Source organism: Rutidosis leptorrhynchoides, chromosome 11 (assembly GCF_046630445.1).
Source record: "Rutidosis leptorrhynchoides isolate AG116_Rl617_1_P2 chromosome 11, CSIRO_AGI_Rlap_v1, whole genome shotgun sequence".
NCBI classification, from domain to species: domain Eukaryota; kingdom Viridiplantae; phylum Streptophyta; class Magnoliopsida; order Asterales; family Asteraceae; genus Rutidosis; species Rutidosis leptorrhynchoides.
The window spans coordinates 117,373,964-117,662,321 of record NC_092343.1 but is presented as its reverse complement, the minus strand read 5'-3'; the positions used below and the strand labels follow the sequence as shown (position 1 = coordinate 117,662,321).

General features: G+C 34.5%; 1 pseudogene; it reads left to right on the top strand.

Moving 5' to 3' along the window:
- The first annotated feature begins 62,145 nt into the window (after positions 1–62,145).
- LOC139874897 (ABC transporter G family member 29-like) lies at positions 62,146–217,691 on the top strand (annotated as a pseudogene).
- The last annotated feature ends 70,667 nt before the right edge of the window (positions 217,692–288,358 follow it).

Here is a 288,358-nt window from a genome sequence, read left to right as displayed (position 1 = left end):
TATTGTTTTTCTCTTAAACCAACAAACAACTATGTGTTTTCTTTCTTTTTCGTTTTGTTTGACAAACACACATCGACACTTACTTATTTTTACTGCTACTACGACTATTTATGTCTCAACCCGAAGCTCCACAACCACCATTATATCCTAATATCATCACCTTCTATTTTCATCACCAACATAAAACCACCCTCGCTACCATCGAGATCACCACCACCTTAATCCATCACCACCCATAGCCGGACTGCACGTTATTGTCTCCATTACCGATGACTTAAAGCAACCCAAATATCATTGTTTCAATTTTCTGTTCGGGACCCAAACCCTCACCATCCTCATTGATCACCCTCACCACGAGTTACCATCTCGGCTACTGTTCCTTTCCGGTTTTTACTACGATCAAAACTGCCACCACAGACCTCATTACTGTTACTCTTTTCTTTTTCTTTTTCCTACTACTGCTACAGCGAATACATGATACTTGAAAATTACTACTGCTGCAACCTTCTATTTTCACGTTTGATATCCAGCCAGAAAACTACTATTACGATGCTGTAGCCATAATTAAACAACAACGAAAACCCTTTAATCTGTACTGCTACGGTCCTCTTCTATTTTAAATCAAATCTTGACCCAAAAACCATCGATAACCAACCCATCTTATTTGTCTAATAAATTTCAAGAGAAATTAAAAACCTGTATTGATATTGTAAAAGGGATCGATATTTTATGATCATTAACAATGATGATGAACGATGATGAGTGTACTGAAGACCCCACCCGTTGATTTCCTGTCGTGGCTGCTAATCGATCTCTTAATCCACGAAACAAGTTAATGGACAGACTAGGGTTAGTTTTGGACTGCGATGTTTAAATGGGATGAGATTCATTTGTTAGTTGGGCCGTGTTCATGGGCCATGAAAACCGTTTATGATTTCTATTGGTGGACGAATTCATGATGATTGATGGTAGATAAGGATGCCATAATAAGGATGATGATATAGATGATTAGATTATAATGACTATATTAATGATTTAGAATATGAATTGGGTCAGGATGTATCAGATAGATCAATGTTTTGGGGGTGTGTTTGTGAAATGAGAGGTCGCGGGTTCGAGTCCGGGCCGTGGCGTTTATTGTTTTTAAGTTTGTTTTAAAGGTAGTTCTCTTTTTATGTTTATTATCATTATTATTATTATTATTATTATTATTATTATTATTATTATTATTATTATTATTATTATTATTATTATTATTATTATCAATAAAAGTATCATTATTAATAAAATTATCATTTTTAGAATTATTATTATTATTATCAGTATTATTATTATTATTATTATTATTATTATTATTATTATTATTATTATTAACAACATTTTTACATTTAACCATTATTATTAGTATTATTATCATTATTAACATATATCATTATTTTTATTATTATAAATATTATCATTTTTATTAACATTATTATATAATATCAAAATATTTTAATAAATATTTATAGAATAAACTCACTGTAGCAATAGTACATACTAATTAGTTATTTAAAGTGAATGATATAAATATATCTAACTTAGTATTTAATATAACAAATTAATAATTTTTAAAGCTATATAAGTATTAATTATTTTAAATATATATACAAGGTAAGTATATATGACATATAATTTAAGATATAAAATATAAATTTGTTCGATTACAATTATATGTGTTAATATATATACATGATATAGGTTCGTGAATCCGAGGCCAACCCTGCATTGTTCAGTACCGTCGTATGCATATTTTTACTACAAAATATCGTATCGTGAGTTTCATTTGCTCCCTCTTTAAATGCTTTTGCAATATATATTTTTGGGACTGAGAATACATGCACTATTTTTATAAATGTTTTACGAAATAGACACAAGTAATTGAAATTACATTCTATGGTTGGATTATCGAATCGAATATCACCCCTTTTAGCTTGGTGAATTAGGGAACATACACCATAATTGACGCGAATCCTAAAGGTAGATCTACATGCACTAACTCCCCCCATACTGGAAAATGGTATGCTTTAGTACTTCGAGTTATTAATACAGATGGATTTCTGTTTTGGGGATATTCTATATGCATTTTTGTTAATGTCGGTTACCATGTGTTCAATCCATATGAATGATTTTTAAACACTTGCGAGTGTATGATTATTGAATAAAGGAAATCTTGTGGTCTATTAAAATTATGAAATTGATTGATTACGATAAACTAATTAACTCACCAACCTTTTAGTTGACACTTGAAAGCATGTTTATTCTCAGGTTTAAAAGAAATCTTCCGCTGTGCATTTGCTCATTTTAAAGATATTACTTGGAGTCATTCATGGCATATTTCAAAAGGCGTTGCATTCAAGTTGTTGAGTTTATTAAAGATTATGATTAAACAAATGACAGTTTAGGTCATTTATAGTTAGATATTATGAAATGGTATGCATGCCTATCAGCTTTCAATGAAATGAAAGTTTGTCTTTTAAAATGAATGCAATGTTTGTAAAATGTATCATATAGAGGTCAAATACCTCGCAATGTAATCATATGTTATTGTATTCGTTCTTATGGATTAGGACGGGTCTTTACTATCTACAACATCACAAGCTCCGTCCGATCCATAATCACCGCGAACATCATCACCAATCAACAACGAGTATATTGTATCAACGAGTTATGAAGTATTAACTCATTCCCTCTGAAGAATTTATATGTATATCTTATATATATAAAAATTTCGAACACATAATAAATCTTTTTGTACTAAGCTATTACGTGTGAATCTTAACTACTAGGTTAATTCATATTACTAATATGCTATGGTGTACATCCTTCATCAGCGACTTAACCACCGTTAACTAAAATCTCTGTTTCAACTCAATGAATTCTATTTCATAATAAACCAAGTGTATTATTCAAATACATGTTTGGTTTTACAATTTTTCATTCTCGATATAATCGAAAATTTTCTAGAAAATATCATTCGTACCTTGCGAAATTCAAAAGAATTCCACAAGCACCAACTTTATCCACTGAGGAAATATCAATGAAAATGAACAATGAGGTATTGATTACATTAGTAAAATACTCCGTAGAATTTTATAATCTTTAATGTTTTAGAAATTATTCATTTCTAATTCGTGCTGGAAATCAAATGAGCTTAATTTAATATTAACTCATTAAATCTGTATTACATCTGAAGAAAATATACATTTATTTTTCATAAGACTGTAATAACATTCTCTTGTACAAAATATTAACTTGTGAAACTTTTAACGGGTAGGTAATACCCGAGAGATATATAAATTCACAATTAATATGTTACATTCTTCGATTCTGGTTCAGCAAATCATCAACTATACTCACTATTTTCACAACGATATATATTCTTTCATAGAAGTCAGAACAATCATTCTCATTCAGATTCAGTTACATATTCTGATTTTAACAAGATCAGAATCCAAGTCAAGATTTAACAAAAGACATCATTCTTAGATTTCTACATCTTTCAAAGCTATACTTTGACTTCAAAACTGTGCTAGAACATCATTTCTATTCATAGAACCCAGAAAAAATATTTATATCATTCAGAATCCTATAACATCATATATACATTAACGATTATAATCTGTGTTCAAACCCCTCAAAATTTCCGAAGACACTTCAAATAATGAACAATCGAGATGATGATCCAACCACATATTACCCACAGTCTTGTACCTGAAAAACTCTCAAAACCAAAATCATAGTTTAACACGTATCCGTGTCAGACCCTTTGGCATTTATTAGCAAAAATAACTTTTCAATCCTTTTTCAAATTAGCCAGCTTTGTCACAGCTCTAGCAAGTTAACTTTGACTTATCAGTTGAAACAGTCTTATTATAACCTCGATATATACGTTGCCCTTTCGTCATCGTTATCGGAGAACCTTTTATATCTCACCACATTAGCAGTAAACTTACCAACAACTTCATTGATCTTTAAGCCTCTCCGGAAAATCACTATACTTATTCAATGGAAACCCTATCATGTACTCATCTATATCTTGTAATGGTAGTTGCCATACCAAAAAGCTTGAATCATTATTCTCGCATTTCGCAGCAATTCTACGCCAACAGTTATATATACATATAACGTCTATCTCCAAGACTTACATATTTCGAATGTGAAGTTTCTGAAAAACACCCTAAACTGTGAACTAGTTCTCCGAATTTTTGGAAAAATGCTGATAAAATAGCAAAAACTGTAAACGACCTTAACAGTCAAAAGTTTGATGATAAAGAATAGTGTGTTGGCAAAGCTCAGGAAAAGAGAAGGTTTGGAACTGGAAAACGGATTGAAAAAACTATGAAGGAGGCTGATGATGTAGCGTGAGGGTACGAAATAGTATTATTTTTAATACAAAATACTACAAAATATGACACAAGTTTTATTAATTTACGGATGGGATATACCTAAACCTTGCTACAACACTATAGGCAGTGTACCTAATCGTAGAGTAGTGTAGTTTTTAGTAAGTCCGGTTCGTTCCACAGGGAGCTGGTGATACTTACTATATTTTTAACTATATTTATACAAAATATATATAATTATATAAGTAGTAATATTATTATAAAAGGGGGGTTTTACCGTTTAATGACCGGTTTGTCGATTCTATATTTTAAGCGTAAAGATAAATGACGATAATTAAAGTGCGTAAAATAATGACAATAAATAAAATGACAGTAAATAAAATTGCGAGTAATAAAATGACAGTAAATAAAGATACGATGAGAAATATAATAAAAGAATTATGCTTATTTAAACTTCCGTAATCATGATGTTTGACGTGTTGATTTTAATTAATTGTCCAATGGGTTAATTGTCCTTTGTCCTGGATTATTTGAAACCTATGTGGTTTTTGTCCAAAATAGTTCACCGGTCATAAATATAAAGTGCGAGTGTCCCCGTCAAATTACCCTTATACCCGAAGTCAAATATTCCAACTAATTAAGGATTTAAACTGTGACGCAGTTATCACTTCTGTCAACAATTACACCAGTTATCACTGTATGTAATCTACCCCTGTTTTGATTAGATATGAATATTAATTTACCCACTTGATCAGTTTGAATAATCAATTACCCAACCCGAATAATTAATTAAATGATTATAATAGATTCCATATGAACGTCACTAAATAGGACAACCATAATCATTATTAATTATTAGAATAATTAATTTGAAGATAGGTTCGACAGACTCCAATGAGTTGTCACTCAATTAGACAATACCCCCCATCTATTAATAGTCAATAGTCCAATTTCCACAAGTGTCGCTCTTTTGCCCAAACCCCAATTATGGTACAAAGCCCAATTACCCAATTTTAGTAATTAGCCCAACATCATGATTACTTCGTTTTAAATAAGCATAATAATAACTTAGTTACGATACATTAATGTAAAAAGGTTGAACATAACTTACAATGATTAAAAATAGCGTAGCGTTACACGGACAGAATTTCGACTTACACACTCAAACGATCTCTATCATAAATCTTATTATTATCATAATTTAAAATTAAAATTAAGATTATTGTTATATCTTATTAAGTTAACATTATGATAGAGATATAGAATATAGATATTGATAATTGATATTGATAAATAAGAAAAAGATAGAAAAATGTGTGTTTTTACATTACGATTACAAAGCCTTTTATAGGCGAATTTAGAAATTGAATTTTCACTTATGACCCCTGAACTATGCTCAATTAACAACTTTTTATTATTTAATATTATTCTTATTATGAATTATTTAAATATTATATTTTATTCTTGTGCATAGTTGACTCGTAATTTTTACACCGTTGCGTCGAGCGTTGAGAGTTGACTCTGGTCCCGGTTCCGGATTTTCGAACGTCCTTGCGTACAATTTTATATTTTGTACTTTGCGTTTTGTAACTTGTACTCTTGTCATTTTTAGACGTTCCTCATCAATAATTTGAACCTTTTTGATTGTATCTTGTACTTTTGAGCTTTTTGGACCTTTGTGTCTTCAATTCGTCATTTTCGCCTTTTGTCTTCGCACTTATTTAAAATAAACGAATATTACTTGAAAATGGAACAATTGCAACTAAAATCTTGTCTTTCTTGGGGGATTTTGCTATGAAATATATGTTCCTTTTTAGCCTTATCAATATCCCCACACTTGAGCGTTGCTTGTCCTCAAGCAATACAGTCTTGAAATAATATAATACATCACACGAATCACTTCTTTATTCTTCACACTTTGTACATCAGTGATTTTGATAGAGCGGTATAAACAATGATAGTAACGATATGGTTAAAGGTGGGTGTGTCATCCACAGTTGCCTTGGGTTTAGGACAACGACACTTGCAATCAAATAGCCGATTTACTTTCGGTTTCCAAAGCAAAGTGCACATTTGAAAGGCGGTTTACAGTCCCACATGACTATAAAAATTTAGATCCTTTAAGGAAATTGGATCTTTATTAAAACATTTGATCTTTTGAAAATTCAAGCTAGATTTTACCCTAGACAAGTTTTCTGATTTGATCCATCATCGGTGTTGCAAAATATATTTGTGGATCAATATTTTGGCTAAAACTTTTAGGTTCGTGTAATCCACTACTATCCCGGTATCGAATAGCACACATCCAGTTTACTTGTTCCGTATATTACCTTTCGGTAAACTACCGTCCGGTTGTAAAGGAAAGCGATGAACAAGAAACTGTTAAGGCAATGTCCCGTGACATGCAGATGATTATGGTCTTTTAACGTGTCGGATGCTAGAACTATCCTTGGTAGGAGCGATAGTAAAGATCATCCTATGATTTTTCGGTCTGGCACAAGGTCCTGTCTCCGACCATGCTATGCAACCACCGTTCTTACGGTTGACACCCGATTTGGTTCAGGTGACCTAATGAATTCCAGGTGAATTCCTAGGATTTTACGTTCAATGGTAATGAACGCATTGAAAATGGGTTTTCAGAAAACAAATCGGTTTGTATTTTTGATCAAAATATTTTCTCGTTCAAGCTCGAGTTTAGATATCATTGAATTCCATGAGTTTGAATTCTCAATCTTTAAGGTCAATCTCAAGGATTGAGTAATATCAATCTTAAAAGCTGATTTTTAATCTTTAAGGAGATTATCCTTTCTGGAGATCTGATTCATTAGTCTTATCAAGCTAATTTGCACGGTGCCTCCCCATTGTACGAGATAAATCCTTCTCATGGTTAGGATAAATCTGACCACATGGCGACCCTGTTTGATGCTGAGGTCCGTGGATTTCCTGCTGATTTTAGAGATGACTTTTCTAGATTTTTCGTCAACCTACAGCTGGTCTGGACGACAACTTCATGACCTAAATCAAGAAGCGCGTGTCTTTTTCGGAAGACTTTACTTCCTTTTAATGATGGAATTGATTCATCGTGTAGATCCATCTTTCTTTCAAATATATTACAGTAAACCGGGTAAAACTGATTAGTATCATCCAAAACAAAAGTACCTGCAATAATCTTGTACAAAGATATGTGATAGATAATTTTTAATTGAATAACTTGGTACATTCTCCCCACACTTAGTTTCTTTCTTTACCTTTTTATTCTCCTTTATTCCATTTTAAATGAATTCAAGCATTTTAGGTTGTTTCTCGATTTATGTCCTTTCCTAGGTAACGATAATTTCGGCATTAACACCTAGTTTTATCGTTCATAAATATGTATAAACATGATTTTGAATTCATTTAATTGAAAATTTTTCAAATTTTCACAAAATTTGGCAAATAAACCAAGTATAAACCTGAGAGAATTTATAACCCTTCCCCACACTTAAGATCATGCAATGCCCTCATTTGCATGAAATCAGACTATAATTATAAATTCATGAGGGTGATTAGTGTAGAAAAGTGATTAAAAATACCCAGTTTGTAAGCATATTATTTTACATCACATTTGATATTTTGCTTCTTGTCGTCAAAATCAGTAGCTATTGCTGAACTTAATGTTAGTCTTTGAAAGTGCGTTGTTTTACCCTGTTGTTTACATGATAAAATACGAACATATATACATATTTTTAAAGTTGGGTATATTACCCCACGTTCAAAAATTTATAAAATCAAATATATTTTTTTTTGGCATACTTTAAATCAATAAAATTAAAAATAATGATGAAAAAATTTTTCGCCCCGCCCTCGGGTAAAGTAATTTCGGCTCAACGGCCTAGTCTTCAACTCACGACGAATTTTAGAAATCATTTTTTTTCAACTTAATGAAATAAAGTAAATTTTTGTTTTTAAATTCACACAAAACTTAAAAAGAAAACATATTAATTTCATATAAAACCTAAAAAACAAAAAAAATTCAGAATGGGGGGAGAAAACTAGTTCTTTAGTGTCTGCTAGCGGAAAAGACCAATCGAATTCCATTCTCGGAACTACACGAGAACAGAACAACTAACTCTAAATAACATTTTCTTAGAACATTTGAATCTCCCCACACTTAGGTAGCTGTGGTGTCGAAATTGTGATTAACTTCATCGTCAATTTCTTTTGGTCCATAATCAACTTGCCTATCTGTGACTTTTTCTTTAAGCCAGTGCCCGGCTTCTTCCGTAATATCCCAAAATTCAACTAGTTTCGCCTTTTCTTTAGGCGACAGATTGGATACTAACCGGTTACATAACTTAAAGTTCCCCTTACTTCTAGCATCGATAGCCCGTTTAAAAAGTTTCTTCATTGAACTGTTAATAACGGGGTCATTTAATTTCGTATCAACAACGGGGTTCTTTATTATCAAGTCATCATTAGGTGTTACTTCATTTTCCCCACACTTAGGCGTTTTATTATTGCTAAGCACTACCGTTGGAGTTGGTAAAACAACATGGTTATTACCAATCGTTTTTACTGGTTCAACGGTTTTAGTTGGTGGAGATTTAGACTTTCGAATCATAAAGGTGATTGATTTGTTACCACTTTTAAGTGTCATTCTTCCATTTCCTACATCAAATAACGCCCCGGTGGACGCAAAGAATGGTCGACCTAAAATTAGAGGAATGTTTGGGTCCTCTTCTATGTCAATGATAATGAATTCGACTAGAAAGGTTAAATTACCCACTTGAATGGGTAGGTTGTCAGCAATTCCAACTGGGTGCTTAATGGTTTGATCAAGGAGTCGAACACTCATATCCGTTGGAGTTAACTCACCTACACCTAATCTCTTATATAATGAAAGAGGCATAACACTCACACTTGAACCTAAATCTGCTAGTGCATCATACATGACACAGTCACTAAGTAGACAAGGAACAATAAATTCACCCGGATCACCTACCCTAGGTGGAGGATTTGGTGGAACTGTCTTCACCGGGTTTACTTCTACTGTTTTTGTTTCTTGCACTTTTTTATTCTTCTTCTTCTTCTTTCCAGAGGTATCACAAACTTTATTACCTATTACTTGCTCATACTCAACTCCTTTTCTTGGAAACGGGATGGGTGGTCTGTATGGTGCCACCACTGGCTTTACATACTCGGGTGGTGGTGGTGGTGTAACTTCTTCATTGTTACTTACATCTAAAACTTTCCCATCTTCTGGTATTGGTTTTTCAGAATTTGTTGATATCATGTTAACATTTTCATTCCGAGGATTTACTTCATTATTACTCGGTAGCTTTCCTTGTTCCCTTTCACTCATCAATCTAACAAGAGTACCTACTTGTTTTTCTAGATTCAAAATGGAAGCTTGTTGAGTTCTAAATGACTGCTCAAACCTCTCATTCGTTTGGGTTTGAGTTTCAATAAATTGTGTTTGAGATTCAACTAGCTTAAATACCACTTCTTCCAGATTTGACTTCTTCTCGTCGGTTTGTTGTGGTGGTTTATACAAGCCAGGTCTTTGTTGATTGAAAGTGTTGTTTTGAGTTGGTTGGTTATTCGGACCTTGTTGGTTATACGAGTTATTGTCGGGTCCTTTTGGATTGTAAAGAATGTTTTGATTTCGATTGAAGTTTGGCCTTGGCGGTTGATAATTATTCTGATAACTATTTTCCAGCCTTTGGTTCATGTAGACAACATTCTCACGTTGTTCCATCGTTTGTTCAATGTGACAGTCTTTCATTAAGTGTGGTCCACCGCATTGCTCACAACTGATTCGTATTGCGTGAATATCTTTATTCATCTTTTCCATTCGTCTTTCGAAAGCATCTATTTTTGCGGAAACGGAATCAAAGTCATGGCTAGAATCGGCTCTAGCCGCTTTAGATGAACGAAAAATATCTTTTTCTTGATGCCACTCATGAGAGTGGGAGGCTGTGTTATCAATAATTTTGTAAGCTTCAGTTGCGGTTTTCTTCATAATGGAACCACCAGCTGTTATGTCGATGTCTTTTCGTGTAGCAACGTTGACACCTTGGTAGAATATTTGTACTATTTGATAAGTGTCTAAACCGTGTTGAGGACATCCTCTCAACAACTTTCCAAATCTTGTCCACGCCTCATATAGAGTTTCATTTGGCTTTTGCGCGAACGTAACAATTTCTCCTTGAAGTCTCACGGCTTTGGATGCCGGAAAGAATTGTTTAAGAAATTTTTCAACTAAAACATCCCATGTGTCAATCGCCCCTTCAGGTAATGATTCTAACCAATCTTTGGCTTCTCCCTTTAAAGTCCAGGGAAACAACATGAGATAGATCTGCTCATCTTCCACTTCTCGGATTTTGAATAGTGTACAAATTCTTTTAAACGTACGAAGGTGTTCGTTAGGATCTTCATTCGGTGCACCACTGAATTGGCATTGGTTAGTTACCATGTGTAGAATTTGTCCTTTAATTTCATAATCTGGAGCATTAACTTCTGGTTTAATAATGGCGTGACCTTGGCCAGTGCGCTTAGCTCTCATTCGTTCTTCCATACTTAGAGGTTCTAGATTTTCCATGATTGGATTTGTTGTATCCGAATCACTAGAGGATTCTGATTTAATGGTTTCTTTCCTCAATAATCTCTGTTTGAATGATTGGTGGTTCCGGAGGAAAATTTAATGGTTCGGGATCTACAAACCGTTCCTGAATATTCTCCGGATTCTCAATTGTGATATTGGTTTCAAAAACTGGATTATCGGAAATTTGAGTTGAAGTACTCGGTCGACTTGATGACGAGTCTAAAGAAAAATCAACGGCAGCTATATTTGTTAAACGATGTCTTGATCGAGTTACAGGTGGTGAACGTACAAAAGGTGGTGAACGTCTTGCTCGGTGCATTCACTGAATATCCTATTAGTTTTAAAAAGGAAAGAAAAATTATAATAAGTTATCCAACCAATAGACTTTTCTGATTTTGCCCACGTTTCGAATAGCCAAAAGATGCAGCAGAGGGGCAGGATTCGTTTGGTCTCAATATAATTGAGTACTGTTTGGCTCCAATAACCCGGTCCACGTACAAATCCAACTATTACTACGAACCAGAAAATTTTGATGTCTATCAATTTAACCACTTAAAATAAATTTTCGTAATTTTAAGAAATTTAGAGAAGAAGTAGAAAAAAATTCTAAGTCCTAAAAACTAGAATGGCGAGAAATAAGAAAGAAATAGATTGCGCGTCGAAAAATGTCGAAAAATAAAAGGTCGAAAAATAGGCGTCGAAAAATAAAAATAAGAAAGTAGTGCGAAATACGGCGTCGTAAAATTCTAAAGCACCTAAAACTTAATCTAGGGAATAAGTACTTAAGGGATTTTACGGCAAAGCCCAAAAATTCTAGAAGTAAAAATAACTATGGCAAAACTAAACTTAATACTAAAAGTTGCGACTATAGTCTAAAAATCTAAAGGTAATAAAACTAAAAAAAAACATTTTTTTTTTATAGACAAAATTTTAAAAATATATATATTTTTTTTTAATAAATTTTTTTTTTTTTTTTTTTTTTTTTTACGTTTTTTTTTTTTTTTTTTTTACGTTTTTTTTTTTTTTTTTTTTTTTTTTACGTTTTTTTTTTTTTTTTTTTTTTTTTCAAATTTTTTTTTTTTTTTTTTTTTTAAACGATTTTTTTTTTCTTTTAAAAAAAACGATTTTTTTTTTTTTTTTTTTACACAAATTTTTTTTTTTTTTTTTTTTTTTTTTTTTTTTTTAAACAAAATTTTTTTTTTTTTTTTTTTTTTTTTTTTTTTTTTTTAAAACGAAATTTTTTTTTTTTTTTTTTTTTTTTTTTTTTTAAAAACGATTTTTTTTTTTACAAATTAATAATTTTTTTATAATTATAATTTTTTTTTAAAACTTTTTTTTTTAATTCATTTACTATTCATGAATAGTAAATGAAAATAAATTAATTAATTTACTATTCACATGAAAGCGACATGATAGCAATTATTAATTATAAGTTACATAATATACCCCTGAAGTATTTAATAAATACGACTTTTTTTTTTAAATTTTACGTAAACTTTTATTCTTAAATATTTTTATATTATTATATTCTATTTCAATATTATTATATTATTATATTCTATTTCAATATTATTATATTATTATATTTTATTTCAATATTATTATAATTAAAAATATAGCGTTTTAGCGCTCCCCGGCAGCGGCGCCAAAAACTTGATGATGTAGCGTGAGGGTACGAAATAGTATTATTTTTAATACAAAATACTACAAAATATGACACAAGTTTTATTAATTTACGGATGGGATATACCTAAACCTTGCTACAACACTATAGGCAGTGTACCTAATCGTAGAGTAGTGTAGTTTTTAGTAAGTCCGGTTCGTTCCACAGGGAGCTGGTGATACTTACTATATTTTTAACTATATTTATACAAAATATATATAATTATATAAGTAGTAATATTATTATAAAAGGGGGGTTTTACCGTTTAATGACCGGTTTGTCGATTCTATATTTTAAGCGTAAAGATAAATGACGATAATTAAAGTGCGTAAAATAATGACAATAAATAAAATGACAGTAAATAAAATTGCGAGTAATAAAATGACAGTAAATAAAGATACGATGAGAAATATAATAAAAGAATTATGCTTATTTAAACTTCCGTAATCATGATGTTTGACGTGTTGATTTTAATTAATTGTCCAATGGGTTAATTGTCCTTTGTCCTGGATTATTTGAAACCTATGTGGTTTTTGTCCAAAATAGTTCACCGGTCATAAATATAAAGTGCGAGTGTCCCCGTCAAATTACCCTTATACCCGAAGTCAAATATTCCAACTAATTAAGGATTTAAACTGTGACGCAGTTATCACTTCTGTCAACAATTACACCAGTTATCACTGTATGTAATCTACCCCTGTTTTGATTAGATATGAATATTAATTTACCCACTTGATCAGTTTGAATAATCAATTACCCAACCCGAATAATTAATTAAATGATTATAATAGATTCCATATGAACGTCACTAAATAGGACAACCATAATCATTATTAATTATTAGAATAATTAATTTGAAGATAGGTTCGACAGACTCCAATGAGTTGTCACTCAATTAGACAATACCCCCCATCTATTAATAGTCAATAGTCCAATTTCCACAAGTGTCGCTCTTTTGCCCAAACCCCAATTATGGTACAAAGCCCAATTACCCAATTTTAGTAATTAGCCCAACATCATGATTACTTCGTTTTAAATAAGCATAATAATAACTTAGTTACGATACATTAATGTAAAAAGGTTGAACATAACTTACAATGATTAAAAATAGCGTAGCGTTACACGGACAGAATTTCGACTTACACACTCAAACGATCTCTATCATAAATCTTATTATTATCATAATTTAAAATTAAAATTAAGATTATTGTTATATCTTATTAAGTTAACATTATGATAGAGATATAGAATATAGATATTGATAATTGATATTGATAAATAAGAAAAAGATAGAAAAATGTGTGTTTTTACATTACGATTACAAAGCCTTTTATAGGCGAATTTAGAAATTGAATTTTCACTTATGACCCCTGAACTATGCTCAATTAACAACTTTTTATTATTTAATATTATTCTTATTATGAATTATTTAAATATTATATTTTATTCTTGTGCATAGTTGACTCGTAATTTTTACACCGTTGCGTCGAGCGTTGAGAGTTGACTCTGGTCCCGGTTCCGGATTTTCGAACGTCCTTGCGTACAATTTTATATTTTGTACTTTGCGTTTTGTAACTTGTACTCTTGTCATTTTTAGACGTTCCTCATCAATAATTTGAACCTTTTTGATTGTATCTTGTACTTTTGAGCTTTTTGGACCTTTGTGTCTTCAATTCGTCATTTTCGCCTTTTGTCTTCGCACTTATTTAAAATAAACGAATATTACTTGAAAATGGAACAATTGCAACTAAAATCTTGTCTTTCTTGGGGGATTTTGCTATGAAATATATGTTCCTTTTTAGCCTTATCAGAGGCTGTGTACAAATTACAAAGACGAAATCTACCTTCAAAGAATTCAAATGATTCAGTATCTGCTGAAGTCATTAACGAATATCTTGTTCCCGACTCTAAACCATTGCGGACAATATTCTTCATCATCCTCTGATATTAAAAATTCTAAGATATTACATCATAAAGGAAACTGTTTAGTTTTTAAATTCTGAAACCTTCGAGTTTGAAGTATGAATGTGTGACGATCGCTCCAAATCCATATGGACAATACGTCATTCATCGATTTTATTGCGAGGTATTTGACCTCTATATGATATGTTTTGTAAACATTGCATTCTTTTGAAAAGGCACACCATAAATGAATATTTAAATCAAGGTTTTCGATATCTGGTAATTTCTACATATAGACAATCATCGTAATATAATAGTTTACAATGATACTTCCGTTGACAATGAAGTTAAAATAAGATACATGGTGATGATTTGGTGATTGCAACGTTTCCTTGAAAAGTATGTCATGTAAGACTCCATGCACATAGACATATAAGCAAAAAGCGGAAGACTTCTAGGAAACCTCAGAATAAACATGCTAACAAGTGTCAACACAAAAGTTGGTGAGTTCATAGTTTTATTATTTCGTATAATCTATATATAAAAGTGGATCACAAGATTTTAAGTGTTTCATCCAGAAACGTTTATCAAAAGTTTGTCAATAGATTCTACGTAACAGAGCACTCTGGTAACTAAGCTTTAACGTTATAATGATAAATACCCCATTCGTTTTAATACACGCAAACCAACGTGTCCTAAACTCAAATAACACACGTCCGTTAAAAGGCTAGTGCTCTAGCTCGGACGGGGATGTCAAGCCCTATGTGAAAGGTCCCGTTCATATACATTATAAACGATTCACAATAGTTGATTACAATGCGAGGTATTTGACCTCTACATGATACATTTTACAAACATTGCATTCGTTTTTAAAAGACAATCTTTCTTTACATCGAAAATTGACAGGCATGCATACCATTTCATAATATCCACTATCCAACTATAAATTGATTTAATAATAATCTTTGATGAACTCAATGACTCGAATGCAACGTTCTTCGAAATATGCTATGAAAGACTCCAAGTAATATCTTTAAAATGAGCAAATGCACAGCGGAAGATTTCTTTAACACCTGAGAATAAACATGCTTTAAAGTGTCAACCAAAAGGTTGGTGAGTTCATTAGTTTATCATAATCATTTATTTCCATCATTTTAATAGACTACAAGAATTTCATTTCCAGTTCTCATAAATATACGTCCCATGCATAGAGACAAAAATAATCATTCATATGGTGAACACCTGGTAACCGACATTAACTAGATATATATAAGAATATCCCCTATCATTCCGGGATCCTCCTTCGGACATGATATAAATTTTGAAGTACTAAAGCATCCGGTACTTTGGATGGGGTTTGTTAGGCCCAATAGATCTATCTTTAGGATTCGCGTCAATTAGGGTATATGTTCCCTAATTCTTAGATTACCAGACTTTAATAAAAAGGGGCATATTCGATTTCGATAATTCAACCATAGAATGTAGTTTCAATTACTTGTGTCTATTTCGTCAAACATTTATAAAAGCTCATGTATTCTCAGTCCCAAAAATATAAAGGGTACAAAGGAAAAAGAAACTCACCATACTGTATTTCGTAGTAAAAATACATATAACGTCATTGAACAAGTGCAAGGTTGGCCTCGGATTTACGAACCTAAATTAATTATATATATTTATGTGTTGGTCAATATTTGTCTAACAAATTAGGTCAAGTCATAGTGTACCACAATCCTAATGCTCGAGACTAATATGCAAAAGTCAACAAAAGTAAATTTGACTCAAATTAATTTCCAAAAATCTATACATGATTAATATATAGTTTAAATATCGTCGTTTTATATTTTTAAATTTTTTAAAAGATTTATTAGAGTAAATAATATAATTTATTTATTAATAAATAAAATTTTATATTAAATTTATATAATAAAATATACTTTTATATATATTAAGTAATAAAATTTATAGGGTTCATTTAATATCATAAAGATAATATGATAGGTATTATTAAAGTAAGTTATTACACGTAGTAAAATATGTTTGTATCACATATTTATTTGATAAAATAATATCTATAATGTTAGTAAGTAAAAGTTGTATTATTTTGTAATAATAATTATTATTATAAAAATATCAATATTTATAATTACTAAGATGACATTATGATAATACGATAATTCTAATTATGATAACTTTAATATTTACAATAATTTTTAATATTATCTTTAAAATAATAATTCTATTTAAAATAATAATAATAATGATATTTTATAGTAACAATGACATTTATATTAAAATGATAATTTTTGTTAAAATGATAGTTTTAATACTAACGATACTTTTAATAATAATAGTAATGATAAAAATAATAAGAACGATAATTTTATCTAAATCAATATCTTATAATATTTTAATTTCATCATGATACTCTTACCTATTATTTCCTAATCGTTTTGTTTAATAGCTTTTAATCGTCTTTTATATCGTGTTCATAATAATGATAATAATAGTAATCAAAATAATTAGATGTTACAAATATTTGTTTTAATTACACTAATATTAATAATGATAGTTACTATAACATTATTAACGATAATACTAATAATTATCTTAATGATAATATAGTAATAATAATAATAACAATAACAATAACCATTTTTAAATAATGATATATATATTAATAATGATAATAATAATAATAATAATAATAATGCCAATAATAATAATAATAATAATAATAATAATAATTATAATAATAATAATAATAATAATACTAATTATAACTTTAATGATAATAACGATAGTAATAATAATAAAAAAAATAACAATTTTTAATGATAAATCTCTTTTATTGATAAAGATAATAATAATGATAATAATAAGATAAAACTAGAACAACGATAAAAACGACGATAATAATAATCATTTTTAATAAAAATATCGAAAATTCAATTGATTATAACTTCTAATCCGTTCATCGAAACCATTCGATATCTAAAGGAAAAGTTCTTAATTTTTCGCTAGCTTTCCAAGGACATGCATATCTTATACCTTATCTCAACCGCAAGTGTAACTAATTCAAGATTCAACCTAACCTGTCTAAGGGCAATATCAAAAGTACAAGCATGCATAATCCTAAATACTCGAGCACTAGTCAGGGATACACTATTAGTATGTAAAAGTTAAATTATGAGTACTCACATATCAATATTGAGATTCAATATTGCAGGAAAGGTACATAGACGCAACGGAAATGATAAACACTATATTGACCTCACGAGCATACCCATGAACCATACTCAATCACCTCCATAGCTATAACCCATAATTTTCTTAATCCTATCCCACTCGAAAAACAATTTTGAAATCACTCGGACAGCACTCCGTCGTAATATTTTATGTATACTAATAATATCTTGAAATAATACGGAGTAAATATATATATGTAAATCGATTGAGAGAGTTTAGAGAAAAATATTTTCAAGTTTCTATGAAATAATGAAACCTATTGAATTCTATTTATAATAGATTTTTGAATTATTAAAGTGAATTATTAAAGTATGAATTATTAAAGTATAAATTATTAAAGTGAATTATTAAAGTATGAATTATTAAAGTGAATTATTAAAGTATGAATTATTAAAGTGAATTATTAAAGTATGAATTATTAAAGTGAATTATTAAAGTTAAAGTAAAGTAAAAATAAAGTAAAGGTAAAGTTTAAGTATAGTAAAAGTATAAAACTATGTACGTATAATATGCGTATAAATATATATAATATTAATTTAAATCGTTATATATATTTAATAAAATAAAATATAAATATCGTTATCTTTATCATACTAGTTAAGTAATGAGTTGTCAAAAGTGGTTCTAGATATTTATAAAAGTTATATACGTTTTAATAATAAAGTTCTTTTTAAACTGAAAACGTTTTTGTACGTTTGAAACTAAATAGATCAATCGAGTCTTTATGAGATTCAATCTTCCACTATCCTTTGTCTAGTTCTCAATGATTGACAATTTGTTCTTATTTATAAATCACTTTACCATTTTCCGAATATTGTTAAAATGGAAAGATTTCTCAAATCAACGTGGACCTTTCAACAGAGACTTGTAATCATAATTCAATATATCTGATAATTCAATCATTTGATCTTATCTTCTAATTCCATTGATAAACATTTTGAAACAGATACAATCATATAAAGTATTTAATCTAATATTCTGTTTACGTTTCAAGTTATAATATATATACACATATATATATATATATATATATATATATATATATATATATATATATATATATATATATATATATATATATATATATATAATCATATTCGTTTAATGGTTCGTGAATCGTTGGAACTTGGTCGAGGTTGAATGAATGTATGAACATAGTTTAAAATTCTTGAAATTTAACTTAACAAATATTGCTTATCGTGTCGGAAACATATAAAGATTAAAGTTTAAATTTGGTTGGAAATTTCCGGGTTGTCACAGTACCTACCCGTTAGAGAAATTTTGTCCCGAAATTTGAGTGGAAAGGTCGTGAATGATAATAAGTATGTTTTCATGATGCATACAGGCTGAAAATTAGAGTTTTATCATCAGCGAATAATTTGGATAAACAATCCATTTATATGAAGAGTACGAATGAAGCTAACATAGAAGAGTAAAATGAGTAAGTGTAGATTCTTCTTATCATTTGACGTAGATATGATTGATTATCAGATTTCAAGGGATTTGAAGAAAATCTTCTTAATAAGATTTGACTCTCCGGTAATCAAGGGAATTAGGATCCGCTTTAAATGCGATCGTCCATTTTTAATTGTTCTGTCGGAGATTTTCTTATAAATTCACCTCCTTCATTTCCTTACAACTCACACCTTCTGTTGATGCATTTTATGCAAGTCCCTAGACATCTACCCACGTCTATTGCAGGTATAACAGTTTACAGGCCACCATGATTGCTCGTTATTATCCTATCCGTGTTTGTATGTGGTTACAGGAACTGCATGAACGAGATTTAGATGTTTGACTATGTTAGACTTAGTCAGACATACGAGTGAAGCCTCACTAGTACGGCTGACAGGCTCATACACACGGTTGATGCTGAGCTAAGTCACAATTACAACCTAAATGAGAAGTCACGAGTGAGTGATCACCCATACGGCTGATGAAGCTAACTCGTACGTGTGATGAATGAATCGTATGGGTGAGTCAACAGCAGGGGTATATAAAGTCTTATGTTCTTCATTTTAGGTTAAGCCTCTTATTTGTTACACACACTCAGATCTAGTGAGCTCCTCCGATTCTCTCTCAGTCCAAATCACCCAGGTGGTGAATAATAGCTCTAGGTGTTGATCTAATCACACTTGATTTAGTTGTGGTTTGACTAAATTAATCAAAAAAAAAAAAAAAAACTTCACCTATTCACTAGAGGGTTTGATTCACTTATTCCGCCATTGTGTGAGTTAAATCTGTTAATTTCTAAGTTCCTAGTCATGTTTCATCACCTTCTATTCTTTCCCCCTCAACTCATATTTTAAAGTATTCATCAATATGCTCCATTCAGTTCTGATTCTCGATATACTTCTAACTTTCATATCGGTCATTCTTCTTTTTCATCTACCACCGGAAGAATCTATTTACTTCTACTATACTCTTGGATTTATAGTGTTTCTAGTTCTCCCGTGTCTTTATATTGCTATATGCATCGATATATATGGTTTATAATTTCTGGTTTATCGTTGGGCTTTATATGTTCCCTTATATTTCAAAGTCTCTGCTTCTGTCTTCTATAATCATTATCATTCACAGTTAATGCTCTCTTTTATTTGCTGCAATTGATACCCCAATTTTTATTTCAGAGTTTTGTCCTTTCGTTTCTTCTTCTTGCGATTAAGTACCGCTTGTAATGGTCCAGAATTCACAGATATGAATTTCGGAATGAACATTATTAATGTTCTAGGAAGGAAATTGTGATGGCACGATCTTGACTTGTCAAATTACTAGAATACCTTGGAAAAGGCCGAATCATCAAGAAATATTTTCTTGATATTTTAGAGGTTAAATAGAATACAAGAGTCGTATAACATGGCACATGATGATGTTATGATCTGTAAATCATCACGTTCCATTTAGAAACTCAGCATGACTTACTGTAATATAATCACGTTGATCAAGTGTCATTATATTATACTAATTCATGCTTCAGTTCCCAACACTACTTCAAAATATTCCTATTTTAAACTTGAATGTTTCAGAATTTAGAAACTAAAATAGTTTCTTTTATGATGTAATACAGATAGCGCGAAGAGGTAAATGATTTCAAATAAGAAAAATTAAGAAAATATCTTCATAAATATGGAGGATATTTATAATGAAAGATATGATGATATTTTTGAATTTCTAATATCAGAGGATGATGAAGAATATTGTCCGCAGGGGTTTAGAGTCAGGAGCAAGGTATTCGTTAATGACTTCAGCAGGTACTGAATCATTTGGATCCTTTGAAGTCAGGTTCAGTCTTTGTAATTTGTCCACAACCTCCTTCCTACTTTGCTCAATCCGTTTTCCAGTTCCAAAACTTCTCTTTTTCTGCGCTTTGCCAGTACACTTCATCATTATCATCCAGCTTTTACCGTTTAAAGTCGTTTATAGTTTTTGCTGCTTCATCAGCATTTTTTCCATTTTCGGAGAACCAATTCGTAGTTCGGAGTGTTTTTCAGAAACTTCACATTCAAATTAAGTCCAGAAGATAGACGTTATATATACACATATAACTGTTGGCGTAGACATGCTGCGAGATTTCAAAATACTGATTGCTAATTCCCAATGATTCGTATGGCAATTCTCATTACAAGATGCGAATGAGTAAATGATGGGGTTTCAATAAATAATTATAATGACTTTTTGGAGAGGCTAAAGTCAAAGGATAATGAAGTTGTTGGTACATCTGCTAATAATGTGGTGGAATGTAAAAGGTTCCCTGGTAACGATGGTGTATATCTCAAGGTTATAATAAGGTTAGTCTGACTGAAAAGTCGAAGTTGACTTGCTGGAAATGTGACAAAACTGGCTACTTTGAATAGGAGTCGCAAAGTTGTTTTTGCTAATAAATGCCAAAGAATCTGACGCGGATACGTTGTTTAAACTTTTACTTTGGTTTCAATAGTTTTTCGGGTACATAACTGTGGGTAACATGTGGTTGGATCATCATCTCGATTGCTCATCATTCGAAGTGTCTTCAGAAATTTTCGAAGGGTTTGAACACAGATTGTAATTGTTAACATACATTTGATGTTCTAACACAGTTTTGAAGTCAAAATATAGCTTGTGAAAGATGTAAGGATCTAAGAGTGATGATTTTGGTCATATCTCGAGTTGAATTTTGAGTTTTCAAAATCAGAATATGTAATTAAATTTTGAATGAGTATGGTTGTTTTGATTTCTATAAAAGAATGTATATTGTTGTGAAAGTAGGGAGTATAATGGATGATTTGTTGAATCAGATTTGAAGAATGTAACATATTATTTGTGAATTTATATATCTCTCAGGTATTACCTACCCGTTAAAAAATTTCACAATTAATATTTTGTACAAAAGAATTTTATTACAGTCTTTATGAAAATATATATATATGTATATTTTCTTCAGATGTAACATAGATTTAATGAGTTAATGTTAAATTAAACTCATTTGATTTACGGTTGAAACTAGAATTGAATAATCCCTAAAGGCTTTAAAAAGTACATAACTTTTACGCAGTATTTCTTTAATGACATTGAAATTATGAATCAATACTTCATTATTTGTTGATGTATGATGTTCGGTTCGTGGAATTCTTGTGAATTTCGCAAAGTACGAATGATGTTATCTGAAAAGTTTCGGGTACATCGATGATGAAAGTGTCTTGATTTATTATGAATTGGAATTTGTTGAATTACGACAGAGATTGTAGTTAACGCTGGTTAAGTTGCGGCCGAAGGACGTACATTATTGCATATTTGTAATATGGATTAACCGAGTAGTTAAGATTCACACACAATAGCTTAGCACGGAAAGATTTATTTTAAAATATATATATACATATATATATACATATATATATATATACATATATATATATATATATATATATATATATATATATATATATATATATATAATATACATATTGTAGTGACCCGAACTTTTCCATGTTTATATATATTAATTGAGATTGATATTTACATGATTAAATGTTTCCAACATGTTAAGCAATCAAACTTGTTAAGACTTGATTAATTGAAATAGGTTTCATATAGACAATTGACCACCCAAGTTGACCGGTGATTCACGAACGTTAAAACTTGTAAAAACTATATGATGACATATATATGGTTATATATATAGTTAACATTATATTATGATAAGTAAACATATCATTAAGTATATTAACAATGAACTACATATGTAAAAACAAGACTACTAACTTAATGATTTTGAAGCGAGACATATATGTAACGATTATCGTTGTAACGACATTTAATGTATATATATCATATTAAGAGATATTTGTACATCATAATATCATGATAATATAATAATTTAAAATCTCTTTTGATATTATAAACATTGGTTTAACAACATTTAACAAGATCGTTAACCTAAAGGTTTCAAAACAACATTTACATGTAACGACTAACGATGACTTAACGACTCAGTTAAAATGTATATACATGTAGTGTTTTAATATGTATTTATACACTTTTGAAAGACTTCAATACACTTATCAAAATACTTCTACTTAACAAAAATGCTTACAATTACATCCTCGTTCAGTTTCATCAACAATTCTACTCGCATGCACCCGTATTCGTACTCGTACAATACACAGCTTTTAGATGTATGTACTATTAGTATATACACTCCAATTATCAGCTCTTAGCAGCCCATGTGAGTCACCTAACACATGTGGGAACCATCATTTGTCAACTAGCATGAAATATCTCATAAAATTACAAAAATATGAGTAATCATTCATGACTTATTTACATGAAAACAAAATTACATATCCTTTATATCTAATCCATACACCAACGACCAAAAACACCTACAAACACTTTCATTCTTCAATTTTCTTCATCTAATTGATCTCTCTCAAGTTCTATCTTCAAGTTCTAAGTGTTCTTCATAAATTTCAAAAGTTCTAGTTTCATAAAATCAAGAATACTTTCAAGTTTGCTAGCTCACTTCCAATCTTGTAAGGTGATCATCCAACCTCAAGAAATCTTTATTTCTTACAGTAGGTTATCATTCTAATACAAGGTAATAATCATATTCAAACTTTGGTTCAATTTCTATAACTATAACAATCTTATTTCAAGTGATGATCTTACTTGAACTTGTTTTCGTGTCATGATTCTGCTTCAAGAACTTCGAGCCATCCAAGGATCCATTGAAGCTAGATCCATTTTTCTCTTTTCCAGTAGGTTTATCCAAGGAAATTAAGGTAGTAATGATGTTCATAACATCATTCGATTCATACATATAAACTATCTTATTCGAAGGTTTAAACTTGTAATCACTAGAACATAGTTTAGTTAATTCTAAACTTGTTCGCAAACAAAAGTTAATCTTTCTAACTTGACTTTTAAAATCAACTAAACACATGTTCTATATCTATATGATATGCTAACTTAATGATTTAAAACCTGAAAACACGAAAAACACCATAAAACCGGATTTACGCCGTCGTAGTAACACCGCGGGCTGTTTTGGGTTAGTTAATTAAAAACTATGATAAACTTTGATTTAAAAGTTGTTATTCTGAGAAAATGATTTTTATTATGAACATGAAACTATATCCAAAAATTATGGTTAAACTCAAAGTGGAAGTATGTTTTCTAAAATGGTCATCTAGACGTCGTTCTTTCGACTGAAATGACTACCTTTACAAAAACGACTTGTAACTTATTTTTCCGACTATAAACCTATACTTTTTCTGTTTAGATTCATAAAATATAGTTCAATATGAAACCATAGCAATTTGATTCACTCAAAACGGATTTAAAATGAAGAAGTTATCGGTAAAACAAGATTGGATAATTTTTCTCATTTTAGCTACGTGAAAATTGGTAACAAATCTATTCCAACCATAACTTAATCAACTTGTATTGTATATTATGTAATCTTGAGATACCATAGACACGTATACAATGTTTCGACCTATCATGTCGACACATCTATATATATTTCGGAACAACCATAGACACTCTATATGTGAATGTTGGAGTTAGCTATACAGGGTTGAGGTTGATTCCAAAATATATATAGTTTGAGTTGTGATCAATACTGAGATACGTATACACTGGGTCGTGGATTGATTCAAGATAATATTTATAAATTTATTTCTGTACATCTAACTGTGGACAACTAGTTGTAGGTTACTAACGAGGACAGCTGACTTAATAAACTTAAAACATCAAAATATATTAAAAGTGTTGTAAATATATTTTGAACATACTTTGATATATATGTATATATTGTTATAGGTTCGTGAATCAACCAGTGGCCAAGTCTTACTTCCCGACGAAGTAAAAATCTGTGAAAGTGAGTTATAGTCCCACTTTTAAAATCTAATATTTTTGGGATGAGAATACATGCAGGTTTTATAAATGATTTACAAAATAGACACAAGTACGTGAAACTACATTCTATGGTTGAATTATCGAAATCAAATATGCCCCTTTTTATTAAGTCTGGTAATCTAAGAATTAGGGAACAGACACCCTAATTGACGCGAATCCTAAAGATAGATCTATTAGGCCTAACAAACCCCATCCAAAGTACCGGATGCTTTAGTACTTCGAAATTTATATCATATCCGAAGGGTGTCCCGGAATGATGGGGATATTCTTATATATGCATCTTGTTATTGTCGGTTACCAGGTGTTCACCATATGAATGATTTTTATCTCTATGTATGGGATGTGTATTGAAATATGAAATCTTGTGGTCTATTGTTACGATTTGATATATATAGGTTAAACCTATAACTCACCAATATTTTTGTTGACGTTTAAAGCATGTTTATTCTCAGGTGAATACTAAGAGCTTCCACTATTGCATACTAAAATAAGGACAAGATTTGGAGTCCATGTTTGTATGATATTGTGTAAAAACTGCATTCAAGAAACTGATTTCGATGTAACATATTTGTATTGTAAACCATTATGTAATGGTCGTGTGTAAACAGGATATTTTAGATTATCATTATTTGATAATCTACGTAAAGCTTTTTAAACCTTTATTTATGAAATAAAGGTTATGGTTTGTTTTAAAAATGAATGCAGTCTTTGAAAAACGTCTCATATAGAGGTCAAAACCTCGCAACGAAATCAATTAATATGGAACGTTTTTAATCAATAAGAACGGGACATTTCAGTTGGTATCCGAGCGTTGGTCTTAGAGAACCAGAATTTTGCATTAGTGTGTCTTATCGAGTTTTTTAGGATGCATTAGTGAGTCTGGACTTCGACCGTGTTTACTTGAAAAATGATTGCTTAACAAATTTTGTTGGAAACTATATATTTTTAACATGTGAATATTATGTGATATATTAATCTCTTAACGCGTTTGATATTATGTGATAGATGTCTACCTCTAGAACAAGTCCCATTGACTCACCTAATAATAATGAAGAGTCAAATATAAATTGGAATAATTCGTGGACTGATTCACAAGTTCCCGAAGAGGAACCGGAAGAAGAGTCGGAACCGGAAGAAGAATCAGAACCGGAAGAGGAGGAACCGGATGAAGAAATAGAACCGGTGGGGGAAATAATAAAACGGTTAAGTAAAAGAAAATCCTCAACCAACTGACCAAGGTTAATTATGGTCAATGGTGTTTCCGCCAAGGAAGCAAAATATTGGGAGGATTACCAATTCTCCGATGAATCGGATTCCGACGAGAATTCCGATGATGTTATAGAAATTACCCCAACTGAATTTAAAAAGGCAAAAGAAAATAATAAGGGAAAGGGCATAAAAATAGAGAAATCTAATTCCAACCCCGATGAACTTTATATGTATCGTCAACCCCCGAAGTCCTTAAGTTGTAACAATGAACCGGGAACCTCTAAACCACCAGGTTTTTCTAAACCAATGTGAAAAATTACGGCTCGTATTAGGGGAACATCATATATCCCTAGAAACCTGGCAAAACGAATCAAAACCGAAGAAGAAGAAACGAGCGAGTCGGAATAAGATAGTTGTATTCGTGTGGTGTAATATATGTAATATAGTGTGCTTATGCTTTATGATATATGTAAAAATTGCTTGTATTAATAAGTATTTTTTTTATGAATCTAACTCTTGTCTATTTTACAGTTTAAAAACATAAAATGGATAGACAACCCAATATTTTAAGAGACCTACCCGGAGACATGATTGATGAAATCTTGTCTAGAGTCGGTCAGAATTCCTCGGCACAACTATTTAAGGCGAGATCAGTTTGTAAGACATTCGAAGAACGTTCCAAGAATGTCTTGGTTTATAAGAGACTTTCTTTTGAAAGATGGGGGATATCACATTGGGAAACCCATAAGTTACGATGTGTTTACTTTGACGCATATATTGCGGGGAACCCAAATGCTATTTTACGCAACGGGTTAAGAAATTATTTTGACTCAATATATCCGAATATTGGACTTCGTGATTTAGAAAAAGCGGCTAACATGCAACATAAAGAAGCATGTTATGCTTACGGATTAGTAATGTTCGCTTCTCACCAATGTGAGAACAAGAACATCGGGCTACAACTATTAAACAAAACGTTTCCACAAGTGACGGAGTCGGTAATTGGGATAAGAAATGAGGTTTTTAGATTATTACGGGACTGTTGGACATTACGTAACCCTCGTCCCTTTGACGACGTTACAACACGCTGTCTTATCAACGGCCATAACGGTTATGTTCCACAAGACCAAGGATGGGAAGTAGTCCTAGTAAAACCAGAATGCATGACTTGTTTCTGGACGTATGAATTACGTGTCTTTATTGCCTTTGCTGAACGACTTGTGTACTAGCTAGAATTATCTTCACAACTATCTTGTATCAAAGTTATTGTGTGCTATATTTCATGCTTTATGTAAAATAAGCGGTATTGTAAGTTTGTAAAATATTGTATAAAAGTTTGAACGCGAAATATTATTATAATCAGTTTTTCATATAGAATTGTAGTAGTTGAATTGTATATTAGCTACTAAGTATGAACTTAACGGGTAGGTACTACCCGAATTTAAACTTATAAAACGCTAATATGAAGAAAAAGCTTTTATAAATGAGTTCATATTATGCTACGAAATACTATTAACTACTCTTAATATTTTGTATGATTAACTTGTTCCATTTGACTATTTTGAAGGAAATGGCACCGACTACTCGACACACCGTGAATATGAATGAAGAGGAATTCCGTACTTTTCTAGCTTCAAACATAGCCGCGGTACAGGCTGCGCTACATACCAACAATAACCTTGGATCTAGCAGTACAGGAAATCGTGTAGGATGCACCTACAAAGAATTCACTGCCTGCAAACCTTTGGAATTTGATGGAACCGAAGGACCGATCGGATAGAAACGGTGGACCGAGAAGGTCGAATCGGTGTTTGCCATAAGTAAGTGTACTGAAGAGGACAAAGTGAAGTACGCTACGCATACCTTCACAGGTTCTGCGTTAACATGGTGGAATACCTATCTAGAGCAAGTGGGACAAGACGATGCGTACGCACTACCGTGGTCAGCATTCAAGCACTTGATGAACGAGAAGTACCGTCCCAGAACCGAGGTCAATAAGCTCAAGACAGAACTTAGAGGGTTACGAACCCAAGGATTTGATATTACCACGTACGAAAGACGATTCACAGAATTGTGCCTATTGTGTCCGGGAGCATTCGAAGATGAGGAAGAGAAGATCGACGTGTTTGTGAAAGGATTACCGGAAAGAATCCAAGAAGATATAAGTTCACACGAGCCCGCCTCCATACAACAGGCATGTAGAATGGCTCACAAACTAGTGAACCAGATTGAAGAAAGAATTAAAGAACAGACTGCTGAAGAGGCCAATGTGAAGCAAGTCAAAAGAAAGTTGGAGGAAAACGGTGATAAGAATCACCAATACAACAACAACAGCAATTACAACAATAATCGCAACAATTATCCCAACAATCGCAACATCAATCGCAACTACAACAAACGGCCCAACAACAACAACAACAACAACAATAACAACAACAACAACAACAACAGCAACTACAACAATCATCCCAACAACAATAATAACCGCAACAACAACAACAATCAGAAGCAGCTATGCCAAAGGTGTGAAAAGAATCACTCGGGGTTCTGCACCAAATTTTGCAACAAGTGTAAAAGAAATGGTCATAGCGCGGCGAAGTGTGAGGTCTACGGACCAGGGGTTAATAGAACGAAAGGAACAAATGGTGTCGGAATGAGTAATGGCGGAGCAAGTAGTGTCGGAGCAAGTTATGCCAATGTAGTTTGTTATAAATGTGGAAAACCGGGCCACATTATTAGAAATTGCCCGAACCAGGAGAACACGAATGGACAAGGCCGCGGAAGAGTTTTCAATATTAATGCGACAGAGGCACAAGAAGACCCGGAGCTTGTTACGGGTACGTTTCTTATTGACAATAAATCTGCTTACGTTTTATTTGATTCGGGTGCGGATAGAAGCTATATGAGTAGAGATTTTTGTGCTAAATTAAGTTATCCATTGACGCCTTTGGATAGTAAATTTTTACTCGAATTAGCAAATGGTAAATTAATTTCAGCAGATAATATATGTCGGAATCGAGAAATTAAACTGGTTAGCGAAACATTTAAGATTGATTTGATACCAGTAGAGTTAGGGAGTTTTGATGTGATAATCGGTATGGACTGGTTGAAAGAAGTGAAAGCAGAGATCGTTTGTTACAAAAATGCAATTCGCATTATACGAGAAAAAGGAAAACCCTTAATGGTGTACGGAGAAAAGGGCAACACGAAGCTACATCTTATTAGTAATTTGAAGGCACAAAAACTAATAAGAAAAGGTTGCTATGCTGTTCTAGCACACGTCGAGAAAGTACAAACTGAAGAAAAGAGCATCAATGATGTTCCCATTGTAAAAGAATTTCCCGATGTATTTCCGAAAGAATTACCGGGATTACCCCCACATCGATCCGTTGAATTTCAAATAGATCTTGTACTAGGAGCTGCACCAATAGCTCGTGCTCCTTACAGACTCGCACCCAGCGAAATGAAAGAACTGCAAAGCCAATTACAAGAACTTTTAGAGCGTGGTTTCATTCGACCAAGCACATCACCGTGGGGAGCTCCTGTTTTGTTTGTCAAGAAGAAAGATGGTACATTCAGGTTGTGTATCGACTACCGAGAGTTGAACAAACTTATCATCAAGAACCGCTACCCACTACCGAGAATCGACGACTTATTTGATCAACTACAAGGCTCGTCTGTTTATTCAAAGATTGACTTACGTTCCGGGTATCATCAAATGCGGGTGAAAGAAGATGCTATTCCAAAGACTGCTTTTAGAACACGTTACGGTCATTACGAGTTTATGGTTATGCCGTTTGGTTTAACTAATGCACCAGCTGTGTTCATGGACCTTATGAACCGAGTGTGTGGACCATACCTTGACAAGTTTGTCATTGTTTTTATTGATGACATACTTATTTACTCAAAGAATGACCAAGAACACGGTGAACATTTGAGAAAGGTGTTAGAAGTATTGAGGAAGGAAGAATTGTACGCTAAGTTTTCAAAGTGTGCATTTTGGTTGGAAGAAGTTCAATTCCTCGGTCACATAGTGAACAAAGAAGGTATTAAGGTGGATCCGGCAAAGATAGAAACTGTTGAAAAGTGGGAATCCCCGAAAACTCCGAAACACATACGCCAGTTTTTAGGACTAGCTGGTTACTACAGAAGGTTCATCCAAGATTTTTCCAGAATAGCAAAACCCTTGACTGCATTAACGCATAAAGGGAAGAAATTTGAATGGAATGATGAACAAGAGAAAGCGTTTCAGTTATTGAAGAAAAAGCTAACTACGGCACCTATATTGTCATTGCCTGAAGGGAATGATGATTTTGTGATTTATTGTGACGCATCAAAGCAAGGTCTCGGTTGTGTATTAATGCAACGAACGAAGGTGATTGCTTATGCGTCTAGACAATTGAAGATTCACGAACAAAATTATACGACGCATGATTTGGAATTAGGAGCGGTTGTTTTTGCATTAAAGACTTGGAGGCACTACTTATATGGTGTCAAAAGTATTATATATACCGACAACAAAAGTCTTCAACACATATTTAATCAGAAACAACTGAATATGAGGCAGCGTAGGTGGATTGAATTGTTGAATGATTACGACTTTGAGATTCGTTACCACCCGGGGAAGGCAAATGTGGTAGCCGATGCCTTGAGCAGGAAGGACAGAGAACCCATTCGAGTAAAATCTATGAATATAATGATTCATAATAACCTTACTACTCAAATAAAGGAGGCGCAACAAGGAGTTTTAAAAGAGGGAAATTTAAAGGATGAAATACCCAAAGGATCGGAGAAGCATCTTAATATTCGGGAAGACGGAACCCGGTATAGGGCTGAAAGGATTTGGGTACTAAAATTTGGAGATATGAGAGAAATGGTACTTAGAGAAGCTCATAAAACCAGATACTCAATACATCCTGGAACGGGGAAGATGTACAAGGATCTCAAGAAACATTTTTGGTGGCCGGGTATGAAAGTCGATGTTACTAAATACGTAGGAGAATGTTTGACGTGTTCTAAGGTCAAAGCTGAGCATCAGAAACCATCAGGTCTACTTCAACAACCCGAAATCCCGGAATGGAAATGGGAAAACATTACCATGGATTTCATCACTAAATTGCCAAGGACTGCAAGTGGTTTTGATACTATTTGGGTAATAGTTGATCGTCTCACCAAATCAGCACACTTCCTGCCAATAAGAGAAGATGACAAGATGGAGAAGTTAGCACGACTGTATTTGAAGGAAGTCGTCTCCAGACATGGAATACCAATCTCTATTATCTCTGATAGGGATGGCAGATTTATTTCAAGATTCTGGCAGACATTACAGCAAGCATTAGGAACTCGTCTAGACATGAGTACTGCCTATCATCCACAAACTGATGGGCAGAGCGAAAGGACGATACAAACGCTTGAAGACATGCTACGAGCATGTGTTATTGATTTCGGAAACAGTTGGGATCGACATCTACCGTTAGCAGAATTTTCCTACAACAACAGCTACCATTCAAGCATTGAGATGGCGCCGTTTGAAGCACTTTATGGTAGAAAGTGCAGGTCTCCGATTTGTTGGAGTGAAGTGGGGGATAGACAGATTACGGGTCCGGATATTATACAAGAAACTACCGAGAAGATCATCCAAATTCAACAACGGTTGAAAACCGCCCAAAGTCGACAAAAGAGCTACGCTGACATTAAAAGAAAAGATATAGAATTTGAAATTGGAGAGATGGTCATGCTTAAAGTTGCACCTTGGAAAGGCGTTGTTCGATTTGGTAAACGAGGGAAATTAAATCCAAGGTATATTGGACCATTCAAGATTATTGATCGTGTCGGACCAGTAGCTTACTGACTTGAGTTACCTCAACAACTCGCGGCTGTACATAACACTTTCCACGTCTCGAATTTGAAGAAATGTTTTGCTAAAGAAGATCTCACTATTCCGTTAGATGAAATCCAAATCAACGAAAAACTTCAATTCATCGAAGAACCCGTCGAAATAATGGATCGCGAGGTTAAAAGACTTAAGCAAAACAAGATACCAATTGTTAAGGTTCGATGGAATGCTCGTAGAGGACCCGAGTTCACCTGGGAGTGTGAAGATCAGATGAAGAAGAAATACCCTCATCTATTTCCAGAAGATTCATCAACACCTTCAACAGCTTAAAATTTCGGGACGAAATTTATTTAACGGGTAGGTACTGTAGTGACCCGAACTTTTCCATGTTTATATATATTAATTGAGATTGATATTTACATGATTAAATGTTTCCAACATGTTAAGCAATCAAACTTGTTAAGACTTGATTAATTGAAATAGGTTTCATATAGACAATTGACCACCCAAGTTGACCGGTGATTCACGAACGTTAAAACTTGTAAAAACTATATGATGACATATATATGGTTATATATATAGTTAACATTATATTATGATAAGTAAACATATCATTAAGTATATTAACAATGAACTACATATGTAAAAACAAGACTACTAACTTAATGATTTTGAAGCGAGACATATATGTAACGATTATCGTTGTAACGACATTTAATGTATATATATCATATTAAGAGATATTTGTACATCATAATATCATGATAATATAATAATTTAAAATCTCCTTTGATATTATAAACATTGGGTTAAAAACATTTAACAAGATCGTTAACCTAAAGGTTTCAAAACAACATTTACATGTAACGACTAACGATGACTTAACGACTCAGTTAAAATGTATATACATGTAGTGTTTTAATATGTATTTATACACTTTTGAAAGACTTCAATACACTTATCAAAATACTTCTACTTAACAAAAATGCTTACAATTACATCCTCGTTCAGTTTCATCAACAATTCTACTCGCATGCACCCGTATTCGTACTCGTACAATACACAGCTTTTAGATGTATGTACTATTGGTATATACACTCCAATGATCAGCTCTTAGCAGCCCATGTGAGTCACCTAACACATGTGGGAACCATCATTTGGCAACTAGCATGAAATATCTCATAAAATTACAAAAATATGAGTAATCATTCATGACTTATTTACATTAAAACAAAATTACATATCCTTTATATCTAATCCATACACCAACGACCAAAAACACCTACAAACACTTTCATTCTTCAATTTTCGTCATCTAATTGATCTCTCTCAAGTTCTATCTTCAAGTTCTAAGTGTTCTTCATAAATTCCAAAAGTTCTAGTTTCATAAAATCAAGAATACTTTCAAGTTTGCTAGCTCACTTCCAATCTTGTAAGGTGATCATCCAACCTCAAGAAATCTTTGTTTCTTACAGTAGGTTATCATTCTAATACAAGGTAATAATCATATTCAAACTTTGGTTCAATTTCTATAACTATAACAATCTTATTTCAAGTGATGATCTTACTTGAACTTGTTTTCGTGTCATGATTCTGCTTCAAGAACTTCGAGCCATCCAAGGATCCATTGAAGCTAGATCCATTTTTCTCTTTTCCAGTAGGTTTATCCAAGGAAATTAAGGTAGTAATGATGTTCATAACATCATTCGATTCATACATATAAAGCTATCTTATTCGAAGGTTTAAACTTGTAATCACTAGAACATAGTTTAGTTAATTCTAAACTTGTTCGCAAACAAAAGTTAATCCTTCTAACTTGACTTTTAAAATCAACTAAACACATGTTCTATATCTATATGATATGCTAACTTAATGATTTAAAACCTGGAAACACGAAAAACACCGTAAAACCGGATTTACGCCGTCGTAGTAACACCGCGGGCTGTTTTGGGTTAGTTAATTAAAAACTATGATAAACTTTGATTTAAAAGTTGTTATTCTGAGAAAATGATTTTTATTATGAACATGAAACTATATCCAAAAATTATGGTTAAACTCAAAGTGGAAGTATGTTTTCTAAAATGGTCATCTAGACGTCGTTCTTTCGACTGAAATGACTACCTTTACAAAAACGACTTGTAACTTATTTTTCTGACTATAAACCTATACTTTTTCTGTTTAGATTCATAAAATATAGTTCAATATGAAACCATAGCAATTTGATTCACTCAAAACGGATTTAAAATGAAGAAGTTATGGGTAAAACAAGATTGGATAATTTTTCTCATTTTAGCTACGTGAAAATTGGTAACAAATCTATTCCAACCATAACTTAATCAACTTGTATTGTATATTATGTAATCTTGAGATACCATAGACACGTATACAATGTTTCGACCTATCATGTCGACACATCTATATATATTTCGGAACAACCATAGACACTCTATATGTGAATGTTGGAGTTAGCTATACAGGGTTGAGGTTGATTCCAAAATATATATAGTTTGAGTTGTGATCAATACTGAGATACGTATACACTGGGTCGTGGATTGATTCAAGATAATATTTATCGATTTATTTCTGTACATCTAACTGTGGACAACTAGTTGTAGGTTACTAACGAGGACAGCTGACTTAATAAACTTAAAACATCAAAATATATTAAAACTGTTGTAAATATATTTTGAACATACTTTGATATATATGTATATATTGTTATAGGTTCGTGAATCAACCAGTGGCCAAGTCTTACTTCCCGACGAAGTAAAAATCTGTGAAAGTGAGTTATAGTCCCACTTTTAAAATCTAATATTTTTGGGATGAGAATACATGCAGGTTTTATAAATGATTTACAAAATAGACACAAGTACGTGAAACTACATTCTATGGTTGAATTATCGAAATCAAATATGCCCCTTTTTATTAAGTCTGGTAATCTAAGAATTAGGGAACAGACACCCTAATTGACGCGAATCCTAAAGATAGATCTATTGGGCCTAACAAACCCCATCCAAAGTACCGGATGCTTTAGTACTTCGAAATTTATATCATATCCGAAGGGTGTCCCGGAATGATGGGGATATTCTTATATATGCATCTTGTTATTGTCGGTTACCAGGTGTTCACCATATGAATGATTTTTATCTCTATGTATGGGATGTGTATTGAAATATGAAATCTTGTGGTCTATTGTTACGATTTGATATATATAGGTTAAACCTATAACTCACCAACATTTTTGTTGACGTTTAAAGCATGTTTATTCTCAGGTGAATACTAAGAGCTTCCGCTGTTGCATACTAAAATAAGGACAAGATTTGGAGTCCATGTTTGTATGATATTGTGTAAAAACTGCATTCAAGAAACTGATTTCGATGTAACATATTTGTATTGTAAACCATTATGTAATGGTCGTGTGTAAACAGGATATTTTAGATTATCATTATTTGATAATCTACGTAAAGCTTTTTAAACCTTTATTTATGAAATAAAGGTTATGGTTTGTTTTAAAAATGAATGCAGTCTTTGAAAAACGTCTCATATAGAGGTTAAAACCTCGCAACGAAATCAATTAATATGGAACGTTTTTAATCAATAAGAACGGGACATTTCACATATAATTTCTTCAGAGGGAATGAGTTAATTCTTCATAACTCGTTGATACAATATACACGTTATTGATTCGTAATGATGTCCACAGTGATTCTTGAACTGACGGAGTTTGTGATGTTATCGGTGTTGTTGATTCGGATATTGACTGTACTGACGATGCTGGTAACGCTGACGGTACTGTTGATGCTTTTGGTAAAGCAAGTTTAGCTTGTTAATCACACACCATTTTTGTCAGGGTTTCTACTCTTCCTTCTATCATTTTGGTTCGCTTAACTGATTTATGGTTAGGGCTAGATTAGATAATCTCTAAGACTTTAGAGATTACATAATCATCATGGAATGTTTCTCCAATGAAGTTATGAATTAATACTTCGTCAGTTATTGTTGTTGGTACTCCTTGGTATCTATGGTGCGTATGACGTTGATGCTCGTGGGACAGATTGTGAAGTTGAGGTTTACGACACGGTTGTGGTTGGAGGTGGTAATGGTACTATTGGTGTTGATGATGGTGGTACTGGTTATGCTGCTGATGCTGCTGCTGGTGTTTGTAATCTCTGCACCATATTCTCCAAAGCCACTACCCGAGCGCGAAGCTCGTTGACTTCTTCTATTACACCGGGGTCATTGTCGGTTCGGATGAGCGGATAAATAAAATCTAAAATTTGATGTAATATATAATCCTGATGAGATACTCTGGAAATGAGCGAGAACATGGTATTTCGGACAGGTTCGCCGGTAAGTGCTTTAGGTTTTTCGTCAAGAGGCCAATGTGGTGGATGAAAGGGATCACCTTCTTCTTGTCTCCAATGATTGAGGAGGCTACGAAACCATCCCCAATTCATCCAGAATAGGTGATGACTGATTGGTTGATCTATTCCAATCACACTGCTTTCGGAGCTTGAATGGGATTCCATTTCGGAATCTGAGTGACTTGAACTGATGACGAATTCCATTTCGTACGATTGGATAAAGGATTTTTTTTTCCGATATGAAATGATTTTGGCTAACGGATGGTATTCTAATTACATAGAATATATATATATATATATATATATATATATATATATATATATATATATATATATATATATATATATATATATAGATCAAAAGATTTCGTAGATTATGGAGGACTTTGCGGGATATGTCAGGCAAAGTTTAAAGTAACAGATACGATAAGATATGATTTAGCAGATATGCTAAGATATGAATTTTTGTCTATACACTATTCATGCAATCAATGCAGCAAGACGTGTCTTAGACTAAAAATGATAAGCATGTAATTTCCTGCTGATGATAAGTAGTTAATTTTGGACACAAAATGATAAGCAAAACTTTTGACATGAAGACACGGTCGAAGTCCAGACTCACTAAAGCATCTAAACAACTATCAGTTAGACACACTAAGGCAAGACCTGGTTCACTAAGACCACCGCTCTGATACCAACTGAAAGGACCCGTTCATATACATTATAAACGATTCACAATAGTTGATTACAATGCGAGGAATTTGACCTCTACATGATACATTTTACAAACATTGCATTCGTTTTTAAAAGACAATCTTTCTTTACATCGAAAATTGACAGGCATGCATACCATTTCATAATATCCACTATCCAACTATAAATTGATTTAATAATAATCTTTGATGTACTCAATGACTCGAATGCAACGTTCTTCGAAATATGCTATGAAAGACTCCAAGTAATATCTTTAAAATGAGCAAATGCACAGCGGAAGATTTCTTTAACACCTGTGAATAAACATGCTTTAAAGTGTCAACCAAAAGGTTGGTGAGTTCATTAGTTTATCATAATCATTTATTTCCATCATTTTAATAGACCACAAGAATTTCATTTCCAGTTCTCATAAATATACGTCCCATGCATAGAGACAAAAATAATCATTCATATGGTGAACACCTGGTAACTGACATTAACTAGATACATATAAGAATATCCCCTATCATTCCGGGATCCTCCTTTAGACATTATATAAATTTCGAAGTACTAAAGCATCCGGTACTTTGGATTGGGTTTGTTAGGCCCAATAGATCTATCTTTAGGATTCGCGTCAATTAGGTTGTCTGTTCCCCAATTCTTAGATTACCAGACTTTAATAAAAAGGGGCATATTCGATTTCGATAATTCAACCATAGAATGTAGTTTCAATTACTTATGTCTATTTCGTCAAACATTTATAAAAGCGCATGTATTCTCAGTCCCAAAAATATAAAGGGTAAAAAGGAAAATGAAACTCACCATACTGTATTTCGTAGTAAAAATACATATAACGTCATTGAACAAGTGCAAGGTTGGCCTCGGATTCACGAACCTAAATTAATTATATATATTTATGTGTTGGTCAATATTTGTCTAACAAATTAGGTCAAGTCATAGTGTACCACAATCCTAATGCTCGAGACTAATATGCAAAAGTCAACAAAAGTAAATTTGACTCAAATTAATTTCCAAAAATCTATACATGATTAATATATAGTTTAAATATCGTCGTTTTATATTTTTAAATTTTTTAAAAGATTTATTAGAGTAAATAATATAATTTATTTATTAATAAATAAAATTTTATATTAAATTTATATAATAAAATATACTTTTATATATATTAAGTAATAAAATTTATAGGGTTCATTTAATATCATAAAGATAATATGATAGGTATTATTAAAGTAATTTATTACACGAAGTAAAATATGTTTGTATCACATATTTATTTGATAAAATAATATCTATAATGTTAGTAAGTAAAAGTTGTATTATTTTGTAATAATAATTATTATTATAAAAATATCAATATTTATAATTACTAAGATGACATTATGATAATACGATAATTCTAATTATGATAACTTTAATATTTACAATAATTTTTAATATTATCTTTAAAATAATAATTCTATTTAAAATAATAATAATAATGATATTTTATAGTAACAATGACATTTATATTAAAATGATAATTTTTGTTAAAATGATAGTTTTAATACTAACGATACTTTTAATAATAATAGTAATGATAAAAATAATAAGAACGATAATTTTATCTAAATCAATATCTTATAATATTTTAATTTCATCATGATACTCTTACCTATTATTTCCTAATCGTTTCGTTTAATAGCTTTTAATCGTCTTTTATACCGTGTTCATAATAATGATAATAATAGTAATCAAAATAATTAGATGTTACAAATATTTGTTTTAATTACACTAATATTAATAATGATAGTTACTATAACATTATTAACGATAATACTAATAATTATCTTAATGATAATATAGTAATAATAATAATAACAATAACAATAACCATTTTTAAATAATGATATATATATTAATAATGATAATAATAATAATAATAATAATAATGCCAATAATAATAATAATAATAATAATAATAATAATAATAATAATAATAATAATAATAATACTAATTATAACTTTAACGATAATAACGATAGTAATAATAATAAAAAATAACAATTTTTAATGATAAATCTCTTTTATTGATAAAGATAATAATAATGATAATAATAAGATAAAACTAGAACAACGATAAAAACGACGATAATAATAATCATTTTTAATAAAAATATCGAAAATTCAATTGATTATAACTTCTAATCCGTTCATCGAAACCATTCGATATCTAAAGGAAGAGTTCTTAATTTTTCGCTAGCTTTCCAAGGACATGCATATCTTATACCTTATCTCAACCGCAAGTGTAACTAATTCAAGATTCAACCTAACCTGTCTAAGGGCAATATCAAAAGTACAAGCATGCATAATCCTAAATACTCGAGCACTAGTCAGGGATACACTATTAGTATGTAAAAGTTAAATTATGAGTACTCACATATCAATATTGAGATTCAATATTGCAGGAAAGGTACATAGACGCAACAGAAATGATAAACACTATATTGACCTCACGAGCATACCCATGAACCATACTCAATCACCTCCATAGCTATAACCCATAATTTTCTTAATCCTATCCCACTCGAAAAACAATTTCGAAATCACTCGGACAGCACTCCGTCGTAATATTTTATGTATACTAATAATATCTTGAAATAATACGGAGTAAATATATATATGTAAATCGATTGAGAGAGTTTAGAGAAAAATATTTTCAAGTTTCTATGAAATAATGAAACCTATTGAATTCTATTTATAATAGATTTTTGAATTATTAAAGTGAATTATTAAAGTATGAATTATTAAAGTGAATTATTAAAGTATGAATTATTAAAGTGAATTATTAAAGTATGAATTATTAAAGTGAATTATTAAAGTATGAATTATTAAAGTGAATTATTAAATTAAGAATTATTAAAGTATGAATTATTAAAGTGAATTATTAAAGTTAAAGTAAAGTAAAAATAAAGTAAAGATAAAGTTTAAGTATAGTAAAAGTATAAAACTATGTACGTATAATACGCGTATAAATATATATAATATTAATTTAAATCGTTATATATATTTAATAAAATAAAATATAAATATCGTTATCTTTATCATACTAGTTAAGTAATGAGTTGTCAAAAGTGGTTCTAGATATTTATAAAAGTTATATACGTTTTAATAATAAAGTTCTTTTTAAACTGAAAACGTATTTGTACGTTTGAAACTAAATAGATCAATCGAGTCTTTATGAGATTCAATCTTCCACTATCCTTTGTCTAGTTCTCAATGATTGACAATTTGTTCTTATTTATAAATCACTTTACCATTTTTCGAATATTGTTAAAATGGAAAGATTTCTCAAATCAACGTGGACCTTTCAACAGAGACTTGTAATCATAATTCAATATATCTGATAATTCAATCATTTGATCTTATCTTCTAATTCCATTGATAAACATTTTGAAACAGATACAATCATATAAAGTATTTAATCTAATATTCTGTTTACGTTTCAAGTTATAATATATATACACATATATATATAATCATATTCGTTTAATGGTTCGTGAATCGTTGGAACTTGGTCGAGGTTGAATGAATGTATGAACATAGTTTAAAATTCTTGAAATTTAACTTAACAAATATTGCTTATCGTATCGGAAACATATAAAGATTAAAGTTTAAATTTGGTTGGAAATTTCCGGGTTGTCACACTATGGATCCATATACTGTTATTCGCGCCCACCAGTCCACATCCTATGTACTGGCAGTTACTAGTTACCAAAGCTAAGGGATTTTTGGTTTAAACTCAGTGTAGAATTAAGTATGTACTTGTATCCATTGCGTTTAAAATAAATTGCATGTATTCTCAGCCCAAAAATATAGATTGCAAAAGCAATTAAAAAGAGAGCAATGAAACTCACCTTAGCAGCACATAAAGTTGTTCATCGTAATGTGACCGAAACTCGAAATATCAAATAATCCTAGATCTCAACCTAGAGAACATATGTTGGTCAATAAATGTCTATCAAGCTAGGCCAGGTCATAGTGTATCAAAATCCTAATGCTCAAGATCGACATACAAAAGTTATCCAAAGTCGTTTCAAAAAGTCAATTTTGACAATAGTTCAACAAACGAGACGTACCTTATATAAGGATTCATTTACTCTGTTGGTAATAGTTAAAAGTTCACTTTATCAATCTCGTAAATAAGTTGTTTAAATCTTAATTGCAGATTCAAAAGCAATTTCAATTAACGTCAATCATAATTCAGTTGATCATATCTTTTAATCCGTTCATCGAAACTATTCGATATCTAAATGAAAAGTTATTGATTTTTCGCCAGCTTTCCAAAAACATGTATATCATATACCTTTTACCAGTAGTATATGTATTTAATTAGTGATTCATTATAAACTGTTTAACGACGAAATTTAGTATACAAGCATGCATAAACATATATACTCGAGCACTAGACATGGATACACTATTAATTTATAAAAGATAAAATATAAATGCTTACGTATCAATATTGTGATTCAATATTTCAGAAAAGTACGTAGACGCAACGAAGATGATAAACACTAGTTTGACTTACGAGCAATACCCTCGAACAATACCCATAACCTCCTTAGTAGTAACCCATAGTTTCCTTAGCTCTATCCAGCTTGAAAACCCATTTTGAAAGTGATACGCTCATGACCTCGTCGTAGTATTTTAAGTGATATAATTAATAATAATAATAATACTATTAATAATAATAATAATAATAATAATAATAATAATAATATAATAATAATAATAATAATAATAATAATAATAATAATAATAATAATAATAATAATAATAATAATAATAATAATAATAATAATAATAATAATAATAATAATAATAATAATAATAATAATAATAATAATAATAATTTAAATAAATAAATAACTTATGGAGTAATATATGTGTAAATAAACTCGAGCAGAAACTGGCCTTTTATAGGCAACTTTTTGGAATCTGATGCCCATGCGATCGCATGAGTTTTTAGTGTATTTTTCATGCGATCGCATGGCCGCCTGATCCAGCTCAAAATGTTTTCGTTTTCTTGTTTGTCGACATATTATTATATAATATATATAATTTAAATAATTACTTATATATTATATTAAATTCATGTGCATAGTTGACTTGTAATTTTCATTCCGATGACTCGTACGTTGTCACTCGACTTATGTCCCGGTTCCGGTTTCTCGAACGCAATTTCATACGCTTAGAAAACTCACAATTTACGTTTTGTGACTCGTACCTTTGTCAAAATATAGTCTTAAATTATCAATAAACTATATCATTCAAAGTGTATCTTAAACTTTCGAGTATTTTGGTCATTTACTTCTATAAATCATTGTCTCGCTATTTGTTAATATATATATAATAACAAATCGTTTTATAACCAAGTTAATATATATCTTCAACATTCATAAACACGTTTTAAATATACGTCGCAAGTTATTCATATAATTAATATTCCAACTTATCATATATATTCAAATAAATATTTAAACTAATAAGTTTAATGTACGATATCAAACAATTAATACATTGTTACATTTTCAAGTTATAGCATATATATATGTATCTATATACATATAATTGTTCGCGAATCGTCAAGAACAACCGAAAGGTATTTGAATATATGAAAGTAGTTCAAACATTTTGAGATTCAGTTTTACAGACTTTGGTTATCGTGTCGGAAATGTTAATCATACAAAGATTAAGTTTAAATTTGGTCAGAAATTTCCGGGTCATCACAGTACCTACCCGTTAAAGAAATTTCGTCCCGAAATTTGAGTGAGGTCGTCATGACTAACAATAAAAATGTTTTCATGACGTATATGTGTTGATAAATAGAGTTTTATCACCATTGAATAATATGGATAAAACAATCCGATTATTCGAAGCGTATGAGAGAAGTTATCGTAAAAGAGTGAAATGAAGAATAGAGATTCGTCTTAACTCTTGACATATTAACGATTGATTTCCGTAATTTAAGGAATAGAAATCTTCATAATCTAAATAAGATTTGATTCTTCGAAATTTAAGGAAATTAAGATTTCTTTTGATTAAATGCGTAATTTGCCTTGATTGCTATGCTTGATATTTCGCTATAAATTAACCACTTCCGTTTCATTATTATCACCACTCCTGCATCTTCTTCCTTATTTCATATTTCCAAAAGATTGTGAAATGCTTCATCCAGTTCTGATTCTTGATATACTCCTAACTTTTATATCTGTCATTCTTTTTTTTCATCTACCACAAAGGAAGTTATTTTCTTCTACCATTACCTTGGGGTTATAGTGTTTTTCATTCTCCCGTGTCTTTATATTGCTATACGCATTGTTATACACGGTTTGTAATTTCGGGGTTGTTATCGGGCTTTATATTCTCTATTATATTTCAGAGCTTCATGCTTTCGTTTTCTCTTCCCGACCTTAAGTCAAGCGAATAATGGTCCAGAATTTGTAGGTATGGAGTTTTGGATGAACATAGTTAATGTTCTGAGAAGGTAATCGTAATGGCACGATCTTGATTTGTCAAATTACCAGAATATCCGAAAAAGACCGAATCATCAAGAAAAATATTTTCTTGATATGTTTAGAGGTTAAATAGAATAAAAGAGTTATGTAACATAGTTCATGATGAGGGTGTGATCTGTGAATCTTTATCACGTTCCATTAGAAACTCAGCATGACTTACTGTAATATAATCACGTTGATCAAGTGTCATTATATTATACTAACTCATGCTTCAATTCCCAACATTACTTCAAACATCCCTTTTACGAATTTTCAGATTTTCGAAACTAAAATAGTTTCTTTTATGATGTAACACAGATAGCGCGAAAAAATGAATGATTTCAGATAAGAATAGTTATGAAGATATCTTCAGAAATATCGAAGATATTTATAATGAAAGATATGATAATATCTTAGAATTTCTAATATCAACGGATGGTGAAGAAGATTTGTCTGTGAAGGTTTAGAGTCAGGAGCAAGGTATTCGTTAATGACTTCAGCAGACACTGAATCATTTGGATTCTTTGAAGGCACGTTTAGTCTTTGTGATTTGTCCACAGCCTTCTTCATAGTTTGCTCAATCCGTTTTCCAGTTCTAAACCTTCTCTTTTTCTGTGCTTTTCCAACACACTACTCTTTATCATCCAACTTTCGACTGTTAACGTCGTTTATAGTTTTTGCTGCTTCATCAGCATTTTTCCAAAATTCGGAGGACTAGTTTCACAGTTTGGGGTGTTTTTCAGAAACTTCACATTCGAAGTAATTAAGTCTAGGAGATTGACATTATATGTATATATATTCCTGTTGGCATAGAATTGCTGCGAAATTCGAAATACTGATTGCTAATTTCCGGTAGTTGGAACGGCAACTATTGTTACAAGATGTGGATGAGTACATGATAGGGTTTCAATGAATAATTATAGTGACTTTTCAAAGAAACTTAAGTCATAGATTAATGAAGTTGCTGGTAAATTTACTGCTAATGTGGTGGAACATGAAAGGTTCCCCAGTAACAAGAACATATATGTCAAGGTTACAATAAAGTTAATCTGAAAAGTCGAAGTTGACTGGTTGGAAGTGTGATAAAAATTGATATCTTGAAAAGAATTTCAAGATTATTTTCGGTATTAACAACATTAAAGGATCTTGCACAGTTTTGAAGTCAAAGTATAGCTTTAAAAGATGTAGAGATCTAAAAATGATGTCACCGGTTCAGAGTTATGACTTGGATTCTGATCCGTCAATATCAGAATATGTAATTGAATTTGTATGAAAATGATTGTATATCGTTGTGAGTATTGTTAATAATTTTTGAATCAAAGTTGAAGAATGTACAGTGTAACATATTAATTGCAAACTTAAATATTTACCGGGTATTACCTACCCGTTAAAAAAAATTCACAATTAATACTTTGTACAAAGAATTTTCGTTACAGTCTTTATGAAAATATCTGTATGTATATTTTCTTCAGATGTAATACAGATTTAATGAGTTAATATCATATTAAGCTCATTTGATTTTTGGCTTGAATTAGAAATGAATAATCTCCAAAACATTAGAGATTACCTAATCTTCGCGGAGTATTTCACTAATGAAATTAATACTTCATTATTTATTCTTATTGATATTCCTCGGTGAAGGATGTTGATGCTCGTGGAATTTTTGTGAACCTTACAAGGCACAGATGATATTTTCTGGAAAGTTTCGAGTACATCGAAAATGAAAATGTAAAATCAATTATGTAATTGAATAATACACTTGGTTTATTAGGAAATAGAATTCATTGAGTTGAAACAGAGATTGTAGTTAACGATTGTTAAGTCATTAACGAAGGATGTATAGCATATTAGTAACATGAACTAACCGAGTAGTATCTACCAGTTATGATTCACATGTAATAGCTTAGTACGAAAAGATTTATTTTGTTTTCAAATTTCACATATATATATATATATATATATATATATATATATATATATATATATATATATATATATATATATATATATATAAAATATACATATAATTTCTTCAGGGAAAATGAGTTAATACTTCATAACTCGTTGATACAATATACGCGTTGTTGATTTGTGATGATGTTGGTGATTATGAAATTGGCGGAACTTGTAATGCTACAGGTTTTGCCGGTGTTGGTGATACTGACGATACTGTTGATGCTGCTGGTAAAACAAGTCTATCTTGTAAATCATGCACCATTCCGATCAGGGTTTCTACTCTTCCTTCTATCATTTCGGTCCACTCATCTGATTTACGGTTACGACTGGAATATATTATCTCTAAGACTTTAGAGATTACATAATTGCCGCAGAATATTTCTCCAATGAAGTTATGAATCAATACTTCATCGGTTATTGTTGTTGGTACTCCTTGGTATCTATGGTGCGTATGACATTGATGTTCGAGGTACATGTTGTGATGTTGAGGCTTGCGGTTCGGATGTTGTTGGTGGTGGTAATGGTACTGTTGGTGTTGTTATCGGTGGTACTGTTGATGCCGGTGATTCTGCTGGTGCTTGTAACCTTTGCACCATATTCTCCAAAGCCACTACCCGAGCGCGAAGCTCGTTGACTTCTTCTACTGCACCGGGATGATTGGCGGTTCGGACGAGCGGATGAATAAGATCCAGAATTTGAAAGAGTATATGATCATGACGAGATACTCTGGAGATGAGAGAGAAAATGGTGTCTCGAACAGGTTCGCCGGTAAGTGCTTCAGGTTCTTCGCCAAGAGGGCAATGTGGTGGATGGAAGAGATTGCCTTCTTCTTGTCTCCAATGATTAAGTAGGCTACGAATCCATCCCCAATTCATCCAGGATAGGTGATGGCTGATTGGTTGATTCATTCCGGTTACACTGTCTTCGGAGTTCAGGTGAATATCCATATAGGAATAGCTGCCGGAGTTTAAGGAATTTGAACTAGATACAGGATCCATCTTGTATAATTAGGGAGATGATTTTTGATATAAAATAGATTATAGAATTTAGTTTGGTATTCTTCAATACATAATTTACATATGTATATATAATACCAAATTCCATAAATCACGGAGAAATTTTCGGAAGATGTCAGGAAAAGTTTACAGTAACAGATACGCTAAGATATGAATTTTTGTCTATACACTATTTATGTAATAAATACAGGAAAACGTGTCTAGACTTAAGAATAATAAACATGTAATTTCCGACAAGAAATGATAAGCAAAACTTTTAACATGCAGACACAGTCGAAGGCCATATATAAAATATACATATAATTTCTTCAGGGAAAATGAGTTAATACTTCATAACTCGTTGATACAATATACGCGTTGTTGATTTGTGATGATGTTGGTGATTATGAAATTGGCGGAACTTGTAATGCTACAGGTTTTGCCGGTGTTGGTGATACTGACGATACTGTTGATGCTGCTGGTAAAACAAGTCTATCTTGTAAATCATGCACCATTCCGATCAGGGTTTCTACTCTTCCTTCTATCATTTCGGTCCACTCATCTGATTTACGGTTACGACTGGAATATATTATCTCTAAGACTTTAGAGATTACATAATTGCCGCAGAATATTTCTCCAATGAAGTTATGAATCAATACTTCATCGGTTATTGTTGTTGGTACTCCTTGGTATCTATGGTGCGTATGACATTGATGTTCGAGGTACATGTTGTGATGTTGAGGCTTGCGGTTCGGATGTTGTTGGTGGTGGTAATGGTACTGTTGGTGTTGTTATCGGTGGTACTGTTGATGCCGGTGATTCTGCTGGTGCTTGTAACCTTTGCACCATATTCTCCAAAGCCACTACCCGAGCGCGAAGCTCGTTGACTTCTTCTACTACACCGGGATGATTGGCGGTTCGGACGAGCGGATGAATAAGATCCAGAATTTGAAAGAGTATATGATCATGACGAGATACTCTGGAGATGAGAGAGAAAATGGTGTCTCGAACAGGTTCGCCGGTAAGTGCTTCAGGTTCTTCGCCAAGAGGGCAATGTGGTGGATGGAAGAGATTGCCTTCTTCTTGTCTCCAATGATTAAGTAGGCTACGAATCCATCCCCAATTCATCCAGGATAGGTGATGGCTGATTGGTTGATTCATTCCGGTTACACTGTCTTCGGAGTTCAGGTGAATATCCATATAGGAATAGCTGCCGGAGTTTAAGGAATTTGAACTAGATACAGGATCCATCTTGTATAATTAGGGAGATGATTTTTGATATAAAATAGATTATATAATTTAGTTTGGTATTCTTCAATACATAATTTACATATGTATATATAATACCAAATTCCATAAATCACGGAGAAATTTTCGGAAGATGTCAGGAAAAGTTTACAGTAACAGATACGCTAAGATATGAATTTTTGTCTATACACTATTTATGTAATAAATACAGGAAAACGTGTCTAGACTTAAGAATAATAAACATGTAATTTCCGACAAGAAATGATAAGCAAAACTTTTAACATGCAGACACAGTCGAAGGCCAGACTTAATAATGCATCCTAACAACTATCAGTTAGACACACTCATGCAAGACCTGGTTCGCTAGGACCAACGCTCTGATACCAACTGTGACGATCGTTCCAAATCCATATGGACAATACGTCATTCATCAATTTCATTGCGAGGTATTTGACCTCTATATGATATGTTTTGTAAACATTGCATTCTTTTGAAAAGGCACACCATAAATGAATATTTAAATCAAGGTTTTCGACATCTGATGATTTCTACATATAGACAATCATCGTAATATAATAGTTTACAATGATACTTCCGTTGACAATGCAGTCAAAATAAGATACATGGTGATGATTTGGTGAATGCAACGTTTCCTTGAAAAGTATGTCATGTAAGACTCCATGCACATAGCTTGTCTAACATATAAGCAAACAGTGGAAGACTTCTAGGAAACCTGAGAATAAACATGCTAACAAGTGTCAACACAAAGGTTGGTGAGTTCATAGTTTTATTGTTTCGTATAATCTGTATATAAAATTGGATCACAAGATTTCAGTTGTTTCATTCAAAAACGTTTATCAAAAGTTTGTCAATAGATTCTACGTAACAGAGCACCCTGGTAACTAAGCTTTAACATTATAATGATAAATACCCCATTCGTTTTAATACACGCAAACCAACGTGTCCTAAACTCAAATAAAACACGTCCGTTAAAAGGCTAGCGCTCTAGCTCGGACGGGGATGTCAAGCCCTATGGATCCATATACTGTTATTCGCGCCCACCAGTCCACATCCTATGTACTGGCAGTTACTAGTTACCAAAGCTAAGGAATTTTTGGTTTAAACTCAGTGTAGAATTAAGTATGTACTTGTATCCATTGCGTTTAAAATTAATTGCATGTATTCTCAGCCCAAAAATATAGATTGTAAAAGCAATTAAAAAGGGAGCAATGAAACTCACCTTAGCAGCACATAAAGTTGTTCATCGTAATGTGACCGAAACTCGGAATATCAAATAATCCTAGATCTCAACCTAGAGAACATATGTTGGTCAATAAATGTCTATCAAGCTAGGTCAGGTCATAGTGTATCACAATCCTAATGCTCGAGATCGACATACAAAAGTTATCCAAAGTCATTTCAAAAAGTCAATTTTGACAATAGTTCAACAAACGAGACGTACCTTATATAAGGATTCATTTACTCGGTTGGTAATAGTTAAAAGTTCACTTTATCAATCTCGTAAATAAGTTGTTTAAATCTTAATTGCAGATTCAAAAGCAATTTCAATTAACGTCAATCATAATTCAGTTGATCATATCTTTTAATCCATTCATCGAAACTATTCGATATCTAAATGAAAAGTTATTGATTTTTCGCCAGCTTTCCAAAAACATATATATCATATACCTTTTACCAGTAGTATATGTATTTAATTAGTGATTCATTATAAACTGTTTAACGACGAAATTTAGTATACATGCATGCATAAACATATATACTCGAGCACTAGACATGGATACACTATTAATTTATAAAAGATAAAATATAAATGCTTACGTATCAATATTGTGATTCAATATTTCAGAAAAGTACGTAGACGCAACGAAGATGATAAACACTAGTTTGACTTACGAGCAATACCCTCGAACAATACCCATAACCTCCTTAGTAGTAACCCATAGTTTCCTTAGCTCTATCCCGCTTGAAAACCCATTTTGAAAGTGACACGCTCATGACCTCGTCGTAGTATTTTAAGTTATATAATTAATAATAATAATAATAATACTATTATTAATAATAATAATAATAATAATAATAATAATAATAATAATAATAATAATAATAATAATAATAATAATAATAATAATAATAATAATAATAATAATAATCATAATAATAATAATAATAATAATAATAATAATAATTTAAATAAATAAATAACTTATGGAGTAATATATGTGTAAATAAACTCGAGCAGAAGCTGACCTTTTATAGGTAACTTTTTGGAATCTGATACCCATGCGATCGCATGGGTTTTTAGTGTATTTTTCATGAGATCGCATGGCCGCCTGATCCAGCTCAAAATGTTTTTGTTTTCTTGTTTGTCGACATATTATTATATAATATATATAATATATATAATTTAAATAATTAATTATATATTATATTAAATTCATGTGCATAGTTGACTTGTAATTTTCGTTCCGATGACTCGTACGTTGTCACTCGACTTATGTCCCGGTTCCGGTTTCTCGAACGCATTTTCATATGCTTAGAAAACTCGCAATTTACGTTTTGTGACTTGTACCTTTGTCAAAATATAGTGTTAAATTATCAATAAACTATATCATTCAAAGTTTATCTTAAACTTTCGAGTGTTTTGGTCATTTACATCTATAAATCATTGTCTTGCTATTTGTTAATATATATATATAATAACAAATCGTTTTATAACCAAGTTAATATATATTTTCAACATTCATAAACATGTTTTAAATATACGTCGCAAGTTATTCATATATATTCAAATAAATATTTAAACTAATAAGGTTAATGTACGGTATCAAACAATTAATACATTGTTACGTTTTCAAGTTATAGTATATATATATATATATATATATATATATATATATATATATATATATATATATATATATATATATACATATACATATAATTGTTCGCGAATCGTCAAGAACAACCGAAAGGTATTTGAATATATGAAAGTAGTTAAAAAATTTTGAGATTCAGTTTTACAGACTTTGCTTATCGTGTCGAAAATGTTAATCATATAAAGATTAAGTTTAAATTTGGTCAGAAATTTCCGGGTCATCACAGAATGTTTTTGAAGTAGTGTTGGGAACTGAAGCATGAGTTAGTATAATATAATGACACTTGATCAACGTGATTATATTACAGTAAGTCATGCTGAGTTTCTAAATAGAACGTGATGATTCACAGATCATAACGTCATCATGTGCCATGTTACACGACTCTTGTATTCTACTTAACGTCTAAACATATTAAGAAAATATTTTTCTTGATAATTCGGTCTTTTCCGAGGTTTCCTGGTAATTTGACAAATTAAGATCGTGCCATTACAATTTCCTTCTTAGAACATTAACTATGTTCATTCCGAAATTCATATCTGCGAATTCTGGACCATTACATGTGTGCTAAATGACAAGAAGAGAAAACAAAAGAATGAAGCTCCGAAATAGAAATTGTGGTGTAAATCACAGCAAATCGGAGAAAACATTAACTGTGGATGACAATGATTATAGAAGACAGAAGCAGGGAGTTTGAAATATAAGGGAAGATATAAAGCCCAACGACAACCCAGAAATTATAAACCATATATATCGATACATATAGCAATATAAAGACATGGGAGAACTAAAAACACTATAAAACCAAGAGTATAGTAGAAGTGGATAGATTCTTCTGGTGGCAGATGAAAGAGAAGAATGACAGATATGAAAGTTAGGAGTATATCAAGGATCAGAACGGGATGGAGCATATTGACGAATGTTTTAAAGTATGAATTGAGGGAGGAAGAATAGAAGGAGTGAGCTGTGGGAATAAGGAAACGAAGAGGGTGGATATATAATAAAATATCCGACAGGGCAATCAAAATAGATTATCGCATTTAATCAAAGTGGATCCTAATTTCCTTAATTACCGAAGAACCAAATCTTATTACGAAGATTTTCTCTAATTCCCTTGAATTTTGGAAATCAACAGTGACTACGTCACCGGTTAAAACTAACCTACATTTACTTATTTCACTCTTTTGTGATAACTTCACTCGTACTCTTCACATAATTAAATTGTTTTATCCATATTATTCAATGATGATAAAAACTCTAATTTTCAGCTCAGATGCGTCATGAAAACATACTTATTGTTAGCCATGATCATCCCAATCAAATTTCGGGACGGAATTCTTTAACAGGTAGGTACTGTGACAACCCGGAAATTTCCGACCAAATTTAAACTTTATCTTTATATTATTCTGACACGATAAGCAAAGTTTGTTAAGTTAAATCTCAAGAATTTTAAACTGTATTCATACATTCATTTAACCTTGACAGAATTCCGACGATTCACGAACCATTATTTAATTGGAAATGAATATGTATATATTATAACTTGAGAATATTAACAAAGTATTAAACGTATAATACTTTACATGAACGTACTTGTTTCAATACATTTATCGATGGAATTAGAAGATAATATCAAATGATTGATTTATCAGATACATTGTATGATTATGAGTCTTTGTTGTGAGGTCCACGTTGATTTGAGAAATAGTTCATTTTAACGATATTCGAAATAATTGGTAAAGTGATCTACATATGAAAACAAAGTGTCATTAACGACAACTAGACAAAAGTTAGCGGAGATTCCTGCTTAACTTTCAATGCATACTTTACAATGATTGTCTCGTATCTTTGATAAGATAATTATTTAGTTTTCATATTATTGAAAACGTTTATGATATAGGTGGAACCTTTTAAAAAATGAATTTGAATATATACAATAAGTCGGAATGTTAATTGTTAGAACTATATATATACATAACTTGCATCGTGTATTTAAAACGTGTTTATATATATTAAATTAGTTAAGTAAATGATAGTAACACTCGCTTAAGTGATTCGATTAATATGTAGATAGGATAACTAGTACGTTTAAGAAGTTAAAATAAACGCTAGTACATAAATGAACTATACTTAGTTAAGTTTTAAATGAAAACGTTATATGATATAATAATTTCTATTATGAAAACGTTATATGACATAACCATTGTTAAATATTTTAATGGTTTTAAATTATATAATGGTCTTTGAAATACATTTAGTTTTGAAAATTATATATTATATTATTAAATAAATATTTCAAATTTATATTTCGAAATGAAAGTATATATATATATATATATATATATATATATATATTACAACGTAATAAAATTTGATACTAATTTTATTTATAAAACGTTTTATTTAAAATAATACTATCATATATATATATATATATATATATATATATATATATATATATATATATATATATATATATATATATATATATATATATATATATATATATATATATATATATATATAACGAGACGATAATTTACAGAAGCAAATGACCAAAACACTCAAAAGATTAAGTTACACTTTGAGTGGGTTAGTTTTTCATTAATTTAAGGCCAGTTATTAACAAAGGTGCACGTCGCGTAACGTAAAGTGTGAGTTTTCTCAATGTACGAAAGGATGTTTGAAAAAGCGGAACCGAGACTTAAACCGACTTCCAACGTACATGTCATCGAAACAAATTTTATATTTTAACTATGCACTAGAATATAATATTATATATATATAATTAATAAATTAATATATTTATATATAATATTAATAAAACTGTCGGCAGATGAAATCAAAAATGTTTGGGTGCTGGACAGTTGGCCCATGCAATCATATGGGATATAGCCTACACAGCCATGCGATCGCATGGCAGGCAGGATCAACAAACATTATAAAAGCTCGATCAGTTTGGCCAAATGCATTCATCAATCTATCTCGCCATCTCTCAACTCTCTTTATATATATATTAATATTATTATTAATCGTATTATTATTATTAAGTATTATTATTATTATTATTATTATTATTATTATTATTATTATTATTATTATTATTATTATTATTATTATTATTATTATTATTATTATTATTATTATTATTATTATTATTATTATTATTATTATGTATTACATAAAATACTACGACGAGGTTCTGCCCAAGTATTTACAAAACGGGTTTTTCGAGCGAGATAGAGTTAAGAAAATTATGGGTTATAACTATGGAGGTTATGGGTATGGTTCGGGGGTATAGCTCGTGAGGTCAACCTAGTGTTTATCATCTCCGTTGCGTCAACGCACTTTCCTGCAATATTGAATCTCAATATTGATACGTGAGCACTCATAACTTAACCTTTATATATTATTAGTGTATCCCTGACTAGTGCTCGAGTATATTTGATTATGCATAATTGTACATTTAATATTGTCATTAGATAGTTTATGATGAATCCTGAATTTAATACATATGCTACTAGGATAAGGTATATAATACACATGTTGTTGGAAAGCTAACGAAAATTAATAACTTTTCATTTAGAAAGCGTATGATTTCGATGAACGGTTTAAAATATATAGTCAATTGAATTATCTATAATTTTAAGTAATATTGTTAAAATGATTATTATTATCGTTATCGTTATCGATATCGTTATCGTTATCGTTATCGTTATCGTTATCGTCGTTATTACCGTCATTATTATTATTATCTAATAATCAATATTATTATTATTATTATTATTATTATTATTATTATTATTAAAATAATTAATATTTTTTTTATCAAAACTATCATTTTATTATTCTTATCGTTATTATTATTATTAAAAGTATCATTAATATTAAAACTATCATTTTTATTAAAATTTGATTTTAATTGAAATATCATTATTATTATTAAATATCATTATTATTATCATTTTAGTATTATTATTATTAAAAATTATCATTCCGAATAGAATTATTATTATTATAAAATATTATTATTATTTCAGTTAATAATAAAAAGTATCGTGATTATTAAAATTATCATGATTATAATAATTTTTTTATTATAATTAATAATTAATATCATCATTAGTAAATATAAATATTGTTATTGTTATTACTAGTAGAATAATAATAATTATTATTATTATTACAAAATAATACAACTTTTACTCATTATTATTATTATCAATATTATTTTATCGAATAAATATGTGATACAAAGATATTTTTACCACACGTAATATAATTACATTAATAATACATACCACTATATTTTTATGATATTAAGTGAACTTAAAAAATTTTATTACTTGAGATATATAAAAAAATATATTTTTATTATATATAAATTTTAATATAAATTTTATTAATAAATGACTTGTATTAATTACTCTAATAAAATCTGATAAATATATGTAAATACATATAACGACTATATTTAAATTATATAATAAACAGGTATAGATTTTGGAAGCCATTTTGGGTCAAATTGACTTTTGTTGACTTTTGCATGATAATCTCGAGCATTAGGATTGTGATACACTATGACTTGACCTTAATTGTTAGACAGATATTGATCATTATATAAATATATATATATATATACTTAATATAGGTTCGTGAATCCGAGGCCAACCCTGCACTTGTTTAGTGCCGTCATATGCATTATTGCTACGAATTACTGTATTGTGAGTTTCATTACTCCCTTTTTATATATATTTTTGGGACTGAGAATACATGCGCTGCTTTTATAACTGTTTTATGAAATAGACACAAGTACTTGAAACTACATTCTATGGTTGAATTATTATACTGGATATCACCCTTTTAGCTTGGTAGCCTAAGAACTTGAGAACAGACTCGCAAGTTGACGCGAATCCTGAAGATAGATCTATGGACATTGACACGTCCCATCCGGGTTACGGATGCTTTAGTACTTCGATTTTATATACAGATGAGTGTACCTGTATATTGGGGATATTCTAGATGCATTTGTTAATGTCGATTACCAGGTGTACACCATATGAATAATTTTTAATTCGCAGGTTATTCGTACTATTTTGTACTCGGGTTACGTGTACAATTATTTATCTGAAATCTCGTGGTCTATTAAAATGATGGAAATGAATGTTTATGATAACTAATGAACTCACCAACCTTTTGGTTGACACTTGAAAGCATGTTTATTCTCAGATTTGAAAGAAATCTTCTGCTGTGCATTTGCTCATTTTAGAGATATTACTGGGAGTCATTCATGGCATATTTCAAAAGACGTTGCATTCGAGTCGTTGAGTTCAACAAGATTATTATTAAGACATTTATAGTTTGGATATATTATGGAATGTATTGCATGCCTGCCAACTTTTGAGGATATGAAAGTTTGTCTTTTAAAAACGAATGCAATGTTTGTAAAATGTATCATTTAGAGGTTAATACCTCGCAATGAAATCAACTATTGTAATTTGTTTATAAACGATATGAACGGGTTGTTAAATAAAGTACCTGGATGATAGTAGCTTGATCTAGTTTGAACTGCAATTATACATCATAAATTAATAATCTGTAGTAACTTGTCCACTAAAATTACTACTTTTGACCAACACATTTTTAAACACGTAAAGTAAGACCTATAGTAATTGCATTCCGACTTAAAATACAGTAAAAAGAACTCTTAATCACACACATTAAGTTATATCTTTGACCAAGAAAAGTCAGCCCTTGTGGACACAGTAACAACAGTCCTCTAAGGTCAAATGTAGACACACTACGACGTACCAAAAATGAAATCATAATGACCATTAGTTTTGTGAATTTCATCAAATCTGATGACCATTTAAAGCAAAGACATATAACAACAAAAAAGTCAAATAACAAAAATGTGAAAGGTGCAACCTATATAAAGGTAGTAGTAATGCACTCATAATAGAATAGAATGGAAAATCAAAATCAAATTGGTATGAATTAGAAACGATAAGTGTTTAATGTGTAGCAACAAAAATTAGCTATTCGGAGAATCAAGTTTAGGCATTAGTATAGATTATAGTTACCAGTCTTGAAGCAAAAAAATTAACTTATATTATTAAATAAACATACTTTATATACATTTTGTGTGATTAAAGATCTAACCTCATATATTGCAACAAAATAATTAATTTAATCTCTTCAAATATTCTGCACGATCTTGTCTAGAAGATATAGTGATGGCCTCTTTTGATCAGTGGAGACCTAAAAATAATTCATCAAGTCAACAAAAGTTTCAAATAAGAAAATAAGACCTCTTCACGAACCTAATACATATGCATTTTCTGGACAGTAAATATATAAAAATCATAAGCTGAGACAATAAGGTGATAATAGCGCAACAACAACATCCTTATTTTCTCTTCTTACTCTATTATCTTTAATGGGTCCAAATCGCTACCTGTATCAATCCCCTTATAAGGTTTCTGGAAGCTAAAGTGAACAAACCCGCTTTAACCCATACAAGAAAAGCTATACATTCTGACCCAATAATGAGCCCTCACATTTTCCACAACTACATAGTCCACATCGGAAAAAAACAACTTTTAGTTTTTCCTCATAGGAATGTAGGCAAACCTTATCCATATGAATAACGTTTTTAACAACATCAACACTGGAATTGATATCAACATTCGAATTCATCGTCATATTTTGAGTGGTTTTACCTGTCTTACACCAAAGGAATTTCAGATCAAACGACATCACAGATAAAGAAAGTTACATATCACCAAGATCATTTTTGGGACACAACATGTTCAAAATTGTATTATATATGTGTCAGGCCCGGCCCAATAGGGGTGCAAAGTGTACACTTGCACAGGGCCCATTATTTTTCAGGGCCCAATTTTTTATTTACACATTCACTATCAAGGTCCAGTTTACACTCTACAGGCCGACTAGCAAGTTTAAAGTCGTCTAAAAAGGTCCAAAGAGTGCACAAACAATATGTAACTCTCTTAGTCTCTTATCCCTTTTATAGAGGTTCTATATCTTGGAAAATTCTTCTCACACCGATGTGGGAACTGGGAAAATAGTAGGGATCGACTGAATGTTCCATTTGAGTGTTATATATTGAATGAATTGATGATTGATTGAAGTGGTATACATACATATCTAAATAGGAAACAATTCCTTTCTCAAAATCTGAATTTCGAAGTGAATCTTTTTGATTTGCCAAAAAAGGATTTCACGGATCTCTCCGCCCTTCTCAGCCTCTTATCTGGCGATTCTTCCGATCTCTTTTTCGATCAGCCTCTTCAGGTTCACATCTTTCTATGAACCCTAATTTTTTTATACAACTACTATTTTTTTATAATATTTTTATCATTCAATTGATGCATTTTTAACTATCGATGTTGTAAATCTGTTAACTTTCTCCCTCTATTGTGTAATAAGCCCTATTTAGAATTCTGATTAACATAAAGGGTCAAACATAGAGATTGAACCGGGTGTCTGTGATGTTACTTAAGATCCAATATGAAAATGATGATTAGAAGATGATATTATCATTAGTATTTGTTAGGAGAAAAGTTATTATTTTATTTGTTAAGAAAATCTGGGTATACATGTTTTTTGCCACTCGATTAATGACCCTGGTTGTGTTGAAAATGAATTTGAAAAACTTGAATGCAAGAAAGATTATGATCAATTTGATGCATCGAAGGACGACTTCATTTACATGGATGAGTATTTATAGGATGAAAGATATAACCTAACTTTATATGACTGCAAACGACTATGCTGGAGCAACTGTTCTTGCGTGGGTTATACTTACGCAAACGAAAACAGGGCAGGCTGCAAGACTTTTGGTAAAATGATATACGATCCAGCAAAAGCTCGAATTCGGGCATACACAGAATATTACGCCTTTAAGTATCTCGGAGGTCCGTAATCAAGTTTATTTAATATTTTAAAAAGGTACTTAATTTCCTCTAAACAGAAAGAGTTTATATTCCTCATATAAGTACACTTTTACAATAATTATTATAATTTATGTTTGATCTGATATGCTCTTTTGGGTAATCAAAGCTCTACAACACTGTTACATACATGATTCATAAATGCTTTGAGGTTGGATCACAGGCTAGAAGCTCACTAGGGGCTTTTTTTTTTAAATAAATCCATACATCAGTGCTTGACTTTTCCCGATCCAAATATAAATATAAATCCTTACAAGCTCAGTGCGTTTTTTAAATAGTTTATGTTGTTCACTCGGGCCTTTTTTTTCGCCTCGCTCAGAGCACTCAAATTCTCGGGACCGGCCCTGATCTATGTCATTATATTTCCACTTCTTTCAGATAGATTGCAACACTAAACGTGATTAGTTGCATTTGAATAAAAACCTTAACAGGTTAATCTCCATTAAACACAATTAAAAAAACATAAACTGTAAATTCATACGATAAAACCGAACACAAAAAATTTGACACAATAATCATAAAATTACAATCGTGCATGAATTTGAAGGTACATGTAGATTTACTTCAGCTCCAGCGAAGCATTCCACTTTTTATATACAAATACATGAATAGGGAAACTATTTGCGAAATATGTTGAAATTGGGTAAAATTAAACGAAATATAAAAACCCTAATATGAAAATACAGACAAATTTATATAAAGTGTTAGATACATAGTTTATATTAGAAATTGAGGTACCTACGATGTTTAAATTCAAATCGTCACTCCATATAATAGATGAATCGATGATGATATTATCTAATTTGGTGACTTAGAGTTTGAAAGACGATGTAAAGTTGAAGATGAAGCTTTGTTTAGGGTTCGCAGGTTTGAATATTTTGAATTAGGGATCGCAACTTTTGGAGTAGACGATCAAACAGGTGTATATGATCAAATCTTCTGAATGATAGCGTAGTGATATAGGTTTACGATGTAAAATATGTGTAATGAGAAAGATCGTATGAGAGAAACTAAAGTTAGATTTAGTTGTTTGATTCAATATCTGGTTGATAGCCTAGTGGTAGTATGTTGTAGAATAGAATTAAATGGGAGGATATTTAAGTCATTTAATTGATTGATTAGCTAATCTAGTTTTTTTGTTAGCTAATAGGCAAAATGGATGGTTGTGATTAAAACTTAGTCATGATCCTATGGTCATTAAGGTGTTAGCTTCATTTATGATGAAAGATAATGATCCTCTTATAATGTTTAAAAGAGATTGGTTTGGAATTTTAATTCGGGTTTAATTTGAGATTTTTTTTTAATTTTTGTTGGGCCTTCTTTTGCTCGGTGATCACCATCATAGAAAGAATGTTAGGACCAATCGCGTCAAAAATAAATATTAGTGACAAACATGTAATAGTGGGTAAACATGAAGGACCAACTGCGTAATTTTTTCTACATATATTAATGCGTACAATAGAAAAAATTTAAATAGATGAATGCATATAATAGGAGATCTGAAAATTGGACGCATACGATAGAAATTTAGTGAAAGTTCAATGCATTTTCAAATAATTTTTCCTTGTCAAAACAAAGGTCGAAGATATAAGAAAGCAAACACACAAAACGAAAACAAAGATATATAGCAACCAAATATATCTAGAAACTTATACGACAAGATTTATTCTTATTTTTTTATATTTTTTTCGCTCGTACATACCACACGATTGTTGAAGATATTCCTAAGGTCACATAGAATAAGATCAGAAAAAATTACGCCGAATGTCCTTATGATTTTTATGAGATTACTTTATGAACATTAAACACCCTTGTGATAGTGACCAATTCAATGCAGCATTCATGTGAGGTTTGGAAGGGGGGGGGGGGGGGGGGGGACAAAGTGATTGACAGCTCGGGACCGAAAGTTTTCAGGGGCTCAATATTTTTTAGGATTTGAGAAACATGATAACTAGATAAACACAATTGAAGCGGCGAATGCGAAGCATAATAGGCTCAAAAACAATATCAAAGACCTCAGTAAAAGAAAAAATCATTGTCCACTAGCATTTTAGCAAGGTTCTAAGAGCCTTTTTAAAGATGCTTATATTATTCGTTAGGGCGTAAGGGTCTTTTTTTTAAAGACAAGTTGTTGGCATCGAATACTCTCATTGCCACGCACGCACGCGCTTTCGGGCAGGAAACTCGAACCGCATTACAAGGATCCAAACCTTAAACCATCCCGAGAAGACAGGCGGTAGGACCTTCCCTGGGGCAATCCGACTTTCAGGAAATAAATCCTACGGATATTTTTCAGGGGAGGGACTCGAACTTGAGACCTCCCCACCCTCATCCCAATGTACAAGTGCAAAGGGGTGAACCACTTGACCACTATGGTGGGTTCAGAGCCTTTTTTAAATAACTTATATTATCCGTTACGGTTTAAGGGTCTTTTTTCATCTCGTTCTGTTCTCGGGACCGGCCTTGGTGCCAGCATCATGTATAAATTTTCAGGTAATACAACAAACCATCTAGTTCATTATATGAGACAAAAATCAATGTAACAACAAGCATCACAAAATATATAAATACCACCTCTTTGCCTGTATCTTTTTGTATGTTTGGACATGTCTTATTGTAGGAACACCGGTAATCATCGTTCAACGACGTCATTGTAAATGTCCTTGTTACCGTCTTCTTATTAGTCACATTATGGTAACGGGGCTCACGAATGAGAACCGTATCAAATGAGATTATGGATAGACAGCCGATTATGAGCCGATTTGAGTTGCTGGTTATCAAATCTTTACCATAAATATTACCATCTACTGACTCCCTCCATTTTGCTACCTCTAAACTTAATGCTAACATGTCAAGTTTATTAAATATGCAATTGTAGCGCAAAGAAAAGGGTTAAAAGGTTCAATAACATTTAGTCACTTTAGTAATATTTATTTTCATTCATATTCAAGAAGACAACAACAAAAACAACAATAACAAGAAACACCTGTTTGAACTTATTGTGTTTGGATTGTGATAAGAACTCACAAAGTTTTTAACCCAACAAGTCCGACCCGTCCATTTCACCACTTATATAAAAAAATATACTTCTTTGTTCTATAATGATTTGAAGCCGGCCAAACGGAACTTAGCATTTAGCAACAACTAAACAGTGAACAAAACACTAATTAGTCCTACTTAACACTACTTAATTGCTCTAATTAACTTTAAGAAACATGAAATAGCTACAACTCTGAAGTAAAAATGGAGATAGAGAATTCGAAAAGTTACAAAACGAACACGAACAGGAGAAGAACACCAAGCTGGAACTCAAGTAGAAGCCAAAGTTGGAGCTTCGATGAAGCGTTTGTTATTGCGAGAACTAGTATTAATGCAGAAGAAGACGAAAAAGCTCTAACAATCGCTGCTTTAGAAAAACTACCGACATTTGATCTTTTAAGAACACATGTTATGGAATCTTGTAGTGAAAATGTCGTTAAAAAAATACAAAATGGAAGTGAAGAAAAAGCAGGATTTATGAACGATAACCAACGCTTTATTAATAAATTGATAAATGTTGCTGATGAAGATAATGAAAAGTTGTTAAAGAATATCAGAAGCCGATATGATAAGTTCGTTCTTGTTATGACAATTTGCTTAGCGCACCCACACCAGCGGAAGCTAGGATATAATTTGTTTGAGACAAACTTGCGAGAAATAATAGAAAGCAAATAAAGTAACTGATAACACGACGATTTAACGTGGTTCGGCAAACCCTGCCTACGTCCACCCCAAGAATCTCCTTTATTCTTATAATATAAAAGAACCAAGTACAAGAAAAAGTACACTATGAGTTAAACCCAAACCCAAGCCCCTTAGATTTTAGTATAAAATCTAAGTTTCCCGTACACTATTTTACACTCCTTACAAGAATAAAACTCCCGACCTCACAAATAAACACACTCCGTTGATATTATCGATCAACTGTGTTTTCTCTCATTTGTGATACTTGATCCTCCCTTGGATCACTTGATCCCACTCTTGGATGATTTCAACAAGCTAGATATCCTTGTATTTATAATGTTTCCTTCCTAATGTGAAAACCACATATGAAAACATTTCCAACAAATGTAGCCACACTAGCCTACCATTTTGACTTCACAATTGTCACATGTGAAAAACAACTTCATCCTTATTTGACTTGTAAATGTGAGCCACAATTAAACATGTCAAAATTCATGTGGTTGGTAACCACCGTCCAACAGTTCTTAACCAACTTCTTTCATTAATAAGTTTGTTTTTAATCAGATTATGTTTACCGTTTATGTTGATTTTAGGGCTGATGTCATCCTTCCAGCGGTAGAAGTACGATACGAACATTTGAATGTTGAAGCGGATTGTTTTATTGGTGAAAGGGCTTTACCAACTTTGACGAATACTGTTCGTAACGTAGCTGAGTCAGCATTGACTTTTCTTGGCATTAGATTGTCGAAAACTACAAAACTCACAGTTCTTCATGATGCTTCTGGGATCATTAAACCTTTAAGGTAACAACAGTTATTTCGTATGCCTGAACATCATAGGTGACAAAATGGGCGGGTTGGGTCAAAGTTGGTAACTCCAATAATACACCATTTGGGTCATAATGATAACCTAATTTTCACTGTTTCACCTTTTGATTTGTGTTCTCTGTTTATAAAGATTATACAGAATTGTTCTATTAAAACAGGATGACGCTACTATTGGGCCCACCATCATCTGGTAAAACAACACTTCTACAGGCTTTGGCAGGAAAGTTAGATTCGAGCTTAATGGTTAGTCTAGTTATAACACCATGATACATTCAAAAAGTATGATCTTTTAATAAATAAAAAAAAAATTGTAAATTGGTTTAATGAATTATATATAAAATCGGGTGTACAGGTTGAAGGTAAAGTAACATATAATGGACATGCACTTGAAGAATTTGTTCCTCAGAGGACATCTTCGTACGTTAGTCAGCATGATGTTCATGTCGCCGAAATGACGGTCAAAGAAACTCTTGACTTTTCTGCACGGTGCCAAGGAACAGGATCGCGCAACGGTGATTAATAAAACCATCCTTATATGTTATAATAATGACCTGATTCGGGTTATGTTTATTTATATATGGGTTAAGCTTCTAAAATAAATATAAATAAATATATAAATATAAATACACAGCTTAAAAGAAAATGAGTTGATCATTTTTTTTTTTAGAACGGCTTGGTTGGTCCCCCTCCCATTACCCCCCACTGGAAACCCACTCTCGAAACATCGCACTTACGTGAACCCGCTCGATTTTATTATGTACTGCTCCCGCCATAGGACAAGGACACAGGACCCCATCAACCTGACATTTTATATGCCGAACTTTGTAACAATATTTGACATTTGAATTATATTTGAAAACTGATGAAGAAAAAAATGCAACCTTTTTGGGCAAAAAATGCTCCAGGTCAGGAATGTACAGTGGAAATACCAATTTTGACCCGTTACACTACCCATTTTGTCACCACTAATAAAACTCTATGATTTGTTTACAGAACTGCTTACTGAGATTGAAATAGTAGAGAAGGAGCATGGTATATTTCCAGAACCTGAAGTTGACTATTTTATGAAGGTATAATAACTTATAATAATAATATTTTACCTCTTGAAATTGATCGTTTAAATGTGACGTTGGGTACATTAAACTCTCCTTGAATTTCAAGCTATTTGTACGTTTTATTAATTACTTAATTCTTTTCTTTACTCCTAAAGAATAACTTACTACTTGGTGCAGGCTATTGCTATGGAAGGTACAGACAGCAATTTGATTACTGACTATATTCTTAAGGTAAATAATCAAAATAACAAAATTATAATCACTTTAGTCGAAACAGATCAGTACAAAATCTATCAAAGTTACCTTTGTTTAGCAAATTAACAATGGCAAATTGATACATCTGTTAAGTAGTCACATATATTCAGCATGACATAACAGCAAAAAGGACTTCATACTTGAGTTTTTGTTTAGCTACATTGATCAAAATTTGTAATTTTGAACTATAGTACTACTCTTTGAACAAGTATATAAGATGACCATTTCAAACAAGGGCGGAAATTGGGCCGTGCAACCCGTGCGGTCGCACATGGTCCAATATCTATAGGGCCCCAAAAATTATATTCTAATGTTGCATACCTAGTCCCATTATCCATGCATGAGTCCATTTGATAATTAGTAATTTAAATAATTAAAAAAAATACACAATGCTGTAAAACCCAAAATACATGATTTATTGATATGAGTTTCTTATGCGTACAGATATAGAACCGATACAATATAAATAACCATCTAGATAATAATCTAATGGACTAGGATAATGGGCCCTTATAGAACACGTGCTAACAATATATAAATAATATGGGCTAAGTTATTAATCCGTCTAACATCCCCCCGCAGTTGGAGCGGGAGCAGCGCGAACGCTTAAACTGGATCTGAACTCATCAAAAAGTGCAGTAGGAAGACCTTTGGTGAAGATGTCAGCATACTGGTAGCGAGAGGGTACATGAAGCACACGAACATGACCTTTCATCACAAGATCGCGAACAAAGTGTGTCTATCTCAATGTGTTTGGTGCGCTGATGTTGAACCGGATTGCTAGACATGTAGATGGCACTGACATTGTCACAATAAACAAGTGTAGCGGAGAACAGAGGGCAGTGAAGTTCCCGAAGAAGATTACGAATCCAGCATGTCTCTGCAACAGCATTGGCAACACCACGATACTCAGCCTCTGCACTGGAATGAGACGGAGTGTGTTGCCGTTTAGAAGACTAGGACAACAAATTGTTGCCCAAAAATACACAGTATCAAGTGGTGGATCTTCTGGTGGAGGGGCAACCTGCCCAGTCAGCATCCGAGTAAGCAACTAACGAAGTAGTGGAGGATGCGTAAAGCTGAAGAACAAGATCAAGTGTGCCCTGAACATAACGAATAATCCTGCGCAGGGCAGCAAGATGAGGCTCTCGAGGGTCATGCATGAATAAACATATTTGCTGCACATCATATGCAATATCTGGGCGAGTGAAAGTAAGATACCGAAGTGCACCAGCAAGACTATGGTACGCAGTGGGATCCTTAACAGGAGGACCTGATGGGGTGAGTTTGGTGTTAGTATCAATCGGAGTCCTACTAGGATTGCAATTTCCCATATCAGCACGCTCAATGATCTCTGATGCGTACTTCTTCTGAGATAGGAACATCCCAGAAGTAGTGCGCATGACGGAGATGCCAAGAAAATAATTCAGTGGACCAAGATCTGTCATAGAGAATTCCTTATGCAAGGAGGTGATAATTCGATGAAGAAGAGTCGTAGACGAAGCAGTGAGAATAATGTCATCCACATATAGTAGTAAGTAGGCTGTGTTTGCACCATGTTTGTAAATGAACAAGGAGGTGTCACATCGACTTTATTGAAAACCAACACGCTGAGCGTATCTTGTAAATCTCTGGAACCAGGCCCGAGGGGCCTGCTTCAACCCGTAGATAGACTTCTGCAAAAGGCATACATGATCAGGACGAGCGGGATCCCGAAATCCTAGAGGCTGGTGCATGTATATAGTCTCAAAAAGATGCCCATGAAGGAATGCATTCTTAACATCAAGCTGATGAATGAGCCAATGTCGAGAAGCGGCAAGGCTGATGACAGTTCGAATAGTAGCCGGTTTGACAACAGGTCTAAAAGTCTCATCACAATCGATACCAACCTGTTGGCTGCGACCATTAGCAACTAGACGCACCTTATGCCTGCTTAAGGAACTATCAGCATTAAACTTGTGCTTAAACAACCACATGGAGCGAACTATGTTCGTCGCCGTCGGGCGAGGAACAAGGGTCCAAGTACCATTACTAATTAAAGCATTATATTCTTCGGTCATAGCATTATGCCAGTTAGGGTCATTAAGAGCATGGGAGTACATTTTTGGTGTAGGAGATGGGTGAGATACGTGAAGATTTAGACGATGTACCGGTTTGGTGGTACCAAGGCGATGACGGGTGACCATAGGATGTGTGAAGGTAGTAGTAGGAGGAGCGGGAGGATTTGGTTGATTTGGAGGAGCTGGAGGATTTGGTGAAGTATTTGGTTGAGTTGGATTAGCTGGAGCATTTGGTGGAGGATTTGGTTGAGTTGGAGGAGCTTAATCGGTATTATTTTCTTGAGGTGGTGATGTGTGTTGAGGTTGTTGGGTTGTTTGTGTAATAGAAGAAGTAGGAACTTCATGAATAGTATGAGAGTAAATATTTGGTGGTGGAGGGTCTAGAAAAGCATAAGATTGTGGTTGGGTAGGTGTCATAGATCCATAGGGAAAAGAGGTTTCGTCAAACGTAACATGGTGAGAGAGAATGATCTTATTAGTGGCAAGATCGAGACATCGATACCCACGATGGTTAGATGGGTACCCAAGAAAAATGCAAGGAGTGGATCTAGGTTCGAGTTTATTTGTAGTGTTAAGATGAGGATAACAAAGGCATCCGAAGACGTGAAGGTTCGAGTAATTTGGTGGGTATTTGTATAGGCGTGTGTGAGGTATTTCATTGTTGATTGCGGATGATGGAAGAAAGTTTAGAAGGTGGGTAGCCATATGAAGAGCTTCAACCCAGAAATTTGGAGGAATGTGCACTTGGAATAAAAGGGTGCGTATGAGATTATTAATGGTTCGGATCATTCGTTCAGATTTCCCATTTTGATGGGAAGTTTGAGGGCACGAGAAACGAACTTGGATGCCATTGGTTTGAAAAAGATTATGTAGAGAGTGGTTGTCAAATTCACCACCGTGATTGTAACTTCCCGCCTTTTTCCGTTTACTTTTCCGTCTAATTATTTAAAGTCCATTATATGACTATAACTTCTCCCGTTAATACGCATTTTTAAAATATCTCGTTTAGGTAATTCACGCACCCACAACCGAACTAGAGGGACCATTGTTGCCAAGAGAGCAAAGGGGTGACTAGGTCAACTAGTCAACCCTTCACTCTCATCCATTCATTATCTCTTTCATTTTCCCTTTTTCTTTAATACTTCCACAAAATCTCTCAAACACCAATCCAAGAAATCATCATCTAAATCAAATCGAGCAAGCATCAATCAAAACAAATTACATATTTGGAATCCTTGCAACTTCCTCTTCGATTCCATACCGATTTCATTACATTTGGGTAACTTTCTAAAATCACTAGATTTTGTGTTCTTGATGTTTTTAACTTATAAAGTTGTTAATTAGTGTCTATGGCTCAAGTCTAACATGAATATATGATTTATATGTTTGATTTTTTTATTTGAAGTAACTAGCATGAACATAAACTTTGGTGTGTTTGATTTGGTGATTTGGTTGTTTGAATGATGTTAAATGTTATAATTGCATGTATTAAATGTGTTCCTAACATCGCTAGCTTCAATTTGATGAGTAGGTTGTTTTAGAAAACTTCATAAACATGATTAGTGATTTTGATGTTGTTGGTTAGGGTTTGATAGAATTGAATGTGAACATTTAATGCAATGAAAGCCATGAATTAATGTTAGTAAGTAGTTAGTTGTATTGTATGCTTGATTATCTACAAAATGGCATGTTTTATGTATGCATTAAATGCCCGAATCATAAATGTGCACTTGTAAAATTTGAAGCATTAAATGTGTGCATTGATTGATCATTTGATTTTGAAAGGTCGATTATTGCAAATAATGTTTTCGGTTGGTGAAATGTGTTTAGTTGTGTTCTTTGTCAAATTAGCTTTCCAACGATATAAAATGCGTGTCGTAAGAGTTTACGGTTTGTGTTTTATGTGAAAATGAAGTTTGAATTGAGACTTGAACAATTGAGACTGACCAGGTACCAGCACCCGTTGATTGCCGCGGCACGGCAATCCTGGGTCGCGGCGCGACATATAACGTGTCCAGGTTCTGACCTCCTTGGTCAAAATACGAAAAATGTTTGGCACGCTATGGACCTCCGATTCACATGAGACTTGTTTTAACATGCTTATATATGAATAAAAACCTCAAAAAAATAGTTCGGGACCCGACCCGAACGTGTTGACTTTTTCGTTGACTTTGACCGACCAAAGTTTGACTTTTTGTCAAACTTAACCAAATGATTATGCAACCTTCCTAGCTTGTTTCTATACTTGTATCTTGCATGAAACTTGACAAATTGATTCACACGCTACATAATCGAGTCGTAATGAGCCATAGGACTAATTGAACATCTTTGACCTATCGTGTTTACCGTTATTGATATGACCTATTTGTTTAGGTCAAGACTAGCATTGTCCTTTGCACACGTTACTTTGTGAAGTACTTTTCATACGTGCACTCAAGGTGAGATCATAGTCCCACTTTTACTCTTTTGAACTTACATTTGGGATGAGAAAACATAAACGTTTCTTTTTACTAAGTGAACACAAGTACAGGAAAACAAACATTCTACATACGATTTGAACAAAAACCCTCAATTCGATTATCATTAGTTACACTTGCCGGGTGTAAGCGAGAACTTATGTTATATGGCCATATGGGTTTGACAAACCCTCATTCAAACGGTTCGCTACCGTTTACGAATGAAATATATTTTCGAGAAACAGTGTATGTTCTAACACTATTGTGATGGGGTTCTATGGAAGGAATGTTAAGCATTGATAATTGGGTGCTCGTGAAACAAACTTTTGGAATGTATTACTATTATATCAATGTTACAAATCTTGTGGTTCACTTGTACTTAATTACTTAAACCTATGATTTCACCAACGTTTTCGTTGACAGATTTCTATATTTTTCTCAGGTCCTTGAACGTTTTATGATACATGCTTCCGCTCATTACTTTTGATACTTGCTTGGATGTCGAGTATATACATGCATACATGGAGCATCTTTTGGCTACTTTTAAATCGTGTCGCATAGATTTCAATTGTACTTATAACTTTGTAACGTAACTTTTGGATGAATTGTAAACTTGGGAACAAATCGTAACTTTTGAAATGAATGCGACATATTTTCGGTCAAACGTCATTTTAAAGACTTATGACCACGTAATGGGACCTAAATAGCCGGCGCCGTCAATGACGATTTTGTCGGGTCGCTACAGATGGTATCAGAGCTTTGGTTGTAGGGATTTAGAGTTCATTGGTGTCAACCCCGAGTCATAGGGAACATTAGTGAGTCTAGACTACAACCGGCATATAGACTTGAAGTAGGAATTACTTGACTACTTGTGCATTATACTCGAACTCTTCTATCCTATCTAATTCTTATTCAACCTTAAGCTCACGTTACTTGATTTAATTGACGCGCCACTTTGACTATATGAAATAGTGTCGAATGCACATATGAATTAGGGTAATATAATTTCTGGGATTATATTACGGTGACTCATATGAACATTCCGACATTATGACATAAAGAATTTAAGGCGAGTCAAGGAAAATTTCTCTCTATCCTTATTCCATATCATGGTTAGTATTATTAAGAATACTAATCAACGGTATTCTTGTGTTTTGAAGGAACAATGCCTCCTCGTCGTGTGCCACGCCATGAGACACCCGAACAAGCTCTACAACGAATGGTAGCCACCGCCGTAGAGGCGGCCATGGCCGATCACTCCACCAACAACAATAACAATAACAACAACAACAATCAAGGGGCCGGTAACTCAAGCGAAGGGTGCTCCTACAAAGCCTTCATGGGGTGCAAACCTCACACCTTTGATGGAACCGGGGGACCAGTTGTACTCACTCGATGATTCGAACAAACGGAAGCCGTTTTTAGCATAAGCGGTTGCCGAGACCAAGATAAAGTCAAATATTCCACTCACACTTTCGCCGGTGTCGCCCTCACATGGTGGAACACCTATGTACAATCGGTGGGTACCGATGAAGCTCACGCCCTCTCTTGGGCTGACTTAAGAGAAAAGATGATCGTCGAATATTTCCCTCGTGAAGAAACCCGAAGGCTCGAACAAGAGCTAAGAACTTTGAAAGCGGTCGGAAACGATATCAAGGCTTATAATCAACGATTTTCCGAACTAGCCTTGATGTGCCCAAACCTTGTGAACCCCGAAGCCTTAAGGGTTGAACTTTACATGGATGGTCTCGCAAAGAGCATCAAACACGGGGTAATGTCATCCAAACCCACTAATCATCAAGAAGCTTTGAACATGGCCCGCAAGTTGATAGAAACAGTGGACGAAATTGTAGTGCCGGCACCTAAAGCCGAGGATAAGTCTGGTAACAATAAAAGAAAGTGGGAAACCCCCAATCAAGTAACAACAACTTTGCCAAGAAGCCTTACACCTCTGACGGCAAGAAGGGTTATGCCGGAAACCTACCTCTTTGCAACAAATGCAACAAACATCACTTTGGCGAATGTGTCAAGCTAATTTGCTATCAGTGCCAAGGAATTGGTCATAAGGCCAATGAGTGTAAAAGTGTCGCCCCCATCGCTCGAAAAGGGCCCAATGCACCAAAAACGGGCACTTGTTACGAATGTGGCCAAACGGGCCATTATAGAAATGCATGCCCGAAGAAGAAAGATAACCCCAACACACGCGGCCGAGCTTTCAAAATCAACACCGAGGAAGCCCGAGATGACAATGAATTAGTCACGGGTACGTTTCTTCTCAACAACACTTATGTTACTTGTTTATTCGATTCGGGTGCTGATAAGAGTTTTGTATCCAAGACTTTGACTCATTCTTTTAACGCTCCACCACTTCCACTAGATACCACTTATACCATTGAAGTGGCCAACGGAAAACTATTAAGTGCCGACACATATTACCGGGGGTGCACATTAAACCTTTTGGGTAATGAGTTTGAAATTGACTTGATACCCATGGAACTAGGAAGCTTCGATGTAATAATCGGTATGAATTGGCTAGCCAAAACGAAATCTCACATCCTTTGTGATCTTAACGCAATCTGAATTCCTATCGAGAATGGTGAACCTTTGATCATCTATGGCGATAAGAGTTGCACCGGACTCAACCTCGTTTCATGCATTAAAGTTAGAAAACTACTCCGTAAGGGTTGTTTTGCGATCCTTGCTCACGTTAAGAAAGTCGAGTTCGATGAGAAGCACATCGATGATGTGCCAATTGTTAGTGACTATTCCGATGTATTTCCAAACGAATTGCCGGGTCTTCTACCTCATCGACCGGTTGAATTCCAAATCGATCTTATTCCGGGAGCCGCACCCGTAGCATGTGCACCATATAGACTCGCTCCATCCGAAATACAAGAATTGCAAAGTCAAATCCAAGAACTACTTGATCGTGGTTTTATCCAACCTAGCCATTCACCTTGGGGCGCTCCGATTTTGTTTGTTAAAAAGAAAGACGGATCCCTACGAATGTGCATTGATTATCGTGAACTAAACAAATTGACGATTAAGAACCGATATCCTCTTCCTCGCATCGATGACCTCTTTGATCAACTACAAGGGTCTTGTGTATATTCGAAAATCGATCTCCGCTCGGGTTATCATCAATTAAGGGTTAAGGGGAAAGATGTCTTCAAAACCGCTTTCCGAACTCGTTATGGTAGTTATGAATTCCTTGTCATGCCATTTGGTCTCACTAACGCACCGGCGGTGTTCATGGACCTTATGAACCGCGTGTGCAAGCCGTATCTTGACAAATTCGTTATCGTGTTCATCGATGATATTTTGGTTTATTCTAAAAGCAAAGAAGAACACGAGGAACACCTCTGACTTGTGCTTGAACTTTTAAGACAAGAACAACTCTATGCCAAATTCTCCAAGTGTGAATTTTGGTTAAAGGAAATTCAATTTCTTGGTCATGTTGTAAGTGATCAAGGTATTAAAGTCGATCCAACGAAAATCGAAGCCATTAGTAAATGGGAGACTCCTACTACTCCTACTCACATTCGTAAATTCGTGGGTCTCGCCGGAGACTATCGTAGATTCATCAAAGATTTCTCTTTGGTCGCTCGTCCTCTAACCGCGTTAACTCATAAGGGAAGAAAATTCGGTTGGGCAACCGAACAAGAATCCGCATTTCAAATCTTGAAAACGAAGCTAACCACTGCTCCTATCTTGTCACTTCCCGAAGGCAACGATGATTTTGTTGTGTATTGCGACGCCTCGAAACATGGTTTTGGGTGTGTGTTGATGCAACGAACGAAAGTCATTTCTTATGCTTCTCGACAACTCAAAATTCATGAACGAAACTACACGACACATGATCTCGAACTCGGAGCCGTTGTCTTTGCACTTAAAATGTGGAGACACTATCTTTATGGAACCAAGAGTACCATCTTTACCGATCACAAAAGTCTCCAACACATCTTCGATCAAAAGCAACTAAACATGAGACAACGAAGGTGGATTGAAACCTTAAACGATTACGATTGCGAGCTTCTTTACCATCCCGGAAAGGCAAATGTAGTAGCCGATGCCTTAAGTCGAAAAGAAAGAGCGGTGCCTCTTCGTGTCCGAGCCTTAAACATCACCATCCATACAAACCTTAATAGAGAAATTCGGGTAGCCCAAGATGAAGCTCTCAAGGATGAAAACGTTTCACGCGAGCTCTTGAACATTCTCGTCTCTCGATTCAAAACTAAGGAAACCGGACTTCGATATTTCACCGGAAGGATTTGGGTGCCTAGTTATGGGGACCTACGAAGTCTTATTTTAGATGAAGCCCATAAGTCACGATACTCGATTCACCCTGGTGCCAATAAGATGTACCACGACCTTAAACAACAATATTGGTGGCCGAACATCAAAAGGGACGTAGCTACTTATGTTTCCAAGTGTTTGACATGTTCCAAAGTCAAAGCCGAACACCAAAGACCGTCCGAACTACTTCAACAACCCGAGATCCCGCAATGGAAGTGGGAAAGGATAATGATGGATTTTATCACCAAACTACCAAAAACGACGGGCGGTTATGATACCATTTGGGTTATTGTTGACCATCTCGCAAAATCCGCACACTTTATCGCCATGAAGGAGACCGACAAAATGGAGAAACTTGCACAACTTTACATCAAGGAAATCGTATCCCGACACGGTGTACCTTTATCGATTATCTCCGACCGAGATGGCCGTTTTGTTTCTAGATTTTGGCGTACCTTGCAAGAAGCGTTGGGAACACGTTTAGACATGAGTACCGCATATCATCCTCAAACCGATGGACAAAGTGAACGCATAATTCAAACCTTGGAGGACATGTTACGAGCTTGCGTCGTTGATTTTGGAAAAGCTTGGGACAAGTACTTACCTCTCGTCGAGTTCTCTTACAACAATAGTTATCATGCGAGTATTAAAGCCGCACCTTTTGAAGCGCTATATGGCCAAAAATGTCGTTCACCTCTTTGTTGGGCCGAGGTAGGCGATGTACAAATCACCGGACCCGAACTCATTCACGAAACCACTTAAAAGATCGTTCAAATCCGAGATAGGCTTCGGACGGCCCGGAGTCGTCAAAAGTGCTATACCGACAAAAGACGCAACGACCTTGAATTTTAAGTCGGTAACCGCGTCATGTTAAAAGTCGCACCTTGGAAAGGTGTCATTCGTTTTGGAAAACGTGGGAAATTAAATCCGCGGTATATTGGCCCTTTCGAAATCTTGGAGCGTATTGGAACCGTTGCTTATCGTTTAGATCTTCCGCCCCAATTGAGCTCCGTTCATCCTACCTTCCATGTATCTAACTTGAAAAAGTGTCTTGCCGAACCCGATATCGTCATCCCTCTCGAGGAACTTACTATTGATGACAAACTTCATTTTGTGGAGGAACCGGTTGAAATTGTGGACACCTCCGTCAAGACGTTGAAACAAAGCCAAATTCCTATTGTTAAAGTCTGTTGGAACGCCAAAAGAGGACCCGAGTTTACATGGGAAAGGCAAGATCAAATGCAAAAGAAATACCCTCACTTATTCCCGATTCCGGAAACGCAAGATTTTGAGGAAGAAACAACGACCGCTACGCCTACTTAAATTTCGGGACGAATTTTTTTTTAAGGAGTAGGTAATGTAACATCCCGCTTTTTTCCGTTTACTTTTCCATTTAATTATTTAAAGTCCGTTATATGACTATAACATCTCCCGTTAATACGCGTTTTTAAAATATCTCGTTTAGGTAATTCACGCACCCGTAACCGAACTAGAGGGACCATTGTTGCCAAGAGAGCAAATGGGTGACTAGGTCAACTAGTCAACCCTTCACTCTCATCCATTCATTATCTCTTTCATTTTCCCTTTTTCTTTAATACTTCCACAAAATCTCTCAAACACCAATCCAAGAAATCATCATCTAAATCAAATCGAGCAAGCATCAATCAAAACAAATTACATATTTGGAATCCTTGCAACTTCCTCTTCGATTCCATACCGATTTCATTACATTTGAGTAACTTTCTAAAATCACTAGATTTTGTGTTCTTGATGTTTTTAACTTATAAAGTTGTTAACTAGTGTCTGTGGCTCAAGTCTAACATGAATATATGATTTATATGTTCGATTTTGTTATTTGAAGTAACTAGCATGAACATAAACTTTGGTGTGTTTGATTTGGTGATTTGGTTGTTTGAATGATGTTAAATGTTATAAATGCATGTATTAAATGTGTTCCTAACATCACTAGCTTCAATTTGATGAGTATGTTGTTTTAGAAAACTTCATAAACATGATTAGTGATTTTGATGTTGTTGGTTAGGGTTTGATAGAATTGAATGTGAACATTTAATGCAATGAAAGCCATGAATTATTGTTAGTAAGTAGTTAGTTGTATTGTATGCTTGATTATCTACAAAACGACGTATTTTATGTATGCATTAAATGCCCAAATCATAAATGTGCACTTGTGAAATTTGAAGCATTAAATGTGTGCATTGATTGATCATTTGATTTTGAAAGGTCGATTATTGCAAATAATGTTTTCGGTTGGTGAAATGTGTTTAGTTGTGTTCTTTGTCAAATTAGCTTTCCAACGATATAAAATGCGTGTCGTATGAGTTTACGGTTTGTGTTTTATGTGAAAATGAAGTTTGAATTGAGACTTGAACAATTGAGACTGACCAGGTACCAGCACCCGTTGATTGCCGCGGCGCGGCAATCCTGGGTCGCGGCGCGACATATAACGTGTCCAGGTTCTGACCTCCTTGGTTAAAATATGAAAAATGTTTGGCACGCTATGGACCTCCGATTCACATGAGACTTGTTCTAACACGCTTATATATGAATAAAAACCTCAGAAAAATAGTTCGGGACCCGACCCGAATGTGTTGACTTTTTCGTTGACTTTAACCGACCAAAGTTTGATTTTTGTCAAACTTAACCAAATGATTATGCAACCTTCCTAGCTTGTTTCTATACTTGTATCTTGTATGAAACTTGACTAATTGATTCACATGCTACATAATCGAGTCGTAACGAGCCATAGGACTAATTGAACATCTTTGACCTATCGTGTTTACCGTTATTGATATGACCTATTTGTTTAGGTCAAGACTAGCATTGTCCTTTGCTCATGTTACTTTGTGAAGTACTTTTCATACGTGCACTCAAGTGAGATCATAGTCCCACTTTTACTCTTTTGAACTTACATTTGGGATGAGAAAACATAAACGTTTCTTTTTACTAAGTGAACACAAGTACAGGAAAACAAACATTCTACATACGAGTTTGAACAAAAATTCTCAATTCGATTATCATTAGTTACACTTGCCGGGTGTAAGCGAGAACTTATGTTATATGGCCATATGGGTTTGACAAACCCTCATTCAAACGGTTCGCTACCGTTTACGAATGAAATATATTTTCGAGAAACAGTGTATGTTCTAACACTATTGTGATGGGGTTCTATGGAAGGAATGTTAAGCATTGATAATTGGGTGCTCGTGAAACAAACTTTTGGAATGTATTACTATTATATCAATGTTACAAATCTTGTGGTTCACTTGTACTTAATTACTTAAACCTATGATTTCACCAACGTTTTTGTTGACAGATTTCTATGTTTTTCTTAGGTCCTTGAACGTTTTGTGATACATACTTCCGCTCATTACTTTTGATACTTGCTTGGATGTCGAGTATATACATGCATACATGGAGCATCTTTTGGCTACTTTTAAATCGTGTCGCATAGATTTCAATTGTACTTATAACTTTGTAACGTAACTTTTGGATGAACGATTCTTGTAAACTTGGGAACAAATCTTAACTTTTGAAATGAATGCGACATATTTTCGGTCAAACGTCATTTTAAAGACTTATGACCACGTAATGGGACCTAAGTAGCCGGCGCCGTCAATGACGATTTTGTCGGGTCGCTACAGTGATCACATTGGAATGCCTTGATTTCACAATTAAATTGGGTTTTGATGTAAGCACGAAACTGAACAAACTTATTAAAAACTTCCGATTTATTACGCAAGGGAAACACCCATAGATAATGAGAAAAGTGGTATAGGAATATGACATAATATTTGAAACCACTGAGACTTGGAATTGGAGAAGTCCACAAATCTGAGTGTATAATATCAAATAAAGAATTAACATTAGAACGCGAAACGGAGAAGGGAAGTCTCACATGCTTTCCCAACTGACAAGCGTGGCAAAACAACGGGGATTTTGTTTTATTACACACTATTGCATGACTAGAAATTAAACGGTGAAAAACGTCATTGCCGGGATGACCAAGACGATGATGCCATGTGATAGGTGAAGTGATAAGAGCTTGGTGGATAGGTTGCAAAACGGGAGGGGTGATGGGATAAAGGTCTCCGATGTTGTCACACCGAAGAAGAAGTTGTCGAGTTGTAAAATCTTTCACATAAAAGCCAAACTCATCAAATTCAATGGAAACTTTATTATCACGAGTAAATTGGCGAACGGAGATAAGATTTTTGACGATATTAGGAGTAACTAAAATATTATTGAGGTGGAGTGGTCGGTGGATGTTTGGCAATATGCTATGACCAGTGTTAGTAACGGGAATTGTCTTACCGTCACCAACAATAACATTAGGATATATGCGATTATTAAAAATAGTACTCAGATTATTAATGAAATATCCCATTCTTATTGATTAAAAACGTTCCATATTAATTGATTTCGTTGCGAGGTTTTGACCTCTATATGAGAAGTTTTTCAAAGACTGCATTCATTTTAAAACAAACCATAACCTTTATTTCATCAATAAAGGTTTAAAAAGCTTTACGTAGATTATCAAATAATGATAATCTAAAATATTATGTTTACACACGACCTTTACATAATGGTTTACAATATAAATATGTTACAACAAAATAAGTTTCTTGAATGCAGTTTTTACACAATATCATACAAGCATGGACTCCAAATCTCGTCCTTATTTAAGTATGCGATAGCGGAAGCTCTTAATAATCACCCGAGAATAAACATGCTTAAAACGTCAACAAAAATGTTGGTGAGTTATAGGTTTAACCTATATATATCAAATCATAATAATAGACCACAAGATTTCATATTTCAATACACATCCCATACATAGAGATAAAAATCATTCATATGGTGAACACCTGGTAACCGACATTAACAAGATGCATATATAAGAATATCCCCATCATTTCGGGACACCCTTCGGATATGATATAAATTTCGAAGTACTAAAGCATCCGGTACTTTGGATGGGGTTTGTTAGGCCCAATAGATCTATCTTTAGGATTCGCGTCAATTAGGGTGTCTGTTCCCTAATTCTTAGATTACCAGACTTAATAAAAAGGGGCATATTCGATTTTGATAATTCAACCATAGAATGTAGTTTCACGTACTTGTGTCTATTTTGTAAATCATTTATAAAACCTGCATGTATTCTCATCCCAAAAATATTAGATTTTAAAAGTGGGACTATAACTCACTTTCACAGATTTTTACTTCGTCGGGAAGTAAGACTTGGCTACTGGTTGATTCACGAACCTATAACAATATATACATATATATCAAAGTATGTTCAAAATATATTTACAACACTTTTAATATATTTTGATGTTTTAAGTTTATTAAGTCAGCTGTCCTCGTTAGTAACCTACAACTAGTTGTCCACAGTTAGATGTACAGAAATAAATCGATAAATATTATCTTGAATCAATCCACGACCCAGTGTATACGTATCTCAGTATTGATCACAACTCAAACTATATATATTTTGGAATCAACCTCAACCCTGTATAGCTAACTCCAACATTCACATATAGAGTGTCTATGGTTGTTCCGAAATATATATAGATGTGTCGACATGATAGGTCAAAACATTGTATACGTGTCTATGGTATCTCAAGATTACATAATATACAATACAAGTTGATTAAGTTATGGTTGGAATAGATTTGTTACCAATTTTCACGTAGCTAAAATGAGAAAAATTATCCAATCTTGTTTTACCCATAACTTCTTCATTTTAAATCCGTTTTGAGTGAATCAAATTGCTATGGTTTCATATTGAACTATATTTTATGAATCTAAACAGAAAAATTATAGGTTTATAGTCGGAAAAATAAGTTACAAGTCATTTTTGTAAAGGTAGTCATTTCAGTCGAAAGAACGACGTCTAGATGACCATTTTAGAAAACATACTTTCACTTTGAGTTTAACCATAATTTTTGGATATAGTTTCATGTTCATAATAAAAATCATTTTCTCAGAATAACAACTTTTAAATCAAATTTTATCATAGTTTTTAATTAACTAACCCAAAACAACCCGCGGTGTTACTACGACGGCGTAAATCCAGTTTTACGGTGTTTTCCGTGTTTCCAGGTTTTAAATCATTAAGTTAGTATATCATATAGATATAGAACATGTGTTTAGTTGATTTTAAAAGTCAAGTTAGAAGGATTAACTTTTGTTTGCGAACAAGTTTAGAATTAACTAAACTATGTTCTAGTGATTACAAGTTTAAACCTTCGAATAAGATAGCTTTATATGTATGAATCGAATGATGTTATGAACATCATTACTACCTTAAGTTCCTTGGATCAACCTACTGGAAAAGAGAAAAATGGATCTAGCTTCAACGGATCCTTGGATGGCTCGAAGTTCTTGAAGCAGAATCATGACACGAAAACAAGTTCAAGTAAGATCATCACTTGAAATAAGATTGTTATAGTTATAGAAATTGAACCAAAGTTTGAATATGATTATTACCTTGTATTAGAATGATAACGTACTATAAGAAACAAAGATTTCTTGAAGTTGGATGATCACCTTACAAGATTGGAAGTGAGCTAGCAAACTTGAAAGTATTCTTGATTTTATGTAACTAGAACTTGTAGAATATATGAAGAACACTTAGAACTTGAAGATAGAACTTGAGAGAGATCAATTAGATGAATAAAATTGAAGAATGAAAGTGTTTGTAGGTGTTTTTGGTCGTTGGTGTATGGATTAGATATAAAGGATATGTAATTTTGTTTTCATGTAAATAAGTCATGAATGATTACTCATATTTTTGTAATTTTATGAGATATTTCATGCTAGTTTCCAAATGATGGTTCCCACCTGTGTTAGTTGACTCACATGGGCTGCTAAGAGCTGATCATTGGAGTGTATATACCAATAGTACATATATCTAAAAGCTGTGTATTGTACGAGTACGAATACGGGTGCATACGAGTAGAATTGTTGATGAAACTGAACGAGGATGTAATTGTAAGCATTTTTGTTAAGTAGAAGTATTTGGAGAAGTGTATTGAAGTCTTTCAAAAGTGTATAAATACATATTAAAACACTACATGTATATACATTTTAACTGAGTCGTTAAGTCATCGTTAGTCGTTACATGTAAGTGTTGTTTTGAAACCTTTAGGTTAACGATCTTGTTAAATGTTGTTAACCCAATGTTTATAATATCAAATGAGATTTTAAATTATTATATTATCATGATATTATCATGTATGAATATCTCTTAATATGATATATATACATTAAATGTCTTTACAACGATAATCGTTACATATATGTCTCGTTTAAAAATCATTAAGTTAGTAGTCTTGTTTTTACATATGTAGTTCATTGTTAATATACTTAATGATATGTTTACTTATCATAGTATCATGTTAACTATATATATATCCATATATATGTCATCATATAGTTTTTACAAGTTTTAACGTTCGTGAATCACCGGTCAACTTGGGTGGTCAATTGTCTATATGAAACATATTTCAATTAATCAAGTCTTAACAAGTTTGATTACTTAACATGTTGGAAAAATTTAATCATGTAAATATCAATCTCAATTAATATATATAAACATGGAAAAGTTCGGGTCACTACAGTACCTACCCGTTAAATAAATTTCGTCCCGAAATTTTAAGATGTTGAAGGTGTTGACGAATCTTCTGGAAATAGATGCGGGTATTTCTTCTTCATCTGATCTTCACGCTCCCAGGTGAACTCGGGTCCTCTATGAGCATTCCATCGAACCTTAACAATTGGTATCTTGTTTTGCTTAAGTCTTTTAACCTCACGATCCATTATTTCGACGGGTTCTTCGATGAATTGAAGTTTTTCGTTGATTTGGATTTCATCTAATGGAATAGTGAGATCTTCTTTAGCAAAACATTTCTTCAAATTCGAGATGTGGAAAGTGTTATGTCCAGTCGCGAGTTGTTGAGGTAACTCAAGTCGGTAAGCTACTGGTCCGACACGATCAATAATCTTGAATGGTCCAATATACCTTGGATTTAATTTCCCTCGTTTACCTAATCGAACAACGCCTTTCCAAGGTGCAACTTTAAGCATGACCATCTCTCCAATTTCAAATTCTATATCTTTTCTTTTAATGTCAGCGTAGCTCTTTTGTTGACTTTGGGCGGTTTTCAATCGTTGTTGAATTTGGATGATCTTCTCGGTAGTTTCTTGTATAATCTCTGGACCCGTAATCTGTCTATCCCCCACTTCACTCCAACAAATCGGAGACCTGCACTTTCTACCATAAAGTGCTTCAAACAGCGCCATCTCAATGCTTGAATGGTAGCTGTTGTTGTAGGAAAATTCTGCTAATGGTAGATGTCGATCCCAACTATTTCCAAAATCAATAACACATGCTCGTAGCATGTCTTCAAGCATTTGTATCGTCCTTTCGCTCTGCCCATCAGTTTGTGGATGATAGGCAGTACTCATGTCTAGATGAGTTCCTAATGCTTGCTGTAATGTCTGCCAGAATCTTGAAATAAATCTGCCATCCCTATCAGAGATAATAGAGATTGGTATTCCATGTCTGGAGACGACTTCCTTCAAATACAGTCGTGCTAACTTCTCCATCTTGTCATCTTCTCTTATTGGCAGAAAATGTGCTGATTTGGTGAGACGATCAACTATTACCCAAATAGTATCAAAACCACTTGCAGTCCTTGGCAATTTAGTGATGAAATCCATGGTAATGTTTTCCCATTTCCATTCCGGGATTTCGGGTTATTGAAGTAGACCTGATGGTTTCTGATGCTCAGCTTTGACCTTAGAACACGTCAAACATTCTCCTACGTATTTAGCAACATCGGCTTTCATACCCGGCTACCAAAAATGTTTCTTGAGATCCTTATACATCTTTCCCGTTCCAGGATGTATTGAGTATCTGGTTTTATAAGCTTCTCTAAGTACCATTTCTCTCATATCTCCAAATTTTGGTACCCAAATCCTTTCAGCCCTATACCGGGTTCCGTTTTCCCGAATATTAAGATGCTTCTCCGATCCTTTGGGTATTTCATCCTTTAAATTTCCCTCTTTTAAAACTCCTTGTTGCGCCTCCTTTATTTGAGTAGTAAGGTGATTATGAATCATTATATTCATAGATTTTACTCGAATGGGTTCTCTGTCCTTCCTGCTCAAGGCATCGGCTACCACATTTGCCTTCCCCGGGTGGTAACGAATCTCAAAGTCGTAATCATTCAATAATTCAATCCACCTACGCTGCCTCATATTCAGTTGTTTCTGATTAAATATGTGTTGAAGACTTTTGTGGTCGGTATATATAATACTTTTGACCCCATATAAGTAGTGCCTCCAAGTCTTTAATGCAAAAACAACCGCGCCTAATTCCAAATCATGCGTCGTATAATTTTGTTCGTGAATCTTCAATTATCTAGACGCATAAGCAATCACCTTCGTTCATTGCATTAATACACAACCGAGACCTTGCTTTGATGCTTCACAATAAATCACAAAATCATCATTCCCTTCAGGCAATGACAATATAGGTGCCGTAGTTAGCTTTTTCTTCAATAACTGAAACGCTTTCTCTTGTTCATCATTCCATTCAAATTTCTTCCCTTTATGCGTTAATGCAGTCAAGGGTTTTGCTATTCTGGAAAAGTCTTGGATGAACCTTCTGTAGTAACCAGCTAGTCCTAAAAACTGGCGTATGTGTTTCGGAGTTTTCGGGGTTTCCCACTTTTCAACAGTTTCTATCTTTGCCGGATCCACCTTAATACCTTCTTTGTTCACTATGTGACTGAGGAATTGAACTTCTTCCAACCAAAATGCACACTTTGAAAACTTAGCGTACAATTCTTCCTTCCTCAATACTTCTAACACCTTTCTCAAATGTTCACCGTGTTCTTGGTCATTCTTTGAGTAAATAAGTATGTCATCAATGAAAACAATGACAAACTTGTCAAGGTATGGTCCACACACTCGGTTCATAAGGTCCATGAACACAGCTGGTGCATAAGTTAAACCAAACGGCATGACCATAAACTCGTAATGACCGTAACGTGTTCTGAAAGCAGTCTTTGGAATATCATCTTCTTTCACCCGCATTTGATGATACCCGGAACGTAAGTCAATCTTTGAATAAACAGACGAGCCTTATAGTTGATCAAATAAGTCGTCGAATCTCGGTAGTGGGTAGCGGTTCTTGATGGTAAGTTTGTTCAACTCTCGGTAGTCGATACACAACCTGAATGTACCATCTTTCTTCTTGACAAACAAAACAGGAGCTCCTCACGGTGATGTGCTTGGTCGAATGAAACCACGCTCTAAAAGTTCTTGTAATTGGCTTTGCAGTTCTTTCATCTCGCTGGGTGCGAGTCTGTAAGGAGCACGAGCTATTGGTGCAGCTCCTGGTACAAGATCTATTTGAAATTCAACGGATCGATGTGGGGGTAATCCCGGTAATTCTTTCAAAAATACATCGGGAAATTCTTTTGCAATGGGAACATCATTGATGCTCTTTTCTTCAGTTTGTACTTTCTCGACGTGTGCTAGAACAGCATAGCAACCTTTTCTTATTAGTTTTTGTGCCTTCAAATTACTAATAAGATGTAGCTTCGTGTTGCCCTTTTCTCCGTACACCATTAAGGGTTTTCCTTTTTCTCGTATAATGCGAATTGCATTTTTGTAACAAACGATCTCTGCTTTCATTTCTTTCAACCAGTCCATACCGATTATCACATCAAAACTCCCTAACTCTACTGGTATCAAATCAATCTTAAATGTTTCGCTAACCAGTTTAATTTCTCGATTCTGACATATATTATCTGCTGAAATTAATTTACCATTTGCTAATTCGAGTAAAAATTTACTATCCAATGGTGTCAATGGACAACTTAATTTAGCACAAAAATCTCTACTCATATAGCTTCTATCCGCACCCGAATCAAATAAAACATAAGCAGATTTATTGTCAATAAGAAACGTACCCGTAACAAGCTCCGGGTCTTCCTGTGCCTCTGCCGCATTAATATTGAAAACTCTTCCGCGGCCTTGTCCATTCGTGTTCTCCTGGTTCGGGCAATTTCTAATAATGTGGCCCGGTTTTCCACATTTATAACAAACTACATTGGCATAACTTGCTCCGACACTACTTGCTCTGCCATTACTCGTTCCGACACCATTTGTTCCTTTCGTTCTATTAACCCCTGGTCCGTAAACCTCACACTTCGCCGCACTATGACCATTTCTTTTACACTTGTTGCAAAATTTGGTGCAGAACCCAGAGTGATACTTTTCACACCTTTGGCATAGCTGCTTCTGATTGTTGTTGTTGTTGCTGTTATTATTGTTGTTGGGATGATTGTTGTAGTTGCTGTTGTTGTTGTTGTTGTTGTTGGGCCGTTTGTTGTAGTTGCGATTGATGTTGCGATTGTTGGGATAATTGTTGCGATTATTGTTGTAATTGCTGTTGTTGTTGTATTGGTGATTCTTATCACCGTTTTCCTCCCACTTTCTTTTGACTTGCTTCACATTGGCCTCTTCAGCAGTCTGTTCTTTAATTCTTTCTTCAATCTGGTTCACTAGTTTGTGAGCCATTCTACATGCCTGTTGTATGGAGGCGGGCTCGTGTGAACTTATATCTTCTTAGATTCTTTCCGGTAATCCTTTCACAAACGCGTCGATCTTCTCTTCCTCATCTTCGAATGCTCCCGGACACAATAGGCACAATTCTGTGAATCGTCTTTCGTACGTGTTAATATCAAATCCTTGGGTTCGTAACCCTCTAAGTTCTGTCTTGAGCTTATTGACCTCGGTTCTGGGACGGTACTTCTCATTCATCAAGTGCTTGAATGCTGACCACGGTAGTGCGTACGCATCGTCTTGTCCCACTTGCTCTAGATAGGTATTCCACCATGTTAACGCAGAACCTGTGAAGGTATACGTAGCGTACTTCACTTTATCCTCTTCAGTACACTTACTTATGGCAAACACCGATTCGACCTTCTCGGTCCACCGTTTCAATCCGATCGGTCCTTCGGTTCCATCAAATTCCAAAGGTTTGCAGGCAGTAAATTCTTTGTAGGTGCATCCTACACGATTTCCTGTACTGCTAGATCCAAGGTTATTGTTGGTATGTAGCGCAGCCTGTACTACGGCTATGTTTGAAGCTAGAAAAGTACGGAATTCCTCTTCATTCATATTCACAGTGTGTCGAGTAGTCGGTGCCATTTCCTTCAAAATAGTCAAATGGAACAAGTTAATCATACAGAATATTAAGAGTAGTTAATAGTATTTCGTAGCATAATATGAACTCATTTATAAAAGATTTTTCTTCATATTAGCGTTTTATAAGTTTAAATTCGGGTAGTACCTACCCGTTAAGTTCATACTTAGTAGCTAATATACAATATAACTACTACAATTCTATATGAAAAACTGATTATAATAATATTTCGCGTTCAAACTTTTACACAATATTTTACAAACTTACAATACCGCTTATTTTACATATAGCATAAAATATAGCACACAATAAATTTGATACAAGATGGTTGTGAAGATAATTCTAGCTAGTACATAAGTCGTTCAGCAAAGGCAATAAAGACACGTAATTCATACGTCCAGAAACAAGTCATGCATTCTGGTTTTACTAGGATTACTTCCCATCCTTGGTCTTGTGGAACATAACCGTTATGGCCGTTGATAAGACAGCGTGTTGTAACGTCATCAAAGGGACGAGGGTTACGTAATGTCCAACAGTCTCGTAACAATCTAAAAACCTCATTTCTTACCCCAATTACCGACTCCGTCACTTGTGGGAACGTTTTGTTTAATAGTTGTAGCCCGATGTTCTTGTTCTCACTTTGGTGAGAAGCGAACATTACTAATCCGTAAGCATAACATGCTTCTTTATGTTGCATGTTAGCTGCTTTTTCTAAATCACGAAGTCCAATATTCGGATATATTGAGTCAAAATAATTTCTTAACCCATTGCGTAAAATAGCATTTGGGTTCCCCGCAATATATGCGTCAAAGTAAACACATCGTAACTTATGGATTTCCCAATGTGATATCCCCCATCTTTCGAACGAAAGCCTTTTATAAACCAAGGCATTCTTGGAATGTTCTTCGAATGTCTTACAAACTGATCTCGCCTTAAATAGTTGTGCCGAAGAATTCTGACCGACTCTAGACAAGATTTCATCAATCATGTCTCCGGGTAGGTCTCTTAAAATATTGGGTTGTCTATCCATTTTGTGTTTTTATACTGTAAAATAGACAAGTGTTAGATTCATAAAAAAAAAATACTTATTAATACAAGCAATTTTTACATATATCATAAAGCATAAGCACACTATATTACATATATTACACCACACGAATACAACTATCTTATTCCGACTCGCTCATTTCTTCTTCTTCGGTTTTGATTCATTTTGCCAAGTTTCTAGGGATATATGATGTTCCCCTAATACGAGCCGTCGTTTTCCACATTGGTTTAGAAAAACCTGGTGGTTTAGAGGCTCCCGGGTTATTGTCACAACTTAAGAAATACGGGTGTTGACGATACATATAAAGTTCATCGGGGTTGGAATTAGATTTCTCTATTTTTATGCCATTTACCTTATTATTTTCTTTTGCCTTTTTAAATTCAGTTGGGGTAATTTCTATAACATCATCGGAATTCTCGACGGAATCCGATTCATCGGAGAATTGGTATGTAACATCCCGCGTTTTTCCGTTAAATTTAATTTTAACACCGTCTTTTTTTTTAAAAACATAATCTTTCGTATTTAAATTCGTAGTTTCCGTTGACTAACGTTCATAATAATTCCGTCATTTAATTATAACATCTCTCGTTAACTTGCGTTTTAAAAATATTCGATCGGTTAAATCCCGCACCCGCTTCTAAACTCGAGGGACTAAAATTGACACGGGGCAAACTAGTTGACTAGGTCAACTAGTCCACCCCAATCACCACCATTCAATCACCTCCATCTCTCTCTCTTTCTCTCTAGCAAGAACACACACACAAACACCCAATTCAATCATTCATCATCTAAATTCGATCTAGGAGGCTTACAACAAAACAAATTACATATTTGGAATCCTCTCTTCATCCTCTACAATTTGATACCAACTTCATCTCGTTTGGGTAACATTTCTAAAACTCTAGATTTCTCTAAATTCGTGTTTTTGATTTGAAATGGTGTTAGTTAGTGTCTATGGCTCGTGTGTAACATGAATATATGTTTTGTTTGCTCGATTCGTTGTTTTGAGTAACTAGTTTGAACATTTGAAATGGGTGTGCTAAATCTTTGATTTTGGATGAGTTAATGTTGTTAAATTGTTAAAGTTCATGTTTTAATTGTGTTACTAGTATCACTAGCTTCGTTTTGATGCGTAGGTTGATTAAGGAAACTTCAAAAACATGAATATTGATTTTTGCGGATTTTGGTTAGGGTTTGATAGACTTAAAACGAGCTTTTGATGTTTCGAATGCCATGAAATGTTATTAGTAAGTGTTTAGTTGTAATGTATGCTTCATTACCTTCAAAACGGCATATCGTATGTGCAAATTGGATTCCCGAATCATAAAATACGTTTTACGAACTTGAAACTTTGAAAATAAACCTTTCATGATCAATTGACGAGTTTTCGGTTATTGTAAATGATGTTTTTGATTGATGATATGTGGTTAGTTGTATTCCTCGTCAAAATACCTTTTCGACGATATATGATAGGCATTATAAGTGTTTGCGGGTCAAGAGTTGGGTTGGAAAATGTTTTGGTTCGTGCATACTTTGAAAAACTGACCAGAAATCTCTGCCCAGATGGTGGCGCGGCGCGCCCCATCCCCGCGCGGCGCGCGGATTGGCCTGGCCAGATTCTGCTTTGTTTGGCGCATTTCACGCGAAATGTTTGACTAGCTATCGACCTCCGATTCACATGAAACTTGTTTTAATATACTTGTATATGAATATTTAGCATAGAAAAATAGTTCGGGACCCGACCCGAACGCGTTGACTTTTTCGTTGACTTTGACCAAGTTTGACTTTTAGTCAAACTTAACCAAACTTTTATATAATCATTCTAACATGCTTTTATACTTGTTTCTTGTATGAAAATTGACAACGTGATTCACATGCTATACTTAATCGAGTCGTAACGAGCCATAGGACTAATTGAACACATTTCACCCGACCTTGTGTCGTAACCGGTTAATTGATATAACTTACTTGTTTAGGTCAAGGCTAAGCAACTTTCATGCACACGTTTACTTGTTGAAGTACATTTATACTCGTGCACTCGAGGTGAGATCATAGTCCCACCTTTTCAACAACTTTTTATACTTTTAAATTGTGGGCTGAGAAACATATACTTTGCTACATTTTGTACTACTTGCTTTTATACTTTGAACACAAGTACAAGGAAAACAAACATTCCACAGCGAGTTAGAACAAAAATCCTCAATTCGATTATCATTAGTTACACTTGCAGGGTGTAAGCGAGAACTTATATTGTGTGGCCATACGGGTTTGACAAACCCTCATTACGGACGGTTCGCTACCGTCTACGGATGAAATATATTTTCGAGAAACAGTGTATGTTCTAACACTATTGTGATGGGGTTCTATGGTAGGAAACGTTAAGTCTTGATAATTGGGTGCTCGCGAACAATACTTTTGGAATGCAAACGATTTTGATAATCAACGTTATGGGAATACTAAATCTTGTGGTCAAAAACAACGTTTATTACAAACACCTATGATTTCACCAACGTTTTTCGTTGACAGTTTTCTATATGTTTCTCAGGTTCATACTTGGCTATTTGATACATGCTTCCGCGTACACTCATACTTGCTTGGGGTCAAGCATACATGCATACACTCTGATTATTTGCTTGGAGTCAAGATACATACATACATACGCTAGTGATAGCACCTTTGGATTCAAACTTTTGTTTACATACTTACGCTATTTATAGCAACTGTGGTTTCAAACTAATTATGTCGCAAGTTATTTCATTCATACTTTATAACTTTGTAAACTTAAACTTATTGTCGATCCGTTTGTTAAACTAAACTTTGTACCTTTCAAATGAACGCGACATAATTTTGGTCAAACGAGTCTCATATAGGGACTACGACCACGCAACGGGACCTAAGTTAACGACGCCGTCAATAACGGTTTTGGTCGGGTCGTCACAAGTGGTATCAGAGCGTTGGTTGTAGGGAACTAGGACGTGCATTAGTGTGTCTAACAGAGTCGTTAGGACGCATTAGTGAGTCTAGACTACAACCGGATAGTTAGCCATTGCATTCTGACATACATTTGCTATAGATAGCACTTACTTGACTACTTGTGCATTATACTTGAATCATTCTTAGGCAAACTTTTTAATGGTACCCAACCTTCATCATACGAACTCGTATTCCGCCACTTTTTGGTAACACACGTAAATTCATGATTCATACACGTATGGATGACGACGACTTCATTAGTCACACTCGTTCGGGAACTCTGTCTCCCGGATTGTTATTTGCCACCGTTTCAACTTACTCTCGGTTTCCCACTGGTGTTTCTTACTATCTACTTTTTTTTTGGTGTTACTACCATCACTACTCTAGGTGAGTATCGTCATCAACATTTATCACTACGGTTGCGTGCTACTCGTTATCATGACTCGTTACTCTTTTCATACCTGAATACCTTATTGTCGGACTCGAACCACATTGCCGTGAACAATCATTTATACACTTCCCTCGGGGAACGCTTCTTTATAGTTGCACTAATTCTTTCGATTCAATACGAGTCACGTTAGAGACATTGTTACACTTTGTTTATTTTAAACTTCACGATTACACGAACTTGAATCCATAGAGTGATGTGGGAATGGAGGTATGAGTTAGCGTAATATAACGACACTCGATCAACGTGGTTATATTACGGTAAGACATACCAAAGTTCTAGTGACGCGTGATGGTGGTTAGACTCGATCAACCTAAACACCACCATGTGCCATGTACATGACTTCATCTTTTCAGGTTTGGACATCCGAAAACTCCGAGAATATTTATAACAACCATACCGGGGACACACCTTCAATTATTGTCAAATTATATTTATGCTTCCGAATGAATTACCGATTCCATTCGACTTCAACCGTATGTCACACGGGTATACTAGCTCGTCCTCGCGCAGTCTTATTGACTAACTACAATTTACTCGTTATGCTCACATCGGGGCGGGAACTTCTTTTGCATCACCCTCGTACTTCCGGTTCAGGAGGTCCTTATTCTAAATTCTCAATGGAGAGCGACTCTTCACGTCATACAAGTATTCGCCGCGAGGGTGGATAGTCCTAACAATCGTTTTCAAAACCCGATAAGAACTTGCCCCGACGAACATTTTTGGAAACCGATAAATCTTCCGCGACGCGAATTTTCTTGAGAAACTTGTCCTAGCTAACGTTTTCAATTCCTAGCAAACTTGTTCAATATGCCTTAGGGAAATATACCCCGTTTCGGATCGAGATCCTCGTTTCATTTCTAGATTTTGGAGTACCTTACAAAAAGCCTCGGGACCGCATTTAGACATGAGTACCGCGTACCATCCACAACCCGACGGACCGAACAAACATGCGATTTAAACCTTGGAAACCATAATACAAGTTTGTATTACCAACTTCAAATTTACTTGAGAAAAGTATTTTCCTTTAACCGAATCCTCGTACTACAATGATTTTCATTCGAGTTTTAACGTCACTCCTTTTGAAACCACATGTGACCGGAAACGTCATTCTCCTTTGTCGAACCAAGTAAACGGTGATCAAATCACCGGGGCCGAGGTTATTCATGAGCAACCGAGAAAATTTATTCATATTCAGGTAAAACCCTACGCGACTCGTAATCACCAAGAGCTACGCCGATGTTAGACGTAAACATTTCAAATTCCACGTGGGAAACCGCGTCACGTTAAGAGTCGCACCTTGGAAAGGTGCAATCCGTTTCGGGAAAACGTAGGAAGCTAAATCCGCGATATTTTGATCCTTCAAATTCTTGGGGTGTTTTGGACCCGTCGCTAGCCGTTTAGACTTTTCCGACTCATTTTGAGTCTCCGTTTATCCTACATTCGATGTATCAACTTAAAGACGTGTTTTGCGAAACGAGAACTTGTTATCTCCTTTGATGAACTCACTATCGACGATAACCCTCACTTCCTAGGAGGACCGGTTGAAACCATAAATCGTGAAGCCAAACCTTAAAACAACATATGATCCCGACCGTCAAAATTCGTTGAAATACCCTAGGACGTACTTCTCCCTCACTCGTAGAATTGGCAACGCAAGATCTCGAGGAAGATTCAACAACTACTACTTCCAACTAAATTTCGGGACGAAATTTCTTTTGAGGCGTGGATAATGTAACATCCCGCGTTTTTCCGTTAAATTTAATTTTAACACCGTCTTTTTTTTTTAAAAACATAATCTTTCGTATTTAAATTCGTAGTTTCCGTTGACTAACGTTCATAATAATTCCGTCATTTAATTATAACATCTCTCGTTAACTTGCGTTTTAAAAATATTCGATCGGTTAAATCCCGCACCCGCTTCTAAACTCGAGGGACTAAAATTGACACGGGGCAAACTAGTTGACTAGGTCAACTAGTCCACCCCAATCACCACCATTCAATCACCTCCATCTCTCTCTCTTTCTCTCTAGCAAGAACACACACACAAACACCCAATTCAATCATTCATCATCTAAATTCGATCTAGGAGGCTTACAACAAAACAAATTACATATTTGGAATCCTCTCTTCATCCTCTACAATTTGATACCAACTTCATCTCGTTTGGGTAACATTTCTAAAACTCTAGATTTCTCTAAATTCGTGTTTTTGATTTGAAATGGTGTTAGTTAGTGTCTATGGCTCGTGTGTAACATGAATATATGTTTTGTTTGCTCGATTCGTTGTTTTGAGTAACTAGTTTGAACATTTGAAATGGGTGTGCTAAATCTTTGATTTTGGATGAGTTAATGTTGTTAAATTGTTAAAGTTCATGTTTTAATTGTGTTACTAGTATCACTAGCTTCGTTTTGATGCGTAGGTTGATTAAGGAAACTTCAAAAACATGAATATTGATTTTTGCGGATTTTGGTTAGGGTTTGATAGACTTAAAATGAGCTTTTGATGTTTCGAATGCCATGAAATGTTATTAGTAAGTGTTTAGTTGTAATGTATGCTTCATTACCTTCAAAACGGCATATCGTATGTGCAAATTGGATTCCCGAATCATAAAATACGTTTTACGAACTTGAAACTTTGAAAATAAACCTTTCTTGATCAATTGACGAGTTTTCGGTTATTGTAAATGATGTTTTTGATTGATGATATGTGGTTAGTTGTATTCCTCGTCAAAATACCTTTTCGACGATATATGATAGGCATTATAAGTGTTTGCGGGTCAAGAGTTGGGTTGGAAAATGTTTTGGTTCGTGCATACTTTGAAAAACTGACCAGAAATCTCTGCCCAGATGGTGGCGCGGCGCGCCCCATCCCCGCGCGGCGCGCGGATTGGCCTGGCCAGATTCTGCTTTGTTTGGCGCATTTCACGCGAAATGTTTGACTAGCTATCGACCTCCGATTCACATGAAACTTGTTTTAATATACTTGTATATGAATATTTAGCATAGAAAAATAGTTCGGGACCCGACCCGAACGCGTTGACTTTTTCGTTGACTTTGACCAAGTTTGACTTTTAGTCAAACTTAACCAAACTTTTATACAATCATTCTAACATGCTTTTATACTTGTTTCTTGTATGAAACTTGACAACGTGATTCACATGCTATACTTAATCGAGTCGTAACGAGCCATAGGACTAATTGAACACATTTCACCCGACCTTGTGTCGTAACCGGTTAATTGATATAACTTACTTGTTTAGGTCAAGGCTAAGCAACTTTCATGCACACGTTTACTTGTTGAAGTACATTTATACTCGTGCACTCGAGGTGAGATCATAGTCCCACCTTTTCAACAACTTTTTATACTTTTAAATTGTGGGCTGAGAAACATATACTTTGCTACATTTTGTACTACTTGCTTTTATACTTTGAACACAAGTACAAGGAAAACAAACATTCCACAGCGAGTTAGAACAAAAATCCTCAATTCGATTATCATTAGTTACACTTGCAGGGTGTAAGCGAGAACTTATATTGTGTGGCCATACGGGTTTGACAAACCCTCATTACGGACGGTTCGCTACCGTCTACGGATGAAATATATTTTCGAGAAACAGTGTATGTTCTAACACTATTGTGATGGGGTTCTATGGAAGGAAACGTTAAGTCTTGATAATTGGGTGCTCGCGAACAATACTTTTGGAATGCAAACGATTTTGATAATCAACGTTATGGGAATACTAAATCTTGTGGTTCAAAAACAACGTTTATTACAAACACCTATGATTTCACCAACGTTTTTCGTTGACAGTTTTCTATATGTTTCTCAGGTTCATACTTGGCTATTTGATACATGCTTCCGCATACACTCATACTTGCTTGGGGTCAAGCATACATGCATACACTCTGATTATTTGCTTGGAGTCAAGATACATACATACATACGCTAGTGATAGCACCTTTGGATTCAAACTTTTGTTTACATACTTACGCTATTTATAGCAACTGTGGTTTCAAACTAATTATGTCGCAAGTTATTTCATTCATACTTTATAACTTTGTAAACTTAAACTTATTGTCGATCCGTTTGTTAAACTAAACTTTGTACCTTTCAAATGAACGCGACATAATTTTGGTCAAACGAGTCTCATATAGGGACTACGACCACGCAACGGGACCTAAGTTAACGACGCCGTGAATAACGGTTTTGGTCGGGTCGTTACATGGTAATCCTCCCAATATTTTGCTTCCTTGGCGGAAACACCATTGACCACAATTAACCTTGGTCGGTTGGTTGAGGATTTTCTTTTACTTAACCGTTTTATTATTTCCCCCACCGGTTCTATTTCCTCCTCCGGTTCCTCCTCTTCCGGTTCTGATTCTTCTTCCGGTTCTGATTCTTCTTCCGGTTCTTCTTCGGGAACTTGTGAATTAGTCCAATATATATTCGACTCTTCGTTATTATTAGGTGAGTCAATGGGATTTGTGCTAGAGGTAAACATCTATCACACAATATCAAACATGTTAAGAGATTAATATATCACATAATATATACATGTTAATAATATATAGTTTCCAACAAAAATATTAAGCAATCATTTTTAAAGAAAACACGGTCGACGTCCAGACTCACTAATGCATCCTAACAAACTCGATAAGACACACTAATGCAAATTTTCTGGTTCTCTAAGACCAACGCTCGGATACCAACTGAAATGTCCCGTTCTTATTGATTAAAAACGTTCCATATTAATTGATTTCGTTGCGAGATTTTGACCTCTATATGAGACGTTTTTCAAAGACTGCATTCATTTTAAAATAAACCATAACCTTTAGTTCATCAATAAAGGTTTAAAAAGCTTTACGTAGATTATCAAATAATGATAATCTAAAATATCCTGTTTACACACGACCATTACATAATGGTTTACAATACAAATATGTTACAACAAAATAAGTTTCTTGAATGCAGTTTTTACACAATATCATACAAGCATGGACTCCAAATCTCGTCCTTATTTAAGTATGCGACAGCGGAAGCTCTTAATAATCACCTGAGAATAAACATGCTTAAAACGTCAACAAAAATGTTGGTGAGTTATAGGTTTAACCTATATATATCAAATCATAATAATAGACCACAAGATTTCATATTTCAATACACATCCCATACATAGAGATAAAAATCATTCATATGGTGAACACCTGGTAACCGACATTAACAAGATGCATATATAAGAATATCCCCATCATTCCGGGACACCCTTCGGATATGATATAAATTTCGAAGTACTAAAGCATCCGGTACTTTGGATGGGGTTTGTTAGGCCCAATAGATCTATCTTTAGGATTCGCGTCAATTAGGGTGTCTGTTCCCTAATTCTTAGATTACCAGACTTAATAAAAAGGGGCATATTCGATTTCGATAATTCAACCATAGAATGTAGTTTCACGTACTTGTGTCTATTTTGTAAATCATTTATAAAACCTGCATGTATTCTCATCCCAAAAATATTAGATTTTAAAAGTGGGACTATAACTCACTTTCACAGATTTTTACTTCGTCGAGAAGTAAGACTTGGCCAATGGTTGATTCACGGACCTATAACAATATATACATATATATCAAAGTATGTTCAAAATATATTTACAACACTTTTAATATATTTTGATGTTTTAAGTTTATTAAGTCAGCTGTCCTCGTTAGTAACCTACAACTAGTTGTCCACAGTTAGATGTACAGAAATAAATCGATAAATATTATCTTGAATCAATCCACGACCCAGTGTATACGTATCTCAGTATTGATCACAACTCAAACTATATATATTTTGGAATCAACCTCAACCCTGTATAGCTAACTCCAACATTCACATATAGAGTGTCTATGGTTGTTCCGAAATATATATAGATGTGTCGACATGATAGGTCGAAACATTGTATACGTGTCTATGGTATCTCAAGATTACATAATATACAATACAAGTTGATTAAGTTATGGTTGGAATAGATTTGTTACCAATTTTCACGTAGCTAAAATGAGAAAAATTATCCAATCTTGTTTTACCCATAACTTCTTCATTTTAATTCCGTTTTGAGTGAATCAAATTGCTATGGTTTCATATTGAACTATATTTTATGAATATAAATAGAATAAGTATAGGTTTAGAGTCGGTAAAATAATTTACAAGTCATTTTTGTAAAGGTAGTCATTTCAGTCGAAAGAACGACGTCTAGATGACTATTTTAGAAAACATACTTTCACTTTGAGTTTAACCATAATTTTTGGATATAGTTTCATGTTCATAATAAAAATTATTTTCTCAGAATAACAACTTTTAAATCAAAGTTTATCATAGTTTTTAATTAACTAACCCAAAACAGCCCGCGGTGTTACTACGACGGCGTAAATCCAGTTTTACGGTGTTTTTCGTGTTTCCAGGTTTTAAATCATTAAGTTAGTATATCATATAGATATAGAACACGTGTTTAGTTGATTTTAAAAGTCAAGTTAGAAGGATTAACTTTTGTTTGCGAACAAGTTTAGAATTAACTAAACTATGTTCTAGTGATTACAAGTTTAAACCTTCGAATAAGATAGCTTTATATGTATGAATCGAATGATGTTATGAACATCAATACTACCTTAAGTTCCTTGGATCAACCTACTGGAAAAGAGAAAAATGGATCTAGCTTCAACGGATCCTTGGATGGCTCGAAGTTCTTGAAGCAGAATCATGACACGAAAACAAGTTCAAGTAAGATCATCACTTGAAATAAGATTGTTATAGTTATAGAAATTGAACCAAAGTTTGAATATGATTATTACCTTGTATTAGAATGATAACCTACTATAAGAAACAAAGATTTCTTGAGGTTGGATGATCACCTTACAAGATTCGAAGTGAGCTAGCAAACTTGAAAGTATTCTTGATTTTATGTAACTAGAACTTGTAGAATATATGAAGAACACTTAGAACTTGAAGATAGAACTTGAGAGAGATCAATTAGATGAAGAAAATTGAAGAATGAAAGTGTTTGTAGGTGTTTTTGGTCGTTGGTATATGGATTAGATATAAAGGATATGTAATTTTGTTTTCATGTAAATAAGTCATGAATGATTACTCATATTTTTGTAATTTTATGAGATATTTCATGCTAGTTGCCAAATGATGGTTCCCACCTGTGTTAGGTGACTCACATAGGCTGCTAAGAGCTGATCATTGGAGTGTATATACCAATAGTACATACATCTAAAAGTTGTGTATTGTACGAGTACGAATACGGGTGCATACGAGTAGACTTGTTGATGAAACTGAACGAGGATGTAATTGTAAGCATTTTTGTTAAGTAGATGTATTTTGATAAGTGTATTGAAGTCTTTCAAAAGTCTATAAATACATATTAAAACACTACATGTATATACATTTTAACTGAGTCGTTAAGTCATCGTTAGTCGTTACATGTAAGTGTTGTTTTGAAACCTTTAGGTGAACGATCTTGTTAAATGTTGTTAACCCAATGTTTATAATATCAAATGAGATTTTAAATTATTATATTATCATGATATTATCATGTATGAATATCTCTTAATATGATATATATACATTAAATGTCTTTACAACGATAATCGTTACATATATGTCTCGTTTAAAAATCATTAAGTTAGTAGTCTTGTTTTTACATATGTAGTTCATTGTTAATATACTTAATGATATGTTTACTTATCATAGTATCATGTTAACTATATATATATCCATATATATGTCATCATATAGTTTTTACAAGTTTTAACGTTCGTGAATCACCGGTCAACTTGGGTGGTCAATTGTCTATATGAAACATATTTCAATTAATCAAGTCTTAACAATTTTGATTGCTTAACATGTTGGAAACATTTAATCATGTAAATATTAATCTCAATTAATATATATAAACATGGAAAAGTTCGGGTCACTACAATTAATGCTAGAGGTAAGGTGTGAAGTTGCACCTGTCTCCATATTATAACTTGTGTCAAATAAATCTGAAGGTGTCACTGTATAGTTATGTTGTTGCTGTTGTGGTCCATGAAAATTAGAAATAGCTGGCCCATAAAGATAAGCTGGACCTGACTGCATCATGTACTGTTGGGCTTTTAAATTTTGTTGTGCTTGAACCTCATGTGTGATGCCCCGTACAAAACCATCGTGTACGAATCATCAACAACAGGATCATTACAAGGTCAAACACTATATGCGTTTTCAAAACAAGTTTGCATTCCTGATAAAAGGTGACGTCATAACCAACGTCAAATGTTTTACAATCAAAAGTATGCTTCAATGAACAGAAGCAAATAGTAGTAGTACGTGACCCTTAGGTCGTTACAAATCATTGTTCAAAAGTATTAAAGTTATGAATGCAAGATAAACAGTTCATGCGGTGATAACTCTAGAGCAGCGGGTGTCTACAGCAAGACTAGTACACAGCGGAAGAAACCTTAAGCACCTGAGAAAAACATGCTTAAAAACATCAACACAAAGGTTGGTGAGCTATAGTTTAAGTATAACAGTATGTAAGGTAGGCCACGAGATTTCAGTGCTACAAAGAGCGTTTCAAAACAGTATGATAAAGTATATGTTTAACCGTGGGCACTTGGTAACTAACTTAACGTTTATACCCCCTGAAAGTACACTTGGTAAATGCGTATGTTTACGAAGTATTAAACACTCGTTAAATGCTAGCGCGACTAGCCCGAGTGGGGATGTCAAACCCTATGGATCCATATCTAAGATTCGCGTTCACCGGTTCAAAAACCAATGACTAAACGTTATCGAGCTAAAGGGAATGTTTATGCCGTTGTATAACCCACACATATATAAAGTTTAAGTACTCATGCCTAGTATGTAAAACGTAAAATGCGCATGTATTCTCAGTTCCCAAAATAGTTAAAGTAAAAAGGGATGCTATAACTCACAGTGGTAAAGTAGTGGTAAAGTCGAGTCGGGAAATAAGCAAGTACGTAGGTCCGGAAAGTCCTCAACCTAAGTCAAATAGTACTAAGTTAGTAAATCTTCCTGAATAGGTTTAAATGTCAGTAAATTAGGTCTTAAAGGTCATCATCATTCATCATCAAACAAAAGGTGTAAAGTAAGTTTCGTTCATGAAAAGAGTTTAAAACAAAGGCTGAGTTAGGTCAGTCACCACGGACTCTATACCTACTGAAATAAGGTGAGACCAGTGGCCATGGCTCCGTATATGAGTCTATTAGTTGTGTTAAAAATCCCAGAAGCAAACTCGTCTTCGTTTGACCGTGGCGACGGTCTAAGTGCGAGTAGGTCAGAATTTTCAGCACAACGTTAAAAGGACATAGTGACGATCGGAGGGCCATAAATCCTAAACCGTAACTCGGATTAAGACGAGTCCTAAATGAAAAGTTATATACTCGAACAGAGATAACTGAAAATAATCTTTACAGTAGCCCAGGTCGTACTGATCAGACCCAGAAACAGTAAAACAGTAGGTCCGGTGGGTTCTTGGTGCTCGATGCTTATCACGGTTCTCATCCTTGATGCATATAGCTTCAAGTGTACAACTCGTTGATGTGTTTGCATCATCTTCACCAAGGTTTCACCATAATAATACTTGTGTAAGTCTAAGACATGTAGCACAACTCAATTAAGTGTTGTATGTAGTTTGATGAACCAAAGTTACATCAAAGTCTTAGATTTAACACATACATGAACTATAAAAGTTATATTAAACTACAAACTTGAAAGTAAACTAACTAATCAAGATCTTAAGTTGTAGAACATTAGTTCTTAGTTAGATCTTGAAGATCCAAGACTCAAAAGTCTAGATCTAAAGTTGTTAAGTTAAATCTTAAGTAATAATACTTGAATCTTTACTTTAATGAAACCATAAGTTACAAAACTTAGATTATCATCTTGTAAAGTGTATGTAAGCTCATAAGCTCTTGATTATGACAAAGTTAGAAGACCATAAGCTATATAAACTTAGATCTTACATAAGTATTTGAAGTTATAACTAGAAAGTTATACTTCTATGTTCTTGAACTTTTAAAGTTAACTTTTGTTCAAGAAAAATGAGATCAAAGTTAACTAGTAACAGTTGACCAACAACAACATGAATCATGAATTTAAAAGAGCAAGAATGAAGTAATAAACTAAATAAACAAGTAATTAGTTCATTGTTGTTCATACTTTAAAGATTCAAGCCAAAGTCTTGATCTTTAAGAAAGTAAACTTTAAGTTTACAAACATGAATTACAAGTATGATTTTACAAAATATGAACTTACAATCTTTCAAACATTAAATGTAGAACATAAACTAGAGAGTTTAGTTCTTGTATGTTCTTATTATGAACAAGATAAATGAAGAATCAAACTAACAAGTTTGATTCTTAATAATTAGTAAGTGAACAACAAACAACTACAAGTAATTAATTAACAAACATGAACAAGTATTAACAAGCAAAAGAATGATGATAAAGGGTGTATATGCTTCAGTTTTTCAAAGAAAAGAAGAGAAGAAAAAGCTTCAAGTTATTTACAAGAAAGGAGAGAAAATGAGAGAAAAATGCAAGTATTTTGTGTGTGTGTGTGTGTAAAAGTGAAAGAGTCAGTTGAGAATACTAGTAGATAAGTGAACAAAATTTGAAACAAAACTCTCCCCCTTCCTTACTAAAGTCGACAGTTTGCATCAAAAAGGGGAGGAGGGAAGTGCCCACTAGTTCATGCATGTAATTGACTCAAAAAGTTGGTTATTAGGGGTGTTTACATGGGAAGTAACATGTAACTAGATTCCATAAGTGTTAAACTATCTAGTTAATCCTTAATGTGATACTTACATGCAAGTAATGGGCTAAATAATCCTTTAAAGATGTAGGGTGGGCTTCTAAGCCCACTAATCACTAATAAAAGCCCAAGTTCCATTAATTAATAAGTTAATCTAATTAAAGCCCAAGTAATTAACTAGTATCCATAGTTAATTAAAAATGATTAATAAAACTTAATCATGAATGTAAATAATACCCGAAGATATTATTCGTGTAACGTACGTGTGTCACAAAGACGTTTCGGGCATTTAAAGTCATGTATGATCAATCATGGTAACAAGTAAATGTAATAACATACATTCGTTAAATCACAAGTATTAATAATAAATATTAATAAGTAAACGTTGGAAAATCCAGGGTTGTTACATTACCCACCTGTTAAAGAAAATTTTGCCCCGAAATTTTAAGTTGAGGTAGATGGAGGAGTCGGGAAAAGGTGAGGATACTTCTGCATCATTTGATCCTCTCGCTCCTAGGTAAACTCGGGTCCTCGTTTGGCATTCCATCGTACTCGGACGATTGGAATCTTGTTGCGTTTCAAAGTTTTGACCTCGCGGTCCATAATTTCGACAGGCTCTTCCACAAAGTGGAGTTTGTCGTCAATGGTAAGTTCTTCTAGTGGTATGATGAGTTCGGGTATAGCAAGACACTTCTTCAAGTTTGACACGTGGAAGGTAGGATGAACTGAGCTCAATTGTGCTGGTAGATCCAAACGGTAAGCAACGGGTCCAACACGTTCCAAGATTTCAAAAGGACCAATGTATCTTGGGTTTAACTTTCCACGTTTTCCAAAATGAATCACACATTTTCAAGGTTTAACCTTCAACATTACACGGTCACCAACGTTGAATTCAAAGTCTTTACATTTAAGATCGGCATAGCTCTTTTGTCGATCACGGGCAGTCTTAAGTCTCGCTTGAATCTAAGCAATCTTCTCCGTGGTTTCATGGACTACCTCGGGTCCGGTGATTTAATTTTTGCCTACTTCAGCCCAACAAATAGGAGATCGGCACTTGCGGCCATACAATGCTTCAAAAGGTGCGGCATTAATACTCGAGTGATAACTGTTGTTGTATGAGAATTCGGCTAACGGCAAATGCCTTTCCCAGGCCTTTCCGAAATCAATGACACATGCACGCAACATGTCTTCCAAGGTCTGAATCGTTCGTTCACTTTGCCCGTCAGTCTGTGGGTGATAAGCAGTACTCATGTCGAGACGGGTTCCCATGGCTTCTTGTAAAGAACACCAAAATCTAGAAGCAAAACGGGGATCGCGATCTGAGATGATCGATAAAGGTACACCATGACGAGATACAACCTCTTTGATGTATAATTGAGCAAGTCTCTCCATCGTATCCGTTTTCTTCATCGCTAGAAAGTGTGCAGATTTGGTAAGGCGGTCAACAATAACCCAAATAGTATCGTATCCGCCCACCGTCTTTGATAGCTTGGTGATGAAATCCATCGTTATCCTTTCCCACTTCTATTGCGGGATTTCCGGTTGCTGAAGTAACCCAGAGGGCCTCTGATGCTCGGCCTTAACTTTCGAGCAAGTTAAACACTTACCAACATAAGTTGCAACGTCCTTCTTAAGAGTCGGCCACCAATACTGTTCTTTAAGGTCGTGGTACATTTTGCCCGCTCCAGGATGAATCGAATATCTCGATTTGTGTGCTTCATCAAGTATAAGGTTCCGTAGATCTCCATAAAGAGGTACCCAAATTCTTCCGGCATAACATCGGAGTCCAGACTCCCTAACCTCGAATCGAGAGACAAGAATGTTCAAATGTTCATGAGATATATTCTCCTCCTTGAGAGCCTCATCTTGGGCTTCTCGGATTTGGCTGTTGAGGTTCGAATGGATGGTGATTTTCAGAGCCCTAACACGAAGAGGTGTCGTCCTATCCTTTCGGCTTAAAGCGTCAGCTACAACATTGGCCTTACCAGGATGATAGCGAAGTTCACAATCATAGTCGTTTAGCGTCTCGATCCATCGACGCTGTCTCATATTCAGTTGCTTCTGATCAAAGATGTGCTGGAGGCTTTTGTGGTCGGTGAAAATAGTGCTCTTAGTTCCATACAAATAGTGTCTCCACAATTTGAGCGCAAAGACAACGGTTCCAAGTTTAAGATCGTGAGTAGTGTAGTTCTGCTCGTGAATCTTCAGTTGCCTGGAAGCATAGGCAATAACCTTTGATCTTTGCATTAGTACACAACCAAAACCACTTTTCGAAGCATCGCAATAAACGACGAAATCGTCACTGCCTTCAGGAAGAGATAGGATAGGTGCAGTGGTTAACTTCTTCTTCAAAGTTTGGAATGCTGATTCGTGTGAGGGTTCCCAAATGAAATTCTTGCCCTTGTGAGTCAGTGCAGTCAAAGGACGCGCAATCAGAGAAAAAACCTTCAATAAACCTTCGGTAGTAACCGGCGAGACCTAGGAATTGGCGAATGTGAGTTGGAGTAGTGGGAGTCTCCCACCTGCTGATAGCTTCAATCTTGGCGGGATCAACTTTGATACCCTGGTCCCTCACAACATGACCCAGAAATTGGACTTCCTTCAACCAAAATTCACACTTGGAGAATTTGGCGTAAAGTTGCTCTTGTCTCAAGAGTTCAAGTACTAGTCGGAGGTGTTGCTCATGCTCTTCTTCGCTCTTAGAGTAGAAGAGGATATCATCTATGAAGACGATAATGAACTTATCCAATTACGGCTTGCAGACACGATTCATAAGGTCCATGAACACGGCAGGTGCGTTGGTTAATCCGAATAGCATCACGAGAAACTCATAATGACCATAACGGGTCCTGAATGCAGTCTTTATCACATCACTTTCCTTCACCCTCAACTGGTGATAACCGGATCGCAAATCGATCTTAGAGTAAACACTTGATCCTTGCAGTTGATCAAAAAGATCGTCAATTCGTGGAAGAGGATACCTATTCTTGATCGTCAATTTGTTGAGTTCACGGTAGTCGATACACATACGGAAGGATCCATCCTTCTTCTTCACAAACAACACAGGTGCGCCCCAAGGCGAGAAACTTGATTGGATAAATCCTCGATCTAACAGCTCTTGTAGTTGACTTTGTAATTCTTGCATCTCGGAAGGTGCGAGTCTATAAGGTGCGCGAGCTACAGGTGCAGCTCCTGGCACTAAATTGATCTGAAACTCTACTACTCTTGGTGGCGGTAATCCAGGCAATTCTTCAGGGAAGACATCGGAAAATTCGTTCACAATTCGAACATCGTTCACATTCTTCACCTCGGTTTCTACCGTTTTCACATGTGCTAGGACAGCAAGACGTCCCTTCTTCATAATCTTTTGCGCTTTCACGCAACTAATGAGGTTCAGCTTCGAGGTATATCTCTCTCCGTAAATGATCAGTGGCTCACCGTCTCCGTGTGTTATACGAAGTACCTTATCTCCGCAGATAATATCGGCTGTTACTCTGGTCAACCAATCCATACCGACGATCACGTCAAAACTTCCCAATTTGATGGGTATCAAATCAATTTCGAAATCTGCACCAGCTATATTGATAATAGCTCCTCGACTAATATGGTCAACTTTCTCAAGTTTTCCATTGGCTACCTCTACAAGCATACACTCCTTTAATGGGACTAATGACCAATTAATCTTATTGCAAAAGTGTCTACATACATAACTTCTATAGGAACCAGTATCAAATAGGATAGAAGCTAATAAATTGTTGATAGTGAATATACCTGTCACCAAGTCGGGATTTTCGCGGGCATCCCTTGCATTAACGTTGAAAGCTCTACCACGGGGTGGTCCGCCGTCTTTTCTTTTGTTGGGGCACGCATTTCTGAAATAGCCCATTTGTTCGCATTCGTAGCACTTTTTAGGTCCATTGGTGTTCAGCTTCCCATTCAAAGTGGTGACCTTGCAGTCTTTACCGATGTGTCCAGTGTTGGAGTATGATACAAAAATAGTGAGCGGAAGCATTTTAAAATTTTACAAAATCATACTCTCCCAAGGACCCATGTACAAAACTTTTAGCAAACAAAATATAAATCGAACAAGAGAAGGATAAGATTACAACCTTTGTAGTCTTTGAAGATTGTTGTGGAGAACCCGAAGAAGAGTTCCTCTAAACGGTAGACACCCAAAGTTCCAACCTTGTTTTGATATATACCTTCTATTTTTACAAAACCTTTTCTTCTCTTTTGTTTTAAAGACCACAGAAAGAAAACTTGCAAAGTGTTTTTCTATCTTGACCCTCAAGTACTATTCTTTCTTCTTGTGTTAAAGACCACCGAAGAAAAAAAACATACAAGTCTTATTGGATTTTCTTGGTCAAAGGTAATAAAAGAGAATAATGGGAGTGGGGCTTTTGAGATTGTAGCATCGGCTATTTTAAGAACAAAACAAGCATGCTAATTTTTTTTATTTTATTTTGGTTTTTCTATGTGAGCATTGAGATGCTCTGTATTGGTCAAAACAAGATGCATTCTTTCTATGTGAGCATTGATTTTTAGGTAAGCATGCTTCTTTCTTTTATTTATTAAATTTATTAAATCTCAAAACTTATTTAATTTATTAAACCATTAACTAATGATTAATAAATTAATTCCCGATTAGAAGGTATATCAAACAATTTACGATTGGCCTTTGTGTGTGACCGAATAGGATACATGGACTTTATATTATTTAATGTCATGGGCATACCTTCGGAATATATGTACCACGGTCAAACCACGGGTGTACCGTTAGCCAACCCGAGAACATATTTCCAACAGACTCCCACTTGCACTGACATTAATAATATTGGCTAGTCTTAAAAGACACACCATGTGTAACAACTAGTCTTCTACGTTACACTCCTATATTTTGATTTATATCAATCATCCTTTTGTTCTAGATATCTATATGAACGTGTGACATGGTTAAGTGTCAATCATCTTCGTTCAAGATTATGTTTCCCGATAGAGATTTGTGGTGATCAAATAGACTGCAATTGCATTAATTCAGTCGTAGCATGGCCATGCATTTAATTCAGCACAAATCAACGAGGGGCCCAGAGATATCGCTTCAACTTGCTAAGAGAAGAAGGAACAAATTGCTTCAACTGTATAGACATCCATCACATTCCATAATGTACCCGATCTGTTCCCTTATGACTGGCATTTACGCACAGCGTTAGAAACAGGTCAAAGTAGAATATAGTTTGTGTCAGGATTCCTCATACATATCCACTCGAGGATAAATGATGTTGCCATCTTAGAGCTTACTTGTGACTTAAAACCATGAAGTAGCGTCTAAGTGTGGTCATTCCAAAACCTTGAATCAACTATCAAGTTTCTCATGAATGTAGTTTCATATAAGCCTATATTACTACACTTCATAGCAGCCTTAATTCAATTCTCTCTTCCGTAGAGAATGACCGACTGTGGAAGTTTATGAAATAATATTCATTGGAAGTTAAAACATGCAAAATGAAACATGGCAATATACAATGAAATGATCGCATCGTGCGCATAATATAATCTCAATATATTAATCATCAGATCAATTGCAACATACATTATTGCCCAATGTTTAAAGTTTCAAACTTAACATAATAAATACAATCAAACTTTATCATCAATGACACGAATGCCAATAGACATGCTATGAGTATCATGCTTAGTCTGTGGCAAAGGCTTGGTGAAAGGATCAGCCAAGTTCTTAGTCGTGTCTACTCTACTTAATAATATGTCATTATCTGCTACAAGTTGACGGATGTAATGGTACTTTCTGAGTATGTGCCGTGTGCGCTTTTGTGACCTCGGTTCTTGAGCCAAGACAACCGCACTCACATTGTCGCAGAAAATCTCAATAGGATCATGAATTGTAGGAACCACACCTAGATCCCCGATGAATTTCTTTATCCACATGGCTTCTTTAGCAGCTTCATTTACCGCTATATACTCGGCTTCTGTCGTAGAATCAGCAATAGTACTTTGCTTGGAGCTTCTCCAAGTGACGGCTCCACCATTCAACATAAACACAAATCCTGATTGTGAAGAGCAATCATCTCTATCTGATTGGAAACTAGCGTCCGAGTATCCTTTGACGCTCAGCTCGTCACTCCCACCATAGACCAAGAACATCTCTTTAGTCCTCCTAAGATACTTTAGAATGTTCTTGACTGCTATCCAATGAGCTTCACCAGGGTTGGCCTGATAACGACTAGTCATGCTTAATGCATACGATACGTCAGGCCTAGTGCATATCATGGCATACATGATCGATCCTATAGCTGAAGCATATGGAGTCCGACTCATGGTAGCTGATTCCAAGTCAGAATTAGGACATTGAGACTTGCTCAATATCATTCCAGGGTTCATAGGAACACACCCTTTCTTGGAGTTGTGCATACCGAATTTCTTCAGTATCTTATCTACATATGCACTTTGGCTTAGCCCAATCAATCTCCTTGATCTATCTCGATAGATTCTAATTCCCAAAATGTATGATGCATCTTCCAAATCTTTCATGGAGAAACATTTCCCTAGCCAAGCTTTGACATCTTTCAATGTCGGGATATCGTTTCCCATGAGTAATATGTCATCGACATATAGTACAAGGAAGACTACAACACTCCCACTAGACCTAACATAGACACATGGCTCATCTTCACTTCTGATAAAACCAAATTCTTTGATTTTCTCATTAAAGCAAAGATTCCAGCTACGAGAAGCTTGTTTAAGTCCATAAATGGACTTTTGAAGCTTGCACACACTTTTAGGATACTTAGGATGTACAAAACCCTCAGGCTGTGTCATAAACACATCCTCTGTTAGCTTACCATGAAGAAAAGCTGTTTTTACATCCATTTGCCATATTTCGTAGTCATAAAATGCAGCTATGGCAAGAAGTATTCTAATGGATTTCAACATAGCCACTGGTGAAAAGGTTTCATCGTAGTCTACACCATGTTGTTGCGTGTAACCCTTAGCCACCAGTCTGGCTTTGAATGTGTGTACATTTCCATCCATGTCGGTCTTCTTCTTGAAGACCCACTTACACCCAATGGTTTTAATTCCTGGTGTATGATCAATCAAGGTCCAGACTTGATTATCATGCATGGATTGAATCTCGTTGTCCATAGCCTCCTTCCATTTGGCAGACTCGGGGCCTGTCGTCGCTTCCTGATAGGTAATAGGTTCATCAGAATCTATATTTTCGTCATCACCCTTAAATATGTGTAAACTATATTTCTTTGGTGTTTGACGCACTCTATCAGATCTACGTATGGGTGGTGGCTGTAGGTCAGTTTCTTTCTCAACAGCAGGCTCGTCAACCTCTTGAAGAGAATCAGTCCCAATATCGGTTTCCATGTCGGTTGATTCTTGAATTTCTTCAAGGTCAATTTTGTTCCCACTGGTTCCTTTTGATATGAGATCCTTTTCAAGGAAGACTCCCCTTCGAGACACAAAGACTTTGTTCTCAGTAGGGTTGTAAAACAAATATCCAAAAGAATCAGTTGGGTATCCAACAAATAAACACTTTTCGGATCTGGGTTCAAGTTTATCCTGAGCTTCACGACGAACGTAAGCCTCACAACCCCAGATTCTTAGATATGAGAGAGACACAGCTTTGCCATGCCATATCTCATAAGGTGTTTTATAAACTTTCTTGGTTGGGATGAGGTTAAGGATCCTTGCGGCAGTTTGTAGGGCATAACCCCAAAAACTGATTGGAAGCTTTGTGCGGCTCATCATGGATCGAACCATATCAAGTAATGTTCGATTCCTCCTTTCAGCCACACCATTATGCTGTGGTGTTCTAGGAGGAGCTAATTGTGAGATTATCCCACAACCCCGTAGATGATCACGAAATTTGTAACATCCCGCATTTTTCCGTTAAATTATTTTAACGCCCGTCTTTTTCTTTTTAAATAATACCCTTCGTATCTGGATTCGTATCCTTTGTTAAGTAACATTTTAAATATTCTCGTTATCGGATTTTAATATCTCCCGTACTCCCGTGAAATTTAAAATAATTCGTTCGATTAATTCCCGCACCCGATTCATAGTTGAGGGACCAAACTTGCCAAGGGTTCAAACCTTTGACTAGGTCAAAGGGTCAAACCCTTTCCACCCTTTCATTATCACCTCCCCCATTTTATTACTTCCTCCATTTTCTCTCTAACTCCAAACACAAAGATTCATCATCCATTTATGATCTAGCGGGTATTTTGCAAAACAAATTACATATTTGAGCTCCTTGCAACTTCCTCTTCGTTTTGGTACCAACTTCATCTCATTTGGGTAACATTTCTAAAACACTAGATTTCTTTAAATTCGTGTTCTTGACTTATAAAGTTGTTAATTAGCGTCTATGGCTCATTGTGATGTCGTGTATGTAATTTGTATGCTCGATTCGTTGTTTTTAGTGTAAGTAGTTCAATATGAAAATTTCTTGCTAAATCCTTGATTTTGGATGATCAAATATTGTTAGATTGTTAAAGTACATGTTTTAAAAGTGTTACTAGTATCTTTAGCTTCGTTTTGATGTATAGGTTGATTAAGGAAACATCAAACTCATGACTATTGATTTTTGTGAATTTTCGTTAGAGTTTGATAGACTTTAAATGAACTTTTGATGATTTGAATGCCATGAAATGTTGTTAGTAAGTGTTTAGTTGTATTACATGTTTCATTACCTTCAAAACGGCATATCATATGTATAAATTGGATTCCCGAAACTTGAATTGCAATTGATGAACTTGAAACCTTGTTTTGGAACGTTTAACGAACTTTCGACGAGATTTTTGTTGTCTAAAATGATAAATTTGATTTAGGAAATGTATCTAGTTGTGTTCCTTGTCGAAAGAGCTTTCCGGTGATATAAAATACATGTCTTGATTGTTTGCGGATCATAAGCTAGGATTGATTGAAGTTTGGCTCGTGCCTTGTGTTTTCTGCAAACAGGACCTGTAAGCCTTTTGGGACGCCGTCCCAACCTCCTAGACGCCGTCCCACTCTTCATATCAGGATGCCGTCCTGACAATTGGGACGCCATCCCACTCTTCATATCAGGACGCCGTCCTGACAATTGGGACGCCGTCCTGATACACTAAAATGGGCTGTTTGCTTTGTCGTTTGACGTAAAAATGTTTGCTATGCTACGGACCTCCGATTAACATGAAACTTGGCCAACATACTCATATATGATTATATAACTTAGAAAAATTGTCGGATACCCGACCCGACCCCGTTGACTTTGACTTTGACCAAGTTTGACTTTTAATCAAACTTAACCAAATGGTTGTGCAATCGTTCTAACATGCTTTTATACTTGTATCTTGCATGAAACATGACAACTTGATTCACATGCTACATTATTGAGTCGTAACGAGCCATAGGACTAATTGAACATCTTTGACCTATCGTGTTTACCGTTATTGATACAAACCTATTGTTTAGGTCAAGACTAGCTTTGTCTTTGCACACGTTTACTTGTTGAAGTACCTTTATACTCGTGCACTCGAGGTGAGATCATAGTCCCACTTTTACTCTTTTTGAACTTATATTGGGATGAGAAAACATAAACGATTCTTTTGAACTAAGTGAACACAAGAACGGGAAAACAAACATTCTACATACGAGTTTAGAACAAAAATCCTCAATTCGATTATCATTAGTTACACTTGCCGGGTGTAAGCGAGAACTTATGTTATATGGCCATATGGGTTGACAACCCTCATCTTTGACGGTTCGCTACCGTCTACGGATGAAATATATTTTCGAGAATCAGTGTTTGTTCTAGCACTAAGTGATGGGGTATACAATGGAAGGAATGTTAAGCTTTGATAATTGGGTGCTCGTGAAACAAACTTTTGGAATGTATTACTATTATTTCATTGATGCAAACCTTGTGGTTCACTTGTACTTACTTACTTAAACCTATGATTTCACCAACGTTTTCGTTGACAGATTTCTATGTTTTTCTCAGGTCTTGCACGATATGTGAAACATGCTTCCGCTTACTAATTGATACTTGCATCCGATGTCGAGTATACATGCATTTCATGGAGCGTCTTTTGACTTTACTTTAAACCGTGTCGCCTAGATTTCAATCGTACTTATAACGTTGTAACTTAACTTTGGTTGAACAATTCTTGTAAACTTTGAAACAATCTTTATTTTGAAATGAAGACGACATATTTTGGTCAAACGTTATCTTAAAGACTTATAATCAGGTAATGGGACCCACGTAGCCGACGCCGTCACTTGACGATTTGTCGGGGTCGCTACAAGTGGTATCAGAGCCTTGGTTGTAGGGATTTAGAGTTCATTTGTGTCCACCCCGAGTCATAGGGTACATAGGTGAATCTAGACTACAACCGACATATAGACTGAAGTAGGAATTATTTGACTAATTGTGCATTTATACTCGAACTCTTCTATCATATCTAACTCGTATTCGATCTTGATCTTACGTTGATAAATTTTGTTGATGCGCCACCTTGACTTTATGAAGTAATGTTAAATGCACATGAGAATCAGGGTAATATAATTTCCGGGATTATATTACGGTGATTCACATGGACGTTACGACATTATGACGTAAAGAATTTAAGGCGAGTCAAGGAAAAAAAAATTTCCTCTCTATCCTATTTCCATACTCCGGTTAGTATTGTTGAAAATACTAACCAACGATATTCTTGTCTCATGAAGGAACAATGGCTCACCAAGGTCAACACAACACTCCTCTCGAAACTCTAGAACAAGCTCTTCAACGAATGATAACCACCGCCGTGGGTACGGCCGTGGCCGATCACTTTTCTAACAACAACAATCATGGAGCCGGTAATTCAATCGAAGGTTGCTCCTACAAGAACTTCATGAAGTACAATCCTCCCACTTTCGATGGAACCGGAGGACCGGTTACTCTCACCCGATGGTTTGAACAAATGGAGACCGTTTTTAACACAAGCGGTTGTCGAGACCAAGATAAGGTCAAGTTTTCCACCCTCACCTTCACCGGCATTGCTCTCTCGTGGTGGAACACGTATGTACAATTGGTGGGAAGCGATGAAGCCCACACACTCTCTTGGACCGAATTAAGAGAAAGAATGATCACCGAATACTTCCCGCGCGACGAGACTCGAAGGCTCGAACAGGGTCTAAGGAATTTAAAAACGGTCGGAAATGACCTCGGAGCTTATAATCAACGGTTTACCGAACTAGTCTCAATGTGTCCAAATCTCATGACTCCCGAATCCCTAAGAGTCGAACTTTACATGGATGGCCTCCCTAAGAGCATTCAACACAAGGTAATGACATCTCAACCCACTAACCTACAAGAGGCTTTAACAATGGCCCGCCAAGCCTTAGAAACGGTGAATGAAATGGAAGCACCGGCACCAATGGTCGAGAACCACCCGAGTAACAACAAAAGAACATGGGAAGCCTCTCAATCAAGCAACCACAACAATAACAACAACCCCGCCAAGAAGCCTTTTACCTCCAACGACAAGAAAAGCTATGCCGGAAAACTACCTTTTTGTAACGAATGCCACAAGCATCACTTTGAAGGATGTGGCAGGTTTCACCACCGGCGCCAAGGACCCGTCGCTCGAAGGATGCCCAACGCACACAGAACGGGTGCTTGCTTCGAATGTGGCCAACTGGGTCATTTTAGGAATGTGTGCCCAAATAAGAAAATCAACCCCAACGCACGCCGTTGAACCTTCAACATCGACACCTAGGATGCCCGGAACGACGATGGACTAGTAACGGGTACGTTTCTTCACAACAAACCGTATACTTCATACTTATTCGATTTCATTACCGTTAGACGTTTTATAACCAAGTCTTTGATTCGTGCTCTTTGCACTCCACTTTTTCCCTAGACACTACTTAGGCAATTTAAGTGACCAACGGAATATATTGTGTGCCTATAAATTTTATCAGAGGATATACGTTAAGAATTATGACTTGACACCTATAGAACTAAGGAGCTCAAAACCTATTCGTTAAGGAGAAAATTTTTTTTTTCTTTCTTTCTTTCCTACAATTATGTATGGATTTTTGTGAACTAAATAATTTTCGGTTGGAAACCGATACCCACTTCCTCGTATCCATGACCTCATGATTATTTGCGTGAAACTCGTGTGTATTCCAAATCGACCTCCGTTCCGGTTATCACCAATTGGGGGTTAAGGGAGACGATGTCTCCTAAGCCATTTCCGAACTCACAACGTTAGTTGTAAATCTCTCTTAGTACCGTTTGATTTATTTAGGACTCCGTCCGTATTCATGAACCTCCTAAACCACGTATGCAACTTATCTAGACAAATCTGTTATCGTATTTATAGATGACATCTTAACTTATTTAAGTAAAGAAGGAAAACGAACAACATCACCATCTTACGCTCGAACTTTTGAGAAAAGAGCAACTTTATACCAAATTCTCCGAGTGAGAATTTCTGTTGAACGAAGTCCAATTTTCTAGACCATAATGTTAATGGTCAAGGCATTACAATCAATCTCGAAATCAAGCCACATGTAATCAGGAAACTCTCCCAACTCAGACTTGTATTCGTAAAATCTTAGATCTCGTCTATTGTTACCGAAGATTCATTTCCGACTTTTCTCGTGTCACACGACTTTTAAACTCGTTAACTCACTAAGGAAAACTCTAAACCTCTCCGTGTTCGAACCTTGAGCGTGATTCTTCACACCAACATTTCTAGTTAAAATCGTATAGCAACAGATGGAACTCAAACATGGAAATATTTCTACTTGAACGCCGAAAGGCATACTCTCTCGACTCAAAAATCAACATAACTAAAATTCGTTATTTTACACGAAGAATTCGAATACTAAATTGTGGATCCGATCAATCTTCTCGTCATCACGTACCACACTACATACCTCTGTTATTTCACCGTCACCGTCTGATATTACTGGAATTTAAGATAGCACACAATCTAACGATACTTCACTCTTCTTTGACTTAACACCCTTGTGTTTCTGATAATCGGTCAACTATTATTCAACCCCGAACTATACAACTACGTGTACTACCTCGTTTCTCTTTCAGACTTCAACTATTGACAACTAGAGGCACGTTATGGCAACCTCGAGATGTAAACTCATCCTATTCTAAGTCCTCATTTCACTACTATCTTTACCGTTCGCATTTCCGTTTAAAGAAACTCCTTGTAACATTTCTCCATGGATAGAGAAACTCCTCACATTACATTAGTATTCGCCACGAGGGTGAATAGTCCTAACGAACATTTTTTTTTTCTTTGTGAACCCTAACTGACTTGTTCAAACATATCTTAAGAGATTCTATTCCAACACGGTGTATCCTTGTCAATTATCCCGTATCGAAATACTCGTTTCACTTCTAGTTTTACAAGAAACCTTGGAGACCGCTTAGACATGAGTACCGCGTACCACCCACAAACAGACGAACCAAACAAACGTACGTTTCACATCTTGGAAAGACATGTCACAAACTCGTATTGTCACCTTTAGTAGATCACTCGTACAACAGTAGTTACCACTCGTGTGTTCACCCGCACTTTCCAAAACCCTATATGACCGCTAATGTCATACCCCTGTTCATTTAACCAAAGCAAATCACCGAATCTGAACTCCATCAAGAAACAACATTTAAGATCGTTCACTCAAGACGACCCGTAATCGTCAAAGGGGCTATACCGATATTCGACGTAAACCTCTCGAATCCCAAGTTAGTAACAGTGTAATATTGAGAACCCGCACCTTGGAAGGGTGTAATCCGTTTCGGGAATTAGGGAAAGTTAAACCCGCGACATATTAACCCTTTTGAAACCTTGGGGCGTATTGGAACCGCTCCCTACCGTTTAGAACTTCCGACTCAATTAAGTTTCCGTTTACCCTACATTTCGTGTAACAAACTTAGAAACGTGTCCTGCGGAACAGGAACGTGCAATCCTGCTGGATACATCAACTATCAATGACAAACTTCTCTTCATAGGAAAACCAGTTGAAACCGGGGATTGTAAAAACCGAACCTTAATGCAACGTAAAACCCTGACAATCCAAATTCATGAGAACACTCAAGGACGTACCTTCACTTATTCATAGCATTGACATCTCCGGTCTCGAGTGAGAGGCATCGATTATTACTTCCAACTAAATTTCGGGACGAAATTTCTTTTGAGGTGTGGATAATGTAACATCCCGCATTTTTCCGTTAAATTATTTTAACGCCCGTCTTTTTCTTTTTAAATAATACCCTTCGTATCTGGATTCGTATCCTTTGTTAAGTAACATTTTAAATATTCTCGTTATCGGATTTTAATATCTCCCGTACTCCCGTGAAATTTAAAATAATTCGTTCGGTTAATTCCCGCACCCGATTCATAGTTGAGGGACCAAACTTGCCAAGGGTTCAAACCTTTGACTAGGTCAAAGGGTCAAACCCTTTCCACCCTTTCATTATCACCTCCCCCATTTTATTACTTCCTCCATTTTCTCTCTAACTCCAAACACAAAGATTCATCATCCATTTATGATCTAGCGGGTATTTTGCAAAACAAATTACATATTTGAGCTCCTTGCAACTTCCTCTTCGTTTTGGTACCAACTTCATCTCATTTGGGTAACATTTCTAAAACACTAGATTTCTTTAAATTCGTGTTCTTGACTTATAAAGTTGTTAATTAGCGTCTATGGCTCATTGTGATGTCGTGTATGTAATTTGTATGCTCGATTCGTTGTTTTTAGTGTAAGTAGTTCAATATGAAAATTTCTTGCTAAATCCTTGATTTTGGATGATCAAATGTTGTTAGATTGTTAAAGTACATGTTTTAAAAGTGTTACTAGTATCTTTAGCTTCGTTTTGATGTATAGGTTGATTAAGGAAACATCAAACTCATGACTATTGATTTTTGTGAATTTTCGTTAGAGTTTGATAGACTTTAAATGAACTTTTGATGATTTGAATGCCATGAAATGTTGTTAGTAAGTGTTTAGTTGTATTACATGTTTCATTACCTTCAAAACGGCATATCATATGTATAAATTGGATTCCCGAAACTTGAATTGCAATTGATGAACTTGAAACCTTGTTTTGGAACGTTTAACGAACTTTCGACGAGATTTTTGTTGTCTAAAATGATAAATTTGATTTATGAAATGTATCTAGTTGTGTTCCTTGTCGAAAGAGCTTTCCGGTGATATAAAATACATGTCTTGATTGTTTGCGGATCATAAGCTAGGATTGATTGAAGTTTGGCTCGTGCCTTGTGTTTTCTGCAAACAGGACCTGTAAGCCTTTTGGGACGCCGTCCCAACCTCCTAGACGCCGTCCCACTCTTCATATCAGGACGCCGTCCTGACAATTGGGACGCCGTCCCACTCTTCATATCAGGACGCCGTCCTGACAATTGGGACGCCGTCCTGATACACTAAAATGGGCTGTTTGCTTTGTCGTTTGACGTAAAAATGTTTGCTATGCTACGGACCTCCGATTAACATGAAACTTGGCCAACATACTCATATATGATTATATAACTTAGAAAAATTGTCGGATACCCGACCCGACCCCGTTGACTTTGACTTTGACCAAGTTTGACTTTTAATCAAACTTAACCAAATGGTTGTGCAATCGTTCTAACATGCTTTTATACTTGTATCTTGCATGAAACATGACAACTTGATTCACATGCTACATTATTGAGTCGTAACGAGCCATAGGACTAATTGAACATCTTTGACCTATCGTGTTTACCGTTATTGATACAAACCTATTGTTTAGGTCAAGACTAGCTTTGTCTTTGCACACGTTTACTTGTTGAAGTACCTTTATACTCGTGCACTCGAGGTGAGATCATAGTCCCACTTTTACTCTTTTTGAACTTATATTGGGATGAGAAAACATAAACGATTCTTTTGAACTAAGTGAACACAAGAACGGGAAAACAAACATTCTACATACGAGTTTAGAACAAAAATCCTCAATTCGATTATCATTAGTTACACTTGCCGGGTGTAAGCGAGAACTTATGTTATATGGCCATATGGGTTGACAACCCTCATCTTTGACGGTTCGCTACCGTCTACGGATGAAATATATTTTCGAGAATCAGTGTTTGTTCTAGCACTAAGTGATGGGGTATACAATGGAAGGAATGTTAAGCTTTGATAATTGGGTGCTCGTGAAACAAACTTTTGGAATGTATTACTATTATTTCATTGATGCAAACCTTGTGGTTCACTTGTACTTACTTACTTAAACCTATGATTTCACCAACGTTTTCGTTGACAGATTTCTATGTTTTTCTCAGGTCTTGCACGATATGTGAAACATGCTTCCGCTTACTAATTGATACTTGCATCCGATGTCGAGTATACATGCATTTCATGGAGCGTCTTTTGACTTTACTTTAAACCGTGTCGCCTAGATTTCAATCGTACTTATAACGTTGTAACTTAACTTTGGTTGAACAATTCTTGTAAACTTTGAAACAATCTTTATTTTGAAATGAAGACGACATATTTTGGTCAAACGTTATCTTAAAGACTTATAATCAGGTAATGGGACCCACGTAGCCGACGCCGTCACTTGACGATTTGTCGGGGTCGCTACAAAATTCGTCATTAAGATATTCACCACCTCTATCAGATCGGAGAATCTTAATTCTTTTGTTCAGTTGATTTTCTACTTCGTTTTGGTATGCCTTGAACACTCCCAAAGTTTCAGACTTTTGTTTAATTAAATAAACATAACCATATCTACTGAAGTCATCAGTAAATGTAACGAAGTATCGTTCCTGGTGTCTAGTAGGCGATCTGAACGGACCGCACACATCAGTGTGTACCAATCCTAACAGATCCTTTGCCCGTTCACAGTTTCCTGTGAAAGGTGCCTTTGTCATTTTTCCTGATAAGCAAGATTCGCATTCATCATATGATATTATATCAAATGATTCTAGAATTCCATCTGACTGGAGTTTGGCTATGCGTTTCTTGTTTATGTGGCCTAAACGACAATGCCATAGATACGTTTTATCCAAACCATCTTTGGATGAATCAACATTATAGATTGAACTATCATTTAGCTTTGCTGTGGTTTCTAAGATGCCTTTACAAGGACTAGCCTTGAAATAAAACATCCCATTTTTGTGAACAAGTATTGATCCATTATCAAAACTAAAATTAAAACCATTATTAAATAAAGCATCAAAAGATATAATGTTTCTTGCCATTTCGGCACTGTAGCAAACATTAGATAAAACAATACATAAACCAGAATCAAAAGAAAGCTTGTATTCTCCAATCATGTCAACAGAGGCAACATTCTTATTCCCCATGATTAGATTAAGCTCTCCGGTCTTCAGCTTCCTACTTCTTGTGAGTCCCTGCACATTAGTACAAATGTGAGTACCACATCCTGTGTCCAATACCCAGGAATTAGAAATAGTAGTATTGTTTAGTTCAATCATGAACAAACCTGAAGGTAGGGCGATTCCCTTAGCCCGTAGTTCATTAAGTTCCTTCAAGTACTTAGTACAATTGCGCCTCCAGTGTCCTTTTTCCCCACAATGAAAGCATATTGCTTCTTCAGGAGACTTGGTTTGCGGGATCTTTGAAGTAGAAGAGTTAGCAATGCCCTTAGGTTTAGGTTTGAAGTTGGACGTGCCAACCTTACCCTTGCCCTTGTTCTTGCTCTTTGTTTTGTTTTTCTTCTTCTTGATCCCACCTTCACGAATGGATAGGACGGTAGTTGCGGGTTTAGCTTTGGCCATGTTAGCCTCAGCAGTTTTCAACATGCCATGGAGCTCCATGATTGTTTTCTCCATATTGTTCATATTATAGTTCATAATGAATCCTTCATATGCACTAGTCAGCGAGTTCAGGATAAAATCCGTTGCAAGCTCCTGACTTATGGAAAAACCAAGGCGCTCCAGCCGGTCTATGTACCCTTTCATTTGTAGTACATGGACACTAACACTACTTCCCGTTGCCATTTTGCAAGATACGAGAGCTTTCACGGTGTCAAACCTTTCTTGCTTTGCTTGTTGTTGGAACATGTCCTTGAGTTGGTTAAGCATGTCATACGACCCTAAGCTCTCCATGCCCTTTTGGAGCTCCGGAGACATGGTCGCCAACATCAAGCATGCTACCTCATTAGACTCGGAACGACGTTTTTCAAACTCGTCCCTAGCCGCTTGAGTAGCTCTCGATCCGGGTTCTGCCGGTAAGGGTTCCTCAATTGCCCTGATCTTTCCTTCCATCCTAAGAGCAATTCTTAGGTTGCGAAGCCAGTCCATGTAGTTCAAGCCCGTAAGCTTGTCCTTTTCGAGGAGCCCTTTAAGGCAGAAATTAGTGATTGATGACGGAGTAGGATTTGTGTTTGTTGCAGACATCTGTCATATTTTTTTTAAAGTAAGTTGTATTAGTTAGTTTTGATATGTTTAATCCTTGTTAAAATAATTACCCAAGTGTGTTCAAAATTTTAACAATTATAATTAACAAGGCTAAGATCCATATTTCACTTATGGTAACGACGGGTTTGCCGCGGATCGCCAATCATAAGCTATTTAGGTAGGTAACTATATTACCAATTTCATCCATTATGAAATTCTTAGGTTCTGCGGGATTTAGTGATAATCAATTATTTCACTTGGCATGTTTAATCCCTTCTACGCAAATCCTTCCTCGTGGCGGGTTTGCCGCGAACCACGATTTCAGATTGTAAACCGTCCGTGATAGATACACGTGAAATCCGGCCCAAGACTCTCGGGTATCGCGAAATTCACCTCACCCTTCCCAACACCCAATTAAAATCCGGCCCAAGACTCTCGGGTATCGCGAACTCTAATAGGTAGAAGGTTCGGATGTGTGTACTACTCATGGATAGCATAAAGTTTACATTTAAAACGGGTTTTTGTCTTCTTTTAGCAAAAGTAGTTTATACCATTTTAAAACATTTGCTAATTATGTATTGCGTGTTGCGTTTGTTAAACTAATTTTAACCAAACCATTTTATATGATTATTGTCCTTTTGTTTTTAAAACATTTTCTAGCTAGCATAGCATAGACAAATAATAAAACAATAATAATCATGACACGCAAATATCGGTAGTATGCCTCGAGTCCTATGCGTTTTTCCGGTGAGCCAACACACGGAAAAACATGGTCAACTAGGGACATAACCTTGTGTGAGAATTGGCTCCCACTAAAACCGCCATCTCCATTATATGCTCGGATGGGCCGCCTTGTGAACATCGTCTTCTTGATTCCATTCTTGGTTGCATTATCTTATAAAATAAAAAAAACTATTCTATTTCCTATACTATTACAAATACAATATAAATAGAAAGACGACATGCAAGTCGTTTAATAAATTATTACATTCAACCCGAATAAATAATAAACACGACATGCAAGCCGTTTAATAAATTATTACATTCATCCCGAATAAATAATAAATTAAATCATACAACCAAACATCCACACAAGGGTCTATTGAGGCAAATACTACCGATTTCATACAACAATCATATACAAAGCAAATGGAGTGCCAAATATCCATTTTTATGAAACATGTTTCGATAAGGATTGATTTAAACAACACTTAATGGCACACAAAATAATCAATCCTTGTTTACATAACTTATGTATGCATGTAAACCCACTTCATATTTTGTAAGTATGGTTTTCATGCCAAAACCATCCAAACAAACATATTAAGTGAATCAAAACATGTTGGAGATTTATTCACTTTAACCAAGCATAAAGTCTAAAATTAACAATTTTAATTTTCTCATTTCATGTAAAACATGAAAAGAATTCATGTACTTTATTTTCCTAAACATTGAATCTTTAATAATCAACATGCAAGTTACATTTTTTAATTTTCGGAATTAATTTTGGCAGATTCATACATCAACTTTAAATGGTCATATCTTACTCATTTCTAATCCGTTTTCGATGAATTTTTTTTTTCAAATTTAAGTTCTTTCAGTTATCTTTCAAATGCAATTGGCCTCATACGAAAATATGGAGTTTAAAGTCTCGAAACAGCCCAAGAAAGACAGACTGTTCAAGCTGAAAAAAAACTTTTAAAATGAGATTAACCATTTAACATTTTGCCAAAACCCAAGATTCAAATATTATTTAGGAAACATAAAAACGCAAATCATGATAATAGTTTTGCATGTTCGTTATGCATAATCATCTCCAAGTATCATGCATACACATTCATCAAAACGATTATCATAAGAAAGGTTTGCTAAAATTTGTACAAGATGGCTCGGATACCACTTGTTGGAGTATGATACAAAAATAGTGAGCGGAAGCATTTTAAAATTTTACAAAATCATACTCTCCCAAGGACCCATGTACAAAACTTTTAGCAAACAAAATATAAATCGAACAAGAGAAGGATAAGATTACAACCTTTGTAGTCTTTGAAGATTGTTGTGGAGAACCCGAAGAAGAGTTCCTCTAAACGGTAGACACCCAAAGTTCCAACCTTGTTTTGATATATACCTTCTATTTTTACAAAACCTTTTCTTCTCTTTTGTTTTAAAGACCACAGAAAGAAAACTTGCAAAGTGTTTTTCTATCTTGACCCTCAAGTACTATTCTTTCTTCTTGTGTTAAAGACCACCGAAGAAAAAAAACATACAAGTCTTATTGGATTTTCTTGGTCAAAGGTAATAAAAGAGAATAATGGGAGTGGGGCTTTTGAGATTGTAGCATCGGCTATTTTAAGAACAAAACAAGCATGCTAATTTTTTTTATTTTATTTTGGTTTTTCTATGTGAGCATTGAGATGCTCTGTATTGGTCAAAACAAGATGCATTCTTTCTATGTGAGCATTGATTTTTAGGTAAGCATGCTTCTTTCTTTTATTTATTAAATTTATTAAATCTCAAAACTTATTTAATTTATTAAACCATTAACTAATGATTAATAAATTAATTCCCGATTAGAAGGTATATCAAACAATTTACGATTGGCCTTTGTGTGTGACCGAATAGGATACATGGACTTTATATTATTTAATGTCATGGGCATACCTTCGGAATATATGTACCACGGTCAAACCACGGGTGTACCGTTAGCCAACCCGAGAACATATTTCCAACATCCAGTCCGTTGGCACTTTTCACAAACAACGTTACAATACCCAGTATGGTGCTTCTATCACCGCTTGCATTGTGGTAAGGTTTCCTTGTAGTTGGGGTTTGAGTTGGTGTTCGGATAGGGGTTTCCACCATTGTTGTTTCCTCTGAAACCCTCATGTCGTTTTGCCGGGTTTTGATCATAGGTCCTTCCCTTGTTGTTATCCCGTTTGCGCTTCTCACTACTACCTGCTTCAAACTTAGCCTTCTCCGATTCATCGATGATAATTTGATTCATTAAAGTATGCACCATGCGCATCGCTTCTGGGACATTGGGTGGCTTGGACGAGGTGACGTTTCCCTTAATGTTCTTAGGAAGTCCCCAGAAGTACTTTTCCATACGATTGAATTCTGGGGTGACCATTGTCGGACACATCAGGGCTAATTCCAAAAACCTCCAGTTGTAACTATCAAGGTCGTTCCCAACGGCCTTTAACTACATAAATTCCATCTCCATCTTCTGGATCTCGGTCCTAGGGCAATATTCCTCAATCAGGGCCCCTTTGAACTCCTCCCATGGGGTAGCAAACGCCTCATCGATACCCTTTTCTTGAGCCAATGTGTTCCACCACGTTAGTGCGCCGTCAGACAGCGTGAATGAAGCAAACTTGGTCTTATTCTCCTCTGAACAGTTACTAACTCGAAACACAGATTCTAACTTCTCGAACCATCTAGTGAGACCAACCGGCCCCTCTGTTCCACTGAAGTTGTGTGGTTTGCAGCTTTGGAACTCTTTGTACATACACCCGTTACGAACCGGCTGAATAACCGGTGGCGGTGGCGGTGGAGCTTGGCGGTTTCTTTCTGCTAAAGCTGCGGTGACTCGCTCATTGATCATATCCTCGATTTGGGCTGCGGTAGGTGTTGATCGTCCGTTGGCCATGATGTTCTAAACAAAAATTTTGACTCAAGTCAAAATCCAGTATCCAAATAGTAATAATACAGTATATGTAACCAACACGGAATCAACACATCATATGTTTATTAAGTAACGCATCTAGGTACAAATACCATAGAATCATACAGTAACGTAAATAGAACACCGTGCAAGAATTAAATAATGCAAAGTTCCATTCATTAATAATAAGTTGCATACATTCGCACAGTTTCGTACAATACATAAGTGAAACATAAAACTACAACTAGATTACACAATGAAATCTACTACAAAAGTCCTACGGTGAAGGTGGGTGTAGGATGTCTAATACATGAGACATCTGGTCCTCGAGCTCAGTTACCCTAGCACGGAGGATTTCCACCTCCCTCATCAGTGCCTCGACAGAGGGAGTGGGTGGGGCTGGCGGTGTAGTCATCACGGGTGGTGCTGGTGGAGATGGTGGTGCTGACGGTCCGGCTCCAGGAGTAGAGGCTGCGAGGCGGTAAGGCTTATGGATGAAGGGATCTGCAGGATACGGCACAAGCCGCTTACGGGCAGTAACCCTATAACGCCGACCAAATGCATCAGTGAATGCTCGACCTCCGTTGATCCCCAGAATAATGGTGCCGTCGAAACGGTAACGCTTCTTCGGCGGGGTGGAGGGTGGCTGAACAGGTGCTTCATCAAGGTCCTCCTCGTTGGAGTCATCGTCACTAGAGTCGTCTGTGGATGAGTCGTTGGATGAAGGGTCATCTGAATCGTATAGAGGTGGCGGCACGGGTGGTTGTACTGGCTCTCCTCGGGCGGCCATCATCTGTCGGTATCTAAAAGGCGGGATCGGCACGAGTCATCCATCAAGAGCGCATCGGCACCAATGGCGATACTGGTTACGGAATGGACCTTCCCCAAATTCCTCAGGAATCACAACACCAACGGGATGATGTTGTAGCTCCTGAGGTACTGGGGCAGGTGGAGCTGGAGTCTCCGGGAGGTCCTGGGCTCCGTCTGCAGTACTCACTGGGGTAGGCGCATGGCTGCTAGCTCCGGAAGATGAAGCACCTAAGTTACTAGAGGGTGTCGCCGACGGGATCGGTGGATCGGCAACAGTGGCAGGTGAAATGGCTGGAGTGTCTGAACTGCCCAAAATGATAGCAGGTGGAATTTCCGACATTTGAACAAGGAAAAATAAATTTTCCATGTCAGTAAGTCATAAAGCAAGCACGTATTAGGCCAAGTAACTACAACAGTATAAATCATGTGTAACAGTAAGTAGCATGGCAATAACGACAAGTATCATGCAATCGAAAGCAGATAATAGCATGCAGTAGTGAAATCATGTAATAGCATACGGCATATAGCAGTAAAAGTAAGCAGCAGCATGCAGTAAGTTCAGCGGAAACAAGTAAACTAGCAAGTTGTAGATTAGTCCTATTAGTGAATCCTATTCGGGTCGGTCTTAGACTCACTAATGCAACCTAATTCCCTACAACCAATGCACTGATACCAAATGTGATGCCCCGTACAAAACCATCGTGTACGAATCATCAACAACAGGATCATTACAAGGTCAAACACTATATGCGTTTTCAAAACAAGTTTGCATTCCTGATAAAAGGTGACGTCATAACCAACGTCAAATGTTTTACAATCAAAAGTATGGTTCAATGAACAAAAGCAAATAGTAGTAGTACGTGACCCTTAGGTCATTACAAATCATTGTTCAAAAGTATTAAAGTTATGAATGCAAGATAAACAGTTCATGCGATGATAACTCTAGAGCAGCGGGTGTCTACAGCAAGACTAGTACACAGCGGAAGCAACCTTAAGCACCTGAGAAAAACATGCTTAAAAACATCAACACAAAGGTTGGTGAGCTATAGTTTAAGTATAACAGTATGTAAGGTAGGCCACGAGATTTCAGTGTTACAAAGAGCGTTTCAAAACAGTATGATAAAGTATATGTTTAACCGTGGGCACTAGGTAACTAACTTAACGTTTATACCCCCTGAAAGTACACTTGGAAAGTGCGTATGTTTACGAAGTATTAAACACTCATTAAATGCTAGCGCGACTAGCCCGAGTGGGGATGTCAAACCCTATGGATCCATATCTAAGATTCGCGTTCACCGGTTCAAAAATCAATGACTAAACGTTACCGAGCTAAAGGGAATGTTTATGCCGTTGTATAACCCACACATATATAAAGTTTAAGTACTCGTGCCTAGTATGTAAAACGTAAAATGCGCATGTATTCTCAGTTCCCAAAATAGTTAAAGTAAAAAGGGATGCTATAACTCACAGTGGTAAAGTAGTAGTAAAGTCGAGTCGGGAAATAAGCAAGTACGTAGGTCCGGAAAGTCCTCAACCAAACTCAAATAGTACTAAGTCAGTAAATCCTCTGAATAGGTTTAAATGTCAGTAAATTAGGTCTTAAAGGTCATCATCATTCATCATCAAACAAAAGGTGTAAAGTAAGTTTCGTTCATGAAAAGAGTTTAAAACAAAGGCTGAGTTCGGTCAGTCACCACGGCCACTATACCTACTGAAATAAGGTGAGACCAGTGGCCATGGCTCCGTATATGAGTCCTTTAGTTGTGGTAAAAATCCCAGAAGCAAAATCGTCTTCGTTTGACCGTGGCGACGGTCTAAGTGCGAGTAGGTCAGAATTTTCAGCACAACGTTAAAAGGACATAGTGACGATCGGAGGGCCATAAATCCTAAACCGTAACTCGGATTAAGACGAGTCCTAAATGAAAAGTTATATACTCGAACAGATATAACTGAAAATAATCTTTACAGTAGCCCAGGTCATACTGATCAGACCCATAAATAGTAAAACAGTAGGTCCGGTGGGTTCTTGGTGCTCGATGCTATTCACGGTTCTCATCCTTGATGCATATAGCTTCAAGTGTACAACTCGTTGATGTGTTTGCATCATCTTAACCAAGGTTTCACCATCATAACACTTGTGTAAGTCTAAGACATGTAGCACAACTCAATTAAGTGTTGTATGTAGTTTGATGAACCAAAGTTACATCAAAGTCTTAGATTTAACACATACATGAACTATAAAAGTAATATTGTACTACAAACTTGAAAGTAAACTAACTAATCAAGATCTTAAGTTGTAGAACATAGTTCTTAGTTAGATCTTGAAGATCCAAGACTCAAAAGTCTAGATCTAAAGTTGTTAAGTTAAATCTTAAGTAATAATACTTGAATCTTTACTTTAATGAAACCATAAGTTACAAAACTTAGATTATCATCTTGTAAAGTGTATGTAAGCTCATAAGCTCTTGATTATGACAAAGTTAGAAGACCATAAGCTATATAAACTTAGATCTTACATAAGTATTTGAAGTTATAACTAGAAAGTTATACTTCTATGTTCTTGAACTTTTAAAGTTAACTTTTGTTCAAGAAAAATGAGATCAAAGTTAACTAGTAACGCTTGGCCAACAACAACTTGAATCATGAATTTAAAAGTGCAAGAATGAAATAATAAACTAAATAAACAAGTAATTAGTTCATTGTTGTTCATACTTTAAAGATTCAAGCCAAAGTCTTGATCTTTAAGAAAGTAAACTTTAAGTTTACAAACATGAATTACAAGTATGATTTTACAACATATGAACTTACAATCTTTCAAACATTAAATGTAGAACATAAACTAGAGAGTTTAGTTCTTGTATGTTCTTGTTATGAACAAGATAAATGAAGAATCAAACTAACAAGTTTGATTCTTAATAATTAGTAAGTGAACAACAAACAACTACAAGTAATTAATTAACAAATGTGAACAAGTATTAACAAGCAAAAGAATGATGATAAAGGGTGTATATGCTTCTATTTTTCAAAGAAAAGAAGAGAAGAAAAAGCTTCAAGTTACTTACAAGAAAGGAGAGAAAATGATAGAAAAATGCAAGTATTTTTTGTGTGTGTGTAAAAGTGAAAGAGTAAGTTGAGAATACTAGTAGATAAGTGAACAAAATTTGAAACAAAACTCTCCCCCTTCCTTACAAAAGTCGACGGTTTGCATCAAAAAGGGGAGGGGGGAAGTGCCCACTAGTTCATGCATGTAATTGACTCAAAAAGTTGGTTATTAAGGATGTTTACATGGTAAGTAACATGTAACTAGATTCCATAAGTGTTAAACTATCTAGTTAATCCTTAATGTGATACTTACATGCAAGTAATGGGCTAAATAATCCTTTAAAGATGTAGGGTGGGCTTCTAAGCCCACTAATCACTAATAAAAGCCCAAGTTCCATTAATTAATAAGTTAATCTAATTAAAGCCCAAGTAATTAACTAGTATCCATAGTTAATTAAAAATGATTAATAAAACTTAATCATCAATGTAAATAATACCCGAAGATATTATTCGTGTAACGTACGTGTGTCACAAAGACGTTTCAGGCATTTAAAGTCATGTATGATCAATTATGGTAACAAGTAAATGTAATAACATACATTCGTTAAATCACAAGTATTAATAATAAATATTAATAAGTAAAAGTTGGAAAATCCAGGGTCGTTACATCATGAGTTTGACAAAAATTAGCTATTTGTTGATGCTGAGCTTGAATAATATTCAAGAGATGAGCTTCAGTGTTACCTAATAACCTATTATGTAGGTATGACATTTGGTGTATTTGGACAGCAACTAATAATGAATCGATGTGGTGGTTTAAATAATGGGAAAAAAATAAAGAAAAAATCTTTTGTGGCTCTTCACGTGCAATAGTACTTGGGACTATACACACTAGACAAATCCGAATTAGAATAAAATGTAAAAGAACAATAATTGTTCACTCTACACAAATAGAAATTAAAAAGCAATGGAAAGGGCGGCTACCTTTTTTTTTTACTTTTGTGATTTCTTTGACTTCTTTTCAATCACACAAAAGGATGAAGAAAGATAACAATAATTTATTTTGTGGATGCCTTGTTTGAGCGATTAGATACAGCGGAAGGTGATAGCGGCAGCAATTCTTAGGGTTTAGTGATTGTAGGTTTTTGCTCTAATACCATGTAAAACCCAAAATACGTGATTTATTGATATGAGTTTCTTATGCATACAGATATAGAACCGGTACAATATAAATAACCATCTAGATAATAACCTAATGGACTAGGATAATAGGCCCTTATAGAACACAGCTAACAATATATAAATAATATGGGCTAAGTTATTAATCCGTCTAACAAATGCTACACTTTCTATTGAATTTGATACTTCGTTTTCTACGTTCGTTATTTTGATTGATCATGGTAATTATGACTTTATTAGTAATATTATACTTTATTATTATGTAATTGAAAAGTTTGTGTATATAAGGGCCCACTTCTATTTATCGCATGGGGCTCATAAATTTGACAGGACGGCACTGATTTCAAATTTTATATTCAAATACATTTTTGAAAAACATCTTGACTAAATCATTAGATATTGGGACTTGACGTATGCCAAAACGCCATTATTGGGAACGAAATGATTAGAGGGATATCGGGAGGACAAAAAAAGCGCGTGACAACAGGTTACATTTCTTTCTCTTTTTTATTTTTTTAATGTATTTCAAATGTATACGTAAAAGTTTTGTAACAACAACAAATGTGTTGGTACTTATAACTATACAATGACATACAATTTCTCTACACTAAATAATTAATAATTAAGACCTGAGTTATTTGAACTAATTTTTCTTACTATATTCTTTAACTAACTTTATGATGGGTAACAAAACAGGAGAGATGATGGTGGGACCGACAAAAATGCTCTTCATGGATGATATATCAACAGTGTTGTGATTAAGAGGGGATCGACTGGACGTTGGTACACACAAATTTGAGAGAAAATAACTCTATTACTCACAAGAATAGATTACAGAGTATTACAAAACTCAAAAAAAAAAAAAAAACACTCTCAAACTAACACACTAGGAATCTCACCACTATCTAGGATGTATTCACTCTTGGTTAGGATTATACTTAAACTCACACACACTAACTAGGTGTGATTACACTTTTCTGAATTCATTACAATGAAGGTTTCCACCTCTATTTATAGGAAAAATTTGAGGAGGTGGAAAAGTGTGAACGGGATTGGTGTGAATGCATAAAAAGGTGGCTAGCCGTAATCGTTTCCAATTTGAATACTTCTATATGAGTATTCAAACAAGTGACTAGCCGTAATTGTTTCTAACTTTGCTTCTTCAACCGGCTTCTTTGAACATCTAGAAAAATCTATATTACGGCTAGAATGGAAACATCTAGAAACGGCTGGAAATCATCAATTCTCCCCCTCCAGACGTATCCATAGAAAACATTCCGGTTATGTCTCTGCATAACTCTAACTTCTCTCGAGTCACCACCTTTGTTAACATATCCGCGGGATTCTCCTTTGTATGGATCTTCACTAGTCTCAACAGTTGTTGATCAATTACCTCTCGTATCCAATGATAGCGGATATCAATATTTTTTGTACGGGAATGGTACATGGAGTTCTTGCTCAAATCTAGAGCACTCTGACTGTCACAATGTACCTTGTACTCCTTTTGCTTGATTCCAAATTCTTGTAGATAGCGCTTTAACCACAACATTTTTTTTCCAGCTTCTGCGGCAGCAATATATTCTGCTTCGGTTGTGGATAATGCAACACACTTCTGTAGTCTTGATTGCCATGAAACAGCTCCTCCTGTAAAAGTGTAAATGAATCCTGAAGTAGATTTTCTACTATCAGGATCTCCAGCCATATCAGCATCCGTATAGCCTTCCAAGATTGGATCAGCTCCCCCGTAACAAAGACATATCTTCGTTGTACCTTTAAGATATCTGAGAATCCATTTTACCGCATTCCAATGCTCTTTCCTGGGGTTAGAGAGAAAACGACTCAATGTTCCCACTGCGTGAGCAATATCAGGCCTCGTACACACCATTGCATACATCAAACTTCCAATCGCTGAAGAATATGGTATTGATGACATCTCCCCGATCTCTTCCATGGATGAGGGACATGATCTTTTACTTAACTTGAAATGGTTGGCTAATGGAATGCTAACAGGTTTGGCATTGTTCATATTGAATCGTGAAAGGACTCGTTCAATATACTTCTCCTGAGATAGCCATAACCTTCTATTATTCCTATCTCGGGTAATCTGCATTCCCAAAATTTGTTGAGCATGTCCTAAGTCTTTCATGTCAAAAGACTTAGAGAGTTCCTTCTCCAGCTGGTTGATCTTCGTTGCATCTTTCCCTACGATCAAAATATCATCTACATATAGTAAAAGAGCAACGAAATTTCCTTCAAAAAACTTTTGAATGTAGACACACTCATCTGCTGCAGTTTTCTTGTACCCTTGACTCACCATGCACGAGTCAAACTTCTTGTACCACTGCCTAGGTGTCTGCTTTAAACCGTACAAACTTTTCTTCAGCTTGCATACGAGATTATCTCCTGAAACCTCAAAAACCTTTTAGCTGCTCCATGTAAATTTCTTCATGTAAATCTCCATGAAGAAAAACTGTCTTTACATCCATCTGTTCAAGCTCCAAGTTCATACTTGCGACCAATCCAAATATGAATCTGATTGAAGTCATCTTGACTACTGGTGAAAATATCTCGTCAAAGTCAATTCCTTTCTTTTGTTGAAATCCTTTGACTATAAGCCGTGCTTTGTATTTCACCACTTTTCCGCTGCCATCCTTTTTCAGCTTGAACACCCATTTATTTTTCAGGGCCTTCTTTCCGCGTGGAAGTTCTACAATCTCATAAGTTTGATTTTTCAGCAGAGAATCCATCCCATTCTGCATTGCGAGCAACCATTTTTCTTTGTCCTTATGAGATACTGCTTCATGAAAACTCTCTGATTCTCCATCTTCAGTAAGTAGAAGGTACTCGGATTCCGGATATCTACTCGATGAAATCCGACCTCGTTCAGATCTACGAACTTCTGGAATATACTGAGGAGATTTACCATCATCTTCGCCTTGTGATGGTCCTGGAACGTCTGGAAGATGGGGTTGTGGCTCCCCCTGCTCAGCAATGTCATTTTCTTCATTATCTTCTACTTCTGGCATTTCTTCTTGCACTGTATAATCATTTCTCATGAATGATTCAGTTATTGCCTCTGGCACCTGAGCAGCAACATTTGACTTCTGAGATATTGTGGGCTTTTCAATATCTTCTATTGTCTGGCTTTCATGGAACACTACGTCCCTACTTCTGATCACCTTTTTCTCCTTTGGATCCCATAATCTGTATCCAAATTCTTCATCTCCATAGCCTATGAATATGCATGGAGTGGTCCTTGCATCCAGCTTCTGCCTGAGCTCCTTGGATACATGTGTGTACGCAAAACATCCAAATACTCTTAAGTGAGAGTATGATGGATCCTTTCCAGACCAAAGTTTCTCAGGAACTTCAAAATTTAGTGGTACTGATGGAGATCGGTTGATCAAGTAACATGCGGCTCTGACTGCTTCTCCCCAGAATGGCTTTGGCAGCTTAGCTATACTGAGCATGCTCTGAACACGTTCCATGATTGTTTGGTTCATTCTTTCCGCTATACCATTGTGTTGAGGGGTACGTGGAACTGTCTTCTCATATTGGATACCATATGATCTGCAATAGGCATCGAACTGCCTGGAAGAGTATTTATCGCCGTTGTCGAATCGAAGACACTTTAACTTCTTTCCTGTCTCACGTTCTACCATGACATGGAACTGTTTGAAGTAATTGAAAACCTGGTCCTTCGTCCGCAAGAAATATACCCACACCTTTCGAGAAGCATCATCGATAAACGTTAGAAAGTATCGGTTGCCGCCAATTGATTCAACCTCCAAGGGACCGCAAACATCAGAGTGCACCAGACTGAGTAACTCTGATCTTCTCTTTGAAGAGGAATTAAACGAGACTCTATGTTGCTTACCAAACAGACAATGATTGCAAGGATTTAGTGCAGCGCCCTTGTCTACATTGATAAGCTCCTTCTTTATTAGGGTTGACAACCCTTTCTCACTCATGTGACCGAGTCTCTGGTGCCATAAATTTTGTGAAGCCTCCTTTTCTTTAACATTAATGCTGTATGTGCAGATCTTCACATGAGTCTTGTACAGTGTGCCACAAATGTGTCCTCAAGCGACTATCATAGCGCCTATTGACAATTTCCATGTGCCTCTACTGAAATGACTATCATAGCCCTGTTTGTCAAGAGCTACTCTAGAAAGTAGATTCATCCGAACATCTGGCACATGGTGGACATCCTTTAGAGTGATTATGCTCCCGGAACTTGTCTTTATCTTGACATCACCAATTCCGACAATCTCAGCGGAACTGGAATTTCCCATCTTCACAGCTCCAAAGTCACCAGCTTTGTATGTTATGAAGTATTCCTTGTATGGAGTCACGTGGTAGGAAGCTGCAGTATCTACCACCCATTCCGTGTCTTCTCGTGAGACATGAAGGCATGTCTCATCATGGGTTGAACAATAGGCTACATCACCAGTGATAGTAACTAATGTTTCTCCACCTTTATTCTTTGATTGTGAACTGCTCTGACCTTGTTCTTCTTTCAATCTGTAGCAGTTCTTCTTCATATGCCCCTCTAATCCACAATGATAGCATTTATATATTGATTTTCTGCTATTAGAGGACCTGGCCCTGCTCTTACTTCTGCCTCTCCATTTATTTTTGCTACTTATTTGTTGTCTCCCCCGATTCTCTGTGACAAAGGCATGGGTCTGATCTGTGCCCATGTCCTTTCTCCTTGCCTCTTCACTGAATAGGGCATCCTTGACCATTGACATGGTAAGTTTGTCATTCGGGGCTGAGTTGCTGAGTGTTACTACCAGCGTTTCCCAACTATCGGGAAGAGAACTAAGTAGCAGTAGCGCCTGAACTTCATCGCCAAGCGGCATCTCTACAGACGATAAATGGTTGACCAAGCTCTGGAACTCACTGGTATGCTCGGTAACTGAAGTTCCACTTTTAAGCTTCATGTTGACTAAACGCCTCATTAACAGGGCTTTATTCCGAGCAGTCTTGGCCTGGTACATGTCCTCCAACTTTTTCCAGAGGACATATGCGTCTGTCTCTTGTGCAACATGGTGGAAGACACTATGATCAATCCATTGATGGATCTGACCAATAGTTTTTCGATTTAACTTCTTCCACTCTTTCTCTTTGGCGAAATCAGGATTTGTACCCTTTAATTCAATAGGGTCAAACAAATCCTTACAGCTGAGGAGATCTTCCATCCGAGGTTTCCACAGCATGTAGTTGGTGGCAGTGAGCATAATCATAGCCCCAGAAGATGATCCTGACTCTTCCGTGGACATTATCACCTTACAAATAATTTTTCAACACAAACGGGGTTGAAAACTTCAGAAAACTCAAACACTCTATCAACGCCTCTAACCTGGCTCTGATACCACTTGTTGTGATTAAGAGGGGATCGACTGGACGTTGGTACACACAAATTTGAGAGAAAATAACTCTAACTCACAAGAATAGATTACAGAGTATTACAAAACTCAAAAAACCAAAAAAAAACACTCTCAAACTAACACACTAGGAATCTCACCACTATCTAGGATGTATTCACTCTTGGTTAGGATTATACTTAAACTCACACACACTAACTAGGTGTGATTACACTTTTCTGAATTCATTACAATGAAGGTTTCCACCTCTATTTATAGGAAAAATTTGAGGAGTTGGAAAAGTGTGAACGGGATTAGTGTGAACGCATAAAAAGGTGGCTAGCCGTAATCATTTCCAATTTGAATACTTCCATCTGAGTTGTCAAACAAGTGGCTAGCCGTAATTGTTTCCAACTTTGCTTCTTCAACCGGCTTCTTTGAACATCTAGAAAAATTTAGATTACGGCTAGAATGGAAACATCTAGAAGATATGGCTAGAAATCATCAAACAGGGCTAGACAGTTCAACAACGTTTCAGATTGTCAAGTGTTTGCAACAGATTGCGCACCTGACGGAGGCCACAATCTTGATTTCCCTCTTACAACCTTCACCCGAGATTTTGATCTATTTGATGACATCATCCTCTTATCGCGAGGCCATATTGTCTATCAGGGCCCACGAGAACATATTCTCGAGTTTTTTGAGTCTTGTGGGATTTAGATGCCCAGAGAGGAAGGGACATGCTGACTTTCTGCAAGAGGTATTATACACCATCACAAAAATGTGAATAGTAACCTAACGTCAGCTATTTTTGTCTTTTTCCAAAAAAAAGAATTTTACCTTTTTTTTTTAAACTATTACACCCCGGCGCAATGCGCAGGCTTACTAACTCGTTAATTACAGAACACTAAATCCGTATAATCTTGAGTGTTTAGCCGGTTTTAAGCGTGAAACTTATGTATAAACTTTTTTACACATGTATGCGTATGATGAACATAACAATAAATCTATACATTATCTAAGCCTTTACGACTATAATGATCAAAGGTGACGTCAAGAAAGGATCAGGAACAATATTGGGCCGATAGAAGCAAACCGTACTATTACATTTCAGTGTCTGAATTTTCCGAATTATTCAAAAGATTTCACGTGGGCCTTCGTCTAAAACACGAACTCTCAGTTTCATACAACAAGGACATGAGTCATAACTCAGCTCTAGTCTTCAACAAAAACTTGGTTCCAAAAAAAGATCTTTTCAAGGCTTGTTTTCAAAAGGAATGGCTATTAATGAAGCGAAATTCAGTTGTGTACGTTGCGAAGATTGTTCAAACAACGATTGTAGCAACTATTGGAGCAACTGTTTTTTTAAAGAGTAACATGAATACTAGGAACGAAGATGATCGATCGTTATATGTTGGTGCGCTTTTGTTTGGTCTGATCACTAACACGTTTAACGCGTTTGCTAAACTACCTATGGTCATAGAGAGACTTCCGGTTATTTATAAGCAGCGGGACCTACTATTTCATCCGACATGGGCGTATACTGTTCCCACTTTTCTTCTTGGCATTCTGATTTCGTTGGTGGACTCTACTGTTTGGACGATTGTAACGTACAACATTACCGGTTTTGCCCCTGAAATAGCCAGGTATGTCATCAAGTGTTTTTCTTTTTGCATGTATGATAAACAAAATAATGATATTTAGCTTTCATAGTTCGGGTTGAAACAGGCATTTCTCGAGATGACCATTTCTCGAGATGGGCCTGATCAAACCAAAATCCTTTAGTATGAATAGATTTCGGGTTTGAATGCTTGTGATAATGTTAAAAACGAACATATATTTCATAGCATTATCCCTCAAGAAAGACAAGCTTTTAGTTGCAATTGTTCTATTTACAAGTGATATTCGTTTAAATAATAAAAGGTGAAGACAAAAGACAGATTTGACGAATTGAAGACGCAAACGACCAAAAAGCTCAAAAGTACAAAATACAATCAAAGAGATTCCAATTATTGATAAGAAATGTCTCAGAATTACAAGAGTACAAGATTCAAAACGCAAAGTACAAGATATTAAATTGTACGCAAGGACGTTCGAAAATCCAAAACCGTGACCAAAGTCAACTCTCAACGCTCGACGCAACGGACTAAAAATTACAAGTCAACTATGCACATAAATATAATATAATATTTAAATAATTCTTATAATTATTTATATATTATATTTATTTAATTAAAACGTCGACAAACAAGAAAACAAGGATTTTGAGCTGTCACCTACCACCATGCGATCGCATGGCCTGGAGGCACAAAAGCCATGCGATCGCATGGCCAACTTTTTCAGTTCACATGCCCTATAAAAACGAGTATTTGGTGCACCATATATCGATCCATATATCAATCTCTCTATCTATATACGTAATATATATATATATATATATATATATATATATATATATATATATATATATATATATATTTAATTTTAATTTTAAATCCTAATAATAAGGGTATGTTAGCGAATGTTGTAAGGGTGTAAGTCGAAATTCTGTCCGTGTAACGCTACGCTATTTTTAATCATTGTAAGTTACGTTTATATTATTTTCATTAATGTCTCGTAGCTAAGCCGTTATTATGCTTATTTAATCCGAAGTAATCATGATGTTGGGCTAAAAATATTAAAATTGGGTAATTGGGCTTTGTACCATAATTGGGGTTTGGACAAAAGAACGACACTTGTGGAAATTAAACTATGAGCTATTAATGGGCTTTATATTTGTTTAACTAAATGATAGTTTGTTAATTTTAATATAAAGATTTACAATTGGACGTCCCTATAAATAACCATATACACTCGATCGGACACGATGGGCGGGGTATTTATATGTACGAATAATCATTCATTTAACCGGACACGGGAATGGATTAATAGTCTATGGAATTATTAAAACAGGGGTAAAATTATGTACAAGGACACTTGGCGTAATTGTTAACAAAGTATTAAAACCTTGTTACAGTTTAAGTCCCCAATTAGTTGGAATATTTAACTTCGGGTATAAGGATAATTTGACGAGGACACTCGCACTTTATATTTATGACTGATGGACTGTTATGGAAAAAAACCAGACGGACATATTAAATAATCCAGGACAAAGGACAATTAACCCATGGGCATAAAACTAAAATCAACACGTTAAACATCATGATTACGGAAGTTTAAATAAGCATAATTCTTTTATTTCATATTTAATTTCCTTTATTTTATAATTAATTGCACTTCTAATTATCGCGCTTTTATTTATTGTCATTGTATTTAATTGCACTTTTAATTATCGTACTTTTTAATTATCGCAATTTTATTTTATCGCACTTTTATTTATCGCAATTTCATTATCGTTATTTACTTTACGCTTTAAATTAAGTCTTTTATTTATTTAATATTTTACATTAGGTTTTAACTGCGACTAAAGTTTTAAAAATTGACAAACCGGTCATTAAACGGTAAAAACCCCCTTTATAATAATAATATTACTTATATATATAATTGTATTTTTTTTATATAGCATTAAGCTTTGTTTAAAGATTCCCTGTGGAACGAACCGGACTTACTAAAAACTACACTACTGTACGATTAGGTACACTGCCTATAAGTGTTGTAGCAAGGTTTAAGTATATCCATTCTCTAAATAAATAAATATCTTGTGTAAAATTGTATCGTATTTAATAGTATTTTCTAGTAAAATTTAATAGTATTTTATACCCCTTAGCTTTAACTATCAAGTATTTTTGGCGCCGCTGCCGGGGATCAATTTCTTGCTTAAACGCCAGAAGCACAACGCTAATATAAAAAAAAGATTTTTATTTTTAAGTTTACTTTTATAAAAAATACGCTTTTGTAAAAATACGTTTTAAATATTCGAAAATATAAAAAGAAAAATATAAATATAAATATTTTTAAGAGTTTGTAAGTTCTATAAAAGTTTCTTTATCTTTATTTTATAAAAATATAAGTTTTATTTAAATTATAAAAATATATTATATATATTTATTTCAGCAAATACAAAAGAAAAAAAATATATATATATAAAAACACTCGAGTCCACGTACTGTAGCAGCCCGGCGTCTGGCCCGAAACCCTAGCTCATGCGATCGCATGGCCGGGTAGCTTAGAACTCATGCGATCGCATGAGCCCTGCAGACAAGCCACATTTGACTGAAAACTGCAATCATTACGGTTTTATTATTAATTATTTATATAAACCCTAATTAGGTTATTCTTAATTTATTAATTAGTTATTAGTTTTTATTTAATTTGTATTATTTAGTTAAATTAGTTTAATTAAATTATAAATTTAATACTTTTATAAAATAAATAATATAAAAATAATATTTTTATAAAAATTGTACTTTTTACAACTATTAGTATATTTTTATATTTTGTCCCTTTTTATTCATTTTAGCGTAATTTTTGTATTTTTCGCTCGTTTTTAGTTTTAAGCTTAGTTTTTGCCATAGTTATTTTTACTTTTAGATTTTTAGGCCTTGCGGTAAAATCCCTTAAGTGCTTTTTCTTTAGACTAAGATCTAAGTGCTTTAGAATTTTGCGACGCCTTTTTAAGTTTTAGTTCCTTTTTAAGATATTGCCATTTGGGATATAGTTTTACTTTTAAGCTTTAATATTTTTAGACGCAACTTTAAATTTTTAGTTTTTAGTTCCTTTTTAAGTTTCAACGCGCTACTTTCTTATTTTTATTTTTCGACGCCTTTTACCTATGTATCAATTATCACTCCAATTAGTAATCTCAATTTGCAATTTTAATTTTAAGTTAGTAATAGTAATAAGGTTGGGTTAGTCGAGTATTTTAAAGTTTTATAAGTCACTTTTTTTTCTTTCTTATTTTTCGACTCCTTTTATTTTTCAACCCTTTTCTTTTTCAACCTTTTTCGACACGCTCTTTTTCTTTCTTATTTCTCGCAATTCTAGTTTTAGGACATAGATTTTTATTCTACTTCTTATCTAAATTTCTTAAAATTACGAAAATTTATTTTAAGTGGTTAAATTGATAGACATCAAAATTTTCTGGTTCGCAGTAATAGTTGGATTTGTACATGGACCGAGTTATTGGAGCCAAACAGTATTCAATTATATTGAGACCAAACGAATCCTGCCCTTCTGCTGCATCTTTTGGCTATTCGAAACGTGGGCAAAATTAGAAAAGTCTATTAATTGGATAACTTATATAATTTTTCTTTCATTTTAAAAACTAATAGGATATTCAGTGAATGCACCGAGCAAGACGTTCACCACCTTTTGTACGTTCACCACCTGTAACCAGATCAAGACATTTAGCAAATATTGTCGCCGTTGATTTTTCTTTAGAATCGTCATCCAGTCGACCAAGTACTCCAATTCAAATTTCCAATAATCCATTTTTTGAACCCGACCTCACATTTGAGAATCCGGAGAATATTCAGGGACAATTCATAGATCCTGAACCATTAATTTTTCCTCCGGAACCACCAATCATTCAAACAGAGATTGTTGAGGAACGAACCATTAAATCAGAATCCTCTAGTGATTCAGATTCAACTAATTCAATTATGGAAGTAACAGAACCTTTAAGTATGGAAGACCGAATGCGAGCTAAACGCACTGGCCAAGGTCACACAATTACTCATCCAGACATTAATGCGCCAGATTATGAAATCAAAGGACAAATTCTACACATGGTGACTAATCAATGCCAATTTAGTGGTGCGCCGAAGGAAGATCCAAATGAACATCTTCGTACCTTTAATAGGATCTGCACACTATTTAAAATAAGAGAAGTTGAAGATGAACAGATATATCTCATGTTATTTCCTTGGACTTTAAAGGGAGAAGCCAAAGATTGGTTGGAATCGTTACCTGAAGGGGTGATTGACACATGAGACGTTTTAGTTGAAAAATTTCTTAAACAATTCTTTCCTGCATCTAAAGCCGTAAGACTTCAAGGAGAAATTGTTACGTTTACACATAAACCGAATGAAACTCTATATGAGGCGTGGACAAGATTTGGAAAGTTATTAAGAGGATGTCCGCAACATGGTTTAGACACCTGTCAAATAGTACAAATATTCTACCAAGGATGCGACATCACTACAAGGAAAGACATCGATATAGCAGCTGGTGGTTCCATTATGAAGAAAATCGAAACTGATGCTTACAAAATTATTGATAACACTGCTTCCCACTCACATGAGTGGCACCAAGAAAAAGATATCGTTAGATCATCTAAAGCAGCTAGAGCCGATTCTATCCATGACTTAGATTCCATTTCAGCAAAGATAGATGCTGTTTAGAGACGTATTGAAAAGATGACTAAAGATATCTACTCAATACGAATTAGTTGTGAGCAGTGTGGAGGACCACATTTGACAAAAGATTGTCTTAGTATTGAACTAACAATGGAACAAAGAGAGAATGTTTCATACATAAACCAAAGGCCTGGAAATAATTATCAGAATAATTATCAACCGCCAAGACCGATCTACAATCAAAACCAGAATTATAACCGAAATGTTCCATACAACAACCAACAAGGTCCTAGTAATCAACAAGTATCCAATAATACTTACAACCAGCAAAGACCTAATTTTCAAAACAAACCACCACAAACCGATGATAAAAAGTCGAATTTAGAAGATATGATGACGAAGCTAGTTGAAACTCAAACGCAGTTTTTCACATCTCAGAAACAAACGAATGAACAAAATGCTCAAGCATTTAGAAATCAACAAGCTTCTATTCAAAACTTGGAACAAGAAGTAAGTAACCTAGCAAGGTTAATAGGTGAAAGAAAGCCGGGAAGTTTACCTAGTGATACAAATGCTAACCCCCGGAATGAAACAGCTAAAGCCATTACCACAAGAAGTGGTACAACACTTAACCCACCTGAAATACCTGTAACTTCTGATGAAGCTATTCCTACTCCACAAGAACCACAACCTGAACAAGATAAGGAAAAAGAACCGGTAGTTGAAAAGGTTAATGAAGATAACACGGTTAAGACAAAACCTTATGTTAAACCATACCAACCACCACTTCCTTACCCGAGTAAAATGAAAAAAGAGAAACTTGAAGCCAAGCAATCCAAATTTTTGGATATGTTTAAACAGATAAATGTAAATCTTCCTTTCACTGATGTAATTTCAGGAATGCCTAGATATGCTAAATTCTTGAAAGATCTGATCACAAATAGAAAGAAAATAGAAGAACTCTCGGCTGTTACTATGAATGCTAATTGTTCAGCAGTGCTGTTGAATAAGATACCAGATAAACTATCTGATCCAGGAAGTTTCACAATTCCATGTTTTCTGGGTAGTCTTAGTTCAATAGAACCATTGGCAGATTTAGGTGCTAGTATAAATTTAATGCCGTATTCACTATACGCTAAACTAGACCTTGGAGAATTGAAACCAACAAGAATAAGCATACAACTAGCCGATCGATCAATAAAATATCCTAGAGGGATAATGGAGAACATGCTCGTTAAAGTTGGTACTTTAGTATTTCCAGTAGATTTTGTTGTTCTGGACATGGAAGAAGATTCTCATGTTCCTCTCATATTAGGAAGACCATTCTTAAACACGGCTAAAGCAATGATAGACGTGTTTGGTAAGAAACTGACCCTAAGTATAGAGGACGAGAGTGTTACCTTTTCAGTTGATAGAGCAATGCAACAACCGCAATCTGCAGATGATACATGCTATTATATTCAAACTATAGATTCACATGCAGAATTGTTAAAAGAATTTCCAGAATTACAAGGAACAGGAGAATGTTCTTTAGGAGTAGGAACTGAACCAATTGATGAAGCTGAAATGTTAGCTACACTAATGGCTAATGGATATGAACCAACAACGGAAGAAATTTAAATGCTAAAAGAAGAAGACAGATATCGATATAAATCATCGATAGAATAACCTCCGACATTAGAGTTAAAGCCACTTCCAAACCATTTGGAATACGCTTATTTACATGGTGAATCTGAATTACCTGTAATAATATCGTCTTCTCTTACTGAAAATGAGAAATCACAACTCATTTCTGTGTTGAAAGCTCATAAACCAGCCATTGCATGGAAGATTCATGATATTAAAGGAATAAGTCCTTCGTATTGCACACATAAAATCCTTATGGAAGAAGGTCATAAAACGTATGTGCAACGCCAACGAAGACTAAATCCTAATATGCAAGATGTAGTTAAGAAAGAAATTATTAAACTGCTAGATGCAGGTTTAATTTATCCAATTTCTGATAGTCCATGGGTAAGCCTAGTTCAATGCGTGCCTAAGAAGGATGGCATGACTGTCATTACAAATGAGAAAAATGAGCTTATTCCGACTAGGACTGTAACAGGATGACGTGTATGTATTGATTATAGAAAATTAAATGACACCACCAGAAAAGATCACTTTCCCTTACCTTTCATTGATCAAATGTTGGAAAGATTAGCCAGAAATAGTTACTATTGTTTTCTTGATGGATTTTTCGGATATTTTCAAATTCCAATAGCACCCGAAGATCAATAGAAAACCACTTTCACGTGCCCTTATGGTACTTTTGCTTACAAACGCATGCCATTTGGACTTTGCAACGCCCCTGTAACCTTTCAAAGGTGCATGATGGCGATTTTTCACGACATGATAGAAGAATGCATGGAAGTTTTCATGGATGACTTTTCAGTCTTCGGTGATGCATTTGAATCATTTTTAGTTAATCTTGAACGAATGCTTATTAGATGCGAACAATCAAATCTAGTACTTAATTGGGAGAAATGCCATTTCATGGTTAAAGAAGGCATCGTTCTTGGACATAAAATCTCAAAGGAAGGAATTGAAGTGGATAGAGCTAAAGTAGATGTAATTGCTAAACTTTCACATCCCACCAATGTTAGAGGAGTTAGGAGTTTTCTAGGGCATGCCGGTTTTTACCGACGTTTCATAAAAGATTTTTCTAAAATTGCCACTCCTATGAATAAACTCCTAGAAAAGGATGCTCCATTCATCTTTTCAGATGAATGTATCAAATCTTTTAATATTCTTAAAGAGAAACTCACTAATGCGCCGATCATGATAACTCCAAATTGGAATTTACCGTTTGAACTTATGTGCGATGCAAGTGATTTTGCAATGGGAGCCGTTTTAGGACAAAGGATTGAAAAACGATTTCAACCTATATATTATGCTAGTAAGACGTTACATGGAGCACAAACGAATTACACAACTACTGAAAAAGAACTCCTTGCTATTGTCTTTGCTTTTGACAAATTTCGATCATATCTCGTTCTAGCTAAAACGGTAGTCTATACTGACCATTCTGCTCTTAGATACCTATTTTCGAAACAAGATGCTAAACCACGATTAATCCATTGGATCTTACTCTTACAAGAGTTCGATATTGAAATCCGAGATAAAAGAGGAGCAGAAAATCTCACCGCTGATCATCTTTCTCGTCTTGAAAATCCCGAATTAGAAGTTCTAAATGAATCGGCCATACAAGACAACTTTCCTGATGAATATCTATTGAAGATAGATTATAATAAAATTCCATGGTTTGCAGACTATGCAAACTACTTAGTATGTGGATTCCTTGAAAAAGGATTATCGTACCAAAAATGAAAGAAATTCTTCAGTGATATAAAACACTATTTCTGGGAAGATCCACATTTGTTTAAAAGTTGTCCAAATGGAATAATACGCCGATGTGTATTCGGAGATGAAGCTAGTAAAATTTTAAACCATTGTCACACAGGACCAACAGGAGGGCATTATGGGCCTCAACTAACAGCAAGAAAAGTTTATGATGCTGGATTCTATTGGCCTACAATTTACAAAGACGCACACCTTCTTTGCAAATCATGTGATGCTTGTCAAAGGGCAGGAAAAATAAGTCAACGTGATGAAATGCCACAAAATGTCATTCAAGTATGTGAAGTATTTGACATTTGGGGAATTGACTTTATGGGTCCATTTCCAAAATCTCATAATAATCTATATATTCTCGTAGCCATTGATTATGTATCTAAATGGGCGGAAGCACAAGCTCTCCCAACTAACGATGCACGAGTTGTAGTCAACTTTTTAAAACGTCTTTTTGCAAGGTTTGGAACACCGAAAGCTTTAATAAGTGATCGAGGTACTCATTTCTGTAATAATCAACTTGAGAAAGTTCTTAAAATATATGGAGTAACTCATAAAATCTCCACCGCTTATCATCCACAAACAAGTGGACAAGTTGAAAATACCAACCGAGCTTTAAAACGTATTCTAGAGAAAACCGTAGGATCAAATCCGAAGGAATGGTCCATTAAATTGGAGGATGCACTCTGGGCTTTTAGAACAGCCTACAAAACTCCAATTGAAACCACACCTTTTAGACTCATTTATGGAAAAGCATGCTATCTTCCAGTAAAAATTGAACACAAAGCATTTTGGGCTTTGAAGACATGTAATCTTTATTTACATGAAGCTGGACGTCTACGGTTAAGTCAATTAAATGAATTAGAAGAATTAAGACATGAAGCATATGAAAATTCCTTAATCTATAAGGAAAGAACGAAGAAATGGCATGATAAAAGAATCAGAAGTTCAAAAGAATTCAAAGAGGGAGACAGAGTTCTTCTTTTCAATTCACGATTCAAGCTATTTCCTCAAAAATTGAAATCAAGATGGTCTGGACCATTCATAGTCAAAAGAGTTTTCCCATACGGAATAGTAGAATTGATAAATTCAAATGGGATTGAATTTAAAGTTAATGGTCACAGAGTTAAACACTACATAGATAGTCCGATGGAAGTCGACAACGAAGTTAATCACAATTTCGATACCACAGCTAACTAAGTGTGGGGAGAATTAAGTCTTTAAGGATAATATGTATTTCTGTTAGAGTTAGATTTTCTGTTTTCGTGTAGTTCTCGAAAATGGAACCCGAATGGTCTTTCCCTAACAGACCCTAAAGAACTAGTCTTCTCCCCCCATTCTGAATTTTTATTTTTTTTAGGTTTTTACGAAATGAAGACTTCCTGTGAACTAAACCATGGTCTAATGCTACACGCTTTGATCACTAAACGTAATAATGACACACTTCCAAGTGAAATAGTATCATTAATCAGAGGTAAATTGGACGGAGTAAGAAAAGAATCCAGATGCGAAGATAATAAGTTACAATTTGGTAAAGGAAAATCAAAATCCGCAGCGAAAAGAAGAGCACGACACCTTGAAAAATGTCACAAATGCGGAAAATGGTCACATGAAGGTAAATGTTCAAATAATCAAACCTATTCAAACACCGAATTTGTTACTTTATGCAGAGATGGACCGTTCATATGTTTAGAAGAAAAAATATTAAATGCTCGAGGTTACGCCTATGTAGCCATGGAAAATCAATTAGTCCGACTATCTTATGAGTGGGCTAGAGCATATTACTAAGAAATATATTTCACAGGTAAGTATGTACAGTTTTTATTTTTATTTTTATTTTTAACCTTTTGATAATAAACGCTAATTTGTTCGCTATAAAGTATTAAATTGGTATTCGATGAAATTAGGTCTTGCGACCAAAATTATTGATATCATTCAAAAATTTATTACATCACTGCGAAATTTAACGTTTATTCTTAAGGTATAAATATCTTTAATCAATCAACTCAAAATATTTCAAAAATTCGTCATGAGTTAAATTAGGTCATGGAACCGAAATTACTTTACCGAAAAGATGGGCGCATATTTTTGATAATATTTGATTGATTAAAGTGGGATAAAAGCCAAAAAGATTTTTAATTTTATTTTTACCATGTTTTTATAAATTAATATTAATTTAATATTGTAAAACTTATTTAAAATTGTAAATATTTGAAAAAATTAATCTTTTTAATATAAGTTTGTATGTATAAAAACAAAAATATAATATAAGTTTGGTGTGAATTTATAATATGAATTTTTAATTAAGTTTGGTGTGAATTTTTAATTTTATGCATTTTAAATTTAAGTTTAGTGTGAATTTAAAAACAAAAATTTACTTTATTTTGCTAAGTTAAAAATATGATTTTTAAAATTCGTCGTAAGTTGAAGACTAGGTCATTGAACCGAAATTGCTTCACCCGAGGGAGGGACGAGAACTTTTATTATCATTATTTTTAATCTTATTGAATTAAAGTATGCCAAAAAAACATTAAAAAAAAACCCAAAAATCTTTACTTTTAAAACCGCGCTTTGAATTGACAAATTTTAAAATTTTATCGAGGGACAGACTAGGACATCGATCCGAAACACCCTCGCTCCTAAAGGAAAACAAAATTTTTAGAATTTAATTAATTATATGTTTTATAAAGTATAAGGTTGTTTAAAAAAAAAACCTGAAATCGCTGTAGCCGGGTACCCATGCGATCGCATGGGATTCTCACTATCCCTCCATGCGATCGCATGGAGAGTAAAAACAGGTCTGGTACAAACAGCCAGCGAGCTGTTCTTCAATCATAAACACACACACATATACGAAAAACACTCAAAACCTCACCAAATTTCATCATTTTTCCACCGTAATTCATCATTTTTCTTGCTCTAATCATGCCTAGATTCTCATTCTTCAGCAAAAAAGTAAAAATTACACCCCTAAACTCATAAATTTCCTAGTTTTTGTGATAATTACCAATATTTTACCTAATGCAATTTTGTTAATTTCTAGTGTAATTAGTGTTAAATTGTTAGTATTTTATGCATGTATAACCTAGATTGATGCTATTTAACATGATTTGAAGCCAAAAACTTCAAAATTTTTAGAAATCTAGGGTTTGTGTTCTTGAGCAATTTGGGGCTTTTTGATATAAACAGGTTATGGCCGATTTTTGTCATGAATTATTGCTAAATTGAGTAGTGTAACATGTTTAGGTAGTTAAATGATCTAAACATTGATCCTAAACATGATTTTTAGAGATTAAAGTGGACTTTTTAAGTCCAAAATTCATGAACTTGATTAATTTGATATATTTGCCATTTAAGACTTGTTTAATTGTTAGTAATAACTATTTTGACATGTTATTCGAGTTAAATGCTTATGAACTTTGTCTACATTTTCATATGTGCTTATTTGGAAAAGTGTAGAATTAAAATTGTGAAAATGTGTATAAGTTTAATTTTGATTTAACATGTTATTGTGATTGTTTTAAGTTGTTATTTTGATAACACTAATGCATATTTAGATGCATAAATTTTGTGTTTAATTTGTTTTGCAGAAAGCCGATACTGGAGGTTCAGGAGCATCAGCATCTAGACGACCAGCACCAGAACCAGAATCAGAACCAGAAATGCAATATGCACCTGAATAACAACCACAACAGGAACCACAACAATAGCCTGATCAGCACGTACCTTATTATGATCCGGTACAGTTTGTTGATGAATTCATAGTATTTCTGATGAGACCGCCAGTAGAATTCCCAACAATTCCTGAGCACACTCTACATCCTAATCTGAGATTTGATAGAAGATGGAGAGATTACGAGACATATCAAAGGAACAAATTCAAATTGGTAACAAAAAATGTAGAGGTGCCAAGGGTAATCGATTGGGCCCCTTTGGAAACAGTCCATCTAGCTGACCGTGTTAGACAGCTTTTGGTTCAAAGGTATGGCAGTTCTTCTTTTACAGATTGAGAACGTCTTTTCACCATTCGTAGACCTGTATATAAGGAATGGTTTGTTGAGTTGATGAGTACTGTATCACTTGATACAAATATAGTTAGAATAGATTATAGAAGATTTCTTAGGTTTATCCTTGCCGGTAGGATGTACAGAATGTCCATGCTGGACATGGCCAGGGCTTTACAGATATATACACCTGGTGAGTTGCTACTACCCGATTGTACAAACTTGATTCATTATGGTGAAAGGGTAGATGGCAACTTTGACGTTGACGCCATTTGGAGGCGTATGTCACATTTTGATGTTTTTACACGAGCAGGAGGACACTCCTATACACATATTGACAGAGCCGAGCTTCGTATTATTCATAGATTTTTGGCTAACTCGATTATACAGAGAGGTCACAATAAAGAAAAAATTACCTTACATGATTTATTCTACCTAAAGTGTATTCGGGATCCTAGAAGCTTTGTCAATATCCCTTACTGTGTTGCTTTTTATTTATCTAAAATGGTAGAGGGAATGCAGGACGGGAGTATAATAGGAGGAGGTATTTTTGTTACTCTCATTGGAGAGTATTTAGGTGTTGATAGGAACCAAGGGGGTTCATTACAGCTTTGTAGAGAACAGGTTGAGCCCTTAGGATTGAAAGTTTATGTGGGTGCTAAGGTATTGAAAAGTAGACGTAACCAGGCAGTACCCTATGAGGGACCTCATCCACAGGTAGAAAGGGGCTCAGATGAGGAAATGGAGGAAGCGGAAGACATTAGGGATGTCTTTCGAGATGCTATTCTTGACGTCCACGTTCGTATAGAGGAGGAATCAATGACGAACGCGGCCAGACATAGTATGTATGAGCAGTGGAACTCCGAGCGAGTATACGAGGATTATAGGTGACGCCAATACGATAGCTGGTTAGTTCATCAGCACCAAATCATGAGCCAGCTATCATATCAGGTACCAAATAACTATGTACCTACTCGACCTGCTTATTTTCCGCCACACAGCCCCGATATCCGACCACCCTTTAACCGGTATGACTATAACCAAGCCTATCAGAACACCTATAACCAACAATGGAACCCACCTGATGAGATGAACTGGAACCCATATCCAGACTGATTTAGTTCCATTTGGTTATTTTTATGATTTTTATGTTTTTTATCTTTTGACTTTTTCATGTTTAAACTTATGTTATTGGATATATTTGTGTAATTTTTATCATTTTTATTATTATTGTGTACTAATATTTCACATTTAGGATTTGAAAGTGGGATATTAAGTCCCATTTCAAATTGCCATGCATGTTTATATTTGTATGTATGTATATTGTCGATTGTACAAAACAGGGTAAAACAACGCATTTTAAAAGACTGGCATTAAGTTCAGCAAAAGCTACTAATTTTGACGACAAGATGACAAATAAATGCGATGTAACAACAGACGGAATGAACAAATGATATGCACCATTTATCATTCAGCAAACAAACGCCAATATGTTTGGAAACTTTGGTAAAATTTAATCATTTCTACGCTAATCACCCTCAATAATTTAAATTGTTACTGATTTCTTGCAAATGATAGCATTGCAAGATCTTAAGTGTGGGAAGGGGTTAAATTCTTTCGGATTTTAAAATTTTTACTTTATACACTTGGTTACCATTAGAAATACTAGTAAAGCAGTAGTTGTATTAGAATCTAGTGCTCTCTGATAATAAAGAACAACCCTAGTCTTATATACTGACTACCCAATTCTAGTAAAATTTTTCAAAATTTTCAATTAAATGAATTCAAAATCATGTTTATACATATTTATGAACGATAAAACTAGGTATTAACACCGAAATTATTGTTACCTCGGAAAGGACATAAATTGAGAAACAAACCAAAATGTTAAAATTCATTTAAAATGGAATAGAGGACAATAAAAAGAAAAATAAAAGCCAAGTGTGGGAAAATTTACCAAGTTATTTTAAACATATGTCACATATTTCTGTAACAAATAATTAAAGATACTTTTGCTTTGGACTAAACTAAACAGTTTTACCCGATTTACTGTAAGAAAGATGGATCTACACGATGAATCAATTCCATCATTAAAAGGAAGTAAAGTCTTCCGAAAAAGAAACGCGCTTCTTGATTTAGGTCATGAAGTTGTCGTCCAGACCAGCTGTAGGTTGATGAAAAACCTAGAAAAGTTATCTCTAAAATCAGCAGGAAATCCACGGACCTCAGCATCAAACAGGGTCGCCAAGTGGTCAGACTTATCCTAACCATGAGAGGATCTGTCTCGTAAAATGGGGAGGACGCCGTGCAAATTAGCTGGATAAGACTAATGAATCAGATCCCCAGAAAGGATAATTTCCTTAAAGATCAAAAATCAGCTTTTAAGACTGATATTACTCAATCCTAGAGATTGACCTTAAAGATTGAGAATTCAAACTCATGGAATTCAATGATATCTAAACTCGAGCTTGAACAAGAAAATATTTTGATCAAATTATAAACCGATTTGTTTTCTGAAAACCCATTTTCAATGCGTTCATTACCATTGAACGTAAAATCCTAGGAATTCAACTGGAATTCATTAGGTCACCTGAACCAAATCGGGTGTCAACCGTAAGAACGGTGGTTGCATAGCATGGTCAAAGACAGGACCTTGTGCCAGACCAAAAAATTATAAGGGTGAGCTTTACTATTGCTCCTACAAAGGATAGTAATTACGTCCGACATGTTATAGACCATAATTAAAATAATGTCAGGGGACATTGCCTTAACAGTTGCTTGTTCAACGCTTTCCTTTACAACCGGACGGTAGTTTACCGAAAGGTAATATTCGAAACAAGTAAACTGGACGTGTTGCTTTCCCAATACAAGGTTAGCAAGTGGGTGACACAAAACCGCAAGTTTTGAGCTAAAATTTTCAAATGTAAAACCCACCAAACCCACAAAAATATTTTGCAAACACCGGTGAAGGGTTATTCTGGAAAACTTATCTAGGGTAAAAGCTAGATTTAATTTTTAAAAAGATCAAATATTTTCATAAAGATCCAATTTCCTTAATGGATCTAAATTTTATAGTCATGTGGGACTGTAAACCACATCGTTACTACCATTGTTTATACCGCCGTAAAGAAATCACTGATGTACAAAGTGTGAAGAATAAAGAAGTGATTCTAGTATTTCAAGACTATATTGCTTGAGGACAAGCAACGCTCAAGTGTGGGAATATTTGATAATGCTAAAAACGAACATATATTTCATAGCTTTATCCCTCAAGAAAGACAAGCTTTTAGTTGCAATTGTTCTATTTACAAGTGATATTCGTTTAAATAATAAAAGGTGAAGACAAAAGACAGATTCGACGAATTGAAGACGCAAACGACCAAAAAGCTCAAAAGTACAAAATACAATCAAAGAGGTTCCAATTATTGATAAGAAACGTCTCAGAATTACAAGAGTACAAGATTCAAAACGCAAAGTACAAGATATTAAATTGTACGCAAGGACGTTCGAAAATCCGGAACCGGGACCAAAGTCAACTCTCAACGCTCGACGCAACGGACTAAAAATTACAAGTCAACTATGCACATAAATATAATATAATATTTAAATAATTCTTATAATTATTTATATATTATATTTATTTAATTAAAACGTCGACAAACAAGAAAACAAGGATTTTGAGCTGTCACCTACCACCATGCGATCGCATGGCCTGGAGGCACAAAAGCCATGCGATCGCATGGCCAACTTTTTCAGTTCACATGCCCTATAAAAACGAGTGTTTGGTGCACCATATATCGATCCATATATCAATCTCTCTATCTATATACGTAATATATATATATATATATATATATATATATATATATATATATATATATATATATATATATATATATATATATATATATATATATATATATATTTAATTTTAATTTTAATTTTAATTTTAAATCCTAATAATAAGGGTATGTTAGCGAATGTTGTAAGGGTGTAAGTCGAAATTCTGTCCGTGTAACGCTACGCTATTTTTAATCATTGTAAGTTACGTTTATATTATTTTCATTAATGTCTCATAGCTAAGCCGTTATTATGCGTATTTAATCCGAAGTAATCATGATGTTGGGCTAAAAATATTAAAATTGGGTAATTGGGCTTTGTACCATAATTGGGGTTTGGACAAAAGAACGACACTTGTGGAAATTAAACTATGAGCTATTAATGGGCTTTATATTTGTTTAACTAAATGATAGTTTGTTAATTTTAATATAAAGATTTACAATTGGACATCCCTATAAATAACCATATACACTCGATCGGACACGATGGGCGGGGTATTTATATGTACGAATAATCGTTCATTTAACCGGACACGGGAATGGATTAATAGTCTATGGAATTATTAAAACAGGGGTAAAATTATGTACAAGGACACTTGGCGTAATTGTTAACAAAGTATTAAAACCTTGTTACAGTTTAAGTCCCCAATTAGTTGGAATATTTAACTTCGGGTATAAGGATAATTTGACGAGGACACTCGCACTTTATATTTATGACTGATGGACTGTTATGGACAAAAACCAGACGGACATATTAAATAATCCAGGACAAAGGACAATTAACCCATGTGCATAAAACTAAAATCAACACGTCAAACATCATGATTATGGAAGTTTAAATAAGCATAATTCTTTTATTTCATATTTAATTTCCTTTATTTTATATTTAATTGCACTTCTAATTATCGCGCTTTTATTTATTGTCATTGTATTTAATTGCACTTTTAATTATCGTAATTTTTAATTATCGCAATTTTATTTTATCGCACTTTTATTTATCGCAATTTCATTATCGTTATTTACTTTACGCTTTAAATTAAGTCTTTTATTTATTTAATATTTTACATTAGGTTTTAACTGCGACTAAAGTTTTAAAAATCGACAAACCGGTCATTAAACGGTAAAAACCCCCTTTATAATAATAATATTACTTATATATATAATTGTATTTTTTTATATAGCATTAAGCTTTGTTTAAAGATTCCCTATGGAACGAACCGGACTTACTAAAAACTACACTACTGTACGATTAGGTACACTGCCTATAAGTGTTGTAGCAAGGTTTAAGTATATCCATTCTCTAAATAAATAAATATCTTGTGTAAAATTGTATCGTACTTAATAGTATTTCCTAGTAAAATTTAATAGTATTTTATACCCCTTAGCTTTAACTATCAGCTTGATTTGGGGAAAAGAGTGGATCGAATGTTTTAACTCCAATAATTGTACGAACCCCGATTTGAAATCTGGATTTCAAGGGCGTAAAACAATCGATTAGATTAACCTTACTCGATCGGAATCGAATAAGTTAATATCTTAAGGTGAGGATTAATTCCGATAATGACCGGAGTATTAATCGGGATTGTATTAACGACCGGAGAGGGGCTACTGTCATTAATTTGGGCAGAGTAACATTAATGCATCCATTGTTGTGGAATAAATGATCTTGTTTACGTATTTATAGATATTATGAGGGAATGGTGATGTGGCACCTGTCCCTTTCATGGTTGTAACAAACTTTGCCAATCCCGAGGGGTGGCGTGGCACATGTCCCTTTCATGGGAATAATCGAGCAAATCCTAACAAACTTTCCTAGATTCATGGGTTGACATGGCATGCAGCTTGTTTGTATGTTTGTTCCGGGATCAACTACTCGTTCTGGAACAGTGCACTCATTCCGGGATGAAGTGGCTGCTCCGGGACAACGCACTTGCTCCGAGATAGGTGCTTGTTGAAATGTCCCGTTCTTATTGATTAAAAACGTTCCATATTAATTGATTTCGTTGCGAGGTTTTAACCTCTATATGAGACGTTTTTCAAAGACTGCATTCATTTTAAAACAAACCATAACCTTTATTTCATCAATAAAGGTTTAAAAAGCTTTACGTAGATTATCAAATAATGATAATCTAAAATATCGTGTTTACACACGACCATTACATAATGGTTTACAATACAAATATGTTACAACAAAATAAGTTTCTTGAATGCAGTTTTTACACAATATCATACAAGCATGGACTCCAAATCTCGTCCTTATTTAAGTATGCGACAGCGGAAGCTCTTAATAATCACCTGAGAATAAACATGCTTAAAACGTCAACAAAAATGTTGGTGAGTTATAGGTTTAACCTATATATATCAAATCATAATAATAGACCACAAGATTTCATATTTCAATACACATCCCATACATAGAGATAAAAATCATTCATATGGTGAACACCTGGTAACCGACATTAACAAGATGCATATATAAGAATATCCCTCTCATTCCGGGACACCCTTCGGATATGATATAAATTTCGAAGTACTAAAGCATCCGGTACTTTGGATGGGGTTTGTTAGGCCCAATAGATCTATCTTTAGGATTCGCATCAATTAGGGTGTCTGTTCCCTAATTCTTAGATTACCAGACTTAATAAAAAGGGGCATATTCGATTTCGATAGTTCAACCATAGAATGTAGTTTCACGTACTTGTGTCTATTTTGTAAATCATTTATAAAACCTGCATGTATTCTCATCCCAAAAATATTAGATTTTAAAAGTGGGACTATAACTCACTTTCACAGATTTTTACTTCGTCGGGAAGTAAGACTTGGCCACTAGTTGATTCACGAACCTATAACAATATATACATATATATCAAAGTATGTTCAAAATATATTTACAACACTTTTAATATATTTTGATGTTTTAAGTTTATTAAGTCAGCTGTCCTCGTTAGTAACCTACAACTAGTTGTCCACAGTTAGATGTACAGAAATAAATTGATAAATATTATCTTGAATCAATCCACGACCCAGTGTATACGTATCTCAGTATTGATCACAACTCAAACTATATATATTTTGGAATCAACCTCAACCCTGTATAGCTAACTCCAACATTCACATATAGAGTGTCTATGGTTGTTCCGAAATATATATAGATGTGTCGACATGATAGGTCGAAACACTGTATACATGTCTATGGTATCTCAAGATTATATAATATACAATACAAGTTGATTAAGTTATGGTTGGAATAGATTTGTTACCAATTTTCACGTAGCTAAAATGAGAAAAATTATCCAATCTTGTTTTACCCATAACTTCTTTATTTTAAATCCGTTTTGAGTGAATCAAATTGCTATGGTTTCATATTGAACTCTATTTTATGAATCTAAATAGAAAAAGTATAGGTTTATAGTCAGAAAAATAAGTTACAAGTTATTTTTGTAAAGGTAGTCATTTCAGTCGAAAGAACGACGTCTAGATGACCATTTTAGAAAACATACTTCCACTTTGAGTTTAACCATAATTTTTGGATATAGTTTCATGTTCATAATAAAAATCATTTTCTCAGAATAACAACTTTTAAATCAAAGTTTATCATAGTTTTTAATTAACTAACCCAAAACAGCCCGCGGTGTTACTACGACGGCGTAAATCCGGTTTTACGGTGTTTTTCGTGTTTCCAGGTTTTAAATCATTAAGTTAGCATATCATATGGATATAGAACATGTGTTTAGTTGATTTTAAAAGTCAATTTAGAAGGATTAACTTTTGTTTGCGAACAAGTTTAGAATTAACTAAACTATGTTCTAGTGATTACAAGTTTAAACCTTCGAATAAGATAGCTTTATATGTATGAATCGAATGATGTTATGAACATCATTACTACCTTAAGTTCCTTGAATAAACCTACTGGAAAAGATAAAAATGGATCTAGCTTCAACGGATCCTTGGATGGCTCGAAGTTCTTGAAGCAGAATCATGACACGAAAACAAGTTCAAGTAAGATCATCACTTAAAATAAGATTGTTATAGTTATAGAAATTGAACCAAAGTTTGAATATGATTATTACCTTGTATTAGAATGATAACCTACTGTAAGAAAAAAAGATTTCTTGAGGTTGGATGATCACCTTACAAGATTGGAAGTGAGCTAGCAAACTTGAAAGTATTCTTGATTTTATGTAACTAGAACTTGTAGAATATATGAAGAACACTTAGAACTTGAAGATAGAACTTGAGAGAGATCAATTAGATGAATAAAATTGAAGAATTAAAGTGTTTGTAGGTGTTTTTAGTCGTTGGTGTATGGATTAGATATAAAGGATATGTAATTTTGTTTTCATGTAAATAAGTCATGAATGATTACTCATATTTTTGTAATTTTATGAGATATTTCATGCTAGTTGCCAAATGATGGTTCCCACATGTGTTAGGTGACTCACATGGGCTGCTAATAGCTGATCATTAGAGTGTATATACCAATAGTACACACATCTAAAAGCTGTGTATTGTACGAGTATGAATACGGGTGCATACGAGTAGAATTGTTGATGAAACTGAACGAGGATGTAATTGTAAGCATTTTTGTTAAGTAGAAGTATTTTGATAAGTGTATTGAAGTCTTTAAAAAGTGTATAAATACATATTAAAACACTACATGTATATACATTTTAACTGAGTCGTTAAGTCATCGTTAGTCGTTACATGTAAGTGTTGTTTTGAAACCTTTAGGTTAACGATCTTGTTAAATGTTGTTAACCCAATGTTTATAATATCAAATGAGATTTTAAATTATTATATTATCATGATATTATCATGTATGAATATCTCTTAATATGATATATATACATTAAATGTCTTTACAACGATAATCGTTACATATATGTCTCGTTTAAAAATCATTAAGTTAGTAGTCTTGTTTTTACATATGTAGTTCATTGTTAATATACTTAATGATATGTTTACTTATCATAGTATCATGTTAACTATATATATATCCATATATATGTCATCATATAGTTTTTACAAGTTTTAACGTTCGTGAATCACCGGTCAACTTGGGTGGTCAATTGTCTATATGAAACATATTTCAATTAATCAAGTCTTAACAAGTTTGATTGATTAACATGTTGGAAACATTTAATCATGTAAATATCAATCTCAATTAATATATATAAACATGGAAAAGTTCGGGTCACTACAGTACCTACCCGTTAAATAAATTTCGTCCCGAAATTTTAAGCTGTTGAAGGTGTTGACGAATCTTCTGGAAATAGATGAGGGTATTTCTTCTTCATCTGATCTTCACGCTCCCAGGTGAACTTGGGTCCTCTACGAGCATTCCATCGAACCTTAACAATTGGTATCTTGTTTTGCTTAAGTCTTTTAACCTCACGATCCATTATTTCGACGGGTTCTTCGATGAATTGAAGTTTTTCATTGATTTGGATTTCATTTAACAGAATAGTGAGATCTTCTTTAGCAAAACATTTCTTCAAATTCGAGACGTGGAAAGTGTTATGTACAGCCACGAGTTGTTGAGGTAACTCAAGTCGGTAAGCTACTGGTCCGACACGATCAATAATCTTGAATGGTCCAATATATCTTGGATTTAATTTCCCTCGTTTACCAAATTGAACAACGCCTTTCCAAGGTGCAACTTTAAGCATGACCATCTCTCCAATTTCAAATTCTATATCTTTTCTTTTAATGTCAGCGTAGCTCTTTTGTCGACTTTGGGCGGTTTTCAACCATTGTTGAATTTGGATGATCTTCTCGATAGTTTCTTGTATAATCTCCGGACCCGTAATCTGTCTATCCCCCACTTCACTCCAACAAATCGGAGACCTGCACTTTCTACCATAAAGTGCTTCAAACGGCGCCATCTCAATGCTTGAATGGTAGCTGTTGTTGTAGGAAAATTCTGCTAACGGTAGATGTCGATCCCAACTATTTCCGAAATCAATAACACATGCTCGTAGCATGTCTTCAAGCGTTTGTATCGTCCTTTCGCTCTGCCCATCAGTTTGTGGATGATAGGCGGTACTCATGTCTAGACGAGTTCCTAATGCTTGCTGTAATGTCTGCCAGAATCTTGAAATAAATCTGCCATCCCTATCAGAGATAATAGAGATTGGTATTCCATGTCTGGAGACGACTTCCTGCAAATACAGTCATACTAACTTCTCCATCTTGTCATCTTCTCTTATTGGCAGGAAGTGTGCTAATTTGGTGAGATGATCAACTATTACCCAAATAGTATCAAAATCACTTGCAGTCCTTGGCAATTTAGTGATGAAATCCATGGTAATGTTTTCCCATTTCCATTCCGGGATTTCGGGTTGTTGAAGTAGACCTGATGGTTTCTGATGCTCAGCTTTGACCTTAGAACACGTCAAACATTCTCCTACGTATTTAGCAACATCGGCTTTCATACCCGGCCACCAAAAATGTTTCTTGAGATCCTTGTACATCTTCCCCGTTCCAGGATGTATTGAGTATCTGGTTTTATGAGCTTCTCTAAGTACCATTTCTCTCATATCTCCAAATTTTGGTACCCAAATCCTTTCAGCCCTATACCGGGTTCCGTCTTCCTGAATATTAAGATGCTTCTCCGATCCTTTGGGTATTTCATCCTTTAAATTTCCCTCTTTTAAAACTCCTTGTTGCGCCTCCTTTATTTGAGTAGTAAGGTTATTATGAATCATTATATTCATAGATTTTACTCGAATGGGTTCTCTGTCCTTCCTGCTCAAGGCATCGGCTACCACATTTGCCTTCCCCGGGTGGTAACGAATCTCAAAGTCGTAATCATTCAATAATTCAATCCACCTACGCTGCCTCATATTCAGTTGTTTCTGATTAAATATGTGTTGAAGACTTTTGTGGTCGGTATATATAATACTTTTGACCCCATATAAGTAGTGCCTCCAAGTCTTTAATGCAAAAACAACCGCGCCTAATTCCAAATCATGCGTCGCGTAATTTTGTTCGCGAATCTTCAATTGTCTAGACGCATAAGCAATCACCTTCGTTCGTTGCATTAATACACAACCGAGACCTTGCTTTGATGCGTCACAATAAATCACAAAATCATCATTCCCTTCAGGCAATGACAATATAGGTGCCGTAGTTAGCTTTTTCTTCAATAACTGAAACGCTTTCTCTTGTTCATCATTCCATTCAAATTTCTTCCCTTTATGCGTTAATGCAGTCAAGGGTTTTGCTATTCTGGAAAAGTCTTGGATGAACCTTCTGTAGTAACCAGCTAGTCCTAAAAACTGGCGTATGTGTTTCGGAGTTTTCGGGGTTTCCCACTTTTCAACAGTTTCTATCTTTGCCGGATCCACCTTAATACCTTCTTTGTTCACTATGTGACCGAGGAATTGAACTTCTTCCAACCAAAATGCACACTTTGAAAACTTAGCGTACAATTCTTCCTTCCTCAATACTTCTAACACCTTTCTCAAATGTTCACCGTGTTCTTGGTCATTCTTTGAGTAAATAAGTATGTCATCAATGAAAACAATGACAAACTTGTCAAGGTATGGTCCACACACTCGGTTCATAAGGTCCATGAACACAGCTGGTGCATTAGTTAAACCAAACGGCATGACCATAAACTCGTAATGACTGTAACGTGTTCTGAAAGCAGTCTTTGGAATATCATCTTCTTTCACCCGCATTTGATGATACCCGGAACGTAAGTCAATCTTTGAATAAACAGACGAGCCTTGTAGTTAATCAAATAAGTCATCGATTCTCGGTAGTGGGTAGCGGTTCTTGATGGTAAGTTTGTTCAACTCTCGGTAGTCGATACACAACCTGAATGTACCATCTTTCTTCTTGACAAACAAAACAGGAGCTCCCCATGGTGATGTGCTTGGTCGAATGAAACCACGCTCTAAAAGTTCTTGTAATTGGCTTTGCAGTTCTTTCATCTCGCTGGGTGCGAGTCTGTATGGAGCACGAGCTATTGGTGCAGCTCCTGGTACAAGATCTATTTGAAATTCAACGGATCGATGTGGAGGTAGTCCCGGTAATTCTTTCGGAAATACATCGGGAAATTCTTTTGAGACAAAAACATCATTGATGCTCTTTTCTTCAGTTTGTACTTTCTCGACATGTGCTAGAACAGCATAGCAACCTTTTCTTATTAGTTTTTGTGCCTTCAAATTACTAATAAGATGTAGCTTCGTGTTGCCCTTTTCTCCGTACACCATTAAGGGTTTTCCTTTTTCTCGTATAATGCGAATTGCATTTTTGTAACAAACGATCTCTGCTTTCACTTCTTTCAACTAGTCCATACCGATTATCACATCAAAACTCCCTAACTCTACTGGTATCAAATCAATCTTAAATGTTTCGCTAACCAGTTTAATTTCTCGATTCCGACATATATTATCTGCTGAAATTAATTTACCATTTGCTAATTCGAGTAAAAATTTACTATCCAAAGGCGTCAATGGACAACTTAATTTAGCACAAAAATCTCTACTCATATAGCTTCTATCCGCACCCGAATCAAATAAAACGTAAGCAGATTTATTGTCAATAAGAAATGTACCCGTAACAAGCTCCGGGTCTTCCTGTGCCTCTGCCGCATTAATATTGAAAACTCTTCCGCGGCCTTGTCCATTCGTGTTCTCCTGGTTCGGGCAATTTCTAATAATGTGGCCCGGTTTTCCACATTTATAACAAACTACATTGGCATAACTTGCTCCGATACTACTTGCTCAGCCATTACTCGTTCCGACACCATTTGTTCCTTTCATTCTATTAACCCCTGGTCCGTAGACCTCACACTTCGCCGCGCTATGACCATTTCTTTTACACTTGTTGCAAAATTTGGTGCAGAACCCCGAGTGATACTTTTCACACCTTTGGCATAGCTGCTTCTGATTGTTGTTGTTGTTGCGGTTATTATTGTTGTTGGGATGATTGTTGTAGTTGCTGTTGTTGTTGTTGTTGTTGTTGTTGGGCCGTTTGTTGTAGTTGCGATTGATGTTGCGATTGTTGGGATAATTGTTGCGATTATTGTTGTAATTGCTGTTGTTGTTGTATTGGTGATTCTTATCACCGTTTTCCTCCCACTTTCTTTTGACTTGCTTCACATTGGCCTCTTCAGCAGTCTGTTCTTTAATTCTTTCTTCAATCTGGTTGACTAGTTTGTGAGCCATTCTACATGCCTGTTGTATGGAGGCGGGCTCGTGTGAACTTATATCTTCTTGGATTCTTTCCGGTAATCCTTTCACAAACGCGTCGATCTTCTCTTCCTCATCTTCGAATGCTCCCGGACAAAATAGGCACAATTCTGTGAATCGTCTTTCGTACGTGGTAATATCAAATCCTTGGGTTCGTAACCCTCTAAGTTCTGTCTTGAGCTTATTGACCTCGGTTCTGGGACGGTCCTTCTCGTTCATCAAGTGCTTGAATGCTGACCACGGTAGTCCGTACGCATCGTCTTGTCCCACTTGCTCTAGATAGGTATTCCACCATGTTAACGCAGAACCTGTGAAGGTATGCGTAGCGTACTTCACTTTGTCCTCTTCAGTACACTTACTTATGGCAAACACCGATTCGACCTTCTCGGTCCACCGTTTCAATCCGATCGATCCTTCGGTTCCATCAAATTCCAAAGGTTTGCAGGCAGTGAATTCTTTGTAGGTGCATCCTACACGATTTCCTGTACTGCTAGATCCAAGGTTATTGTTGGTATATAGCGCAGCCTGTACTGCGGCTATGTTTGAAGCTAGAAAAGTACGGAATTCCTCTTCATTCATATTCACGGTGTGTCGAGTAGTCGGTGCCATTTCCTTCAAAATAGTCAAATGGAACAAGTTAATCATACAGAATATTAAGAGTAGTTAATAGTATTTCGTAGCATAATATGAACTCATTTATAAAAGCTTTTTCTTCATATTAGTGTTTTATAAGTTTAAATTCGGGTAGTACCTACCCGTTAAGTTCATACTTAGTAGCTAATATACAATTCAACTACTACAATTCTATATGAAAAACTGATTATAATAATATTTCGCGTTCAAACTTTTACACAATATTTTACAAACTTACAATACCGCTTATTTTACATATAGCATGAAATATAGCACACAATAAATTTGATACAAGATGGTTGTGAAGATAATTCTAGCTAGTACACAAGTCGTTCAGCAAAGGCAATAAAGACACGTAATTCATACGTCCAGAAACAAGTCATGCATTCTGGTTTTACTAGGATTACTTCCCATCCTTGGTCTTGTGGAACATAACCGTTATGGCCGTTGATAAGACAGCGTGTTGTAACGTCGTAAAAGGGACGAGGGTTACGTAATGTCCAACAGTCCCGTAACAATCTAAAAACCTCATTTCTTACCCCAATTACTGACTCCGTCACTTGTGGGAATGTTTTGTTTAATAGTTGTAGCCCGATGTTCTTGTTCTCACTTTGGTGAGAAGCGAACATTACTAATCCGTAAGCATAACATGCTTCTTTATGTTACATGTTAGCCGCTTTTTCTAAATCACGAAGTCCAATATTTGGATATATTGAGTCAAAATAATTTCTTAACCCATTGCGTAAAATATCATTTGGGTTCCCCGCAATATATGCGTCAAAGTAAACACATTGTAACTTATGGATTTCCCAATGTGATATCCCCCATCTTTCGAACGAAAGCCTTTTATAAACCAAGGCATTCTTGGAACGTTCTTCGAATGTCTTACAAACTGATCTTGCCTTAAATAGTTGTGCCGAAGAATTCTGACCGACTCTAGACAAGATTTCATCAATCATGTCTCCTGGTAGGTCTCTTAAAATATTGGGTTGTCTATCCATTTTGTGTTTTTATACTGTAAAATAGACAAGAGTTAGATTCATAAAAAAAAAATATTTATTAATACAAGCAATTTTTACATATATCATAAAGCATAATCACACTATATTACATATATTACACCACACGAATACAACTATCTTATTCTGACTCGCTTGTTTCTTCTTCTTCGGTTTTTGGTTCGTTTTGCCAAGTTTCTAGGGATATATGACGTTCCCCTAATACGAGCCGTCGTTTTCCACATTGGTTTAGAAAAACCTGGTGGTTTAGAGGTTCCCGGGTCATTGTTACAACTTAAGGACTTCGGGGGTTGACGATACATATAAAGTTCATCGGGGTTGGAATTAGATTTCTCTATTTTTATGCCCTTTCCCTTATTATTTTCTTTTGCCTTTTTAAATTCAGTTGGGGTAATTTCTATAACATCATCGGAATTCTCGTCGGAATCCGATTCATCGGAGAATTGGTAATCCTCCCAATATTTTGCTTCCTTGGCGGAAACACCATTGACCATAATTAACCTTGGTCGGTTGGTTGAGGATTTTCTTTTACTTAACCGTTTTATTATTTCCCCCACCGGTTCTATTTCTTCATCCGGTTCCGATTCTTCTTCCGGTTCCGATTCTTCTTCTGGTTCCGACTCTTCTTCCGGTTCCTCTTCGGGAACTTGTGAATCAGTCCACGAATCATTCCAATTTACATTTGACTCTTCATTATTATTAGGTGAGTCAATGGGACTTGTTCTAGAGGTAGACATCTATCACATAATATCAAACGCGTTAAGAGATTAATATATCACATAATATTCACATGTTAAAAATATATAGTTTCCAACAAAATTTGTTAAGCAATCATTTTTCAAGTAAACACGGTCGAAGTCCAGACTCACTAATGCATCCTAAAAAACTCGATAAGACACATTAATGCAAAATTCTGGTTCTCTAAGACCAACGCTCGGATACCAACTAAAATGTCCCGTTCTTATTGATTAAAAACGTTCCATATTAATTGATTTCGTTGCGAGGTTTTAACCTCTATATGAGACGATTTTCAAAGACTGCATTCATTTTAAAATAAACCATAACCTTTATTTCATCAATAAAGGTTTAAAAAGCTTTACGTAGATTATCAAATAATGATAATCTAAAATATCCTGTTTACACACGACCATTACATAATGGTTTACAATACAAATATGTTACAACAAAATAAGTTTCTTGAATGCAGTTTTTACACAATATCATACAAGCATGGACTCCAAATCTCGTCCTTATTTAAGTATGCGACAGCGGAAGCTCTTAATAATCACCTGAGAATAAACATGCTTAAAACGTCAACAAAAATGTTGGTGAGTTATAGGTTTAACCTATATATATCAAATCATAATAATAGACCACAAGATTTCATATTTCAATACACATCCCATACATAGAGATAAAAATCATTCATATGGTGAACACCTGGTAACCGACATTAACAAGATGCATATATAAGAATATCCCCATCATTCCGGGACACCCTTCGGATATGATATAAATTTCGAAGTACTAAAGCATCCGGTACTTTGGATGGGGTTTGTTAGGCCCAATAGATCTATCTTTAGGATTCGCGTCAATTAGGGTGTCTGTTCCCTAATTCTTAGATTACCAGACTTAATAAAAAGGGGCATATTCGATTTCGATAATTCAACCATAGAATGTAGTTTCACGTACTTGTGTCTATTTTGTAAATCATTTATAAAACCTGCATGTATTCTCATCCCAAAAATATTAGATTTTAAAAGTGGGACTATAACTCACTTTCACAGATTTTTACTTCGTCGGGAAGTAAGACTTGGCCACTGGTTGATTCACGAACCTATAACAATATATACATATATATGAAAGTATGTTCAAAATATATTTACAACACTTTTAATATATTTTGATGTTTTAAGTTTATTAAGTCAGCTGTCCTCGTTAGTAACCTACAACTAGTTGTTCACAGTTAGATGTACAGAAATAAATCGATAAATATTATCTTGAATCAATCCACGACCCAGTGTATACATATCTCAATATTGATCACAACTCAAACTATATATATTTTGGAATCAACATCAACCCTGTATAGCTAACTCCAACATTCACATATAGAGTGTCTATGGTTGTTCCGAAATATATATAGATGTGTCGACATGATAGGTCGAAACATTGTATACGTGTCTATGGTATCTCAAGATTACATAATATACAATACAAGTTGATTAAGTTATGGTTGGAATAGATTTGTTACCAATTTTCACGTAGCTAAAATGAGAAAAATTATCCAATCTTGTTTTACCCATAACTTCTTCATTTTAAATCCGTTTTGAGTGAATCAAATTTCTATGGTTTCATATTGAACTCTATTTTATGAATCTAAATAGAAAAAGTATAGGTTTATAGTCGGAAAAATAAGTTACAAGTCATTTTTGTAAAGGTAGTCATTTCAGTCGAAAGAACGACGTCTAGATGACCATTTTAGAAAACATACTTCCACTTTGAGTTTAACCATAATTTTTGGATATAGTTTCATGTTCATAATAAAAATCATTTTCTCAGAATAACAACTTTTAAATCAAAGTTTATCATAGTTTTTAATTAACTAACCCTAAACAGCCCGCGGTGTTACTACGACGGCGTAAATCCGGTTTTACGGTGTTTTTCGTGTTTCCGGGTTTTAAATCATTAAGTTAGCATATAATATGGATATAGAACATGTGTTTAGTTGATTTTAAAAGTCAAGTTAGAAGGATTAACTTTTGTTTGCGAACAAGTTTAGAATTAACTAAACTATGTTCTAGTGATTACAAGTTTAAACCTTCGAATAAGATAGCTTTATATGTATGAATCGAATGATGTTATGAACATCATTACTACCTTAAGTTCCTTGGATAAATCTACTGGAAAAGAGAAAAATGGATCTAGCTTCAACGGATCCTTGGATGGCTCGAAGTTCTTGAAGCAGAATCATGACACGAAAACAAGTTCAAGTAAGATCATCACTTAAAATAAGATTGTTATAGTTATAGAAATTGAACCAAAGTTTGAATATGATTATTACCTTGTATTAGAATGATAACCTACTGTAAGAAACAAAGATTTCTTGAGGTTGGATGATCACCTTACAAGATTGGAAGTGAGCTAGCAAACTTGAAAGTATTCTTGATTTTATGTAACTAGAACTTGTAGAATATATGAAGAACACTTAGAACTTGAAGATAGAACTTGAGAGAGATCAATTAGATGAAGAAAATTGAAGAATGAAAGTGTTTGTAGGTGTTTTTGGTCGTTGGTGTATGGATTAGATATAAAGGATATGTAATTTTGTTTTCATGTAAATAAGTCATGAATGATTACTCATATTTTTGTAATTTTATGAGATATTTCATGCTAGTTGCCAAATGATGGTTCCCACATGTGTTAGGTGACTCACATGAGCTGCTAAGAGCTGATCATTGGAGTGTATATACCAATAGTACATACATCTAAAAGCTGTGTATTGTACGAGTATGAATATGGGTGCATACGAGTAGAATTGTTGATGAAACTGAACGAGGATGTAATTGTAAGAATTTTTGTTAAGTAGAAGTATTTTGATAAGTGTATTGAAGTCTTTCAAAAGTGTATAAATACATATTAAAACACTACATGTATATACATTTTAACTGAGTCGTTAAGTCATCGTTAGTCGTTACATGTAAGTGTTGTTTTGAAACCTTTAGGTTAACGATCTTGTTAAATGTTGTTAACCCAATGTTTATAATATCAAATGAGATTTTAAATTATTATATTATCATGATATTATCATGTATGAATATCTCTTAATATGATATATATACATTAAATGTCTTTACAACGATAATCGCTACATATATGTCTCGTTTAAAAATCATTAAGTTAGTAGTCTTGTTTTTACATATGTAGTTCATTGTTAATATACTTAATGATATGTTTACTTATCATAGTATCATGTTAACTATATATATATCCATATATATGTCATCATATAGTTTTTACAAGTTTTAACGTTCGTGAATCACCGGTCAACTTGGGTGGTCAATTGTCTATATGAAACATCTTTTAATTAATCAAGTCTTAACAAGTTTGATTGCTTAACATGTTGGAAACATTTAATCATGTAAATATCAATCTCAATTAATATATATAAACATGGAAAAGTTCGGGTCACTACACTTGTCGCGGGACGTTATCCTTGTACCGGCTCGAAAATATTAAACCGGGAAGCCGTGGTAATCCCGGTAGTGTGGTGGCCCCGACTAGGTCATTACGGGTGAATACCTTGATTAGCCGGAAGGGGCTTTGCTTCGTATTTACTCTAAGTGTTTCTTTACGGTGTTTGTCATGATCGGGCAAAAATTGTTGTCGGTTTATCAACAGGCTTATTTGTGTTGATATAATCCTTATCTTCTTAACGCCTTTGCATCTGGCTAGGTGGTACCAGCAGTGTGTATGCTTATCCGGGCTGGATTTTTACGTGGTGTTCCCGGCTAGCCGTTGCCCGAGGTGGTCCTTCCCCGGTGCATGCATGAGTAACCTTCTGGTCAGGTTACTGAGGTGATGCTGGGAAGACATCCTTTTCCTGGATAGGCTTATGCCGGGTAAAATCCCTAGCCGGGATGCTGCTAATTAGTGTCTTTTTGAGACGGATCATTATATGTATAATCAGGGCCACACCGCGTTGACCCGAACAGGGAAAACCTTCTACCTTTTACGTTTTAAACTAAATCAATAAAAATGTTATTTTTGGAGTTGTATGTGAAAAATAGACAATGGGTGACTTTCATCCTATTTGATCACTTACTCCTTTGCAAAATTTCTTGATTTTACATGCTTGATAGGTACCAGATACTAAATCAACCCATAAATAATTAATGGGTCGAAATTTTCACTTCTAGTTTAGTTTTTTTTTTCTTAAGCATGCAATTTGCTTACCAATATACCATAAAAGATCATTGAGGAGGATAATTAGATCATTGGGTTCTGGTTAAAAGATAATTGTTTTTTCTTAAGCATGAAATTTGCATACCAAGTGTACAAACATTAACTTTTGTTGCTAATCATTATCATCTATTTATCTTAATTAACTTGAAATTTTATGTTTCAGGTTCTTCAAGCAATTCCTGTTGATATTTCTACTTCAACAAATGGCTGGGGGACTATTCAGGTTCCTTGCATCAGTTTGCCGAACGATGACAATTGCAAATACTGGCGGAGTTCTTACAGTTGAATTAGCGTTCCTTGTCGGTGGTTTCATCCTTCCTAAAGGTAGGCTTGACGTTAAGTTGTTCACTTTTATTTTGCATTAAGTGTTGTTTCCATATGCCTCTGTTTGGGAAATGGTCTCTGATAATATGTCTCTTGCAAACAAACCATTTTTCAGATTAAGTGGCAGATTAAGTGAAAAAGAAATAACACTTTTATTTACTGAATTAAGAGCTGTACAGAAACAGATCATTAAGTGGAAAGTAAACATGCAATATGCTTTATAGCACATTTACTCTAAAACCAATTGATTTGGATTGTAAAAAACAAGTCATGTTAAATTTTTTAGCTAAAACCAGAACGGGTTGAACATGTCAAACCGATTAATGACTAGAACCTCCTAAATCATTTATTAAAAAATACAGATTCTATCAATGTAGGACCATTGATTTTGTATTTGTGACTAACACATTGATAGTTTAAAAGAAATTCTAAAAAAAAGAGTTGCAGGTCAACTGAATGTGACCCGGAACAACCCATACTAAAGTTGACCCATTTCAACTCATTAGACAAACTGCCCATTATCACAAGAGTAAATTTATGTTTGTTAAAGTCTCCATAATATTTCTTAATTGTGCTTGTCATGTAACAGGCAAAATCCCGAAATGGTGGAGTTGGGCGTACTGGGTTTCACCTTTCAGCTACGGTTTTAATGCCTCGACTATAAACGAAATGTTTGCTTCAAGATGGATGAACAAATTGGTGCGTTGCTAATACATTTCTTATAACGTTTCGTTAATACTTTTTGTAACAAAAAAAAAAGTGGTGAAGTAAAGATTTTTACGTACGATTTCAAGCTTCGGACAACGCAACTGAACTCGGTGTAGCGGTTTTACGAGTATTCGATGTCACTCCTGATAGGAACATGTTTTGGATAGGAGTAGCAGCTCTTGTTTCTTTTACTGTTCTTTTCAACATTCTCTTCACTTTCGCTCTCACATATTTAAACCGTAAGTTCCACATCATCTTTTACCATATGTGGCAATGTCAACCCACTTACTTGAGAATGGGTCACTTGGTTTATGTTTTTATCTCTGATGAGTCAAATGGGAAAAATCTATAATTTAGCTAGACGCGAGAAAAGTCAAACGGGTCAAGCGGGTCGAAAGTTTTCCTAGTATTATCTAGCATAAAAAAGGTGTTTACTATGTTTTTTGTTGTTGTGACAGTACCCTTTTCGAAATCAAATTTGACGCATTAACTGTTTATCATTATTAGACAAATATAATTGTATAAGGCTATGTTATTGCTATAGTGTAGGGATATATTATGTAATTGTTACTCCTATATAATGGAGGCTTATGTACCGATTATAAACACACAGAACATACAAGTTCAATTCAATATCTCTCTTCCTCTATTATATCATTTAATATGGTATCAGAGCTGTAAAGGCCTAAGTCCGGCAACAATTCCGGCAGCCACTATTCCGGTCACAAAACCGGCAGCTACTATTCCGGCAACAACAAAAAAACTGACCTTTAAAACTTAAAGTATGCTCTGTGAATGCAGCGTTGTTGGAACGTTCACATCAGAAAAAAGTTTTTCAGGTCATAACAACTAAATCCGCTCAACCCACAAAATCACCGTCACTCAAAGCACTAATCAACCAAGACTAACACTAGATGCGGAATTAATCTAAGAACACACGCAAATAAATTTCAGCCCAAACCCATTCACTTCGGAATCAAATTCCGATCAAACCCTGAAAATTTCAAATTTTTTGGTCACTATTCACTGCCGGCCGCCACTATTCACCACCGCCGGCTGCCACTATTCACCGACGGATCCACTATCCACCACTGGTTTTCTTCTTTTTGGTTTCATTTTTGTTTTGTTTTGGAAATAGAGTAAAATGGAAGGAGTAGGTGAACTGCTTTGCTTTTTATTCTCTGCCCACCACTAACCCCACTACTATTATTATATATTTTATTTTTATTTATTTTCTTTTCAAAAAAAAAACGAAAAAAAAAAATTCGAAAAAGAAAAAAAAAACAATATATTGTTACTGTATATCTACTGTATCTTTTTCTATATTTCTGAAAATGGCACTACTAGCTACCTTTACTACAACAGAGAAAGCCGCACACAACTCTCACAAATTTGGTTTCACCTTATCTCCCACGAACTACGGTTACTGGAAAACAATGGTCAAACCGTTCTTCGTCACCAACAAATTGTTTGACTATATTGATGGCACAATCCCTTGTCCACCTAAAAATGTCCCATCCTCGGTCCAATCACCAGAAAAAGATGAAGAAACACAGTCTCAACCACAAAACCCCAATTACATTAATTGGGTCTCTAATGATGCTCATATACGAATGCTCCTCATTTCTACCATATCCGAAGCATCATTTCAACATGTTCAAGGACTAACGTCTCGTGATCTATGGTTGTCCCTTGAGCGTGCCTACGCTCCTCACACTTCCTCTCGGGAATACACTTTGAAAACCCAACTTCTCAGACTACAGATGAAGCCAGATGAAATACTGCAGAATACCTAACTAGGACTCAAGAATACGATGTTGCGCTCGCTAACATAGGCAAAAAAATGAAAGAAAAAGATATGGTGATGTTAGTTATATCAGGACTACGAGAGGAATATAATGGTTTAAAATCAAGCCTTCTGGATCGCGAAAAGCCCCCTACCTTTGTAGACCTTCATGGCCTACTATCAGACCACGACTACATGATCAAGAAATCTGTACCCGACATTCCTTCAGCTCAAGCATTCACGACTAGCACACAAAGTCGCAATTCAACAGCTCCTTATAATTTCTTGCCCGCTTCACAAACAGATCAACTTCAAGCCATACAACTGCTTTTATCTCAACTTGGACTCCAAGCTCAACCTGCTCATACACCGGCTGCACAAGCCATGTACACTAACCGGTCTAGCAATAACCGTGGTCGTGGACGTGACTACAGACGTGGACGAGGCAACTTCAACAACAGAAATCAAGCAGGTAATCAAAATTCCTTTAACTGGGCTTCTAATCAAAACACAGTTTTTGGCACATGCAGCAGGTGTGGGATTGGGCACATCCCATCTCAATGCCCTAATCGTAACACTGCTACTATGAGACGACAGTCACCTTCAGCCAACTTTACAGACTATCTCTCACAAGCGTCAACCTCTTGGATCCCAGACACAGGCTCTAGTCACCATGTTACTCCAGACCAATCTAACTTTGGCAACTCCGAGGTCTACTACGGTGAGGACAATTGTCATAACCCGTCCTTAACCATAAGAACGTGTTAGATAACGTATGATTTCATTGCGAGGTATTGACCTCTATATGCGACATTTTTAAAAGAGAAACTGCATATATTATACATTACAAACCATAACCATTATTTTTGTTACAAGCTTTAGACAATAAAAAGATGATTATCGTTTAGCGATAATCTTCGACTTACAAACTTTACATATAATGATAACAACACGATTTCGAGCATATTTTACAACACAAATCCTTGGGTATGCAGTTTTATTTTTGACACAAATATGCGTACGCAAGATCCTGCTCAAATTCAACATAATGCAGCGGAAGCTTTAGTAATCACCTGAGAATAGACATGTTTTAAAAGGTCAACATAAAGTTGGTGAGATATAGGTTTAATGCCGGCAGCAATATATATATATAGACCACAAGATTTCGTATATAAACAGTTTAATAAAAATATTCTAAGTGGTTGAGCACTTGGTAACCATACTTAACATTTAATCACGTCGCATATTCCCTTTATTATGAAATCTTACTACACCGTACCAAGTGTAGTCACGAAACGAAGTACTGTGCAACCGTTGAATACTGGTCGTCCAGTCCGGTTGGGGTTGTCAGGCCCGATAGATCTATCAACAGGATTCGCGTTTACAATACCGCTGTAAATAACAGTTACCAAGCTACAGGGAAGTATGCCAGTGGTACAACTCAACGTAGAATATATTTTTCAGTTACTTGTGTCCATAACGTAAAACATAAAATACATGTATTCTCATCCCGAAATATTTAGAGTTTAAAAGTGGGACTATATACTCACGTTCGTCTTGAAGATATATATATTTTTGGCTTGGTCTTCCGGTTGATATCACGAACCTATCCATATATAATATATCAATACATTTTCTTTTTAAACAAACGTCACATATATATACTTGTTATACTTTTAATACTTTGAATAATTCCTTAGTCCGTAGTTAGCAGTTCGTTGTTAGTAATTCAATTTTAATGGTTCATTTTTAGATGTTTAATATACCCGCAATGAAATAAATAAAACCCCCAACAAAATAAATAAAACCCCATCGTATATGTATTGGTCGAGATTAATCTTGACCCACGGTACCGGTGTTGTCAAATGACGTGTTGCGTACATTAAGTACCGGTGTTGTCAAATGACGTGTTGCGTACAATCATGGGATCTTATGATTAATCTTCTCGTGTTGTTTACGGGTGATCCTGAACTATATAAAATTGAATTATAAGTACATATATATAAAATATCATGTTAACTTAAAAAGATGTGATTTATTTAATTTTTCCCAATTATTTTCGTGGCTAAATTAGTCTTGGATATCCGATTTTGTTTCGGTCATAGTTTCTTCGTTACAACTCCGTTTTCGTTGATTCAACTTGCCATCTCCTTGGATCGAGTCCCTCTTTAAGACTATGAACTGTAAATACCTTAGTTTGTATTCAAAATCACACGGCATAGGTCAAACTTTAGTAAAACTTATGAAGTTAATCATTTTCCATCATGTAAACAACCTTAAATGATTATTTTTCTAAAAATACTTATACTTTGAGTTAAATCATGAAATTTTTATGTGTTATCATATTCATAGTAAAAATCATTTTTCCAGAAAATAAACCTCCAATTCAAAGTTTAAGATGGTTTTTAATTATCCAACCCAAAACAGCCCCCGGTGGCACTCCGACGTCGTAAAAACAGTTTTTAAGATAATCTTTGAAAAACCAAGTTATACCTTGTTAAATTAGCATATATTTAAGTTATATTACAGGTCTTGGAGTATTTTAAAAGTTAAGTTAGAAGGATCTATTTAGTTTGCAAACAAGTTTGAAAACATTCAAACTATGTTCTTGTTGTTAAAATTTTATACCACAAAATAAGATAGCTATATATATATGAATCGAATAAGGTTATGAACATAGTTACTACCTCAAGTTCCTTGGACAAGGTTGTTGTAAAAGAGGATTAAGAACCTAGAACCAAAAGGGTGAAGGAAGTGGATGAAAGATTGGAAGTAAGTTGGTGTTCTTGGAAGGATTTCTTGAAGTGTTTTTGTAAGGTTTTCTTATGAGGTTTAAGTGTTGTTTTTGAAGCTAAATGATGGGGAAAATGCTTGGAGATGATCAAGTATGAAGTTAAGAGTATTTTGAGAGAGAAATGGAAGGGTAAGTATGAGAAAATGGGGTGAAAAAATGGTGTGCATGCATAAAAACGTTTTTAGGTTATAAAGGAAAAAAAAAATACCTAACTTTGTTTTCTTGCTAAATAATTCATGCTACTTGACAAATGGTTGGTTCCACATGTTTCTTAATCATTTAAGGCTGCTAAGGAGCAGATTTTTATTGGTATATACCAATAGTAAATACATCTAGAAGCTGCGTATGATACGGGTACATATACCCTAGGTATACGTATAGAAATCTTTGAGAAAACGGAACGAGGATTCAAATATAGTTATCTTTTGTAAATATACTTATATTGTTTTATGTATTTAAGTCTTTAAAAGTGATTAAATACATTACTTATACGATATATGTATAAACATTATAGGTCATAAGTATTTAAGTCAAATAACGTTACGTATGGTTATCGTTTTGAAAACTTAAGTTAGTAGTTTCAAAATATACTTATAACTTATTGTTATTAATACAAAATGAGATATTAAAACATTCTTAGGTCATGTTAAATATGTATATATACATATATATACACAAACGTATAATTATCATATATTGTATAGTTCGTGATATCATCGGTCAAACTAGACGGTCAAACGTTGTGTAAAACTCTTTTCGAAAAACATAAGTCTCGACAATTTGGATTGCTTGTCATGTTGGTAAGGTTTAATTTATGTAAATATTAATCTTATAAATATAGAATGATCGAAAAAGTGCGGGTCATTACAGTACCTACCCGTTAAATAAATTTCGTCCCGAAATTTTAAAATTGTACCTATTTTGCGTCATCGGGAAACAAGTGTGGATACTTTTGTTTCATTTGATCCTCTCGTTCCCAAGTAAACTCGGGACCCCTTCGAGCATTCCAACGAACCTTAACGATCGGTATGTTGCTCTGCTTGAGCCGTTTAAATTCACGATCCATGATTTCGATTGGTTCTTCGATGAATTGTAGTTTCTCGTCGACATGGATTTCTTCAAGAGGAATGGTGAGGTCTTCCTTTGCAAGACACTTCTTAAGGTTCGAGACGTGAAAGGTATTATGTACTCCGGCGAGTTGTTGCGGTAACTCGAGTCGATAAGCTACCGGTCCAATGCGTTCGATGATCTTGAACGGGCCTACATATCTTGGGTTCAGTTTACCCCTTTTTCCAAAACGTATCACACCTTTCCAAGGTGACACCTTTAGCATAACCATGTCACCGATCTGAAACTCTAATGGTTTCCTTCGGACATCGGCGTAGCTCTTTTGGCGACTACGGGCTGTTTTCAATCTCTCCTTGATTTGTACTATCTTCTCAGTCGTTTCGTGTATGATCTCGGGACCAGTTAAATGTCGATCTCCTACTTCATTCCAACAGATAGGAGATCTACACTTCCTTCCATACAATGCTTCGAATGGTGCAGCTTTAATGCTCGCATGATAACTATTATTATACGAGAATTCTGCTAACGGTAAATACTTATCCCATCCGTTTCCAAAATCGATCACACATGCCCTGAGCATGTCTTCAAGAGTCTGAATTGTTCTTTCACTCTGCCCGTCGGTTTGCGGTTGATATGCGGTACTCATATCCAGACGAGTTCCTATTGCCTCCTGTAGTGATTGCCAGAACTTTGAGGTAAATCTACTATCACGATCAGATATAATGGAAATAGGTATTCCATGCCTTGAAACAACTTCCTTTATATACAATCGTAATAGTTTCTCCATTCTATCCGTTTCCTTTATAGGCAAGAAATGTGCAGACTTGGTGAGACGATCAACAATCACCCAAATGGTGTCGTAACCCCAGGCAGTCTTTGGTAACTTCGTGATGAAATCCATGGTAATACCATCCCATTTCCATTCTGGGATTTCTGGTTGTTGAAGTAACCCTGACGGCTTCTGGTGTTCTGCTTTGACCTTGGAACAAGTTAAACACTCCCCAACATATGTTGCTACGTCTGTCTTTAAATTAGGCCACCAATAACGTGTCTTAAGATCTTGATACATCTTTCCAACTCCAGGATGTATCGAGTATCTTGTCTTATGTGCCTCGTTCAATATCAACTTCCTTAATCCACCCAACTTCGGTACCCAAATACGATTTGCAAAATATCGAATTCCGTCTTCCCGTATAACGAGTTGCTTCTCATACTTCTTCATTATTTCATTTCTTATGTTTTCTTTATTGAGTGCTTCTTGTTGAACCTCTTTGATTTGTGAGTTGAGATTCATGCGAATTTTTATGTTCATTGCTCGAACTCGGATTGGTTCTCGTTCCTTTCTGCTTAGAGCATCGGCCACTACGTTCGCTTTCCCGGGATGATAGCGAATTTCACAATCATAGTCATTTATTAACTCGACCCACCTACGTTGCCTCATGTTCAATTGTTTCTGATCAAAAATATGTTGAAGGCTTTTATGATCAGTAAACACAGTGAATTTAACCCCATACAAGTAGTGTCTCCACATCTTCAATGCAAACACAACTGCTCCCAATTCTAGATCATGCGTCGTATAATTCCGCTCGTGAATCTTCAATTGTCGGGATGCGTATGCAATAACTCTCTTCCGTTGCATAAGAACGCAACCAAAACCTTGTCGTGAAGCGTCACAATATATTTCAAAATCATCGTTCCCTTCTGGTAACGATAAAATAGGCGCCGTAGTTAACTCCTTCTTTAGTATTTGAAATGCGTTCTCCTGCTCAGAGGTCCATTCATATTTCTTCCCTTTTTGCGTTAACGCTGTCAACGGCTTAGCTATTCGGGAAAAATCTTGAATAAACCTTCTATAATAACCGGCTAAACCCAAAAATTGGCGTATCTGCGTTGGTGTCTTTGGAGTCTCCCATTTTTCAATGGCTTCAATTTTTGCTGGATCAACCTGAATTCCTTTGCTACTAACAACGTGGCCAAGAAATTGCACTTCTTTCAACCAGAAAGCACATTTAGAAAATTTAGCATATAGCTGTTCTTTTCTTAACAACTCTAATATCAACCTTAAATGCTGCTCATGCTCTTGCTCACTCTTGGAATAGATAAGAATATCATCAATGAAAACGATAACAAACTTATCTAAATATGGACTACAAACTCGATTCATGAGGTCCATGAATACAGCTGGCGCATTTGTCAACCCAAACGGCATGACCAAAAATTCGTAATGACCATAACGTGTCCGAAAAGCAGTTTTCGGTATATCTTCTTCTTTGACACGTAATTGATGATAGCCCGATCTTAGGTCAATTTTCGAGTACACACATGATCCTTGAAGTTGATCAAATAAGTCGTCAATTCTCGGTAGTGGATACCGATTCTTGATAGTTAACTTATTTAATTCACGATAATCTATACACATTCGGAAAGATCCGTCTTTCTTCTTGACGAATAAAATTGGAGCTCCCCACGGTGAAGTACTTGGTCGTATGAATCCACGATCCAGTAATTCTTTTAACTGACTCTGAAGTTCTTTTAACTCGGACGGTGCAAGTCTATATGGAGCACGGGCAACCGGTGCAGCTCCTGGTACAAGATCTATTTGAAATTCTACAGATCTAAATGGAGGTAATCCCGGCAACTCTTCCGGAAATACTTCAGGAAAATCTCTTGCCACAGGCACGTCATTGATGCACTTCTCTTTTTCTTTCTTTTCGACTTTATTAACATGTGCTAAGATAGCATAGCACCCTTTCTTCAAGCACTTTTGAGCTTTCAAATAACTAATGAGTTTTAGCTTTGAGTTACCCTTCTCTCCATAAATCATTACTGGCGTTTTATTCTTACGAGGAATGCGAATTGCCTTCTTGGCGCACACAACTTCGGCTCCTATTTTGGACATCCAGTCCATGCCGACTATTACATCAAAACTTCCTAACTCTACGGGTATCAAATCAATCTTAAATGTTTCTCCGGCTAAATTTATTTTACAATCACGGCAAATTTTATCGGCTTTAATTAGTTTACCATTAGCTAACTCAATCATGTACTTAGCATCTAGAGGTAATGATGAACAATTCAATTTAGCGTGAAAGTCTCTACACACGTAACTTCTATCAGCACCAGTATCAAATATAATAGATGCGGATAAGTTATTAATGGTAAACGTACCCGTAACAAGCTCCGGGTCTTCACATGCCTCTCTAGCATTAATAACAAATGCTCTCCCACGTGCAGGTCCGATATTCTTCTCTGGATTCGGGCACTGGCTCTTATAGTGACCTTGTTTTCCACACCCAAAACAAGTAATGGTAGCCAAAGCAGTTCTATTTGCATTGGTGGCAAGAGTCTTGGTACCATTTGTATTTGTAACGAGAGCCCTACAATCTTCAGCAAGATGACCCTTTCGATTACATTTGTTGCATACCACATTACAGTAACCAGAGTGATGTTTGTGGCATCGGTTGCATAAAGGATTTTGTCCTTTATAACCAAAGCTTAAACCACTACCCGCACCTTGCGTGTTTTCTTGTTTCTTAAAAGATTGTTGTTGGTTACCTCGATCATAATTTCCATTCCACTTTCTTTTGTTACCTGATACCTTCACATCAGTATTGGATACTTTCTTATCCATGATGACCTGATCCATTAGCTCGTTTGCCATGGTTATAGCTTCATGAATTGTCTTAGGTTTCGATGCTGTAACATTTGCCTTGACCTTTTTGGGCAAACCATCTTTGTACATTTCAATCTTCCGTTCTTCGGTTGGAACCAATTCAGGACATAGCAAAACTAATTCCATGAATCGCTGATTGTAGTTGGTGATTTCAGTACCAATAACCTTCAGACTTCGTAACTCATCTTCCAACTTCCTAACCTCGTTCCTTGGACAATATTCGTTGATTAACATTGTTTTGAATTCTTCCCACGGAGTATCATAAGCTACATCTCCTCCTACAGCCTTCACATAATTTTTCCACCACGTGAGTGCACTATCTTGTAAAGTGCACGATGCATACTTGGTCATGTCCTTTTCAACACAACCACTGATTTTAAACACAGTCTCCATCTTTTCTATCCACCGGGTTAAACCGATTGGTCCTTCTGTTCCACTGAATGATGAGGGCTTGCAAGCTTGAAAAGTTTTGTAAGTGCACCCCACACGAGGATTTTGGTTAACTGCAGCACCTCTTGCAGCCTCGACCCATAACATTCTGTCGTTCACTCGCTGATTGATGAGTTCCTGGATTTCTTGTTCCGTCATTCGATTCAATCGCGCCATTTCCTAATGAAAGAAAATAATTATTCACATGGATTATTATAGATGTAGTGTGTATTTATAGTACATTATAGCTTGTTAATAATATGAACCAGGTATTATTATAAAAGCCTTTTCTTCTTATTAGCGTTTTATAATTATATCTAGGGTAGTACCTACCCGTTAATGTCCATACTTAATAGCTTAGTACAGAATCAATTACTACCATCTAAATAATACTTAACCATGGAAAATTATTGCATTTCACACTTCACTATTTTACATATGCTTATCTTACATCGAACATTAAGCAAACCACACTAATAATATTATACAAAACATTATATGATCCCATGGTTTAATACGGCAGCGCATCGTTTGGTCTATTTTCTAGGACGTTTAGGTTCAAAGAATCGCTTAACGCTTATCCTGGCTGTCTGCCTATATTTTGGCTGTGGGACTGAAGAACTGGATGCCGGGATAGAACGAATAGGAATAGCGGGAATAGGGGTGGTAGTGTCTAGTGGAGTTGGTGCCACATCATCCTTATTAAACTCGGGATTTGAATTTTCTAATTCATTAGCCTTTCGTTTCTTTCCTAGTTCGAACTCGTCTTTTGTAATTTCCTGTATTTCTTCCTCGGGTTCACTTTCCTCCTCGGGTTTACTTTCCTCCTCGGGTTCACTTTCCTCCTCGGGTTCACTTTCCTCCTCGGGTTCACTTTCCGGGTTCTCTATAGTCGGTTCATCCGGAATTTGTGAGTCTTCCCCAAAGATATTATTTTCGTCATCGGATAGGTTAATGACTGGAACACCATCTGAAGATTCTGGTTCGGAGTCGCTGAATGTGATAACAAGTTTTGAGCCCGACATCTATCACACAACAACTAACCCATTAGTACTACATAATATTTACATATAAATTTTAACCAACAATGATAAGCAATGGTTTTTAAATCAGACCCGGTCAAAGTCCAGACTTACTAATGTATCCTAACGACTTATCAGTTAGACACACTAATGCAAACCTGGTTCGCTAAGACCACCGCTCTGATACCACATGTCATAACCCGTCCTTAACCATAAGAACGTGTTAGATAACGTATGATTTCATTGCGAGGTATTGACCTCTATATGCGACATTTTTAAAAGAGAAACTGCATATATTATACATTACAAACCATAACCATTATTTTTGTTACAAGCTTTAGACAATAAAAAGATGATTATCGTTTAGTGATAATCTTCGACTTACAAACTTTACATATAATGATAACAACACGATTTCGAGCATATTTTACAACACAAATCCTTGGGTATGCAGTTTTATTTTTGACACAAATATGCGTACGCAAGATCCTGCTCAAATTCAACATAATGCAGCGGAAGCTTTAGTAATCACCTGAGAATAGACATGTTTTAAAAGGTCAACATAAAGTTGGTGAGATATAGGTTTAATGCCGGCAGCAATATATATATATATATAGACCACAAGATTTCGTATATAAACAGTTTAATAAAAATATTCTAAGTGGTTGAGCACTTGGTAACCATACTTAACATTTAATCACGTCGCATATTCCCTTTATTATGAAATCTTACTACACCGTACCAAGTGTAGTCACGAAACGAAGTACTGTGCAACCGTTGAATACTGGTCGTCCAGTCCGGTTGGGGTTGTCAGGCCCGATAGATCTATCAACAGGATTCGCGTTTACAATACCGCTGTAAATAACAGTTACCAAGCTACAGGGAAGTATGCCAGTGGTACAACTCAACGTAGAATATATTTTTCAGTTACTTGTGTCCATAACGTAAAACATAAAATACATGTATTCTCATCCCGAAATATTTAGAGTTTAAAAGTGGGACTATATACTCACGTTCGTCTTGAAGATATATATATTTTTGACTTGGTCTTCCGGTTGATATCACGAACCTATCCATATATAATATATCAATACCTTTTCTTTTTAAACAAACGTCACATATATATACTTGTTATACTTTTAATACTTTGAATAATTCCTTAGTCCGTAGTTAGCAGTTCGTTGTTAGTAATTCAATTTTAATGGTTCATTTTTAGATGTTTAATATACCCGCAATGAAATAAATAAAACCCCCAACGAAATAAATAAAACCCCATCGTATATGTATTGGTCGAGATTAATCTTGACCCACGGTACCGGTGTTGTCAAATGACGTGTTGCGTACATAAAGTACCGGTGTTGTCAAATGACGTGTTGCGTACAATCATGGGATCTTATGATTAATCTTCTCGTGTTGTTTACGGGTGATCCTGAACCATATAAAATTGAATTATAAGTACATATATATAAAATATCATGTTAACTTAAAAAGATGTGATTTATTTAATTTTTCCCAATTATTTTCGTGGCTAAACTAGTCTTGGATATCCGATTTTGTTTCGGTCATAGTTTCTTCGTTACAACTCCGTTTTCGTTGATTCAACTTGCCATCTCCTTGGATCGAGTCCCTCTTTAAGACTATGAACTGTAAATACCTTAGTTTGTATTCAAAATCACACGGCATAGGTCAAACTTTAGTGAAACTTATGAAGTTAATCATTTTCCATCATGTAAACAACCTTAAATGATTATTTTTCTAAAAATACTTATACTTTGAGTTAAATCATGAAATTTTTATGTGTTATCATATTCATAGTAAAAATCATTTTTCCAGAAAATAAACCTCCAATTCAAAGTTTAAGATGGTTTTTAATTATCCAACCCAAAACAGCCCCCGGTGGCACTCCGACGTCGTAAAAACAGTTTTTAAGATAATCTTTGAAAAACCAAGTTATACCTTGTTAAATTAGCATATATTTAAGTTATATTACAGGTCTTGGAGTATTTTAAAAGTTAAGTTAGAAGGATCTATTTAGTTTGCAAACAAGTTTGAAAACATTCAAACTATGTTCTTGTTGTTAAAATTTTATACCACAAAATAAGATAGCTATATATATATGAATCGAATAAGGTTATGAACATAGTTACTACCTCAAGTTCCTTGGACAAGGTTGTTGTAAAAGAGGATTAAGAACCTAGAACCAAAAGGGTGATGGAAGTGGATGAAAGATTGGAAGTAAGTTGGTGTTCTTGGAAGGATTTCTTGAAGTGTTTTTGTAAGGTTTTCTTATGAGGTTTAAGTGTTGTTTTTGAAGCTAAATGATGGGGAAAATGCTTGGAGATGATCAAGTATGAAGTTAAGAGTATTTTGAGAGAGAAATGGAAGGGTAAGTATGAGAAAATGGGGTGAAAAAATGGTGTGCATGCATAAAAACGTTTTTAGGTTATAAAGGAAAAAAAAATACCTAACTTTGTTTTCTTGCTAAATAATTCATGCTACTTGACAAATGGTTGGTTCCACATGTTTCTTAATCATTTAAGGCTGCTAAGGAGCAGATTTTTATTGGTATATACCAATAGTAAATATATCTAGAAGCTGTGTATGATACGGGTACATATACCCTAGGTATACGTATAGAAATCTTTGAGAAAACGGAACGAGGATTCAAATATAGTTATCTTTTGTAAATATACTTATATTGTTTTATGTATTTAAGTCTTTAAAAGTGATTAAATACATTACTTATACGATATATGTATAAACATTATAGGTCATAAGTATTTAAGTCAAATAACGTTACGTATGGTTATCGTTTTGAAAACTTAAGTTAGTAGTTTCAAAATATACTTATAACTTATTGTTATTAATACAAAATGAGATATTAAAACATTCTTAGGTCATGTTAAATATGTATATATACATATATATACACAAACGTATAATTATCATATATTGTATAGTTCGTGATATCATCGGTCAAACTAGACGGTCAAACGTTGTGTAAAACTCTTTTCGAAAAACATAAGTCTCGACAATTTGGATTGCTTGTCATGTTGGTAAGGTTTAATTTATGTAAATATTTATCTTATAAATATAGAATGATCGAAAAAGTGCGGGTCATTACAACAATCTTCATGTTGGCAATGGTAAGGGTTTACCCATTCTTCACGTTGGTTCCTCACAATTTTCGTCTCCAAATAAAACCTTTTCCCTTAAAGACATACTTCATGTTCCTGAAATCAAACATAAACTACTTTCTGTACAAAAGTTTTGTCTTGAAAACAATGTGAATTTTGAATTTCACTCAACTTTCTTTGCTGTGAAGGACAAGATTACACACAATACCCTCCTCACGGGCCCAAGTAATGGTGGTCTTTACTCCTTCCATCTTCCACAGTCTTCACCTGTTCACAAAGTAGCATTCTCTACTACCCGTGCATCTTCAATTACCTGGCATCAAAGACTCGGACATCCACATCCACAACTTTTGAAGTCCATGTTATCTAAATACCAGTTGCCTTTACAAAATAAGTATACAACTACCTTTTGTGATTCTTGTAATGTTGGAAAATCCTCTAAACTACATCTATTACCATCTACTTATAAAAGTTCGTACATTTTGAATTTAGTCTTTTGTGATGTATGGGGACCCGCGCCTGTTACCTCCTTTGATGGTCACAAATACTTTTTGCTGTGTGTTGATCACTTTTCACGATTTATGTGGTTTATTCCATTAAAACTCAAATCTGATGTTTACGCCACCTTTAAGCATTTTGTGGCAATGGTTGAACGACAATTTCAGACCAAACTCAAATATGTCCAAACTGATTGGGGAGGTGAATTTAGAAATCTCTCTCAATTCTTTTCTCCACTAGGCATCAATCATCGCCTTTCCTGTCCTCATACAAGTGAACAAAATGGTTTAGTTGAAAGACGACATCGACATGTTGTTGAAACCGGTCTTACTTTACTCGCTCAATCACATGTACCACAACGTTTTTGGAATTTTTCTTTTGGCACTGCAGTATATCTTATCAATCGAATGCCATCTAGAACATACTCAACAACCTCACCCTTTGAACATGTGTTCAAACATAAACCTGATTTTTCATTTCTTTGGGTTTTTGGGTGCCAATGCTACCCCCATCTTCGTTCATACAATAATCACAAAATGGATTTTCGATCAACACCTTGTGTATTTCTTGGTTACAGTACCACCCATCATGGCTATCGATGTTTCGACCCCAAATCGGATCATATTTATGTAGCCCGTCATGTTCGCTTCAATGAACAATCCTTTCCTTTTAAACAATCTGATACAACCAATCCTATACATCTAGTAAATCCCTACATCTCTAAATATCCACATCCATCCTCACAACCTAAAGATTCATCTTCCATAGCTCCTAAGACTCGGTGTGTCCAACCAGAACCAAAAAATACCACCACTCCACCACTTGGACACGGCACGATCAAGCCACCTATCATTCACACATATCATCGTCGCTCAAAACCCTCCTCATTACCACCTCAGCAAAGTCACAACCAGCTACCTCATACTACTAATACGACCCCTTCCATCAACACTGAGCCACCTCCTCGTTCTCGACTAGCCAATCTTCGCCCCAATCCTAAACAAATCTACCAACATAATGCCACCTCCTATCATACAAGAGGTCCCTTGTCTGAAACAGAACCGCAGAACTTTACCATTGCTAACAAGGATCCTCAATGGCGTAAAGCCATGACCGAAGAGTATACAGCGTTGGTGCGAAATGGTACTTGGTCACTAGTACCCCGTGTTCCAAACTCAAATGTGGTTGATTGCAAGTGGGTATACAAATTAAAACGGGATCAAACAGGGGCAGTACAATGCTACAAAGCACGTTTAGTTGCCAAAGGGTTTCGACAACAACCAGGCATCGACTATCAGGAAACATTTAGCCCAGTTGTAAAATCAACAACTACTCGTGTTGTTCTCTCTTTGGCCGTGTCTCAGAAATGGTCACTCGGGCAACTTGATGTACAAAATGCCTTTTTACATGGTGATCTGCAGGAAACTGTTTATCTACAACAACCACCGGGATTTGTCAATTCAGCTAAACCAAATCATGTTTGCCTCCTTCACAAAGCCTTATATGGATTAAAGCAAGCACCTAGAGCATGGTTTCATTGACTCTCTACGGCACTTCAATCTCTTGGATTTCATGGATCGAAAACGGATACTTCCCTGTTTATCTACTCTAATGGGAACACTCTTCTATACATGCTTGTGTATGTTGATGATATTATTTTAACAGGGAACGATGCAAAGGAAATAGATAGGGTGGTACTAAGTCTTAGCCGCTCATTTGCTGTTAAAGATATGGGTAACTTGTCTTATTTTCTGGGGATTGAAGTCACAAGGTGTAACATCCCGCATTTTTCCGTTAAATTTATTTTTAACACTGTCTTTTTTTTTTAATAAATATCTTTCGTTATTTAAATTCGTAGTTTCCGTTGACTAACGTTCATAATATTCCCGCTATTTAATTATAACATCACTCGATTACTCGGGCGTTTTTAAAATATTCGTTCGGTTAATTCTCGCACCCGACTACAAACTTGAGGGACTAAACTTGCCAAGAGACTAAACTCTTGACTAGGTTAACTAGTCAAGGTATCCTTACCACCACTCATTATCCACCATTTTTCTTTTTCTTTTCCTTAACACTTTCAACATTTCTCTCAAATCCTCTCAACAAAGATTCATCATCCAAACCGAATCAAGAAGCAAACATCAAAATAAATTACATATTCGTGATCCTCTCTTCATCCTCTACATTTTGGTACCAATTTTATCTCTTTTGGGTAACATTTCTAAAACACTAAATTTCTCTAAATTCGTTTTATATACTTGAAATGGTCTTAATTAGTGTCTATGGCTCGTGTATAACATCAATATATGATTTGTTTGCTCGATTTGTTATTTTGAGTAACTAGTTTGAACATTTGAAATGGGTTTGCTTAATCTTGCATTTTGGAAGATTAAATGTTGTTTGATTGTTAAAGTTCATGTTTTAATTGTGTTACTAGTATCACTAGCTTCGTTTTGATGCGTAGGTTGATTAAGAAAACTTCAAACACATGATTATTGATTTTTGTGAATTTTGGTTAGGGTTTGATAGACTTTGAAATGAACTTTTGATGCGTTGAATGCTTGTTAATGTTGTTAGTAAGTGTTTAGATGCAATGTATGCTTAATTACCTTCGAAACAGCATATCGTATGTGAAAATTGGATTCCCGAATCATAAAATACGTTTTACGAACTTGAAACTTTGAAAATAAACCTTTCTTGATCAATTGACAAGTTTTCGGTTATTGTAATTGATGTTTTTGCTTGGTGAAAGGTAGTTAATTGTATTCCTTGTCAAAAGAGCTTTCCAATGATATAAGATGCGTATTCTAAGTGTTTACGGTTTGCGTTTTGTGCTAAATTGAATTTTGGATCAAGACTTGAACTTTTGAAACTGACCAGGTACCAGGCCACGCCTAATGTCGCGGCGCGACACCTCTGGCCGCGGCGCGGCAATAGCCGTGTTTGGGTTCTGACCTACTTTGTCAAATTTCGAAAAATGTTTGCTATGCTACGCACCTCCGATTCACATGTAACTTGTTCTAACATGCTTATATATGAATAAAAACCTCAGAAAAATAGTTCGGGACCCGACCCGACCCCGTTGACTTTTTCGTTGACTTTGACCAAGTTTGACTTTTAGTCAAACTTAACAAAACACTTATACAATCGTTCTAATCTTATTTTATACTTGATTCTTGCATGAAACTTGACAACGTGATTCACATGCTATATAATCGAGTCGTAATGAGCCATAGGACTAATTGAACACATTTCGCCCGACCTTGTGTCGTAACTAGTTAATTGATACAACTTACTTGTTTAGGTCAAGGCTAAGCAACTTTCATGCACACGTTTACTTTGTGAAGTACATTTATACTCGTGCACTCGAGGTGAGATCATAGTCCCATCTTTCAACAACTTTTATGCTTTAAACTATGGGATGAGAAACATATACGTATCATACTTTTACACTTGAACACAAGTACGAAAACGAACATTCCACGTACGGGTTTGAACAAAAAGCCTCAATTCAATTATCATTAGTTACACTTGCAGGGTGTAAAAGTGAACTTATATTATGTGATCACATGGGCTTGACGAGCCTCATTCGGACGGTTCGCTACTGTTAGCGGATGAAATATATTTTCGGGTCAAGTGTATGTTCTAACACTACGCAAAGGGTGCAAAACAGTTAAGTTTGATAATTGGGTGCCCGGGATACAAACAACAACTTTGGAATGCAAATGATTTTGATAATCATCTTATACTAAATCTTGTGGTTCAAATACAACGATTACTAGAACACCTATGATTTCACCAACGTTTTTCGTTGACAATTTTCTATATGTTTCTCAGGTTCATACTTGGCTATTTGATACATGCTTCCGCGTACACTCATACTTGCTTGGAGTCAAGCATGCATGCATACACTCTGATTTCTTGCTTGGGGTCCAGCATACATACATACATACGCTAGTGATAGCACCTTTGGATTCAAACATATTGTTTACATACTTACACTATTTATAGCAACCGCGATTTTAAACTAATTATGTCGCAAGTTATTTCATTTATACTTTATACTCTTGTAAACTTAAACTTGTCGTCGAACGGTTTTGTAAACTAAACTTTGCAAGCATGATACGTTTCAAAAGAATGCGACATAATTTTGGTCAAACGAGTCTCATATAGGGACTACGACCACGTAACGGGACCTAAGTAGTCGGCGCCGTCAATGACGATTTGGTCGGGTCGCTACAGATGGTATCAGAGCGTTGGTTGTAGGGAACTAGGATGTGCATTAGTGTGTCTGACAGAGTCGTTAGGACGCATTAGTGAATCTAGACTACAACCGAATAGTTAATCATTGCATCCTGACTTGCATTTGCTATAGATAGCACTTACTTGACTATTTGTGCATATATACTTGAATCTTTCTTAGGTGAACTCCATAATGGTACCAAACTTTCATCATACGAATCCGTATTCTGCCACTTCCTGGTAACACACGTAAATTCGAGATTCATGCGCGTAAGGATGACAACGACTTCATTGGTCACACTTGTCCGGGAACCCTGTCTCCCAGATTATGATTCGCCACCGTTTCAACTTACTATCGGTGTCACACCGGTGTTCCTTACTATCTACCACTTCTTGTTACTACCATCACTACTCTAGGTGAGTATCGTCATCGCTAATTATCACTACGGTTGCGTACTTTTTGTTATCATGATTCGTTACTCTTTTCGTGCCTAAGGGCATTATCGCTTGACTTGAACCGCAATGACGTGAACAATCATTTATACACTTCCCTCGGGGAACTCTTCTTTATAGTTGCACTAATTCTTTCGATTCAATACGAGTCACATTAGAGACGTCGTTACACTTTGTTTATTTTAAACTTCACGATTACACGAACTTGAATCTATAGAGTGATGTGGGAATGGAGGTATGAGTTAGCGTAATATAACGACACTCGATCAACGTGGTTATATTACGGTAAGTCATACCAAAGTTCTAATGACACATGATGGTGGTTGGACTCGATCAACCTAATCACCACCATGTGCCATGTACATGACTTTATTTTTCTTGTTTGAACATCCGAAAACTCCGAGAATACTGATAACAACCATACCCGGGACACATCTTCGATTATTGTCGAACCATATTGATGCTTCCGAATGAATGACAAATTCTTTCGACTTCAAACATATGTTACACGTATGTACTATCTTGTTTTCTTATAGTTTTTATAGACGAACTACAAAATGCTTGGTATGCTCACATCGAGGCGAAAACTTCTCTCGCCTTACACTCGTACTTCCGTTTAAGGAAATATTTTATCTAAATTCTCAATGGAGAGAGAGACTCTTCACACTATACTAGTATTCGCCTCGAGGGTGAATAGTCCTATCGAACATTTTCGGAAACAGATAAATCTTCCGCGGCGCGAAATTTTTGAGAAACAGAAACTTGTTCCAACAAACGTTTTCACATCCTAACAAACTTTTTCAAATATACCTTAAAGAAATGTACCTCGTTTCGGATCGAGATTCTCATTTCACTTCTAGATTTCAGAGTGCCTTACAAAAAGCTTCGGGACCACGTTTAAACATGAGTACCGCGTATCATCCACAAACCGACGGACCAAGCAAACACATGATTCAAACCTTGAAAACCATAATACGAGTTTGCGTTATCAACTTCAAATTTACTTGAGAAAAGTTTTTGCCTTTAACCAAATTCTCTTACAACGATGGTTATCATTCAAGTCTTAACGTCACACCTTTTGAAATCTTATATGACCGGAAACGTCATTCTCCTTTTGTAGAACCAAGTAAATGATAATCAAGTCACCGAACCTGGACTCATTCATGGAGTAACCGTTAAAATCGTTCCAATCCGAGAAAGGCTCAAGACGGCCCGTAGTCGCCAAAGGAGCTATGCAAATGTTAGATGTAAACCTTTCGAATTCCATGTGGGAAACTGCGTAATGTTTAAAGTCGCACCTTGAAAAGGTGTAATCCGTTTTGGGAAACGTAGAAAGCTAAATCCGAGATATTTTTAGTCCTTTTGAAATCTTGGGGCATGTTGTACCGTTGCTTACCGCTTCGAACTTCCGACTCAAACAAATTCCGTTCATCCTACATTCTGTGTATCAAACTTAAAGGCGTGTCTTGCGAGACAAGAACTTGTTATCCTCTTCGATGAACTTACTATCAACGATAAACCTCACTTCCAAGGAGGTAACGTTGGTGAAACTATAAATCGTGGAACCAAACTTTAAACCAACGTAAAATCCCGACTGTCAAAGTTCGTTGAAATGCCCAAGGAAGTACCTTCACATATCCGTAGAATTTGCAACGCAAGGTTTTGAAGAAGAAACAACAACTACTATTTCCAACTAAATTTCGGGACGAAATTTCTTTTAAGGTGTAGGTAATGTAACATCCCGCATTTTTCCGTTAAATTTATTTTTAACACTGTCTTTTTTTTTTAATAAATATCTTTCGTTATTTAAATTCGTAGTTTCCGTTGACTAACGTTCATAATATTCCCGCTATTTAATTATAACATCACTCGATTACTCGGGCGTTTTTAAAATATTCGTTCGGTTAATTCTCGCACCCGACTACAAACTTGAGGGACTAAACTTGCCAAGAGACTAAACTCTTGACTAGGTCAACTAGTCAAGGTATCCTCACCACCACTCATTATCCACCATTTTTCTTTTTCTTTTCCTTAACACTTTCAACATTTCTCTCAAATCCTCTCAACAAAGATTCATCATCCAAACCGAATCAAGAAGCAAACATCAAAATAAATTACATATTCATGATCCTCTCTTCATCCTCTACATTTTGGTACCAATTTCATCTCTTTTGGGTAACATTTCTAAAACACTAAATTTTTCTAAATTCGTTTTATATACTTGAAATGGTCTTAGTTAGTGTCTATGGCTCGTGTATAACATCAATATATGATTTGTTTGCTCGATTTGTTATTTTGAGTAACTAGTTTGAACATTTGAAATGGGTTTGCTTAATCTTGCATTTTGGAAGATTAAATGTTGTTTGATTGTTAAAGTTCATGTTTTAATTGTGTTACTAGTATCACTAGCTTCGTTTTGATGCGTAGGTTGATTAAGAAAACTTTAAACACATGATTATTGATTTTTGTGAATTTTGGTTAGGGTTTAATAGACTTTGAAATGAACTTTTGATGCGTTGAATGCTTGTTAATGTTGTTAGTAAGTGTTTAGATGCAATGTATGCTTAATTACCTTCGAAACAGCATATCGTATGTGAAAATTGGATTCCCGAATCATAAAATACGTTTTACGAACTTGAAACTTTGAAAATAAACCTTTCTTGATCAATTGACGAGTTTTCGGTTATTGTAATTGATGTTTTTGCTTGGTGAAAGGTAGTTAATTGTATTCCTTGTCAAAAGAGCTTTCCAATGATATAAGATGCGTATTCTAAGTGTTTACGGTTTGCGTTTTGTGCTAAATTGAATTTTGGATCAAGACTTGAACTTTTGAAACTGACCAGGTACCAGGCCACGCCTAATGTCGCGGCGCGACACCTCTGGCCGCGGCGCGGCAATAGCCGTGTTTGGGTTCTGACCTACTTTGTCAAATTTCGAAAAATGTTTGCTATGCTACGCACCTCCGATTCACATGTAACTTGTTCTAACATGCTTATATATGAATAAAAACCTCAGAAAAATAGTTCGGGACCCGACCCGACCCCGTTGACTTTTTCGTTGACTTTGACCAAGTTTGACTTTTAGTCAAACTTAACAAAACACTTATACAATCGTTCTAATCTTATTTTATACTAGATTCTTGCATGAAACTTGACAACGTGATTCACATGCTATATAATCGATTCGTAATGAGCCATAGGACTAATTGAACACATTTCGCCCGACCTTGTGTCGTAACTAGTTAATTGATACAACTTACTTGTTTAGGTCAAGGCTAAGCAACTTTCATGCACACGTTTACTTTGTGAAGTACATTTATACTCGTGCACTCGAGGTGAGATCATAGTCCCATCTTTCAACAACTTTTATGCTTTAAACTATGGGATGAGAAACATATACGTATCATACTTTTACACTTGAACACAAGTACGAAAACGAACATTCCACGTACGGGTTTGAACAAAAAGCCTCAATTCAATTATCATTAGTTACACTTGCAGGGTGTAAACGTGAACTTATATTATGTGATCACATGGGCTTGACGAGCCTCATTCGGACGGTTCGCTACCGTTAGCGGATGAAATATATTTTCGGGTCAAGTGTATGTTCTAACACTACGCAAAGGGTGCAAAACAGTTAAGTTTGATAATTGGGTGCCCGGGATACAAACAACAACTTTGGAATGCAAATGATTTTGATAATCATCTTATACTAAATCTTGTGGTTCAAATACAACGATTACTAGAACACCTATGATTTCACCAACATTTTTCGTTGACAATTTTCTATATGTTTCTCAGGTTCATACTTGGCTATTTGATACATGCTTCCGCGTACACTCATACTTGCTTGGAGTCAAGCATGCATGCATACACTCTGATTTCTTGCTTGGGGTCCAGCATACATACATACATACATACGCTAGTGATAGCACCTTTGGATTCAAACATATTGTTTACATAATTACACTATTTATAGAAACCGCGATTTTAAACTAATTATGTCGCAAGTTATTTCATTTATACTTTATACTCTTGTAAACTTAAACTTGTCGTCGAACGGTTTTGTAAACTAAACTTTGCAAGCATGATACGTTTCAAAAGAATGCGACATAATTTTGGTTAAACGAGTCTCATATAGGGACTACGACCACGTAACGGGACCTAAGTAGTCGGCGCCGTCAATGACGATTTGGTCGGGTCGCTACACAAGGAATGGTCACGACATGATTCTATCACAACGCAAATACATCCATGAACTTTTGGAACGTGCTGACTTATCTAATGCTAAGCCAGTTTCATCTCCGATGACAACCAACGCAAACCTTGCTCTTGGTGATAGTGCCACATTTGACAACCCCGTTCAATATCGTCAAATTGTAGGTGCTCTTCAGTACGTTACATTGTCTCGATCGTACATCACTTTCGCAGTCAACAAAGTCTGTCAGTATATGCATTGTCCCACGATAAATCATTGGTCAGCAGTTAAATGAATTCTCCGTTACTTACAGGGTACTGCCAATTATGGGTTACGTTTTATTCACGACTCCGGAACAGTGCTTCATGCCTACACTGATTCAACATACAACTCGTTGACTAGCTTCTCTGATGCTGACTGGGCAGGTTTTCCAGATGACCGTCGATCCACGGAAGGATATGCAATATATCTAGGTTCAAATCTAGTATCATGGTCTGCACGAAAACAAAAGACTGTCTCTCGATCCTCAACAGAATATGAATACAAGGCCCTAGCTGACACAGTTGCGGAACTAACATGGCTTCAAAATCTATTACGTGAACTTCGTGTTCCTGTTAAATCGGTTCCTACCTTATGGTGTGATAACCTTGGTGCTACGTATCTTTCAGCTAACCCAGTCTTTCATGCACGTACAAAACATGTAGAAGTTGATTTTCACTTTGTTCGAGAAAGAGTTGCTCAACAAAAACTTTCAGTTCAGTTCATAACTACTGATGATCAGATTGCAGATATCTTCACCAAGCCGCTGTCCTCACCAAGATTTCACCTGTTACGATCCAAGCTACATGTCGTTTCCCGCCCTTAGCTTGCGGGGGAATATTAGACAAATATAATTGTATAAGGCTATGTTATTGCTATAGTGTAGGGATATATTATGTAATTGTTACTCCTATATAATGGAGGCTTATGTACTGATTATAAACACATAGAACATACAAGTTCAATTCAATATCTCTCTTCGTCTATTATATCATTTAATAATCATTAACTTGGACAAAAAAGTGTTTTCGCGTTTATGAACAATACAATAAGTTACATGTATTGACCCTAGACTGTCAACCCAACACGCCCATTTTGAACCTTTAACTATCATGCTAAAAATGAATATATATATATATATATATATATATATATATATATATATATATATATATATATATATATATATATATATATATATATTTTGACTTATGTTGGCATTCTTTGCATAATAGCACTTGGAAAGACACAAGCAATCATATCTAAAGAAGAGTCAAGTAAGCATTCTGTCATATATAATATTCGGTTACTAACATAGTTTTTTTCCCTTATATCAACTTTTGTTTTTTATTTTTCAGAAGATACAACAATCCAAGAACTGCACACACTACCAAATTTAAATGAACAAGATAAGCAAGATTCAATTGTGGAGCCCACAAATAATTTTAAATCAAAGAAGGGAATGGTTCTTCCATTTACTCCCCTTGCTATGTCATTCAAAAATATCAATTATTATGTTGATATGTGTAGTGACCCGAACTTTTCCATGTTTATATATATTAATTGAGATTGATGTTTACATGATTAAATGTTTCCAACATGTTAAGCAATCAAACTTGTTAAGACTTGATTAATTGAAATAGGTTTCATATAGACAATTGACCACCCAAGTTGACCGGTGATTCACGAACGTTAAAACTTGTAAAAAAACTATATGATGACATATATATGGTTATATATATAGTTAACATGATATTATGATAAGTAAACATATCATTAATTATATTAACAATGAACTACATATGTAAAAACAAGACTACTAACTTAATGATTTTGAAACGAGACATATATGTAACGTTTATCGTTGTAACGACATTTAATGTATATATATCATATTAAGAGATATTCGTACATCATAATATCATGATAATATAATAATTTAAAATCTCTTTTGATATTATAAACATTGGGTTAACAACATTTAACAAGATCGTTAACCTAAAGGTTTCAAAACAACACTTACATGTAACGACTAACGATGACTTAACGACTCAGTTAAAATGTATATACATGTAGTGTTTTAATATGTATTTATACACTTTTGAAAGACTTCAATACACTTATCAAAATACTTCTACTTAACAAAAATGCTTACAATTACATTCTCGTTCAGTTTCATCAACAATTCTACTCGTATGCACCCGTATTCGTACTCGTACAATACACAGCTTTTAGATGTATGTACTATTGGTATATACACTCCAATGATCAGCTCTTAGCAGCCCATGTGAGTCACCTAACACATGTGGGAACCATCATTTGGCAACTAGCATGAAATATCTCATAAGATTACAAAAATAGGAGTAATCATTCATGACTTATTTACATGAAAACAAAATTACATATCCTTTATATCTAATCCATACACCAACGACCAAAAACACCTACAAACACTTTCATTCTTCAATTTTCTTCATCTAATTGAACTCTCTCAAGTTCTATCTTCAAGTTCTAAGTGTTCTTCATAAATTCCAAAAGTTCTAGTTTCATAAAATCAAGAATACTTTCAAGTTTGCTAGCTCACTTCCAATCTTGTAAGGTGATCATCCAACCTCAAGAAATCTTTGTTTCTTACAGTAGGTTATCATTCTAATACAAGGTAATAATCATATTCAAACTTTGGTTCAATTTCTATAACTATAACAATCTTATTTCAAGTGATGATCTTACTTGAACTTGTTTTCGTGTCATGATTTTGCTTCAAGAACTTTGAGCCATCCAAGGATCCATTGAAGCTAGATCCATTTTTCTCTTTTCCAGTAGGTTCATCCAAGGAACTTAAGGTAGTAATGATGTTCATAACATCATTCGATTCATACATATAAAGCTATCTTATTCGAAGGTTTAAACTTGTAATCACTAGAACATAGTTTAGTTAATTCTAAACTTGTTCGCAAACAAAAGTTAATCCTTCTAACTTGACTTTTAAAATCAACTAAACACATGTTCTATATCTATATGATATGCTAACTTAATGATTTAAAACCTGGAAACACGAAAAACACCGTAAAACCGGATTTACGCCGTCGTAGTAACACCGCGGGCTGTTTTGGGTTAGTTAATTAAAAACTATGATAAACTTTGATTTAAAAGTTGTTATTCTGAGAAAATGATTTTTATTATGAACATGAAACTATATCCAAAAATTATGGTTAAACTCAAAGTGGAAGTATGTTTTCTAAAATGGTCATCTAGACGTCGTTCTTTCGACTGAAATGACTACCTTTACAAAAACGACTTGTAACTTATTTTTCCGACTAGAAACCTATACTTTTTTTGTTTAGATTCATAAAATAGAGTTCAATATGAAACCATAGCAATTTGATTCACTCAAAACGGATTTAAAATGAAGAAGTTATGGGTAAAACAAGATTGGATAATTTTTCTCATTTTAGCTACGTGAAAATTGGTAACAAATCTATTCCAACCATAACTTAATCAACTTGTATTATATATTATGTAATCTTGAGATACCATAGACACGTATACAATGTTTCGACCTATCATGTCGACACATCTATATATATTTCGGAACAACCATAGACACTATATATGTGAATGTTGGAGTTAGCTATACAGGGTTGAGGTTGATTCCAAAATATATATAGTTTGAGTTGTGATCAATACTGAGATACGTATACACTGGGTCGTGGATTGATTCAAGATAATATTTATCGATTTATTTCTGTACATCTAACTGTGGACAACTAGTTGTAGGTTACTAACGAGGACAGCTGACTTAATAAACTTAAAACATCAAAATATATTAAAAGTGTTGTAAATATATTTTGAACATACTTTGATATATATGTATATATTGTTATAGGTTCGTGAATCAACCAGTGGCCAAGTCTTACTTCCCGACGAAGTAAAAATCTGTGAAAGTGAGTTATAGTCCCACTTTTAAAATCTAATATTTTTGGGATGAGAATACATGCAGGTTTTATAAATGATTTACAAAATAGACACAAGTACGTGAAACTACATTCTATGGTTGAATTATCGAAATCGAATATGCCCCTTTTTATTAAGTCTGGTAATCTAAGAATTAGGGAACAGACACCCTAATTGACGCGAATCCTAAAGATAGATCTATTGGGCCTAACAAACCCCATCCAAAGTACCGGATGCTTTAGTACTTCGAAATTTATATCATATCCGAAGGGTGTCCCGGAATGATGGGGATATTCTTATATATGCATCTTGTTATTGTCGGTTACCAGGTGTTCACCATATGAATGATTTTTATCTCTATGTATGGGATGTGTATTGAAATATGAAATCTTGTGGTCTATTGTTACGATTTGATATATATAGGTTAAACCTATAACTCACCAACATTTTTGTTGACGTTTTAAGCATGTTTATTCTCAGGTGATTATTAAGAGCTTCCGCTGTCGCATACTTAAATAAGGACAAGATTTGGAGTCCATGCTTGTATGATATTGTGTAAAAACTGCATTCAAGAAACTTATTTTGTTGTAACATATTTGTATTGTAAACCATTATGTAATGGTCGTGTGTAAACAGGATATTTTAGATTATCATTATTTGATAATCTACGTAAAGCTTTTTAAACCTTTATTGATGAAATAAAGGTTATGGTTTGTTTAAAAATGAATGCAGTCTTTGAAAAACGTCTCATATAGAGGTCAAAACCTCGCAACGAAATCAATTAATATGGAACGTTTTTAATCAATAAGAACGGGACATTTCAGTTGGTATCCGAGCGTTGGTCTTAGAGAACCAGAAAATTTGCATTAGTGTGTCTTATCGAGTTTGTTAGGATGCATTAGTGAGTCTGGACTTCGACCGTGTTTTCTTTAAAAATGATTGCTTAACATTTTTGTTGGAAACTATATATTTTTAACATATGAATATTATGTGATATATTAATCTCTTAACGTGTTTGATATTATGTGATAGATGTCTACCTCTAGAACAAGTCCCATTGACTCACCTAATAATAATGAAGAGTCAAATGTAAATTGGAATGATTTGTGGACTGATTCACAAGTTCCCGAAGAGGAACCGGAAGAAGAGTCGGAACCGGAAGAAGAATCGGAACCGGAAGAAGAATCGGAACCGGATGAAGAAATAGAACCGGTGGGGGAAATAATAAAACGGTTAAGTAAAAGAAAATCCTCAACCAACCGACCAAAGTTAATTATGGTCAATGGTGTTTCCGCCAAGGAAGCAAAATATTGGGAGGATTACCAATTCTCCGATGAATCGGATTCCGACGAGAATTCCGATGATGTTATAGAAATTACCCCAACTGAATTTAAAAAGGCAAAAGAAAATAATAAGGGAAAGGGCATAAAAATAGAGAAATCTAATTCCAACCCCGATGAACTTTATATGTATCGTCAACCCCCGAAGTCCTTAAGTTGTAACAATGACCCGGGAACCTCTAAACCACCAGGTTTTTCTAAACCAATGTGGACAACGACGGCTCGTATTAGGGGAACATCATATATCCCTAGAAACTTGGCAAAACGAACCAAAACCGAAGAAGAAGAAACGAGCGAGTCGGAATAAGATAGTTGTATTCGTGTGGTGTAATATATGGAATATAGTGTTCTTATGCTTTATGATATATGTAAAAATTGCTTGTATTAATAAGTATTTTTTTTATGAATCTAACTCTTGTCTATTTTACAGTTTAAAAACACAAAATGGATAGACAACCCAATATTTTAAGAGACCTACCCGGAGACATGATTGATGAAATCTTGTCTAGAGTCGGCCAGAATTCTTCGGCACAACTATTTAAGGCGAGATCAGTTTGTAAGACATTCGAAGAACGTTCCAAGAATGTCTTGGTTTATAAGAGACTTTCGTTTGAAAGATGGGGGATATCACATTGGGAAACCCATAAGTTACGATGTGTTTACTTTGACGCATATATTGCGGGGAACCCAAATGCTATTTTACGCAACGGGTTAAGAAATTATTTTGACTCAATATATCCGAATATTGGACTTCGTGATTTAGAAAAAGCGGCTAACATGCAACATAAAGAAGCATGTTATGCTTACGGATTAGTAATGTTCGCTTCTCACCAAAGTGAGAACAAGAACATCGGGCTACAACTATTAAACAAAACGTTTCCACAAGTGACGGAGTCGGTAATTGGGGTAAGAAATGAGGTTTTTAGATTATTACGGGACTGTTGGACATTACGTAACCCTCGTCCCTTTGATGACGTTACAACACGCTGTCTTATCAACGGCCATAACGGTTATGTTGCACAAGACCAAGGATGGGAAGTAGTCCTAGTAAAACCAGAATGCATGACTTGTTTCTGGACGTATGAATTACGTGTCTTTATTGCCTTTGCTGAACGACTTGTGTACTAGCTAGAATTGTCTTCACAACTATCTTGTATCAAAGTTATTGTGTGCTATATTTCATGCTTTATGTAAAATAAGCGGTATTGTAAGTTTGTAAAATATTGTATAAAAGTTTGAACGCGAAATATTATTATAATCAGTTTTTCATATAGAATTGTAGTAGTTGAATTGTATATTAGCTACTAAGTATGAACTTAACGGGTAGGTACTACCCGAATTTAAACTTATAAAATGCTAATATGAAGAAAAAGCTTTTATAAATGAGTTCATATTATGCTACGAAATACTATTAACTACTCTTAATATTCTGTATGATTAACTTGTTCCATTTAACTATTTTGAAGGAAATGGCACCGACTACTCGACACACCGTGAATATGAATGAAGAGGAATTCCGTACTTTTCTAGCTTCAAACATAGCCGCAGTACAGGCTGCGCTACATACCAACAATAACCTTGGATCTAGCAGTACAGGAAATCGTGTAGGATGCACCTACAAATAATTCACTGCCTGCAAACCTTTGGAATTTGATGGAACCGAAGGACCGATCGGATTGAAACGGTGGACCGAGAAGGTTGAATCGGTGTTTGCCATAAGTAAGTGTACTGAAGAGGACAAAGTGAAGTACGCTACGCATACCTTCACAGGTTCTGCGTTAACATGGTGGAATACCTATCTAGAGCAAGTGGGACAAGATGATGCGTACGCACTACCGTGGTCAGCATTCAAGCACTTGATGAACGAGAAGTACCGTCCCAGAACCGAGGTCAATAAGCTCAAGACAGAACTTAGAGGGTTACGAACCCAAGGATTTGATATTACCACGTACGAAAGACGATTCACAGAATTGTGCCTATTGTGTCCGGGAGCATTCGAAGATGAGGAAGAGAAGATCGACGCGTTTGTGAAAGGATTACCGGAAAGAATCCAAGAAGATATAAGTTCACACGAGCCCGCCTCCATACAACAGGCATGTAGAATGGCTCACAAACTAGTGAACCAGATTGAAGAAAGAATTAAAGAACAGACTGCTGAAGAGGCCAATGTGAAGCAAGTCAAAAGAAAGTGGGAGGAAAACGGTGATAAGAATCACCAATACAACAACAACAGCAATTACAACAATAATCGCAACAATTATCCCAACAATCGCAACATCAATCGCAACTACAACAAACGGCCCAACAACAACAACAACAACAACAGCAACTACAACAATCATCCCAACAACAATAATAACCGCAACAACAACAACAATCAGAAGCAACTATGCCAAAGGTGTGAAAAGAATCACTCGGGGTTCTGCACCAAATTTTGCAACAAGTGTAAAAGAAATGGTCATAGCGCGGCGAAGTGTGAGGTCTACGGACCAGGGGTTAATAGAACGAAAGGAACAAATGGTGTCGGAACGAGTAATGGTGGAGCAAGTAGTGTCGGAGCAAGTTATGCCAATGTAGTTTGTTATAAATGTGGAAAACCAGGCCACGTTATTAGAAATTGCCCGAACCAGGAGAACACGAATGGACAAGGCCGTGGAAGAGTTTTCAATATTAATGCGGTAGAGGCACAGGAAGACCCGGAGCTTGTTACGGGTACGTTTCTTATTGACAATAAATCTGCTTACGTTTTATTTGATTCGGGTGCGGATAGAAGCTATATGAGTAGAGATTTTTGTGCTAAATTAAGTTGTCCATTGACGCCTTTGGATAGTAAATTTTTACTCGAATTAGCAAATGGTAAATTAATTTCAGCAGATAATATATGTCGGAATCGAGAAATTAAACTGGTTAGCGAAACATTTAAGATTGATTTGATACCAGTAGAGTTAGGGAGTTTTGATGTGATAATCGGTATGGACTGGTTGAAAGAAGTGAAAGCGGAGATCGTTTGTTACAAAAATGCAATTCGCATTATACGAGAAAAAGAAAAACCCTTAATGGTGTACGGAGAAAAGGGCAACACGAAGCTACATCTTATTAGTAATTTGAAGGCACAAAAACTAATAAGAAAAGGTTGCTATGCTGTTCTAGCACAAGTCGAGAAAGTACAAACTGAAGAAAAGAGCATCAATGATGTTCCCCTTGCAAAAGAATTTCCCGATGTATTTCCGAAAGAATTACCGGGATTACCCCCACATCGATCCGTTGAATTTCAAATAGATCTTGTACCAGGAGCTGCACCAATAGCTCGTGATCCTTACAGACTCGCACCCAGCGAGATGAAAGAACTGCAAAGCCAATTACAAGAACTTTTAGAGCGTGGTTTCATTCGACCAAGCACATCACCGTGGGGAGCTCCTGTTTTGTTTGTCAAGAAGAAAGATGGTACATTCAGGTTGTGTATCGACTACCGAGAGTTGAACAAACTTACCATCAAGAACCGCTACCCACTACCGAGAATCGACGACTTATTTGATCAACTACAAGGCTCGTCTGTTTATTCAAAGATTGACTTACGTTCCGGGTATCATCAAATGCGGGTGAAAGAAGATGATATTCCAAAGACTGCTTTCAGAACACGTTACGGTCATTACGAGTTTATGGTCATGCCGTTTGGTTTAACTAATGCACCAGCTGTGTTCATGGACCTTATGAACCGAGTGTGTGGACCATACCTTGACAAGTTTGTCATTGTTTTCATTGATGACATACTTATTTACTCAAAGAATGACCAAGAACACGGTGAACATTTGAGAAAGGTGTTAGAAGTATTGAGGAAGGAAGAATTGTACGCTAAGTTTTCAAAGTGTGCATTTTGGTTGGAAGAAGTTCAATTCCTCGGTCACATAGTGAACAAAGAAGGTATTAAGGTGGATCCAGCAAAGATAGAAACTGTTGAAAAGTGGGAAACCCCGAAAACTCCGAAACACATACGCCAGTTTTTAGGACTAGCTGGTTACTACAGAAGGTTCATCCAAGACTTTTCCAGAATAGCAAAACCCTTGACTGCATTAACGCATAAAGGGAAGAAATTTGAATGGAATGATGAACAAGAGAAAGCGTTTCAGTTATTGAAGAAAAAGCTAACTACGGCACCTATATTGTCATTGCCTGAAGGGAATGATGATTTTGTGATTTATTGTGACGCATCAAAGCAAGGTCTCGGTTGTGTATTAATGCAACGAACGAAGGTGATTGCTTATGCGTCTAGACAATTGAAGATTCACGAACAAAATTATACGACGCATGATTTAGAATTAGGCGCGGTTGTTTTTGCATTAAAGACTTGGAGGCACTACTTATATGGGGTCAAAAGTATTATATATACCGACCACAAAAGTCTTCAACACATATTTAATCAGAAACAACTGAATATGAGGCAGCGTAGGTGGATTGAATTATTGAATGATTACGATTTTGAGATTCGTTACCACCCGGGGAAGGCAAATGTGGTAGCCGATGCCTTGAGCAGGAAGGATAGAGAACCCATTCGAGTAAAATCTATGAATATAATGATTCATAATAACATTACTACTCAAATAAAGGAGGTGCAACAAGGAGTTTTAAAAGAGGGAAATTTAAAGGATGAAATACCCAAAGGATCGGAGAAGCATCTTAATATTCGGGAAGACGGAACCCGGTATAGGGCTGAAAGGATTTGGGTACCAAAATTTGGAGATATGAGAGAAATGGTACTTAGAGAAGCTCATAAAACCAGATACTCAATACATCCTGGAACGGGGAAGATGTACAAGGATCTCAAGAAACATTTTTGGTGGCCGGGTATGAAAGCCGATGTTGCTAAATACGTAGGAGAATGTTTGACGTGTTCTAAGGTCAAAGCTGAGCATCAGAAACCATCAGGTCTACTTCAACAACCCGAAATCCCGGAATGGAAATGGGAAAACATTACCATGGATTTCATCACTAAATTGCCAAGGACTGCAAGTGGTTTTGATACTATTTGGGTAATAGTTGATCGTCTCACCAAATCAGCACACTTCCTACCAATAAGAGAAGATGACAAGATGGAGAAGTTAGCACGACTGTATTTGAAGGAAGTCGTCTCCAGACATGGAATACCAATCTCTATTATCTCTGATAGGGATGGCAGATTTATTTCAAGATTCTGGCAGACATTACAGCAAGCATTAGGAACTCGTCTAGACATGAGTACTGCCTATCATCCACAAACTGATGGGCAGAGCGAAAGGACGATACAAACGCTTGAAGACATGCTACGAGCATGTGTTATTGATTTCGGAAACAGTTGGGATCGACATCTACCGTTAGCAGAATTTTCCTACAACAACAGCTACCATTCAAGCATTGAGATGGCGCCGTTTGAAGCACTTTATGGTAGAAAGTGCAGGTCTCCGATTTGTTGGAGTGAGGTGGGGGATAGACAGATTACGGGTCCGGAGATTATACAAGAAACTACCGAGAAGATCATCCAAATTCAACAACGGTTGAAAACCGCCCAAAGTCGACAAAAGAGCTACGCTGACATTAAAAGAAAAGATATAGAATTTGAAATTGGAGAGATGGTCATGCTTAAAGTTTCACCTTGGAAAGGCGTTGTTCGATTTGGTAAACGAGGGAAATTAAATCCAAGGTATATTGGACCATTCAAGATTATTGATCGTGTCGGACCAGTAGCTTACCGACTTGAGTTACCTCAACAACTCGCGGCTGTACATAACACTTTCCACGTCTCGAATTTGAAGAAATGTTTTGCTAAAGAAGATCTCACTATTCCGTTAGATGAAATCCAAATCAACGAAAAACTCCAATTCATCGAAGAACCCGTCGAAATAATGGATCGTGAGGTTAAAAGACTTAAGCAAAACAAGATACCAATTGTTAAGGTTCGATGGAATGCTCGTAGAGGACCCGAGTTCACGTGGGAGCGTGAAGATCAGATGAAGAAGAAATACCCGCATCTATTTCCAGAAGATTCGTCAACACCTTCAACAGCTTAAAATTTCGGGACGAAATTTATTTAACGGGTAGGTACTGTAGTGACCCGAACTTTTCCATGTTTATATATATTAATTGAGATTGATGTTTACATGATTAAATGTTTCCAACATGTTAAGCAATCAAACTTGTTAAGACTTGATTAATTGAAATAGGTTTCATATAGACAATTGACCACCCAAGTTGACCGGTGATTCACGAACGTTAAAACTTGTAAAAAAACTATATGATGACATATATATGGTTATATATATAGTTAACATGATATTATGATAAGTAAACATATCATTAATTATATTAACAATGAACTACATATGTAAAAACAAGACTACTAACTTAATGATTTTGAAACGAGACATATATGTAACGTTTATCGTTGTAACGACATTTAATGTATATATATCATATTAAGAGATATTCGTACATCATAATATCATGATAATATAATAATTTAAAATCTCTTTTGATATTATAAACATTGGGTTAACAACATTTAACAAGATCGTTAACCTAAAGGTTTCAAAACAACACTTACATGTAACGACTAACGATGACTTAACGACTCAGTTAAAATGTATATACATGTAGTGTTTTAATATGTATTTATACACTTTTGAAAGACTTCAATACACTTATCAAAATACTTCTACTTAACAAAAATGCTTACAATTACATTCTCGTTCAGTTTCATCAACAATTCTACTCGTATGCACCCGTATTCGTACTCGTACAATACACAGCTTTTAGATGTATGTACTATTGGTATATACACTCCAATGATCAGCTCTTAGCAGCCCATGTGAGTCACCTAACACATGTGGGAACCATCATTTGGCAACTAGCATGAAATATCTCATAAGATTACAAAAATAGGAGTAATCATTCATGACTTATTTACATGAAAACAAAATTACATATCCTTTATATCTAATCCATACACCAACGACCAAAAACACCTACAAACACTTTCATTCTTCAATTTTCTTCATCTAATTGAACTCTCTCAAGTTCTATCTTCAAGTTCTAAGTGTTCTTCATAAATTCCAAAAGTTCTAGTTTCATAAAATCAAGAATACTTTCAAGTTTGCTAGCTCACTTCCAATCTTGTAAGGTGATCATCCAACCTCAAGAAATCTTTGTTTCTTACAGTAGGTTATCATTCTAATACAAGGTAATAATCATATTCAAACTTTGGTTCAATTTCTATAACTATAACAATCTTATTTCAAGTGATGATCTTACTTGAACTTGTTTTCGTGTCATGATTTTGCTTCAAGAACTTTGAGCCATCCAAGGATCCATTGAAGCTAGATCCATTTTTCTCTTTTCCAGTAGGTTCATCCAAGGAACTTAAGGTAGTAATGATGTTCATAACATCATTCGATTCATACATATAAAGCTATCTTATTCGAAGGTTTAAACTTGTAATCACTAGAACATAGTTTAGTTAATTCTAAACTTGTTCGCAAACAAAAGTTAATCCTTCTAACTTGACTTTTAAAATCAACTAAACACATGTTCTATATCTATATGATATGCTAACTTAATGATTTAAAACCTGGAAACACGAAAAACACCGTAAAACCGGATTTACGCCGTCGTAGTAACACCGCGGGCTGTTTTGGGTTAGTTAATTAAAAACTATGATAAACTTTGATTTAAAAGTTGTTATTCTGAGAAAATGATTTTTATTATGAACATGAAACTATATCCAAAAATTATGGTTAAACTCAAAGTGGAAGTATGTTTTCTAAAATGGTCATCTAGACGTAGTTCTTTCGACTGAAATGACTACCTTTACAAAAACGACTTGTAACTTATTTTTCCGACTAGAAACCTATACTTTTTTTGTTTAGATTCATAAAATAGAGTTCAATATGAAACCATAGCAATTTGATTCACTCAAAACGGATTTAAAATGAAGAAGTTATGGGTAAAACAAGATTGGATAATTTTTCTCATTTTAGCTACGTGAAAATTGGTAACAAATCTATTCCAACCATAACTTAATCAACTTGTATTATATATTATGTAATCTTGAGATACCATAGACACGTATACAATGTTTCGACCTATCATGTCGACACATCTATATATATTTCGGAACAACCATAGACACTCTATATGTGAATGTTGGAGTTAGCTATACAGGGTTGAGGTTGATTCCAAAATATATATAGTTTGAGTTGTGATCAATACTGAGATACGTATACACTGGGTCGTGGATTGATTCAAGATAATATTTATCGATTTATTTCTGTACATCTAACTGTGGACAACTAGTTGTAGGTTACTAACGAGGACAGCTGACTTAATAAACTTAAAACATCAAAATATATTAAAAGTGTTGTAAATATATTTTGAACATACTTTGATATATATGTATATATTGTTATAGGTTCGTGAATCAACCAGTGGCCAAGTCTTACTTCCCGACGAAGTAAAAATCTGTGAAAGTGAGTTATAGTCCCACTTTTAAAATCTAATATTTTTGGGATGAGAATACATGCAGGTTTTATAAATGATTTACAAAATAGACACAAGTACGTGAAACTACATTCTATGGTTGAATTATCGAAATCGAATATGCCCCTTTTTATTAAGTCTGGTAATCTAAGAATTAGGGAACAGACACCCTAATTGACGCGAATCCTAAAGATAGATCTATTGGGCCTAACAAACCCCATCCAAAGTACCGGATGCTTTAGTACTTCGAAATTTATATCATATCCGAAGGGTGTCCCGGAATGATGTGGATATTCTTATATATGCATCTTGTTATTGTCGGTTACCAGGTGTTCACCATATGAATGATTTTTATCTCTATGTATGGGATGTGTATTGAAATATGAAATCTTGTGGTCTATTGTTACGATTTGATATATATAGGTTAAACCTATAACTCACCAACATTTTTGTTGACGTTTTAAGCATGTTTATTCTCAGGTGATTATTAAGAGCTTCCGCTGTCGCATACTTAAATAAGGACAAGATTTGGAGTCCATGCTTGTATGATATTGTGTAAAAACTGCATTCAAGAAACTTATTTTGTTGTAACATATTTGTATTGTAAACCATTATGTAATGGTCGTGTGTAAACAGGATATTTTAGATTATCATTATTTGATAATCTACGTAAAGCTTTTTAAACCTTTATTGATGAAATAAAGGTTATGGTTTGTTTAAAAATGAATGCAGTCTTTGAAAAACGTCTCATATAGAGGTCAAAACCTCGCAACGAAATCAATTAATATGGAACGTTTTTAATCAATAAGAACGGGACATTTCAATATGCCCTCGGTAAGAACCGTTTTTACTCATATTATGTTTAGGTTTTTCGCCACCGCTTATTTCATTTTATAGTTGTTCGCCACCGCTTATTTCATTTTATAGTTGACCTTAAAGAATAAAGTTTTGTATGAATCTAGTTAATGACAAGATTTTCATAAGCAGTGTCAAAAACTAGTTATGAGTACTAGAGGTGGCAATTTTGACCCGTTTAGTTATGAATGTTGCCCAAATTATATCTGAAACGGGTTACATTTCTAAAAAGGAAAGGTTCCCAGATTATAGTTTTGTGCATAAAACCAATAAATTGTTGAAGTAAAATTATGTTTGAAATCATAGTAGTAAACACTGTTGTAAATTTAGTGTAATTTTGGGTTTTAATCTACACTTGTAAATGGGTTTGGAGGTACGGAGTGTACACCCATTAAGTGATAGATTACCTGGACCCAAAAGTGATTTTCCATTATTTACTATCATGACTTGGTCTACCTGAAATTTGACTAAGTGTTTTCAGTACTAAGTTTTCTTAGTAAGCTGAAATTTGGCTAAGTGTTTTGTGCTGGTTGTTCTGCATTGCTGGTCCTTGTACTGGTTGTTCTGCATTGCTGGTCCTTGTGCTGGTTGTTCTGCATTGCTGGTCCCTGTGCTGGTTGTTCTGCACAGCTGGTCCCTGTGCTGGTTGTTCTGCGCAGCTGGTCCCTGTGCTGGTTGTTCTGTGCAGCTGGTCCCTGTGCTGGTTGTTCTGCGCAGCTGGTCCCTGTGCTGGTTGTTCTGCGCAGCTGGTCCCTGTGCTGGTTGTTCTGCGCAGCTGGTCCTGTTTGCTGGTTCCTCTGCGCTGCTGGTCCTGAATGCTGACTTTTACGCTGCTGGTCCTGTATGCTGACTTTTGCGCTGCTGGTCCTGTTTGCTGATTTTTGCGCTGCTGGTCCTTTTGCAGTGCTGGTTCTTAAGAGACAGCAGTAAGAAAACACTTAACACAATTTTGAGTGATTACGAAAGAATTATTCTTGCACCCACTTTTGCTTTAGTGGTTGAAGGAATAATACTTGTTTATTATAAAGTGATCACTCATGCTTTGATAGTTGTAAAATATAATATTTGTTTATTGTAAAAGTAACAACTTTTACTTTAATGATGGAAGTGATAATATTTGTTTATAGAAATATTCTTCCTGTAACCACTTTTGAATATTATAGAAGATACTTTTATTAATCAATCGGCCAATTGATTTTAATAAAAGACTCTTTCATGATAAGGGTGTATATAAATATATTAACCAATATGCATGAGTAGACACACAAGTTACGAACACCAAAATATTCTTCTGCAAAAGGAATTCTTGTTTCTGCCAAAACAAGAATTTAATCTCTGTCTTATCCCAAAGTGATATTCGTGTAACCCAGGCTATAAGGGTCGAATAATTACTTTCGGAAAGTGATACCACGATTCAGTGATTTATCCGGCTATCGATTATTTTACCCTACACGAAAGAATTTAATAAAACCTCCAACAATCGAAAGTAATTATTTGTTATAATCGATGGCGGCTACGATGAAACACATGACGGCGAATTTCTCCAAACTTGATAAGTTTGAGGGAATTGATTTTAGGAGATGGCAAAAGAAGATGCACTTCTTTCTGAGCAGCATGAGTGTGGTGTACGTACTCAGCACACCAATTCCTGAAGATCATGGTGATGATGCCACTATTGAACAAATTCGGAAAAGGTGCAAGTGGGAGAACGATGACTACATCGCTAGAGGTTTAATCCTCAATGGTATGGCTGATTCCCTTTTTGATATTTACCTAAATGTTGAATCTTCTAAAGAACTATGGGACTGTTTAGAAACCAAGTATATGTCTGAGGATGCTTCTAGTAAAAAGTTCCTTGTGAGTAATTTTAATAATTACAAGATGGTCGATTCTAGACCGGTCTTGGAACAATACAATGAGCTCATTCGTATACTTGGTCAATTCACACAACATAAGATGAACATGGATGAGTCTATTCAAGTCTCAAGCATAATTGATAAACTACCTCCATCTTGGAAAGAATTTAAACATTCTTTGAAACATAAGAAGGAGGAGTTAACTCTTGTTGAGTTGGGTAGTCATCTGCGTATTGAGGAATCCCTCAGGTTGCAGGATAATGACAAGCCAAAGAGCAACGAAGTTGCTGGTACGTCTGTTGTCAATATGGTGGAACATAAAAAGTTCACTAGTAATAATGACAAAAAGGGCAAACGTAAACATCAAGGTTATAACAAGGCTAATCCGAACAAGAAGTCTAAATTGACTTGTTGGAAGTGTGGTAAAACTGGACACATGAAAAAGGATTGCAAGGTTATTTTTGGTAATAATAATGCCAAAGGATCTAGCACAAGCGATTCGGGAAATGGTTTAAACAACCACAACTCGAAAGGTCAGAATATATTTAATAATTCAAATGAGAATTATTATGTTTCATATATATCTGAGGCTTATTTTGTGCAGGATGATGATGTCGCGTGGTGGGTTGACTCGGGAGCCACCACCCATGTATGCAAGGATAGATTTTGGTTCAAGACTTACGAGTCCGTGACTGATGGATCAATTCTTCATATGGGAAATGAGTCAACAGCCTCTGTTCATGGACGTGGAAGTGTGGATTTGTGTTTTAGTTCTGGAAAAATTATTTGTTTGTTTGATGTTTTGTATGTACCACAAATAAGAAAAAATTTGGTTTCCAGTAGTGTGTTAAATTGTTGTGGTTATAAACAAGTGATTGAATCTGATAAGTTTGTTTTGTCAAAACATGGTATGTTTGTTGGTTTTGGTTATTTATGCAATAGAATGTTTAGACTTAACATTAATCACTTGAATGTTAATTTTGCTTTTATATCTACTTCTAGCATAAATAATTCTACACTTTGGCATGCTAGACTAGGACATGTACACTTTAAAAGAATGCAAGATATGTCTAAAGATGGATTAATACCGGCCTTTGACATGAACAATGAAAAGTGTAAAACGTGTATGTTAACAAAGATCACTAAGAAACCATTTCAAAATGTACATCGTGATACTGAAATTTTGGAATTAATACATAGTGATTTATGTGATTTGCATGCTACTCCTACTTTAGGGAACAAGAAATATTTTGTGACTTTTATTGATGATGCTTCTAGATTTTGCTATGTTTATTTGTTACATACTAAGGATGAAGCATTAGATAAATTTAAAATATTTAAAACTGAAGTAGAATTACAACAAAAGGCTTTGATTAAAAGACTTAGAACGGATAGGGGAGGTGAATACATTGACCAATCGTATTTCCAATCCGTTGGTATTATCCATGAGACCACAGCTCCTTATACTCCACAACAAAATGGTATATCTGAAAGGAAGAATAGGGTCCTTAAGGAAATGGTTAATTCCATGTTATCCTATTCGGGTTTAAGTGAAGGATTTTGGGGGGAAGCTATGTTAACAGCTTGTTATTTGCTTAATAGAGTTCCTAACAAAAGAAACAAGATTACACCTTATGAACTTTGGAATAAAAGGAAACCTAACTTGAATTATCTTCGGGTATGGGGTTGTAGGGCGGTTGTAAGACTACCTGATCCCAAGAAGAAAATTTTAGGTGAAAGAGGTATAGATTGCATATTTGTTGGATATGTTGAACATTCCAAGGCATATAGGTTCTATGTAATAGAGCCTAATGAGTTTGTCTCAATCAATTATGTGATTGATTCAAGGGATGCAATCTTTGATGAAAATCGATTTTCATCTATACCTAGACCAAAGGATATGATTCCAAGTAACAATGGAATCAATAAGGATTGTAATGATGAAGTCTCTGAAAAGGCTGTTGATCAGTCACTTGAGCTTCGGAAAAGCAAAAGAAAAAGGAAACCTAAATCATTTGGACCAGATTTTCAACTATACTTAGTTGAAGGTTCTAGGGATGATGTATCTACCCAATATTCATATTGTTTCAATGTTGATGATGATCCTAAAACATATGATGAAGCAATGAGGTCTCAGGATGTTGCATTCTGGAAAGAGGCAATTAATGATGAGATGGATTCTATCATGGGCAATAACACTTGGGTGTTAGCTGATCTACCTCCTGGTTGCAAACTTTTGGGTTGCAAATGGATCTTCAAAAAGAAGATGAAGGTGGATGGAACTATTGAAAAATTCAAGGCAAGGTTAGTCATTCAAGGCTTTAGACAAAAGTCTGGAATTGACTATTTTGATACTTATGCTCCCGTGGCACGTATCACTACCATTAGACTGCTGATTGCTTTGGCTACGATTCACAATCTAGTTATTCACCAGATGGATGTGAAGACAGCAATCTTGAATGGTGAATTGGATGAGGAGGTTTATATGAACCAACCTCAGGGCTTTGTCATGCCAGGAAATGAAGGCAAGGTGTGCAAACTTGTGAAATCCTTATATGGTTTGAAACAAGCACCTAAGTAATGGCATCAAAAGTTTGATGAAGTGATTTTATCTAGTGGTTTTAAATTAAACCAAGCAGATAAATGTGTATATAGTAAATTTGATGATTCTGGTAAAGGAGTTATAATTTGTCTATATGTTGATGACATGTTAATCTTTGGGACTGACCAAAGTCAGGTTGATTTAACAAAAGAATTTTTGTCATCAAAATTCTCCATGAAAGATATGGGGGAGGCTGACGTTATCCTTGGCATTAGGATCAAACGTGAAAGCAAAGGAATTTCGATTTGTCAATCTCATTATATTGAGAAGGTGTTGAAAAAGTTCAATTGCTTTGAATGTAATCCTGTGAGTACCCCTGTTGATCCAAGTGAGAAGCTTATGCCTAATCAAGGTGAAGCTGTATCACAACTTGAGTATTCTCAGGTGATTGGCTGTTTGATGTACGCCATGACTTGTACAAGGCCGGATATTGCTTTTGCTGTGGGAAAACTGAGTAGATATACTAGTAATCCTAGTACTCATCACTGGCAAGCAATTAGGCGGGTACTGAAGTACTTGAAGAAAACTATGGACTATAGTTTATCTTATAATGGGTTTCCTTCGGTAATAGAAGGATATTCTGATGCGAGTTGGATAACCAATATTGAAGATCATTCTTCAACGAGTGGTTGGGTGTTCTTGCTTGGGGGAGGTGCTATTTCATGGGCTTCTAAGAAGCAGACATGTATTACCAACTCAACGATGGAATCTGAGTTTGTTGCTTTAGCTGCTACTGGTAAAGAAGCAGAATGGCTTAGAAACTTGATCCATGAGATACCATTATGGCCTAAACCTATAGCACCCATGTCTATCCATTGTGATAGTGCTGCGACATTGGCAAAGGCTTATAGCCAGATGTACAATGGAAAGTCTAGACACTTAGGTGTCAGACATAGCATGATTCGTGAACTCATCATGAATGGGGTGATTTCTATAGTGTTCGTGAGGTCACAACAGAATTTAGCTGATCACTTGACGAAGGGATTGGCAAGAGACTTGGTGAACAAGTCTGCTGTGGGGATGGGTTTAAAGTCCACATAAATTTCTAATTATAAGATACCCAATTCCCTTCTGATGAAAATTAGAAGTTGAATTCAATGTGGAAGGCTTATACTTAGAAATTTGGAGTACAAAATTTTGTATCATCCCAAGGTAAGGTATGTACTCGGACCTGTTGAAGGTGAGGATGAAGTTTAGCTTCTTAATGGTTTATTTGAAAAAGTGCAATAGCAGGTGCATGACTGAAATGAACTACCTATGTGAATGTGAAGTTTTGCCGCTTCAACAAAGCTTGGACTTTTGCTTTAGATACATTCATGAATGGATATGGACACATGGCTTGTAAAGTGTCAGGATAGCTTTAGAGTATTTGAAAACTTATGTGTATGTTATTTTCAGTTATTCAAATGGGTTGAAGGGTTCAATTCTTAGAACACCCCGATTCTCGAATATTTGGAATGTGTAATGTACTAAGGTGAAAATTCAATCTTCAAGATATTTTCATTTATGCATGAATTTTGTTTTAATTTGTTTAATTCTCATGAAACGAATTGCACTAAATTGGGGAGGATTGTTGTAAATTTAGTGTAATTTTGAGTTTTAATCTACACTTGTAAATGGGTTTGGAGGTACGGAGTGTACACCCATTAAGTGATAGATTACCTAGACCCAAAAGTGATTTTCCATTATTTACTATCATGACTTGGTCTACCTGAAATTTGACTAAGTGTTTTCAGTACTAAGTTTTCTTAGTAAGCTGAAATTTGGCTAAGTGTTTTGTGCTGGTTGTTCTGCATTGCTGGTCCTTGTACTGGTTGTTCTGCATTGCTGGTCCTTGTGCTGGTTGTTCTGCATTGCTGGTCCCTGTGCTGGTTGTTCTGCGCAGCTGGTCCCTGTGCTGGTTGTTCTGCGCAGCTGGTCCCTGTGCTGGTTGTTCTGCGCAGCTGGTCCCTGTGCTGGTTGTTCTGCGCAGCTGGTCCCTGTGCTGGTTGTTCTGCGCAGCTGGTCTTGTTTGCTGGTTCCTCTGCACTGCTGGTCCTGAATGCTGACTTTTGCGCTGCTGGTCCTGTATGCTGACTTTTGCGCTGCTGGTCCTGTTTGCTGATTTTTGCGCTGCTGGTCCTTTTGCAGTGCTGGTTCTTAAGAGACAGCAGTAAGAAAACACTTAACACAATTTTGAGTGATTACGGAAGAATTATTCTTGCACCCACTTTTGCTTTAGTGGTTGAAGGAATAATACTTGTTTATTATAAAGTGATCACTCATGCTTTGATAGTTGTAAAATATAATATTTGTTTATTGTAAAAGTAACAACTTTTACTTTAATGATGGAAGTGATAATATTTGTTTATAGAAATATTCTTCCTGTAACCACTTTTGAATATTATAGAAGATACTTTTATTAATCAATCGGCCAATTGATTTTAATAAAAGACTCTTTCATGATAAGGGTGTATATAAATATATTAACCAATATGCATGAGTAGACACACAAGTTACGAACACCAAAATATTCTTCTGCAAAAGGAATTCTTGTTTCTGCCAAAATAAGAATTTAATCTCTGTCTTATCCCAAAGTGATATTCGTGTAACCCAGGCTATAAGGGTCGAATAATTACTTTCGGAAAGTGATACCACGATTCAGTGATTTATCCGGCTATCGATTATTTTACCCTACACGAAAGAATTTAATAAAACCTCCAACAAACACTAGTTATTTATATATAGCGAACGTGTTACTACCTGTACCAAAACATTTGTTGGTAAAATGAAAAAGGTCGGCCATGCTGGTTAACGGGCATAAATGGGCGAATCTTGTACGGGTCTGATCTTGTTGTCTAAAATGCTCTTTGTCCAATATTTTGAACTTTTCATATGTAATTAGTGTTTCGAACTATATAAAAATCATACATGTTGAGCCCCTTTTCCCAAAAAGCTATTTTTGCATTACCCGTTTCACCCGTTATAAAATATAACCCAAATTAACCCTTTGTATAACAAATATAACAGGAAATGGTAGAGCAAGGAGTCAAAGAAGTCAAACTTCAGTTGCTTCAGAATATAACTGGTGCATTTAGACCCGGAGTTTTGACCGCATTAATGGGAGTAAGTGGAGCTGGAAAAACGACATTGATGGACGTTTTATCAGGAAGAAAAACTGGAGGATTAATCGAAGGAGATATTAGAATATCCGGATTTCCAAAAAAACAAGAAACGTTTGCTCGGATTTCGGGATACTGCGAACAAAACGATATCCACTCGCCTCAAGTCACTGTCCATGAATCACTCATTTTTTTTGGCTTTTCTTCGACTCCCTAAAGAAGTGACCAAAGAAGTAAAAATGGTAAACATATAATTGACAAAAAAAGAAGTCAATGTTTGTTACCTTCTTTATGCAACTAAGGGTGTGCATGGTACAGAAACAGACCAAATTAGTTCAGTTCTGTCCTGAGTTTCAATTTGTAGCAGAAAGTCGGACCAAGAACCGGAACATATTAGTTCGATTATGTCCCGAGTCTTAATTTTCGCAGACAGTCAGACCAAGAACCGGAACAAATTAGTTCGGTTATGTCCCGAGTCTCAATTTGTAGCAGAAAGTCAGACCGAGAACCGGACCAAATTAGATCTATTGTGTCCCGAGTTTCAATTTGTTGCAGATATTCAGACCGAGAACCGGGCCAAATTAGTTTGGTTATATCCCGAGTCTCATTTTGGAGCAGAAAGTCAGACCAAGACCGGACCAAATTAGTTCATGTTGTGTCCCGAGTCTCAATTTTTAGCAGAAAGTTGAACTGAGAACCGGACCATGTATTTCCGGTTCAGTTCGGTCCGATTCGGTTATTTTTGGTATTATTTTCGGGTTCGGTCCGGTCCGGTCCGAACCGAAGACCTAAAATCTGGCAAAATGTGGACTGAGGACCGAACCGAAATAGTCGGTCCTGTTTAGGATCGGTTCAGTTCCTCGGTTTTTCCCGTGATATGCACAACCCTATATGCAACACATTTTAATAGTAAGTACTAACATAAGTTGTTTTTTGGTTTATGCAGCTTTTTGTAAGTGAAGTTATGGAGTTAGTGGAGTTAAGCAACCTTAAAGACTCGATTGTAGGGATTAAAGGCGTTAGTGGCTTATCGACGCAACAGAGAAAGCGATTGACAATTGCGGTCGAGCTCGTTGCTAATCCTTCGATTATATTTATGGATGAACCGACCTCGGGGCTCGATGCAAGAGCAGCCGCAATTGTTATGAGAACCGTGAGGAATACGGTTGACACAGGGAGAACGGTTGTTTGCACAATTCATCAGCCCAGTATTCATATTTTTGAAGCTTTTGATGAGGTAAGGTTAAAAGGTGGTAATTTCAACCCATTTACTTTTGATCAGATCGATTCACGTTATGTTGTATCTATAATGGGTCAATCCGGAAAGTAATAATAATATTAGCTTAAGAGTGTACTAGTAGTAGACCTTTATAATCATGTATAACATGACTGCTTTTCAGAATATTTGTATAAAATGTGTTTTGGATCAACCCGTCTTACCCTGTGCCCAAAAGGTACACATTTTGAACTAAACATGTCTTGATACGTTACTTAATCCATCCAATCGACCCATTTTATACCTCTAAATTATTGAAATATCTTAATATCTGTCTCTCTTAAATACTTATGATTTTGGTACATGCTGTATCAGCTGCTACTGATGAAAAGAGGAGGACAAGTAATATACTCCGGGCCTTTGGGCCAAAATTCAGAAAAAGTAATCAGCTACTTTGAGGTATTTTTAAATTATCAGATCTTTAATATAATATATATATATATATATATATATATATATATATATATATATATATATATATATATATATATATATATATATATATATATATATATATTATATTTATCGTAAATTTTATTGATTTTTAAACATATATTAGGAAATTCCCGGAGTCCCAAAACTGAAAAACCAGTACAATCCAGCAACATGGATGCTCGAAGTGAGCTCCGAAGCTGCCGAATTCCAACTTGCAATTGATTTTGCAGAGCACTACAAATCATCATCCTTGTACAAGTAAGTGAGGAAATTCTGACCCATTTATGGTTAAATGGGTCAGCTTGGTTAAGAAAATGGTTTAATGGGTCTAATGGGTTGAAAGTCACCCAAAGTATTTCAGAATGCATAACTCATTTGTAGTCATGCTATAAAAAAATGTATTATGGTAATTTTATAACACTATTAGTAATGAAACTTCACACATTACATATAAAAAGAATATTCATGAAGGACAAAATCTAAACGGCCTTATCGGAAGGCTTGAACCTACCCAACCCATTTTAACCTTCTACCCAACCCGCCCATTTTGCTTCTTCTATATGGGAGAATTAAAGTTGAGGATGTTAAACTAACACAAAAACTCTTAAGCAGAAGAAATACAGATCTAAACGAAGAACTAAGCACGCCTCCCTCAGGGGCTAAAGATGTAAATTTCAAAACAATGTATTCACAGTCAAAATGGGGACAATTCAAGTCTTGTTTACAGAAACAATGGTGGAGTTATTGGCGAACACCGGATCATAACGTTGTTCGATTTGTTTTCGCATTGGTTACTGCACTCTTGCTCGGGACGTTATTTTGGAAAGTTGGCACTAAAAGGTTAGTCGAATAAAAAATGTTGAGACTTTAACTCTCCATACGCATTATCAACATAAACGTTATAACGTATGTTTGTTACAAAATTACAGAAACAGCAGCTCAGATTTAACTACTATAATTGGTGCAATGTATGTTTCTGTTACGTTCGCTGGTTTCAAAAATTGTGTAACCATACTTCCAGTTGCATCGTTTGAAAGAACGGTGTTTTATCGAGAACGGGCTGCTGGGATGTACTCTGCATTACCATACGCCATGGCTCAGGTTAGATAATAACTATGGTTACAATAGCATGCAATATCATAACGACAATCATGGGTAAAGCTCAACAGGGCCGTCCTTTATGGGCCCTGTTCAATAAATAAATAAATAATCATTAATAACTCACAAGTTTAGAGATGAATCAATGAATGTTTTCGTTGAAATGGAGACACGAATGACAAGTCGGGAATGTGTCAGCTACTTTAGGATTTAAGCATTTAGTTATTAATGATCGAACCTTGGTCCAAACTTATTTATTGCCGGGCTATATGGTTTGGGCCCATTTAAATATTGGCCTTGTGCAAATGCACATCTTGCACTCCTCAATATCTGGTCCTGAAACCCTGTTTATTGACTAAGGGAGCGACAATGTTTCTTTCCCTTTTCTACAATGTTTCGATGGGGGGAAAGATTTTAAAATGTCACTAATACCATTGAAAGATTTTATTTTTACGCTATTCGGATTGTTTTGCAGGTTATTGTTGAGATACCTTATGTGTTTGTTCAAACCTTGTACTACACTCTTATAGTATATGCCATGGTAAGCTTCGAATGGACAATCGTCAAATTCTTCTGGTTCTTCTTCATCACCTTCTTTACGTTTCTATACTTCACATACTACGGGCTTATGTTAGTATCAATAACCCCGAACCACCAAGCATCATCCATACTTGCCGCTGCGATTATCACTCTTTTCAATCTTTTCTCCGGGTTCTTCATCCCGAGACTGGTAATTAATATTCCAACTTTCTTTATTTCCTTACGTATTTTTTTACAAAAACTTTGATAACTGCCAACGAAATGTATTCATGAGAACGTTCTGGTTTTATATTTGGTGAGAACAATTCTGGACCACTCATTTTTAAAATTTCAAATATTTCTCCCCCTTTTTCCCCCATTTTATTCTAAAATTGTTTTTCCATATAAATTGATTGGCTAATATTCGTTCTCATCAAAAGTTTAAAATAAGAACATTCTCACAGGACTGACTGGCTTACACGCCATGCCCTGATGACAACATATAAGCTTCAAATGAAAGTTTTTTATTTCCTAATATATTAACTGTTGTAAAAAACTATTTTTGTTTCAAATATTTTCAGAAAATTCCAAAATGGTGGTTGTGGTTTTATTGGATTTGCCCACTACAGTGGACCATTCAAGGCTTAATCATTTCGCAATATGGAGATTTGGATGAAACGATTAAGGTGCCTGAGATGTCGTATGACCCAACAATCAAATGGTTTGTTACAAAGTACTTTGGATATCGAACTGATGGTTTGGGATCAGTTTGTACAGTTATAGTTGTTTTTACAGTCTTCTTTGCATTAATGTATGCATATTGCCTACGGAAACTTAACTTTCAAATGAGGTAAACTCAATTTAACGTCCGAAATGAGTTACATTATGCAGACTGGGTACATGTATATTTTAATGTGTTATGTTATACGAGTAAAGCACACTTTTTAGCTTAGAAGATTGTATTTAATGTATACACCTAATGTTTAATTAGCTTAATCTAGTGAGATTTTATTGATGTATTCTAGTTTTTTAGTTTAAGCTTACTATGCTATTGTTAAGCCATTTACTGTTGGATTTATCATACTCCATTTGTTGAATAAGATTTTAAGAAATTTGAATATAAAGGATGCATACATTAACATATGCCAAATTTTTAGAATCCATTCACAATATAAGGGGATACATGTCTTACAAAGCTCCATTAGCATATGTTAAGATCGAAAAAAGACCGATACGTGAATGTCAAGGACAGGGGTTTTGCGTCGAATTTTAGGTACGAGCAAGACAGCATGTATATAAATAAAATATATTCTAATCTATGAAAATGAAACAGAATCAAAAATTAATTTAACGGGCGGCTGAAAACTATCATATTTATTTTGTGTTTGCACTCATGTGTTTAGAGGTGTACTGATGGAAAACTATGTGTACTTTTAAATTTTATAAACGCAGCGAAACATGAAAAATAAACATCTTTTATTAACTTTAAAATAAAAATCATTTATTTTATTATAAACTTTCAAGTAAAACATTCACACGATTAACGATCCTAACAAGATCCAATTACCCCACTAATAATTGTCAACTAATAAATTCACAAAGATGAGTTTAGATGTACCTTTAGCGAGTGATGCAAGAACGGTAGAAATAATTATCCACGTCTTTAGCGAGTGATGCAAGAACAGTAGAAATAATTATCCACGTCTAGGTTGAAACATGTATTCAAAGTGTATGAATATCTCTATGGTTGATCCACACAACACCTCAAACAACACCAATCAGATGCTAGTCCGTATATAACTCAAAAATAATAATTAATCAAACAATTAAATTAATTAATAGAATGCAAAAAAAAAAAAAACAAATAAGAAAACACAATGTTTTCTTTTGTTCTTCGGCCCCAAATAACGTAAAGAAAAAGGGACAACAACATGTTGGTGCATGAATCCCCAGCCGTAGATTATTTCGTCGTTTAATACATTCGGTTATGTAATAACTTTTACGTGTGACTATTGATTACGTTTGTGTTGGTGTGTACTTCATTAATTAAGCAATCAATATGTTAATCTGCATACATAGTCGACCGAGTGTGTCCACACACTCGACCGACTGTGTAACACAGTCGACCGACTGAGTGACACACTCGACCGAGTGTGTCTGACATGCAGTATATATACGGGTAGAAACCTCCTTTGTGAGGTTACACATTCCCTTTACCCTAATCGACAGGTTTTTGTCTCTACCGAACCCTAACACCATCTACCACCGAAATAACTCGTTTAGGAGTCGATCTAATCTAGCATTTACCCTAGGTTTGATCTAATCGATCCCGATACGACCCATATCTCGGTTTTACTCAATTCTAGTGTATTCCGCCTCTATTTGATAGCAAGCGACCTAAGATCCGTCAATATTCGTCTACAAAGTGGTATCAGAGCTGGAGTCTCTGGTTTGCTTGATCAAAATCGTTTTTGGGTCAAAAAGTTTAGGTTTTTGGTGTTATTGTGTTTTTTGATCGATTGATCCTCTTTTCTACGTTATAGTTTGTGTTTTCTTTGTCAAAAGGTGTTTCTGGAGTCATTGCAATCGTGTTCTACGTTTTTATTTTGTGTTTTCCATTGAAAATCGATCGAAAAATCAATTTTTGTCTAGAAAACCCTAAAAGTCGACCTGTATCTGTCAAGAACACACTCGGCCGTGTGTGTCTTGACCATCGACCGTGTGTGTCTCTCAATCGACCGAGTGAGATAGTTGATCGACCGTGTGTGTTTTGATAAGTTGTGTTAGTTTCTCAAAGTCAATCGGCCGTGTGAGTATTGTCACTCGACCGTGTGAGTAAGACAATCGACCGTGGGAGTGAGACAGTCGGCCGTGTGAGTAGTAATACCAAAGTTTAAGTTTGTAACGAAGTGCTGCCCAATTTTTGTCAGACAATCGATCGTGTGACCAATACACTCGACCGTGTGACTTATACAATCGACCGTGTGTCTCAGACAATCGACCGAGTGTCTTTTAAATCAGAAACTTAATTTGCATTTAATTCTCACATAATTAATTAAAATGTCGGACACTAATGAACAAGTGGCTAATGTACTCAGTGCTTTAGTGATTTCACCAGGACTTCACAAATTAATACTTTTCAAGAATGAGTCTGGAACTTCCAATAAGGTTCCCAAGCTTGACAACCTAAAGGACTTTTTGGACTGGAAGGCGCGTTTTATGATATATTTGAATGGTATAGACTCTAGACTATGAGAGTTTATTGAGACTGAATTCGCATGGCCAAATGGGGTGGACGGTGAACCTAAAGAGACCGCTCAGTTTATTCATGCTGAGCGTAAACAGTATAATCTGGAATGTAAGTGCTATGCTCAACTTACTCAGGCACTGTCAAAGGAGATTTTCTCACAGTTCAAGAACAGGAATAAGACCTCTCATACTGTAACGACTCGACTTTTTCGACTTTTAATTATATTTATTTCTTTCACGAAACTGCGTATTTGTGCGTACTGTGTTAGATTATATTCTGGGATCATTAATTATGTTAATTACTTGCGTTAATGCCTTACAACGTGTTTTTAAGTACTTAGTTACTTAACGTGATCCTTGATTTTATTTACGACCGTTAGTGTCACTTATTAATTAAAACGAGCTACGAACTTAGTACACGTTAAACTTTTGCCATAATTGGGATATTATGGCTACGTAAACGTAATTGTTACTTATTAATGACAATTACTTGGTTTTATGGTTCCTCAATTATGCTTAAGTGTTTACTAAGGCTTACTAGTTACCTTAATGGACTTAACACCTTAATGGACTTCTATGGCCCAACCTACTCAACTTAAGTGGGCTATTAATGGGTTAATTAGACCATGTAATCATAATTAAGTCCATGAAATTAATAAGACAAGTATTATGCATGCTTATGTACCAAGACTTGCATTATGTCTCAAACCACCCAACATGTCACCATCACCATGTACTACCACCATGAACCACACCACATGAGGCCAAATGGTCCCCCCCTCCTTGTCCCTTGAACCGTCGGCCACCACCCCCATCCCCACCAATTTTTATTTTTTTTTCTTTCCTTGATAAATACTCATACTTCACTTCATTCTCTCATTTTCATTTCATTCAAAAACACACTCTTCTCTCTACTTTCTCACTCTAAAATTTCTCTCAAATACTTGAAGAACTTGTAAATTCTTAACTTCTTTTTCTTTTTTTTCTTACTTTAATTCATAGATCATCATCATCATGAACAAAGATTCAAGTTTTATAACTTGAATCTTCATAACTTTTGTTGATTTAAACTTTGTTTTGAAAAGTTTTCAAGAACATGAAGGAATCAAGCTTCTTAGCTTTGAATCTTCATAATCTTGTTAGATCTAAGTTTATTTACTTAAGATCTCTTTATTTATGTTTAAAGATCAAAACCCATGTTTATGATCTTCATGTGACTTGAAGATCCAACAATTTACTTTATGGATCTTCAAGAAAGTTTGAAATACAAGCTTACTAGCTTGATGTTTCTACAAAAAGTTAGTTAAGATCAAAAGTTTACTAACTTATGATCTTCTTTAGTTTGTGTACTTTAGATTTGTGACTTGTGTTTTCTTGAAACAAAGGATATAAGCTTACTAGCTTGCGATCTCATAAGTGTTGTTAGGAATCTAAGCTCTCTAGCTTAGGGTTTCATTTTTGTGTTTGATCTAAGTTGTGTAACTTATGATCTTCTACTTGGTTTAAACAAAAGTTCATTTGATTATGTTCATCTTACCTTACAAGATCTAAGTTTCATAACTTATGGTTGTGTAAAAGTTGAAAGTCTAAGTGTTATGACAGGGTTTCACCAAGAACATGAGATCTAGACTTTGTAGTCTAAGGTCTTTAATATTTTGCTAATATCTAAGTTCTATAGCTTAAGGTCTTGCTTATTTAATTTGATTCAAAGTTTATAGCTTAATAGAAGTTGTGATTGTGTTGAAACTAGGAAATTGATGTAACTTTGGTTCATCATCTTGCTCAAACTCTTACATGAGTTGTATTTTGTTTCCTAGTCTTAAACTTGTGTGTTGATGGTTAAACCTTAGTTAAAGTGATGCTAAAACAACAAGAGTTGTACACTTGAGGCTTATACGCATCAAGGATGAGAACCGTGATGAGCATCAAACACCGAGAAACCCACCGGAGCACTTTCTTTCTATTTTTCAGGGTCTGATCAGGCTCTTGGACTTCTGTAAAAGTTGATTTCCAGATAGTTTGGTTCGAGTAGATGACTTTTTGTTTAGGCCTCGCCTAAATCCGATGTACGGTTTAGGATTTATAGCCTTCCGAAAGTCACTACGACCTTGTAACGTTGTGCTGAAATTTCTGACCTACTCGCACTTAAACCGTCTCCACAGTCAAATTAAGATGAGTTAGATTCTGAGAATTGGTCAGGGTTTAGAGGACTCACATACGGAGCCATGGCCACTGGCCTCACGTCATTTCAGTTTGTATAGAGGCCGTAGCAGCTGAATGAAGTCAGCCTTTGTTTCGGTCTCTATTCTCGATTGAAAACTTACTTTACTTTTTACGTATGATGTTGATGATGATGATACTTAAGACTTAACTTACGTACTTTTAAACCTTTGGGAACGAATTACTGACTTAGTAACTTTTGACTTAGGTTGAGGACCTTTCGGACCACCTTACTTGCTTACTTACCTCGTATCGACTTTTACTGCTTATTCACTGTGAGTTATAGCTCCCTTTTTACTACAACTATTTTTGGGACTGAGAATACATGCGTTTTTTATGTTTTACTTACTAGGCACGAGTACTTAAACTTTATATATGTGTGAGTTATATAACAGCATAAACTTTCCCCTTAGCTCGGTAACGTTTAGTCATTGATTTTTGAACCGGTGAACGCGAATCTTAGATATGGATCCATAGGGTTTGACATCCCCACTCGGGCTAGTCGCGCTAGCATTTAAAGGGTGTTTAATACTTCGTAGACTTACGCACTCGCCAAGTGTACTTTTAGGGGGTGATATTTACTTTAAGTTAGTTACCAAGTGGCCACGGTTAAGCATATACTTTTCATACTGTTTTGAAATACGAAATCCCATGGCCTACCTTACATTACTGTTACAATTAAACTATAGCTCACCAACATTCGTGTTGAAATTTTTAAGCATGTTATTTCTCAGGTGCTTAGACGTTTGATGCTTCCGCTATATTAGTCTCGCTGTTAGACTTGCTGTGTAGACTCCCGCTGCTTTTGTTTAGAGATGTCTCTGCTTGAAACTTTTACTTTGCATTCACGAACTATGTTACTTTTGAACAATGAAATTGTAATGACCTTTGAGTCTCGTACGTATGTTATTGCTTTCTATTCATAGAAGTACACTATCGTTTGTAAAACATTTGACGTCGGTAAAGACGTTACCCCTTTTTATGAATGCAAACTTCTTTTAAAACAGCATATAGTGTTTGACCTTGTAATGATCCTGTTGTTGATGATCCATACACGTTAATTTTGCACGGGGCATCACACATACCCTTTGGCTTGCCCTTCAATCAGCCACAGAGGGTACAGCTACTTACCGTGCCACTAAGGGTAAGGTTCTCAAAGATGAATGGAGAGTGTTTGCTGCTCTTCCTTCTGAGACTCTTGGACAAACTTTAGAGAGATATCGTCTACTGGTTGCTGAAATGATAGATTATGGAATAGATTTATCTGATGATAAAGCTGTCAGAGTTTTGAAAGATGGTCTTCCTGAGAAGTGGGACAATGAAATTGAAAAGATTCATAACAGGTACATTGCATCAGGTCGCACGTTAACCTTGACGGCCTTTACATCCAAGTTAATGGAAAAGGATATTCAGGTTGAAGCAAAGAGGAAGAGACTTGGTGCAGTAGCTGGTTCGTCCATTATTGGGTCATCTTCGGGAAATCATGCTCCTTTGCAAACGGCTTACATTTCCACAAATGCATCACAGACCTCGGCTCCAGTATCAGATTCTGGGCATTTCAATGCTAAGTCACAAGCACTTAAGTCAACTGCTAAACTGATTAATTCTGGCGTTCTGCAATAGACTCAATCACCAGTGATAAAGACAGATAATATCAAGAAGAGGCCTCTAGAACTGATTTAGGAGGACATGGATTTAGCAGCAATCATGGTTAACTCTTACAATGATATGATCAGTGGGCAGATAATTAATGGTCATCTGAAGAATGAGGACTATGATCAGATCGATGAGGATGAGATTGAGAGAATGGACATCCTGTATGCTATGGGTAGTATTGTGAGACGTGCAAGGAAGTATCTGAAAAGGACAGGCCAGAGTACTTTGAGTTTGAATCGTAATACTAAGTTTAGGTTTGACATGTCCAAAGTGAGATGCCATAACTGTGATGAACTGGGTCATTTCAAGAGGACGTGCACCAGACCACCTAAGCCTGGTTTTCATAATCCTTTTCATAATACTTCAATTTAAGTGACTCCCGGACATGCTGGTCCAACAGTGAACAAGGAAGCAACTTCTAGTGGTCAATCCAAAGCTTTGACTACTACTTATGCTGATGAAGTGTGTGATTGGTCGATCTCTGTTGATAATGAGAAAGCTAATGTGGTTTTTGTTGGTAAGAGTGAAGCTGAAATAGAAGAAGAAAGGGTTATCAGAAGAAATGCTGGTTGTATAGGTAAAGATAATCCTGCTTGCACATGCTACGTATGCAAATGTGACGCACGAATGAAAAGGGTAGAAGCTGTAATGAAGATGTGTCTTAGGAAGAGAATTAGTGATAAGTTTTATGATAAGTTCCGCAAAGCCAAGGACTTGTCTGATCTTGAATTCACTACCGACTCCTCAGATGATGATAAATCCTCAGGAATGAGTTGTCATACAGGTACCTGGTTTAGAAAAGAACTTGCACACTTGATCAATGGTGATGTTGAAGGTACTGATGAGAAGGTAGTCACAGTGACAAGTTCGGATAGTCCTGCAAAAGTTGAGAGCAAAGGTGGCTATGATGCTGATTATTCGGACAGTACAAGTTCAGAGTCAGAGTCAGAATCAGATGCAGATTCACAAGTTGGTAGAAAAGATTACGATTTCATGGCTAACACATCCAGCAATGACAAGGTATGTAATGATTCAGATTCTTTTTGTTTAAAATGCACTGAACTTGAACAGGAAATAGCTAGACTTGAATGTGTGGTCTCTAAGCTTAATGAGATACCTGCTACTTGTGAAACTTGTCCAAAACTTAGACTTGAACTTAAGAATTTAGATATAGAAAATCAGACAAATAGGAAGAACTATGATGATGCTCTCTACTATCTTAATAAGCAGAAAGAGTATGTTGATTTTATTAAGTCCTTAGAGAATCAGGTATGTGACAACCCGGAAATTTCCAATCAAATTTAAACTTTATCTTTATATTATTCCGACACGATAAGCAAAGTTTGTTAAGTTAAATCTCAAGAATTTTAAATTGTGTTCATACATTCATTATAACCTCGACCAAATTCAGACGATTCACGAACTGTTATATATAAATAAATATGTATATATATATGTATATATATATATATATATATATATATATATATATATATATTATAACTTGAGAATATTAATAAAGTATTAAACGTATAATACTTTACATGATCGTATTTATTTCAATATGTTTATCGATGGAATTAGAAGATAATATAAAATTGTTGATTTATCAGATACATTATGATATGATTGCGGGTCTATGTTATGAGGTCCACTGTGATTTAAGAAATCTATTCTTTTTGACAATATTCGGAAAATGGTAAAGTGATTTATAAGTAAGAACGTGAAGTGTAAATAACTTAGATGTTGGATATCGACAAGTTAAGTAACTCGACATTTTTCATTAAGATGATTTCATACGTTTATTTAACCTTTGAACTTTATCCCATGCTTCACCAACAAACTGTAATTTAAAAACTTGAAACCTATTATGAATATATATGATTCTACTTTTTTAAAATATTTTATGATATAACGATTTCCATTATTTTAACCTTTAAACAAAATGATTCTTAAAAATATATTTGGTTTTGGAAAACAAAATTATTATATTTATTTGATTTAGTTTCAAACGTACAAAAACGTTTTCAGTTTAAAAAGAACTTTATTATTAAAACGTATATAACTTTTATAAATATCTAGAACCACTTTTGACAACTCATTACTTAACCAGTATGATAAAGATAACGATATTTATATTTTATTTTATTAAATATATATAACAATTTAAATTAATATTATATATATTTATACGCGTATTATACGTACATAGTTTTATACTTTTACTATACTTAAACTTTACCTTTACTTTATTTTTACTTTACTTTAACTTTAATAATTCACTTTAATAATTCATACTTTAATAATTCACTTTAATAATTCACACTTTAATAATTCATAATTTAATAATTCACTTTAATAATTCAAAAATATATTATAAATAGAATTCAATATTTCATAGAAACTTGAAAATATTTTTCTCTAAACTCTCTCAATCGATTTACATATATATATATTTACTCTGTATTATTTCAAGATATTATTAGTATACATAAAATATTACGTCAGAGTACTGTCCGAGTGATTTCGAAATTGTTTTTCGAGTGGGATTGGATTAAGGAAATTATAGGTTATAGCTATGGAGGTGATTGGTATGGTTCATGGGTATGCTCGTGAGGTCAATATAGTGTTTATCATCTCCGTTGCGTCTACGTACCTTTCCTGCAATATTGAATCTCAATATTGATACGTGAGTACTCATAATTTAACTTTTACATACTAATAGTGTATCCCTGACTAGTGCTCGAGTATATAGGATTATGCATGTTTGTACTTTTGATATTGCCTTTAGTTAGGTTATGTTGAATCCTGAATTAGTTATATATGCGACTGAGATAAGGTATAAGATATGCATGTCTTTGGAAAGCTAGCGAAAAATTAAGAACTTTTCATTTAGATATCGAATGATTTCGATGAACGGATTTAAAGTTATAGTCCATCGAATTTTTGTATTATTATTAAAAATGATTATTATTATCGTCGTTATTATCGTCGTTCTAGTTTTATCTTATTATTATTATTATTATCTTTATCAATAAAAGGATTTATCATTAAAAATTGTTATTTTTTTTATTATTACTATCGTTATTATCGTTAAAGTTATAATTAGTATTATTATTATTATAAAATTATTATTATTATTATTATTATTATTATTATTATTATTATTATTATTATTATTATTATTATTATTATTATTATTATTATTATTATTATTATTATTATTATTATTGGTATTATTATTATTATTATCATTATTAATATATATATCATTATTTAAAAATGGTTATTGTTATTGTTATTATTATTAAAACTATTACTATATTATCATTAAGATAATTATTAGTATTATCGTTAATAATGTTATAGTAACTATCATTATTAATATTAGTGTAATTAAAACAAATATTTGTAACACCTAATTATTTTGATTACTATTATTATCATTATTACGAACACGATATAAAAGATGATTAAAAGCTATTAAACGAAACGATTAGGAAATAATGGGTAAGAGTATCATGATGAAATTAAAATATTATAAGATATTGATTTAGATAAAATTATCGTTCTTATTATTTTTATCATTACTATTATTATTAAAATTATCGTTAGTATTAAAACTATCATTTTAACAAAAATTATCATTTTAATAGAAATGTCATTGTTACTATAAATATCATTATTATTATTTTAAATAGAATTATTATTTTAAAGATAATATTAAAAATTATCGTAAATATTAAAGTTATCATAATAAGAATTATCGTTTTATCATAATGTCATCTTAGTAATTATAAATATTGATATTTTTATAATAATAATTATTATTATAAAATAATACAACTTTTACTTACTATCATTATAGATATTATTTTATCAAATAAATATTTGATACAAACATATTTTACTACGTGTAATAACTTACTTTAATAATACGTATCATATTATCTTTATAATATTAAATGAACCCTATAAATTTTATTACTTAATATATATAAAAGTATATTTTATTATATAAATATAATATAAAATTTTATTTATTAATAAATAAATTATATTATTTACTCTAATAAATCTTTTAAAAATATTTAAAAATATAAAACGACGATATTTAAACTATATATTAATCATGTATAAATTTTTGGAAATTATTTTGAGTCAAATTTACTTTTGTTGACTTTTGCATATTAGTCTCTAGCATTAGGATTGTGGTACACTATGACTTGACCTAATTTGTTAGACAAATATTGACCAACACATAAATATATATAATTAATTTAGGTTCGTGAATCCGAGGCCAACCTTGCACTTGTTCAATGACGTTATATGTATTTTTACTACGAAATACAGTATGGTGAGTTTCATTTGCCTTTTTACGCTTTATATTTTTGGGACTAAGAATACATGCGCTTTTATAAATGTTTGACGAAATAGACACAAGTAATTGAAACTACATTCTATGGTTGAATTATCAAAATCGAATATGCCCCTTTTTATTAAAGTCTGGTAATCTAAGAATTAGGGAACAGACACCCTAATTGACGTGAATCCTAAAGATAGATCTATTGGGCCTAACAAACCCCATCCAAAGTACCGGATGCTTTAGTACTTCGAAATTATATCATGTCCGAAGGAGGATCCCGGAATGATATGGGATATTCTTATATGTATCTAGTTAATGTCGGTTACCAGGTGTTCACCATATGAATGATTATTTTTTGTCTCTATGCATGGGACGTATATTTATGAGAACTGGAAATGAAATTCTTGTGGTCTATTAAAATGATGGAAATAAATGATTATGATAAACTAATGAACTCACCAACATTTTGGTTGACACTTTAAAGCATGTTTATTCTCAGGTGTTAAAGAAATCTTCCGCTGTGCATTTGCTCATTTTAAAGATATTACTTGGAGTCTTTCATAGCATATTTCGAAGAACGTTGCATTCGAGTCATTGAGTTCATCAAAGATTATTATTAAATCAATTTATAGTTGGATAGTGGATATTATGAAATGGTATGCATGCCTGTCAATTTTTGATGTAAAGAAAGATTGTCTTTTAAAAACGAATGCAATGTTTGTAAAATGTATCATATATAGGTCAAATACCTCGCAATGTAATCAACTATTGTGAATCGTTTATAATGTATATGAACGGGTCCTTTCAGTTGGTATCAGAGCGGTGATCTTAGCGAACCAGGTCTGCATTAGTGTGTCTAACTGATAACTCGTTAGGATGCATTAGTGAGTCTGGACTTCGACCGTGTCTGCATGTCAAAACTTTTGCTTATCATTTCTAGTCGGAAATCATCTGCTTATCATCCATAGGAAATTACCTGCTTATCATTATTAGTCTAGACACGTCTTGCTACATTAATTGCATGAGTAGTGTATAGACAAACTTCATATCTTAGCGTATCTGCTAAATCATATCTTATCGTATCTGTTACTTTAAACTTTACCTGACATACCCCGCAAATTCCTCCGTAATCTATGAAATCTTTTGATCTCTATATATAGATATCCTATATAAATAGAATACCACCCGATAGCCGAAAAATCATTTTTATATCGAAAATCCTTTATCCAATCATACGAAATGGAATTTGTCATCAGTTCAATTCACTCGGATTCCGAAATGGAATCTCACTCAAGCTCCGAAAGCAGTGTGACCGGAATGGATCAACCAATCAGTCATCACCTATTCTGGATGAATTGGGGATGGGTTCGTAGCCTCCTCAATCATTAGAAACAAGAAGAAGGCGATCCTTTCCATCCACCACATTGCCCTCTTGGCGAAGAACCTGAAGCACTTACCGGCGAACCTGTCCGAGACACCATTTTCTCTCTCATTTCCAGGGTATCTCGTCACGATTATATACTACATCAAATTCTAGATTTTATTTATCCGCTCGTTCCGACCGACAATCATCCTGGAATAATAGAAGAAGTCAACGAACTTCGCGCTCGGGTAGTGGCTTTGGAGAATATGGTGCAGAGATTACAAACACCAGCAGCAGCACCAGCAGCATAACCAGTACCACCATCATCAACGCCAACAGTACCATTACCACCTCCAACCACAACCGCGTTGTAAACCTCAACTTCACAATCTGTCCCACGAGCATCAACGTCATACGCACCATAGATATTAAGGAGTACCAACAACAATAACTGACAAAGTATTAATTCATAACTTCATTGGAGAAACATTCCGCGGCGATTATATAATCTCTAAAGTCTTAGAGATTATCTAATCTAGCCCTAACCATAAATCAGTTAAGCGAACCAAAATGATAGAAAGAAGAGTAGAAACCCTGACAAAAATGGTGTGTGATTAACAAGTTAAACTTGTTTTACCAACAGCATCAACAGTACCATCAACGTCACCAGCATCGTCAGTACAGTCAACATCAGAATCAACAACATCTATAACATCACAAACTCCGTCAGTTCAAGAATCACTGTGGACATCATTACGAATCAATAACGTGTATATTGTATCAACAAGTTATGAAGAATTAACTCATTCCCTCTGAAGAAATTATATATATATTTTATATATATATATATTTTTTGAAATAAAAAATAAATCTTTCCGTGCTAAGCTATTGTGTGTGAATCTTAACTACTCAGTTAATTCATATTACAAATATGCAATAATGTACGCCCCTCACCCGCGACTTAACCATCGTTAACTACAATCTCTGTCTCAATTCAACAAATTCCAATTCCTAATAAATCAAGTATATATTTGATTTTACACTTCATCATTGATGTAACCGAAACTTTTCAGATAACATCATTTAACGAAAACCAACATCACATCTCAACAAATAACGAAGTATTGATTCATAATTTCAATATTATTGAAGAAATACTTATGTAACCTCTAAACCTTCAAGGAATTATTCAATTCTAGTTCCAACCGTAAATTGAATGAGTTTAATTTAGTATTAACTCATTAAAATCTATGTTACATCTGAGGAGAATATATACATATATATTTTCATAAAGACTGCAATAAAATTCTTATGTACAAAATATTAATTGTGAAAATTTTTTAACGGGTAGGTAATACCCGAGAGATATATATAAATTCACAATTAATATGTTACATTCTTCGCATCAGATTAAGCAAATTATCAATTATACTTCCTACTTTCACAATAATATACATTCTTTCATAGAAATCAAAACAACCATACTCATTCAAACCCAATTACGTATTCTAATTTTAAAATCTCAGAATTCAATTCGAGATATAACCGGTACCATTACTTTTAGATTCCTACATCTTTCAAAGCTATACTTTGACTTCAAAAGTGTGTTAGAACATCAAATGTATACAAATGATTACAATCTATGTTCAAACCCTTCGAAAATCTCTGAAGACACTTCAAATAATGAGCAATCGAGATGATGATCCAACCACATATTACCCACAGTTATGTACTTAAAAAGATCTCGAAACCAAAGTCATAATTCGACACATATCTGTGTCAGATCTTTTGGCATTTATTAGCAAAAATAACCTTGCAATTCCTTTGCAAAGTAGCAAATTATATCACAGCTCCAGCAAGACAACTTTGATTTTTTCATTCGGAGTAGCCTTATCATAATTTTGATATATGTGATTACCCTTTTGTTACCGGAGAACCTTTCATATTCCACCACATTAGCAATAAACTTACCAACAACTTCACTGATCTTGGGCATTCCGAAGAATCTTTATATTTATCGAAACCTCATCATTTACTCATCTGCCTCTTGTAACGAGAATTGTCATACGAATCATTGGGAGTTAGCAATTAGTATTTTGAAATCTCACAGCATGTTGACGCCAACAGTTATACATAACGTCTATTTCCAAGGCTTACATACTTCGAATGTGAAGTTTCTGAAAAACACTCGGAACCGCGAACTAGTTCTCGAAATGCTGATGAAGCAACAAAAACTGTAAACGACCTTAGCAGTAAAAAGTTTGATGATATAGATTAGTGTATTAACAAAGCTCAAAAATAGAGAAGTTTTGGAACTGGAAAACGGATTGAGCAAAGTATGAAGGAGGCTGTGGACAAATCACAAAGACTGAACCTGCCTTCAAAAAAATCCAAATGATTCAGTGTCTGTTGAAGTCATTAACGAATACCTTGCTCCTGACACTAAACCCTTACAGACAATATTCTTCATCATCCTCTGATATTAGAAATTCTAAGATATCATCGTATCTTTCATTATAAATATCCTCCATATTTCTGAAGATATTTTCATAACTATTCTTATCTGGAATCATTTATCTCTATGCGCTATCTGTATTACATCAAAAAGGAAACTGTTTAGTTCCTATACTCTGTAAACCTTTGAGTTTAAAATATGAATGTTTTTGAAGTAGTGTTGGAAACTGAAGCATGAGTTAGTATAATATAATGACACTTGATCAACGTGATTATATTACAGTAATTCATGCTGAGTTTCTAAATGGAACGTGATGATTCACAGATCATAACATCATCATGTGCCATGTTATACGACTCTTGTATTCTATTTAACCTCTAAAATATCAAGAAAATATTTCTTGATGATTCGGCCTTTTCCAAGGTATTCTAGTAATTTGACAAGTCAAGATCGTGCCATCACAATTTCCTTTCTAGAACATTAACAATGTTCATTCCGAAAATCATATTTGTGAATTATGGACCATTACAAGCGGTGCTTAATCGCAAGAAGAAGAAACGAAAGGACAAAACTCCGAAATAGAAATTGGGGTATAAATTGCAGCAAATAAAAGAGAGCATTAACTGTGGATGACAATGATTATAGAAGATAGAAACAGAGACTTTGAAATATAAGGGAAGATATAAAGCCCAACGACAAACCAAAAATTATAAACCATATATATCGATGCATATAGCAATATAAAGACACGGGAGAACTAGAAACACTATAAACCCAAGAGTATAGTAGAAGTAAATAGATTCTTCCGGCGGTAGATGAAAAAGAAGAATGATCGATATGAAAGTTATAAGTATATCGAGAATCAGAACTGGATGGAGCATATTGATGAATACTTTAAAATATGAGTTGAGGGGGAAAGAATAGAAGGTGATGAAACATGACTAGGAACTTAGAAATCAACAGATTTAACTCACACAATGACGGAATAAGTGAATCAAATCCTCTAGTGAATAGGTTAAGCTTTTTGTGATTAATTTAGTCATACCACAACTAAATCAAGTGTGATTAGATCAACACCTAGAGCTATTATTCACCACCTGGGTGATTTGGGTTGAGAGAGAATCGGAGGAGCTCACCAGATCTGAGTGTGTGTAACAAATGAGAGGCTTAACCTAAAAATGTAGAACATAAGACTTTATATACCCCTGCTGTTGACTCACCCGTACTATTCATCCATCACACATACGAGTTGGCTTCATCAGCCGTACGGGTGATCATTCACTCGTGTCTTCTCATTTAGATTGTAATTGTGACTTAGCTCAGCATCAACCGTGCGTATGAGCCTATCAGCCGTACGAGTGAGGCTTCACTCGAACGTCTGACTAAGTCTAACACAGTCAAACATCCACATCTCGTTCCTGCAGTTGCTGTAACCACATACAAACACGGATAGGATAATAACGAACGATCATGGTGGCCTGTAAACTGTTGTACCTGTAATGGACGTGGGTAGATGTCTAGGGACTTGCATAAAATGCATCAACAGAAGGTGTGAGTTGTAAGAAAAGGAAGGAGGTGAATTTATAAGAAAATCTCTGACAGAACAATTAAAATGGACGATCGCATTTAAAGCGGATCCTAATTCCTTTTGTTACCAGAGACTCAAATCTTATTACAAAGATTTTCTTCAAATCCCTTGAAATCTGGAAATCAATCATATCTACGTCAAATGATAAGATGAATCTACACTTACTCATTTCACTCTTCTATGTTAGCTTCATTCGTACTCTTCATATAAATGGATTGTTTATCCAAATTATTCGCTGATGATAAAACTCTAATTTTCAGCCTGTATGCATCATGAAAACATACTTATTATCATTCACGACCTTTCCACTCAAATTTCGGGACGAAATTTCTTTAACGGGTAGGTACTGTGACAACCCGGAAATTTCCAATCAAATTTAAACTTTATCTTTATATTATTCCGACACGATAAGCAAAGTTTGTTAAGTTAAATCTCAAGAATTTTAAATTGTGTTCATACATTCATTATAACCTCGACCAAATTCAGACGATTCACGAACTGTTATATATAAATAAATATGTATATATATATATATATATATATATATATATATATATATATATATATATATATATATATATATATATATATATATATATTATAACTTGAGAATATTAATAAAGTATTAAACGTATAATACTTTACATGATCGTATTTGTTTCAATATGTTTATCGATGGAATTAGAAGATAATATCAAATTGTTGATTTATCAGATACATTATGATATGATTACGGGTCTATGTTATGAGGTCCACTGTGATTTAAGAAATCTATTCTTTTTGACAATATTTGGAAAATGGTAAATTGATTTATAAGTAAGAACGTGAAGTGTAAATAACTTAGATGTTGGATATCGACAAGTTAAGTAACTCAACATTTTTCATTAAGATGATTTCATACGTTTATTTAACCTTTGAACTTTATCCCATGCTTCACCAACAAACTGTAATTTAAAAACTTGAAACCTATTATGAATATATATGATTCTACTTTTTTAAAACATTTTATGATATAACGATTTCCATTATTTTAACCTTTAAACAAAATGATTCTTAAAAATATATTTGGTTTTGAAAAACAAAATTATTATATTTATTTGATTTAGTTTCAAACGTACAAAAACGTTTTCAGTTTAAAAAGAACTTTATTATTAAAACGTATATAACTTTTATAAATATCTAGAACCACTTTTGACAACTCATTACTTAACCAGTATGATAAAGATAACGATATTTATATTTTATTTTATTAAATATATATAACGATTTAAATTAATATTATATATATTTATACGCGTATTATACGTACATAGTTTTATACTTTTACTATACTTAAACTTTACCTTTACTTTATTTTTACTTTACTTTAACTTTAATAATTCACTTTAATAATTCATACTTTAATAATTCACTTTAATAATTCACACTTTAATAATTCATAATTTAATAATTCACTTTAATAATTCAAAAATATATTATAAATAGAATTCAATAAGTTTCAATATTTCATAGAAACTTGAAAATATTTTTCTCTAAACTCTCTCAATCGATTTACATATATATATTTACTCCGTATTATTTCAAGATATTATTAGTATACATAAAATATTACGTCAGAGTACTGTCCGAGTGATTTCGAAATTGTTTTTCGAGTGGGATTGGATTAAGGAAATTATAGGTTATAGCTATGGAGGTGATTGGTATGGTTCATGGGTATGCTCGTGAGGTCAATATAGTGTTTATCATCTCCGTTGCGTCTACGTACCTTTCCTGCAATATTGAATCTCAATATTGATACGTGAGTACTCATAATTTAACTTTTACATACTAATAGTGTATCCCTGACTAGTGCTCGAGTATATAGGATTATGCATGTTTGTACTTTTGATATTGCCTTTAGTTAGGTTATGTTGAATCCTGAATTAGTTATATATGCGACTGAGATAAGGTATAAGATATGTATGTCTTTGGAAAGCTAGCGAAAAATTAAGAACTTTTCATTTAGATATCGAATGATTTCGATGAACGGACTTAAAGTTATAGTCCATCGAATTTTTATATTATTATTAAAAATGATTATTATTATCGTCGTTATTATCGTCGTTCTAGTTTTATTTTATTATTATTATTATTATCTTTATCAATAAAAGGATTTATCATTAAAAATTGTTATTTTTTTTATTATTACTATCGTTATTATCGTTAAAGTTATAATTAGTATTATTATTATTATCCAATTATTATTATTATTATTATTATTATTATTATTATTATTATTATTATTATTATTATTATTATTATTATTATTATTATTATTGGTATTATTATTATTATTATTATCATTATTAATATATATATCATTATTTAAAAATGGTTATTGTTATTGTTATTATTATTAAAACTATTACTATATTATCATTAAGATAATTATTAGTATTATCGTTAATAATGTTATAGTAACTATCATTATTAATATTAGTGTAATTAAAACAAATATTTGTAACACCTAATTATTTTGATTACTATTATTATCATTATTACGAACACGATATAAAAGATGATTAAAAGCTATTAAATGAAACGATTAGGAAATAATGGGTAAGAGTATCATGATGAAATTAAAATATTATAAGATATTGATTTAGATAAAATTATCGTTCTTATTATTTTTATCATTACTATTATTATTAAAATTATCGTTAGTATTAAAACTATCATTTTAACAAAAATTATCATTTTAATAGAAATGTCATTGTTACTATAAATATCATTATTATTATTTTAAATAGAATTATTATTTTAAAGATAATATTAAAAATTATCGTAAATATTAAAGTTATCATAATAAGAATTATCGTTTTATCATAATGTCATCTTAGTAATTATAAATATTGATATTTTTATAATAATAATTATTATTATAAAATAATACAACTTTTACTTACTATCATTATAGATATTATTTTATCAAATAAATATTTGATACAAACATATTTTACTACGTGTAATAACTTACTTTAATAATACGTATCATATTATCTTTATAATATTAAATGAACCCTATAAATTTTATTACTTAATATATATAAAAGTATATTTTATTATATAAATATAATATAAAATTTTATTTATTAATAAATATATTATATTATTTACTCTAATAAATCTTTTAAAAATATTTAAAAATATAAAACGACGATATTTAAACTATATATTAATCATGTATAAATTTTTGGAAATTATTTTGAGTCAAATTTACTTTTGTTGACTTTTGCATATTAGTCTCGAGCATTAGGATTGTGGTACACTATGACTTGACCTAATTTGTTAGACAAATATTGACCAACACATAAATATATATAATTAATTTAGGTTCGTGAATCCGAGGCCAACCTTGCACTTGTTCAATGACGTTATATGTATTTTTACTACGAAATACAGTATGGTGAGTTTCATTTGCCTTTTTACGCTTTATATTTTTGGGACTAAGAATACATGCGCTTTTATAAATGTTTGACGAAATAGACACAAGTAATTGAAACTACATTCTATGGTTGAATTATCGAAATCGAATATGCCCCTTTTTATTAAAGTCTGGTAATCTAAGAATTAGGGAACAGACACCCTAATTGACGCGAATCCTAAAGATAGATCTATTGGGCCTAACAAACCCCATCCAAAGTACCGGATGCTTTAGTACTTCGAAATTATATCATGTCCGAAGGAGGATCCCGGAATGATAGGGGATATTCTTATATGTATCTAGTTAATGTCGGTTACCAGGTGTTCACCATATGAATGATTATTTTTTGTCTCTATGCATGGGACGTATATTTATGAGAACTGGAAATGAAATTCTTGTGGTCTATTAAAATGATGGAAATAAATGATTATGATAAACTAATGAACTCACCAACCTTTTGGTTGACACTTTAAAGCATGTTTATTCTCAGGTGTTAAAGAAATCTTCCGCTGTGCATTTGCTCATTTTAAAGATATTACTTGGAGTCTTTCATAGCATATTTCGAAGAACGTTGCATTCGAGTCATTGAGTTCATCAAAGATTATTATTAAATCAATTTATAGTTGGATAGTGGATATTATGAAATGGTATGCATGCCTGTCAATTTTTGATGTAAAGAAAGATTGTCTTTTAAAAACGAATGCAATGTTTGTAAAATGTATCATATATAGGTCAAATACCTCGCAATGTAATCAACTATTGTGAATCGTTTATAATGTATATGAACGGGTCCTTTCAAGGTAGGTCATTTAAAATCAACTATTGTCGACGATGAGAAAGTGATTCACATGTATTTGAGCCAGATAGAAGCACTTAAGGCAGAAAAAGATTCATACAAGTTAAAATATGAGTCAGAAAAGGCTAGGATTGATAATGGGCAAAGAATGTCATATGTGACACAAACTTTGAAACATCCTAAAAATCAAGGGATAGGATATAATCAGGTTGCACCACAGCTTTTGGGAGAGTTTGTCAGTAAGCCTGTTGAGAAGAGTAAGGATCTGGCTGTAGAACCGAAGTACGGTAAGCCTGAGAAAAATTCTGTTGAGCGTAAAAGTGAGAATGGTGAGGGTAAGAAGCCCTTAGATGTAATTTATGAGACAGAGTCTGACACTGATGTCGACACCGAAAAAGACGGGAAACCTTTTGTAGTTGTGACTAAGGCCATTACTATTTTGAAGAATCCAAAGAATGAGGCAAATAGGAGTGAGATTCAGAAGACTGAGAAAATGAGTGTTAGAAAACCGAAACAATTTAGGAAGAAAAACACTCAGCTCACCCCTGTTAAGTTTGTTAAGGATAGTAGTACTTTGAATTCTCAGGTTGTTGACCTTAAAGCTGAACATCCACCAAAAGGTGAGAGTTCCAATTCTGGAAGCGTGACGAAATATGTTCCGCCTAATCGTCGACAGACTGTTAAACAACAATTCTCGTCACCCCTTCCAACTAGGCAACATACTACACACACGAGGAGACAGTTTTCATCTTCTAGGCGTCAATTGTTTAATGCTAATGATTTTGATAATGTTAATTTTTTTAATTGTGGGATGTTGGAACACAGGGCTGTGAATTGTACACCCATTAGACAGACACCACATTGGAAAACTGATCTTAGTCCTAATTCTAAACGCGTTTTTAATAGAAGGTCATTTTCACCTGTGTCTAATTCCTTTGCTGTTCCATCAAATGGAACTAAAGTTTTTCAAACAAATGATTATTACCGTAAACCGTTACCGAAAAATGCTGAAGTTAAAGGTGTCCAAAATTCGGAAGGTCCATCCGGATCTAAGGGACAATAGGTGGTATTGCCAGTGGTTGACATTGATGGGAAACCCACTGCCATTCGGACATGGGTGGCCCTTTTCTGAAATGCCCCGTCCTAATCCATCTGGACGAATACATTACATTTGATTACATCGCGAGGTACTTGACCTCTATATGATACATTTTACAAACATTGCATTCGTTTTTAAAAGACAAACTTTCATTACATCGACAGTTGATGGCATGCATACCATTTCATAATATATCCAACTATAATTGACTTAGTAATAATCTTGATGAACTCAACGACTCGAATGCAACGTCTTTTGAAATATGTCATGAATGACTCCAAGTAATATCTCTAATATGAGCAAATGCACAACGGAAGATTTCTTTAATACCTGAGAATAAACATGCTTTAAAGTGTCAACCAAAAGGTTGGTGAGTTCATTAGTTTATCATAAATAATCATTTCAGATAGTATAATAGACCACAAGATACTCATATTTCGAAAACAATATGTGCAGGTCTGGTCACTGCTGGAAAATCATTCATACGATATATAAACACCTGGTAATCGACCTTAACAAGATGCATATAGAATATCCCCCGCATACCGGCATTCCAAACGGTCATGCAAAAGCATACAAACAGGCCACTCTTTTAAATATGATGGTTGTGTACACCTCACAAACAGATCTTATCTTTTAAAGCTGGCGATTGTATACCTATTTCGAAGTACTAAAGCAGTTCAAATTCTTTGACTGGAGCTTGTGAGCGCCCAAAGATCTATCTTTAGGATTCGTGTCAATTAGGAGCTCGGTTTCCTAATTCTTAGATTACCAGACTATAAAGGGGTGATATCCGGTGTACGAAAGTTTGTATCAGAGCGATCGTCAAATACCTCGCAATGAAATCGATGAATGACGTGTTTGTCCATATGGATTTGGAGCGATCGTCACAGTTGGTATCAGAGCATTGGTCCTAGCGAACCAGGTCTTGCATGAGTGTGTCTAACTGATAGTTGTTAAGATGCATTAGTAAGTCTGGACTTCGACCGTGTCTGCACGTCAAAAGTTTTACTTATCATTTCTTGTCAAAAATTATCTATCTATCATCTTAAGTCTAAATGCGTCTTATTGCATTGATTGCATAGAAAGTATAGAAAAATTCATATCTTAGCGTATCTGTTACTGTAAACTTTTCCTGACACCTTCCGAAAATTTCTTCATGATTTATGGAATTTGGTATTATATATACATATGTAAATTATGTATTGAAGAATACCAAACTAAATTCTATAATCTAATTCATATCAAAAATCATCTCCCTAATTATACAAGATGGATCCTGTATCTAGTTCAAATTCCTTAAACTCCGACAGCTATTCCGATATGGATATTCACCTGAATTTCGAAGACAGTGTAACCGGAATGGATCAACCAATCAGCCATCACCTATTCTGGATGAATTGGGGATGGGTTCGTAGCCTGCTTAGTCATTGGAGACAAGAAGAAGGTGATCCCTTCCATCCACCACATTGCCCTCTTGGCGAAGAACCTGAAGCACTTACCGGCGAACCTATTCGAGACACCATTTTCTCTCTCATTTCCAGAGTGTCTAGTCACGATTATATATTATCTCAAATTCTAGATCTTATTCGTCCACTCGTCCGAACCGACAATCACCCCGGTGTAATAGAAGAAGTCAACGAGCTTCGCGCTCGGGTAGTGGCTTTGGAGAATGTGGTACAAAGGTTACAAGCACCAGCAGCAGCACCGGCAGCAACAATACCACCATCAGCAACACCAACAGTACCATCACCACCACCAACAATAACATCCGCATCCCACACCTCAACATCACAATATGTACCTCGAACATCAACGTCATACGCACCATAGATACCAAGGAATACCAACAACAACAAACGATGAAGCATTGATTCATAACTTCATCGAAGAAATATTTTGCAGAGAATATGTAGTTTCTAAAAGTGTTAGAGATTATATATTCTAGTCCTAGTTGAAAACCAGATGAGATTAATATTATGTTAACTCATTAAATCCATGATTACATCTAAGGAAAATATATATGTAGGTATATTTTCATAAAGATTGTAATTAAGAAAATTCTTTTGTACAAACTGTTAATGGTGAGAATATTTTAACGGGTAGGTATTACCCGAGAGATATATAAATTCACAATTAATATGTTACATTCTTCGATTCTGATTCAACAAATCATCAACTATACTCACTACTTTCACAACAATATATATTCTTTTATAAAAATCAAAGCAACCATCCTCATCCAAATTTGATTACATATTTTGATTTTGACAAATCAAAATCTAAGTCAAGATTTAACAAAAGACATCATTCTTAGATTCCTACATCTTTCGAAACTATACTTTGACTTCAAAACTGTGCTAGAATATCATAGAACCCAGAAAAGTATTTGTATCATTCAAATTCCTAGAACATCATGTGAATATTAACGATTACAATCTATGTTCAAATCCCTCGAAATTCCTGAAGACACTTCAAATAATGAATCATCGAGATGATGATCCAACTACATGTTACCGCAGTCTTGTACCTGAAAAACCCTCGAAATCAAAGTCATAGTTTAACACGTATCCGTGTCAGACCCTTTGGCATTTACTAGCTAAAATAACTTTTCAATCCCTTTTCAAAATAGACAGTTTTGTCACCACTCCAGCAAATCACCTTCAATTGTTCATTCGAATAAGCCTTATTATAACGATTACCCCTTCATCATTATTACCGGGGAACCTTTCATGTCCCACCACATTAGCAGTAAATTTACCAACAACTTCATTGATCCTTGACATTCCGAAAAATCATAATACTCATTGAAACCCTATCATGTACTCATCTACATCTTGTAACAATAATTGTCATACCAACTACCGGGAATTAGCAATCAGTATTTCGAATTTCGCAGCAATTCTACGCCAACAGTTACATATATACATATAATGTCTATCTCCTAGACTTACTTACTTCGAATGTGAAGTTTCTGAAAAACACCCCAAACTGCGAAACTAGTTCTTCGAATTTTGGAAAAATGCTGATGAAGTAGCAAAAACTGTAAACAACCTTAACAGTCGAAAGTTTGATGATAAAGAGTAGTGTGTTGGAAAAGCACAGAAAAAGAGAAAGTTTGGAACTGGAAAACGGATTGAGCAAACTATGAAGAAGGCTGTGGACAAATCACAAAGACTAAACGTGCCTTCAAAGAATCCAAATGATTCAGTGTCTGCTGAAGTCATTAACGAATACCTTGCTCCTGACTCTAAACTTTTACGAACAAATCTTCTTCATCATCCTTCAATATTAGAAATTCTAAGATATCATCATATCTTTCATTATAAATATCTTCGATATTTCTAAAGATATCTTCATAACTATTATTATCTGAAATCATTCATCTCTTCGCGCTATCTGTGTTACATCATAAGAGAAACTATTTTAGTTTCAAAAATCTGGAAAATTCGAAAAATGGATGTTTGAAGTAATGTTGGGAATTGAAGCATGAGTTAGTATAATATAATGACACTTGATCAACGTGATTATATTACAGTAAGTCATGCTGAGTTTCTAATGAAACATGATGATTCATAGTCCATACCGTCATCATGTGCCATGTTACACGACTCTTACATTCTATCTAATCTCTAAATATATCAGGAACACATTCTTTTGATAGTTCTATCTTTTCCTTTAAATTCTAGTAATTTGACAAATCAAGATCGTGCCATTACAATTTCTTTCTTAGAACATTAGTTATGTTCATCCAAAAATTCATACCTACGAATTCTGGACCTTTATTCGCTTGATTTAAAGTCGGAAAGATAAAACAAAAGCATGAAGCTTCAAAATATCAATGGGAGTATATATAAATCAAAGTAAATTTGAGAGAGTATTAACTGTGGATGTCAATGATTATGGAAAGACAGAAGCAGAGACATCGAAATATAAGGGAAGATATAAAACCCAACAACCACCCAGAAATTATAAACTGTATATATCGATGAATATAGCAATATAAAGACAAGGAGGACTAAAAACACTATAAAACCAAGAGTATAGTAGAAGTGAATAGATTCTTCTGGTGGCAGATGGAAAAGAAGAATGACAGATATGAAGGTTAGAAGTATATCAAGAATCAGAACTAGATGGAGCATATTGACGAATGCTTTAAAATAAGAATTGAGGGAGAAAGAATAAATGGTATGAGCTGTGGAAAATAAAGAAACGAAGGGGGTAGATTTATAGTATAATATCATACAGGAAAATCGAGACAGATCATCGCTTTAAATCGAAAAGAATCATAATTTCCTTAATTACCGAAGAATCAAATCTTATTACGAAGATTTTCTCCAAATCTCTTGAACTCCGGAAATCAACCCATCTACGTCAAAAGATATGACGAAACTTACTTTTTCTCATTTCACTCTTTTGTGATAACTTCACTCGTACACTTCACATAAATAATTTGTTTTATCCATATTACTCAATGATGATAAAACTCTAATTTTCAACTCGCATGAGTCATGAAAACATACTTATTGTCATCCATGACCATCCCAACCAAATTTCGGGACGAAATTTCTTTAACGGGTAGGTACTGTGACAACCCGAAAATTTTTAACCAAATTTAAACTTTATCTTTAAATGATTTAATGTTTTCGACATAATAAGCAAAGTCTGTAATGTTGAGTCACGAAAGTTTTGGAACTATATTCATGTAATCAATTATTCTTTGACTGTTCTCGAAGATTCATGAACAATATATATATAACTTAATGTGCATATATATATATATATGATTTCAAGTTATTTAGTAAACGATTGTAACATTCGATTATTGATTCGATTGATATTTAGATAAGTTAACTAAAACGTTTAAAATGAACCAGTAAAACACTAATTTGCTACAGTATTTTCGAATTTCTACAGTACTCGAAAAGCTACAGTGTTTTCGAAAATCACTATTTGCTACAGTATTTTGCTACAGTAAAACACTATTTTAAAATGAAAATGTATATATGTATATGTATATACTACGAGACGATGATTTATAGAAGCAAATAACCAAAACACTTAATTGATTAAAGCTACACTTCAAGTGACATAGTTTATCAATGATTAAGTTTAATTTTTGACAAAGGTACGTGTCACGAAACGTAAAATGCAAGTTTTCTAAGTGTACGAAAGGATATTCGAAAAATCGGAACCGGGACATAAGTCGAGTGACGACGTACGACTTATCAGAACAAAAATTACAAATCAACTATGCACGTGAATTTAATATAATATATAATTAATTATATAAATTAAATATATTATATTTATAATATAAAAACATGTCGACAAACAACGAGACAAAGGATTGTGAGCTGGAAATGGGAGCCATGCGATCGCATGGCATATCCTCATATAAACCATGCGATCGTATGGTGGGTGGGGACAGGTTAGGATGTATAAAACTCGAGGTTTGCTGCCGAATTCATTTCTCATTTCACCAATCTATCTCTCTGTTCTCTATATATTATTATTATTATTATTATTATTATTATTATTATTATTATTATTATTATTATTATTATTATTATTATTATTATTATTATTATTATTATTATTATTATAATTATTATTAAGATTAATATTATTATTAATCTGAGGGTTAGGAGTATTATTATTATTATTAGTATTATACATAAAATACTACGACGGAGTGCTGTTTGAGTAATTTAAAAATGGGTTTTACTAGCGGGGCAGAGCTAAGGAAATTATGGGTTATAGCTATGGAAGTTATGGGTATGGTTCAAGGGTATGCTCATAAAGTCAAACCTAGTGTTTATCATCTCCGTTGCGTCTCCGTACTTTCCTGCAATATTGAATCACAATATTGATACGTGAGCATTTATATCTTATCTTTTATATATTAATTGTGTATCCATGTCTAGTGCTCGAGTATATATATTTATGCATGCTTGTATGCTAAATTTCTTCGCTAAACAGTTTATGATGAATCACGAATTAAATACATATATTACTGATAAAAGGTATATGATATGCATGTTTTTGGAAAGCTGGCAAAAAATCAATAACTTTTCATTTAGAAATCGCGTAATTTCGATGAACGAATTAAAAGATATGGTCAACTGAATTATGATTGACGTTAATTGGAATTGCTTTCGAATCTGCAATTAATATTTAAACAACCTGTTTACGAGATTGATAAGTTGGGTTTTTGAATACTACTAGCCGAGTAAATGAATTCTTAAATAAGGCATGTCTCGTTTTGTTGAACAATAATCAAAAATTGATTGTTTTATCATATTTTTAAGCCTTATAAAAACTATAGTCTAATTTTACAAGAATTGGGAAACTATGTGAAATGTTAAAATGTTTTGATTATCATAATCATTTAACTATAGTATTGAATCAGATTGACTTTTTGAAATGACTTTTGATAACTTTTGTATGTGGATCTCGAGCATTAGGATTGTGATACATTATGACCTGACCTAGCTTGATAGACATTTATTGACCAACTTATGTTCTCTAGGTTGAGATCTATGGTTATTTGGTAATCCGAGTTTCGGTCACATTTTGGTGAACGACTTTATATGCTGCTAAGGTGAGTTTCATTGCTCCCTTTTTAATTGCTTTTGTAATCTATATTTTTGGGCTGAGAATACATGCACTTTATTTTAAACACAATGGATACAAGTACATACTAAATTCTACACCTAGTTTGAACCGAAAATCCCTTAGCTTTGGTAACTAGTAACTGCCGGTTATAAGAACTGGTGGGCGCGAGTAGTAGTATATGGATCCATAGGGCTTGATATCCCCGTCCGAGCTTGAGCGCTAGCCTTTTAACGGACATGTGCTATTTGAGAAGCGTACACGTTGGTTTGTGTGTATTATTAAGATGATTATACAAAGAGTATAAATTATATATACGTTAAGTTTATTTACCAGGGTGCTCAATTTCGTAGAATATTTTGATAAACGTTTCTGGATAAAACAACTGAAATCTTGTGATCCACCTTTATATACAGATTATACGATACATTAAAACTATGAACTCACCAACCTTTGTGTTGATACTTGTTAGCATGTTTATTCTCAGGTTCCCTAGAAGTCTTCCGCTGTTTGCTTATATGTTAGCCAAGCTATGTGCATGGAGTCTTACGTGGCATATTTTTCAAGGAAACGTTGTATTCACAAAATCATCACCATGTATCTATTTTGACTGCATTATCAATGGAAGTATTATTGTAAACTATTATATTACGGTGATTGTCTATATGTAGAAATCATCAGATGTTGAAAACCTTTAATTTAAATATTCAATAATGGTGTGCCTTTTCAAAAGAATGCAATGTTTACAAAACGTATCATATAGAGGTCAAATACCTCGCATTGAAATCGATAAATGACGTGTTCGTCCATATGGATTTGGAGCGATCGTCACAAGTGTTAAAACTTAACAAATAGTTCCAAAATACATTTGTAATAAGCCTAAAATTTATAGAACTCATTTTTGGATCACCGTTTATTTTAAAATAATATAAGTTCCTTTTTAATTCGTTTACTATCAATTGAATGACAAATGAGCGTTTTCGTCGTTTACTAAATAACTTCGAAATTTCTTATATATATATATATATATATATATATATATATATATATATATATATATATATATATATATATATATATATATATATATATATATATATATATATATATATATGTATATAACATACCTTATATATTCACTTTTATAATAAATTTTAATATATCTTATATTAATTTACATATTTATTTATAACAAATTGTATATTGTATATAATAGTTTATTAATATTCTTATGCATAATTATTTATATTTACTTATTTATATATATTTATCTATTTACAAATAATGGTTCGTGAATCGTCAAAAATGGTCGAAGTCAAATGATTTCATAAAACAAATTCAAAATTTTGAGACTCAATATTACAGACTTTGCTTATCGTATCAAAATTAAATAAGAATTAAGTTTAAATTTGGTCGGAAATCTCCGGGTCATCACAGTACCTACCCGTTAAAGAAATTTCGTCCTGAAATTTGATCTAGGTCGTCATGGCTAACAATAAAAATGTTTTCATGACGAATATGAGTCAATACATAGGGTTTTATCATTATTGAAAAATATGGATAAAACAATTTGATTACGCGAAGCGTACGAGTGAAGCTATCACAAAAGAGTGAAATGAGAAATAAAGATTCATCTTGACATTTGATGTAGTCACGGTTGAATTCCGGAATTCAAGGAATTTAAAGAAAATCTTCGAATCTATAAAAGATCTGATTCTTCGGTAATTCAGGAAATTAGGATTCTCTTTAATTTAATATGATCATCTGCCTCGATCGTTACGTCTGATATTTCGCTATAAATCCACCCTCTTTGTTTTCTTTATATTTTGGAGTTCCATCCTTTTTGTTTTCTCTTCCCGACTTTAAGTCAAGTAAAAAATGGTCAAGAATTCATAGGTATGAAGTTTAGAATGAACATAACTAATGTTTTGAGAGAGGGATTGCAATAGCACGATCTTGATTGGTCAAATTACCAGAATTCAAGAGAAAAGATTATACTATCAAGAAAATATGTTCTTGATATGTTTGGAGATTAGATAGAATATAAGAGTCGGGTAACATGGTACATGATTATGTTATGATTCTGTGAATCATCACGTTCCATTAGAAACTCAGCATGAATTACTGTAATATAATCACGTTGATCAAGTGTCATTATATTATACTAACTCATGCTTCAGTTCCCAACACTACTTCAAAAACATTCATATTTTAAACTCGAAGGTTTCAGAATTTAGAAACTAAAATAGTTTCTTTTATGATGTAACACAGATAGCGTGGAGAGATAATTAATATCGGACGAGAATATTTATGAAGATATCTTCAGAAATATCGAGGATATATATAATGAAAGATACGATGATATCTTAGAATTTCTAATATCGATGGATGATGATGAAGATTTGTCCGTAAAGGTTTAGAGTCAGGAGCAAGGTATTCTTTAATTATTTCAGTAGATATTGAATCATTTGGATTCTTTGAAGACAGGTTTAGTCTTTGTGATTTGTCCACAGCCTCCTTCATGGTTTGCTCAATCCGTTTTCCAGTTCTAACTTTTCTGAGCTTTGCCAACATACTATTTTTATCATCAAACTTTTGGCTGTTAAGGTCGTTTACAGTTTTTGCTGCTTCATTCAGCTTTTTCAACATTTCGAGTATGATTCGCAGACTGGTTGCTTTTCAGAATTTCAGAAATGAAGATCGTAATTCAAAGAGATAAATGTTATATGTATACATATAACTGTTGGCTTGGATTAGCTGCGAAATTCGAGAGAAATGATTGAAGATTTTTGGTATGACAATTATCATTACAAGATACAGAGAATACATGATAGGGTTTCAATGAATGTAATGATTTTTCGGAAAATCAAAGATCAATGAAGTTGCTGGTAATTTTACTGATAATGTGGTGGGATATAAACAGTTCCCCGGTAATGATAAAAGAGCACGCATATATATATATATATATATATATATATATATATATATATATATATATATATATATATATATATATATATATATCAAGGTTATAATAAGGTTGTTTTGAACGAAAAGTCGAAGTTGACTTGCTGGAGCTGTGAAAAAATTGGCTAATTTGGAAAGAGATTGCAAAGTTATTTTCGGTAATAACAACGCCAAGGAGCTAGCACGGATACGTGTTAAATGTTTACTCAGGTTCCAAGAGTTTTCAGGTGCATAACTATATGCATAAATCTTTCCTTCCGTAGATGAAATGCAGTTGGTTCATCCTCTCGATTGAGGTGTTTTCAAGAATCATGAAAGGTTTGAATGCAGATGGTAATCGTCGAGATACAAATGAGGTTTAAGATGAAATCAAGTGGCAAACTTGAAGAAATGTTTAGTTTCATATGTTATAATCAATATTTTAATTCATTTTAATTGTCCAATGTTATTAGTCCACAATAGTAGTCCACAGTTCGTAATTCAATAATTCATATATAATATTCGAATTAATTAATACGTATCGTGACCCATTGTATACATGTCTCAGACTCGATCACAACTCAAAGTATATATATTATTGTAGAATCAACCTCAACCCTGTATAGCTAACTCAAGCATTTCTGCATATGGAGTGTCTATGGTTATTCCAAATAATATATATAGATGCGTCGATATGATATGTCAAAAATCTTGTATACGTGTCCCGATATTTAAAGTGCGTAAAATAAATAACAGAAATTAAATGACGATAAATAAAATTGCGAGAATATAAATTGCGATAAATGAATTGCGATAAATAAAATGTAATCAGTTAGCTAGGATCAGTTAGCTAGGAACAGTTAGCGTAGATTCTTAACAAAAATTTTCTCATAGTTAATTTGTTTGTTTCTAACAAATTTTATTTTCTCCAATGTTTTCTTCATTATGCCACTTGTTGGATCTCGATAAGTCAAAATCCAATATGAAATTGAATAAAAATGGTTATTCTGTGGTGAACGGATTCGTATATCTGTAGATGTAAGTAGGATAGTAAATGACCGTTGAATCAGATTCGAAAAATGTACAGTGTAACTTATTAATGTGAAATCTAAATATTCCTCGGGTATTACCTATCCGTTAAAATATTTTTCACCATTAACAGTTTGTACGAAAGAATTTTTAATTACAATCCTTATGAAAATATACTTACATATATATTTCCTTCAGATGTAATCATGGATTTAATGAGTCAATATGATATTAATCTCATTTGATTTATCGTTAAATCTAGAATACATAATCTCTAAAACATTAGAGATTACATAATCGCCATGAAGAATGAAGGTAATTGATGTAGAAATATACGTAGAACGATGATTATACTTGAGGTACAGAATGAGATGTTGAGGCATGGATTGTTGATGGTACGGTTGGTGCCGGTGATGTTGCTGAAGCTGGTACGTTTTGCCCAATATTTTCCAAGGCTACAACTCGGGCGCGAAGCTCGTTGACTTCTTCTATTACACCGGGATGGTTGTCGGTTCGGACGAGCGGATGAATAAGATCTAGAATTGTGGATAGAATATAATCGTGTTGAGCTACTCAAGAAATGAGGATGAAAATGGTGTTTCGGATAGGTTCGCCGGTAAGTGCTTCAGGTTCTTCGCCAAGGGGGCAATGTTGTAGATGGAAGGAATCACCTTCTTCTTGTCTCCAGTGATTAAGTAGACTACGAACACATCCCCAATTCATCCAGAATAGGTGATGGATGATTGGATGATCCATTCCGTCACACTGCTTTCAGAGCTCAAGTGTGTATCCATATCGGAATAGCTGTCGGAATCCGAGGAACTTGAACTAGTGACGAGTTCCATTTCGTATGAGTAAATAAAGGATTTTTCGATATGAAATGATTTTTGGCTATCGGATGGTATTATAATTGCATAGAATATCTGTATATATAGAACAAAAGATTTCGTAGATTACGGAGGAATTTACGGAATATGTCAGGCAAAGTTTACAGTAACAGATACGCTAAGATATGAAATAGTAGATACGCTAAGATATAAATTTTGTCTATACCCTATTCATGTAATCAATGCAGTAAGATGTGTCTAGACTAACAATGATAAGCATGTAACTTTTGACACGAAATGATAAGCAAAACTTTTGACATGCAAACACGGTCAAAGTCCAGACTCACTAATGCATCTAAACAACTATCAGTTAGATACCAACTGAAATGCCCCGTCCTAATCCATCTGGACGAATACATTACATTTGGTTACATCGCGAGGTACTTGACCTCTATATGATACATTTTACAAACATTGCATTCGTTTTTAAAAGACAAACTTTCATTACATCGACAGTTAACGGCATGCATACCATTTCATAATATATCCAACTATAATTGACTTAGTAATAATCTTGATGAACTTGACGACTCGAATGTAACATCTTTTGAAATATATCATGAATGACTGCAAGTAATATCTCTAATATGAGTAAATGCACAGTAGAAGATTTCTTTAATACCTGAGAATAAACATGCTTTAAAGTGTCAACTAAAAGGTTGGTGAGTTCATTAGTTTATCATAAATAATCATTTCAGATAGTATAATAGACCACAAGATACTCATATTTCGAAAACAATCTGTGCAGGTTTGCTCACTGCTGGAAAATCATTCATACGATATATAAACACCTGGTAATCGACCTTAACAACATGCATATAGAATATCCCCTGCATACCGGCATTCCGCACGGTCATGCAAAAGCATACAAACAGGCCACTCTTTTAAATATGATGGTTGTGTACACCTCACAAACAGATCATATCTTTTAAAGCTGGTGGTTGTGTACCTATTTCGAAGTACTAAAGCAGTTCAAATTCTCTGACTGGGGCTTGTGAGTGCCCATAGATCTATCTTTAGGATTCGCGTCAATTAGGAGCTCGGTTTCCTAATTCTTAGATTACCAGACTATAAAGGGGTGATATCCAGTGTACTCGTAACTCAATCGTAGAATGTTTTTAAGTACTTGTGTCTATTTCGTAAAACAGTTATAAAACAGCGCATGTATTCTCAGTCCCAAAAATATATATATTGCAAAAACATTTAAAAATGGAGTAATGAAACTCACGCATATAAATATTGTAAAACAGTTAATAAAGCATTTGCATGTATTCTCAGCTCAAAAATGTAAAGGGTAAAAAGGGCAAATGAAACTCACCATACTGTATTTTGTAGTAAAAATACATATGATGATACTGAACAATACAGGGTTGGCCTCAGATTCACGAACCTATATCATTCATTTTTGTATTAAAACATATTCTTGTAATCGAACAATATTTATATTATTGATAATTTATATATGATAGGTCAGATCATGTTGAGATTGAGAGAAAAGATAAGATATAGTGAGATTCGGTATATAGGAAGAAGACTCGGTATGAGAGAGAATCGGTACAAATTAAATTCCACAGCTTCTAGAACTCAGTTACAATGTAATGGCTATCTAATTAGGAATACATAGGTTCCTTATATAGTCCTCTTCTAAGGAACCTTCATTTAAGCTTAATTCACATTAACACTATACAACTTCGAGGTCCTAACAATCTCCCCCTTAGTGTTAAATGTGAACTTTACAATATAATCCTATCGAAAACTAAAGGAACGTTGTTCCTCTGAAGTGAACTTTAGATTTGAATCCCTTGAGATTCTCATATCTTCGTATATTCACTCTTGTTTTGAGACGACTTTTCAATCTTGTGAGAATGTACTTGACAATCTCATTATCTTCAGTTGAATAGCAGTTATTGATCAGTCTCCATCTCATGTATTTGAAAGCATACATCAATGCTCCGTCTGAGTATCTTCTGAAATCTGAGACTCTGATGAAGATCTTTTTATAGTGAGAATTGACAAATGCAAACCCATATGGACAGTCGCTCACTTCAAGTAAGGACATGTATCTTAACTCTTCAATCACTTGATTTGGCGGTTTGATTCCGAGCTTTTTGTGTCCAGATTCCAATCCCATTTAAAAAGCATGAACAGACATCCATCTCATTGAATCAAGAATAAACCTGTAGACTGCCTTCATTGCAGTAGCATGATAAGTTGTTGCAGATTCATTCAAGTTAATCAAATAATTGTAAATGAAAATAATGTCGTCCATCTTCAGTTTATCAAAATCCGCTTCTGAAAACTAATAATCCTCATCATCCATTCTTGTAACATGAAATAATGGCATCTTCACTTCATCCTTATTAATCATCAAAATCTTATTTATGCTTTTGATCTCTGAATTCCGCTGAATTTGAAGTTTCTCTTCATTCTTCAATTTAAATTTATTGTGAACACTCAGATAAGCTTTGAGATATTCTGGTTTCTTATGATATTTCCATGCACCCAGAACACTCATTGATGCAGAAAGGACAAGATCAGAATCACCATAGATTCTATACGCTTGTTGTTCAATGAATGGTGAACGAAGAATCTTTTTCTCTTCATCCTCACTTAGTTGGTAATCAGCATCACGCTCAAGAACAATCTCTGCAGTTTGAAATGGAACATTCAAATCAGGAGGATTCATAGTATCTTCTTTGCCATTAGAGAAAATCTCCTTTTCGAAGTGTATTCCGAATTCATCAGTTGGAGATGTCAAGTTAACAAATTGATGATTATTGAATTCATTGGTGATACTAGATGACCCCTTCAAAATATCTTCAATGTTGTCAAAATTTTGATTGTTCTCTTGAGATGACTTATTCTCTGATTGATCAGTTGTATCCATAATCATTAACATCCCTGAGTCACCCTCTCTCTGACTTTCTAATTCATCTAGAAAACTTTCACACTGCTGGATTTCCTCAATTTCATCACTACCGGAATCAGATATATCAACAACATCTTTATCCTTCTGTTGACTAGATGTACCAGCTTCATAACCACTGGACCGATGACCACTTTGTCTATTCTCCCCCTCATGAAGATTATCGGCATTGAAATCATCATGATCAGGCATATGAATTGGTCCAGGTGACTTGCATGAAGAGAAAGGATACACTATCCTTGCTTGCTCAAGATAAATCATCATAGTCTCGCGAACTTCATCAAGATCAGTCCATTTAGCAAACTCAGCAAGATAGAGCTCCTCCACCTCATTGTCAGAGAGATACTGTAATCCATATCTATTTAAAATCCGAGAAGGTAACCCAGTTGGTGAAACAACGGTGTAACCATGAACAAAAGCAGCATCAGCAGCATCTGTTGAAGGCGATGTCGATGGAAGTGTGTGAGTTGCCATGAGGGCAGGTAAGCATGATTGTGCGGTATTATTCTTATATGTAGGGCTGTACATACTACTAGTCAGATTCGTGATATCCCCTTCTGATGGAGGTTGGGTAACAATCGGAGTTGTCACCGGCGAAGTTTCTATCGAAGCATCCGCCTCCATGACTTTAGTCTCATGGGACTCTGACAAAGTAGCAGAACTACCCGTCAATTTAGCTCTCGCAGAGATATTGCTATCTCCGACTCCTGAAATCATTAATATACCATGAGGTGGTAAATCTCTTTCAGTTAAAGACTCTTCCTCCAGACCCTGAGATTCAGAGTCCGGAAGAGAAGTGGTTTGATCCAATGGATCACTTTCATGAACCAAGGGATCAGTCTGCTGGAAGTCTGATAAATATCCCGAAGGATTGTCATGTTGACTCGTTTCCATGGGACGCAGCAGATCTTCCTTATCAAGATAAGCCGGACCTCAAGACCCTATTGTACGTTAAGGCACAGGAGGATTTCCAGCCGATACGCAGGGTGCCTTTTTAAGACTTTTTGGCTCCCCTTCGGCCGTTCTGGACTTCAATGATTGAGTTTCCTCAATCGATTGAGTCAACACAGACTTTACTGCAGAGGAAGACTTTACTTCCTTAGATGCCGAAGAAACCTTGCTTTGTAGGATTTATTATTAAGTCATGTTTAGATTAGCTGGGCTTAGTGGTCTTTTTACCATCCGTGCGTTTAAATCTCTTGCCTACCAAAACTTGCGCTTCATTTAGCGTAGGGCTTACTATTATTATTGGATGTGATACGGAGATGGGTGAGGGTGACCTGATTGGTTCTAGGTCATGGTCCGTATCACCAACGGTAGTAGTAACTGTTTGGCGGACGATAGGTGTCGAAGTCCTAGATCTAGTTACTCGTTGGGTTGGCGGAGTCTGAATCATCTCATCAGGTATATATCGAGTTCTCTTAGGAGAATGTTCGGGAGATGATTCAGATGCTGTTGCTGAAGTGTCGATGTCACTGCTCACTTCGGGTGTTGTGGAAAGGGTTGGTTCAATCCTAGTTGGACTAGGTTCCCTGATCCTCACGGGTTGAGCTTAGTGTGCTGCCCTAGATCGTTTAAGGTTCACCCTAAGTGGAGGATTAGCTGGCCCGGGTGGTTGAACTACAGGTTCCTCTACAACCTCTGGGGCTGGAACCGCGGCGGGTTCAACTTGTTCTTGTTGTACCGGGTTCGGAAGAGGTATTCCTACAGCCTCAAAATAAGAACGCATACGAGCGTCTTGGGGTTTAGCTAGCCTCACTAGCCAATTTGGAATCGGCGCAGTGAATTGATTATCAGATACCGTCGGGGTATTCATCTTCAGCTCCGCAAATAGTTTCATTTGTAATCCATGTGTACCTGGTACAAATGTATTTGCATTTCTGCAAGCATTTATAGCATCATGGATAAAGATACAGAAAAACCTTTCGCAAGGAATGTATAAACCCCTTGGTTTATCAACTTGAGCTTGAACCAAATCCCATATTAGTTCTGCATAGTCAGGAGTTTCTACGCTTATGAAAGAGTAGAACAACTTCAGCATTGGCACAGTCAGGCTGTCGGATCCACTCCTTATCATCAGCAAGCATCGGTTGATGATTGAGAAGATCACGTACCACCTTGAATACAGATATTTCTTCTGAAACTTAGCTGGAGGAACATTGCGGGCTCCAACATAACCAAGATCAAAGACAGATGACATCATCTGTTGAGTAGCAGGAAAAGCAGGAGCATTCTGCACAATAGGAAGTCTGAATATCCTCCTGAAATCAGCTTTAGTGATACTCCTCCTCCCTTGAACTCCTCTCAGTTGAAATTCAAAACGAGCTTGTGTTCCCTCTGGATTTTCAGCAGTAGGTTATGTAGCTTCCACAAACCTAATTATTCTGTTAAGTAGCTCCAGATCTGTTACAGGTACACTGACTGTAGAGTTTAGAGCAGGCCACAGAGTGTGCCTCTCTAGAATTGTAGTCCAGTAATTGCAGGAAATGTTGGTTTCAGAGTTGATGAAGTGATTGTTCGCCATTTAGCTGTATAAATAAAAAATAGAAGACCACAAGATATTTAACATAAAGTACATATCTCTATTCTTATTTGCCTTTGAAATCCTTTGTATTTTTCAAGTTTTATATTTTATGATTTTTATGATTTTTCTAAGATATAAAAATCCTTTATTCTCAAATATGAACAAGTAATTAACAATCATGACATTCATATAATATTCATCACAATACAAATTCATCATGCAAAATCAATTATATAACACAAAGAATCAGAACAACACTTGATCAATTTTTTAAACACATTTCAAGCAGATTCGGTAGTCATGAAAACTTGAGATTCTGTAACCAAATAAGCTTGAGTTTTCAGATCAGAAAGATATAGAATAAACATGTTAAGTGTTTGAAGATAAAAATCAGAAATTTTCAAGGTACCAAAAGTCAGATTCGGTATCAAGAGAAGAACAGATTCGGTATCTCCAAAATTAACATAAAGACACTCAAACATGCATATTCTATCATGTAAAATCACAACCATAATCAATTAACCACTCAATTAGAAGTAGAACATGTTAATTGTATGAACAGACTCGGTACTATAGATAGAACATATTCGGTAGATACAGAATCCATCAAACAATCAATTAAACATGTAATCAAGCTCGGTCAAATGATAGATCAATCAATATAACTCAGAGTAGACAAGAATTCATGTTAATTAATCAAATCAATTGAGTTTAATCAAAGATTAAAAGAATACGACTCAGACTCGGTATAAACAACAGAATTTCAAAATTAAGAGTCACAATCTAGTTATTTTGATCTTTTCTGGTTGAAAAACATTTAATTATCTCAGATCTACACTTATGTATCTAAAGCAATGATTAAAATGAAATTATACCAAAGATTTGAAGAAACAGAAGAACGGATTTGGTAGATTAGGCAGATTCGGTATGATCAGTAAGACTCGGTAGGTGATTAAGCACAGTAAGAGAGTTGTTTGACTTTGACCCTCCTTTTATAGATACCGAAGATAAAATACCGAATGGGCTTTACCGAATGGGCCTATTTTACCGAATTCAGTTCACTTTTCAAAACTTTATCAATTTAACTTCAAAATCTTGACAAATTGACTTTTCTTCTTAAAATTCATTTCAATCTTTTCATGAAAAACAATTCTGAGACAATTTTTGAAAACCTTAGAACTTACCGAATCTGTACTTTTGGATGTCAGATTCGGTATAATGCTAAAAATAGCATTTTATTCAGTAAAAATCAAATATTTTTGGATTTTATCGTTTCCAATTTTTATGAATTTTCCAAAATAAGATTTGTACTTAAAAGAACTTTGAATTTTGTGAACAAAGTGAAAATCTTCAGTGATACCAATTGTTAAAACGGATTGCATACTGAGATGTATACAAGTCTTAGTGAATTATTTTAGATATAAAACAAAGAATTTATGAATTCACTTTTAAAAAACAATATTTTTGAGTAATTTTCATTTTATCCCTTTTTCTCCCCCTCAAAATGTGATATACAAGAACGTAAATCAGCATTTTGATAAATTACCCTAGAAAATGAATTAACTCCCCCTTGAAATATGATATCAATGAGTTACTTCCCCCTTACGTAACCATCGAACAATTATATCCAGGAAGTTATCATAAATCTAAAGGCTCCCCCTTAAAAGATGATATCCAAAGCATATGAAAGTAGTTGCTCCCCCTAGAGAGTATCTACTCCCCCTAAACACAAGATCCCAAGAATAAGTCGCAACAGATATAAGGAATATCAAGCACTATACTCTACCATGTCAATCTCTTTGATCAAGAACTTTAGCCTAAGTTCATCTAACGGCTTAGTGAACATGTCAGCTAATTGCACTTTGGTAGGCACAAAGTATAACTCTACATCCCCTTTCTCTACATGGTCCTTAATGAAATGATAGCGAATATCTATGTGTTTAGTCTTAGAATGTTGGACCGGGTTGCTTGTTATTGCAATAGCACTTTGTGAATCACAGTAAATTGGGGTCATAGAAAACTTAAAGCCATAGTTTGAAAGTTGAATTTGCATCCACAAAACTTGTGAACAACAATGAGCTGCAGCAATGTACTCAGACTCAGCAGTTGATAAAGACATACAGTTCTGCTTTTTGGATGACTAACCAACTAGCCTATTCTCCAACATCTGAATTGATCCAGATGTGCTTTTTCTATCAACATGGTAACCGCCATGATCCGCATCAGTGTAAGCAGTGAGATTGAAATCGGATCCATGAGGATACCAGATCCCAAGGTTAGGTGTACCTTTAAGGTACTGAAAAATCCTAACAACCGCTTTGGAATGAGATTTATTAGGGTTTGACTGAAAGCGGGCACAGACAGTTACAGCAAGTGTAATGTCGAGTCGACTTGCAGTCAGATACATTAAAGAACCAACCATGCTTCGATAAAGTGTAACATCAAAGGGTTCCCCATTAGCATCAGCATCCAGTAAAGTCCTCATTGGGGTTGTCATTGGTTTTAAAGCAGTCATTTTAAAACGTTTTAGCATATCATTAATATACTTTGTTTGACTGAGAAAAATCCCATTTGGTAATTGTTTTACTTGTAACCCCAAAAAGAAATTTAACTGGTCAAGAATGCTCATTTCGAATTTGTTGGCCATAAGGTCACCAAATTCTTTGCATAAGGCAGGGGACGTGGAACCAAAAATAATGTCATCAATGTAAATTTGAACCAAGAGAATGTGACCGTGGTTTTTACGAATGAATAGTGTTGTATCAATCATTCCACGAGAGAAGCCGTTGTCCAGCAAATACTTTGTTAAGGTCTCGTACCATGCACGCGGTGCTTGCTTCAGACCATACAAAGCTTTCTCCAAGTAGTATACGTGAGTTGGATGAATAGGATCGACAAAGCCTTCTGGTTGATCGACATAGACTTCCTCTTGAAGATGACCATTCAGAAAAGCAGTTTTGACATCCATTTGAAACACCGTGAACTTCATATGAGAAGCAAATGCAAGGAAAAGACGAATAGCCTCAATCCTAGCAACCGGAGCAAACGTTTTGTCATAATCAATACCCTCTTATTGTTGATATCCCTTTGCCACAAGACATGCCTTATTCCGAACCACAATTCCATCAGAATCCTTCTTGTTCTTAAAAATCCACTTAACCCCTATTGGTCGTTGACCAGTTGGTCTTGGAACCAATCGCCATATTTTTAACCGTTCAAATTGATTGATCTTTTCTTGCATTGCAACCACCCAGTTCGGATCTAGTAATGCTTGAGCGACCGTTGTTGGTTCAATCTTACTAAGAAAGGCAGTATATAAACACATATTCCAAGTAGCCCTTCGAGTTGAGACTGAAGCAGATGCATCACCAATAATAAGATCTATTGGATGACTTTTAGTCCATCGGTTGTGTGGAAGAGGTTGTACATCAGTGGTATCCATTGAAACATCAACCGTTGTTGACGTTGAGCCTTGATCCGCTTGATCTGATGTAACGTTATCTAATGGATTCAATTGAATATCTGGAGAAACAGCTGGAGTTATATCAACTGATGAATCTTGAATTGGTTCAAGATTATCAGTAACAGGAGGTGGTAGGGAGGATGAAGAAGCAACAGGTGAATCAGTTGGTGTTGTATCTTCATCAAAAAGACTTTGTTGAGTCTCCACAGTAGTTGACTGTGACGGTGTAACCAGTATGGCTTAAACATTTGAACTCAGTTGAGGAGCATAAAGACTATCAAACAAGATATCCAGTTCCTCTGATGTAACCGTAGGAACACCCTTCGTCGAGAAAATTAAGTTTTGCGCGGAAGAAGAAGTAGCCAGGTTAGGATCGAGTTTTGAACTGAGTTGTTCAAAAGCCATTCCCGAAAATTCATCGAACTTGACATTGATGCTCTCTTTAATCATTTTTGTCCGTTTGTGATAAACCCGATAAGCAACTTTGTTCGAAGAATAACCGAGAAATATGGCTTGATCACCATTTGGATCAAACTTTCCAAGGCTGTCAAAATCGTTAAGCACATAGCATATACAACCAAAGACACAGAAATATTTGACATTCGGGCATCTACCATATAATAACTCATATGGAGTTTTATCAAAATGTTTATTAATAATACAACGATTTTGGGTATAGCATGCCGTTGAAATGGCCTCCCCCCACATTTTTGGAGGTAGTTTGGAGTAAGCAAGCATCGTTCGAGCTGCTTCGCACAACGTACTATTACGTCGTTCGACTACTCCATTCTGTTGGGGGGTCCGAGCAGCAGAGAACTGATGTTCAATGCCTTGGTCTTTCAAATAACTATCAAGCAGGTCATTCTTAAATTCCATCTCATTATCAGTTCGAATGCTCTTAACATGTTTGTTAAAAGAGCGTTGAGTCTTTTTAATGAACTCAATGATAATGACGGGGGTCTCTGACTTAGTTCGCAAAAGAAAAATCCATGTAAAATGAGTATAGTCATCGACAATGACAAGCACATGTTTCTTGCCATCGAGGCTAGAAATACGCATGGGTTCACATAAGTCCATATGCAATAGTTGCAAAGACGATGAAGTACTGGGGTTTTTCTTAAGCGGATGATAAGTCCGTTTCAGCTTACCCATCGCACATGATGGACACACATGATGCTTATCATAGTGAAAGGTAGGAATACCATCAACTAAGTGTTTAGAGACTAGTCGATTGATACCCTTGTAATTCAGGTGTGACATCCGATGATGCCATAACCATGAATTTTCTTTGGTAGAACGAGTGGTCAAACACATGGTTGTATGTGAAGGTGCATCACTGAGGTCAATAGTGTATAGTGAAGCACACCGTTTACCAACAAGAAGATCATTTCCTTCGGTGGATTGCACCGAGCATTGTCGACGTTCAAACAGAACTTTAAGATCTCCATCGCAGAATTGACTTACACTAAATAAACTGCACCCCAAACCTTCAACATATGAAACCCGTTTGATTGTTATGCCATTTTGCTCAAAATATCTGTAACCCGTTATCGCTGCAATTTCATCATTTCCAAAAGTAACCATTCCTAGGAATTTGTCAATGAAGTTGACAAGCAAGGATTTATCGCCCGTCATGTGTCGAGAACAACCGAAATCGATATACCAAATACAGACACCGAAACCTTGTAAATGTGAATTTCCTAGAGTTTAGGCACCCAAAGTTTCTTGGGTCCTCTACGGTTAGTACCAACAATAAACTTTGGATCAACGACAAGATAATCACGTAAAGCATCATGCAGTTTAGACAATAAAGCATCATTTAAAACCACATTACATGAAGTATCATATGCAATATCAAGTTTTACATCGTTATCAGAAGTCTTAACACACAACTTATTCCAAGTAGATGTTTTGTGCACAGATGAAAATTGAAAAACATGAGATGATTTCCTAGGCCGACTAGCAGATTGCGTTGGTTTGGATGCTACTTTCTTAGTCGTGGACTTAGGAACCCATACAGATTTGTAATTCAAGTTTGAATTATGACCTGTGACACGAGAAACACCTTTTTAGTTAGACGTCCAAACTCTTCAGTTGACACATGAGATGATTGATTTTGCAAAATTTCCAATTTGATTTTACGTTCTTTTGCATCATACTCACTTAAATCAGGTTTAGGACTTGTGTGTTGTGTGGACTTAACTGATGTTGTTAAAAGACTCGCTTTTGAAGTATTTTTCATTAGAATCATAGGAATCTTTTCAGTTAACACAGAACCATCGGGAGAATGAACCTTTTTGACAATAAATTGAGTTGTAGAAACAACTTTTGAACCAGGATTGCCAAATTGAGAACAGAGAGGATTTCTAAGAATAGTAATGGGTTTTACATCCTTAGATGTTGACATTCCCTTTCCTTTCTTAGTAATCCCACCAATACATTCAAGCACATTGGTTTCAACATTAGACGATTGCTTAAGTGTGTTAGCCTGTTTCAGTTGAATTATCTTTTGTTTTAAGCTTCTAATCTCAAGACATAATTTTTCAGCAGAAACTATCACTTCACCCTCCTTAAAAGCATAGGAACATTCTTTCTTAGGCAGTGAAGGCAATTTATCACACAGAGCAAGCATTTGTTCTAATGATTGGCACTTAAGTTGTAAGTCAATATTCTCCTTTTCTAGTTGAGCTACTATACGATTCAAATTCCGTACAGCAGGTAAATACAAATAATAATCGTGCAAAGGATTAAGTTGACTTTCAAAATCTATCAGAGGTTCAATGATCGGTTCAGTATGAGGTTCTACTTTTTCATCTAAAGAATTTTGACCTAGAGATTCTGTCTCAAAGAAAACAGTTAGTTCATGTACTAGGTCTTCACGGAAAACATTATCAGAACATGCAGGTAAAGCAGGTAGAACTGGTTTCACATCAAAAGTTGGTTCATCAAACACCTCATCTATGTTAACAATGCTAGAACTAGGTTTGTTAAACACGTCATTCTCAAGCATTAAAATGTATTTCTCTAGCATGAGTGTAGGAATGTAAACCAATCTACGTGTCGGCACATAATTAGCACATTGCACATTCTTTTCAATTTCAACAAGTTCCTTCAAAAAAGCAGGATTTGATTTACCCATTTTTGCATTAATTTTCTCATACATTAAGCTAATTTGATGGTATTTTTTAGATTTGCGATTAACAATAATATCATCAAAATCAGCATCAGAAGAATGCACAAAATGAGGTGGTAAACTAGCTTGAAAGTAATCAGAATGATATAATCTTGGAATCTTTTTGGAAGCTCCATCTAAGATCTTAGGATCTTCAAAACCCAACCCCCACTTTTCACCATGAATCGTTTTTGGTCTATTCATGAAAATCATTTGTTTTGAAAGTTCCATATCCATGATAGCTTTGGATTGCTCTGTTCGATAGAGAAAAACTCTATCGAGCAAGTTGAGCTTTCATTAGAACAGACTCTTTTGACAGTGAAGAGATTTCAGTGTCTTTTTCAATTATTGCGTTTTTCAAATGAATAATTTTCTTGTTTAGCTTTGAAAGTGTGGGTTCATGTTGGTTTTTTAAATAAGAAAGATCTTTTTCTAAGAATTGAACTTTTTCTGCAAGTCGTTCAGATTTTAAACGATAATCAGTTCGTTCGACTTTAATCGGATGAATTGATTTTTTAAGATCTTCCAACTCAGATTCCGAGGAGCTGAGTTGGACGGTCAACTTTTGCAATTCTGATTGTAATTTGGATGAAGATGGTTTGGTCTCAGAAAGTTTAATTTTGTCTTTTAAAATCTTGTTTTTAGATTTTAAGCCTTTGACTTCTTTTGACATTGAGACCAGATTCTTCATCAAGTCATTTTGCATTTTTATAAATTCAGGTGAGATTTCAGTTGATTGTACCTCATCATCGTCAGATGTTGAGTCAGAATTCTCCAATGCTTCCTTAGCTTTGATGAGCTTAGTCACCTTGCAAACATTTGCATGTTCCACCTCTGAGTCTGAATCATCAGTCTAGTTAAACCAAGTATCATCAACCGGTTTCAGCTCTCCCCCATTTTCCACAATCTTAGCCATCAATATTTTCTTCTTGTAGTAACCTGCGTCCTTCTTCTTAGGCATCTTGCACTCACGAGAGTAATGACCAGCTTTGCCACAATTGAAACAGATTGAATCTTCCTTCTTGGAATCATCAGCACGTTATTGTTTGGATTGATCAGCTTTCTTATAGTACGAGGAAGATGATGAGTGTTTGCATTGATTGCTTGATTTGCCTTTAAACTTGTGTTTGTTCAAGGCGTTTGTGAACATGGCTGCCATCTTGACTAATTCAAGGTGTGAATCATCAACATCAGAAAGATTCAACTCTTCAGAATCAGTTGATTCTTCAACAAGCACTTTCTTGGACAAGCTTTTGGAAAATGATTTGCTCTTCTTTTTGGCAATTAGAGCAAGAGGATCACTTGGAGATGACTCTTTCCTTCCTTCTTGAAGTTTAGACACTTCAGGTTGGTAATGCATAAGAACTCCAACAAGCTCATGAATAGTCAACTTGTCAATATCTTTGGTAGATCGAACAGTGGTTCCATAAGGAAGCCAATCAGCATTGAGCTTTTTGAGGAATTTCATGTTGACTTCAGCATGTACTTTTACAATCTTACACCTTTTCAACTCATTGAGAACACCATTGAAACGACGGTAGGTATCCTTGAGTAGTTCTTCTGGTTCCTGCTTGAAATCTTCATACAATCCCAGAGCCTTATTCAATTTAGTAACGTCTGACATGTCATAACCTTCTTGTTGTCATTTGATCTCATCCCATATATCTTTTGCAGTAGTGTTGCTATCAAAATTTTCAAATAGCTCATAAGGGATAGCTTGCATGACAATATTCTTAGCCTCTATGTCACCCTGAGCTCTTTCACGTTTATCACCAGAAAGTTCATAGACTGGAATTGGCATACCAGTATTCGGATGAAAATCAACAACTGGACCATCTCTCAGAGAAGCCCATATATGTTTAGCTTTCTCACCCTTATAGTCTATGTACTGAGTGATACAATGAAGCCACTGAGTGTACTTGCCATCAAACAACACTGGAGATTGGGATCCGATCCAATGATAAGAGTATCTTGAGTAGACATCTTAAATTGAGGTAGATTCGGTATAGATTCGGTATTAAACACAATCTATGATCAGGGTTCAGTATAAAATCTAACAAGAATGTCAGATTCGGTAAAGATTCGGTACAGTAGCAGATTCGGTAAGTGGTTCGATACTGTAGCAGATTCGGTAACAATTCGGTATACCAGATTCTGTATCAGAAACTGATAAGAATCACAAGTAACACACCCAAATTCGGTATGGATTCGGTAACCACACAACTTGAAGCCTCAGAGTACTTAAAACCAAAGAATTAAGTGAAACTGAGATTCTGATTCGGTAAATGACTCGGTAGTCAAATTCTGTAAAATATTATGTGTAAACTCAATCCAATTCCCTTGAATTAGATTCGGTAACCTTGCTGCACAAGAAAACAAGTTAGTAACAAATAGAATATCAATGATACCGAAGATTCAGGATACCGAATGTCAACTGTAGCAGTTGACAATACCGAGTCTAAGTCTAAAACTTAGAAATATAATAGAATTCTTTCTCAAACCACACCAATTAGTTGCGTATGAACAAACCGAATGTGATAGAATCACAAACACACCACAATCTGCAACACTTAAGATGAATTTCCAGTAATGAAGCAGATTCGGTATGACAGTTACGATACCGAATGTTGATCAAATCTTCAAAACTTGAAGAATTGGAGAAATTGAACCGACAGAAATGTGATTTAACACCTCACGAATACAACTGAATCTTTAAATCTTCACAAAACACCAGAATCAAGCTTGAATTAAGCAATATCGAGAGTTTTAGCCACAAACTCTAAAAATCAACTTGATTCTCCATAATTGAAGTTAAAAAGCTGTAATGATGATCGAAACTCTTTCTAATAGACCTAATACACCTTCGCTGAACTTATCACAAGAATCTGAGCGTCAGATTATCAAATTCGATAGTACCGAATCTGATTCATTCTACCGAGAGTATTCAGATTCTGTAATCTACAATCTCTGGATCGATATAGTGATGTAGAATCACTTCCTGGAAGCTCTGATACCAAATGATAGGTCAGATCATGTTGAGATTGAGAGAAAAGATAAGATATAGCGAGATTCGGTATATAAGAAGAAGACTCGGTATGAGAGAGAATCGGTACAAATTAAATTCCACAGCTTCTAGAACTCAGTTACAATGCAATGGCTATCTAATTAGGACTACATAGGTTCCTTATATAGCGCTCTTCTAAGGAACTTTCATTTAAGCTTAATTCACATTAACACTATACAACTTCGGGGTCCTAACAATATATATAGTAGATTTATAAGTTTCATTATATACATTTTCATTTTTTATATAGATATAGTTAAGTTATGTGTATTAGTTATATATATATATATATATATATATATATATATATATATATATATATATATATATATATATATATATATATATATATATATATATTATTTGTTTGTTAAAATTAGTAATTATATTGATATTAATATTATATTAATATTGGTAAAAATGATAATAATTATAGTACTTAATATTACTAATAAAGGTAATAATGTTAATAATTCTATTAGTGATAAATATCATGATATTAATAATAATAATTGTAAAAATATTAATCTTACTGTTACTGTAGTTATGATTAATGATTTTAATATTTATATAATAATACTCATTAATACACTACTTATAATGATAATGATAGTAATAATAATATAATTGTAGTCCTAATAATGGTAAAAATAATAATAATAATAATAATAATAATAATAATAATAATAATAATAATAATAATAATAATAATAATAATAATAATATTAATACTTATAATAATAATAATAATAATAATAATAATAATAATAATAATAATAATAATAATAATAATGATGATGATAATAATAATTACGAATGTGATAATACTACTAATATTAATGATAGATATATCAAAATTTCATTATGATAGTAATATTAAAATTAATGATACTTAATATTAATACTTAGGGATAATATCAATAATAATAATACTAAATATATTCTAATGTTAGTATCAATAATTATAATGATAATAATACTAATAACTATATTACTAATAATAATAACAATAACAATCATAATAATAATTCTTATAATACTTAATAATAATAATAATACTAATAATAATAATACTAATACTTAATTAATAATAATAATAATAACAATAATAATAACAATAATAATAATAATAATAATAATGATAGAAATAAATAAACAAATATAAAAGAGTATACCCTTCTCTAAAAAGAATTGCCCATGACGGAACTCGAACCCCCGACCTCTCGTTAACCCGACACACCACTAAACCGTCCAAGCCCATTTGTTTTTTCTTGATTCTTATTACGCCCAAATTATATATATAACCGGAATTCTAATTCAACAACTAGGGAACTCGGTAAGAATGAAAACATTACTCATGGCCCCCTTCCTTTGGCCCAACAACCAAATTAATACCCGGCCTAACTGAATTTAATGGCCTGTGACCCAATATAGAAAGCCCACACTATCAAAATAGCTTTTTATTAAAAAAATATATATATACTTATAGTCGCCTGGTTTCGAACTCACGACCTCCTGTAAACCATCACACTACTCAACCATTACACTGCCTTGCATCTTTCTGTTTTATTTTAGATTTTAAATCTGCCTATACTATGTTTATGTTTCCTTCTCCTTTATCAAAATTAATTGATAGTGACCCATCATCATCTAACCCAAGCATCATTATCATCTTCCTAATCATTCACACATCGTATATTCATTAACACAGGATCGTCACAATCGTTAATATCATCATATAAATCATTTTTTTCATTATCACCGCATTCATCACTATAACATATATCCCTCATCATCGTTAAACATCACATCCTTACGACTGTGATCATCTTCATTCGGATCATCACTATCCTAACATCATAATCGCCTTAACATCTTCTTATATCATCGACCCCATCAACATCTTGCTCGTAGCTTCCACTATTCATCACCTTCAACATCACGTCATCATCATTTTCTTCGCGATCAAATCATAACATCATCATCATTCTCACTTCGATTAACAGCAACAGCAGCAGCCTAGCTGTTGCACTTTGACAGAAACAAGAATAAATAAACATCGAGCAGTAGTAGGAACGAAGAGAAAGAAATAAAAGAAGGTGGCGGTTACCGAGGTTGGTCTTGACAGAAAAGCAACTCGACAGATGGTTCTTTTGGTGGTGGTTTTAAACAGAAGGATATAAGGTGTTTGTTGGGTTGTTAGGTGTTTTGGGTTGGCGAATAGAGGCTTGGTTATGGTGGTGATTAGAGTGGTGAGGTGATGGTTCTAATTGTTGGCTGTGTTGGGTGATGAAAATAACTAAATGGGTTGAGTTTTTACAACAGCAAACGGGAACGGTAATGGTCGTCAATGGTGTTGTAGTGGTTGTGAGCTGAATATGGTGGTAATGAGGGTATCGTGGAGGTGGTGATGGAAGGTGGCTGAGGGTTACTCGTGGGGTGATTGCAAGAGGTGACCGGTGAGTTATAGATTTGAAGGGATAGTGGTGATGTTTGATCATATATACATCCATCATCTATATATATAAACTTATGTATATTAATAAAAATTAATAATAATAATATAATAATATTCAATCAATCATATAAATGGTACAGAAGGAATAGTTAGGCAGCCAGGGTTTTTGGAATACTCTACCGACGCTTTTCCCCAGATTGCTAAATCGTACTCCGTTGATAAATCAGTGGCGAATAAAAGTTCTCGGAAAAATCCCATATTTTTAAATTAACTATATTTATTTATTTTGGTCAGTATGATATGAAATTCAGTCATTAATTTAATAAATAAAAATTACATCAACTGTCCCTCTCATTTATGGGTAAAATATAAAAAGTGTTAAAACTTAACAAATAGTTCCTAAATACATTTTTAATAAGCCTAAAATTTATAGATCTCATTTTTGGATCACCGTTTATTTTAAAATAATATAAGTTCCTTTTTAATTCGTTTACTATCAATTGAATGACAAATGAGCGTTTTCGTCGTTTACTAAATAACTTCAAAATTTATTTTATATATATATATATATATATATATATATATATATATATATATATATATAACATACCTTATATATTCACTTTTATAATAAATTTTAATATATCTTATATTAATTTACATATTTATTTATAACAAAATGTATATTGTATATAATAGTTTATTAATATTCTTATGCATAATTATTAATATTTACTTATTTATATATATTTATCTATTTACAAATAATGGTTCGTGAATCGTCGGAAATGGTCGAAGTCAAATGATTTCATAAAACAAATTCAAAATTTTGAGACTCAATATTACAGACTTTGCTTATCGTGTTAAAATTAAATAAGAATTATGTTTAAATTTGGTCGGAAATCTCCGGGTCGTCACACTTTCTAACTAATCTCCTTATTTTAATGTGCAGGTCGCCTACAATCCTCGCTATAGTACATGGATTGTTGATAGTGGGGCGTCCAGGCACATGACATGGAACTTGTCCTTACTTTCTAATGTGAAAACAGTGGATGGAGGACCAGTTTCTTTTGCAGGTAGTGAAGGAGGTTTTATTACTGTGCAAGGGGTGATTGCCAACGAGAACGTCAGCTTTGATAAAGTCAATTTTGTGGAGCAAATGTCGAACAATTTGCTTTCAGTTTCATAGGTTGCTGACAAAAAGTATACGGTTGCTTTTGATGACAAATTTGTGTTATATCTTGAGAAAAGAATTTGTAATTCTGGAAGACATGATTTTCATGACTGCTCCAAGGTGTAAGGATCTCTATATCCTTGATATGCGAAAGGCTCATGTTAAAGCAGCAACAGGCCATCAAGATTTTGTTTCCAAAGCTACTGAACAGGAGTCTATTATTTAGCACAAGCGTATGGGTCATCTGAGTCTAAGGAAGATGAATAATCTAGTTCACAATGGACTAGTTGATGGTGTTAATATTAAGAGTTTTCATATTCCTAAAGGGTGTCTTTCGTGTAAGAAAGGGAAACAGACAAAGAAGTCTCATGCTACCAAGTAGCATCATTCTGTTAATATTCCTTTGGAGTTGTTGCACATGGATCTCTTTGGTCCAGTAAATTGTAAGACAATCACTGGAGAGTTATATTGCTTGGTGGTTACAAATGAGTATTCACGTTTCTCTTGGGTTGTGATACTGAAGCATAAATCAGATACTTTCGAGCACATTAAAGTCTTGATTCTGAAGCTTGAAAGTTTGTATAAATTGAAGGTTAGAAAGATTCGTACCGACAATGGTACGGAGTTCAAGAATAACAACATGCTGTTGTTTTGTAATGAAAAGGGGATACAACGATAGTTCAGTCCAGCTTATACACCTCAGTCGAATGGGCTAGCTAAAAGAAAGAATGGGACGTTAATTGAAACCGCAAGAACTATGCTAGCTGATGCATGTTTACCTATTGTTTTCTGGGGAGAAGTGGTGAGCACAGCGTGTTATGTGATAAACAGAGTTCTAGTGGTGAAAAGACACGGCAAGACATGTTATGAACTGTTGCACAAGAGAAAGCCTAACATTAAATATCTTGAACCCTTTGATGCTCCTTGTACTATTCTGGTACGATACACGGGAGGAAAATTCAATTCAAAGGTTATCTCTGGTATCTTCTTGGGTTATGGGAATCCAAATAAGCGAGTGTACAATACTGAATCTAAGTGTGTTGAAGAACATTTCGAGGTTGATATTCAGTGTAACGCTCCAGCTCGTGTTAGTAAAGGATTCACATGGCAATTTGAATATGATAAACTGTTTGACTCTTTCAACTTTCCACCGGAGGCTACAGACGAAAAGGAACTTCTCAGATGTTGTATGATGCTCAGAGTTCCATAGAGAATGTCATCTCTATTCCAAGCCAGACTCAGGTCCAGATTCAAAGTACTCATCAGAGTCTGATTCAGAGTCCGAGGCAAAGTACCCAGAGTGACCATTCTAATGCCGATCCTAATGTGGAGATAGTGTATGAGATAGATGAAGATAGTGATTCAGAAGAAGATGATCCTAATGTGGATGTTAATAGAGCACGGTTAACCGAATAACATTTAAATCCTCTTTACAATTAACCTCCAACTGTAACAGGGACTGAACAGCCAACTAAAGTAGGAGGAGTACGTAGGTCAAACCGTGTGATTATGCCTCTAAAACGTTTAGATGATTATTACATAGATACGAGGGGAATTCCTCATATTGGCATTCCTCATGCCACGACTAATGAAGGATCTACGTCTGAAGTTCCTACTATATCTGATGTTCATGTGGTAAGTGAGAGTCAATTGGCAGCAGAAGATGTTGAATCAGAAAGTGCAAATGTGGTAACAGCTTTCTATTCCTCATTAAACAAGATGGGGAGAGTATTTGTGCATGCTCACTCATGTTATGTGTGTCAAATTGAACCTAAAGATGCCTATGAGGCACTGAAGTTTGATGAGTGGGTCAGTACAATGCAGGAAGAACTATTACAGTTTAAGCATTTAAAGGTTTGGAGACTAGTCAATCCACCACATGGTTGTGAACCCTATGGTCTTCGAAGGGTTTTGAAGAATAAGAAGGATGAACAAGGTATTGTTATCAGAAACAAAGCTAGGTTGGTGGTAAAGGGATATCAACAAATCCCTGAGATTGACTATGATGAGGTTTTTGCTCCGGTAGCTAGACTGGAGGCAATTAGAATTTTCTTGGCGTTTGCGTCCTTCATGGGATTTAAAGTTTTTCAGATGGATGTTAAAAGCGCATTTTTGTATGGAGAGATTAACGAGAAGGTTTATGTTGAGCAACCACCTGGTTTCGAAGATCCTCATTTCCCATAAAAGGTTTATCGACTTGAAAAGGCACTTTATGGTCTTCACCAAGCTCCTAGAGCGTGGTATGCCACTTTGTCCAATTATATGCTTGAGAACGGTTTTAGGAGAGGTGTCATTGATCTGACACTTTTCATCAAGAAAAATGGACAACATCTTATGTTAGTGCAGGTTTATGTTGATGACATCATCTTTGGGTCAACGAATCAGGGAATGGTTGATGAATTTGAGAAGGTCATGCAATGGAAGTTTTAAATGAGTTCCATGGGAACTATAAAGTTTTTCTTAGGTTTGCAGATAGCTCAGACGGATAAAGGCATTTTCTTGCATCAGACCAAGTATGTTGCTGATATTCTGAAGAGATTTCAAGTAGAAGCAGAAAGACCAGCTAAGACTCCGTTGTCAGTGAATCATGGGATCTTACCTAATTGTGAGGGTGCTCCAGTGGATCCTACATTATACAGGGTGATCATAGGTTCTCTAATGTATCTAACAGCTTCTCGACCAGATATTATGTTTGTGGTTTGCTTGTGTGCTCATTATCAGGAAAATCCTAATGTTCATTATATGTTTGTGGTTTAGAAGATTTTGAGGTATTTGAAAGATACACCGAGTTTAGGGTTATGGTATTTGTGTGAGGATGGGTTTGATCTCACAGCGTATAGTGATTCTGACTATGGCGGCTGCAAAAAAGATTTCAAGTCAACATCAGGAGGTTGTCAGTTCCTTGGTAGCAAGCTAGTTACTTGGCAGTGTAAGAAGCAGACAGCAGTGGCTCAGTCCACTTGTGAAGCAGAATATATTGTCGCGGCCAGCTGTATATCACAGGTTATCTGGATTCAACAGCAGCTACGTGACTACGGTTTGCATATTTCTAACACTCCTATTTATGTTGATAATACTGCTGCTATAGCTGTCACTAAAAATCTTGTAAATCATTCTAAAACGAAACATATAGGGATTAAATACCATTTCATTAGAGATTGCTATGAGAAAAGTTGATAGATGTAGTGCAGATAGACACTACGACCCAACGAGCTGATCTTTTCACTAAAGCTTTTGAAAAACCACGCTTTGAGTTCTTGTTAAAAGAAATTGGACTTAAATTACTGACTGACGTGGTTCCTGAAACTGAGGCTCCTAACACAGAGGAGCCTCCCAAAGAGACTGAGTTGTGAATGCCTAAGAACATCCTGTATAGTATGTGTATTTTTTGCATACTAGTTAGTAGGTCATTTGCATGTTTAATTTTCGTTTGCATGATAGACATTTGTTTTCTGATGGTACTGCATGCTAGTTTGTGTTTTTATTTTGTTTTTGTGTTTTTGTACAGATAAAATCAAAAAGCCATAAAAATTATAAAACCAGAAAATCAAATAAAAAGTTGAATACTTGAAACACCCATAAAAATTAAAAATTCAGAAAATGAGTTGCTTGTTCTATTTGTGGGGAATTGATTGCAATATTGAACTGACATGTATAGAGGATGATTGATAGTATATTGGTAAACTTTATTGACATAATTCTGGATAGAGATGATCACAATAACAACGCGTAAATATCATGATGAGGAAATCATGGAAAGGTTTACAGCGTTGAGGGTAGTCACCTACTTATCACTGAATATGTACTGAGAAATGGTTGTTTAGAAACTCAACAGATGGTTAAGGTCTCCCCTACTACGACTTATACTTGGTAGAAAAGGATAATTTTGTAAGTCCCCAAGGTAAACATACTTTGTCTAGGATGCATACTTGTTTCTATTTACCTTTATTGCTTGGACCGAAAATCAATATCATACATGTCGGGTATCCAAAGGGAGGCATTCTCTCTAACTGGGTTGAGAAGTGAAATTCTGTATCACAGACATAGAATGATTTGAACAACGCAACGTAATCGGGTTATAGACTTCAACATCAGAAGATTGATTTTCTGTGCAGAGACTACAAACGTCAAAAGACAATGGTGCATCATCATGAATGTCTGTATTTATTTTTATTTGTTCTGTTTATGTTGTGTAATCTAGCATGGAGAAAATTGCAACAACAAAAAAAAAAAAATATGGCTTATGTTTTGTTACTCAAGTTGTAAATCAATCGATGCACCATATTATTGCAAGAGAATCATGGATCGAGAATTGAACAAGTTTGAAGGATTCTAATAGATATTTCAATGAGAGAACAGTTTGGATGATTTAATTATCTACATCCGAGGGGGAGATATATATCAGATCTTCAGATATAGAGAACTTAAATCAAGCTGTGATAAGGGATTGTACCTATTGGCCTGGATAGCAGGGGATATCGTCTGGAGGATACCTTAGCATTCCATCACTCAAATATATATCACTACTATCCATCTAACATCATACATCATACGATTTTCGTTTAAGTATGGGGTTTATAGCAACCGATATGCGTCTTTTCAAAGTATGCAATAAATTTTGAGATAAACAACGTTATCTAAAACGAAAAGTATAAGTTTAAGGTAGAAGCTCATGGCTGACAGGGTTGCTAGAAACATCGTGAGATGGTTCTATTCAATTAAATTGAAAGTATATTGATGTGATAAGAGGACAGCGTCAATATATTTATGCTCAATTGTTCTACCTGAAACATCGTACGATCTCAAATGAGGACTGACTTCGTGATCAAAATCTAACATTGAAAAATATTAAAGTAATTAATCTAAAGTGATCATCAAAATCTAGGGTGAATGTTGGTAAATGTTTATTGATATACTTGAAATCTATTCTGTTTATGCTATAAAATAAATGAATCATGTCAACATAGTTCAGATCTGATCCCCGAAATCTAAAGATGAAATCAATTTGGTAGGTCAACTCACAAAAATATGTAGTATGTTCTTCTTAGTGTTGGTTATGAAAAACGATATATCATTTATTGATCGTGTACAAGTTTTCTTGCTTTGTGACTTTTCTTGCATGTGCTTATATATCTGAAAAACCCAAAAATATTTGCATCTTTAGTTAGTTGCATGCGCATTTAAGTGATTAAGGATTAAGCTTGATAACTCAGTTCTTTGAAGGGTTCAATGTGAAAGGAATCCCGAGTTTTTTTTTTAAACTTGAAAATAATATGTTTTGAGCTTAATGGAACGAAGCGTGTTTAATTTTTGTACCGTTGAGATCAGTCCCAGGGGGAGTGGACTAGGAAAGTGTTTGTGGAATTGAAAACCAAATTTTCTAAGTTTTAAACCCTAAAGACAGTCGGCGGAGTGAGGGTACACACACGACCGAGTGAGTGTACACATACGACCGCATGTGTCACTCACACGATCAACTAAAGTTTTAAAGTAATGAGATATGTTTATAACACACTCAGCCGAGGGAGTCACACTCATTACCAAGTGAGTGACACACTCAACCGAGTGTGTCTGTGAGTATAAAAGGGTTTGACTGACGAACGGCTCAAAACACTTGGTGATTTTTAGAGCGAATTTTACCCTGAATTTTTAAGTTTGTGGAATGAGCTTTTGATCTCAAGTTTTAGATACAACTTTTGATTGTGATTACAGCGCCCATAACGAGGTAATCTATCTCGTTTTCATTTGTTTTTAATCGATGATTTTAGGTCCGAAGCTTATAACTTTAATCGAATGCTTTTTAGACTAGATTTGTTAAAATTAATGTTATGCATATGTTAATCGGCGTTGTTAGAGGCTTGTGTGACCAAGACTTGAACCAAAACAACAGATTTGATCATTTTGTGAGATTGGGAGAAAACAGATCTGAAGAACACGCTCGACCGAGTGTGTGACACACTCGAGTGTGTGACACACTCGACCGAGTGAGTTCACACACTCGACCGGTTGACTACACACACGACCGTGTGTGTGTATACACTCGACCGAGTGTATTGAAACACTAATTTTTTATTTTTGCTGTTTTTTGGTTGTTTTGTTGAATTCATGCTATGTTATACTGAATGTTCTATGTAGTCTTGATTAAGTATGTCAGGTGGTAGTTTGGTTGGAAACTGGAGATTTGATCTTGAGACGGTAGGAGAGTTTTGGCCAAACACAGGCCTATCCAAGTGGAATCCAAAGTTGTTGCCACCCAGACCACTCATGAACAATGGAAGGGTCTAGATTGCTTAACACTCCTTGAGATAGGAGACTATTATTGTCCCAAGCTCATTCAAGAATTCTATACCTGTGTGGCTTTAGAAGAGGGTAAAAAGAAGTATGTTCATGCTAATTTCTTTGGGAAAGCTTATAGGTGGACCCTAGATGAGTTTGCTGATCATTTACTATTACCATACTGGGGAGCCAAGATTTATTGTCCTAGCAAAGATATTAGAAAGATTTCTAGCAAGTTTGATGTTCATTACTAAGCCAGGGTATGTAATGGGTGCCAATAGAATCGAGGATAGAGACGGTGATATTAGGAATGATTTGATACCTAACATGAGGATTATCAAAAGATACGTTGTGTTTAGAGATCCAACTGACGATTTGCTTTCTGGTACTGAACCTGTTCTGTTGTATTGTCTTACGAAAAGAATTAAAGTGAATTTAGGTCAGATTGTCGTTAATATCTTGAAGGATATCATGGATAATGAGGAAAAACCATTTCCCTATGCAGTTCTCTTGAATCATTTGTTTGATGAGCTAGACCTGTTTGAGAACAAGAATTACAATATGAAGCCAGTCCCAGAGAATGTTATTGTGGGATAATTCTAATGTTTGTGCTTTAGTGTGTTTATGTTTAGTCTTGTTTAATGTGTAATTTGATAAGGCTAGTCTGTTAGCCTTGGAATTATGGTTGGTAATAAACGATAACCTCTGAACGATGTAATTGTGCGTTTATTAGTTAATGTGCTTATTATGTTTGTTTATCAACTGATTCGTAAAATTAATTTGATACCCCATGATTCATGGTGGTAAACGCTTAACATTTGTATTGTTTTGAGTTTCGTATAGATTATTCGAGATGTCTCAAGAACAACAACATACATATGAGGAGACAGTGCATGAAGAGCAACCGATACCGTTATCTTCCGAACTACCAGGTCTCATCGGACGTGAAGGTACTAATGTGCTTGCTTGTGTTGATGATACTGGGATTGAAGCTCAAAGGGGAAAGTTTGGTCCAATTATCGCATTTCTGAAGCGATCTAGAATCTTCAAGACAATTACTGCTAAGTGCACTCCGTAATATTCACATCAGAGAAAGTTTTGGGAGGTTGCTAGCATTGTTATTGAAGATAACAAGAAGGTGATACTGAGTTCGGACAATAATACTATTGTTTGAATTTCTGCTCAGACTATAAGGGAAGACTTGGGGTTCCCTGATGATGATACAATGCCAACTTCTTTACCAGTTCTGAAGGTAAGAAGGTGTTTGAAGAGATGTGGTTATGCTGGAGATATAACTAAGGCTGTAAAGCGTACAAAATTCAGCAGACAGTACAGTATGTTTGTTTGAGGTGCTTGAGCCCGATGCAGGGTAGTTTCGATGAAATGACTGGGAAGTATAGTTCGATGTTTGTTGCTTTAGTGTTGAATGCTGACTTCAATTTTTCTCAACTTATCTTTGATGGGATGTTGTTGAACGTGAAAAGGAAAATTCATCTGGTGTTTTCGAGATTTATTCAGATAATGCTAGAGAAGCAAGTTCAAGGGTTAGTGAAAATTCCCCAAGATGTGCTGAAACAGAATTATTTGAAACTTCAGGCCTTCAATAGGGTTTTGCAAAACAGGGTTGGTTCTATTGAGATTCCGGAGAAGAGGTTGATTGGTCATCTGGCCAATGAAAAGTACGTGTGTCCGGAAGGTTTGAGCTGTAGACATGAAAACAGCACTTCAGGTGATGAGACAGATATAACTATTGCTGGTGATGAAGAAGTAAATCAGCCTCCACCGAAGCAAACGGGTCCTCGATTGGTGGATGAGGATGATGTGACTGCACTTGATGACACTTAAGTTAATTTGATCAAAAGGAATTTAGCTGAAGCTCCAAGTGTGTCTACAAGACTGATACAGAAGCGTTTAAAGATTCTGGTTAAGGACAACAGCTCATCTTCCACAACAAAATCTCAACCAAAGGTTGTTCCGACTGCTCAAGCTACTGGTGATGCTGGTGGTTCTACTCAACTTCCACCCACTCAACAACAGAAAACTCCATCTACTCAACAAGTCCAAACTTCTCAGTATCCTGAAGGTGTTACATGTGATTTGATTAGAATAGTTAATCGTCGATTGATTCAGTTGACTGCTGATTTTGCTAAGTTCCAAAAGGCCGCTGAGGAGGACAAGCAAAAGAGAGAAACAGAAATGTTTGCAATGAGGGAGTTAGTTGATAGACAGCAGTTGAGGATTGATGAACTTGAGAAGAATGTAGGAAGCCAGGCTGGTGAAATCCTGGCTCTTCAGACTCAAAATCAAGATTTGACTGAGAGATTAAATGAATGGGAGAAGAAGATTATGATTGAAGAAGAATACGGAGAACCAGATCCTTTTGGTACTCTAGGTGATGAGGAGGAGGACAGGGCTCTGGAAGTTGCTAAGGGATATACTGAGGATAACCCACTGTATGTAACTCCACTTCAAGTAATAACAGTTTCTGAATTTTTAGCTATGCAGGATCACCTTAATCATTCTACTGTTTATACTGATTTAGAAGAAGGGGAGATCCCTCCGGATCTCACCAAGACTAAACAGAAGTTGATGGAGCGTCTAGAGCGACAAGCTAGAGAATCTGCTGACGCTGCATCAAAAGCCTCAACTGAAGCTTCGACTTCAGGGGCTCATAAGTTTGATGAGGATTTGAGTGATTCTGATGATGTTGATGAGAGTGATAACAGTTTTGATGAGGTAATAATTGAGGATGAGTCGACCAAGCCGTATCCACGTTATGAAGGTTTTGCTGATAATGATCTTCCAAATTTTCTGATTCCTTTCAAATGAATGATGAGCTTTTGAATAGAAAATGAAAGGAGAAAGAATAGAAAGAGCAAGAGAGAGTGTGCTCCTGGAATGGTTTTTGCCGGTAAAGATTAATAAAGAAAAGGTAGAGGTTTTGGAAGAAGATTGGAAGATATCAATGAGAATTCGTAAATACGTGATGAAACCTAAGGTGGAGCCTCAGTTTTTGAAGTTTATCGAGCATTGCGAGAGTTTACGTGCTAAAGGGAAGATTATCGCTTGGGCCTACATCAAAGAGTTTGATATTTACGCGATCAAGAAAGAATACGGAGTGGATTATATCAGATATGCATACGAGTTCACTTCGTTACCATATTTTGAATTTATGCAGATTGCAAGGCTCAAGATGTTATATCAGGATTATGTTGGTATTCCTGATCTTTTGGTTGGTAAGATAAGAAGATCATTTAAGTCACCTAATTTCTTAGGTTTTTGACCTCAATTTCCGAAGATCACTTACAGGGCGAACAAGAAAACGGGCATCAGAAGGAAGATAGTTAAATATCAACCTGTGAAGTATATGCAAAAGGTTCCATTGAGGAAAATGCCGCAACACTTCAACCCTTGTTTTCGTTGGTGGTATTATGATGAACGCTCAGAGGAAGCGGTTATAGTGTTAGACAAGGATGGAGGAGATGAAAATGATAGTATAAGGGTTCTAAATCCAGTTTGGTTAAGGAACTACAGTGAGGAAGATATCTTTACCCTTTACTACAACAGGATGCTGTATCGTCCAGAAAATCTTGTGCAGGCTGAACAATATTGCAGAGTTGTCAAACTTTTCTACTTGAAGAACTGGGTGACAGATCCATTTGATGATTGATAACTGAATTTTTATTTTACGACTAGGTCTTAGGGGGAGTTTGTTGGTGCATGAATCCACAGCCGTAGATTATTTCGTCGTTTAATACATTCGGTTATGTAATAACATTTACGTGTGACTATTGATTACGTTTGTGTTGGTGTGTACTTCATTAATTAAGCAATCAATATGTTAATCTGCATACACAGTTGACTGAGTGTGTCCACACACTCGACCGACTGTGAAACACAGTCGACCGACTGAGTGACACACTCGACCGAGTGTGTCTGATATGCAGTATATATACGGGTAGAAACCTCCTTTGTGAGGTTACACATTCCCTTTACCCTAATCGACAGGTTTTTGTCTCTACCGAACCCTAACACCATCTACCACCGAAATAACTCGTTTAGGAGTCGATCTAATCTAGCATTTACCCTAGGTTTAATCTAATCAATCCCAATACGACCCATATCTCAGTTTTACTCAATTCTAGTGTATTCTGCCTCTAGGATTGATAGCAAGCGACCTAAGATCTGTCAATATTCGTCTACACAACCCTTTTTCTATTTTGATGATCAAGTAATTAAAACAACTTATGTTTTCTTCCTTTTTAATCGGCAGTTTGTAAAACCCCAAAAAGAAAACCTTGGTTCTCTTCCTTTTCGTTGAGGAGGAAAATGAGTAGGAGAGAAAAAAAATGATTCATAAAACCATGTAGCATATATATATATTTATATATATGAATGCTTGTACGTTTATCATTATTTATATATATAGATGATGACAATTGATTTCAATAATTGTTGAGGAGAGCCATTATTAGAAAGAAAAAAATCATGCAATTTAGATTCTCTTTTTAAATTCTTGATACGTTTTGATTTTGTGATTGTGATGGTATATTTAACTACTCCAACACAAAAGGCATAAATAAATTATTTAGATAATTTTATTAATCAAAATATTAAATAAGCCCATTCACAATAAGCCTATTCAATATTCAGTGATCAAACGGCACATTGTAATATATATATATATATATATATATATATATATATATATATATATATATATATATATATATATATATATATATATATATATATATATATATATATATAATTAAACTATACTCTTTAAACTATAGGTTATAATTATATATCAATAATATATAATAATTGGTGTCTAAATGCTAAAGTGTGTGACCCCATAGGCTTGTATATAAGCAGTAGTATAGATTTGTGTTATGGCGTGCACACTAAATCAACAAACTCCCACTTGTGCATGACATAACATCTAAAAAACTATACAGACATATATTGGCGTCTAGCAACACGTCAATGCCCCTGAAAATATACAAGTGTTTGTTTCAACTAAACAAACTATCATTATTATTAAAATGATTTAATGATTGAGTATCTATTGTCCCTTTATTACCGATACCGAGTTGACATGAGACATGGATCTAGTCATTCTCATTTGTCAACTAATTCTATTTCTCGATCTAGAAAGATTGAATGCGATCACCAAGTTAGATTTAATCATCAATCAATATAGCTTGGACACGGCTGTGTAAATATCCATTCACTTTCATCGAAGGGCCCAGTGGTATCATACTCTCACGTAGAGGAATAAATCCCATTTTGATTATATGCGTTCGTCATGTACTTCACATCATACTCAATGATGGCCTTTATAACTACCTTGTTCAGTATAGCGTTTAACCATATCAAAGTATGATATGTCATACAATCAAAAACCAACATATACATCTCAGGTCTAAGGACACAAAGACATAACCATTATGAGATTCACTATTGACGACGATCCATGTAGTGATATCTCATGATTGGGTCATTCCAATATTCATCATCAATGAATACATATGAATTTTGGCCTCAACTAGATTACTACTCACCATCAGTAAATAAAACCAAATTTCATAATAATCTTAATTCATGTTACTCCCATAACATGACCGATTATGGAGATTTAGAATAATCAACAATTATTCATGGATCAAACATGTTAATATAGAACACAGTGATATAAATGAAAACGACCATACCAAGTATCTCAATTCATTAAGATAAAACTGCTTAATGTTCCAGAAATATCCAAATACTAAATTACAAATGAAAAGTATTAATAGCTTAATGAAGTCCAATATTATTAGCATGATCATCATGCTTGTTGTGCATCAAGAGCTTCGTGAATAGGTTAGCCACGATATCATCTGTATGAACCTTAAGAATACTAATTTCATTCCCCACAATGACTTCACGCATGTAGTCAAACTTTTAAAGAATGTGTCAGATGGCTTAATGTATATGTGATTCTTTCGCAAGTATAATACGCAAAGAACTATCACAATACATTTTCATAGAAGATTTAATGTTGGGAACTACTTTGATTTCAACAGTAAACTTCTTAATCCAGATAGCTTCCTAAGCAGCTTCTCAAGCAACAATGTATTCTGCTTTTGTTGTAGATTGTTCAACCGTGCTCTGCTTTAAGCTCTTCCAATCAACTATCTTGTCCATCATGACAAAGACACAACCTAACTGGGATCGAGAATCATCTCGATCAGTTTGGAAACTAGAATATGTATTATGGTTAATACTTAACTCCTTTTCCAAACCATCGTAAACCAATAACATATCTTTAGTACTCTACAAATACTTAAGAATATTCTTAACAACAGTCCAATGTTCTTAACCTGTATATATTGTTGATAACGACTCGTCAAACTCAAAATAACGAGACATCATTTTAGTACATAACATGGCATACATAATGGATCCTATAGCCAAAACATATGTGATACATTTTGTTCATCTTATCTCATCATGTGTGATAAGACTTTGAGACTTGCTCAAGGTTATGCCCTTTTGCACAGGCAATGCTCCAAGGTTGGAGTAATGCATGCTAAATCTTTGCAAGATAAAATATGTACATTAATTTAAACCAATAAGCCATTTGAATCTGTTTCTATAGATCATGATTCCAAGTATATAAGTAGCTTCTCCAAGATCATTTATGAAAAAAAACATTTTCAAGCCAAGACTTGACATCTTGCAAGTTGAAATGTTATTTCCAATAAGCAATATGTCAACAACATACAAGATCAAGAAGACTACTTTGCTCCCACTAGATTTAATATAAACACATAGCTCATCTTGTTTTTGAGAAAAACCAAACTCTTTTGATATTCTCATCAAACTTAAGATTCTAGCTCCTGAATGCTTTCTTTAATCCATAAATGGATTTTAAAAGCTTACATACTTTATTAGGATGCTTAGGATATATAGATCCTTTCGGTTGAACCATATATACGTCCTCACTTAGGTCCCCATTTAGAAAAGCGATTATGATATCCATTTACCATACTTCATAATCATGAAAAGTAGCTATGGCAATAAGTATCCTAATTTATAAAGCTCGCGATCAGGGGAAAAGTTTCATCATAATATTTTGCCTCCAATCGAGCTTTAAAAGTGTTTACATTACCGTCCATGCTAGTCTTCTCTTTGAAGACTCATTTACACCCCATTGTCTTACAGTTGGGTGGAAGATCAATCAAGTCACATACTTAATTATCTTTCATGGACTGCACATTTGCATTCATAGTATCTCGCCATTTTTAAGATTCGTGATCTTATATGGCCTCACAGTAGCTAGAGGGTTCATAATCCTCTAGGTGAGGTTCATCTGAATTAATCAGAAAATCAAACCTCTTATGCCGATGAGGAGTTCTACCAAACCTTATGAAGTTTAGGTGCAACACGTTCTGACTCACCAACAATGCGCTCAGATTCAACGTGTGGATTACTAGTGCTTATAGAAGGTATGTTACTTTGTGGTTCTTGAATTTCTTCAAGATCTACTTTACTCCCACTAAATTCTTATAAGAGAAGATCTCCTTTTTTAAGAATTTAGTAGACTGAGCAGAAAACACTTTGTTTTCAGCTTCGTAGTAGAAGTAGTAACCCATTATTTCCTTTGGGTATCCCATAAAGTGAAATTTAATACTTCAGAGTTTTAATTTGTTTGAAGTGTCATACTTCACATACACTTCACAACCCTAAAATTTCAAATAAGACAACTTGGGAATCTTCCCATGCCATACTTCATATGATGTCTTTTCTACCTTCTTGTTTGAAATTATTTTGAGTATGCTTGCAGCAGACTCTAATGCATAACCCCAAAAAGACGGTGGTAGAGTAGTCAAACGCATCATAGATCAAATCATATCAAGTAAAGTTCGATTCCTCCATTCAGACTCACCATTGAGTAGTGGTATGTGAGGTGGAGTGAATTGTAAGGCAATCCAACAATTCTACAGGTGGTCCAAAAACTCTTGACTCATATACTCACTTCCTCAATCAGAGTGAAGTGATTTAAATATATTTCCAAACTAATTGTTTATTTCGTTTTTGAAGAACTTGAACGTTTTAAAAACTTAATGTTTATGTTTCAACAAGTAAACATAACCATATCTACTCTGACCATAGTTAATTTAACGAAGCAAGATTTACCAGTTCTAGACATTGTTCTAAAAGGGCCACATACATCAGTATGTATTAGTCCTAAAAGATCTTTAGCTCTTCCACCTAAATCGGAGAAATGAGCCTTTGTCATCCTTTCACATAAACATTACTCACATACATCAAATGAATCAAAGCCATTTGATTCCAAAAGTCCATAAGAATGGAGTTTTGAAATGCGTTGTTTATATGACCAAGACGACAATGTCATAAATAGGTCTTATTCAAGCGTTGCTTGAATCGCTTGGCAGTACATGTATACATAGAATTCTCATTTGAAATCACACCATGCATATCAATTTAAAAAATACCATCACTTGGATAGTGAGATGACCCGTACTAATTCATAAGGACGAATACAATAACATATGATTACATTGTGAGGTATTTGACCTCTATATGATACATTTTACAAACATTGCATTCATTTTAAAAGACAAACTTTCATTACATCAAAAGTTGATAGGCATGCATACCAGTTCATAATATCCAACTATAAATGACCTAATCTGTCATTTGCTTAATTATAATCTTTAATGAACTCAACGACTTGAATGTAACGTCTTTTGAAATATGCCATGAATGACTCCAAGTAATATCTTTAAAATAAGCAAATGCACAGCGGAAGATTTCTTTCAATCCTGAGAATAAACATGCTTTCAAGTGTCAACCAAAAGGTTGGTGAGTTCATTAGTTTATCGTAATCAATCATTTCCATAATTTTAATAGACCACAAGATTTCATTTATTCAATAATCATACACTAGCAAGTGTTTAAAATTCATTCATATGGATTGAACACCTGGTAACCGACATTAACAAAATGCATCTAGAATATCCCCAAACATATAAACATCGAAGTACTAAAGTAATTCAAATTCTCTGACTGGGCGTGTCAAAGCCCATAGATCTATCTTTAGGATTCGCGTCAATTGGTGGCAATTATAATAAACACCAATTCTTAGGCTACCAAGTTCAACAAGGGCGATATCCGGTATAACAATTCAACCATAGAATGTAGTTTCGATTACTTGTGTCTATTTCGTCAAACATTTATAAAAACGCATGTATTCTCAGTCCCAAAAATATATATTGCAAAAGCATTTAAAAGGGAGCAAATGAAACTCACAATACTGTATTTCGTAGTAATAATGCATATGATGGCATTGAACAAGTGCAAGGTTAGCCTCGGATTCACGAACCTATATTAATTATATATATTTATATGTTGGTCAATATCTGTCTAACAATTTAGGTCAAGTCGTAGTGTATCACAATCCTAATGCTCGAGACTGATATGCAAAAGTCAACAAAAGTCAACTTGACCCAAAATGACTTCCAAAATCTATACATGATTATTATATAACTTAAATATAGTCGTTTTAAATATATTTAACAGATTTTATTAGAGTAAATAATATAAATCGTTTATTAATAAATAAAAAATTATATTAAAATTTATATATAAAAATATACTTTTATATATCTTAAGTAATAAAATTTATAAAGTTCACTTAATATCATAAAAATATAGTGGTATGTATTATTAATGTAATTATATTACATGTTGTAAAATACCTTTGTATCACATATCCATTTGATAAAATGATATTGATAATAATAATAATAATAATAATAATAATAATAAGTAAAAGTTGTATTATTTTGTAATAATAATAATTATTATTATTATTCTACTAATAATAATAACAATATTTATATTTATTAATGATGATATTAATTATGATAAAATGATAATTCTAATCATGATAATTTTAACAATAATGATACTTTTAATATTAACAGTAATAATAATAATATTTTATAGAAATAATAGTTCTATTCAAAATAGTAATTTTTAATAATAATAATACTAAAATGATAATAATAATGATATTTTAAAATAATATTGATATTTCTATTAAAATGATAATTTTAGTAAAAATGATAGTTTTAATATTAATAATACTTTTAATAATAATAATAATGATAAAAATAATGAAAATGATATTTTTATTTAAATCAGTATCTTACAATATTTTAATTTCATCATTTATTAGAATGTATTAATGATAAAAATTTATGTTAATATATAGTAAAAATATATTTTTATATAGTAAGTATTATAATTTGTATAATGTTCACATAATATCTTTTTAATGATAAAAATGTATGTATCATTAATATATATTTGTAACAAGTATTTATTTGATTAAATAATATAATATTGATAATAATAATAATGAACCAAAAGTTGTATAATTTTATAATAATAATAATATTAATTATTTTAATAATAATAATAATAATAATAATAATAATAATAATAATAATAATAATAATAATAATAATAATAATAATAATAATAATAATAACAATATTGATATTTACTAATGATAATAATAATTTTGATAACAAGTAATAATCTTTTGTAGTAATACTAATGTCATAATAATATTACTAATAATGATAAAAATAATGAAAACAATATTTTTATCTAAATCATAATCTTAACAAAAATTTAACTGAATCATGATACTTATACTCATTATTTCCTAATCGACTTGTTTAATAGCTTTTAGTCCTCTTTTATATCGTATTCATAATAATGATAATAATAGTAATCATAATAATTGGATGATATTAATATTAGTTTTAATGATAATGATACTAATAAGTATTATAATAATATCAATGATAATACTAATAATAATAATAATAATAATAATAATAATAATAATAATAATAATAATAATAATAATAATAATAATAATAATAATAATAATAATAATAATAATAATAATATTATTATTATTAATAATAACCTTAATGGTAATAACGATAGTAATAACAATAACAATCATAATACTTATATTAATAACGATAATGATATTAATAATAATTATAATAATTATTAAATAATAATAATAACGACTATAATAACGACGATAGTAATAATAATAATCATTTTAATAATAATAATAATAATACTAAAATTAATAATAATTCAGTTGACCATATCTTTTAATCCGTTCATCGAAACCATAAGCTTTCTAAATGAAAAGTTATTAATTTTTCGCCAGCTTTCTAACGACATACATATCATATACCTTATCACAGTTGCATATGTATCAAATTCGTGATTTATCATAAACTATATATTGACGAAATAAAATATACAAGCACGCAAAATCATAAGTACTCGAGCACTAGTCAGGGATACACTATTAATATATAAAAGATAAGATATGAGTGCTCACGTATCAATATTGAGATTCAATATTGCAGGAAGGTACATAGACGCAACGGAGATGATAAACACTAGTTTGACCTCAAGAGCATACCCCCCGAAGAATACCCATAACCTCCATAGCTATAACCCATGTTTTCCTTATCTCTATCCCGTTCGAAAAATCCATTTTGAAATAATAAGCTCATGACCTCGTCGTAGTATTTTATGTATACCAATAATATCTTGAAATAATACTGAGTAAATATATATATATATATATATATATATATGTAGATCGATTGAGAGAGTTTAGAGAAATATATTTCAAATTTCTATGAAATAATGAAACCTATTGAATTCTATTTATAATAGATTTTTGAATTATTGAAGTGAATTATTAAAGTATGAATTATTAAAGTGAATTATTAAAGTATGAATTATTAAAGTGAATTATTAAAGTATGAATTATTAAAGTAAATTATTAAAGTATCAATTATTAAAGTGAATTATTAAAGTTAAAGTAAAGTAAAAGTAAAGTAAAGGTAAATTTAAAGTATAGTAAAAGTATAAACTGTGTACGTATAATACGCGTATAAATATATATATAATATTAATTTAAATCGTTATATATATTTAATAAAATAAAATATAAATATCATTATCTTTATCATATTAGTTAAGTAATGAGTTGTCAAAAGTGGTTCTAGATATTTATAAAAGTTATATACGTTTTAATAATAAAGTTCTTTTTAAAATAAAAAATTTTTTGTACGTTTGAAACTAAATCAAATAAATATGATAATTTTATTTTCCAAAACTAAATATATTTAAGAATCATTTTGTTAAAAGGTTAAAATAATGGAAATCGTTATATCATAAAACGTTTTAGAAAAGTAGAATTTTATATATTCATAATAGGTTTCAAGTTTTTAAATTACAGTTTATTGGTGAAGTGTGAGGTAAAGTCCAATGGTTAATATAAACGTATGAAATCATCTTAATGTAAAATGTCAAATGGATTTATCTAATCGACGAACCTTATCCTAGTTATTTATTCTATAAGATCAATCATTATGAAAGCTAAATAATTAACTTATCAAAAGACACGAGAAAATTATTGTAAAGTATGTATTAGAGATCAAACAGGAATTTACACTAACTTTTGTCTAACACTCATTAATTGACATTTTGTTCTTTCTTGTGAAACACTTTACCATTTATTCCGAATATTGTTAAAAAGGAAAGGTTTCCTAAATCAAAGTGGACCTCTCAACAGAGACTCGTAATCATACAATGTATCTGATA